We start from the raw sequence: 288,358 nt of genomic DNA, 5'->3' as shown, positions 1-288,358 counted from the left end.
ACCTACGCATGGCACGTTGCACAAGCACGACAGATTCGAGTTAGCGAAAATAACATTCCACCGCAAACACACAAAGTAGCTTCGACTAGTGCGTCATGATTACTGTATATGGGATGAAATTTGACATTAGCACTACCAACAGAAGGCACCACCCTCGCTATATCTATTTTATTTTTTTACGCGCTCTGTTCAAATCTGAAATCGTCAAAACAATGTGAAACGCCCTGTAGCTTAACCATCTTGATTTAAAGGGTGAAAAATGTAAACCACAAGAGCACTATCTATCCTAGCCATCTTGTACAAGCTAACCTAGGAAACAAACCACTAACTCAGAAATATATATATATATATATATATATATATACATAAAGGAAGATGTTTTCTCTGTATTGGTCTACCAAGTAGCAAAATGTAAATGAACAGCCTTCTGAGACCGAGCTGTAGGGAACGACAGTACTAAACACTGGGAACAGTATCTAATTATAAGCAAGTATCACGTGAGCTGAAGATTTGCGCTGGACTACAGGTGCATTTGCACTTCACGTAGTTTCTGTCTCACACAAGATGAAAACTATGGTAAAACTGATAACCGCGAAACTCTTGGAAACAACTTCAAACAGAATCTGCGTGAATAAGACGCACAAAATACATCACTATATACCAAACATAACAGGAGCGTCCTAAACAGCAAGTAGTATCTGCCGAGAGAGTCTTGTAAAGGTTGCCATAATAATCTCACATGTGGCACGTAACGTCACGTTGTTCGTCTTCGGTAACCTCTTCCACGTAAATTGACCTGTCCATCTATCGATTCTGTAAGCGCCATTATTCATCTGTCTGCATCCTATGTCCGCTGCTTTAACTTTTTATCTTCTACCGTCTGTGATCTTACATCTACATATAGATTCCAGAAGTCCTCTTTCACTGTGTCGCGAACGGACCTTTTAGTGCCAGTATGATTGACCTCATTTCCTGTTCTAAAGGCGTATTTTATGCGGGAAGACAGTTATCGGTGAGCTTTCATACGATCTCGAATTTGCCTGATTTTTCCGCTTTCTTCATTTCGCGAGATGCTCGTGTAATATTGCTCGACTCTTCTTGGAACATGCGGATTCGGAAATTTGACAGTAATCCTCTGTGACGCACAATGTCTCTCTTTTAGCATCCAGCCTTGGACGTTTATGAGAATCTCCACAAGTCTCTGGCGCATGATAAGGCCCTGATGGTAAGTGGCGCTTTTCTTTATCTTCGGTATTAATACCGACGAGCGACACTCAAGACTTAGTCGAATATACAGAGTGTAACAAAAACTTTGGGCGAAATTTTCATGAAAGGTTCCTCACAAATAGAGAAAGAATGTGTTTTATATTTTTATGCGTTCGTAAATGCTTTATTTCCATGTTTGAGCTCAGTATATATACAACTCCTCAACACATTAGTTTGGGGAACACACTGAATGAAATATTTTCCTAAAGGAAATGTTCAAAATGTCGTCCATTACCAAGGATACGTGCATCAACTTGTTATCATATTCACTTGATGATCGGCTGATGTGTCCCTGGAAAATTGCGTACTGTTTTACAGCATTCCACCACAATACGAGCAGAAGACTCTATACGTCTTGTACCGGGCTTCCGTTTATAAGAGCTTCCAAACGCTCGCACAAACAAAATTCAATTATGTGCAGGTGCGGCGAGCTTGGATGCCAAGGAAAAGGGCCACCTCTACCTATCCGTCCATCTCTGAATCATTTAGAAGCCTATGAACATTAACACTAAAATGAGGAGGAGCTCCACTGTGCAAGAAGCACAAGTTTTGTTGCACTCATGACACCACATGCTTTAGCAGATCAGGTAGAATATCTTCTAGGAAAGTGTGGTAGGTCTCTCCGTTGAGCCTGGGTAGAGGAAAATGAGAACATAACAAACGCTCACCAACAATGCCACGACAAACGTTGACATAAAATCTTTGTTGATGACGTGACTGGACAATTTCGAGTGGGTTCTTGCTAACGCAAACTGACGGTTGTGAAAATTTCGAATCTGATCACGTTGGAACGAAGCTTCATGCGTGAACAGCACAGCTGTACAGAGGTGGAGACGGACACGTTGTTGAATGAACCGTTCACAGAAGTGTACCCGTTCAGGAAAATCAGCTGCTGATAGTGTCTGCACACACTGTGCATGATACGAATACAGCAGGTTCTCATGTAGCACTCTACAGTCAGTCATGTGCTCAACATTACTCGTTCCAGCTAATTGTCTCTTGCTGCACCAAGGGTTGTCGCCAACTGCACGAAAATGTTCCTCCTCCAGTTGATGTAACGTCGTTGTTCTAGAACTCCTCGGTTGCAGGTAGTAGTGTTAACCGTCCCATGCTCCCTAAGACGAAAGTCAATTACTTCAAAACTCCTCCTGTCAGGGTGCCGCGTTTCTGGAAATCCGTTCTGATGCAAACGTTGGACGCCACGGCCATTACCCTACAGCAAATAGGCATCTGTCAAATCCGCATTTGAGTATGCTTCCACCACACAGTACCGGAAATGAAGTGTTTGATGAGCACTAAGCAGTTGACGCTACCTGCATGCACAGTCCGTGATGAACACTCAACAACTTAAGCTACGTGCTTGACGCTGGTAAAGCCATGTGGAATCGCGTGTCAACACAAGCAATGAAGTGACTCACACCTCAACATAATCTTCGTTCCATTGGAAGGACAAACACTGGCGGCGAACATAAGGAATCACAACTTAATGAACATTCTAACCCATCGTAACCTAGAGGGTATTCTGAACATTTCATGTTCGAAAACGTTTCATATAAAGCTGGTACATTATGTTTGTATGACTTTTCCATGATTAATGTAATAATTACGAGCAGTCGGAAATGAGCTCTAACATCACAATAAAGAGTTTCTGGACCGATGTCTATATAACAGATTTTATTCCTGCACGTCTGAGGAATGTTTACTGAAAATCTAGCCATATCTTTTCGTTACACCCTGCAGGTCTTGCAAGCCAACTCTTCCATTGGAGAACTACATTTACTGAAACCTCTTTTAATGCATCTGAGTCTAGCATTTTCTTTCCCCACAGCGAGTTTTATTAGGAATTCGAGTTTAGTTCGCTTCATTCCGCTACTCCCAGTTATTTTAATTTCTTAGTGATTTATTGTCAGAAGCGTAATCGGACACTAAAGCGACTTCCCGTCTGCTTATGCTCAAAAAGTTCGATTTCTTTGTGTTTCAGGATGTCTGCCAGTCTTGGCATCAAGCATCGATCTTCTGCTGGTCATCCTGAAATTCACTACAGCTGTCTGTCGTTGTAGGTGGCCTGTTCTGGTTCCACAGTAGTGGGCACTGCATACTGGATGGCGAATGTGCAACAGAACCGAAGGAACCATCAGACGTTCTTCGAGCTTGCGCAATAGAACTTCTGATGTTCTAGAACGATTTATCCGATAACGCCAACGGCTCAATCTCATTATTCGCTGACGATACTTTCGTCCCCAGGAGACAATCGTCACTGGACAATGGTGAGGAAATGCAGTGGAACTTGGACAAACTTGGCGTAAGGAATGTTAGCAAGTACGTAGCAAAGAGAAGAAACTTGGTAGTGTTGGAGTACACTATTAGTGGAGAATATCTACAATATCTAGGTGTAATACAAGGACGTGCTACGAAATAGAACAGTCACATATAGTCGGTAGTAAAGTGTAAAGATACTGCGATTGATAACCTTACCAGAGGACTACCTAGGAGCAGGTGCTATCTGGTATGCCTTAGCTTCTAAAACTTTCTGCAGTCCCCCGCATTTTCCGGTAGACAGGGCACTGGAGTGTTGCGACGAAAATGCGAGTAATCAGTTAGCGTGTGAGGAGATAGTGGGACAGACCCGGTAGTGTGAGCATCTGATGAAAGAGTTGCGAGCCAGACATACACGAAGTTAAAGTATAAAGTGTTTAGTAGCGCACTGAGGAAAATATTTAGTTTTGATAGGAATGTTCAGTAGGCTGTGGCCTTTTTGGGGTGCACTAACTCTAAAATTTGTCAGTAGTATCAAAAGTATGAGCGTGATACTGTTAGGCATGTTTTCCATTGTTTGAGTAGGAATAAAACAAGGTAACGTTCGACATCTTGTACTTCAAAAGAACCTGACCATATCTTATGGTTAATTTCCCCTTAAATAATTGCAGTTAATCCAAGCGCACTTAAGTTATAGTTTAGTTCCCTGTGCAGTCGTGGCTGAAGGAAGAAATTTTTGGAAATTTGTGGTAAGGGCTATTGGACCAAACTGCTGAGGTCATCGGTTCCAGGCTTGCACACTAATTAAATTAACTTAAACTAACTTACGCTAAGGACAACACACACTCCCATGCCCGAGGGAGGACTCGAACCTCCGACGGGGGGCGCAGCACGAACTGTGACAAGACGCCTCAGACCGCACGGCTACCCCGCGCGGCGCTGAAGGAAGACTCTCATCCTATAGCGCGATAACCATTCATTAGGATCACGAACAGATTTCATAAAATTACGCGTGGGAGAGATAAAAAATGGCGATCGTGACACGACGTAATTTTCGAATTTAAAAATCGGTGAAAGTAACTGTACTGGATTACGCAAGGCAACAATGGGATATGTAACACGCGCGTGAATAGCATGGGTTACTCACATGTGGAGGACAAGTGTTGTACGTGTGAGATGGTGAAGACTGTTATCAAGTAGAGAGGAAGACGGTTACAGTGGTACAAGACATCACATCACAACACGTCAATGGCAGCGACCTACGTTCTTAAGAAGAAATATGCGTCACGGTCACAAAAGGCTATACTGGCGTAGTTGGATTGCAAGTGGCGTTCCTGGTTGTAGGCATTGTAGAGTAGAAGTGTATTTTGTGGGTATGTTGAGGCTAATCTAATGTGCTACGTCAGAAACTGAGGATCAATGCAACGAGGCTAAAGTAGTAAACGTTGTGTAGGAACATGCAGAAATAGGTAACTACCAGAATGTTAAGTTATACAACCTGAGAGCACATATGAAAAAGGTAAATGTAGATTTTCAGGAATCACAGAAGTCAGCCACGGTGGCCGAGCGGTTCTAAGCCCTTCAGTCAGGAACCGCGCGACTGCTACGGTCGCAGGTTCGAATCTTGCCTCGGGCATGGATGTGTGGTGTCCTTCGGTTAGTTAGGTTTAAGTAGTTCTATGTTCTAGGGGAGTGATGACCTCAGATGTTAAGTCTCATAGTGCTCAGAGCCATTTGAACCATTTGAGTCGCAGGAATACCAGAAACTACTACAACAGAACTGTATTTCTTGAACGAGACAGGGGCGTGGAAGACAGCAGTACACCAATTTCGGAACCACAGCAAGAATAATTACAAAATAAAGGAAATTTGATACAACAAAAATTTAGTCAATTACTTGAGGAGAAGATGGTTTGGTTATATGGACGCTCCTGCAAAAACTAATTGGTAAAATAGATTGAAATGCAGTTGAAATGGGGAAACAGCTAGATGAAACCACTATGCACCCTGTTAAAAGGGTAAAGGAAAACGCGGCCTCTATAAATAAAAGCTCAGCAAGCAGAACTGATCAATAAGTGGAATGAGCACATCGAAAAATACGAGCAAACAAGTCACCTGCGCGAGCTAAGAATTACGCAGGGTGAAGCATTTGCGACGCGTTGCGCCGAAATTTGTAGCCATCTCTGGGCACTGTTAATCGATGTACGAGGCATGAAAAAAACCGCAGCACGCAAGGTAACCGAAATAGGTAAAAAGCTTGAGGTGGGGTCAGCAGCAAGAGGAAATACGATTGCTGAAACCGTAGCCACTAACAACAATAAGTTGTATATCTGTGAAGAGGAAATTCTACAGAATGGGACAGCGAAATATGGAAGTCACGATTGTAATAGAAGTAAGAACGGCCCGAACTACCAAAGTTACGAATCTAGGCGTGAATGACGAGCACACCAGTAGTGCAGCAACAGTAGACACAACTAATCTACATGGCGTCCAAGAAATATTGCTACAAACTTCAAGCGACTGTAAAGGGTATCTTGAGGAGCAATTCGATGGCGGGAACCCTTATCGATAAACCCCACCCAAGGACGCTACAGGGCGTCGAATTTAAAGGCCCCAGCGCCTGCCACTAGGCTCCCCCTCAACAGCAAACGTGACTTCGTACACTGAGAGACCATAGGCGGAACGTCTCGCAATGTTGTTTGTTATTCTGTGATCCAGATTGATTGTCACGATAGCCAGTGGAAAAGATGGAGCTAGCTGCTGCGTAGACACGACTTATTTCGTGTGTGAAACGACGATCTGTTGCCTCGGTGGATGTCTGTTTTTGACACAGGTTTCCCTCCACAGTTTATTTTTCTTCTGGAGCCCTCTGAAATCTCCAGTGTTTATACTGGAGAAATGCAGATGTCTCTGAAACTGTCATTCACAGAGGCAACAGAGCATCATATGCATGGGAGACAAGAATTTTCTAAACAGCGGCTTGCTCCATCTTATCCGACTGGCGATCGTGGCAAGAAGTAGCGATTATTAATTAACAGACAACATTGCGAGACTTTTCGCCTATGGTCTGTCAGCGTACAAAGTCACGTTTACTGCCGATGGGGTGGCCTAATAGCAGGGTCCGGCACCTATATATTCGACGCTCTGTAGCGTCATTGGACAGCGCTTCCAGTCGCGGGTCACCACGCCCGATTGGTTCCTCAAGACACCCTCTACAGTCCCTCGAAGTTTGTCGCAACATTTGTGGGACACCCTGTATTTTTGTGATTGAAACAGTGTAGGGGCGAAATCATAATGCAACCAGAAATATGCTCAGGCATTCAAAGCAGTAGAAGCAGCTATAATTTTAGATCTTATATATGTGAGTCTTTTTCAGTTTTCGAGATTGTATTGCAATCTTTGTGTTTGACAGGAACATAAATCAGTATTCGTGATTTTTTTTTTTGTCATGGCTGTTTTCAGTGTTTCATTACAATGAACTCCAGCCGGTACAAAAACTATAAGTTCATTACACGTTAGTACTGTATAATCTTCAATTTCCACCCCTCCCCATCCACCCCACCCCCCTCCCTGTACTAGCCATTTTCAAAGCTCAGAATGGCTATAATCGAACTTTTGCTACCTGAGAGGACCCCATAAGAAACAAGTGATCGTATGACACTGGAACTCCGTGGAAGCTGGAAAAGAAATAACGAATAAACCATTCTTAGAGACACATTTTAATTTACACATGAGAGGGTAACATTCGTTAAATCCGTACCATGTTTACGTTCTAGGTCAGAAATTCTGATGATGCGGCGCTTTACTCAGCATCAGTTATCACAACAATGACATCTGGGAAACATTCACCCGAGCTTATTAGATTTAAGTATTACGTAACTAATGCAATGGTTATATGTACGATGTGAATTTCTGTTAATTACGAATGTGTGTATTTGCTGTTTCTTACGTTTCGTGAAGGGCACACCAGCCAAATGGCAACCGAACGGATCTTCAGCCTTGCACAAAATGTTGACGTCCCCAGATGTAGCCATCGACGGAAGCGTGGAAGAGGTTCAAAAATGGTTCAAATGGCTCTGAGCACTATGGGACTTAACATCTTTGGTCATCAGTCCCCTACAACTTAGAACTACTTAAACCTAACTAACCTAAGGACATCACACACATCCATGCCCGAGGCAGGATTCGAACCTGCGACCGTAGCGGTCGCGCGGCTCCGGACTGAGCGCCTAGAACCGCGAGACCACCGCGGCCGGCCGTGGAAGAGGGATATGCCGGAAGGTTTCCTTAGATGCTATGATCTACGTTAGTAAGACAGTGTAAAACTGTATCAGAATATTATATGAAATGACGTGTTCAGTTCTCAGATAGCCACGTTTGCTCGCACATTTATATTAAATTACGTGGCAGAAATGTGTACCTTGTATACTGTAGCGAAACAGTTTGTGGCATCGGATAAGAAGTTAAAAGGATTGATGTGCTTAACATTTTGAAAGATATTGAAATAAGTTTTTTTGTCAAGTATGTGTTTAAAAAACGACCCTCAGAAGAGATTTTTACTAAATGAAAATTAAAGAAAGAAATTAGTTAACCTCTGACGTAGAGATATTAAGCAAGATTAAAATTAACTGGGAATATCGAAATATTTTGAAAGCGTATGCACCTGAAGGAGTATAAGATCAGTAAAGAGTGGTTAAGTTGTTTATTCATAAAGTGACCAAAGAAATAAAAAAACGGAAATAATAATTTAATATGTTTGTCTGTTAATAACAGACTCGTCAGAGATAACTGCACTCGCCGAGCTTGGTGGTAATATTAATCCTTGGTTGGCAGAATAACAGAAATTACGAAATCTTTGAATCAAGTTAAGTAATTACATTTTGAAGATTTCTTAAAGCAAAGATACCATTTAACAGTATTTATAATTCGACTGCTGGAGCAGTAAAGAGGATATAAATTGCAGACTGCCAATGGCAACAAAAGCGTTTCTGAAGAAAAGAAATTTGTTAACATCCATGAAGTAGTGAAGGCAATATAGGGTCATACTGGGAAAAAGACAAGGCTAATAGAAATCCAAAGATTTCAAAGAAGATATTGAATTTCATTGATGAAAGAAAAAATGTAAACGCACTGGTTCCAATATGGACTTAAGTATTTGGAGTACAGCCAGGTATGGGAATGAAACTTGGACTATAAACAGTTTAGACAAGAAGAGAATTTAAGCTTTTGAACTGCGGTGTTGCAGAAAAATGCTAAACATTATTTGGTAGATAGCGAAACTAATGAAGTAGTACTGAATCTAAATGGGGAAATTAGAAACCTGTGGCATGACATGACTAAACGTAGGGATCGGTTGGTAGGGCACATTCTGGGACTCCAAGGCATCAGTTACCACTTTCGTAGTGCAAATAAGTGTGTGTGTGTGTGTGTGTGGGGGGGGGGGGGGGTGGGAGGGGGGGAGGGAAGTAATATCGTAGCGGGGGACCGAGAGATGAACACAGGAAACATATTCAGAAGTATGTAGGTTGCTCTAGTTATTCAGAGATGAAGAGGCTTGCACACGATAGAGTAGCATGGAGAGCTGCATCAAACCAGTCTTATGACTGAAGACCACAACAACATCCCAAATGTGTGACCCGACAACTGTATTTAGTGCTGAAGGTAAGAGACACTATTCACAAAATTTAAATTTCTAGAGGTAAATGTTTTTCTGACAAAGAGCAGAAATGTCGAAAAGGCAGGCACAACTGTGTTAGAACTCATGTAACCCAGAAACGTGGCACAAAAATACTGTTTAACTATGTTCTGCGAACTGCATCAATTAAACCCTTTTAGCGTCCAACGTTATTATACAAACGTACATGAAACAACTTTTAGTTGCTGTTATACGCTGCTTAAAATGCACGCACGAAATATAAAAGAGTATTATCGCGGTTAGGCCATTACAGACCCGTTCATAACATCGCTCATAGCTATTTAGGCAAATGCGTAGAGAGAAATGTTTCACGGAACAACCGTAAAATTTCATTTAGTTTAATCTGTAATTTGTCGTGCACAGTGGAAAATGAAACTGAACTACTGCCGCCGATAAAAATTTGATTTTATTCCCGTGTAGCTATTTTACAAGCACTGTTTCAGTAAAGGACTAAAAGCAGCAAACTACTTTCCAGATTCTCTATTTAATGTGAATAGAATAGCCACACACTCAGACGTACTCTAAGTAAAAATGAACATCAAAAGCTAAGAACTATCAGTCAATAAATGCTGTTCATAAATTGTGTTGTAGTGTAACGGTGTATGACTGTTATATGAATATTTTGATTCGATGGGTCAGATTGGCCGGCCGCGGTGGCCGAGAGGTTGTGGGCCCTTCCTTACGGAACCGCGCGACTGCTACGGTCGCAGTTTCGAATCCTGCCTCGGGCATGGATGTGTGTGATGTCGTTAGGTTGATTAGGCTTAAGTAGTTCTAAGTTCTAGGGGACTGATGACCTTAGTTGTTAACTCCCTTAGTGTTCAGAGCCATTTGATAGGTCAGATTGATAATATACCGTGTTCCTTAAAGGAAGTCCTCTTTAAACTGTCGTCCAAGAATATTTTCTAGTAAGAAATTCAGGAAAACTATTTCCCAACTTGTGTGAATTCCCTTATTTTGAAAATACGCTTAACGCAACAAAATCAAGGGATACGTCTTAACATCATATCGTACGTCCTTTGACGCGGCCTAGTGGAACAACCAGACTTGGCATGGACTCAAGAAATCGTTGGAAGTCCGCTTCAGAAACATTGAGCCATCCTGCCTCTATACCCATCTATTGCTTCGAAAGTGGTAGTCGTGGTGGTGGTTAGTGTTTAACGTCCCGTCGACAACGAGGTCATAAGAGACGGAGCGCAAGCTCGGGTTAGGGAAGGATTGGGAAGGAAATCGGCCGGTGCCCTTTCAAAGGAACCATCCCGGCATTTGCCTGAAACGATTTAGGGAAATCATGGAAAACCTAAATCAGGATGGCTGGAGACGGGATTGAACCGTCGTCCTCCCGAATGCGAGTCCAGTGTGCTAACCACTGCGCCACCACACTAGGTCGAAAGTGGTGCCGGTACAGAATGTGTGCACAAACTGACATGTCGACTACGTCCCACAAAATTTCGATGGGATTCATCTCGAGGCGACCTGGATGGCCAAACCATTCTGTCGAATTGTTCAGAATGTTCTTCAAACCAATCGCGAATAACTGTGTCCCGGTGGCGTGGCGGATTGTCATCGATAAAAATTCCATCGTTCTTTGGGAACATGAAGTTCATGAGTGATTGAAAATGGTTTCCGCTAGCCGAATATGCAGAGGACTCAGTCCATTCCACGTAAACACAGCTCACACCATTATGGAGCCACCACCAGCCACCACAGTGCCTTGCTAACAACTTGTGTCCATGGCCTCTTGGGGTCTGCACCACATTCAAACCCTAAAATCGGCTCTTACCAACTGAAATCGGGACTCATCTGATGAGGCCACGGTTTCCCAGTCGTCTAGGGTCGAACCGACACGGTCACGAGCCCAGAACAGACACTGCAGGACATGTCGTGCTCTTAGCAAACACACACTCGTCGGCCGTCTGCCGCCACAGCCCCTTAACTCCAAATTTCGCCACACTGTCGAAACGGATTCGTTCGTCGAACGTTCCACATTCTTTTCCGAGGTTAATTCACGCAGTGTCGACCGTCCGTTATCAGTGACAACTCTACACAAACGCCGCTGCTCACGGTCGTTAAATGAAAGCCGTCAGGCACAGTGTTGTCCGTCATGAGAAGTAACGCCCGAAATTTGGTATTCTCGGCACACTCATCGCATCGTGGATCTCTGGATACTGAATTCCCTAATGGTTTCCAAAACGGAGTTTCCCATGCATCTAGCTCCAAATAACTTTCCGCGTCAGAGTCTGTTGATTCCCATCGCGCGGCCATATCAACGTCGAAAACTTTTTCACATGACTCGCCTGAGTCATGTGACAGCTCCACCATTGCGCTGCAATTTTATACCATGTGTACCCGGCAGTACCGCCATCTGTATATGCCCATATCGAAATCGCGTGGCTTTTGTCTTTTCAGCGTAAATTTGCGGTTAATAACTATAGATTTACACTACTGGCCATTAAAATTGCTACACCACGAAGATGACGTGCTACAGACGCGAAATTTAACAGACAGGAAGAAGATGCTGTGATATGCAAATGATTAGCTTTTCAGAACATTCACACAAGGTTCGCGCCGGTGGTGACACCTACAACGTGCTGACATGAGGAAAGTTTCCAACCGATTTCCCATACACAAAAAGCAGTTGACTGGCGTTGCTTGGTGAAACGTTGTTGTGATGCCTCATGTAATGAGGAGAGATACGTAGCATCACGTTTCCGACTTTGATAAAGGTCGGATTGTAGCCTATCGCGATTGCGGTTTATCGTATCGCGACATTGCTGCTCGCATTGGTCGAGATTCAATGACTGTCAGCAGAATATGGAATCGGTGGGTTCAGGAGGGTAATACGGAACGCCTCGTATCACTAGCAATCGAGATGACAGGTATCTTATCCGCATGGGTGCCACGTCTCGATCCCTGAGTCAACAGATGGGGACGTTTTCAAGACAACAACCATATGCACGAACAGTTCGACGACGATTGCAGCAGCATGGACTATCAGCTCAGAGACCATGGCTGCGGTTGCCCTTGACGCTTCATCACAGACAGGAGCGCTTGCGATGGTGTACTCGACGACGAACGTCGATGCACGAATGGCAAAACGTCATTTTTTCGGATGACTGCAGACTCTGTTTACAGCATCATGATGGTCGCATCCGTGTTTGGCGACATCGCCGTGAACGCACGTCGGAAGCGTGTCTTCGTCATCGCCATACTGGCGTATAACCCGGCGTGATGGTAGGGGTGCCATTGGTTACACGTCTCGGTCACCTCCTGTTCGCATTGACGGCACTTTGAACAGTGGACGTTACATTTCAGATGCGTTACGACCCGTGGCTCTACCCTTCATTCGATCCCTGCGAAACCCTACAATTCCGCAGGATAATGCACGACCGCATGTTGCAGGTCCTGTACGGGCCTTTCCGGAAACAGAAAATTTACCTGGCCAGAACATTCTCCAGATCCCTCACCAGTTGAAAACGTCTGGTCAATGCTGGCCGAGCAACTGGCTTGTCACAATACTCCAGTCACTACTCTTGATGAACTGTGGTATCGTGTTGAAGCTGCGTGGGTAGCTGTACCTGTACACGCCATCCAATCTCTGTTTGACTCAATGCCCAGGCGTATTATGGCCGTTATTACGGCCAGAGGTGGTTTTTCTGGGTACTGATTTCTCAGGATCTATGCACCCAAGTTGCGTGAAAATGTAATCACATGTCAGTTCTAGTATAATATATTTGTCCAATGAATACCCGTTTATCACCTGCATTTCTTCTTAGTGCAGCAATTTTAATGGCCAGTAGTGTATTTTCTCATAACTGAGAGAGTCTGTTCACTCTAAAATCAAAGGGCAGACCTGGAGGAAATGCAAATCTGCTACGTAACTCAGCATTAAGCACCCGTAGATATGTCTGATGCTGGTTATCGGAGTTGGTAGGGATGACTTATACTGTTATTATCATCATATCTAGTAGAGCAAGATTCGTCTTTGGGAAGTTGTACTGATAATACGTTGATGGACTAACAATTGACTAAAGCTGGCTGAATTCCAGACATGGACCCTCTGAGCATGGCGGGGACACCACTGATGAACTTTACATACAGTAACAGGCAGACATTTTCAAGTGTAACAGATCTGATACTACCGATGGTTGTTTCACTTACCGATCAGGCAGTGTTTTTCCTTATCTTCTTTCATCTTTTTCCTTCCTGGAGGCACCGTGTTGTAATTCGTGGCAAGTAATGCGTCATTGAGTCACTAGAGATTTCCTTTTAAATGACCGTATAGTACTATAGAGCCTACTATTAAACGTAAACTCACTGACTGATAATTCTTCAAGACATAAACAGAGAACATTTTCGTTTCTCGGAAGTCAACGTCGCGTGTAAACAGGTAAAATTACGTACGCATTCTTCTAACAAGTGTAAGGATTGACTGACAGAGAAATGTTATTCATCGTAGGAGCCCTTGGAAGGCTAGAACGACATGCAAAAGGAATCTGTGGAGCTCCAGAAGAGCTGATCACTGCCACCAGTCTCGCTGACTTACAAGACCGCCTAATCATCTCGCATGGTTTGTCCAGACTCCTACTGGTTCCTTAAAGGAGGCAACGTTGTGCTGTAATCATCCCTAGGTGAGGTCACTACTCTCTGCCTGTGTTTGGCGTATATATCCAGAGGTGATGGGTTGGGATAGTGGTGGCACAGGAATACCATCGTACAATATGTGTTAGATGAGTATGTGCGAAGCAAGATCGTAAGAGATGGAAAAGAGCCACCGTGGTGCAACAACAGAGTTAGAAAACTGCTGCGGAAGCAAAGGGAACTTCACAGCAAACATAAACATAACCAAACAAACAAAAATTGCGTGAAGCGAAATGTAGTGTGAGGAGGGCTATGCGAGAGGCGTTCAATGATTTCGGAAGTAAAGTTCTACGTACTGACTTGGCAGAAAATCCTAAGAAATTTTGGTCTTATGTCAAAGCGGTAGGTGGATCAAAACAAAATGTCCAGATACTCTGTGACCAAAATGGTACTGAAACAGAGGATGACAGACTAAAGGCAGAAATATTAAATGTCTTTTTCCAAAGCTGTTTTACAGAGGAAGACTGCACTGTAGTTCCTTCTCTAGATTATCGCACAGATGACAAAATGGTAGATATCGAAATAGACGACAGAGGGATACAGAAACAATTAAAATCGCTCAAAAGAGGAAAGGCCGCTGGAACTGATGGGATACCAGTTCGATTTTACACAGAGCACGCGAAGGAACTTGCCCCCCTTCTTGCAGCGGTGTACCGTAGGTCTCTAGAGGAGCGTAGCGTTCCAAAGGATTGGAAAAGGACACAGGTCATCCGCGTTTTCAAGAAGGGACGTCGAACAGATGTTCAGAACAATAGACCTATATCTCTAACGTCGATCAGTTGTGGAATTTTGGAACACGTATTATATTCGAGTATAATGACTTTTCTGGAGACTAAAAATCTACTCTGTAGGAATCAGCACGGGTTTCGAAAAAGACGATCGTGTGAAACCCAGCTCACGCTATTCGTCCACGAGACTCAGAGGACCATAGACACGGGTTCCCAGGCAGATTTCGTGTTTCTTGACTTCCACAAGGCGTTCGATACAGTTCCCCACAGTCGTTTAATGAGCAAAGTAAGAGCATATGGACTATCAGACCAATTGTGCGATTGGATTTAAGAGTTCCTGGATAACAGAATGCAGCATGTCATTCTCAATGGAGAGAAGTCTTCCGAAGTAAGAGTAATTTCAGGTGTGCCGCAGGGAAGTGTCGTAGGACCGTTGCTATTCACAATATACATAAATGACATTGTGGATGTCATCGGAAGTTCACTGAGGCTTTTTGCGGATGATGCTGTGGTATATTGAGAGGTTGTAACGATGGAAAATTGTACTGAAACGCATGAGGATATGCAACGAATTGACGCATGGTGAAGGGAATGGAAATTTAATCTCAATGTAGACAAGTGTAATGTGTTGCGAATACATAGAAAGAAAGATCCCTTATCATTTAGCTACAATATAGAAGGTCAGCAACTGGAAGCAGTTAATTCCATAAATTATCTGGGAGTAGGCATTAGGAGTGATTTAAAATGGAATGATCATATAAAGTTGATCGTCTGTAAAGCAGATGCCAGACTGAGATTCATTGGAAGAATCCTAAGGAAATGCAATCCGAAAATAAAAGAAGTAGGTTACAGTACGCTTGTTCGCCCACTGCTTGAATACTGCTCAGCAGTGTGGGATCCGTAACAGATAGGGTTGATAGAAGAGGTAGAGAAGATCCAACGGAGAGCAGCGCGCTTCGTTACAGGATCATTTAGTAATCGCAAAGGCGTTATGGAAATGATAGATAAACTCCAGTGGAAGACTCTGGAGGAGAGACGCTCAGTAGCTCGGTCCGGGCTTTTGTTGAACTTTTGAGAACATACCTTCACCGAGGAGTCAAGCAGTATATTGCTCCCTCCTACGTATATATCGCGAAGAGACCATGAGGATAAAATCAGAGAGAGTAGAGCCCACAGAGGCATACCGACAATCCCTTTTTCCACGAACTATACGAGACTGGAATAGAAGGGAGAACCGATAGAGGTACTCAAGGTACCCTCCGCCACACACCGTCAAGTGGCTTGCGGGGTATGGATGTACACGTAGATAACGTCATTCACCTGCAAGTGTACAGCAGGTATGTAGAGCACGTGAAGTCTTACTGGTGTTGATGACCAGATTGTACGTAAAACTACACAATTAAATCCCAGGTCAAGTCTCAGTGTTTAATGTAGTGAAAATAAATGGTAACGATGGTGATTACGATGGTCAGTCGCCAGGTACGGTGACATTTCAGAGGTGTAGGCCATGTGCCATGTTTCAGCGTCTGTCTCATTTTTTTTCCACACTCATCCGTAAAAACATAAACCTCTACGCTGAACAGACAATCTTCCTACCCATACATTCTAGGAAAATTGGTATTTCGTCGAATGTGCGAAGGAAGGAATTGCAGTATCACATGCCAGCAAGGAGTTCCCCTTTACAGCCTAGCAAGTCTGTAAATGATGCTGAGTTTAAGTGCGCACGTTTTCCTTAAAAATCAAATACTTAGTATATTCAATCGATTCATGGCATATAATCGTCAAGTATGATGTATATGACCTTCCACTTATATTTAAATGTTAGCATCTCAAATAAAGGTACACGAATGCAATGCCATCTATACGTTTTTTTCGAAACCAAGGAAGTCAATGGTTCTATTCGTTGGTCGTTTGTCTATGGGTAAAAAGAAATTACAACGGCTTCCACCAGTTGCTAATTGCATGCTGTAATTAAATTTTTGTCTACAGCTATTCCATCAGGATTCTGCATCTTATTTATGAGCCAGCAGTATTAACTGAGGTGAAGGATAGAGAACCGTGTCGATACTTATAAATGGCACTACAAACGCTCACCAAAGTCTGTGACGCCTGTGGCTTACAAATCACTATATGCCAAAACTTTAACCATTTTATATTATGATGAGAGGGCAGAATAAAATTTTAACTTATGAGTAGACGAGTCTGGTAAATCTTTTAAAGTTCCGGGTATTGTCTGGATTGCATCCTAAACGTTCCGTCTGGAGATGTTAACATGTTGCACTGTGGTTCGCTAATACTTTGAAGTCCACCAATCAGCCATCCAAAGATATCGGCTGTATTATTTTAATGCCTTCCGACGAATGTAGTTTTTCTATCGTCTATCGTAAGTTGTAGAACTGATTAAATGAATGATTTCCGTATTGTGTGTTTGTCTCTATGCACGCGCGTGTGTGTGCGTGTGTGTGTGTGTGTGTGTGTGTGTGTGTGCGTGTGTGTGTGTGTGTGTGTGCGCGTGTGTGTGTGTGTGTGTGTGTGTGTGTGTGTGTGTATGTGACAGCGCGCGCCTCCTTTTAGGGTATTTCTATATTTTCTTTGTTGTTCAAGCTTTATTGTTTTGCCTCTTTAATCTACACTCCTGGAAATTGAAATAAGAACACCGTGAATTCATTGTCCCAGGAAGGGGAAACTTTATTGACACATTTCTGGGGTCAGATACATCACATGATCACACTGACAGAACCACAGGCACATAGACACAGGCAACAGAGCATGCACAATGTCGGCACTAGTACAATGTATATCCACCTTTCGCAGCAATGCAGGCTGCTATTCTCCCATGGAGACGATCGTAGAGATGCTGGATGTAGTCCTGTGGAACGGCTTGCCATGCCATTTCCACCTGGCGCCTCAGTTGGACCAGCGTTCGTGCTGGACGTGCAGACCGCGTGAGACGACGCTTCATCCAGTCCCAAACATGCTCCATGGGGGACAGATCCGGAGATCTTGCTGGCCAGGGTAGTTGACTTACACCTTCTAGAGCACGTTGGGTGGCACGGGATACATGCGGACGTGTATTGTCCTGTTGGAACAGCAAGTTCCCCTGCTGGTCTAGGAATGGTAGAACGATGGGTTCGATGACGGTTTGGATGTACCGTGCACTATTCAGTGTCCCCTCGACGATCACCAGTGGTGTACGGCCAGTGTAGGAGATCGCTCCCCACACCATGATGCCGGGTGTTGGCCCTGTGTGCCTCGGTCGTATGCAGTCCTGATTGTGGCGCTCACCTGCACGGCGCCAAACACACATACGACCATCATTGGCACCAAGGCAGAAGCGACTCTCATCGCTGAAGACGACACGTCTCCATTCGTCCCTCCATTCACGCCTGTCGCGACACCACTGGAGGCGGGCTGCACGATGTTGGGGCGTGAGCGGAAGACGGCCTAACGGTGTGCGGGACCGTAGCCCAGCTTCATGGAGACGGTTGCGAATGGTCCTCGCCGATACCCCAGGAGCAACAGTGTCCCTAATTTGCTGGGAAGTGGCGGTGCGGTCCCCTACGGCACTGCGTAGGATCCTACGGTCTTGGCGTGCATCCGTGCGTCGCTGCGGTCCGGTCCCAGGTCGATGGGCACGTGCACCTTCCGCCGACCACTGGCGACAACATCGATGTACTGTGGAGACCTCACGCCCCACGTGTTGAGCAATTCGGCGGTACGTCCACCCGGCCTCCCGCATGCCCACTATACGCCCTCGCTCAAAGTCCGTCAACTGCACATACGGTTCACGTCCACGCTGTCGCGGCATGCTACCAGTGTTAAAGACTGCGATGGAGCTCCGTATGCCACGGCAAACTGGCTGACACTGACGGCGGCGGTGCACAAATGCTGCGCAGCTAGCGCCATTCGACGGCCAACACCGCGGTTGCTGGTGTGTCCGCTGTGCCGTGCGTGTGATCATTGCTTGTACAGCCCTCTCGCAGTGTCCGGAGCAAGTATGGTGGGTCTGACACACCGGTGTCAATGTGTTCTTTTTTCCATTTCCAGGAATGTCTATTTGCCTCACTACATTTTACTAAGGACGCAACAGATTTCCCTGTCATGTGCGGAAGTAAATGCATTATCATCGCCATTATCATCACTCTTGAAAGGAATTTTTCTTGAAAAATGTGATTTCACAAATGAACGTAATGAAGTACAAGAATTTCTCCCTTGTGGCAGCTTGCACTATTCGCTTAGGAAAGGGGAGAAAATGGTTTCTGGAGAGTACTCGCACAAGAAAGCTCCGGTACATTGCAGAAGCAATGCGATGAGAGCATTGTTTGTTTATCCATTCTCCAGTAATGGTTGAATGAGATTCTTTTTGCGATCCACAGCATTAATCACACAGACAGTGTACATCTATGATATTCCCTCCGGGATCTGTCCACTGAGCAAAAGTACGTTGGGAAGGGATGCCTGCTCGGAATTTATTCACAACATCGTTGCCTTACTTCTGCTTTTCTATAAGGAAACCCAACGACGAAGCTGGCGTATATTGTGATTATGAAAGTTTCCGTTACAGTAAAGTTACTACGTCCTCAGCTACCGATGTTTTTGGATTGGACCCAGTGGCTGCTTGCTTCTGAGTACGAGATTTCAGTTGGGCACAAGCCAGCTGCCATCAGGTGAGCCGCTAAAGACTCACTTGCACCTCACATGTCACAACATTTATTAGCATTTTAGGAGTCATGATAGTAATAATAAGCACCACACACGAAACAGTGACACAAGCAACACTGAAGATAGTAACAATTTGAGGTTTACGTACTGTATCTTAATCTACTCGTAAGAGTACTCAACATACCATGCAATCAAAAGAAGGTGATTATTCGACTTTCCTAGTCCTTCTGATGGAATAGTCCAATTACATCTGTATTCTGATTCCTTCGTAATGTATTCAAACAGGAGTGTAGTGAATATTAAACAACTGCCAAAAATATCCAAGCCTCCAGTAACATTGCATTCTATGGGAGTGAAGCATTTTGAGAACTGATGTGGATGCAGTGGAAGCGGGTTAGTGGTCTAAGAACTAGAGGATCTGGATCTACAACCTACTGACATTGTTTTCCACAATTTTTGAGAAGACGGTGTATTCTAGAATAGTATCTCACCTGAGTAACAATAATATTCTAAGCAAATCACAGCGTAGAATTCAGAAGTGTTGTTGTACTGATAATGCTATTCACATGTTCACTCACAAAATTTTACGAGCATTAAACAATAAAATTACATAGGCTTACCTTCAAGTGCGAACATTTTATTTTAGGCTTTACCGTGACTGTTATTGACATTAAATGAAACAACTAGTTTACTGTTACCAGTCAATGTTTATTTATCTCCACGACGCGTTTCAAAGGTTTAAACCTCCATCATTTGGTGGATTTACATTTGTTAGTATGACATTTGTGTGTGTGTTGCGTTACGATTTCTTTTTATATTTTCTGCGACCTATATAAGGCATCTGACTGTAAACCACAATATTTTCCTAGATAAATTGAAGTTTTATGGGACTGATGGTACAGCCAACTAATGCATGTCGTCATACATCTGACCAAAAGAATGCGGGAATTAGTAATTCAAACAATGTAGTCTGGGGACATTATTCTCACTGGGAAGAATTCACGTATGTGGCTCGCCTCGGCTCGGTCTTATGTCCAGTATTGTGCCTGATATATGTAAACGATCTTCTGTCTGATATAAAAGAAGCAGAATTATATATTTCTGCAGTTGGCACTAGTATTACAGCCAGTCCAAGCAAACATACAGAAACAGAAGAAACAGTTAACGATGTTCTTAAAAATATCATTGACCGTTTCTCTGGGATTGGTCTTACCCTCAATTTTAAAAAGATACAAGGTATTCAGTTCTATGTACCTAGGGGTCCCTACAGCAGTGCTAAATGTAACACATGACGAGGAAACGATAAACAAGGCGAAAACTTAAAAAGTCTTAGGTGTTCATAATGATGAGAATTTAAACTGAAAAAAAAACACTTCTTGGAGCTCCTAACAAATAGAATCATTGCAAGTCTTGGGGAGAGACAAATCAGTAAGTTGACACATTTTGCATATTTTATTTCAATAATATCATGTGGAATAATGTTCTGATGTAACTGGAGTAAAGTCTTCGTTGCTCAAAAAAAGTGCTGTGAGAGTGATATGTGGTGCTCATCTACGATCGTATTGTAGACTTCTTAAATAGTTGGGCATTCTGAGTACTGCTTTACAGTATATTTATTTTCTCATGATGTTTGTTGTAAGCAATCGATTCACTGTAGTTCCAAAGGATCAGTGACGCATATTATAGCAGTATCGGAAAGAAAAATGAGATTCATTGCTCAACTTTAACATTTTCTTTAGCACTAAAAGGGGTGTATAACGTTGCAACAAAAATATTTGGTGACTAGCTCGAGGATAAAAAAGGCCTGACAGAAAAGTAAAATTTGAAAACAAACTGAAAAATTTTCTCTTTGACAACTCCTGTTTAGCAAAAGAGTTCCTACTCCTGCAACGTACTTAAATAAATAAAAATAGCTTTGTAAATGTTTAGCATGCAGCCATATTCAAAAAGTAAGTTGTGATGTGTACGTAAAATAACGCGTTCCACATCATTACGAAAAATCGTGGAAATGATTGATGGAATGTATAGCTAAATAACTAATAACGTTTCTGAAGAATTAAAACTAGTATGAACAGAAACTTTTGATTTCAATTATTCCGTTTCTTTAAATTTAGTATAATTAGTTAACCGTTATTCTGATTGTGTATTCGTTTGCGACATATTTGAGATCTGATATGAGATTATGGTGCTTCTGCCGTTCGTGGAAAATGCTTTCAGTGTTACCAAACTCTGTTGGCTAAACCGCTACTTTTTGGGCGAATAAGGGTGAATACGGACAACTACTTTTGCTGGCGTATTTTTTGCTATTCTATCGCTGATGGTAATTAATGTTGAAGGCGATCGTACTGAATACGATATGTGCAGAGCTGTTATCGCATTGCGCCAAGGGAGGAGCATACCTCATGCTGCAGAATTATTTGACCTGCTTTGTTCATGTCCTTACCGTCGTCTACAAAGTGGTAATGATGATCACACGAAGAAGAAGAGAGGACAAACTATGTTTACCGTCGAACAAGGAAAGCTATGTAGAACGGATGCTTAGCCTGTCTGCTTGTGGCTCCTGATTGGATCCTGACGTGGGATCTAGGCTACCTGATTGAAATCAGGTACTGGCTTGGGATCTGAATTTCCCGGTGGCAGTGTCGAGCGAGCGGAGAGTGCAGCGTTCCCTGCACTGCCCGAGACCAAAGGGCGCGCGCCGTGGACAAAGAGACCTGGAGCAGAGTCGGACGAAACGGCGACCTCACAAAGCCGGCGTACGCGTGACTGCAGCACCGGTTTTGCCTGGTAGTCGGCGTCCACGTTTTCGCGAATGTGATGAAACTTGAGCACGGAAGTAGCAGTACTGCTCAGACCTATTTTGTAGAGATAAGAAATTTGGAAAACAAATTACTTAGGAGAGAATTTAAATGAAAGAACTCAATTACCAAATCTCTACGATGTGTACCCTATTTTCTTGCACGTACTATGCAAATCAAATCTTTGCATCGATAGTAAAACACGAATGAACAAACTGCATACGCTCAAAAGTATTTCGTTAACACTAAACAGACGAATTAGAAAATGAGGTCTTGACCCATGGTGTCCTTCGCTTAATACTTCGTTGCACAGCCATTTACATCTGATACTGCAGCATACCTGGATGCCATATAATCCACGAGTTTGGCCAATCGCGCCTGAGGAATCCTCTTCGATTGCTCACAGAATTCTTTGTAGGAAGCCTCCCTGTTGGTGCAGTTTTCTTGACGAACGCGCCTACCCAGCTCGCCCAGAATATGTTCTGTGGGGGTTTAAATCTGGACTTCGGCTTGACCACTCGAATACGTTTAAAGTGTGCTGCTTGAGAACTATCTTCACATGGCCATAAGTGTGCTTCTGATCGTTTTCATGCTGGAATTGCCAATTACGAGGGGTATTTCGTCTTCCGTGAGGTATCATATCGTGTGTTGATGTTTTACTATTGTTCACAGTCTCCATTAGCCCATGAATTTCGACGAGAGGACAGCCCCACAGTATGGTGCCTCCTCCTCCTCCTCCGTCCTTCATTGTGGGTACTTAGTACTTTCTGTCATTCCTCTAATTTTTCGGCTGTCGAACGTACTGTATCCCGTCTGAAGAGAAGATTAGTATTGCTTTTATCACTCCCTAGAAATTTTGACCGGTCTTAAGTAATCCACGACGCGTACTGCTTGGAAAACGGTAGCCTGGTCTTCCTATTTTCCTCAGTTACCGTATGTTTTCGAGAAGGTCGCCTGCCATTCAGATCTAGAGCAAATAAGTGACGTTCAACTGTCGAAACATGGACAACATGGAACCTTACCCCGTATTCTACCTGTAGGTCACACGTATTGACCGAGCTCATTTTTTTCGGATCAGTCATCGATTGCCTTCGACTGATCCTGTCTTGTTTTTCGATGGTTTATTTAAGCAGACCACTTCATGCGTTGTTCTATATCGTCTGATGTAATATCTTTGCACACATCGTCTTCAGTCCAAGTACCTTCATCATTACCCATCTGCGAGAGAATACCAAAAACTACTTGAGCAAAATATGTTCCCCGTATTCAGTCTTAATTTAGTCTTCCTATTCACACAATAAGTAGCGCCTTAGTCAACAGAAGTTGGAAAATCTGAAACCATTTTCTATGAGCAGGGAAAGTACCAAAATCTCGTTTCAGATCTCTGAATTAAAATCTGTGCAAACGAATACAGAATCACAGTAACTGTCAATAATTGTACTAAATTTAAAGAAACAAAATATTAGAAATTCACGACACTGGGCTGCAACTCTGTTAGGCAATTTTCTGATATACAAATAAAGACGATAATCAGGAGATGGCAGCACCTTCTTATATGCAGTTCAATTCTACTGGGGAACCGATAATCTAAAATTGTCCATATTCAGCCGCTGTCCCGATTACCATAACAGTATACGAAGAAAGTACAAAACAATTCATCGTACATGCGACCAAGCAGTATCAGCGAAATCAGACAGAGGAAGCGCTGCAGTATAATTAAAGTGTGAAGAGTATGAACTGGAAGACAAAATGTAGGACAGACCAAAGTGATTTGAATCAGCAAATCAGAAAGGTCAGTGAGAATATTATTGGAAAGACAGATCTTGCTCTATGTAAAATCTCGTAGGTGCAGCGGAAGTGGGTGAAAAATATCTACAGGTATGGAAAAAATTTTGAAGAGGTGAAAGGTTGTATGGCATCAAAAAGTTTTCCGACAGACCTCTTAAAGGGTTTCGGCAAATGTTTTCAAAGGAGTGAAGGAAACTAGCCACTATAAATGTTTGTTGACAGCGGTGTTCACGAGAATATATGGTCGCAAGAAGACTGATTTCCGGAAAATCACGTGGCACTACCGAGGGGGAAGACCATAGTGTTCGATGTATGGGTCTGGCACATCGTAGAAATCTGAGGAGGATTTGGCACCGCAGTGACACAACGAACTGTTCCAAATCAGTTACTTCAGGGAAACCCAGACATCCTGTAACGTGCATTGCATGCCCCCAAATCACCGGCCATTGCCTGTTACTCAAGGTGTTTTATGTTTTTAAATATTTTAGCGATGAAAAACCTTTCATAATGTGCTATTTTTATCCACTTGATATCTTGTACGTTAAGTCCGCTTAAAACGAACATGTTTTACAACAAAAGTTTTTAAGGTATTTAAATGTACAGGTCCATCTCCAGTTTTTATAATACCAATCCAAAACTTTTATATCAAATGTTACGTCTTAACTTATGAAACTTGGTCCGTGTATATACACTTTCTTACAGACCTGAATATGATAGCACAGTCTGTTGAAACCGGTTGTCTTATATATATATATATATATGATAGCACAGTCTGTTGAAACCGGTTGTCTTATATATATATATATATATATATATATATATATATATATATATATATATATATATATAAGGATCTTGGCTGATGAATGGTTTTTAACAATTAAACAGATCGCCCTTCAGTTCGCTCACACGGAGAAAATTCAATTTGCGACTTCAGTGGTGTCAAGCGATACCTCATTGGAGAGAAAGGTGGAGATGTGTTTTCTGATGAAATCTGGTTCTGCTTCGGTGCCAGTGATGACTGTATGTTGGTTAGAAGGCAGAAGCCAACTGAGCACCTGCAGCTAACCCGCTGCATCCTAGACATACTGGACTTACACCTGGAGTTATCGTCTGGGGTGCATTTCGAACGACGCAAGAGCACTCCCTTTGCTATCTCACGCGCCCTGACGCTAGAATAGCGCGTCAGTTTGTTGATTCGACGTGTCGTGCTGCCATTCATGAGCAGCAGTCCAGGGGATGTTTTCCAACAGGATACCATTCCCCCGCATACCGCTGTTGTACTCCAGCATGCTCTACAGAGTGTCGACATGTTGCCTTGGGCTACTCGATCACCCGATCTGTCTCCAGTCGATCTCATATGGGACAGTATCCGACGACAACGCGAGCTTCATCACTAAGCCGGCCTGAGTGCCAGAGCGGTTCTAGGCGCTACAGTCTGGAACCGCGCGACCGCTACGGTCACAGGTACGAATCCTGCCTCGGGCATGGATGTGTGTGATGTTCTTAGGTTAGTTAGGTTTAAGTAGTTCTAAGTTCGAGGGGACTGATGACCTCAGGAGTTAAGTCCCATAGTGCTCAGAGCCATCTAAACAATCTTCATCATAAAGTGCTCGGTACTGACCGAAAGGTGCAGCAAGTATGGAACTCCAACCCAAAAACTGACATCCGGCACCTGTACAACAGATAGCATGCATAACTGCATGCTTGCATTCAACATTCTGGTGGTTACAACGATTATTAATGTACCTGCATTTCATATATTCAGTGGCCTATGTCGCACTTACATTAACTTCTGTTCACTTAAATATGTTACCTAGACGCATTATTTGTTGGTGTTGTGATTTTTTTCCGTCAGTATGCATAATAAGCAAGCATGTTACCTCTTGTTAAGTTTCGCTGCCTCCTTTTAATGGGATAGCACGCAGCACTTTCACTGCCCTTTAACCATTTACACTTTTGTCTCAGGAAGTGTCACTCTTCTCTCATCTTATTGCTAGTTTTATTTTGCTATTGCGAAATGCGTTCTTCTTTTGTTTGTTTTCATAGTGGTGGAGGAATCTGCTTTCGTTATGCGTGTGTTTATATTTTCTGACTAGGAAGAGAGAGAGAGAGAGAGAGAGAGAGAGAGAGAGAGAGAGAGAGAGAGAGATGTATTTTATTAGTTTGAAAAGCATCAGGTTTCCGATGTTTGACTGGTCATTTGTTATGAGTTTCCTCTCTGTTATTGGTTTTTGAATTTAACCAGTACAGTGATACTTCTCGACAAAAGTGTAAATGTGGTAACTGCAGTGAGAGTGCTATGTTCAAATACTCCGCACATACACGTAAAATACTAAGAAGAAAGAAAGAAACTTAAAAAATTTGAATAAAAAATAAATAAATGAGCGTAACGAAAAGAATAAAAACTGTTTATAGTAATAAGTAAAGCATGCGAAATGTTAATGATCATAATAAACAAAATTGTAACAGAAAAAACCATATTGTTGCAGTGATCATTCCACTAAAAGTGCTTTAAATTAAGTCCAAACCCGTCTGTTCTTAATAAGACTTTTATTACAACTGCTAAAGACGGTAATTAATTTATACAAGTTGGATATGTGCAACTGCGGAAGAAAGAGGCTGAAAAAAAGAAGACAACATGTACATTTTATTCGTGTTTACATTGTGTATATAATTGCTTTAATTACTTGAGGCCAGTGGCAATGACAGAAGTACTGCCGACATTTATCATTACTTTGCTTCTGAGTTTCCTGTGTCACTTGGACGTTAGCTGGTTCTTATATTTTGATTAATTTGGACTCTCACGCTGGTGGCCATTTGGCGATTGCTCTTCAGTCTACCTTTATTTTTGTGTCTGATGACTAAACATCTTGTCTGTTGTGTGTATTTTAAATTTGGATTTAATCGTCTGTGCTTATCTAAATAGTATTTAACAGCTTAAATACTTTTGTTTTGCCTCAAGCAGCCTCTTCATGTTTGTGGGCTTTGACATTGTAAGGAATATATAATCTTGAAAGATAGTTTCGTGGGAGGCCTTGTTTCCTAAAGGTTTCTGAACAAGAGCTGCTTTCTATGTTTTGGTAACTAATTTGGAATGTATTTGGGCACCTGAGGTAGATAGTTAAATTCTTATGTTCTTTGATTTGGTGATTTAATCAGGTTGCTGTCACGTCCTATTTGTCTCATGTTACTTTTTGTGTAATTTAGCTTATCTTATCTTAGCTTATCTTGGTTGTGTTAAACATATTGTTCGCTTTGAAGGAGTCTAGTTAATTACTGTGTCTCTTTATTCTACTGCCTCTTAGGGAAGCTGATAGTTGCGACTATTTTTCATACTTTATTGCTTCTACTCTTGTTATTATGAGCCAAAAAAATTTAGAAGGTATAAACTGCTTTTCTGTTTAATGTTCGCCTGGAGCATTGATCGAAGTAACAATGAAGAAGAAAAAGACTCACTTGGAGATGACTAGCCGGTGCAAGGAAGAAATAACGTGCTTGGCCATTAACGACCACGACTTTCAAACCTGAAACATTATCAAGCACGGACGTAAAACATCAAACACTACCACGTACTGGTTAGCAGCAGAAGATATTATCAATTATGGATTTTTGTGTGAGGTTATCGTGACTCACAGTTCGTCCAGAATATGATGCCTCGGCCATGTTTCCAGAAGCTGGATACAAGAGCATTCTCCTGTCGCTTCCTTAGCACACCACATAACGCGACACTCCTACGCATTCAGCTGTGCCGGGGTACACGTACCATAAGTGGGCTGTAGCTACGCACACATCGGTGCTAATTTTGTGCAACGGCTCTACGGTGAAAAACGCACACAACGTTCGCCTTAGCTGACTTATATTGTCCCGTGTTAATGTATTTTTGCGGTTTATCCTTAATTTATAAGCAGCTGGAATGCTTACCCAGCACCTTGCTGTAGATGATCATGTGCAACAGTAATAAAAAGTACTTAGGTAACACAAATAAGCTGCACGCCGTAGACACTGAACATTTTAAACGAAAAAATATCTCTGCAATTTGAATATACAGGGTAAATCAGAACTCCGCCGACAAACTTTCAGAGGTTACTCAGGGACACATTCGGAGTACTTTGGTATCAAGGATCGTCGGTCCCTGGCATTTCATTACAGAGTTTCATGTGGTTTCTTTGTACAGTCAGTTTTGTTTCTGTATTACATTGAGACTAGCGCAATCGTCAACGGTATGTGCTGTGCGTCTTCTTTCCGTTCACCCACGTTGCCAGCTACTGACAACAGTAGTAGCCATTCAATACTTCACCTTCAAGTTTGCGGTAAGTACTGCCCGATTCTCTCTTGGGAGTGTTTTCCCGGCAGCGATAGTTGCGTGCACTAACAATTATACACAGCTGTGTGGAAATATTTGCTGATGAAGTATTGGCCGATATGCATCACAGTACAGTGCTTCGTGTGAGAGTCACTGTGTTACGCATTAACGTGTAGTGTACTTTTGGATATTGCATATTACAGGCTTCTTCACTGTTGAGAAGATATTCTCACAGAAGTAGGGACGATAGCGGAAACAAAACAAATAAATCATAATTACATTATCACTCCGTAAAGAGCCACTGTAGACCGTTGATCCCTTGTACAAAAATACTCAGGTTTCCCTGAACAACCTCTGAAAGTTGGTTGGTAAAATTCTGTTTCACTCTATATATTATCATTATTATTATTATTATGTGCTCCTGGACAGTGTTGGAACTCACAAAGCTTCTTGATTCTTTTCAGTTTTCTTGCACACTGCTCTCATTTTTTCTGGATGCGCTCTCTTACTTTTCTCTGTCTATTTTGGTTGTGCTTTCTTGAGAGCATCGTTCTCTGAGTTGACTTCCCATCTGTCAACTTTCTGCTTGAATACCTTTCTGTCCAAAATATCTGCATAATTTATCTCAGTTTCTGATAGATCCATTTTGATCTATTTTATCCAGGGTATTGTTTTCAGTTCTCCTATGTACACTACTGGCCATTAAAATTACTAGACCACGATGATAACGCGCTACAGACGCGAAATTTAACCAACGGGAAGAAGATGCTGTGTTATGCAAATGATTAGCTTTTAAGAGTATTCACACAAGGTTGGTGCCGATGGCGACACCTACAACGTGCTGACATGAGGATATTTCCAACAGATTTCTCATACACAAACAGCAATTGACCGGCGTTGCCTGGTGAAACGTTGTTGTGATGCCTTGTGTAAGGAGGAGAAATGCGTACCATCACGTTTCCGACTTTGATAAAGGTCGGATTGCAGCCTATCACGATTGCGGTTTATCGTATCGCGACATTGCTGCTCGCCTTGGTCGAGATCCAATGACTCTTAGCTGAATATGGAATCGGTGGGTTCAGGAGGGTAATACGGAACGCCGTGCTGGATCCCAACGGCCTCGTATCACTAGCAGTCGCGATGACAAGCATCTTATCCGCGTGGCTGTAACTGATCGTATAGCCACGTCTCGATCCCTGAGTCAAAGATGGGGACGTTTGCAAGACAACAACCATCTGCACGAACAGTTCAGCGACGTTTGCAGCAGCATGGACCATCAGCTAGGAGACCATGGCTGCGGTTACCCTTGACGCTGCATCACAGACAGGAGCGCCTGCGATGGTGTACTCAACGACGAACCTGGGCGCACGAATGGCAAAACGTCATTTTTTCGGATGAATCCAGGTTCTGTTTACAGCGTCATGATGGTCGCATCTGTGTTTGGCAACATCGCGATGAACGCAAATTGGAAGCGTGTACTCGTCATCACCATACTTGCGTATCACCCGGAGTGATGGTATGGGGTGCCTTTGCTTACACGTCTCGATCACCTCCTGTTCGCATTGACGGCACTTTGAACAGTGGACGCTACATTTCAGATGTGTTACGACCCGTGGCTCTACCCTTCATTCGATCCCTGCGAAACCCTACAATTCAGCAGGATAATGCACCACCGCATGTTGCAGGTCCTGTACGGGCCTTTCTGGATGCAGAAAATGTTCGACTGCTGCCCTGGCCAGCACATTCTCCAGATCTCTCACCAATTGAAAACGTCTGGTCAATGGTGGCCGATCAACTGGCTCCTCACAATACGCCAGTCACTACTCTTGATGAACTGTGGTATCATGTTGAAGCTGCATGGGCAGCTGTACCTGTACACGCCATCCAAGCTCTTTTTGACTCAATGCCCAGGCGTATCAAGGCCGTTATTACGGCCAGAGGTGGTTGTTCTAGGTACTGATTTCTCAGGATCTATGCACCCAAATTGCGTGAAAATGTAATCAAATGTCAGTTCTAGTATAATATATTTGTCCAATGAATACCTGTTTATCATCTGCATTTCTTCTTGGTGTATCAATTTTAATGGCCAGTAGTGTATTATGTCTGAAGAAGAATACGTGGACCGAGGATGCTGGAAGAGGCTGATTGGTGAGGCCAAGGACGACTGCGGTTTGTGTGGCCAACGTAGTAAGTAAGTAACGTATTTAAGAATTTTGTGCGTAAGTCTTGCTTTTGGAAGCCCAGAGACGTGCCCATAAAATTTTAATCGCCTTTTTCGAATGTCTGCTGCCAGATTGGACAATTTCTCAGTTGTTTGACGAGATTGTAGTCTATAGCCCTCTTCTGTCCCTTTAGCCCTAGTATCTTTCTGATGATTTTGCGCTCTTCCTTTAATAAGTTTTTTAGGTCACCTTCTATGTGGGCTGTCAGGGTTTCACTGGCATACAGGACTTCAGCTTTTAATACTGTGTTATAGTGCCAAATTGTAGTGTTTCTGGACAACCACTTTTTACTGTACACCTTGTAGGTTCATCCATAGTCTCTCTTTAGTTCTTGGAGGCGAATGTTTTGTACTCTTTTGCCTTGCCCCCTTGGTTCAAGGACTTCACCTAAGTATTTAAAATATGGGACTCTATTGATATGGCCGTATTTTGTAGTCAAGTTTCGGTGTCACTTTTTGGGGTGATGAACTCCGACTTTAGGAACGATATTTGGAGACCAGCTTCCGCTGCACATACTTTAAGGGTTTCAACCCGTTCCATTGCTGTTATCTCATCATCCACTAGTAAGTCTAAGTCATCAGCAAAAACTAAACATGAACTTGTTATGTCATACTTGATTCGCCCCATCAGTATAGTTTTCCAGCAGTTTTTATTCTTCAATTCCTTTTCCCATTCGCGGATGACCTTGACCAGCACAAGGCTGAATACGACAGGAGACAGACCATCACCTTCTCGGACGTCAGTTTTGATCAGGAAGGGCTCGGATATTTCACCCATGAATTTCCCCTTGGAGATAGTATCGGTCAGTGTTTCTTTGATGAGGTTAAGGGTTTTTGGATCTAACCCTTGTTCTTCAACGATATCAAAAAGTTACGGTCGGTCAACTTACTGGTATGCCTTTTTAAAGTTATTGGGCTGTTTCTGACTGGTCTGTATTTTAGCACGGCCTTTAGAATGAAAATTTGTTCTGTGCAGTATCTACTGGGGTGAAAGCCACCTTGGTATTCACCAGTTTTGTTTTCCAGTTGCTCTTGTGCCCTTTGAAGAAGACGAAGACAGTCTGACACAACTTTCAATACGACCTCAAGTAGAGATATGCCCCGATAATTATTTACATCAGATTTTTCTCCTTTTTTGTGTAAGGGATGAATAATCGCCCATTTCCATTCCTGGGGTAATTTTTCTGTCTCCAAAATGTCTGCAATGATTTGGGTTAACTGTCTGAGAGAATTTGGCCTAGAGTTTTCAGTAGCTCTGCAATAATCCCATCTTCACCCGCTGTTCTGTTGTTTTTTAATTTAATGATGTGTTTTTGAATTTCTTCTTGTGTTGGTGGGGATGGTAGGGTGCATGTAAGTAGATCTTTCTTTACGGAATCTCGAAGGTGGTACCGCACACTTAATGAGTGTTGAAAAATAATGTGCCAGTTCCTTACAGTTTTCCTGGTTTGTGAGTGCAAGTTTTTCGTCGGATTTCTTGAAACATAAATTTAGTGGGCTGTATCAGCGATTTTTTTCTAAGGCAGTTCTGTAAAAATGTCGTCCATTGTAGTTGCGGAAGTTTTCTTCGATTAAGTTCAGTTGGTTTTTCAGGTATTTTCTTTAGGTCTGCCTAATGATTTTTGCCACTGGTTTCCTAGTTTCATAAAAGTATTGAAGATTTTCCAGTGTTTTCTTTCTGTTGTAGTTCAGCCTCTTTTAGTTTTTCCAAAGCTTTATCACATTATGTATCCCACCATGGATATTTTGTGTTTTTCGTCAGGGGGACGAAATCTTTAGACTTTTGGATTATTTTACTGTGAAATTTTTCACAAGTGTCGGCGTGGACTTTTTCGAGTTCTTCTCCAAGCTTAGTTTCTTCGATTCTTCTGGTGTCAAATTTCTGCTGATGCACTTTCTTGTGGTGGACTCCCTTTGAGATAAATGTCATTTTCAGCTGTATTAGATAGTGGTCTGAATCTATGTTTGCACCCCTACAGACTTGTACGTCATGAACTTCCTTCTGTAAAGGATACGAGACGCCAATATGATCAATTTGATATTCACCGAGCTCCTTTTTTTGGGAATTCCAGGTCTTTTGTTCTTGGGGATTCTTCCTCAATAGTGTTGACATGATTTCAACGTTATTTTGTTGGCATAGTTCGATAAGCCTTTTTCCGTTTCGGTTTTTAAACTTATGGGCGAAACGGTTCAAATGGCTCTGAGCACTATGGGACTTAACTTCTGAGGTAATCAGTCCCCTAGAACATAGAACTACTTAAACCTAACTAACCTAAGGATGCCACACACATCCATGCCCGAGGCAGGATTCGAACCTGCGACTGTAGCGGTCGCGAGGTTCCAGACTGTAGCGCCTAGAACTGCTCGGCCACCCTGGCCGGCTATGGGCGGAATACTTTCCTACAGTTTTCCAGTATTGTTTTTCTTTGTCTATCTGAGCACTGAAATCATCCAATAAGATTTTGATGCCCTACTTTGGAATTTTAGCCATTACTTTCTCAAGATCGGTCCAGAATTTCTCCACAATCTGTGCATCTTTCTGTTAGCAATTTCCGTGGGAGCATGAACATTAATGAAGGTATATTTCTCGTTAGCACACTAAATGCACATTGTCATAAGGCGGCTGCTTTTGGGACACACATCTCTTGTGGAGTCTGTTATATTTCTATGTATGAGAAAAGCCATTCACAGAAGCGGAGCACCTTTAGCTATACGTTTTTCTGTTTTACATTTAAAGATGAGGTAATTTCCATAATCTACAGTGGTTTCATCTGTGAATCGTTTTTCTTGAAGGGCTAAAATCTGAATTTTTTGTCGATCTAACTCCTGCATTAGGCTGTGTAGTTTTTTCGGATGAATAAGAGCGTTGATACTGAATGTGCCTATATAAGTGACAGTTTGGATGGAAGTCTACCAGAGAACTCCGACTTTCTCTGTGTTCGAGACTGCACAGGTCCCCAAGAGTCCGAAGTCCCGGTTGCCGCTTGTTGGCGGGTGGATGAGTACAACATGGGGTAACATTGTTATTTACATTCACGGATCATGATGGCTTACAGTTATTTGTCCAATGTTGCCACTGGGTTATTAGAACCAGCGATTGTTAATTGCTGGAGCAATTCCTGCAGTTGCCCCTAACATGGCAAACAGACACTGTCCAGAAAGAAACCCATTATGGGTTCGGACGCGTCGGGGTTACCTATCGTTAGCCTTTATATTAACCCTAAAAGCAGGGCCGCCTCATCCGCCAACTCCACCGTATGGATAAAGACCGGTGAGGTCATCGTCGTTTCACAAAGTTGTTAAGGCTTTCGTGGCAACCTGTTGACAAACTGCCTATTGGCTTCTGTCTCGGGTTCTTTGGCCGACGTTTCACCAGCACGAAAGGCTGGCATTGTCAAAGCTTCACCCGCCATTCCGGTGCGGTTTTATCTTGATGACTGCGACGGTCGTTCGCTGTAGTACGGGAGGCCAGGTTCCGTTTACCTTGAGACTTTCTTCTTTCTTGTTGAAGCTGTTCCCGTGCTTTTGTATTTCTACACCTTCTCTGAAGAAGCGGGTGTGGTAGTGCTTCTCTATAGCCAGAACTTACGTGTCGGCGAATTTTGTTACGTGGTCGGTCTCATTCAGCCCGTGCTCTGCCACGGTCGATTTCTCCACCTGCCACAGCCTGCAATGTCCCTTATGTTCTTTCATCCTGGGGTTGATTGACCCTCCAGTCATTCCGATATAAACTTCTCTGCATGTGCAAGGTATGCGGTATATTCCCCACATTGAAAGTTGATCCCTTTCCTTCTCTGGTGATCTTAGACACTCTTTGATCTCGCTTGTCGGATTGAAAAACGTCTTTACGCCGTTTTTGCGGAATATACTGCCGGTTCTCTCTGCCACTCTGGGAATGTATGGCAGAAAGGTCGCACCCGGCCTTTTTTGTCTGACTTCTTACTTCACCAAATGTTTGGCTCTGTTACACTTCTAATATAATTTGTGGAGTACCCATTGCTCCTCACAAGATTTTGCAGGTGTTGCATTTAGCATCTGAGGTGCTGCGGCTCACATACTCGTCCCGATCGCGTTACGAGCGTATTAATCATGCCTCTATTCTGGCTCGGGTGGTCGTTTCATAGCTTGTGCAGGTATGGGTTCTTGTGTGTCGTTTTTCGGTACACGCTATGTCCAAGTTTTCGCCATCCCTTGTGACCAGCACATCTAGAAATGGTAGTTCTATGTTCTTCTCTACTTCCGTGGTAAATATTATGTTGGAGTGGAGGCTGTTCAGTTGTCTTAGGAAGTCACCGAGCTGTTCTTCAGCATGGCTCCATACAATGAAAGTGCCGTCGACGTATCTGTACCACAACTTAGGTTTACAAATCGCCAAGACCAGTGCCTGTGTTTCGAAATGTTCCATGAAGAAGTTGGCCACCACTTGACTAAGCGGACTACCCACGCGAGGCCTTCCAGCTGTTCATAGAAATTGCCACTTCATGTGACATAGCTCATTGTGAGAAGTGCATGAAAGCGCTTTGTGATGTCTTGCGGTAAAATGGAACCGATGTGCTCCAGAGCGTCACTGAGTGGCACTATGGTAAACAAAGAAACAATTTCAGAGCTGAAAAGGATGTCGTTTTGTGCATGTTTTAGTTTCTTCATCTTCTCAATGAAATGTGTTGAGTCCTTTATGTATGTGTCGGTCTTTTCCACGTCTGGGTGGAGCCGAGAGGCCAAGTGTTTTGTCAGTTTATTGGTCGGTGAGACAGGAGCGCTAACAATAGGTCTTAGTGGAACGTCGTTCTTACGGATCTTAGGTAGTCCATACTGCCGAAGTGAAAGGGCTTCTGTGTTGCGCAGGTTTCTCTGTATGTCCGCCGGCAGAGAAGAGGCCTTGATTAATCGATTCGTATTCCGTGTGATGCACTGCGTCGAATCTACGCTTAGTTTTCGGTACGCTGTGGGATCTGATTGCTCTCGGATCGTTTACTCATGATCTTCGGTCTTCTTTACGACTGTCGCACTCCCCTTATCGGCAGGCAGTACCAAAATACTCTTGTCGTCGTTAACATACTTAACAGCTTGTACCTCTTCTTTCTTCAGATTGCAAGCTGGTAGCTTTGCTCGGCGCAGTATCCTGGCTGTTTCAGTGCTTTATTCCTCTGCCCTTTCACATGGAAGTTATGGCTGTAGAGAAGTACTATCATACCCGTTTCTTCAGAGAAACTGTAGAGATACAAAAACACGGGAATAGCTTCAACAAGAAAGAAGAAACCGATAAGGTAAACGGATCTTGGCTGCCCGTACTGCAACAAACGACCGTAGCAGGTAGCAAGAGGAGAACGGCACAGGAAATGCCCGCGGAAAAGCCCTCGGACGTTGGCGCGTCAGGTATATATAGTCTGTGGCCGCGAGCTCGGCTCCAATTCACCACCGGCAATGGAAGATGAAGCTTTGACAGTGCCAGCCTTTCGGCCGGCGAAACGCCAGTAAAATCATCAGACGATCGTCGGCCGAAGAACCCGAGACAGAAGCCAATAGGCAGTTTGTCAACAAGTGGTCACGAAAGCCTTAACAGTTTTGTATTACGCCCCTATGTGGAGGAGATTTGCAGATAGTACCGACGCCCTCACCTACGACGGAAGAAGAATGCGCGATTGATGTCCTCTCTCGCTTTACTGTCTCGGTACCATGATGAAGGTGCTACACCGAAGTTCTTGAAATGTAAGCGCCTATTCACCATCGCCCAAGCACATCGGATCCACAACAGAATGGAACGAGCTTCTCTTCGTGAGCCAATTCATAACACGGAGAGACTTGGCAAGAACGGATCAGGAACTTCTGGACATATTCTATCAACTTCGTAGCAGAACACATCGAGACGACTGGGACACGATCGACATCACCGCCCACAGGAGCATGCACAACGAACTCGAGCGCTGCACTGAGTGACAGAAGAAAAAGTTTGAAAGATGCCGGAAGCAGACTGATAAGGCGATTGTCGACATGTCACCCACAGTGGTCAACCTCACTGGACGACAAGTGAGCGAAGAGGAAGTGTCTGTTCTTAAAAAAGGAGTGAATTTCGCTGTCATCCCGAGAACTATACCCATGGAGGACATCATACAATGTTACTGACGTGGCACTGACATCACAGCTAATATTGATGTGGCCATTCGGACCCTTTCTTGTGAAAGGGCAGAAAAAATACGCACTGAAACAGCCAGGATACTGCGTCAAGCAAAGCCACCAGCTTGCAATCTGAAGAAAGTAGAGGTGCAAGCTATTAAGAATCTTAACGCTAACAAGAGAATATTGGTACAGCTTGGCGATAACGGCAGTGCGACCGTCGTATTGAAGACCGAAGATTATGAGCAAATGATCCGGAAAGTATCAGATCCAACGACGCCCCATAAACTAAGTGCAGATCCGACGCAGCGTATCACTCGGAATACGAATAGGTTAATCAAGGCGTCCCGTCTGCCGGCAGACATACAGAGAAACATGCGCAACGCAGAAGCCCTACCAAATTGGCTGTATGGGTTTCCTATGATCCATAACAACAACGTTCCACTAAGACTGACTGTTAACGGTCCTGGCTCACGGACCTATAAACTGACAAAACACTTGTCATCTCAGCTCCAGCCGCACGTTCGGAAGACCGACACACACGTGAAGGACTCAACACATTTCATTGAGAAGATTAAGAAACTAAAAATTGCACTAAACGAAATACTTTTTAGATTTGATATTGTTTCTTTGCTTACGAAAGTGACAGTGACGCACTGAAGCAAATCGGTTCCATTTTCTCGCAATACATCACAAAGCTCTTTCAGGCATTTCTCACAACGAGCTATGTCACATGGAGTAGCAATTTCTACGAACAGCTGGAAGGCGTTGCATGGGTACTCCTCTTAGTCCAGTGGTGGCCAACTTCTTCATGGAACATTTCGACACACAGCCACTGGTCTTGGCGACTTGTAAACCTAAGGTGTGGTGCAGATACGTCGATGGCACTTTCACCGTGTGAAGCCACGGTGAAGGACAGCTCGGTGACTTCCTAAGACAACTGAACAGCCTCCATTCCAACACAATATTTACCAAGGAAGTAGAGAAGAACATAGAACTAACGTTTCTAGATTTGCTGGTAACAAGGGATGGCGAATAATTGGACATAGCGTGTACCGAAAACCGACACATGGATCCATACCTGCGCAGACTATCAAACGACCACCCGAGCCAGAAAAGTGGCATGATTAATACGCTAGTAATGCGAGAAGGACGAATATGTGAGCCGCAACATCCCAGACGCGAAATGTAACACCTGGAAAGTTTCCTGTGGAGCAATGAGTACTCCACAAATTATACTAGAAGTGTAACAGTGCGAAACACTCGGTGAAGTAAGAAATCAGAAAAAGAAATGTCGCGTACGACCTTTCTTCCATACATTCCCAGTGTGGCTGACAGAATCGGCCGTATATTGCGCAAACACGACATAAAGACGTTTTTCAATCCAACAAGCAAGATCAAAGAGTGTCTGAGATCGCCAAAGGAGAAAAGGGACCCACTTTCAATGTCGGGAATATACCGCGTACCAGGCTCATGCAGAGAAGTTTATGTCAGAATGGCTGAACGATCAATGAGCACCAGGATCAAAGATCATAACTGACATAGCAGGTTGGGGCAGGTGGAGAAATCGGCCGTGGCAGAGCACGGGCTGAGTGAGCCCAACCACAATAATAAAATTCGCCGACACGGAAGTTGTGGCTGTAGAGAAGCACTATCACACCCGCTTTTTCAGAGAAGTTGTAGAAATACAAAACACGGGAATAGTTTTAACAAGAAAGAAGAAAGCCTTAAGCTAAACGGATCCTGGCTTCCTGTATTGCAGCGAACGACCGTCGCAGGTAGCAAGATAAGACCCGCACCGGATATGCCCGCGGAGAAGCCCTCGGGCGTTGGCGCGTCAGGTACATATAGTCTGCGCCCGCGAGCTCGGCTCCAGTTCACCACCGGCAATGGCGGGTGAAGCATTGACAATGCCATTCTTTCTTGCTGGCGAAACATCAGTAAAATCATCAGACGAGCGTCGGTCGAAGAACCCGAGACAGAAGCGAATATTCAGTTTGTCTTCAGCGTTACTCTACAAAGGGACCCTCACAAGGTAGGAGTCGGCCCAAGCAAATACTGATTACATTTTGTTTCATGTAACGCCCAAGGGTGACAGAAAGCGTCGTTTGGCTTCCTGTTACGAACAAAATTATTTTTAATATGGTACTTTGACTTGCCCATTCTATAAAGCGATCACATATTAGTGCGAAATTCGTTTTATCGATATGTATTGTGCCATCCTCCCCACTCGTGATGCTCCTTTCTTGGATAGCTAAACAACAATTCGAGCAAATCACGTTCATGTTTTGCGTCTTTACAAAGATTCGTCGCAAGCATTTGGCGACATGCATGTAATGAATGTTCTTCAGTGTATACAATTTCCTTGCAAGTAAATGATACTGTACACAAGGCACGGCTCGGTTTTCAGTGCGGCTCTCCTAGTGTAGCACTTCTAGCGCAGCCGAGAATAGGCGGCGTGTCGCTTTTATTCTGTTCGTGCAAACTCCATTCGTGGTGACGTCCTAGTCAGCGTGCTATGGGATGACGTTGTCTCACAGCCCTCTCTACTGTATCGTTCTTGATCTTTTGGCCTGCGCTCGTAGTTACGCCGGAGTATGTAGCAACAGGAACATTAAAACAAGAAGAATAACCAGTACTCCAGCAGCCCTCGAACAGCTATGTTGCATAGACGTAGCAGGCAGTGCGAAATAGGACGGAGCGGTTCTGCCGCTGCTAAGTACTGCTTACTTCTCATGTTTTAACGTCCTTGTTAATACATAACGTTGAGAAAAATATCGCTCTGATTTGGGGTCACTATTCAGAATGAGCACGTAAAAATTTCAATTTAAAAACCATTTTGTCTGTAACGTGAAAAAAATCGACGCTTTTCTTTCACAGTGGGTATCGCATGAAACATGTGATGAAAAGTATTTGTTTGGAGCCACTTCAGCTTTTTTTTTTTTCTTTTTTTTTTTTTTGGTCATCAGTCTTCCGACTGGTTTGATGCGGCCCCCCCACGAATTCCTCTCCTGTGCTAACCTCTTCATGTCAGAGTAGCACTTGCAACCTATGTCCTCAATCATTTGCTTGACGTATTCCAATCTTTGTCTTCCTCTACAGTTTTTGCTCTCTACAGCTCCCTCTAGTACCATGGAAGTCATTCCTTCATGTCTTCACAGATGTCCTGTCATCCTGTTCCTTCTCCTTATCGGTGTTTTCGACATATCCCTTCCCTCTCCGATTCTGCGTAGAAAATCCTCATTCTTTACCTTATCAGTCCACCTAATTTTCAACACTCGTCAGTAGCACCACGTCTCAAATGCTTTGATTCTCTTCTGCTCCGGTTTTCTCACAGTCCATGTTTCACTGCCATATAATGCCGTACTCCAGACGTACATTCTCAGAAATTTCTTCCTCAAATTACGTCCGATATTTGATGCTAGAACACTTCGATTGGCCAGGAATGCCTTTTTTCCAGTTCTAGTCTGCTTTTGATGTCCTCCTTGCTCTGTCCCTCATTGGTTATTTTACTGCCTTGGTAGCAGTATTCCTTAACTTCATCTACTTCGTGACCATCAATCCTCATGTCAAGTGTCTCGCTGTTCTCATTTCTACAACTTCTCATTACCTTCGTCTTTCTTTGTTTATTCTCAGCCCATACTGTGTACTCATTAGACTGTTCATTCGGTTCAGCAGATCATGTAATTCTTCTTCACTTTCACTCAGGATAGCAATGTGCACAGCGAATCTTATCATTGATATCCTTTCACCTTGAGTTTTAATTCTACTCCTTAAACTTTCTTTTATTTCCATAATTGCTTCATCGATGTACCGATTAAACAATAGGGCGGAAAGACAACATCCCTGTATTACACCTTTTTTAAACCAAGCGCTTCTTTCTTGGTTGTCCACTCTTACAATTCCCTCTCGGTTCTTGTGCGTAATGTATATTCCCCGTGTCTGTCCATTTTTTCAGAATTTCCAACATCTTACTCTAGTTTACATTATCGAACGCTTTTTACCGGGTCGACAAATCCTATGAACGTGTCTTGATGTTTCTTTAGTGTTCCTTTCATTCATTATCAACCGCTACGTCAGAATTGGCTCTCTGGTTACTTTAAGTTTTCTAAAGCCAAACTGATCGTCATCTAGCACATCCTGATTTTTCTTTTCCATTCTTCTGTATATTATTCTTGTCAGAAATGTGGATTCATGAGCTGTTAAGCTCAATGTGCCATATTCTCGTACTTGTCAGCTCTTACCGTCGTCGGAATTGTGCGGATGACGCTTTTCCGAAAGTCAGATGGTATGTCGCGAGACTCATACACTCTACACACCAACTCGAATAGTCGTTTTGTTGCAACTTCCCCCCATGATTATAGAAATTCTGATGGAATGTTATCTATCCCTTCTGCCTTATTTGACCCTAAGTCCTCCAAAGCTCTTGTAAATTCTGATTCTAATACTGGATCCCCTATCTCTTCTAAATCCACTCTTGTTTCTTCTTCTATCACATCAGACAAATCTTCCCCCTCAGAGAGGCTTTCAGTGTATTCTTTCCACCTAAACGCTCTCTCCTCTGCATTTAAAAGTGGAATTCCCGTTGCACTCTTAATGTTACCACCCTCGCTTTTAATGTCACCGAAGACTATTTTGATTTTCCTGTATGCTTAGTCTGTATTTCCGACAATTATTTCTTTTCCAATGTGTTCACATTTTTCCTGCAGCCATTTCATCTTAGGTTCCCCGTATTTCCTATTTACTTCATTCCTCAGCGACATGTATTTCTTAATTTCTGACTTTCCCGGAACGTTTTTGTACTTTCTCATTTCATCAATCAACTGAAGTATTTCTTCTGTTACCCATGGTTTCTTCGCAGTTATCCTCTTTGAACCAATGTTTTCCTTCCCAGCTTATGTGGTTGCCCTTTTTAGAGATGTCCATTCCTCTTCAACTGTACTGCCTTCCAAGCTGTTTCTTATTGCTGTATCTGTAGCCTCAGAGAACTTCAAGCGCTTCTCGCCATTCCTCAGTTCTTCCGTATCCCACTTCAGCTACATGTTGCTAAAACGACATAGGGCTATAATTTCTATTTTTTTTTTTTGTTGAGTCATCAGTTTTCTGATTGGTTTGTTGTGGCCCGACACGTATTTCTCTCCTGTGACAACCTCTTCATCCCAGAGTAACACTTGAAACCTACGTCCTCAATTATTTATTGGGTGTATTCCAATCTCTGTCTTCCTCTACAGGTTTTGTCCTCTACAGCTCCGCCTAACACCATGGAAGTCTATGCCTGAAGTCTTAACAGATGTCCTATCATCCTGTCCCTTCTTCTTGACAATTTTTGTCACATATTCCTTTCCTCTACGATTCTGCACACACAGAACCTCCTCATTTCTTGCCTTACCAGTCCAATTAATTTTCAACATTCGTCTATGGCATCATATCTCAAATGCTTGTGATTGTAGTACTAGATCCTGTTTCGTTTCTAAATCTACTCCTGCGTCTTCTTTTATCACATTAGACATTATCTCCCCCACTCATAGAGGCCTTCAATGTATTCTTTCCACCAACCCGCTGTCTCCTCTGCATCTAATAGTAGGATTAATCTTGCACTCTTAATGTTACCATTTCTAGTTTCAATTTCATCGAAGATTGTTTTGAATTTTCTTTATGCTAAGTCAGTCCTTCCGATAACATCTCTATTTTCGATTTCTTCGCGTTTCTCATGAATCTACTTCGTTTTCGCTTGCCTGCACTTCCTACTTATTTGCTTCCTCAGAGATTTGTGTTTCTTTATTCCTGAATACCCCCCAACGTTTCCTACTTCTTTCTTTTATCCATCAACTGAAGCATTTCGTCTGTTACCCACTGTTTCTTTGCAGTTATCTTCATTGTACCTATGTTTCTGTTTCCAGATTCTGTGATCACCCTTTCTAGAGATGTCCATTCCTCTTCAGCTATAATGCCCTCTGAGCTATCCCTTATTTCAGTATTTATAGACTTAGACAACTTCAAGCGCACCTCTTTATCTTTAGCACTTCCGTAAGCCAGTTCTTTGCGTAATGATTCTTCCTAACTATTCTCTTAAACTTCACCCTACTTTTCATCACCACTACATTGTAATCTGAGTCTATATCTGCTGCTGGGTACGCCTTACAAGCCAGTGTCTGATTTCGGAATCTCTGTCTGACCATAATGTAAAGTAACTGAAAACTTCCTCTATCTCCCGGCGTTTTCCAACTGTACCGTCTCCTCTTATGATTCTTCAACAGAGTATTTGCTACTGCTAGCTGAAAATGATTACAGAGCTCAGTTAGCCATTCTTCTCTGACATTTCTAGTACCAACCCCATCTTAGAGGATGTTTTGATTGATAATAAAAGACGCTACCCCAAAACGACGGCTGCAAACTCAGTAGGTGTGATTAATAGGGTTGAGTAGCAGTTTGAGGAAAAGGATCCTCTTATGTTACTGTAATGTTCCGTCTTGAACCTTCTTTACTTTCATGTACAATGAAACGCGATTCACCTGACGTAGTCATAAGAATTTGTCAGTTAATAACACAGACAAACAAATAAGAGATAGTTTTACACAAGTCACTCATTATTATACATGTAAGAAATTGAACATACCACTTATAAATGTTATTGATCCACATTGTAAGAGAGTAATCGTTAAGTATCATAACACACGAAAGCAGACAAAGATCAAGACGTTGCACCATAATAATTAGCACTATTACCACCGCGCACTCTCATACTGATTCTATATTATTTACCGACATTTTATTATGAATACACTTTAAAAGTTGAACTCTTCTACAAGTGATTTAATTCAAATTTAGTATCATGTGGGTAAAGAATTTTTGTGTTCTTCGAGAAAAAAAGGTGTGTTATTCAGATATATGAGTAATAGTAGTTCTCCTGGGATCGTGAAAGGCATTGATTAAGGCAGTAATACGATCGAACAAACAAAAAACTGTTTTACACGTCATACAATACCAAACATGTAATAAATGCAGTGTTGCTGGGTTTCTGTAAAGCATTTTACTCAGAATTACACAAACGCTCATTAACGGAACTACAATTACGTCGGGTGTTTGAAGAAATTTGTGACTAAAGGTCTCCTGCTAGGGAGGATGCAGCATGTTATCTTGGATAGAGAGACATCGCCATAAGTATTTTCAGGCGTATTCCAGGGAGTGTGTTTTGACCTTGCCCCTCATGATGTAATTTAGTGACCGAACAGAAAATATTAATTGTAGCTCCCGACTTTTCACAGATGATACTTATCTACAGCGATGTACTATCCGACAAAAGCTGCACAATCAGTCAGATCTTTATATTAAAACTCTGCACGTCAGAACAATGAAAACAAATATCTAGCATTTTATGACCAAAAAGTCAATGAGTCACAATTAGAATAAGAAATAAGTGAGGTGAAGCAATTTATAGCGATGAGAAATGGAATGTTCACATAGATGTCACAGGTGAAGTAGATGCCGGAACTAGAATCGTTGACAGGATGCTAGGAATATGCAATCAATCTAAAAAGGTCATTGCTTAGAAATCATTTGTGCTACCTGTCCTAGGATACTGCTGTACTGTATGGGACCCATACCATTTAGGGGATACCTTCCGTCTACAAAGAAGGATAGCACGAATGGTCACAGCATCACAGGTTAGTGTGACCCTCGGAGGAGCATCACGGAGAAGCTGAGATACCTGAATTGATGAACGCTTAATAGAGGCAACTGTTATCACTTTAAGTCCACACAGAGAGTTTCAAGAACCACTATTAATAACGAACGAAACGAAAATATTCTAAGAGCCTGAGTGTGGAATGTCAGAAGTTTCCACGTGGTAGGGAAGCTAGAAAATCTGAAAAGGGTATATAAAGACTCAGTCTAATCACAATGGGGATCAGTAAAGTGAAATGGAAATAAGATAAGGATTTCTGGTCAGACGAAATGAGGCTAGTATCAACAGCAGCATAAAATGGTGCAAAGAGAGTAGGATTCGTTATGAATGACACGACAGGGCAGATAAACAGTTACTGTGAACAGTTCACAGATAGAGTTGTTGCCATCAGATTCGACAACAAACAAACGACGACAACAATACTTCTGGTATACACGCCGACGCTGCAAGCAGAAGAAGACGAGATAGAAGAGAATACGATGATACAGAACGGGTAATTCAGTATGTAAAAGGAGACGAAATCTAATAATAAGGGGTTACTGGAACGTGGTTGTAGAGGAAGGGGTAGAAGAAATGGTTACAGGAGCATATAGGTTCCGTAGTACGAATGAAACAGGGGAAAGGCTGATAGTGTTCTGCAATAAATTTCGCATGGTAATGGCGAGCACTCTGTAAAGAATCACAAGAGGAGGAGGTGTACTTGGAAAAGACCCAGAGGCAGGGCAAGATTCCATCTGGACTAATATTTGCCACGCAGATATTCAGAAGTCAGATATTGAATTTCAATGCGTACCCATGTGCAGTTACACACAGGTCACAATTCATTAATAATGGGGAGTAAACTGAAGTTTAAGAAAATAGTCCGAAAGATCGAGTGCGGGAGGGGGTGCGGTACTGAAGTATTTAGGAATGCGTTGTAAGTTCACTAAAGATGAGGATGCTCTGAGAAGAAATACCAGAGAAGCCAGTACAGACATCTCTAAAATGGGCAATCACATATTTTGAGCAGACAAACGTAGGTGTAATAAAGGTAACTGCGAAGAAACGTCGGTGACAGTAGACATACTTCAGTTAATCGACGAAAGAAGAAAATACAATAATGTTCACGGAAAGACAGGAATAGAGTAATATAAATCCTTAGGAATGAGATAAATAGCTTGCGCAGGGAAGGCAACGAGAAATGGCTGTAGGGAACATGTGAAGAAATCGTAAAAGAAATGACTAAAGGCAGGACTGTCCCGGCATACATAAAAGACGAAACAGCCGTTAGTGAAATGAAAAGGAAGAGTGATAACATTAAGAACGCAATGGCATTTACAGAGATAAACACAGAGGAGAAAGCAAATATATGGAAAGAGTACAGTGAAGCTCTGTATGATGGGAACAAACTACCTGATGACGTGGTAGAAGACGAAATTTGAGTCGATATGGAAGCCACGAGGGATGAAGGAACTTTCGAAGACCTGATATCAACTGAAGCTGGAGGAACAGATAAAATTCTATCGGAATCTCTAAAATCATAAAATCGAGGGAGGAAGTGGCAAACACACGTCTATTCATGTTTGTGTTTACAAATGATGAGTCTGGCGATGTACCATCAGTCTTTCGGAAAAATGTGGTCCACACAATTCTGAAGACACCAAGAGAAGGTAACTGCGAAAACTGCTGCACAATCACCTTAACAGCTCATACACACAAACTGCTGACCAAAAGTGATATTCAGGGGTTATTGTTGTTGTGGTCTTCAGTTCTGAGACTGGTTTGATGCAACTCTCCATGCTACTCTATCCTGTGCAAGCTTCTTCACCTCCCAGTATTTACTGCAACCTACATCCCTCTGAATCTGCTAGTGTATTCATCTGTTGGTCTCCCTCTACGATTTTTACCCTCCACGCTGCCCTCCAATGCTAAATTTGTGATCCCTTGATGCCTCAGAACATGTCCTACGAACCGGTCCCTTCTTCTGGTCAAGGTGTGCCAAAAACTCCTCCCCAATTCTGTCAGAGACAGCAAAGGACTTGGAAGAGCAATTGAATGGAATGGACCGTGTCTTGAAAGGAGGATATAAGATGAACATCAACAAAAGCAAAACGAGGATAATGGAATGTAGTCGAATTAAGTCGTGTGATGCTGAGGGAATTAGATTAGGAAATGAGACACTTAAAGTAGTAAAGGAGTTTTGCTATTTGCGAGCAAAATAACTGATGATGGTCGAAGTAGAGAGGATGTAAAATGTAGAGTGTCAATGGCACGGACAGCGTTTCTGAAGAAGAGAAATTTGTTAACATCGAGTATAGATTTAAGTGTCAGGATGTCGTTTCTGAAAGTATTTGTATGGAGTGTAGCCATGTATGGAAGTGAAACATGGACCATAAATGGTATGGACAAGAAGAGAAATGTGGTGCTACAGAAGAATGCTGAAGATATTCAGGAGTATGGAAAAGAAAATTTGGGAACTGTTAGATGACAATCAGTTTATATTTAGGAAAGGTAAAGACAACACATGGTCATTTCTGACGTTGTGTCTGATAATGAAAAAAAAAGCACTCCGTATCCAGGCCACAAGCGGCCCATCGGGACCATACGACCGCCGTGTCATCCTCAAATGAGGATGGAGGTAGGAGGGGCAGTCAGCACACCGATCTCACTGTCGTTACGATGGTTTTCTTTGACCGGAGCCGCTACTATTCGGTCTATTAGCTCCTCAATTGGCATCAAGAGGCTGAGTGCACCCCGAAATATGGCAACAGCGCATTGCGGCCCGTATGGTTACCCATCCAAGAGCCGGCCACGCCCGACACCGCTTAACTTCGGTGATCTGACGAGAACCGGTGTATCCACTGCGGCAAGGCCGTTGCCCTCTGATAATTAAAGCAAGACTAGAAAAATCCAGACTTGTTCATAGGATTTGTGAACCTAAAAAAAAAGAAAATGTCTGACAATGTAAAATAGTACATGTGTTCGAATTTTTGAGAAAAATAAGATTGAGCTATATGGAAATACGGGTAATATACAATTACCACAGGAGCCAAGAACGAAAAATAACACTGCAAGACCAAGAACGAAATGCCCGGATTAAAAAGCATGTAAGACAGGGATTTAGTCTTTCACCGGTACTATTCAGTCCACCCCTCGAAGAAGCAATGACGGGAATGAAAGACAGGTTCAAGAGTCGGATTAAAATTCTGGGTGAAAGGACATCGATGGTAAAGGTTCGCTGCTGATGTTGCAGTCCTGAGCTAAAGTGAAGAATGATTACAGGAGCTGTTGAATGCAGTGAACAGTGTTATGAGTAACGAATATGGATTCAAAGTAAACCGGAGGAAGACAAAAGGAGAAGTAGCATAAATGAGAATAGTGGGAAAGTTAACAGCAAAGTTGGTGATCATGAAGAAAACTAAGTTAAGGAATTAGCTGCTTCGGAAGGAAAATAACGCTAGATGGACGTAAAAAGAGGATTAGCACAGTCAGAAGGGGGGGGGGGGGGGGTGGCCAAAAGAAGTGTACTAGAATCAAACATAGGCCTTTATTTGAAGAATAAATTCCTGAGAATGTACGTTTGGAGCACAGTGGTTTTTTGGTAGCGTTTCTTGGACAGAAAACAGGAACGGAAGAGATTAGAATAATTTGAGATGTGGGGCTACAGAAGAAATTAGGTGGACTGATAAGGATTCACGAGTTCTTTTCAGAATCGTCGAAATAATGAACATGTGAATAACACTGACGAGAAGGAGGCGCAGGATGGTAGGATATTGGGGATAACTTTTATCGCACTAGAGGGAGCTGTAGACGGTAAAACTGTACGGAAAAAGAGGGCTTGGAATACATGCAACAAATACTTGAAGTATAGGGAACAAGACCTACTCTGAGAAGGAGGTAGGCACAGGAGAGGAATTCGTGGTGGCCTGCATCAAACCAGGTGGATGACTTGCGGTGGGGCGGTGTCGGTCGTCAGGGTTGTTGTTAATGCTATCGCTCAGTCCACCTTCCTCGATAGGATTTTTGCAGATGTCCCTTCACTCTATGGTAGCAGATGCGTGATGGGCAGTGTAAAGTAGCGTTGATGAGCCCACTATCTAATACCTACCACACAGAGGCCGCATAACTCTAGTTGAAAGTCAGTTCCTGAAAGTTCATGATTAAAAAATCGGGCATTCGGAATATTCAGTGTGCTTGCAGGAAAGCGTTAAAAATTAGATAAACTCTGTTTTTTATTTATACTGAAAGATATGAAATTGCTATCAAGTCCGTATTTAATTTGGTGAAACTTTATCATTGAAAGTTCACTGTGTATAGCAAATATTCACTCGAAAAAGCAGCCAGAATTTTAGCAAGTCGGACCCGACTAATTTTCGAGTTCTACCAGTCATAGACCCACAACAATTCGCGAGTTAAGCATTCGGACGTTTCAATGGTCTTCTTCGTACGAGGTGCTCGCCAAAATGTTCCGTACAGAGCACGAAACACGCCACGCAGAGTTGTTACTACGACCAGAAAGTTCACACGCTCATATCTCTCAAACTATTTAACTTAGGAACACCAAACTTTCATTAAAAAGTTCGTAACTCCAATCGCTTCAGTTACGATATGTTCGAACCAAAATTAGCACAATATTTCCTCATCTTACAGAGTATTTTTAAGGAGCCATCTAACGTAGTGTTAAGCGTAGGCCGGCTAGCAAGCGACTCTCTCGAGTTACCCTCCTCTCTGCCCACTCCTCTATTTGCGCGGGAGCAGCTTGATTCCGATTGGCTGTTGATCAAAATGACCAATCATAACGTTGCTTCCTGATTATTCTCAAGGCAAATCTTGCCTTATCCAATCACTAATTTGATAGTAATTAATGTCAGCATATGGTTCAAATGGCTCTGAGCACTATGGGACTCAACTGGTGAGGTCATTAGTCTCCTGGAACTTAGAACTAGTTGAACCTAACTAACCTAAGGACATCACAAACATCCATGCCCGAGGCAGGATTCGAACCTGCGACCGTAGCGGTCTTGCGGTTCCAGACTGCAGCGCCTTTAACCGCACGGCCACTTCGGCCGGCAATGTCAGCATAACTTCAATTTCTTGTATTATGTTTATTAAAAATAAGCAAAGTGTGAAACATTCTTCAAATTCATAAATACACTTATTCCGCCTCTAACTGCCATTCTGGCTGCTTTTATACAAAAGCATGCTTTCACAGACATTCGTCACCTGAATCGTGGTTGCAACTTAACTTTCCCACGGTTCATTTGTACACGGTTTTACGTAAAATTGAATGTTAAATTTTAACATGTGTCCTGTGTACACTCTATCAATCATTCTCACACACTCACACAACAAAATATAATCAAATAATAATTTTGACCGATTTTTGTATTACATAATGCAGAGTGACTAAAGTTTTAAAAAGAAAATTCGGATTGATTTTTATGCATTGACAACTTTGTAATGGCTTCAGATGATAATGAAAGTCAATCTGTTATTGTTCCTTTCTTGTTTATAAAAAACAAGCTTAGGTTTTTAGGACTTTTAGGTAATTCTCTCTATCTCCGGAACTATAATAAACAAAAGTATGAAAATTTGACAGCATCATTCCATTAATAACATAAGGCTGTGTACCAAATTTGAACAAAATCGGATAATAACTAATATGTATTATATAGATTTGTAGAGGGTATGCCACCTCACTAGACGGCAGCGTGCCGTACTGCAACCAATGTTATCTCGTAATAAGTTGCGGCGTTACAGAGTGATGGCACAAAAGAAAGAAAAAGAAAAAGTGAAGTTCGATTGTAGGTAATATACTTATACTACAGCACATGAGTATGCTGAGAAAACTGTGACTACGAGCGATTAGCGCGCTAAGTGATGAGTGACCAGTGTGGCTGGAAAGTTGCCGTGAAGTGGCTGGGCTATGTGAGAGACTGAGCGGTCGCGGAAAGTCGTTAGCGCAGGCCACCTGCTGACCGGCAGGTAGCGGTGGGTCAGCATCGGGAAATCCCCGACAGCGAGGGGACTCGGGCGGCGTGTCTGCTGAGCGAGTGAACACACCACCAGCGCCTCAGAACACCGAGCAAAAATTGTTATATTGGCCAAAAATACCTAAACTGCCTATCAGACGTAATTAAACCATAGACAACTTAAGATTAGCTGCGTTGAGACGAGTTCCTTGCAGTTCATCCGTGCTTGGAAACATATTATTCATAAACTTGTTAAGATCTGCAGTTATTTCTGTTTACAAAATTCTCGAAAACTGTTGCAGGTACGCACAATACACATGCAACACATCGCCTGAAAATTCTTGATACCAGTAATGAAGATAACAAGTCACTTTCATTATTAAACACATTAGTAAATAGTAATTACCAATTCATTCAATAACATACAAAAAAGTTTCAGTGCAGTTGTATCTAAAGGTGTGCTTTAATGACACGGTGAATTTCGACTCAAAAGGTGCCTACAAACTTTGTATTGGTGGAAAAGTGTGGCTGCATGTCACGTCACTTTCGTGCTTAACAGCAGTTCAAACGCAAGGTGTCAATACATGCATAAAAAAAAAAGGTCAGAGCTCAGTTCACGCGAGATGTGAGGTGAGTTAATGATGTCACATTGGCACCAAATATTACCACAGTTCTGTTCAACGTCGTCGAGGACATGAAACAAAATGGTAAGATCTCTTAACCACATTTCACCTCTTCTTTTGACATCTGTGCAGTGGAGGTCAGAACGGTGGCACCCAGCTATGAAATCACAGCATTTTCTTATGGGTGGTGGTAGAAAAGATTTCAGACACACTGCCGCTCAGAATTGAGACGGAATGTCTCACGGGGTAGTATAACGGGCGTCAAGCAAACCACCTCTCTCGTTGCGTCGTTGATTCGCGCAAATTTCGCGGTTGAAAACTACAGTTATCATTGCAATAAGTAACAGGATGGTCTTCTTGACAGCCTTTGATGCTTGTTGCCCCACCAGAAGATTCAACCTTTAGGTAAGAACATCGTGGGCCTGATCCCACCGCTTTCGAATACAGCGCGACCGTGTTTTTAACTTTCGTGTACAGGTGGGAACCAATAAGGGCCATTCGAAACCATTCGAAGAAATTTCGACGTTATCTAGAGTAGCAAACACTGTATATAATTTTGCAGCCCTTCTGTGCTGTGGCATGATAATGGAGGTGCGCAACGCATGCATGAATGCAACGGGAAAGGATGCCTCCAAGACCCCCCCCCCCCATTCAGCAATGCCCTCGATGGCACCTGTACTCATTTATTCTGAATTTTTAAAATATACCCTTACAGGGAAAAGCTGTTAAGTAGGTCTAGGCACCTACAGACAGGCAACCACTTGGCACCCCTCCACTGCTGGTTGCCTGCCTATAGGCATCCAACACTGCTTCATAAGTTTTCTCTGCACAGACACATTTTTAAAAGTCTCTGTAAATGCAGGCAGATGGCAGTGGGCTATTTCTGAACTGGAGTGTCTTCGAGACACGATTTGCCGTTTTATTTATACATGGATCTCTGTGATCACACTAAAGGACGGCGTGAAACAGGACTGAAAAAGAATAAGCATCCTTCGCTACTTCGGATCACGTTCATATTTCGTCAGTTGGGTTTTGGACAGCAACTACTGGTCCTGACCTGTACAGGAGAACAAACATTGTGGTCGCGCTGCACTCCAAAGGGATGCGATCACTTTCAAATGGGAAGCAGCCACGCAACGTCTTCAGAATATGATTGAATCTTCTGGGGGTGTCAGCAGTGTGACAAGCTGTCAAGAACTTCGACCTGAGAACTGTTGCTTTCGACCGCGAAATGTGTGCGCCACTAGGAAAGGCGTATTTTTCATTGACGCTTTCTATGCCACCCTCTGAGGGCTTTTCGTGTAGTCCATGAGTGGCAGTGTATCTAAAATCTTTTCCCTGACCACTCATATGGAAACAGCATCACTTGAACGCTGGCTGTCCAGTGGAGAGGCGTAAAAGTGAGAGGTGTAATATGGACAACAAGAGGTGTGACGATCTTCCCAACTATGTGACACGTCCACGATGGTGTTCAGCAGAGTTGTGGTGAAATTTGGTGTCAATGTGACTTCACTAACTCATCTTAAACATCACATGAAATTCTGAGCTGCTGCCCTTTTTCGTATAAGTCGACACCTTGCTGTTGGAAGCGACTTCAATCGCGAGATTGACATCACAAGGTTACACGCTTTTCTACCGTTGCAGAGGTAGGTTTTAGTGACCTTTGAGCCAAATTTTAATCTTATCCGTCGCAAGAGGAGTAACTTATGGGTTTTGGAAAGAAATGACACTCTAGTTGAGTTGTGGAGTGTAGTTAAGCTTGTGCCCAATGTGGCGAATAAATATCTGAATGTTAATTATTATTTTAAGACTTTCATTTAAATGAATTTTTTGTTATGAGACAACAATTTGATTCAGTAACTTAGGCTTTAAATAAGCATACTGAGCAGGGATAAAAGTAGCGAAACGCAGATGGTTGTTGAAATGTGGGATCTACCAAACATTTAATTCTCGACATGAGTTTCCCCCTGACGCAGGCCGATCCTTAAGAAATAGCTCTCTGTATGCAGCGGATTCCTAGAAAGCCAATTAATTGCATTTTGACCCTACAGTGGACATTAGGTTAGTATTTCGACACAAATCAATAAACAGCATGTAAAATACGCCACAAATGAAATTATAAATGCTAAGTTAAGTGACTAAAAACAGATATCAACTTTAAAATGAGAGAAATTTCGCTATAACAGATGGATTTATTTGTCTAAAAACACGTGAAAAACAGTGTTTTGTCTTAATTAAAATGAAATAAAATTATTTCAGCTCATGAACAATATTTATGGGCACTGAAGTGTTCAGTTAGCAATGCCTATATCAAAAGGGCTTCTTCACGAATAGCCGGCCGGTGTGGGCGTGCGGTTCTAGGCGCTTCGGTCTGGAACCGCTTGACCGCTACCGTCGCAGGTTCGAATCCTGCCTCGGGGATGGATGTGTGTGATGTCCTTAGGTTATTTAGGTTTAAATAGTTCTAAGTTCTAGGGGACTGATGACCATTGCTCAGAGCCATTTGAACCATCTTCTCGAATACTCTACAGCAGGGGTTGGCAAATAGTTTCCAGTGGGGTCCGGATTCGGTGTAAAATTTTTATGGAGGTCCAGAAAAAAACTAACAATTAAAAGGTACTGTTTTTTATTTTGTTTTCAAGTCGAGTTGGTTTCCGAAAAAAGCGTGAAACAAGTTGCTATCAGTTAATATTGTAATATATTCAATGTGAGAAATCACATCGACAGTCTTGAGCCAGTTTTATAAGGTTCGTTATACGAGGGGTACAGCAAATGCGAAGTATGTCTTCGAGGTGGGCGTCCGTTAACCTTGACCGATATGTGTTCTTCGAAAAATTCATTTTCGATAACGACGATTCGCATATATATGTCGAACTAAACACAGTGGCCAGATTGATGGCTACTTTCTTACAATTTTCATATTTTTCTGAAACATGTTTACCCCAAAATTCTTCAGTGGATACCGTTTTACACATTTGCAAAGAAACATCTTCTTGCAAGTAGGTTATCTGTACTTGAAGTGAAGAATTTGAAACGGTGAACATCTTAGCAGCCACATCAGTCCGTTCTGCCGATGGATCAACTTCATTGGGAAATTTTAGGAATTGAGACAGCTTTCCAATTTCTGAAAAGTCTTGAAATCTTGTAGCAAATTCGTTCCTTAGATTGGACAGAAATCTTACAAACACTGCATGCAATGTCTTCTTCAGAGTTCTCTTTTTTTTATACTCAATAATTGATGGGAAATGAATAAATTCGTGCCTTGCCATATCATTTTCAAAAATATCCAGCTTACGACGAAAAGCAGACAAACTTTGTATCAGATCGCATATTGATTTGCTAATCTACTCGATTAAATTTTTGTTTTTCAGACACGTTTGATTACTAAATTACTCAGTACGCGACTAAATTACTAGTCTATTGCGAACGAGGCGCCGGGATACTTAGTTGGACGACGGACTGTATTTAAGAGTATTTGGCGGTCCGATGTTCGACTTTCCGCGGTCCATATACGGACCGCGGTCCATATACGGACCGCGGTCCGCCTGTTGCCGATCTCTACTCTAGAGTATGCCTTCTCTTTGAGTATGATTGGTAACGCTCTGTGATTGATTTCACTCCGTGAAACAGTGATCGTGGATTGCAAAAGTTATCAGCTGCAGTACATGCAACAACTGTTCGGCTGCTGTCCCTAAATGGTAAATACGCTACGGTGAGCGTTACTTGCAAGACTTTCAAATGCTAGAGCTGCGAGTATAATTATCACAGTCCTTTGCCGTCGAGAGCGCTTGGTGCTCAGCGGTGTGATGAGTTCAAAATCTGCGCCAAGGGCCGCATGTACTCGATCACGGACACCGGACTCTGTCGCCGCCACGGACTATCAACTTTGGCTTATCTCCATCGCCCCCCCCCCCCCTCTACCTTTCGCCGCTGAGCGCCTTGCAGTCTCAAATTATTCCACGTGGACTCCGCCAAAAACGCATGCCAATGAGTAGGAGTCGCAGTTATATTTCTACGCCATTCACATAAAAAAAACATACCTGGTCCCTCTCCCTCCAGCAGGTGGGCAGAAGTAGCTCTCCCAATAGATTTACTTGCCACCGAAAAGTTAGAGATGCCTCATTGTGTCTTCTGATGTCACCCTCTGATTTCCAACCAAAATGCTCGCTTGTTGCACGCAGACCTAATCACCAGGCGTGAGAACCCAAAAGAAAACAGAAAAATGTGCTTTCTGCGTGGCACTCATCCCGCAAATGCCGAGAGAGTCTGAAAACAGTCATCTTTCGGCATAAAACGTTTCAGAAGGCCACCATCTGGCGTTGGGCGCGACCCCTGTGAGAACTTGCTACGGACACCGGCCAGCTGTCGGACTATGCAGCCAGCTGGCTTTCTCAGCAGCCACCCGGCCCCGTTCGGCCAAGATATTGATTCTCTCTCTTTGTGTAAGATCTAGTTTCTACTTTGAGTGAAAAGGGTTGCCAGATCTCGCCTGCTGTGTGGATACCAGTCTCTATGTAACTATTTACTGAGTCGTCGCCCACCGAAAACACCTCACTGTAATGTGCTTCCCTCTGCTTACAGCAGTAGTAAAACAGACCAAGGAAATAACAGTCAGAATGAAGAAAGGCTTCGTAACCCAGTGATTAACCAGAGCAACTAAATGCTGACCCTCTAAGTGCATTCTCACTCTTAGATCAAACATACTTAATCACAATAGTGATCATAATTATGAAACGTTGACAATCCACTTGGACCTGCCACCTTTCAAAGTCTTTCGTAATTATTTTGTCAAGTTGTCTTCGGTATTGTATCGTCTGGTGGGTTACAAGTCTACTTTCAGTAACTGGTTCGTTGCATCCACGTGAACTATATCGCTGTTTCTTTCTAAGCAACTGCGAAACAGGTGGTTTTGATGCACTTCGATTCAACTGAGTGACTAACTTTTAAGATCCTGCTGCTGGTTCGTCTTGAATTATTGCTCAACTTTATGCATTTATTCTACACTTGCTACTGTCTGTAAATGCTTTCCTTGTACTAAGTAAGTAGGCTTTTCTTTGTTAGTTTAAATTATTATTCAATTAATTTGTAACTTTGATATGAGGCCACCATTCACATATAACTCTGTGCTTACTTTGAAAAAACTTACAGTCAAAAGTCGAAACAACTTTTTATTTCCTGTTCTATATCGTTTTTATCGATATTAATAGAGGCCTTTAGGGTTAATTAGTAGTTTGGTTTGGGCTTAAAATGGGATGTATTCTATTAACCCCCTTTGATTCAGTAGTAAATATCCCACAGAAAGTCGTTTATCCAGTCGCTACCGAGTTGTGTCTAATAATGCCAAAGATTCAAATACTTGGCAAGCACTTAAGTGTGAATTGCAGAGAAGTCACGTAGATGTAGATGCTTGAAGATAGATGCCCCTTAGGCATGAATTATTTACGCAGTGATTCAAGTAAGGTCTTGACCTTTAAGCATTCTTCCCGCCCTCCGTACGCTAAAGGAACCAGAAGCATCCCTAAAAGCTGGTATTATGGAATGTATCCTGTGCCATGTGCTTCACAGTGGATTGTAGATTAGAGAAATCAAGCGGAACTGTAGTGCAATGGGGCGAACAGAAACAAAATTTGCAAATCTGCTCTGTCCTATCATGTTGACGGACGAATGGGAATAGCACTGAGCGATTTATTCGTCTGGGTTGGTGGCGAACCATTATGACAAGAAAATTAGCTGTTTCGAAGTTGACAATACTGTCAAGTAGTATTTTGTTCATTCTATGACAAACATCGTATGTGGCGCAGAATTTGCTTACTTTGAACTTTATTTGCTGGCTGCTGTGGCCAAGCGGTTTTAGGCGCTACAGTCCGGAACCACGCAGCTACTATGGTCGCTGGATCGACTCCTATCTCGGGCGTGGATGTGTGTGATGTTCTTAGGTTAGTTGGGTTTAAGTAGATCTAAGTCTAGGGAACTGATGACCTCAGATGTTAAGTCCCATAGTGCTTAGGGCCATTTAAACTTTATTTGTGAGTACTAATCTTCTAAATTATGGTGTTGTAATTAAAGTACATAGTAAGCACATTTGCAGTCTCTCTCACTAATTGGAAGTTCAGTTTTGAAATAATCTTTAATTTGTCTTGTGTTCAGACTAACTGAAAATGCACGGTTGTGTTTTGGGAATCTGGGTCGTCAATACACATTGTCAACAACAGTGTTTTTTCAGAAGAAGACCAAGAATTTGTCAAAAGGGAAGAGCCACGTGGAACTGTTCTTAACCCTGGAGATTGAGTTGTGATTAAAGAAAATGGGAAACATAAACAGTCACTTAGACTGTATGCATGTAAAATTTCTTATTTAGAAGGCAAAGGTTATGTTGACGTTTTTCTGAAGAAAAGACACCGTTCGAACACAATTATTTTAACAGATGAGATGTCATTGTACAATCAAGGAAATGTTGTTCTAAACATGTTGTGAGTTCTGGGGTATGGCTCGTAGAATCAAAGACAACATTTTTATACATAATGTGAGTAACTTTATGTCATAGCAAACAAACCAAGTACTTCAATTTAATTTTACAATAAAGTCATTGGAGGTATAATAAGTTTTAATTGTAAAACAGATTTTGTTGTTTCAAAGATATTAAACTATTGCATCTACTCAGTACCTCCATTTCCTGAGATGAAAATATTAATGTCAGAATTGGGAATAAAACAAGGATATTATTTCAGTGTAAATTCGATGTTAGGCTGTTTAACTAAGGTAAAATATGTGACACATTAAGTAATGAGCTACAAATAAATTGTAACTGTTGGACATAGAAAAAGTAATCGAAAAGTAAACTTTGGTGACATATTGCAAAGATGCGGCAAAAAAAATTATCTTGGCCATTCCATTTGACATCTCCACTAAACTGTTCGTAGCCCATGAACTTTAAATATCTAACCTCGTTTGCGGTGCACCACCACTTAAATGACAACAAGTATTGAACAATGTCGAGAAGAAAATGAATGACAGTAAGGTTACAGCAATCCAATCATATAAAGGAAATGCTGCTGTCTTAACGAACAAATGTTATTATGTTAACAAAGTTGAAGTTTTCCTGAATGCCACAAGCCGGCCGAAGTGGCCGTGCGGTTAAAGGCGCTGCAGTCTGGAACCGCAAGACCGCTACGGTCGCAGGTTCGAATCCTGCCTCGGGCATGGATGTTTGTGATGTCCTTAGGTTAGTTAGGTTTAACTAGTTCTAAGTTCTAGGGGACTAATGACCTCAGCAGTTGAGTCCCATAGTGGTCAGAGCCATTTGAACCATTTGAATGCCACAAACTTCTAGCGATATAGAAAGAACTTACAAAATCCTAATAGTGATAAAATTAAATTGTTATCAAACTTTTCGAAAGTATAATATTAGACCCCATACAAACTCCATAAACTTCATAAACATAAACTCCATAAGCATAATATCCCAATCCGTCCTGTGGTGTCTTAATTCTCAAATTTATGTTACAAGTTAACCAGAGAGTTAAATGACCTGATCAAGATCAAAAGCAATTTCAAACCAGGTCGTGGTATTTAATTCAGCTGACTTAATGAACAAGTTAAAAGACATGCAGGTCCCCCCTCCCCCCCTAATGCCAAGCTGTTTACTTTCGATGTTAGCAAATTACTCACTACTCCAGTGCAGGAGTGCCTAAACATTCTCACAGACTACTAGATAAATCAGGAGTTTATACAGTTGTCACATGTGACAGATGACAGATGATTGCAGAAACTTGTCTAACAGAAAGTGATTCCCATCTGAATGCCGGAATATACAAACAATTGGATGGTCTAGCTATTGGTTCCCCTCTCAGTCCAGTCCTAGCTGAAATCTTCATGAATGATGTCGAAACACAGTTTTTGGAAAATAATACACTCTCTTCCATGTTGGATACTGTCTTAGGTGTGTTGATGGTGTGTTATGCTTATGGACAGGAACTGTCAGACAACTTCAAAAATTCCTCAAGCAGCTGAATTCTAGACGCAACAGTATAAAATTCACAATGGAGTTTGGGGGTAAATGCATAAATTATTTATATCTAACCATAGACATCAGTGACTGTATTCAAGATTTACATGTAACCTGCTACTACAGATATGGTAATACCGGCCAGTTCTCAACACCCAGTGACTCAAACATGTTACCCTTCATTCAATTATATCTCATCTAGTATCCCTCCCCACGCATCAAGAAAACTTCCAAAAGTAATTAAATAGAATCAAACAAATATCATCTGACAATGACTATCTCCATACCTTAGTGCACCCCCATAATGCACAAAAAGCAGACCCACCAAGTGTACTCTCTTCTTCACCCTGCCCTTGACCCACCACCTCAAAAGCCCAATAAAAGGTTTACAATTACATACATACGAAAAGTCTCACTTTATATAGCAAGAAAACTTCAATCCAGGAATGTAAAAAGATCATGTTATGTGCACAACACTGTTGCAAACTTTTTGCCCAATGGTAAAGATAGCGCAGCAGCTCTGGAAAAGATTGGAATATGTTAAATTATTTGCAATTGTGGAAAATTCTATATAGGTGTAGTTTGGCAGGGCGATATGTACCTGCTTTGAGGAACACCACGGAAGTTGGTAACTTGGGAAAAGAGACTTTACTTTTGAAGACCACCTGCTTAATAAAGTCCATACTGACAAGGAGTATTGTTAAGTATTACATCGCATCCATAAAGGAAGGAAGATGAACTGTCTAGAAATAATGGCAGTTAATAAACATGTGTCCATCAACCAAAGCCCATTACTGAATGACCACACACAGTTCCTTAACTCCCTACTTCCCCCCCCCCCCCCCCCCAAGAACCATGGACCTTGCCATTGGTGGGGAGGCTTGTATCCCTCAGTGATACAGATGGCCATACCGCAGGTGCAACCACAATGGAGGTGTATCTGTTGAGAGGCCAGACAAACGTGTGTTTCCTGAAGAGGGGCAGCAGCCTTTTCAGTAGTTGCAGGGGCAACAGCCTGGATTATTTACTGACCTGACCTTGTAACACTAACCAAAAGGCCTTGCTGTGCTGGTACAGCGAACGGCTGAAAGCAAGGGGAAACTACAGCTGTAATTTTTCCCGAGAGCATGCAGCTTTACTGTATGGTTAAATGATGATAGCGTCCTCTTGAGTAAAATATTCCAGAGGTAAAATATTCCCTCATTCGGATATTCGGGCGGGGACTACTCAAGAGGACGTCATTATCAGGAGAAAGAAAACTGGCGTTCTATGGATCGCAGTGAGGAATGTCAGATCCCTTAATTCGGCAGGTAGGTTAGCAAATTTAAAAAGGGAAATGGATAGGTAAAAGTTAGATATAGTGGGAATTAGTGAAGTTCGGTGGCAGGAGGAACAAGACTTTTGGTCAGGTGAATACAGGGTTATAAATACAAAATCAAATAGGGGTAATGCAGGAGTAGGTTTAATAATGAATAAAAAGATAGGAGTGCGGTTAAGCTACTACAAACAGCATAGTGAACGCTTTATTGTGGCCAAGATAGACACGAAGCCCACGCCTACTACAGTAGTACAAGTTTATATGCCAACAAGCTCCGCAGATGATGAAGAAACTGATGAAATGTATGATGAGATACAAAAAAAAGTTATTCAGTTAGTGAAGGGAGACGAAAATTTAATAGTCATGGGTGACTGGAATTCGAGAGTAGGAAAAGTGAGGGAAGGAAACATAGTAGGTGAATATGGATTGGGGGTAAGAAATGAAAGAGGAAGCTGTCTGATAGAATTTTGGACAGAGCATAACTTAATCATAGCTAATACTTGGTTCAAGAATCATGAAAGAAGGTTGTACACGTGGAAGAATCCTGGAGATACTAGAAGGTATAACAGATAGATTATATAATTGTAACACAGAGATTTAAGAACCAGGTTTTAAATTGTAAGATATTTCCAGGGGCAGGTGTGGACTCTGATCACAATCTATTGGTTATGAACTGTAGGTTAAAACTGAAGGACCTGCAAAAAGGTGGGATTTTAAGGAGATGGGACCTGGATAATCTGAAAGAACCAGATGTTGTACAGAGTTTCAGGGAGAGCATAAGGGAACAATTGACAGGAATGGGGGAAAGAAATACAGTAGAAGAAGAATGGGTAGCCCTGAGGGATGAAGTAGTGAAGGCAGCAGAGGATGAAGTAGGTAAAAAGACGAGGGCTAGTAGAAATCCTTGGGTAACAGAAGAAATATTGAATTTAATTGATGAAAGGAGAAAATATAAAATTACAGTAAATGAAGCAGGCAAAAAGGAATACAACGGTCTCAAAACTGAGATCGACAGGAAATGCAAAATGGCTAAGCAGGGATGGCTAGAGGACAAATGTAAGGATGTATAGGCTTATCTCACTAGGGGTAAGATAGATACTGCCTACAGGAAAATTAAAGAGACCTTTGGAGAAAAGAGAACCACTTGTATGAATATCAAGAGCTCAGATGGAAACCCAGTTCTAAGCAAGGAAGGGAAAGCAGAAAGGTGGAAGGAGTATACAGGGTGTTACAAAAAGGCACGGCCAAACTTTCAGGAAACGTTCCTCACACACAAAGAAACAAAATATGTTATGTGGACATGTGTCCGAAAACGCTTACTTTCCATGCTAGAGATCATTTTATTACTTATCTTCAAATCACATTAAACATGGAGTGGAAACACACAGCAACAGAACGTACCACCGTGACTTCAAACACTTTGTTACAGGAAATGTTCAAAATGTCCTCCGTTAGCGAGGATACATGCATCCACCCCCCCATCGCATGGAATCCCTGATGCGCTGATGCAGCCCTGGAGAATGGCGTATTGTATCACAGCCGTCCACAATACGAACACGAAGAGTCTCTACATTTGGTACCGAGGTTGCGTAGACAAGAGCTTTCAAATGCCCCCATAAATGAAAGTTAAGAGGGTTGAGGTCAGGAGAGCGTGGAGGCCATGGAAATGGTCCGCCTCTACCAATCCATCTGTCACCGAATCCGTTCTTGAGAAGCGTACGAACACTTCGACTGAAATGTGCACGACCTGCATTGTGCATGAACCACATGTTGTGCCGTACTTATAAAGGCACATGTTCTAGCAGCACAGGTAGAGTATCCCGTATGAAATCATGATTACGTGCTCCATTGAGCGTAGGTGGACGAAACTAAAATGAGCTCTAACATGGAAATCAAGCTTTTCCGGACACATGTCCACATAACACCTTTTCTTTATTTGTGTGTGAGGAATGTTTCCTGAAAGTTTGGCCGTACTATTTTGTAACACCCTGTACAGAAGATCTATACAAGTGCGATATACTTGAGGACAGTATTATGGATATGGAAGAGGGTGTAGATGAAGATCAAATGGGAGATACGATACTGTGTGAAGAGTTTGACAGAGCACTGAAAGACCTGTGTCGAAACAAGGCCCCTGGAGTAGCCAGCATTCCATTAGAACTACTGACGGCCTTGGGAGAGCCAGTCCTGACAAAACTCTACCATCTGGTGAGCAAGATGTATGAGACACGCAAAATTCCCTCAGACTTCAAGAAAAATATAATAATCCCAATCCCAAAGAAAGCAGGTGTTGACAGATGTGAAAGTTACCGAACTATCAGTTTAATAAGCCACGGCAGCAAAATACTAACGTGAATTCTTTACAGGCGAATGGAAAAACTGGTAGAAGCCGACCTCGGGGAAGATCAGTTTGGATTCCGTAGAAATGTTGGAACGCGTGAGGCAATACTGACCTTAAGACTTATCCTAGAAGAAAGATTAAGGAAAGGCAAACCTACGTTTCTAGCATTTGTAGACTTATAGAAAGCTTTTGACATGTTGACTGGAATACTCTCTTTCAAATTCTGAAGGTGGCAGGGGTAAAATATAGGGAGCGAAAGGCTATTTACAATTTGTACAGAAACCAGATGGCAGTTATCAGAGTTGAGAGGCAAGAAAGGGAAGCAGTGGTTGGGAAGGGAGTGAGACAGGGTTGTAGCCTCTCCCCCATGTTATTCAATCTGTATATTGAGCAAGCAGTAAAGGAAAGAAAAGAAAAATTCGGAGTAGGTATTAAAATCCATGGAGAAGAAATAAAAACTTTGAGGTTCGCCGATGACGTAATTCTGCCAGAGACAGCAAAGGACTTGGAAGAGCAGTTGAACGGAATAGATAGTGACTGGAAAGGAGGATATAAGATGAACATCAACAAAAGCAAAACGAGGATAATGGAATATTGTCGAATTAAGTCGGGTGATGCTGAGGGAATTAGATTATCAAATGAGACACTTAAAGTAGTAAAGGAGTTTTGCTATTTGGGGGGCAAAATAACTGATGATGGTCGAAGTAGAGAGAATATCAAATGTAGACTGGCAATGGCAAGGAAAGCGTTTCTGAAGAAGAGAAATTTGTTTACATCGAGTTATGATTTAAGTGTCAGGAAGACGTTTCTGAAAGTATTTGTATGGAGTGTAGCCATGTATGGAAGTAAAACATGGACGGTAAATAATTTGGACAAGAAGAGAATAGAAGCTTTCGAAATGTGGTGCTACAGAAGAATGCTGAAGATTAGATGGGTAGATCACGTAACTAATGAGGAGGTATTGAATAGAATTGGGGAGAAGAGGAGTTTGACGCACAACTTGACAAGGAGAAGGGACCGGTTGGTAGGACATGTTTTGAGGCGTGAAGGGATCACAAATTAAGCATTGGAGGGCAGCGTGGAGGGTAAAAACCGTAGAGGGAGACCAAGAGATGAATACACTAAGCAGATTCAGAAGGGTGTAGGTTGCAGTAAGTACTGGGAGATGAAGAAACTTGCACAGGATTGAGTACCATGGAGAGCTGCTTCAAACCAGTCTCTGGACTGAAGACCACAACAACAACAACAACTCCCTACTTCTAACTGTAGATACTCCTCAGAATCCCATCCAGGTCATGTTGTAAATTACTCGCATGCACCATTTACCATTATTTCAGTTACCGTAATTTCTCTTGTTCTATCAAAAAATTGTATCTGTACAATCGCAGCTGCTTCATTGACCTACTGAATATCACTATTATCACTTATTGGTTTGTAATTTAGAACTTATTAATGAGGAGATTATTTTTCTCAGCGACATGTTTGGCAATTATCACCAAAATCTGTTGTTCAAATATTTTCTTCCATGTACAGCTGTTGTAATTTGACTATAGGTCATTAGTTAATGTGTCGTATATTTTATATTAGTTAAATTATCTTTCTTCGCATCTACGCTGAATTCATCCCTCTCGTTTTATTCCTAATTCTAGCATTAACATTTTCATTTCTGGATACTCTGTAGATGCACTAGGTTAAACCATTGAGGCCGAGCGGTCCAAGGCGCTGCAGTAATGGACCGCGCGGCTGGTCCTGGCGGAGGTTCGAGTCCTCCCTCGGGCTTGGGTGTGTGTGTTTGTCATTAGGATAATTTAGGTTAAGTAGTGTGTTAGCTTAGGGACTGATGAACTTAGCAGTTAAGTCCCATAAGATTTCACACACATTTGAACACGTTTGAAACCATTGGTCCAACAAAATATCACTGCTCCACATACCTATCTTTGTACGTTATGATGACGTAACAGCCGAAAACCGGTTCGTGTGACAGACAATAAATATCGTGGAATATTACACCAGTGTTGCGTGTGTTTCATTCATAACAGATAAGTCTTGTTTCTTACTCTCATAGACTCGACAGAGATTTTGGAATATCCGTATTTACCCGAAAAGACCAATAAATAGAAACAATACCTATATAATTTTGATTTTTATATGCTTCTTAATAATCAATTTTTTCATCTGCGGATGAAAACTGTCAGTATTCACCCCATTTTACGGTATTAAGTCTGTTTACGTGTGCTCCTAGTGCAAAATAATCGGGTTTACTGTCTCCTCAAAACATTTCTCACTTAACAGTGAAGAACGCGTCGAAATGAGTCTCGCTGTCGCTGCTCGAAAGCGCCGTTTAGGAGTCTCACGCCAGATGGGCACGTACCTCGCTGCGATTCACCCTGAGCTGCAAAGTGCGACTAGCGGCAGGCTTCAGCCGATTGTAGCGCTTGCAGTTTCAATCCACGTCCAATTAGCACCCGGATGGCGATATAATTAACTCGATTCTGGCCTCGTTAAACATCTCTTCCTGCCGCGGACGGGACGGCTGACGAATGGTCCTCCCCCCCTTTTCCCCCTTTCCCCCTTCCCCCCTTCCACCATCCCCTCTCCACCTAACAGACAGCCAGCAGAGCGGCTGACTGCTAGCTCAGCATCTCAACGCCGTCTCGGAATCGTTACACTACGTTACACTAATACGGCGCGCTCACACAGGAGGTATACCTCCCTCGTAATTATATACCTCGCTCCCTCTCTCTCTCTCTCTCTCTCTCTGTGTGTGTGTGTGTGTGTGAGAGAGAGAGAGAGAGAGAGAGAGAGAGAGAGTGAGTGAGTGAGTGAGTGGCGAAATATTCAAGACTGCTGGCTTCAGAGCCGATTCGTTGATTCGTGTTAGAGAACAGAAAATTCTCCTTGCGCTGATTGCTGCATACTGTTACCATTTGACCTTTTACATTTTTCAAATTGCCCATCACGATAAAAACAATACTTGCAAAATGGCTTACAGTTTCTACATATCATGTCTCCCTCTTTTCATTAATATACCGAATGCTGTACTACCTTCAGAAACATTACATTACTGATGTCCATCGACAAAAATAGATCGTTTTCTCTTTATGATTCAAGCAAGCACCGATGTCAAGTTGCATAAGTGCGTCTATGATAGTCCGGTGCTAAATTTCTGGTGCAAATGAGTTACTGTGCACAAGAAATATGAATCAACAATCCTATCACTGTGATCGTTTGCATCAATTATAATATGTCTTTCGTATTTTTTTCCACCCTCAGCAACATTTACAGCATTTTATACTTCATCCGCACTTTGAGCTCTTGAGACGCACAGCCCGCATCTCGTGGTCGTGCGGTAGCGTTCTCGCTTCCCACACCAGGGTTCCCGGGTTCGATTCCCGGCAGGGTCAGGGATTTTCTCTGCCTCGTGATGGCTGGGTGTTGTGTGCTGTCCTTAGGTTAGTTGGGTTTAAGTAGTTCTAAGTTCTAGCGGACTGATGACCATAGATGTTAAGTCCCATAGTGCTCAAAGCCATCTTGAGACGCACACGAGTTTCTTCATAAAGAAAGCAGCATTTTTACTTTTTGAAAAATAGTAAAAGAGAGAGATATGTTTCACTCAGTTGGGCCGTGGTGCAGAAGAGTTATTCTCAAAATCAACGTAATCTGATGGAAATTTAATGCTTCTAATAACCATCGATATTTCACTGTCAGACTTTCATGCTTCCTCTACAGTTTTCTTTGTAGAGTAGTGTATGAACGGTGACGAAATGTCACGGTTGGTTCTCTGCGTTTCCTCCTCGTCTGTAGAGCATTCCTTTTGAAATTTTGGGCTTCGCGCTCTGCTGTTTTCTTACCCTAGCCAGAGGGCGCTGTGGCGTTGCTGCAGCCGGGTGTCTGCCGTGTTTGCGGCGAGCGCCGGTCTGGAGGAACTCTAATTGCGGACGTCTGGGAGCGTACAGGAGGCCACGCTGTTTTGTTGATGTTTGGCGCAACTCGTGTCAGGTGTGATGCATCTTTAAGGCCGTGATAGCCGCCAATGTTACTGTCTTGGTCGCGGGTGGATCAAAGGGGATTAGGCCTGGTTGCCCATTGAAACTCCTATCCTACGGATGTCGTCGGACGTAAAGTAAGACGTTTTGACGGTTATTTTGCGTTATTTGCAAGCAACTGGGCATTCCGGGGTGTATAGTAATTCGGCGAAGGTTATTTGTTTCGTCGCTGTGTAAATCATTGAACAAGGAGCACTTTGTTTAATGTTCACCTTATGCTCGGGTTCTGCGTGTGCTGTTTGCGAGTGTAATCTTGACTCTCATCGTCAAATACTGGATCCAAGAAGTGACTTTCAATTAATTAGTTGGATTCTTTCTTTTCCTCGTCGCGACGCGTGTTAAATGGCAAAGTAGATTCTGAGACCTTAACTTGCTACCTCATTTGCATGGCTTCAATAACAGAGTCTAACCTGTTAACTAATTAAGGCTTGTGGTAAACAAAGGTATTTAAGTACGTTGTTTTAAAATATTATCTGAAATATGTCAATGATTTACGTTGCGCTGGTTGATTCTGAGGTATGAACGGATGTGTTGGCACGTCTGCCTTGTAGGGCAATCCTGCTAGTTTTGATTGCCTTCTGACCAGAGCCCTTGCTCGACGCCTGTCTTTACATACGCTGCTAACCTGTTTAGCCTATGTTTTGGCTATTTTAAATTGATCACTGCTCAATAGCCCAACACAGTTTATCGGCCGTCAGAAGCCGTGTGTGTGTTATTTATTCCTTTACTCTAGTCAATCTATAAACATGTTATTCTTAATTTGTTACTCTAGGTAGCCATTAAGTTGCCATTTTTGGGGTATTTAGATGGAGTGCGGCGCCTTTGAGTATAGATTTGTCAATATCTAATTTATTGTTCTTCCACCAATTTTTAATTGTGCTTATGCGCGTCCACGTATTTACATATTTGTAGGTGGAATCTAATTTTTTTTTTATTACTGTTGAGCTATACTTAATGTCATTGTAAAGAAAGGAACTTATTGGAAGTTAACTGTCGTCGTAAGGTGTTGTGGACTGTGCACTATCCTGTTATTTATTTTAATGTTCTAGTCAATGTGTAAACTTGCTGATTATTTTCCCTTTACATGGAGTGTGTCTGCCTTGATGTTATGAGCGACTGTTTCATAACCAGTTCTGTAACGCGCCTACGTCCATATTTAGATTTATGGGAGAACTTAAATTGTGTTCCCCTGTTGAACTTTAACTAAAGTGCAGAAAACTGAATAAGGTGTTTATTACTGTTTTAATGCTACTATCTGTCAACTGTAACACGCGGCATTTTCTTGGTCTGTTATCAAGTGTTAGAATAAATGCAAATTGCAGTGAAGCGTTGCGCTATTTCGGTTATTCCCGTGATTTCCTATCTCCGCATTGGTTAATCTAAACTCATAATATTTAATTGTTTAAATATTGGAGGGAGGTGCGTGTGTCCCAGTGTAAACTGGCCACTTCAGTACCTATATCCTTGATTGTATCCTACCAGCACCATGTAAACAGCTATTTTGATTAACACCTCACGCTGTTGAGTTTAGACCAATTTTTTAGCTTCGTCTCAGATGATCATACATCTCTACTGTGGTTCGTTAGCCTCATTCGTCTCCCTGTTCGGCACGTGTAAACCTAAATGCTCATCTGCTGCCCCCTCCTCAAACTCCTCGCCCGTGCTAACTCATTTCTGTTGCCAGACCCATACGAAGTATATTCTAGAATATTCTTTCACTTCTAACGGTTTATTTCCATTTCCATTTGCTCGTCAGTTCTTGATCCAAAAGAAGGAAGAAAGCTTCGATCACTCTGCAGAAACGTGTTGACAGTTGACTTGTGATGTATGAAAAAACGTAATTTGGTAATGCAAAGTAGTACTGTTAAATCGTCGTTACTAACAATCCATATGCAAAGGACAATTGATGAAACGTCAATAAAAATTGTAACACAATAAGAAAACATAAAAGAACAACAAATTACTTCCTTCATTGTTATTTGTGCGATCAGATTAAGAAAGGTACGAAACTTTCTGGCAAGGCAGACTACTTAAATACGTCAGTTCTAACAATGGACAGACAGGCGTGTACAGTCTTCAGTCTGATGACCACAACAACGTAACAACAACAGCATCCACTATGGTGAAAGTAGCTGTGTGACGTGTGGTACTCCCCTGAGTATTTAATATTTTCATTCTTGTCTGTATCTAAGATACCGATATCCGAACTGACATCTAGAGGAAATTACAGCATCGTTAAATAGTTGACGGTATCCAATGTGACGGATCTATTACAGGGACCAGTGTTTATAACGCCTCAAAAGTTTTCTTCTAAACTTCGTTACTAACAACATGTGAATGTGAAAAACAAATTGGGCACAAATGTGTTCAGGTAACAAGCGCCGAATCCAGAGTATATGACCATTTTGCACCGTGCGATGTTCTACAGTTGCCTTTGAGAATAAAATTGCTATTTTTGCCAAGCAAGGAGGTCCCTGTTCCTAAACCCACTACTTCAGTGCATATACTGTATACACCTCTTAGATGGCGTTTTTCTGAGGATAAGTTAAAGTCCTCAGCTTCTTTAGTATCCACAGATGTTTTACTACTGTGCGCCTCTGACAAGGGGAGGCCACGACGTTTGGAACGCGGATTTACTGTAAACTTCGTACACTCGTAGTACTCCATGAGGGCAACTAAATGTGTAAGCAGTAGCACGTACTTCTCAAGCGTTACTGAGAAAACCGCAAGATAATTTCGGTCGTCAAATATATATCTGTGCGTGGCCATTATAACCATGAAGCGGCTACAGCCGAGTGGTGCCGGCACGGTAGCTCAGCGTGTTCGGTCAGTGCCTTAGCTTACCTTCATAATAAAAAGAACTGAGCGAACGGATGAACGAACAAACTGAACGGATGTTATCGGACGTCCGCCCTGAACATATTCAGCGAAAAATAGAGAACAAAATGTTTTTTTTTCTTTTTTAAGTGGTTGTCGTTCAAGCCGCTGGATCGCTGGACCGAGTTCCGTTCATCAGTTTTTTTTATTTTCAACACATTCATTTTCTTTACTGTTTATATTACAATTGATATAATCGAAAGAATACGCGTAATTGGACGAACTTATATTAAATTTACAATGTTATTTGGCAGTCTACTAATTTTTACTATCACAAATAATATAATATTCATAAGTATTGACTAGTAAACGACCAAACGCATAAAGTGATACCGAAAATGTATGCTTGTACGTGTCATCAAAACTGTTCGTATTTAATCGAAAGAGAACGAGAAATTGCTTCTCGGAAGGCGCTATTAGAATACACTCGATACTGCATAACCAATTACCAGTTCCGTTTCAGCCGCGCTCGCGAGTGGCCGCTGTTAACTGTTGCGCTGCACTTCAGTGTTTACATCGCTGTACTTGCGCTTCTCCGAGTGCTGTCCGTCTGTTAATCTCCGTGTTCGTTCCTGTTCCTTGTGATCTGATCACCCTTTCTGGTCTTGCTGCTGCTACTTGGGATTTCGGTTGTTTAACCGAAATTGCTTCGCTGGATTAACCATGGCTACAAACCTCAGGAAGAATACTCTGGTATTTGCTTTTGACAAGGAATCCCGTCCTGTTCAGCCGACATCCCTGGAAATAGATGACTGGATTACGCAGGTAATTGGTCTAAATTCTGAAACCGTTCATACATGGCAACTGGATCAGTAAAAATACTGCGTTTTTGTCAAGTTAATCATTGCTTCGACTGTTGATAAGGTGTTACGAAAGTGGGGCTATGAAGTAGATTTTGTGCATAGAAATGGTTATATAAGTCAGTTTTCCATCTATAGAGCGGACATTCATTACAAAACCGTTCGTGTCTTGAATCTTCCCATTGAAATTGAAAATGATAACATTAAGGAAGCTCTTTCAAACTACGGAGACGTTAAATGAATTGCAAATGAAAGATGGTCGCCTCGCTTTAAACTGCAGTGTTTTAACGGGGCCCGCTGTGTAGAGATGGACGTTAAGACGAATATTCCGAATCACATAACTGTTTGTGGGTATAAGGCACAAATTGTTTATACAGTTCAGGAAGCTACATGTCATATATGTAACGAAACCGGCCACTTCAGACAGGAATGTCCGCGGCGAACTGTTGTTCTTAAAAGTAATTTGATACAGCGTCAGAAGTTTACCTTAAATGATCTGTTACCAAGGAATAGCCCGGAACAACTGGTTGAGAATGTTAACGCAGCGGGCCAACCTGATGTCTCCCTTCACGATAAGTCAATTTCTCCCGTTAACAACAAAAGGAAACCCTGTTGCCACTACTCGTGAAACTGAAACGCAACCGAAAAAACGACCTCTGGAGATATCTGGTAGTTGTTCAGAGGACGAGCTGGCTTGTCCCACTCCCTCACTTCGCAAGAAAAAACAGTTCGATGAGAAGGCAGAGGAACCTGAAGGCAAAATGCGAATGGAAACTAATGAACAGAAAGATAATACACATACGGTACCAGAAAATGAAGGGGGTGTAAGCAGCATTAATTTGCAAGAAACAACAGGTGCAGAAGCCGATTGCAAAGATCAGAATCTATCTGTTAATAAACAAATTCAGGAAGGGGTTGCCAAACTGCAGTCTCCATTTGTTTCCCTCGATCAGAAAGTGAGTGAAATTAATAAAGAACGGGGAAGTGGTGGCCAAACTGAAATCACGGTGAACACCTCAGGGCAGGCGCCGGCAACCGAAATTGCTAAAGCGTCTGCTGCTGCTCCAGATAAACCGCGAAGTAAAATACCGACGCAACCAAATGAGAATGTAGCTCGTAACCAAGGGAAGGGAAAATCCTGTACGGGCGACCCAAGCCCAAAGAATGTTCCGTCCGCAACGGTCGTACACGAATCACTGGAGGAAAAATCACAAAATTTACCAGGAAATCAGTCTGCTTGCGGTACCAGAAGTAGAAAAAAAACAGGACAGTAACTAATAAACTGATTGAAGTGTTATTCCATGTTCAGCCTTCCGAGAAAATTGTTACAGCTTAACTGAACCCTGAACCACAGTAAACTAAATTAGTTCATGAAAACAACTACATAGTGACAGCACAATGACGCAATCTTATTCTGTCACCACCATAAACATAAATAAAATCACGACCGGTTTGAAATTATCGGCCCTTATGGAATTTTTGTATGAATCCGCGACTGATATTGCCCTGTTACAAGAAGTTCTAATTTCGGATTTGGTAATTCCCGGTTTTGTCAGTTACATAAATGTGTCTCCCGAAACAAGTGTTGGAACAGCTATTTTGGTGAGGGAATGGATTACAGTAAGCGAGGTGGAACGACTGGAATCCGGAAGGGGAATAGGACTAAATATCTATGATGTGACTATCATCAACTTCTACGCCCCTTCAGGAAGTTCTCATCGAGCTGACAGGGCACGTTTCTTCAAAGATGATTTGATATACTTGTTAAGGAAATCGCCAAGACAGTTATTACTTGGAGGTGATTTTAATTGTATTTTAAATCAAAAAGATCAGTTACCTAATTTTAATTTCTCAAATGAACTAAAACAATTAGTTACTGGTTTAGAATTAAAGGATATATGGGAAATCAAATACCCCTCCACTGTTGAGTTCACTTATGTCACGGCAACATCACGTAGCAGGATTGATAGACTATATATTTCTAAAAATCTTGTAACTTCCGTGACAAAAGTAGAAACCATTCCTACGTACTTTTCAGACCATTCAAGTGTCTTAGCTTGCATAAATCTAACAAGACAGCCGGTTCGCCGATTCAAGAATCAGTGGAATTTGAACACTTCCTTGTTAGTAAATCATGATTTAGAACATCTGATTTAAGAAACATGGGCAATATGCCTGCGAGCCCGTAGTAAATACGCCACTGCTATTGACTGGTTGGTTAAAATGGCAAAGCCAAAGTTGAGGAAAGTTCTTATTCAATACAGTGCCCAGAGCGCAAGGGAAATGAAATGCACTATAGAGTATTACAATTCCGTTTTGAGAGATCTATATGATCAAATGTCAGCAGGTTCCTCACTTCGGATAGTAGACATCAAGAAAGTCAAAGCCAAGTTACTTAATATCAAAAGAAGTCAAATGGAAGGGTTGAAAATAAAATCGAAGGCAAATTTGGTGTCAGAAGATGAAACTACTTCCCTATATTATTTAGTGAAGCAAACGAAAAACGGGAGAAGGACTTTTATTCAAGAAATTCGAACAAAACACGGTATGATTCTCAGAACCCAGCAGGATATCATGAACGAGATTTATCGCTATTATTGCGAGCTATATTCTGTACATCAAACTAGTGATGCTTCCTTGGAAGAATTACTTGAGATCCTAGCCCCACAGCTGACAGAAGATGACAACGAAAATTTTCTCGAGGTTGTCAGTGAAGAAGACGTGTATGAGACTCTGTGCGCCTCACTACCAAAAAAATCCCCAGGACCAGATGGTCTGCCAGCAGAGTTTTACATCCGTTACTGGCCAATAGTAGGTGCGAAAATCACGGACATTGTAAATGAGGTTATTCAGGGTAAAATGATTCCGGCTGAGTTTAAGGAGAGTAAAATTGTTCTGGTGGCAAAAAATAATGGAAACAAAGATTTAAATAATTTTCGTCCAATTTCACTGCTGAATTCTGATTATAAATTAATAGCTAGAATAAGAAACAAGAGAATTTCATGCCTTACAGATAAAATAATTAGTCAACATCAGAACTGTGCGCAAGGCAGAACCATTTTTCAAAATCTAGCGGAATTCAGAGGTATCATTGCAATAACTTCTGTAACAAACATAAAGCGTGCTTTATTGTTTTTAAATTTTTATAAAGCGTTCGATGTAGTAAACCATGAATATCTCCTACAGACATTGAAGAAAATAGGTTTCTACGATAGGGTCATACAGTTGATTAAGAACATAGCAACTGGAATAAATGCTAAAATAGCGGTGAATTGTCAGCAATCCAGGCCGATGCAAATACAACGAGGTGTTCCTCAAGGAAGTCCTCTGTCCATGTCGCTCTTCGCGATTTCGCTGGAACCTTTCCACCGACATGTCCATGCTACATTAAAAGGCTTAACATTATCAGGAAATAAAACAGTTATAAGAGCCTATGCTGACGATATAGGGGTCATTATAAGGAATAATGACGAGGTAACCACGCTAGCAACAGTGATTGATTCGTACTGTAGAGCATCTGGGGCCAAAGCAAACGGAAAAAAAGTAAGATGTTAAATCTCAGAGGTTTTGATAATATCAACGTCGAGTGGGCAAAATTAGTCCGACAACATAAAATACTTGGGATCACCCTGACAGCATGCCCTATGAAAATGACGGCTTTAAATTGGAAAGTTGCAGCAGATAAAGTGCAGGGAGCCATTGTAGAGAATTTAACTCGAAATATGAACCAAGTTCAAAACACAGTATATCAACTCATGCATCCTTGCTAAGGCTTATTACACTGCCCAGCTGTTTCCAATACCGAAAATGATAGCGAGGAGAATGACGTCCAAAATCACAAACTTTTTGTGGAGAGGTGAAGTGTTCAGAGTACCTGCTAAAGTAGCCACTTTAGATCCTAAAAATGGTGGACTAGGATTAACTGATATAACGGACAAAGCCTCTGCTCTTTTTATCAAAAGGCAAGTTAATTTAATAAGAGACTCGCGAGAAAGCATAACCAGCCGACTTTTCGAGATCATTAAACCTCCAAGCCTGCTTCCCCCGATTGACGTGCAGAATATCAACAGTCGCTTACAGCACGTGAGGATTTTCTATGTTGAGTTTAGTTATGTCAGTGTCGAACTCAGGCAGTCCCGACACTTAACATCGAGAGCCATAGTGCGGGAACGAAAGGAAAGCGAAGGAAAAAACAAAATAGAACGACAGTTTCCAAACATTGAGTGGACTGAGATTTTGAAAAACATTAGTTCTAATGTGCTCACGTCTAATATAAAAACGTCATGGTACAAGTCAGTTAACAACATAGTTAGCACCAATGAAAGACTGCACGCAATCGGACTCTGTGAAACAAATTTGTCAACAATGCCATCTAGTTGACACAGTAATCCATAGATATACTTGCAGTGGTCACATGAAAAGTTGGAAGTGGATCCGGGAGCAAATATCTCTGATTACAAGAACATCCCCAGAGCATATATCGCTGTCATTGATACACAGGCCTGAAGCACGCTATTTCCCAGGAGCAAAAAATAACGCTGTGTACTGGTTGCTGGGAAATTTTGTTAACTACGTCCTTAGCAAATTAGGATCCGATAGCATCATAGACTTCAAGGTACACATGCTGTGTGAGTTCCACAAAATTAGAAGCTATTCGAATCACAAGAAAAAGTTCGGTAATATGCTAGAAATTGTATTTGAAAGAATGGGCATTGGTTAATACAAAAAAGAAGACTGTGTTGACAGTGACGTATTGTAGTTACCTTAAGGATACTATTTAAGATTTTACAGTATATTTATGATGTGTGCTTTTTCTACTTCAGAGAGCAGTTTTTTGAAATTTATAAGCTAATGTACAGAACTTATGTGACGTTGTTATTTGTGTGTCTAATAGTGCCAAACACAAAACATTAAAGGTGCATTATTGGGTTATACTAGAAATTAGGAAATAGACAGTTTTTATAGAAATGTCCTTATCGATTGGTTAAAATCATAAGATTCTATCTGATAAATGTAATATTCAATGGCTGGCATATTGCCCTGTTCATTTTTGCAGTGAAAGACTGTTTATATAGATCTGATCACTTCAGATACTTAGATTCAGTTAATGTCCAGAAAGTGTAGTTGGAAGGCTAGTCAATTTTATTATATATCTCCTTTCCGCCATTCTCAAGTATTTCAGAAATTGTCTAATATGATTATTAAACTGCTTTATATTTAAAATATCCCCCAACTTGCTGATATCCATCATAAAGAACTAATTATGCTTCTGTAACGATTGCGGCTCATAATTCAAAGTGCAGATTTTACTTCTTCAGGTTAAAGTTTGAATGTCTTTAAAAAAAATTTTCTTGATGTTTAATTTAATTCTTTCTGGTAATTTAGTCAGTAACACAATCTTCTGTTGTCTTTCCTCAACGTCAGCGTAATTGAAATGATCAAACCGTCTTGTTGAAATAACTTCATGTATGTATAACTTAGTATGTATGTGGAATGTGTAACATGGTTTTTTTAATAAAGGTTTTTATAAAAAAAAGCGTATTCGGTCAGTGCCTTAGCTTACCTTCATGATAAAAAGAACTGAGCGAACGGATGAACGAACAAACTGAACGGGTGTCATCGGACGTCCGCCCTGAACATATTCAGCGAAAAATAGAGAACAAAATGTTTTTTTTTCTTTTTTAAGTGGTTGTCGTTCAAGCCGCTGGATCGCTGGACCGAGTTCCGTTCATCAGTTTTTTTATTTTCAACACATTCATTTTCTTTACTGTTTATATTACAATTGATATAATCGAAAGAATACGCGTAATTGGACGAACTTATATTATATTTACAATGTTATTTGGCAGTCTACTAATTTTTACTATCACAAATAATATAATTTCATAAGTATTGACTAGTAAACGACCAAACGCATAAAGTGATACCGAAAATGTATGCTTGTACGTGTCTTCAAACCTGTTCGTATTTAATCGAAAGAGAACGAGAAGTTGCTTCTCGGAAGACGCTATTAGAAACACTCGATACTGAATGACCAATTATCAGCGCCGATTTTTAAGGAAATACTGCGTCATGCATGGTTAGCTTCCAAACTATCGTCTCAAAGAGAGGTTTGTTTTTCCACGGAAAACATCAATAGACCTTGCGTACGCGGAAACATAGCATTTATAGCATTTATTCAATGCAGCTGGTGCCGTTTGACTTTGTTTTCCATGTTTTTACGAAAAATACCATCCTGCAACTTGTAATGTCGAAAGCGACGATTAGTTGTACATCTTTCGAAAGCCGTCTGTACCGCACAAAACGTGGAGGTAACAAGTCGTTTCGAGCTCCTTCCAGGTATAAGGGATTTCTCAAATCACGGACAAGCATACATTCTCAGTATCACTTTATGCGTTTGATCGTTTACTAGTCGATAGTTGTGAATATTACATTATTTGTGATAATAAAAATTAGTAGACTGCCAAATAACATTGTAAATTTAGTAAAAGTTCATCCTATTACACGTATTTTCTCCATTATATCAATTGTAATATAAATAATAAAGAAAATGACTGTTTTGAAAATAAAAAAAAACTGACGAACCGAACTCGATCCAGCGATCCAGCGGTTTGAACGCCAAACACTATTTTCTTTTTTTTTTAAAAAAAAGTCATGTTCTATATTGTTCGTTGAATTTGCTTAGGGCGGGCGTCCGATGACACCATTTCAGTTTGTTCGATGACCCGTTCGCTCAGGTTTTTTTATTATAATGGGTAGCTAACGCTCTGACCGAACACGCTGAGCTACCATGCCGGCACCACTCGGCTGCAGCCGCTTCATGGTTCAAATACCCACGCACAGATATATATTCGACGACCAAAATTATCTTGCGATTTTCACAATAACACTTGAGAAGTACGCGCTACTGCTTACACACTTTATTATCATCATGAAGTACTGCGAGTGTACGAAGCTTGCAGTAAATCCGCGTTCCAAACGTCGTGGCCTCCCCTTGTAAGTAATGTAAGACATTTTATGGGTCGTTTATTTGTCACTTTCAGGTAAAATCCACTGTTCAGTTACATTATTGTGAATAGATGTCAAAGACCAACGGCCTCGCCGCAGTACTAACATCGTTTCCCGTCAGAAAACTGAAGTTAAGCGTTGTCAGGCTGGGCTAGCACTTGGATGGGTGACCTTCAGGTCTGCCGAGTGGTGTTGGCAAGCGGGGTGCACTCAGCCCTTGTGACGCAAACTGAGGAACTACTTGATTGAGAAGTAGCGGTACCGGTGTCGTTAACTGACATACGGCCGGGAGAGCGGTGTGATGACCACATGCCCCTCCATATCGGCATCCAGTGATGATGCCTTAGAGATGACGATGACACGGCGGCCAGTCAGTACCCTTGGTCCTTCATGGCCTTTATGGTGGAGTTTAGTTCTTAGAGTTTAGAATAGATGTCAAAGGTCTGTATAACCACTTTTTGCAGCGCAGTCCGCTGCGAGACGTGCAAGAAGAGTCAATGAGTTTCTGGCAAATACCGACAGGGATGTGGAGAACCATGCCAGCTGCACTGCCGTGCAAGCTGCGATAGGTTTCCCAGTTGAGGTTCCATGGTGCGGACCCTCGATGGAAGCGGTTTTAAATCCGGGTAGTTTGGTGGGCATGAAACCACGGTAACTTCATCTTGATGCTTTTCGAATCACGCGCGTACCCTGCGAGATGCGAGAAACGTTGCGTTGTCCTGCTGGTGGGTTCCTCTGTACCGTCGGAAACCTAACAGCGATGGCTGCATACTTGCTTTGAACCAATGTGCCTTGCAGGCAGCGTCACAAAAACGTTCTCCAGATCACAGCACACCCACCTCCTGCCTGGATCCTTCCAAAGATAGTTGCAGGGTGTTTGCTTGCAGACATTAAAAGTCATACACGCCAGCGGCGCATAAAACGTGATTCATTTGAAAAGACCACTTGTAATGGTACTGGTGTGCCAATTTCAGCCTTTGTAATCTATGGCTCATTATGCACCACAGTTATCTCGGTATCGGTTTTTGATAGAGCCATTTCGGTACGCATAGTGTAGTTCAACCACGGTGGCATGTGAACAGTTTACAAACCCAGTTGTTTCAGAAATGCTTCCACCTCTAGTCCGAAAGCCAGTGTTCATGCACCAATTGGACGTCGGATAAATCACTTCGTTTCCACATTACGACCGTGACTGCACGGTTTCCACGTCTCCCCACCCCATCCCCCCGACACGCTTTATATACCGTCTACTGGTAGTGACTGGTTATTGTACACTGATGCTGAAAACCGACGGTGGGCACATAAATTTGGCTGGACCGTATAATAACAACACACGAGTCACAACTATACAAACAAACAAACGCACACAAACTCGCTCGTATTCTCATATTAGATAAAATTGTATACGAAGTAACATTCATGTTATCACCATAAAATTATTACAGACGAAAACATGGATCCAATCTGAGGGATATATATACCCCATCAGACCCTACTGACGCTCTCTCTCACACTGAATAGCATTTAAGCTAACGTACCTTCTTACCAAATGCTCTGTGACTTCAGTGCTCTAGAGTCAATCATGTGGTGCAGCGTTAAGATTACGTGTCCTTTGTTTCAATGTATGTTTTACATAATGTTTAATTGTGCTGGAAGCTAACATGAGGAATGAGTGTGTCGTCATAAGCCGGCAGGGGTGGCCGAGTGGTTCTAGGCGCTATAGTCTGGAACCGCGCGACCGCTATGGTCGCAGGTTCGAATCCTGCCTCAGGCATGGATGTGTGTGCTGTCCTTAGGTTAGTTAGGTTTAAGTAGTTCTAAGTTCTAGGGGACTGATAACCTCAGAAGTTAAGTCCCATAGTGCTCAGTACCATTTGAACTTTTTTTTGTTGTCATAAAAATGGGAGTCCCTCAGAAAGCTCTGATTCTGTATGAACGGACATCAAGTTTATATCTTTATTGAACCAGATTGGTACGACATAAAGGTTGGAATTTATTTAAAAAAATTTAACATTAAAAAGCAAAATAAAAACGTGAATATACACTGCTTAGCAAGAAAAATTATTACAACGCACATAATATCCGGTATGTCCACCTTTGACATGGAAAACAGCGGTGACGCATCTTGCCATGGAAGGAAGTAGGCCTTGATAGGAAGCTGACACCACTTCTGCAGACACACACACACACACACACACACACACACACACACACACACACACACACAAGTCACCTAACCCCAAAGGTTTCTGTGGAGGGTGGCAATTGACTCTGACGCCGCGTTAAATCACACCCGAGATGAGTTCTATCAGGTTCAGATCTCGTGAGTTGGGGCCAGAACATCAATTGGAAGTCGTCAACATGTTCCGAAAACCACTCCATCACACTCCAAGCCTTGTGACATAGCGCACTACCTTGCTGAAAAATGACACTGTCATTGGGAAACATGATCGACCTGAAGGGGTGCACATGGTCTGGAACCACTGTACAATACTCCTTGGTAAACATGATGCCTTGCGCGAGCTCCACTGGACTCATGGATACCCACGTGAATCTCCCCTGAGTGTAATGGAGCATCCGCCAGCTTGTCTCCGTCATGCACTGCACGTGGCAAGGAGCTGTTTCCCTGGAAAACGACAGCTTCGGGCTCCCCCATTGGATAGATGAAGAAGATATCGGAATATCAGACTATGAAACGCTCTGTCACTGCGCCGACATCCAGAGCTGATAGTCACGTGACCGTTTTGGTCATAGTGCCCCATGTCGTTGTGTTAACATTGGCACATGAATGGGTAGTCAGCTGCAGACGGCCATAGTTAGATGTATTTGGTGTACTGTGTTTTCAGACACTCTGGCACTCTGCCCAGCATTAAAGTGTGATGTTAGTCCCACTAGTGTTCGCTGCCTGTCCTGTTTTACGAACCTGCACAGCCCACGACGTCCGCTATAACGAGGGCGGACGCCAAACCTCACTACCCCAGAACATGGTTTCACCTTTGTTTTTTCACTTGTTGAAGACATTCGCCGCGGCACACCTTGAACACCTGACAAGTTGTGCAGTTTCCGAAATGCTCGTGCCGAGCCTCCGGGACATCACAATCTGTCCTTGATCAAACTAAGTTAGATCACACTCCTTCCCCATTCTACACACTGATTCTACATGCATCGTGCATATGTCTGACAGTCATTCATCACCAAGTGCCGCTGATATCGTTTGGACGGGTTTATATATGTGTAGTAAGTCGGTGGTCATAATGTTCTGGATGATCAGTGTACACTGCCTAGCACCCAGTAGATATCATCGGATGCCAGTATAGCTTCGTACATGTACAAACCATCTGCAGGTATTTAAGCAGTTTAAGAACCGCAGTTCTTAGGGACATACAGAATGACCATCAGAGAGCGTTAATGTTGATAGGCCTGATACAACATATAAGGGTGCTAACAGCTTCAGAAGTTGAGTGATCACTGTGAAGGACATGGAGATGTCGAGTACTCGTCCGAGACAGCGTTATCAGCAGTTGTAAACGGGCTTTATTGTGGGTTTTCATTTGTCGGGGTTTGAATCGTTCAATATACAGATTTGTGGGACACTCGAACGTGATAGTTGTATAGTGTTGGACTACATAGGTACGTGAAGGCAGACATACTAATCTTCAACATTTTGATCGAACTGACCACCAAAGGTCATTATTGTGCACCAAGCACATCGCAGCCCCTTCAAATCTGCATAATGGATTCCTTGCAAGATTATATGACACCCTGCACCATTGGTCTTTGACCACAACAACCGGGTTAGGGAATTACGGCGCCATGTGTAAGCTGCCGTCAACGTGACCACACTAACAGTTTTTTTTGGAGTGATGCCTTGACCGGGAAGCACATAACAGTTCGGACATATGTCACAGTGCCAGTATCGAGGATGACAAGGAGCAGTTGTAACAGCTGTGAGTCAGCGTGCCTCAGAAGAAAACACAATGTCTCTGTGATACTGTTCTCAAACGAATCAGTACTTCCGCCCAGCTCAGAGGGTGTACAACGTCACGCTCATAAGTGAGCTGATGTTCGTAAGTTGTTTGTAAATCTGTTTCGATTTTGGAACAACTGAAATAACATCACAGATCCATTCGACCCGTCAAGTTTAATTAAGTTTCCCCGTCCCCTTCTGGACGCTTTACCTTTTCTATCAGGAAGACGATACACGTAAAAAGATAACATTCCATTTGGAGAATATGATTCTAGTATGAGATTTTTTCGTTGCGACTTACTTACATCTAATACACGTGATATCTTACGTTTTCGTGGGATGAGAGTTAAATGATGCTCTTTGGGGTATGAATGCAGCCATCCTGTTGTTTCCATATTTTGCACAATCTTCGATCCTCCATTGGTCGTCAAATTATTGTGCAAAAGACGGCAACTGCAACACGTTTGTCTGCCCGGAAGCACACTACTAATACACCCACGTCTGGTGATTGAAGAACGTATCGAAGCAATGAATAACAGAATGAATAGAGTGAATCAATTAAGAAAGAACTGGTATGTTGAAGTACTGAGGAACGATGAGTTGCGTTAAATGTCTGTAAAGCTGTTTTCATTGCGATACTGTATGCCACCCTAAGTAGCTCAGTGGAAGGGAATGGTCATCTATAAAAAGAACGTCACAGAAATTTGACAGGCTAAACAGCTACGAAGAAAACATCAAAGACATACGTATAGCGGAGATGACAGTGTTTATGGTTCAAATGGCTCTAAGCACTATGGGACTTCCCATCTGCGGTCATCAGCCCCCTAGACTTAGAACTGAGTAAACCTAACTAACCTGAGGACATCACACACATCCATGTCCGAGGCAGGATTCGAACCTGCGACAGTAGCAGCAGCGCGGTTCCGGACTAAAGCGCCTAGAACCACTCGGTCACAGCAGCCGGCTGACAGAGTTTATCGACTGCTAGTATAACAGCAGCAAACTGACCTTACGCTAATTGAGATGTCATATCTAGTTTAATGAACTACTCAGCTATGAATGTGCACTATAGTTTAAACGTGTGATACTTCGAATGGACAGATAGTAATGGACTACTTTAGGGTAAACTCACAATAGAGAAACTGACTATTAAAACTATGGTTATTTCAAAATTCCCTTTCGGTAATATTACGTAATTTAAAGCAAGAAATGTAACCATAGCCACATTTTTAAGGGATAACATACGTGTTCTATGAATGTGAGTCCACTACCCGTCCACCAGTCTGAAACGTAGACAACAATGAACTGTAATAGCATATTTGTATAGAAACTTTTACACCACATCAATTTGCAGATCTTCTAAAAAACCTATAGTATTAAGTTACCTAATATTCCATGCCCTGACCTGTAGAATTTCAGGTTTTTGACTACATCATCCTCAACGTGCAACATATCATTTTCTGGTTGCACCTCTATGCTCTTCCTGTGGCTATGATATATACCAGGGTCTACTTTTGTACCTGGGGATGGAGGCTTTTTCCAGAATGCAAATGATGTGATGATCTTTGCCTTATCTTCCTAAATCTGTTGCGATTGAAGACAACTAGACTGACTTAGGCACCTCGTGATTTTCTAGCGTTTTCCAGCACCCTCTACAGAGAAACATCTGAAAGAGACATGAGGACAGTAAAATAATGAGCTGTTATCGAGAGAGGTAAATTATTATTGGAGAAGTTAACACAACAAACAGAAGAAATCACTTAACCTGTATTTCTCCAAGTGTACAAAGACTCATCATATATGATGCAGCAAGAATTAGTCCAGTTCCTACAGTAGCAACTAGGATGAGGCTCACTGTACTAAGATTGAACTGTGATGTAGTCAAGAGGCTCCAAGAGGAATTGGGATGTGTGGCTACCACTGGCCACCCTATATCATGGCGGCAGAGGGCGCTTGTAGTCCAGAGCCGCTGGAGGCGTGGCTCAGTGGGTACGCACCACTGGATCCTCCTGATCCTGCATGCCTGCTATCAGCGTCAGACAGCAACACGCAATTCTGTTGCCAACTTTGCGATGCCAGTTGGGTAGCATCAATAAGACAGTAAATATCTGTATTGACTTAGAAAGTCTCTGACAGAGCTATTTACAAGGAAAGGGGTATGACTTTGAAGGGGAAGGAATATGGCTTGGGAAGTCAGTGGGGATTAGAAGGTTGGGGCATGATATCATGCATTTGCCCTGGCCCTGACTGTCGGCAACTCAGTTATCAAAGGTCCTATGGTGCAAGCAGTACTCTGCTTTTCTACTATGATTCTTTCAATTTCTTCATAACTGTGTCGTTCGTAGTTTTGATACGAACCAGGTCGTTATAGTCATTCCTACTACTCTGTGAGCTCCAAATTTAGCTTTAGCTTATAAAGTTTAATACAGTGTCACAATGGATATAAATTCTATTTTGTATGATGTGCAGCAGTTTGCTCTAAATGAATCAATATGTAAGTTAGTGCAGATGAGTAGGAAAAAAACCAGTCCTGGAATGTTCGAATGTAGTGTCGGTGGTGTGCTGCTTAACACAGTCACATCGATCTAGGTGTACAGTTTCAGAGCGACTGTATTCGGTAGTAGGGAAAGCGATTGGTCGACTTCAGTTTATTGTGAGTATTCTACCAAAGTTTAGCTCGTCTATGAAAGAGACTGCGCATAGAACACTAGTGACCCATTCTTCAGTACTGTTCAGGTGTTTGGGATCCCCGTCAAGTCAGATTAAATGAAGGCGTCGAAGCAATTAAGAGGCGTGCTGCCAGATTTGGCACCGGTAGGTTAGATCAGAAAGAGAGTCCTTCGTGATCTCAAATGGGAATACCTCAAGGGAGCCAGCCGCGGTGGCCAAGCGGTTCCAGGCGCTTCAGTCCGGAACCGCGCTACTGCTACGGTCGCAGGTTCGGATCCTGCCTCGGGCACGGATGTGTGTGATGTCCTTAGGTTAGTTAGGTTTAAGTAGTTCTAAGTTCTAGGGGACTGATGATCTCCGATGTTAAGTCCCATAGTGCTCAGAGCCATTTGAACCATTTTGAACCTCAACAGAAGTAGTTCTTCCGTGAGCCACTGTTTAGGAATTTTAGAGGACAGGTGCCAGGTGGTGCCAGTAAACTGACGGCGTTCCGAGTGCTGCATTACGGACTGAATACATCGGAGGACGCTGAATCGTCGTAGATACGTTCATTAACCGTTGCGCTAGTGGAGTGTGATGAAAAAATAATAGTTCCGCTTTATGCCATCAAGTGAAAATATGGCTGTACAAGCAGTCAGAAATTTAAATTTTTGACGACAGTACGCTGTTTGTCGCTTGGCGACATATGTTGATTTTTAAGTGACTGTTGGCGTAAAGGTTTAAGAAGGTTGAAATTTACCATGCTAAACGCAATGGCTTTGAGAAGCAACACCGTGAACTGCTGGTAAAGTAAGTTTATAAGGACGGCAGCAATAAGAGCACGGCAGCAATAACAGGTGGAAGAGGCCCCGTATCAATTAACGGGCTAAAGACCATGATCAAAAACTTTGAAGCACCAGGTGAATCAAGTGGTGCAGCAGGGTGAGGGAAGTGGCCCGTTCCCACGGCAGTTGTTGATCAGGGTGCTGTAGCTACAGCCGACAGAGCAGCACATGCCTCACATTCTGCAGCCAGTGCTCGAGCTGGGTCACAGGAAATGTATCTCCCCTAGTCAACGGTTCATATGATTTCACAACTATTTTTCACTGCAGGTTGACGCGAATGCACGGAACTGTCGCTTAAGTGGTCCTACTCCGGCACGTGTTGTGCAGGAACATCCACTGCTCACAGTTTGTGTGACTATGTGGAGCGGTTTTGTAAGCTCCTTCATTTTCCGTCCATTTTCCTTCGAGGAGACTACACCTCACAGGTCTCTTAGGTGTGTAGTGACATGTGGACGTTACAAGAATGATGCCAGGTTTGCAGGAAAGCAACGATGTGTACAACACTATTTTCGTTTAAGATGTGACGACACCACATGTCACATGCTACATGAAAAATTTTCTTTGAGGAAGTTCGATGGCGACTGCATCATCTCTATGCAATTTCAAGATTTGTGGCCTTCCAGACCTTCGACTTAAGTCCATGTAGCTTCTGGTTGGGGCGATATCTGAAAGACCCTGTCTGTGAGGTATATATCCGAAATTTTCCTGATCTGAAGGACAGGATATGCCGACATATCGTTGTAATTACAACGGATATGCTGCGAGCAAGTCGACCATGCCGTATTATGCGTGAAGTATGTTCCTTAGTCGACAAACCATAGTGAATACACGTTGTAACTCGTAACCATACCATAACAAACTTGCCAGAGCCACCTTTAGCATGTGTTTGATTTTCCTGCACCCACATCACATTCTGACTGCTTACAATGATATATTTTCACACCAGGTGACAAAAAGTGGGACTATAATTTTTACAGCATACTTCGTGAGAACACAGATTAATGAACATACCTGCGATGTTTCAGCGCTCTGCGATGTATTCAGTCCGCACTGCTGCTCTCGGAACACCGTCAGTTTAAACTTTTCAGGAGACACAAAAAACTTTCCAGGTCTTAACATAATGCTGAAATTCCGGTTTCTTCTCACTCTCTGTCCAGCCAACGACTTTTCTCCAGCGCTAACACAGATTCCCGTCATATCACCGAAGTTAAGCGCTGTCAGGCTTGGCTAGTGCTTGGATGGTGACCATCTGGTCTTGTGAGCACTGTTGGCAAGCAGGGTGCACTCAACTCTTGTGAGGCAAATTGAGGAGCTATTTGACTGAGAAGTAATGGCTGCAGTCACGAAAACTGCCAATGAATGGGAGAGTTGGGTGCTGACCACATGTTCCTGCATATCTGCACCCAGTGATACCTACAGTTTGGGGATGAGCTGGTGGACCGTCAGTACCTTTGGGTCTTCCAATACATGTTCAGATGGAGGAGTTATCATTTTTCATTAAAATTATGTAATGTGCTCCCTGGGTTCGAGATCACCCGTCCTTACCACTTGGCACACATAGATATATGACAGAACTAAACTGAAGTGAAGCAAGGCCCTGGAAGTAAAGGAGAGCCCAGATGAAGTCACAATTAGACTTCAGGAAACCAACTGTCATACAGTTCTAAGATATTTCACTAAGGAAGGGGTAGTCCTACTCTAGAACACATGAACTACTGTTAACTGTACTAAATCTTTTTATTACAGAATCACCATACACATTGGTTTAAAGTGTGTTGTTGGCAACTGAGCCGTGCTGCGGCTCGCGTTGGTGCTGTTGGTAGGTTTCTGTTCCCTGTTGGAGGCCAGACCGTATCACTTAGTTGATATGGTTACGGTTGTTTGTCTTCTTCTCGTGTTTTCTGGCGCCACTTGGTATCGCAGGCATTGCCTGTTAGCAGCAGCGGCAGTAATCAATATACAGTTTCTATGGCCCTATCTTTAGGGCGACGTCATGCTTCTTCCGGGTCGTGTCAGTGTGCAGCTCGGTTGGGGACTCAGGAGAAGCCAGGTCCGCACAGTGTGAGAACACGCCGGGACTGCTGATGGGGCACACGGACTGCCGGATCGAAATCCTGTGGTCACGAGGGTGCACGACCTCCTCGTAAACCGGATCCTGCAAGTTTTAAGTTGAGTGCATTTGTTTACTATCAAAAACAGTCTTGATCACAATTTATTTATTACGGTGACCGGTTTCGACCACTACTGTGGTCATCTTCAGACCAACAAGTCGTATACAAAGCTTTAATTAGGGGGCTACATTCATTAAAGAACATACATAAAGTTATAAAGCTGTAAAGCTATAAAACGATGAATTATCAATGATTAAGAACCTCCTTCCGGTGGTAAATCACTACTGGAGAAACCAGTGCAAGTCTAACTATATATAATTGAGGCTCCGCCCACTTCTGGCGGAAGTCTACTCTAGATTTTAACTATTTTTCATTTAATAGTAGCGCCGGATTAGCCGAGCGGTCTGTGGCGCTGCAGTAATCTACTGTGCGGCTGGTCCTGGCGGAGGTTCGAGTCCTCCCTCGGGCATGGGTGTGTGTGTTTGTCCTTAGGATAATTTAGGTTAAGTAGTGTGTAAGCTTAGGGACTGGTGACCTTAGAAGTTAAGTCCCATTAGAGTTCACACACATACGAACATATATTTAATAATAAAATGTATATTCAGGAAGATGGACTTGCAAAGGGGAATTCCCTGGCCAGCACTATAGCAGATACCTTCGTCATTTATCTTGAAATTTAATTTTTCAAAAATAATCCAGAAATAACAAATAAAATTATATACTACAAAAGATATGTTGATGACACATTGCTATTATATAACAGTTCTAAGGAAAGAAATTGATGCTTTCACTAACAACTTAAATAATTTGCACCTAAAACTTGTATTTACAGTAGTTCAGGAAAGTAACAACAGTAAAAATTTCCTGGAGCTCACAATTGCAAACAGGAATGGGAAACATAATATTTCTATTTATAGAAAACCCACATCAACCGACGTCACAATAAATGCTACATCATGCCATCCATTAAAATAAAAAATGGCATTTTTTAAATCAATGATACATAGGATACTGAAATATTCTCTTCAACCTGATTCAATCCAGACGGAAATTGATACCTTAAAACAGATAGCAGAGGCTAACAATTATAATTCCCATCAAGTTGATCTGTTATATCAAAAATTACAACAAATAAATGATGCTGTAATATATTCAAGGAAGATATTTACAAAAATGACATACATGGGACCTATTTCAGACAAAATAAGTAAATTATTTAAGAATACAAGTGTGACAATAGTATTCAAAACCAATAATGCACTATAGATGAAACTGAAACACACAAATTGGGAATCAAATATACAACAGAAGCCAGGCGTTTACAAAATATTATGTAATGACTGTGAGACAGAGTATATTGACCAAACTGGCCGTAACTTTATAACACGTTTTAAGGAACTACTGGTACTGCACGTACCAAATCAATATCTGGTCAACATCTTGATAGATACAATCATTCTAAGGGTTGCATTTCTAACAATTTGAAAATATTACATACTGTACTTTAGAAGAAATTGCAATCTAATCACTTCAAAAAAAATAAACCGTCATCTGTTTTCAATGAACAACTTGAATTCAAAGACAAACATTTCTTTGTTCTTTCCGATGATCTGCTTTAGAATGTTCACTCTTCTGTCCTTCGTTTGAATTCAAGTTGTTCATTTAAAACAGATGACGGTTTACTTTTTTGAAGATCTGCTTTAGAATGTTCACTCTTCTGTCCTTTCGTTTTTAAAATTATTAAGACTTTTAGGAAATATTTTATCTTTACTTTGTAATTTTCTTTCGCAAACATTATTTTATGACTATCTGTGGTTGGAATGTTTGCTAACATGCTTTAAGACTGCATATCGCTAATTCACATCCCTTTATTTTTGACACTACGGCTCGTAGTACTATAAGTTTAAATTCCTTCCATTTTCATTATTTTTATTTGTTTATAAGACTGGCATGCAACATAAGAAATAGCAATGCCTTTTCAAAATTGTCACATGTAAAAAGAAAAAAGAAAATGGAATTTACATATGAACTTCATAGACAATATTTCATAAATATGCACAACTACCGCGCCCTCTCGATTTTTTATTAGTTTTTATTAGTACTGATCTGTAAGAATTATCATGTAATCTATGTAAATGGAAGTCTCTTATTACACCAGTAAATCGTATCTGTGCAGCATGTACTATACATGTCAGTTAACGACTATTGCAGCTTTCTCATTGAAAATCGTTTCAAGAAAGACATATTGCTGCTCAATAGTACATCACCTGACGTGACAGTTTTTGCCATTCCACTTCGCAACAACTTCATTGGAAAAACGCCTGCTGCCACATCTTTGGTACGGCGTCCAACTTCACCATGGCAACCAATGGTTCCAAATGGTTCACCAACAGGCCTTGAGAGGGCAACCCACGTACTGTCAAAATTAATTTCATTTATCCTACGTGTTTAAATATTTTTAACGCTTCTTAATTGGCAATAGCTGTTAAACAAACTAAGTTTAGTATGTGTTTATTGTTCTTTCTTGACAATGTTCTTTTAACTAAGAAATTTAAATTGTTACTCGACCTATAATCCATTGGTTAGTAATGACATCATTCCGTCAGAAGTGGTTGGAGCCTCCATTATATACAGTAAGACGTGCACTGGTTTCTCCAGTAGAGATTTGCCACTTGAAGGAGGTTCTTACTCGTTGGTAATTCATCGTTTTATAGTTTTATAGCTTTATAACTTTATGTATTTTCTTTAATGAATGCAGCCCTCTAATTAAAGCTTTGTATACGACTTGTAGGTCTCAAGATAACCACAGTAGTGGTCGAAACCGGTCACCATAATAAATAAATTGTGATCAAGACTGTTTTTGATAGTAAACATTTGTAACACATTCCTCACTGTTCACTCTCACAAAGTATTCAAAAGTAATGAGTGCATTTGGATTCAAGTAGAGAAAACCTCCACCACCGTGAGATCTTGCGATTCTCCAGTGACTTGGGTTCGTGTTGCTACTCGTAGTGTTGCCGAGGCGATGAGCAGCGAGTGGAGTGCTTAGGGAAGACGGATCTGATTTGCTTTCCGGGACTTCTAATTACTATTTATTGCGTTCGGTTTGTTACTATTTGTTCAACCAGCGGTATTTTTCCTGCCTTGTGGCCGCTAACGCCCCAGTTACCTGCCCTGGGGTTTAGCGCATGCACGGCAGTGTACGTTTCCTCGCCTTGGCGCTGCTGTCCGGATAGGCGTGTAAATTTGACAGCTTTATTGATTGTAGGTTGGTTGGCTTTTCCTTTCCCGTTCGGAGCGTTCTAAGCACAATATTCTACAGGCAGAGTCCAGACCTCCGATTTCGGCTTTGGCGTACTTTTACATCTTTGCATTTGGTTTGTTGGACGTCAGGCAGCCTGAGCAAGATTATCATTAGTCATTCGTTAGACTGCCACGGTCTGAGTTACCATATTGTGAAGTGAATGCAACTCTTGGCTCCCTAGATCATCGCATGCGAAAGTGTTTTGTTGCCGGATCTACTCAGAGGTCGATTCCTGGTCCACCGTCTGTGACTGGTCCTTGTGTTTTATAATTTTATTTGCAATTTTGTTGCATGTTCCTAAATTTTTTATATAATGGCCATTCTTGGAGTCACAGCAGGTTTAAATGGTTGTTGTACCAAGTTTACCATCATTTTGTCTCACCCGTTTGGTGATCAGTTGCCTGTCTTTTTAAATTAACCTTGCTATTGCGTTGCTGATTTACAGTATTTTTGGTAACTTTTCTTATAATTGCCGTTCTTGGCGTTAAAGGCCTTCAGCTGTGACTGTGGTTACTTGCCTTAAAATTTTAACTGGGATCACATTGGCTTGTTTTTCAACCACTATTTGCTGAGTCTGTGTTTTATGCTCATTTGGTAAATTGCAACGCACTGAAAGCACTATTACTTACACAGTTGTTTATTCCTTCATTAATAACGTGTGATATCTTTATTTACTGCTGAGTCTGGAATTACCGTTTTAAAATAAATGTGTGTAACTGCAAAAGGGAACCAACAGTAACTGATGACGGCCCCGTCCACAATCTTAACCGAATCCTGCCTTCCTTGACTATCATGTTTCAGTGACGTTGGAAAATCCTCTAAAATTAGGAAGATTTTTAACAACGAATTGACAAACCAAATTACATTAATTGTGGTAAACATAAACACATAACAACCTTTCAAAAGCGTTCCTACATTACACAACAACCCGTAGCGTAACTTACAGTACAATGATCACAAAACGATTTACCGTCCAAAATGTTTCACTTACAACACTTCAGTCTGCCCCCTTGTCCATGCTATTTCATCTCGACAATACCGTATATTTACAGATACGTTTCTCGGCTTTTAAGCTCTATGAACACACACTCGATACGTGGCTAGCAAGGACACGAAGGAATGAGAAGAAAATATGTAACGCAACTCCAATACAACTGGAGTACACACAGAAGCTGTGACTCCCTTACATAGCTCCTGAGCAATCGCAATATTTACCGTGCTTTCTCAGCGGCTGCTGTGGTCAGCAGTGGCGTATGATGAAAGGGGGCTCCTCGACGCTATGCGGACCTGTAAAGGTCACTACTACTCTGGTCTTGACTGTATCAGCAGTCGAAAACCACCCTGTGCTTTTGTGAGACGAAAAATTGTTTTTCCCCAGCTAAATTACTGGAAATGTCCACTAGCCCTGGCTTAGCGACGTGTACACCTCTGCCCTCCTTAACTGTTCCACAGAATGTAACTAACTCGGGTCGAAATCCGTGATCTCTACTCAGGAGATATTACGAGATTTTTGAACTCTGTGAACGCAAGTGTCCAATAAAAAGCTCTTCTGTGCCGACAGAACAGGAAGTGTTTCGTCTACACACGGCCCTGGTCTGAAGAGACGTCTCCGTTCTACCCACGGCCCCAGTCTGTATATCTTTTTTGTTTCCCCCACTGTACCTTGTGTTCATCCCATACCACAACTCGTAGCGGCCAATGCTGATTGCGGTACAACGTGCGTCGTTTGTTGGCCCAATGAAGCTTCAGAAGCGTATTGGGTGTGGAATCTAGTCTATAGCCCAAACACGCTGTCCACGTGCAACCTCGTGTCCTCCACGTCTTCATTATGTGATATGCGAATATTTGTTAAAAATAGCGCTGCTTTCCACTGTTTTTTTTTTGAGCGTAACCATGAGCAAAAAGGAACATGACCATGTTTTATGTGCTTTTCAAAGACCCCCCATTGTGATTCTGAAAGCATTCCATTCCAAGAAGCTTTTCCAGGCATCTACCTGTGCTCTGCCCAGTCTTTTCTGATCCACTATTAACTTTATTTTGTTGACTCAACTTTTTTCGTTAATACAAAAATCCATGTATTGGTCCTCTAGGAGCGGCCATGCGGACCTCTGCTATGTTAAGATATGTGAGTTAGAGAATTTCGCTTAATGGATTATTGTTAGCTAACGAAGCCTGCCTCCCTCTTGCAAGTGGCCGACTTTTTATGGCCTCTCTCGAAATGAGTTCCATGTTCTACTTTCTCTTTCTTCTCCCTCTCTCCTCCCTTCATTACACTGGTCGCCACACGACGACCTTTGTGATAGTGACCATTTCCCGTTGATTATCACGCTCCCTTCCCGCTCCCCGATGGAGAGGTTACCTCGTTGGTCTTTCCACCGCGCCGATTGGCCTCTATATACTGCACAGGTCGAGTTTTCTCCCTCTTTGTCGGGTTGTATTGATGACGTCCTACGTGACGTGTCTGACGCGATTGTTCGCGCTGCTAACCTTGCTGTCCCGCGCTCATCTGGACAATTTCGTCGTCGGCAAGTCCCGTGGTGGAGTACGGCCATTGCCATTGCCATCCGTGATCGCCGTCGAGCTTTGCAACAGTTTAAGAGGCACCCATCTGTAGCCAGCCTTTCTACCTTTAAGCGCCTTCGCGCTAAAGCCCGTTATTTAATCAAACAGAGCAAGCGGATATGTTGGGAACGATTCGTTTCTTCCCTTGGTTCCACTGTCCCTCTGTCACGGGTATGGGCTACACTTCGCTCTCTCCAAGGTTGCCATCGGCAGTCCACCCTCCCAGGCCTTCACCTCCCAGATGGCATTTGTACGGACCCATTAGTTCTCGCAGAACATCTTGCGACCCATTTTGCAGTGGCATCAGCGTCGGCCTCCTATCCAGCTGCTTTCCTTCATCAAAAACAGCAGGCTGAAGCTGTCACCTTATGTTTCACCACTTGTGAGTCAGAATCTTACAACGAACCTTTCACTGAATGGGAATTTCTTTCTGCTCTATCTGCTTCTCATGATACAGCTCCTGGCCCAGATTCCATTCATAACCAGCTGCTTCAACATCTCAGTGCTCCACAACGGCACCATCTTCTTCGGGTGTTTAACCGTATCTGGCTCCAGGGTGACTTCCCTTCTCAGTGGAGGGATAGCATTGTGGTTCCTGTCCTTAAGCCTGGTCAGAACCCCCTATCTGTTGACAGCTATCGGCCAATTAGTTTGACCAATGTTGGTTGTAAGTTACTTGAACGGCTGGTAGCCCGTCGGCTCACTTGGGTCCTCGAATCTCGGGATCTATTGTCCCCTTACCAGTGTGGCTTTCGAGAGGGACGATCTCCAATCGATCATTTGCTTCGCTTGGAATCCGCAGTTCGGCAGGCTTTTTCCCAGCGCCGCCATTTGGTTGCAGTGTTTTTTGACCTTCGCAAGGCCTATGACACGGCCTGGCGCCATCACATCTTACTAAACCTTCATCAGTGGGGTCTTCGGGGCCCACTCCCGATTTTTATCCGCCAGTTCCTGATCCATCGGTCATTCAGAGTTCGAGTTGGTACTGCTTTTAGTTCTCCACGGACCCAGGAGACGGGCATCCCACAGGGTTCTGTCTTGAGTGTCCTTCTTTTCCTCATTGCTATCGATGGACTTTTGGCCTCTGTCGGTCCCTTGGTCGCCCCTGCCCTGTATGTGGATGATTTCTGCATTTGGGTTAGTTCCTCCTCGATGCCATCTGCAGAACGGCAGCTCCAGGTGGCTATACGGCGTGCCTCTGCATGGACCCTCTCCCACGGGTTTCAATTCTCTCCTTTAAAATCGCGGGTGGTCCACTTCTGTCGCCGTACTACGGTCTACCCTGATCCAGAGCTCTATCTCGCTGCACAAAGATTGCCTGTGGTTCCACAGTTTCGTTTCCTAGGTCTTCTTTTCGACAACAAGCTCACTTGGCTGCCCCATATCAGACTCCTGAAGGTAGGATGTTTCCGTAAACTCAATGTCCTTCGCTTCCTTGCCCACTCCTCCTGGGGTGCGGACCGTTCCCTCCTCCTCCGTCTTTATCGTGCTCTAGTTCTGTCACGTTTGGACTATGGTTGTCAAGTTTATGGTTCAGCTGCTCCTTCCACGCTGCACGTGCTGGATCCAGTCCACCATCGTGGTATCCATTTGGCCACCGGTGCCTTCCCTACTAGCCCTGTTGATAGTCTCCTGGTTGAAGCTGGGATCCCCCCCCCCCTTTCTGTTCGGCGGTCCCAGCTTCTGGTGTCTTATGCCCTTACTATCCGTTCTTCTCCCGCTCATCCTTCCTATTCTATCCTATTCCCAGACCATGGACGTCGCCCGCCTGACTCCCGCCCTCGGGCGGGTTTACCGGTTGGGCTGCGCCTTGCGTCTCTTACCCGTGATTTTCGGCTTCCTTCTTTGTCCTGTCTTCCTCGCTCCCTCCCCCCACCCCTCCTTGGTTAGTTCCTCGGCCTCGAATTCGGATGGATCTCCGCCGCGGTCCGAAAGATTCCATCCCCCCGGTGGTGTTCCGTTCCTTTTTCCGCCAAATTTTATGGGAGTTTCGGGATGCTGTTGTTTTTTACACTGATGGCTCTAAATCTGCTGATCGTGTTGGGTATGCCTTCACGTCCTTTGTTGGAACGGAAAATCATCTACTGCCACCCTCATGTGGGGTGTTTACTGCGGAATTGATGGCAATTTCCCGGGCCCTTACCTTTATTAAACAATCCCAACACAACCGCGTTTTGTTATGTACGGACTCGATGAGTGGCCTTCTTGCTATTGACCGGTGTTTTTCGCGCCATCCCTTGGTCTCTGCCATCCATGACCATCTCGCTGATCTTCACCGTGCTGCTTGTTCCATTGACTTCCTATGGGTCCCGGGCCATGTGGGTATCCCGGGTAATGAGCTCGCTGATCGTTTGGCTGGGGGAGCAGTTACTTACCCCCCGTTTTCTGTAACCCCTCCTGCAGCGGATTTACGGCTTCACATCAAATCCCACTTTGCACAGTCATGGGCCAATTCTTGGGAGGCTACTCCACTGTCTAATAAACTTCGTGCCATTAAGGTGAATACAGGCCCATGGCGTTCTTCCTTTAGCCTCTCCCGCAAGGACTCGACCACACTGTGTCGTCTCCGCATTGGCCATACCAGGCTGACCCATGGTTTCCTTTTGCGTGATGAGCCACCCCCGCTATGTGGTTGTGGAGCCTTCCAGTCAGTGGCCCACATTTTGGTTGAATGCCCCCTTCTTTTGGCTCTGCGTGCTAAGTACAGACTCCCCCACACTTTACCTTTGTTGTTGGCTGACGATTCCCGGATGGTCTCTCTGGTTCTAGGTTTCCTCCGGGAGAGTGGTTTTTATTCTCAGTTTTAAAGTTTTTAATCTCCCTCTGGTGTTGGGGCAGGGCGGTGAGTGTTTGGGTGTCTCCCACTGTAGGCAGTGTTCAGAGATTCCCGATTCACCTCCCTGACCGGAATCCTCTTTTCTTTCCCTTTTACTCTGTTTTTACCCCTTCTTTTTAAGGCTTGGTTAATTTTTCTATTCCCATACGTACTTTCTGCATTATAGCAGTTGTACCTTTTAAGTCACAGGTGGTCTTGCCTATGCTGTTTCAGCATAGTGTTGGGTTCGTTCTCTTGCCAACTTCCCTCATTTGTTTTTACTAATGACAACGTGACTGCCCTTTTACGTTTCCCCTTTATCCGTTTTATTTTTCTGACTATACTGAGATGTCCCGTTAGCAGAATGGAGTCTATTTGAAACAAGGGACTGATGACCTTGCTGTTTGGTCCCTTTAACCTCAAACAACCAACCAACCATCCATGTTCTACTTCTCTTGACGGCTTGGAACTCCCTGCGTCCTTTTCAGTTCAAAGTGATCGCGATACTACGTGACTATGAACATTCAAAGTAGGGAATGCTTGTTAGTATCGAGTCCATGTCGGCCATATATGAATGATTACTCCGTGTACTACGCAAATAAGTATCACTTATGTGTGGAATCCAATTCCTTGGCTTGATGAGTAGATATTTAAAATAGTATGTTAAGGGGAAAATTACGTCGCCACCTTACAATGAATGTAGAAGGAAGAATGTCAATGGACTGGAAACAATCGTAATAAGTTTTCTTGACTTTAAGTTAAATTTATTAAGAGAACGTGTGAGATTTCTCAATATTTTGTATTAAATGAACTTAAATCTCTACTTAATTCTTCGTTTATTGCTAATAAAGACAAAAAATTAATCAAATTATGGCTACTTTCCATTGTGTTTACAACTTTACTCCAATTACGGTTCATTCTTTGAAACACATTGGCCAATTGTCTGCGTCAGTGTGGAAGTTCTGTATGATTTCTTCTTTTAGTAGGAATGGTAGAAATCGCCTTAGGTCCTGCATTTTCTTGTCATTTATAGCCACATTTCGATATTTCTCTCTGTTTAAACCAGTTCTGACCACATAACATTTTGAGAGAGCACATGTCTTTTGTGCATGTGGGTGTTTCTCTTCGGTTTAGGTGATAGAATGGATGCATGACAACGCAGGAAATGCCATAACATATGCGTATATCGTGATCGGCCTATATAGGGTGTTTCCATAAGAGCGTACAAAAATAGATGGTCCTCCACTGAACAATTTGAGGTACGGAATCTGGGGTCGGAGGAGGAAGCTTAAGAAGATATTTATTTACACTAGTTAACTGCAAATACCATGACTGACACAATGAACGTATCATTTGTACTATATCTTACGAAATGTCCTGAAACTGATAGCCATCAGCACCCATGCAAGCATGACATTGGCGAACAAGTTTTTGCCGCACCATGACCAATATCCCAGGTGTGTTTCGAATCACATTACAGGCAGCTACAATTTTACAACTAATTCGAAATCTATATCCACTGGAGTCTCATACATAAGTGACTTTAGATATTCTGATAGGAAGTTACGAAGGAGATGCATGTTAAATGACCTCGCAGGCAATGGAATAGCCAGCGATCAGGAAATACAGGATTTAGATGGTGTCGAACAAGCACACTGAAGTGAGACTGTGCACCATCATGTTATATCCGCATCCTCTCACGAACAGCCAACGGTACGTTCTGCAACAACTCAGGCGGAACGCTTTGGCCGACCCTCACGTACAGGTGGCCATTCAGGCTGCCAGGTACAAGATACGGCTCGTCTTTCTTGTTTTCTTGCAGTAAATAAAGAATGTACACGTAAATAAGCAGCACAGTACGTGTTAATTTGGACAAATGTTATCTGTAAATCAGCGGGAAAACCGTAATGCTAGACAAAGTGGTAGACAAGTTCCATGTGTCCTCATGTTGGGATCACAGGCTTGAGGTTCCCTACCTCAGATTGTTCAGTGGAGCATCCTCTATGTGCTGTTAGTTTTTTGCACGCTCTTATGGAAACACCCGGCATTTTCAAAGTACAATTCACAACTAACTCAATTCTGTCAGCAATTGGACATGTGGAGTTTCTCAATATTCCCATTCAGTTATAACCACCTGGTACGTGCTTTACTATATGATTAAATGATGATGGCGTCCTCTTGGGTAAAATATTCCGGAGGTAAAATAGTCCCCCATTCGGTTCTCCGGGCGGGGACTACTCAAGAGGACGTCGTTATCAGGAGAAAGAAAACTGGCATTCTACGGATCGGAGCGTGGAATGTCAGATCCCTTAATCGGGCAGGTAGGTTAGAAAATTTAAAAAGGGAAATGGATAGGTTAAAGTTAGATATAGTGGGAATTAGTGAAGTTCGGTGGCAGGAGGAACAAGACTTTTGGTCAGGTGATTAGAGGGTTATAAATACAAAGTCAAATAGGGGTAAGGCAGGAGTAGGTTTAATAATGAATAAAAAAATAGGAGTGCGGGTTAGCTACTACAAACAGCATAGTGAACGCATTATTGTGGTCAAGATAGACACAAAGCCCATGCCTACTACAGTAGTACAAGTTTATATGCCTACTAGCTCTGCAGATGATGAAGAAATTGATGAAATGTATGACGAGATAAAAGAAATTATTCAGGTAGTGAAGGGAGACGAAAATTTAATAGTCATGGGTGACTGGAATTCGAGTGTAGGAAAAGGGAGAGAAGGAAACATAGTAGGTGAATATGGATGGGGGGAAGAAATGAAAGGGGAAGCCGCATTGTAGAATTTTGCACAGAGCATAACTTAATCATAGCTAACACTTGGTTCTAGAATCATGAAAGAAGGTTGTATACCTGGAAGAATCCTGGAGATACTAAAAGGTATCAGATAGATAACATAATGGTAAGACAGAGATTTAGGAACCAGGTTTTAAATTGTAAGACATTTCCAGGGGCAGATGTGGATTCTGACCACAATCTATTGGTTATAAACTGCAGATTGAAACTGAAGAAACTGCAAAAAGGCGGGAATTTAAGGAGATGGGACCTGTATAAACTGAAAGAACCAAGGGTTGTACAGAGTTTCAGGGAGAGCATAAGGGAACAATTGACAGGAATGGGGGAAAGAAATACAGTAGAAGAAGAATGGGTAGCTCTGAGGGATGAAGTAGTGAAGGCAGCAGAGGATCAAGTAGGTAAAAAGACGAGGGCTAGTAGAAATCCTTGGGTAAGAGAAGAAATATTGAATTTAATTGATGAAAGGAGAAAATATAAAAATGCAGTAAATGAAGCAGGCAAAAAGGAATACAAACGTCTCAAAAATGAGATCGACAGGAAGTGCAAAATGGCTAAGCAGGGATGGCTAGAGGACAAATGTAAGGATGTAGAGGCTTATCTCACTAGGGGTAAGATAGATACTGCCTACAGGAAAATTAAAGAGACCTTTGGAGAAAAGAGAACCACTTGTATGAATATCAAGAGCTCAGATGGAAACCCAGTTCTAAACAAAGAAGGGAAGGCAGAAAGGTGGAAGGAGTATATAGAGGGTTTATACAAGGGCGATGTACTTGAGGACAATATTATGGAAATGGAAGAGGATGTAGATGAAGATCAAATGGGAGATAAGATACTGCGTGAAGAGTTTGACAGAGCACTGAAAGACCTGAGTCGAAACAAGGCCCCGGGAGTAGACAACATTCCATTAGAACTACTGATGGCCTTGGGAGAACCAGTCATGACAAAACTCTACCATCTGGTGAGCAAGATGTATGAGACAGACGAAATACCCACAGACTTCAAGAAGAATATAATAATTCCAATCCCAAAGAAAGCAGGTGTTAACAGATGTGAAAATTACCGAACTATCAGTTTAATAAGTCACAGCTGCCAAATGCTAACGCGAATTCTTTACAGACGAATGGAAAAACTGGTAGAAGCGGACCTCGGAGAAGATCAGTTTGGATTCCGTAGAAATGTTGGATCATGCGAGGCAATACTAACCCTACGACTTATCTTAGAAGAAAGATTAAGAAAGGGCAAACCTACGTTTCTAGCATTTGTAGACTTAGAGAAAGCTTTTGACAACGTTAACTGGAATACTCTCTTTCAAATTCTGAAGGTGGCAGGGGTAAAATACAGGGAGCGAAAGGCTATTTACAATTTGTACAGAAACCAGATGGCAGGTATAAGAGTAGAGGGGCATGAAAGGGAAGCAGTGATTGGGAAAGGAGTGAGACAGGGTTGTAGCCTCTCCCCGATGTTATTCAATCTGTATATTGAGCAAGCAGTAAAGGAAACAAAAGAAAAATTCGGAGTAGGCATTAAAATCCATGGAGAAGAAATAAAAACTTTGAGGTTCGCCGATGACATTGTAATTCTGTCAGAGACAGCAAAGGACTTGGAAGAGCAGTTGAACGGAATGGACAGTGTCTTGAAAGGAGGATATTAGATGAACATCAACAAAAGCAAAACGAGGATAATGGAACGTAGTCAAATTAAATCGGGTGATGCTGAGGGGATTAGATTAGGAAATGAGACACTTAAAGTAGTAAAGGAGTTTTGCTATTTAGGGAGTAAAATAACTGATGATGTTCGAAGTAGAGAGGATGGCAATGGCAAGGATAGCGTTTCTGAAGAAGAGAAATTTGTTAACATCGAGTATAGATTTATGTGTCAGGAAGTCGTTTCTGAAAGTATTTGTATGGAGTGTAGCCATGTATGGAAGTGAAACATGGACGATAACCAGTTTGGACAAGAAGAGAATAGAATCTTTCGAAATGTGGTGCTACAGAAGAATGCTGAAGGTAAGGTGGGTAGATCACGTAACTAATGAGGAGGTATTGAATAGGATTGGGGAGAAGAGAAGTTTGTGGCACAACTTGACTAGAAGAAGGGATCGGTTGGTAGGACATGTTTTGAGGCATCAAGGGATCACAAATTTAGCATTGGAGGGCAGCGTGGAGGGTAAAAATCGTAGAGGGAGACCAAGAGATCAATACACTAAGCAGATTCAGAAGGATGTAGGTTGCAGTAAGTACTGGGAGATGAAGAAGCTTGCACAGGATAGAGTAGCATGGAGAGCTGCATCAAACCAGTCTCAAGACTGAAGACCACAACAACAACAACAACAACGTGCGGTAAACCGCTAAATGATACTGTTGCATAGGGACGACGAAAACACAATGATAGAAATCAGGGCTCATACATATAAGCACACAGACATCGTATTCATCTCACTACGTTCTCGAATGGAACAGGAAAGGTAATGACCACACACTGGTGTAACGTACCCCTCCGCCATGCACCGCATGGTGGCTTGCGGAGTGTGTGTGTAGATATTGAACTGATAGGTAAAAAACAGAATACCCGAAAAATCGATGGTGTTGACGTGGCTGTGCGGCAATGGTGTACGCTCGCTTATACGAGTAACAGAGACGGCTTTTCGGCCTCGTCACTCTGACCCGGCGGTGAGCCCCCGGTATTCCTTGCAACGCCTCCGGCCCGCTAAATCTTTTATTTCGACATCAAATATTGACTGGGATCTGCGTGGCGCAGGTGGGCGTCCGGCAGGGATTAGTCGGCAGCCGCTTCGGCCGGCGGCAGCAAGTGCGCGCACTTTGGCGCTCCGTTATCGGCCCGTTCCGTTCCGCCGGCCAGCCTCTGGTTTTATTTTCTGCTGGCGTTCCCCGGTGCGCCCAGTGCCGCGTGCCTCGCTCCACTGTGCACAGTACAGCCCGGCACAGCGCGGCGCATAAGCAGCTCGCCCGCTGGCTGGCTGGCTTCGCCGGGATTTCTGCGCTGCACGGCGCGGCGCGGCGGTCAAAAAACCTGGCCGTCCGGCTGCTCTTTCCGCGCTGTTAGGCCCCTCCCCCTCCCACTGCCTCCTCATTCAGTTTGGTCTTTTAATAATGCCGCGCTCGTGCGCTTGCACCACGCCGTCATTCTTTCACGTTCCTTTTTTTTTTTTTTTTTTTTTTCATGTACCACTGCACAGTGTCCGCTGTAATTGCTGCTAAATCTGTTTGTCGATACGGCGACCCGGCATCCGTGACTGCGGGTCATAACTGCTGCGGGTAACCACCAAATCGTGCTTCTCCAGCTGTTCTGCCCTGGAGCACAGGCACAGATCGTGCAGAGAGAAATACAGAATCGTTTATACAAAAGGTTCGAATTAAAATTATACGATCTCAGTCCCCTCTCCCTTTCCACCACACTTTTTGACCATCCCCATGTCCCCATTCACTCCTATCGTCCGACAACCAGCACTAACAAAATATCCCAGTCTGTCTTGGAAACAGGCAGTTTTCCTTCACCACCGACGGACTAAACCAAATACTGTAAGAGGAAGAGCTTCCACTTGTTTAGGGCTGCCTGAAAGTAGTCAGGAGAACACTGACAATTTTTTTGCCACTGTCGCTCGTCCCAAACTCAGCGTGCATGTTAACGCAACTGATATCGGCAGAAGCCATAGTGTAGGACGCGGCGTAACTGATGCAACTAAACTGAGGCCCATAATAATTACATTTATGCCATACCGGAAAAAGAGCGCAAGTGTTTACTAAAAAAAGGCTACTCGCCAAGACATGAAATACTGTCAGGCTAGGTCTAACAAGCGACACTGTTACCATTTCATAGTTTCACAAACTGCGACAGAGTCCCGATAAAAACAGTGAGCCAGGAACTGTAGAATGAGTTCCTTTTATTTCCGTCTACGATCACAAAACGTTTGGTCTTCAGACTACCGGTTTTGGCCAGCGATGATAGTTTTCAGATCTCTTTTCAAACGTGTCCTAAAGTAATGAAACCATAGTCACATCGTCTGAAAATACATACTCAATCTGCTTAGTGTCGACACACAAATCTTGAATTTCCAGTCTGAAATTATCAGTCCGCAGTGGAACGTAAGCTCATATGAATCTTTCTGGCAGATTGAAACTGTCTGCTGGGCTGCGAGTTGAAACCAGGAACTTTGCCTTTTGCGGGCGTACTCTACCGTCTAAGCTACCCAAACGCGACTCACCGACCCGTCATGACAGCTTAAGTTCCGCCAGTACCTCATCTCCTACCTCTGAAACTTCACAGAAGCTCTCCTGCAAAACTTCGAAGACAAGCTCTCCTGGAATAAAGTATACCGCAGAGACATGAGCTAGCCAAAGACTGGGCTAAGCAATGTCTCTGTAATATCCTCTCTTCCAGGACTGCTTGTCTTGCAAGTTTCGCAGGAGAGCTTCTGTGAAGTTTCCAAGGCAGGAGACGAGGTACTGGCGGAACTAAAGCTGTCAGGACGGGTAGTGAGTCGCGTTTGGGTGGTTCGGAATCCGGCTTTTGCATGTGTTCCACGGGAGGTGTTTATGCGCTAAGTGTAGCAAGTGCACAGAGCGAATCAAGGCAGTAATTGCTCAAATCGACAATGACATTTAGTTTTGGTAACGAACGTGCTCGAACATTGGATTACAAGATCGAACGTTCTTTACGGATTGAGGAAAATATGGAACCTGATGTTGTAGTGGGAAGACACCTACCACAGTCAGTAGCGTGGTCTATGTCTAGCTCATTGAAGGGTGTCTGGTGACGAAATACTGCTCCGACACCGACGAGGACTTGATTCCGAGTCTTTGAACTCCCGTCCGAGGTGCCTGAAGAATTGGTGATCTACGCATTGAGCCCTTACGGAACGGTTCTACATCAGTCTGGCTGAAAACCGCGAGAGTTTCGAAACATATCCTGTCTTCAATGGCGTCAGACAAATACGGATAGAACGACAAAAACATGTTCCGTCGCACCTGCACGTCGCTGATTTAGGGCAATTGGCGTCAAAGACGAACAGACACGAACATGCTCTGGACGTGGAAAAGAGGGACACGTACGTTCTGAGTGTACCCAGACATATTTCTTACAGCTGCAACTGCGTGTTCCCCCACGCACTCCTCAACCGACTTTCAATTTAAAGAATGTGGAACCAAGGGATATGTATACACAAGATATTCTCCATCGTGAAGATCGTACATATGAATTCTGTGAGGAGTAGAATGTTTAGTACTGAACTAAGCAAGTTGATACATGTAAAGACGGAGTCGCTTGCTTATAAGAACCGTATAAGGGTAAACGACCCCAAAGAAGCAATCGTGGTAACAAACGCGCGAATTACTGGTAACAAAAATTACACAACTATGTACTGAACAAATACGTAAACAAAGTATACCATGATCGATGTTATTATTGAATGTGTAGAAGGCCTCACTAGACAAAAGACGATACTGCCAACAAACAAAGACAACACAAGGAGAAGAAGTACGGTTGCAGTAATACCTTGAAATCAAACCACTGCAGAAAGGCGAATTACAGAAAACAAGACAGGACTGTTGGGACAGTTTTGTCAGGACCAACTTACAGAACAACATGTGGGGAGAGAGCCCTTAGAAATACGAACTGAGAGACTAATTACACCAACTGTAATGTCAAAGTTAAAACGACGGAACGGTACAAGGATGGAGGCTGGAGATGTTTGTCAGACTACCTGTTAAATAAGCTGCTACCAGACGATGACCCTACCCAAGACCAATACCACCACACAGACCTACGTGGAAAAATTGACATTAACTACACCGGTGTCCAAAATTAAAGAAAGAATCCCCTATTTACCCGTCCTGTGTCTAATTCACGATATAATCACACTAACTGTCTGCCAGATGTCCGTAAGATCGCATTCTGGACGGAAGACGGCATGCCGGTAAACGGACAACCATGCCAACGATGACGTTAGGGGACCTATGAAACGAGGTAGTGTTTGACGATTAGTCCCACATCCACAATCGCTGTGTACACAGTCACAGACGTTGCAGTATGACACAGAGAAGATGTCTAACAGACTCTCTGCGGTGGAGGGCCACGAAAAGGAAAAAAGCAGGACAGTCTCAATCTGATGTGGTCCGATGTCTTAGTGTGAATCGTTCTGTAGTTTGTCGGCTATGATGACAGTTTATAGAGATCTAAACTGTATGCTGAAGACCTGGTTAAGCTCGACCACTTGTGACTTCAGAACCGAGTACTGGTATTTGGCTGTAAAGCCATGACGGTGCCTCCTTAATACCGCACGGCGACTGTCTTGTGATCTCGCATCACCCACTGGATGCGTTGTGTCGAGACATTGGGAGACTGGCCACAAGACTCCACCAGTGGGGACCACATGAAGCTGGAGGAGCTGCACACACACACTCTCACGGTGAAAGAGCAAACAGTGTACAAAGAGCTTCGGCAGAGTGGCCTTAATTGTCGTAGACTTGCTGTATGTCTACCTCTAACGCGAAGGGAATGTATAGATTGGAGTCATCAACATGCCACATAGACGGTGGAACAGAGAGCCAATGCTACTTTCTCAGATGAGTCTGAATTTAGTCTTTAGGGATGTATTCACATCTGGAGGGAACGTGGAACATCATATCGGAACCCAAACATTGTGGAATGAGGCCGATATCGAGGAGGACCCCTAACGGTGTGGGCAAGGATTACGTTTACCACTTGAACTCATTGCATGGGTGAACTGGCAAGCTTTACCCGCTGTCAGATGCCGTGATGAGATCTCGGGATCCCATTTTCGGTTGTTGTGAGGTGCTGTAGGCCCAGACTTCGTATTGATGGACGATAATGCTCGATCTCATAGAGAGCGGGTGGCTGACGTTTTGTTGGAACGGAAGATATTGCGCGGATGGCGGGACCTGCGAGCCCTCTCGATTTGAATTCCATAGAGGAAGTCAGGGGTGCACTGGGGAGACGGCTTGCATTACGATAGCATCCATTAACCACTCTTCAAGAGTACGAGCAGCTCTGTAGGGAGAATGGGCGTTATTGTGTCAACATAAGATCGATGACATCATTCACGGCATGCTCTGACGTTGTCAGGCCTGTATTGTGTCAGAGGTTGTCACACCCCGTACTGAGCACATTAACCAATTGTCGAAATGTGTGTGCAAATCTGTTAAGTTGGAAAAAACGGACATGTTTATCTACCGTTATGCATGTTGCAGTTTACGTTCTGTATTCTTTATATTGTTTCTATTTTACTGTCATCTATTTATATCGTTTTGTTTCAAAATAAACGCAACCTTGCAAAATTTCCGTCTGCTGCTTCAATTTAGGACACCAGTGATCTTAAGTGGTTGAATCACTACTTCTTCCGCTCGTGAGGAGCTAGCGCTTGTAATAACGAAACTATTAAAACTGCTGCACCACTGATTGTCCCACATCTGTCAGACTTACTTAATGACTCTCTACTACAAGGCAGAATACCCGCCTGTTGGAAGACAGCCAATGCAGTGATTATAAAGAAATGACAGGACAAGGACTCAATAGACCCAAAACGTATAGACTGATCAGTCTACTGAATGTACGAGGTAAGGCAGTAAAAAGAGCTTTACGCGTAACTCAGAGCACGCGGAACAGATACGTGATGGCAGGTGATATATCTGGCTCTTTTGAAACCTTTGGTGGCGTGCACTATTCGCAAATTCAAATCCCAAAAGCTTTATATAACAGCTTCCTCGACTAGTGCATCGAGCGAAGAGGAGCAGTGGTTAGCACATGGGACTCACATTTGGATTCGGGGGGAGGGGGGGGGGGGCGGTTTCAAACCCGCGACTGGCCATGCTGATTTGGGTTTTCCGTGATTTCCCTAAATCGCTTCAGGTAAATTTCGGGATGGTTCCTGTGAAAGAGCACGGCCGACTTCCTTCCCCATCCGTCCCTAATCAGACGGGATCGATGACCTCGCTGTTTGATCCCCTCCCCCATATCAATCAACCTCGACTGCTACAAAGACAGAGCGGTAGAATGGCGAGCGGGCCGCTGAAGAGCTATTAAGAAAATCACCAAAGGGTGCCCACAGGGGTCCATAAGTGGAAACATATTCTGGAACATTGCTATTGAGCCGCTGATAGGTAACGTAGACAGAGACGACAGAGCAAAGGGCACAGTAGCGTACGCTGATAATTTGCTCATAGAGGTATTAGGAAACTCAGGAAAACACAACTAAAGACTACTCAGCACCTCGTAGACATCAATGAATCGAGTAACACCAATAAACTAACAATTACAGCTAATAAAACGGTGTACTTACTACTGAAAGATGAACTTATAAGAAACCCAAGCATCAAGCTACACTCCTGGAAATTGAAATAAGAACGTGAATTCATTGTCCCAGGAAGGGGAAACTTTATTGACACATTCCTGGGGTCAGATACATCACATGATCACAGTGACAGAACCACAGGCACATAGACACAGGCAACAGAGCATGCACAATGTCGGCACTAGTACAGTGTATATCCACCTTTCGCAGCAATGCAGGCTGCTATTCTCCCATGGAGACGATCGTAGAGATGCTGGATGTAGTCCTGTGGAACGGCTTGCCATGCCATTTCCACCTGGCGCCTCAGTTGGACCAGCGTTCGTGCTGGACGTGCAGACCGCGTGAGACGACGCTTCATCCAGTCCCAAACATGCTCAATGGGGGACAGATCCGGAGATCTTGCTGGCCAGGGTAGTTGACTTACACCTTCTAGAGCACGTTGGGTGGCACGGGATACATGCGGACGTGCATTGTCCTGTTGGAACAGCAAGTTCCCTTGCCGGTCTAGGAATGGTAGAACGATGGGTTCGATGACGGTTTGGATGTACCGTGCACTATTCAGTGTCCCCTCGACGATCACCAGTGGTGTACGGCCAGTGTAGGAGATCGCTCCCCACACCATGATGCCGGGTGTTGGCCCTGTGTGCCTCGGTCGTATGCAGTCCTGATTGTGGCGCTCACCTGCACGGCGCCAAACACGCATACGACCATCATTGGCACCAAGGCAGAAGCGACTCTCATCGCTGAAGACGACACGTCACCATTCGTCCCTCCATTCACGCTGTCGCGACACCACTGGAGGCGGGCTGCACGATGTTGGGGCGTGAGCGGAAGACGGCCTAACGGTGTGCGGGACCGTAGCCCAGCTTCATGGAGACGGCTGCGAATGGTCCTCGCCGATACCCCAGGAGCAACAGTGTCCCTAATTTGCTGGGAAGTGGCGGTGCGGTCCCCTACGGCACTGCGTAGGATCCTACGGTCTTGGCGTGCATCCGTGCGTCGCTGCGGTCCGGTCCCAGGTCGACGGGCACGTGCACCTTCCGCCGACCACTGGCGACAACATCGATGTACTGTGGAGACCTCACGCCCCCCGTGTTGAGCAATTCGGCGGTACGTCCACCCGGCCTCCCGCATGCCCACTATACGCCCTCGCTCAAAGTCCGTCAACTGCACATACGGTTCACGTCCACGCTGTCGCGGCATGCTACCAGTGTTAAAGACTGCGATGGAGCTCCGTATGCCACGGCAAACTGGCTGACACTGACAGCGGCGGTGCACAAATGCTGCGCAGCTAGCGCCATTCGACGGCCAACACCGCGGTTCCTGGTGTATCCGCTGTGCCGTGCGTGTGATCATTGCTTGTACAGCCCTCTCGCAGTGTCCGGAGCAAGTATGGTGGGTCTGACACACCGGTGTCAATGTGTTCTTTTTTCCATTTCCAGGAGTGTATATAATAAAACCTTGCGACGCAAAAGAATGAGAAGATATCTTGTTTCACACATTGATTACACAGTGAATTTCATTGAACATATCAGACTTACAACCTACAAATCAATGAAAATAATGCATAAACTGGAAGACTAAATACAACAAAATATCTACTGCCCATAAACACAGTATGTACATATCGTATCGCACCATAAGAATCTAGAGTATGCTTTGCAGCGAGCCCTTGGGCGCGTCGACTCAGGCTTGCAACGCATAAAATCATTGTGAAACGTGGCCAAAGAGGTGTTCCGCTTAGGACGTCAGGGGTCCCCGACTTAACATTCTGTATAGTAACAAGGTGGCGGGTCATTTGTACATAGCAGCAGCAAACTGACAAATAAAACCGACTGTACTCCCCATGACTTTTGCGAGATGAAGTAGGACTCGCGGCAGAAGCATACTGGAGCATACGGACGGTGGCAGATCATGGCGAACGATGCAAGGATGACGTCGCGCTGAACACCCGCAGCTGTCGCAGTGCGCCCTGTTTGCGGTACCGTTCGCGGCACTTATGGGCGTAGAGAATTCGACGGAGCAAGATTCCGAAGTCTCCCACGAACATCCACGAACTGTGGAGCAGTTACACGAGCGTCGAGGGTCGACGAAACTCATCTAACAGTATCCATCCACCGCTCTGGAGTCTGAAGATGACTCTTTCATAGAGTCGAAACCGGTCACTCACTGCAATAAAAAAATATTTTAACTAGATTGCGATCAAGAATGTTTTGAATTTAATTTTTGAATTCTGGGTAGTTTCCGTGTACATATCAGCCGACCACGGATGCAGAACAACTTCCTAGTGCGGATGCTGGGGGGCAACGGCGAACTGCGACCCGCTTTTGCCGTGACGGCGCCCCAGCGGGAGTGGAGGGGCACGATCGACTGCACCAGGATGCCGGTGAGGCTGTGGTGCTGCAAAGCACGGTAGGGATGGGACGCTGGTACACTGGACACAATACCCGCCCCACAACTAGAGGAGCTGCGCCCACACATTGTCTCGCTGTCAGTCCGAAAGGGAGCATGGAATAGCTTCAGACGACATGAGGCGATGGGAGCGGGTGATAGAAACAGCGTAGCTACTTTACGGCGGTATTAGCCACCTTAAGGTGCCCTATCTACGATGACAGCTATGGAATACGAGTATCAGATACAGTGAAACGCCAGAGAAACAGGTGCTGGCATGCCTATTCAAATACAAAGGCCGGCCGGAGTGGCCGAGCGGTTAAAGGCGCTACAGTCTGGAACCGCAAGACCGCTACAGTCGCAGGTTCGAATCCTGCCTCGGGCATGGATGTGAGTGATGTCCTTAGGTTAGTTAGGTTTAAGTAGTTCTAAGTTCTATGGGACTTATGACCACAGCAGTTGAGTGCCATAGTGCTCAGAGCCAGCCAAATACAAAGATATGTAAACAGGCAGAATACGGCGCTACGATCGGCAACGCCTATATAAGACACCAAGTATCTGCCGCATTTGTTAGGGCGGTTACTGCTGCTACAATGGCAGGTTGTCAAGATTTATGTGAGGGTGAACGTGGTGTTATAGACGGCACACGAGAGGTGGGACATGGCATCGGCGAGGTAGTGATTAAGTGCGGATTTCGCCGTACGACCACTTCACGGGAGTACCGTGAATATCAGGAACCCCGTAAAACATTAAATTTCCGACATCGCTGGGGCTGGAAAACGATCCAGCACGAACGGGGCCAGAGACGACCGAAGAAAATCGTTCAACGTGATAGAAGTGCAACCCTTCGACAAGTTGCTGCAGATTTCAATACTGGTTTTTCCACAAGTGTGAGCGTGCGAACCATTCAGCAGGATATCATCGATATGGGCTTTAGGAGTCGAAGACCCACTCGTGTGACCTTGATGACTGCACAACGTAAAGCTTTACGCCTCGCCTGGGTGCGCCAACACCGACATTGGACTGTTGATGACTGTATGCATGTTCCCTGGTCTGACAGGTCTCATTTCAAATTGTGTAAGTAGGTTGTTTAGGTTTTCTTATTGGTAACGCCACGTAGCGCTCTGTATGAAAATCACTGACTGTGCTGTGTGCAGTCTGTGGCTAGTTTGCATTGTTCTCTGCCATTGTAGTGTTGGGCAGCTTGATGTGAACAGCGCGTAGCATTGCGCAGTTGGAGGTGAGCCGCCAGCTGTGATGGATGTGGGGAGTGAGAAGGCGGAGTTTTGAGAGCGGATGATCTGGACAGAGACAGTAAACTAGTAATACTAGATGTCATGAACTGATACATATAATACGACTTTTGAACAATATTAAGGTAAATACATTGTTTTCTCTCTATCAAAATCTTTCATTTGCTAAATATGCCTATCAGTAGTTAGTGCCTTCAGTAGTTTGAATCTTTTATTTAGCTGGCAGTATTGGCGCTCGCTGTATTGCAGTAGTTTGAGTAATGAAGATTTTTGTGAGGTAAGTGATTGACGAAAGGTATAGGTTATTGTCAGTCAGGGCCATTCTTTTGTAGGGATGATTGAAAGTCAAAATATTGTGTGTCATTTTAGTGTTGATCGGAATAGGTAAAGAGTGAAATGCGAAATGTCAGAGTACGTTCAGTTCTGCACAGCAGTTTGAAAATCAAATAATGTAGGGCTTACCAGCACAGTAATCCATTAATTTTTCTAAGGTGACGTTACATATGGCGATCCTGCCAGGATGCCTCACAGAAATCTTCTGATTTTTTTCTTGTAGTTTGTGTAATTAGTGTAGCTATTGTTTATTGCTAGCGTGTAATTGTAGAGAGAATCTTCTTTGTAGTTGTAGTTTTCATTGTTGTACAGTAAAACAGTTGTGGAATGCATGTAGATTTCCACCAAGTATTTCGCAGCTGCACTTGCAATTAACTAGATATTATTTTCAGTACTATGTCAATGTGTTTTCTTATTTTACTCTTCCAACTGTGCTTTTTTGTGTTATCATGTGAAACATTGTGACAATTATGGCGTGTGGAAAACGAAATACTTGGCTCCAAAGTAAACTGAGAAATGACAGTGAAGACAAAAGCAGTGTGTTAGCGTCACCGAGTAATGAATTACCTAATGTTCAAAGAAGTAATTTGGTAATTGCGCATAGCGAAATGGAGAGGGCGACAAATAATGGTGTCGACAGTGAAACAGTTAGTGAACAGCGAAGCATTATCGATCGATCGGTCGGCAACAGTTCACCTCAGGAATCCGAAATGACAGGACACAATCTCGCAAATACTGTAGATTCAGGTTTTGGGTCCTCAGCATTTTCTCAAATAAGTGAAGACTTGTTTTCTACTCGTCAAAATCTTCATGTTTCTGGTGCAAATGTACTGCCGAAAAGCATAGAGGAACAGATTCCAAACACTAATACATTATTATTGCAATTAATGCAACAAATGAAACAACATCAGAGACAAACACAGCCACAGCTTCAAAAGTGAGACACCACGCTTGAACAAACACATGAAGGTTTAACTGCTGAGTTACATAACATCGAATCGAAATGTCAAAGTCTGTAATGACGTAAACACAAATTTGTGAGCATTTCCAACCTATTTTTTTGCGTCATGAAAAAGCATTACAGAATCACGAAGCAACCATGAAAGAACTGCAAACAATTGTTCATGAAAATCACGACTCCTTGCAAGCTAAAATTGACTCAGTTGCATCTACCGATTCGGTTACGCAACTTTCCATAACTCAGGAAAACTTAAAGGACACAGTAGAAACGATTTCAACACAAATGGACACTCTGAAACTTGGTTCAGAAAAACACACTGAGGAAATAAGTTCTCTATCGGAGAAATCAGCCGAACTTTCGGATCAGTTCACCAACTTATCCACAAAGGTAGATGATGATATGAATGACACAAGACCCGTAGCCTTCACTGACACAGAAGTGTATGAACACATTAGAAAATTCAAACAAAATCAAAATCAAATCAATACACAGTACAAGAGAGATCAGTTGACACAGGTAATACAAGAATTACATATTTCAGAGGAGACTCGCGCTCCAACACGGGAAGAGGGACTTAGAAATATGAAAAAGTCAAAAAATAATAGCACAGAGCATTTCGAAAATTATGAAAGAAGGTGGCAAGGCGCACTGAATTTGGCGATTGAACCGCCGAAACGGAGTAACAATGACCGATATTCGACTCGCCGACATGATGATTTTGACTGTAAGTTGTTCATTACTACACATAAATTCAAAACATGTAAGAATTCTGGCAACGACATTCATCCACAAGCATGGCTTCATCAATTCTCTCATTGTTTTGCTCCCAACTGGTCGTTGGAGCACAGGTTAGAATTTATGTGTGGCTACTTAGAGAATGAACCAGCTGTAAGAATGCGATCGGTCATTCACGATTGTCACAGTGAAGGAGAATTTTATCATGCCTTCCTCTCAGCATATTGGTCTCAAGCTACACAAGACCGAGTAAAACATAGCATCATAATGATGAAACATTTCGAACAATCGGAATTTTCTAGTTTTGTCAAATATTTTGAAAACATGTTACATAAGAATCAGTATCTTTCAAACCCATACAGCCCCTCAGTACTCATCCACATTTGCTTAATCAAATTGCCTGAACATTTACGACATATTATTTTGGCAGGACGTTGCAAAGGCGACATTGAAGCTTTTTCAGGGACTCTTACAAGAATTGGAAATTGACACTGACAATCGCGAAACGCCAAAACAGGAACACAATTATTACAGGTCACATCCGTCACAATTCCACGATGACAGAAATAATAAATGGACACGACAAGGCTATTCTTACAACGTAAATCATGACCAAAACAGACACCACCCGTATGACAACCATTGGCACAGTAATAACAGTTACAGAGAAAGATCGCATTTCTGTAGTAATGAATACAACAGAGACAATCAGAGAAACAGACAATATGGGAACCAAAATAATTATCAAGGGAAACAGAATAACTTCAGACACAACGGTCCACCACGCAGTTATGATTCCGGGAGAAATTCTCCACCACATGACCGACAAACAACAAACTATGTAAACTACCGACAAAACGACAGACCTCAATTCCATCAGAACTGGCAGGATTCAGACAGGGCAGGGCCCTCTCGACAAGGTGAATTTGTAGAAGTTAGATCTCCAAATCCCAATAACGACGCGCGCCAACAAAGAGACAATAGGCAATGACTCACACCGCTGGCAGCCACAAAACGTACTTATGTTGCTGACGACGTAGCTGCCGTGGCTAGTAACTACATAAAAATGGAAGACATTAGGGACATCTTACTCCAGGAACATGACGTAAAACATAACAACATTGCATATCTTGTAATTCACATTACAGTAAATGAAGTAAAATTAACGGCAGTACTTGACTGTGGCAGTCCCATTTCAGTAATTAGTGAAACAGCCTTCAGCAAATGCAACAAATCGAACTATTGCCTCACACTTCCCTTACGTAAGATTAAATTACATGGTGCAATCGTTGGAAAAAGTGTTGATGTACGCCAACAAACCAACTTAGAATTCTTTTGTCAAAGCCACAGCTTCTCTATGAACTTCCTTATCGTTCCATTATTGTCAACAGAAATTATATTGGGAGTAGACTTTTTGAATGAGTACAAAGCTGAAATAAGTTTAGAGAAAGAGGGTAAGTCAATAGCTTTGAAATTTTAAAATTGGCTCTCAAACCACGACGAGGAAATTAATCGGCTTTACCTCGTGTTAGACAACAGTCCGGAATTTTCGACGAAACTTGACACTAACAATCACTCTGCAAGTACTGACAGGGATGATATCGACGGCGTATTTTATACTAATGAGTTAATTCAGAATAAAATTCAAGCAATTGAGAATTGTAATGACACTGATAGGCAGGACCTTTTTGGGATTTTACAAGCACATTCCACACTTTTTACTGTCAAAACAGGAACAATCAAGGGATTTCAATACCAATTTCGTGTTCGTGAGCATACTAAATTTTGTGTTAGACCATACGTAATTCCGGCACATTATAGGGACCGTGTTAGAACAGAAATACAATCCATGCTTGACGAGGGCATTATTGAGCCTGCAGTAAGCTCATACAACAATCCATTACATGTTGTTGAGAAGAAAAATGGATCAATAAGGCGTGTCATAGATTCGAGACAAATCAACACTATCATCATTCCTGAAACAGACAGGCCGCAAACGTTGGAAGAACTTCTTCAAAATTTTAATGGTGTAAAAGTGATGTCTTCCATTGATCTCAGATCCAGCTTTTATCAGATCGAACTTCATCCGAATGTAGAAAATGCACAGCTTTCCTTTGTTTCGGCGTTTATCAGTTTCGGAAACTTCCTTTTGGTTTGAACATTTCTTCGGCAGCATTCATTCGGGGGCTAAATTCCACATTACCTGAGTTCTTAAAACGTCACATCACCTTATATGTGGACGATATTCTAATAGCAGAAGCTTCATGGGAACAACATAATCGCATCCTCAACAATTTGTTACGTATTTTTGCAGAATCTGGAATTACAGTTAACTTGGAAAAGCCTGAATTCGGTAGGTCAAAGGTGAGGTTTTTGGGACATATTATTTCTTCTGAAGGCATTCACGCAGATCCTGAAAAGTTAGAAGCAATCAGAGCCATTCCAGTTCCATTCACAAAAAAACAAGTCCGCAGTTTTCTAGGTCTCGTAAATTTTTACCGTCGTTTCCTGAATATGCAAATTCTAGTTACACCAAAACTTTGTTCTCTCACTGGAAAAAATACTATTTGGAACTGGGACGAACAGGCACAGTTGGAATTCAACTCTTTGAAACAAGCGCTACTTGACGCGCCGATACTAGCTCATCCAGATCTGTCACAAGAATTCTGCCTTAGCACGGATTCTTCTAAAGCTGGTCTTGGTGCCCATTTATTTCAAGAAGCCGTAGAAAATGGCACTACTGTTCAGAAAACCATTGCTTTTGATAGCCGATTGCTAACAAAATCTGAAAAAAATTATTCCGTTACTGAATAAGAAACTTTAGCTTTCGTTTGGGCATTTAACGAATTCCGTTACTTTCTTTCTGGTAAGCACGTAAAAGTGTACAGTGATCATCGTGCATTACAATTTCTTATGTCTTCAAAATTAAATCATAACAGGTTAAATCGTTGTGCATTGTTTCTGCAAGAATTCCAATTCACAATAGTCTACATTCCCGGCAAGGAGAACATTGTTGCGGACGCACTGTCACGCGCACCGGCTGGGCTTGAGAAAAGTAACACAGAAGGCAACCTTGAGAAAAATTTCAGTATTCTTTACATTCAGAAAGTCGCCTTTGAAAACTTCATTACCACATCGTTAAAGGACATTGCTCATGAACAAGATAAAGATCCGATTTGGAAAGACATCAAAAGCAAATGGCAAGAAAAGACACACACACAGATTCGGCATTATTATCTGGTTGGAAACAACATACTGTTCAAACGCTGCACTGTTGACGACAAGCTATGGGTACTTTGCATTCCTGACGATTTTGTTAATAAGCTCATTCGGTACATTCATTTCAGCTATGCACATTTTGGTCCACGAAAATGTTATCATATTCTTCTGACGACTTGTTATTTTAACAATATGGAAAAGAGAATTCGAAGAGTCTTGTCTATTTGTCAAAAAGCTAAACCATCTAGTATCTCACATCGTGCTCCGTTGTTTCCTATCATTCCTTCTAAATTAAAGGAATTTGCTACTTTTGATCTCTTGGGGCCCCTTGTCAGAGCATCTAATGGATTTTCGTACGTTCTAGTCGCTGTTGAGCTTACTTCAAAATTTGTTTCTTTCACACCGTTACGTAATGCCACTGGACGGTCTGTATCCAATGCCTTTGTTAAAAATTTCTTACGTGAAGTTGAACACGTTAGTAAAGTCATTTCAGATAACGGACCGCAATACGGAATCATAAAATCAAACCTGTTTTTATTTCATTGTAGTCACCACACTGTAACCCGTCTGAACGGATTATGAAAGAAATCAATAAGCTTTGCAGACTTTATTGTCACAGAAAGCATCAGCATTGGAACAGATACTTATACTTATTTTAAAACGTGCTAATGAACTGCCTCATGACTCCACTGCTTTACCACCAATTCTTGTATTGAAGAATGAAGAACCACCGAACAGAGTCAGAGAGCTTGTACCTTTTCCGAATACACGTACACTTAGACACAAAGACATAATTGATTTAGCTATTAAAAATATAAATTCGACTGCAGACAAAAGGAGAAAACTACACGGTAAAGCAAATGCAAAGAAACTGTATGTTGGTCAGAAAGTTCTCGTTAAAGCTCATTCATTGTCACATAAGAAGAAACATTTGAGTCACAAATTCCTTCTGGTTTACAATGGAACTTACAGAATCCGACGTATACCACATGATAATTGCGTTGAAGTTGAAACTTTGCGCACTAGGAAGAGTAAAGGATTGCACCACATTTCACATGTAAAAATGTTTATTGAGAGATAATCTGCTTTTTAACTTCGTCTTTGCCATAAAACTTTTCACTTCACGTTACTAGAACTCTGTCACACTTAGAAACTGTTAACATGCAACTATGTTTTAAAATTAACTATCCAGTCTAGAACCTAGGGAACATATTTAGACAGTAATTACGAATGCATTGTTATAGTGAACAGACGACGCAGTGTTATTGTGTGTGTACATTCTTGCTTGTTAGTTGTATGATTACGTAACGACTATAAGGCTCACATACTTAGAGCATATACCAGTACTGCTGACGAGATTTTAATGCAACATTTTGGTTTACTTGAGAATACATTCTGGATTGGTTGGTTGGTTGGTTTGGGGAAGGAGACCAGACAGCGTGGTCATCGGTCTCATGGGATTAGGGAAGGATGGGGAAGGAAGTCGGCCGTGTCCTTTCAGAGGAACCATCCCGGAATTTGCCTGGAGCGATTTAGGGAAATCACGGAAAACCTAAATCAGGATGGCCGGACGCGGGATTGAACCGTCGTCCTTCCGAATGCGAGTCCAGTGTGCTAACCACTGCGCCACCTCGCTCGGTACATTCTGGATTTAAAGTACTTTCTGTGAGATTAAAGATGACTCAGCATTTGGTTTCTTTGACAGCTACACGATTACATCACGACGCTACTAATGTGTGACACAATTTACAATGTTGCTTTTGCGGTGTATCTGTTTTATATCTGCACAGGTTTTCCGAATTCTTCTGGAAAGTAAAGCAATTTTAGTAGTAACTTTTGTGGTATAGCCACAATGAGACAGCCTTTTTCGTAGCACAACAATACGTTACAGTATAGTACTTTCGTGATACGGTACTGTACGTAATAACTACAATATCTATACGCATAGCATTTCCATTTTGTTTATTACGAGGTAAGTACATTGACTTACACAGAACTTTGCTTACAGACGACGATAATTACGACACTTTGCACATTTTTTACCCTTAAGTAATGACAGAGATTATGGTACAACAAGACACACAGTTTAGCGCTACAGTACACCTATATGAGTGACTAACTTTGTACATAAAACATTTATTTTTAAAGATTTTTGAATTACAAACATACAAAGGTTTTTCGTGATACATTTCATTCCATTGCTGTAATTTGTAACACTTGATGGTATAAATACATTATTCCTCTGGGGGGTACATGCTTACTTTGTGTACCATGTGTTTGGCAAGCACAAGGAGCCCTAGCTAATATGGCATTTGCTTATACAACTTTACACGTCGGTACCATATTTCTCTAACACATAAATTACACAGCTATCTGATCATTTAACTGAGAGAGACAAACATTTATTTTACTACATCAGTGACAGATGTTTACGTAATTACACCTTTGGATAACTTCACACTTACGAAATTGTATTTCGTCTGTACTTTGTGAACTGTTCATATTTTTTCGGAACCATTGTGATGCTATATGAGGAATTTGATTATACTACGTATCTGTTATGATGAAATATTGAAGAAGTGTCGACGAATATGTACATGTGTAATAAGGTATGGAATAATGAGTAGTGGTTATGGACTCTGGTTTGCGAAAAAGGATGTTGGAAACAAAGAATCGTACTTTAAGAGTTATGAAATGTATGTACATGCGTGAATGTATCACAATGCCGGCGAAAATTTTTGGACACTGTTATGTTTATAGGATTTTGTTTCTACACATTTGTAACGCAAATTTTTGACCTGTGAAATTCTTATATGAGACTGTCACTGTAGCACAAACTGCTGTCATAAATATTTCGGTAAGGCAGCTAAGTGACCCAAGTGGCACCCAGGTGTGCCAGTCGCCTGGAGAAAAAGCCATTAGGTAAAAAAAAAGCCATTATCCTCATTATTGACATTTCTTTGTAGAAAGCATCGCAAATAAGACACACTCAAACTTGAAAACATATGACTACACTGTGGAGCTCTTAATTTGTGATATTTACTGAAATGCCTAATGAAATGACGAGAATTATTTTATGTCTATACACCTGATTATGACTACTGTCTTTCAAGCTGAGAGATTTTTTTACTGCCTTATGAAATGCCATATGGCTAGTGAATGATGTTTCATGCCTTCCTTTGTACATATTTGCTCAATTTGTTTAATATCTAGTTTCTAGCTGCACTGCAGCATTTGTTAGAGTAAAATTTAATAGATGTACTAATATAGATATTTTATGCCTACAGATCCAGTAAATAATAATTTTATGATCTACTTCCAAAAAAAAAAAAAAAAAAAAAAAAAAAAGAGGGAGCACAAAAAGACATTTCCCTCCACAGGAATTGCATACATAATTTTTGTCAATGACTGGGTAACTAGATTCATAGAGTAAGTCAAGGTGATGCATCACTCTAGTGTTCAGATGTGACAGTTATTAGACATTTCCTATTTTTACTGTAATATTTTTTCTGCTTGAGCTATGTCATATTTAGGTATAAGTAATTGGATTTGCTGCTGCTGTTTGCCAGGCATTGTGCAACTGAATTTAACTTTGTATTACTCTGTTAAGCCAGTTTTACTACTGATTTATTTATCTTGTTGCTGCACATTGGTTCATATTAGTTCTAATGTTGCATTTGCTTTGCTAATGTACGTTTATTGCTGCTAGCTTTGCCAATTTGCGTTTTTTTTGTCATTGCTGTTTGTGTTAATTGTTTTGTGCTGCTGCATTGCCTCGTCCCTTAGTTTATGCATCTGAGCTCAGTAGATTTAAGTTAGCTTAAGATGGGGTGGGCTATATAAGAGAACGGATTGTGATGAATTGGAAAAAATGCATTGAGAAGCTATAAGAAAATGGTTTGGTCAAAAAAGTATTTTGAAAGAGGATATGAACAAAAAAGTACGGTTTAGGGACAACAGGTTTCGGTAGGATTTTCTTGTAAATAAATGAAGAGGTAAGATAATGGAAAATAAATAAAGAGATAAGAAATATGTGAACATATAAATACAGAAAGCATGCTTGGATTGGATATTTTTGGTGGAAACAAATGTTGAAATAAGACGAAAGATCTATGGAATGAAGTTTTGGCTTGGACTGCAGTTCCAAATGTCACACTGAAAACAAACCCTGGCCTTTCCTCTTGTGTTATTCTGCTATGTATTTGTGTACCCTTGTGTATTTGTGTTTTTCCTGTCTTTATGTGTCTAGCTGATGAGAGTTATGTTGTAGAATTTTTCTAATACTATGTTATTTACTTTGTAAAGATGTTTAGACATTATTTATCTGTTCTGTTTTGTTGCTCATGTCTGAAGTTGATGTATCAAAAATTATTCTGATCTTTTATGTTTGTACTTAACTCATAATTCCTGTAACACTGACGTATATGTTATTTCGATTCTTTTGTAAAGCCCATATTACTACAAATGTTATCTGTATTGTTATGTTCTTTAATGATGTATTTTGTACCTTTGTTACTGTATTCTCATGTTATAAAATTGTAATTGACACCAGTTAATCAAATTAAGCAACTTGTAAGCATTCATTTCACTGCAAATATTTCTGTATATGCACAATATGTGAAAAAAGGACTGTTAGTGTTTGGACGTGTGTTAATAATTCAGCAACGGACTGATTAACAGCATTACTGGTTCTAAGGACAATTCCAAAATCTTTGTGAGTGCACAAGTGGTGGTTTATGGACTTGCTATATTTTTTGCAAGACTCTTCGATGGTGATTGTGCACCTGCACAATCACAACAGATGGCTGCTGGCCGTCTCTACAAGGACTACAGTGGGTCTGCATCTCTGATGGCCCACCAATACCACCATTTCTACAAGGACTGCACTGGGTCTGCACCTCTGGTGGCCCACCAATACCGTAATCTCTACCGGGAGTACAGTTGGTCTTCTCTGTGATGACCTACCTACCAATATTCTTCAAAACTTCGACTGACTCTGCGGTGGGTTTGCTCTGTCTGCATGTCAAGAGTCAACACTGTCTTTCCGTTGGAAGGACAACACTACTTCTTCAAGACTGCATGGATATCCACTACTTCCGTGTGCATTATTGCTCAGACTTTGAGAAAAAACACTGCTATTTTACTGTGATGAACGATCAGGACTGTCTTTATGGACTGTGAGAAAATTTTAGGTTTTGACAAAAATTGTATCAAAAAGTGTGTGCATTTGATTTCTTTGTTATTGTAATTATGAAAAATTTTTAACAAATATGTATTGGCCAGTGCCCAAAACAATTTGTAAAATTTGTTGTGGGGAGCATGGGGGCTATGTAAGTAAGCTGTTTAGGTTTTCTTATCTGTAACGCCACGTAGCGCTCTGTATGAAAATCACTGACTGCGCTGTGTGCAGTCCGTGGCTAGTTTGCATTGTTGTCTGCCATTGTAGTGTTTGGCAGCTGGATGTGAACAGCGCGTAGCATTGCGCAGTTGGAGGTGAGCCGCCAGCAGTGATGGATGTGGGGAGTGAGATGGCGGAGATTTGAGAGCGGATGATCTGGACAGAGACAGTAAATTTGTAATACTAGATGTCATGAACTGATACATATTATGACTTTTGAACAATATTAAGGAAAATACATTGTTTTTTTCTCTATCAAAATCTTTCATTTGCTAATTATGCCTATCAGTAGTTAGTGCCTTCAGTAGTTTGAATCTTTTATTTCGCTGGCAGTATTGGCGCTCGCTGTATTGCAGTAGTTTGGGTAACGAAGATTTTTGTGAGGTAAGTGATTGACGAAAGGTATAGGTTGACAGTCAGGGCCATTCTTTTGTAGGGATTATTGAAAGTCAGATTGCGTTGCGCTAAAAATATTGTGTCAATTTAGTGTTGATGAGAATAGGTAAAGAGCGAAATGCGAAATGTCAGAGTACGTTCAGTTCTTCTCAGCTGTTTGAAAATCAAATAACGTAGGGACTTACCAGCACAGTAATCCATTAATTTTTCTAAGGCAACGTTACAATTGTATCGAGCGGATGGACGTGCGTGGGTATGGAGACAACCTCATGAAACTGTGGAACCTGCATTTCAGCAGGGGACTGTTCAAGCTCGTAGGGCCGTATGCAGTAGAAGTGATATGGGCCCCTGATACGTCTACATACGACTGTGACAGGTGACACGTACGTAAACATTCTGGCTGATGACCTGCATTCATTCATGTCAATTTTGTATTCCCATGGACTTGGGCTATTGCAGCAGGAGACTTCCAGAAACGCTACAGAGTGGCTTTAGGAACAGTCCTCTGATTTTCAACACTTCCGCTGGCCACCAAACTCCCGGACAGAAACATTATTGAGCATATCTGGGATGCCTTGCAACGTTCTGTTCAGAAGAGATGTCCACCCCTCCTACTCATGTATGGACAGCGTTGGAGGATTCATGGTATCAGTTCCCTTCAGCACTACTTCGGTCATTAGTCGAGTCCATGCGACATCATGTTGTAGCACTTCTGCATGCTGACGGGGGCCCTACGCGATATTATGCACGTCTACCAGTTTCTTTGGCTCTTCAGTGTAAGATCCTTTAACAGTAACAGCATTGGGACGCCTCTGAAGATCAATGTGCTCAGTGACATGTTAAGGTCTGTAGACGTATAATAACGCTGTCACAGAAGTTTCGTGCTGGCTGCCAGATATATTTTACGGTTATGGTATTTACTGTTCCCCGTATGACGAGAGGGTATTTGACACAACAGTACTACTGAAGGAAGGGATACAGGTAGACAACGTGGCACATTTGCCTTCGGCCTGCGGTACGGCCGTTACCATAGACGGCGTGTAGCTCATCGATATTTACGCGCCACCAAGCTCTGATAAGAGAAAGAAACATGCAGAATTTTATTCCGGTGACGATACGGTTCTTGAATAATCGGTGGAGATATTAATTATGTGATCTCCCGGAAGGACCAACATCCTAACCACGCTCCCAGGCAACAATTTCGGGAGCATGTCAACGGGACGGAAACAGTCGATAGATGGGACTCGAAGCCTCACAAACAACCAGTATACATGTGTTTCATAAGCCACTCTGCGAGCTGTTTGGATCGTACCATGTTCCAAGGGAGTTAATGGCGTGGCTTACAAGGCACTTGTTCGACCAATTCTTGAGTTCTGTTCATCTACCTGAGATCGCCACCCTGATGCTACTGATACGAGAGATAGATAAAATCGAACAGAGAGCGTCGCGTCGCGTTTCGTCACGGGATCGTTTAACTGGCGTGAGAGCGTTATGGAGATGTTCAACAAACCCCGCTGGCAGACGTTACAAGAGAGGTATTGTCCATTACGGAGAGATTTTTACTATTGAAATTTCGAGAGAGAACTTTCCGAGAGGAGTCGGACAATATAATACCCCCCCCCCCCCCCCCCACTTCCCCCCGGAATCCTCTCGTTTAAGGACCACTTGGAGAAAATTCGAGAAATTACAGCCAATACAGAGGATTACTGTCAATCGTTCTTCCACGCGCTATTCGCTAGTGCAACAGGGTTGGAGGGCTCAGTTAGTCGTACAAAAAGTGCTCTCCGCCACACACCATTTGGTAGGTTACTGAGTGTGATGTAGATGTAATGTCGGCGATCAACGTAGAAATTTGGTCGCCGTCATTTGCAGACCATGGGGCATATATTTGTAAGGTTACCCTCGCTAGAGAACAGGTTTGGAGACGGAGAAGTAATTGGAAGATGAACGTCTCCCACATGCGTGATGCGAATTGCCGCCGCACGGTGAAGGACATGAAGCGCAGCTGCCTCCCCCGAAGAAATACTTAAGGCTGGGTCCTACTGTGGTGGATGGTGTGCGCGAAGCGACCTTTAAGGAGCACGTTAATAGTTTATGTAAAGCAGGCTTCTCGATGCCAGCGCACGACCTCTTGGCTTTTACTTTACGGCCCTCCGGGAAATGTTTGTTCAACAGCCTTCACCGCAAAGTCAGACAGCTGCCCACAGAGTCAAGGCGATGCTGATACAGCTTGCGACGCTAAGGATGGAGGGTACAGTAGTACTCGCGAAGTCGTGGAACTCCGTGCCCTAAAATCTACCCTCGATGCATTATGTGGTACAGAAAAGACAGTGAAGACGCAGGACGTTAATTTATAAGATCGATATCGGCGAAGGCCGTTGTTTTACAGCACGACGGTACATAGAACCGGCGTTCACGGATCATTTTTGCAGGTTCTGTGGGTCTGTCGAGAAGGGCCAGAATGAGCTGGAGACCGTCCTGAACGGAATCTCCAGACGAGACACATGGGAACAGAGACGCAGATGGTTCAAATGGCTCTGAGCACTATGGGACAACTTCTGTGGTCATCAGTCCCCTAGAACTTGGAACTACTTAAACCTGACTAACCTAAGGACTTCACACACACCCATGCCCGAGGCAGGATTCGAACCTGCGACCGTAGCGGTCGCGCGGTTCCAGACTGTAGCGCCTAGAACCGCTTGGCCACTCTGCCCGGCTAGAGCCGCAGATGTCTTAACTGAAATTATGAGTGAGGAAGTCCCCCCGTCCAGACGGGTTCCCGCTGGTATTTTACCGTGCCTCTGTGACCATTACGACACCGATGTGTTTACGCACATTTAATGAACTACTGAAGCAGGAACCGATTCCCGTTGAATTCCCAGAAGGGCTCGTGATCGTCATACCCAAGTCGAGTAGCAGCAAACAAACTTGTGATTATCAAAAATGTTCAAATGTGTGTGAAATCTTATGGGACTTATCTGCTAAGGTCATCAGTCCCTAAGCTTACACACTACTTAACCTAAATTATCCTAAGGACAAACACACACGCCCATGCCCGAGGGAGGACTCGAACCTCCGCCGGGATCAGCCGCACAGTCCCATGTGATTATCGCCCCTTGACCCTCCTTAATAGTAACCATAAGATTTTTGTGCGCATGCTGGCCAGTCGTATGAAAACGTGGTAGGCGCATCGTATACATGCAGACCAGAAGTGTCTTCGTGACACAAGTAATATCAATACAGCTTTGGGATACTATACTGGCGTCGCAGAGCCTGCCTTAGACATGTGCAAACGGTGCAGTCGCACGGGGCCCCGCGCATCTAGGTGCCCCACGCAAAACATTAGAAGGTAATCGGAAAACTGTCTCCCGAAATTTTGTTATTACATATAAACTGAAAAAAATACAGTGTTTCTGAGACTACTCTTAATGTAATGTAATTCAGGTATATACCATTTGTGACACGACTATGGCCACTGGAGTACGTCTCAGAAAATTATGCCTGCATTGGAGTCGAGGGAACCAGGGGCTATGATGCTGATGCGTATAGTAATATCTACTGTCAATACGAGACTACTGATCTTGGGTAAATTAAGAGGTACGCCATGTTTCTCAGCGCTTCTCCGTGCCCTTTCTAGTCGCTATTGTGGCTAACAATCAAACATTACATCCTTCTGTCAGCAGCTGTTTCCCACAGAATGATATGTTTATTGTCATCATTTTAAACGTACGGTGCTTTTCCTGTTCACGCTGTTTCACGTGTTGTGCGCGCACTCTGTGGGGCCGGTTGGTGTGGCTGAGCAGTTCTAGGCGCTTCAGTCTGGAACCGCGCGGCCGCTTCGGGCTCAGTTTCGAATCCTGCCTCGGGCATGGATGTGTGTGATGTCCTTAAGGTAGTTAGGTTTAAGTAGTTTTAAGTTCTAGGGGACTGAAGGACCTAAGATGTTAAGTCCCCTAGTGCTCAGAGCCATTTGAACCATTTTTGAACTCTGTGTGAAGGTAGTGTTTTCTCCTGTCCTGTGAAGTTGAAAGTGACAACAGGAAAAGTCTCATAAAAGGGACAGATTTCGAAAATACGGTTCTAGTGCTGAAAAGATCAAGAAAAAGCTACAACACGAACAATTCTAGAACTCACAAAAAGGCGCTTTAGGAAAATTTATTCGACCAGTAACTCCGGACAGTGAGAGCGAAGTGTGCTTAAAGGTCGATGGCCTCTCATCATGCCATGCTTTAGATAGAAGTGAACATGTAGCATTTGAATGCGCTCCAGCTGTTCCACATTCAGGCAGGCCTACTAGTAGAAACTGTGAAGTAATCATAATTTCGTTCCCAGGCACTTGGGTTAATACAATAAAATCCTCCACGTTAAATGAAATTGTACAGAAAGGAGCTACTAAAATTATAAATTTTGAGTATACCTTAAATGAAAACAGAAGAAAATTTTCAACTCATTCTTATGTAAGAACTTTACCAAATGGAGAAAAAAAGGGATCGTAAATGACTTGTGTGTTAGAAATCTATCGACAATGTTTTTCGATTTTCTTGTAAACTTTTCGGAGCACCTGCAAACAAGCTGTCAAGTGATAGACTCTGTGACTACGTTCATATAGGAAATCGGCTTCAAGAGCATGAATAGTCGTTTTACCACATAAACTGTACAAAAAATTGATAGAATGTGAGACACGATTGAGCCAAAAACTGATATTCATCAATTGACTTTGAACTACTGGGAAAAGAGAAGGAACGTTGTCGTCAGGTTCTAAAAGAGACTATACTCGCCATCAGGTATCTAGTTCAAAATAATATGGCCTTAAGGAGAACGAGCTACAAGCTCTATCAAGAAAATAATGATTCTCTTTGTTTGATTGAAATGATAGATTTTGATCCTGTTTTGCAGGAAAATTCAAGGCGGGTAAAAACAAGAGATTCATGACCATTATATTGGAAAAAGCATTCAGAATGAAATCATAAATTTGCTTGCCAACAAATTGAAAAACAGCATTGTTAATTTTGTAAAGGAAAGTAAATATTTTTCTATCGTACGTAATTGCACTCCTGATACAAGCCACAATGAGCAAATAACACTGACTATTATGTTCGTAAATTTATCAGGAGACGCAGTGACTGTAGAAGAACACTTCCTCGACTTCTTGAGTCTCACTTCAACAAGAGGAGAAAGTTTGACTGAAACTCTCTGGTCGAAACTTAATCAACTAGGACTCAATATTCATGATTGCAGAGGCCAAAGTTACGACAATGGCGCAAATATGAAAGGTCACCGGAGTGGTGTTGAAGCCAGAATGCTGAAGTGCAATCCAAAAGTATTTTATATGCCATTTGCCAGCCACAGTCTTAATCTTGAGTTATGAGATGCGGGAAAATCTACAGCAAAAGTATTCGTATTTTTTCATGCAATTCAAAGACTATACATTGTTTTGAGTACATTTACTCAGACATGTTACTGAACGTGGTACCAACTTTAACAGTGAAGAGGCTTTCAGATACTCGCTGGGAAAGTAGTGTGGAGAGTGTCAAAGCTATAAGGTAACAGACAAGAGAAGTCAGATATGCCCTTCTTGAGGTGAGCAACAGCACCTTTGAATGGAAAATTAAGAACGAAGCACACTCGCTTGCTGTGAACGAATTATTGCTGTAGAAGTTGTCACATAGTCTGACCTTCTCTTTGCCATTGATAAAGCAAGCAAGGAACTTCAAGCAGAAAACATGGACATGAAACTATCAACTAAATGCTTCAAAATTCTAGTTGAGCATATAGAGAACTTCCTTGAAGGAAGTTTGGTTAGCGTGCAGGTAACAGTGAAACAGAGAGCTGACAGTTTACAGACTGAATCAAAATTTGGAGAAAAGAGAACTGGAAAAAACGCGAAGCGATTTAATTATGAAGGTGACGATATAGTTTGTAGAGTAAAAATACAAAATCGATTTTTTTCTACCCTGTCGTTGACACAGTGTCAAAACGTTTGAGAGAAAGCTTGGGCCATCTGCTTAAGTATTCCAAAGAATTCGGATTTTTGCTATACCCACGAAGTTTAAAATACATACAGGACGAGGAATTGAAAATGCTATCCAAAATCCTTGAGAAAGAGCTAAGTGTAAAAATAAATGGTGAATGATCGAAAAACATTGTTGCATCAGACCTTTTGACAGAAAGGTTTCCGTGCTAGAGACGTTTTATTCAATCATACTTTGTTACAGAGATACCCTGTCTAATACTCGCTATACCACGCAGCCACAGTTACAGCATACGTGTATGCGCCATAGCATGCAATGCCTCACACATCCACATCGGCCCGGCTGAATCCGAGCAGTGTCAAGGGCAGCATGAATACGCTGATCAGTGTCTCAAAATCTGGAATGGCTCCGCATACACGATAATTCTGAGATGGCCTCAAAACTAGAAATCGCACGGATTGAGATTCGGTGAACGAGTAGGCCATTCAACTGCACCACGTTGTCCGATCCATCGATCGGGGAAGACACGATTGGGGTATCAACGGCGAAGTGGGCTGGAGCACCATCATGTGGCAACCACAGAGCCCTTCCGATCATCAACGGCACTTCTTCCAGCAGGGGAGGCAAAGTCACCAGCAAGAGACGGCGATACTTCCGGCTGTTAGGCCACGTGAAAGGAAGACTGGTTCCTGAAAACGGTCGCCAGTTATCCCGGCCCACACATTACAGCTGCACCGATGCTCGTGATTCGCTGTCATCAGATGATTATTATGGAAGTTGAAGATACCACTCTGCGTGTAGGTGGCCTCATCTGTGAATACGATGGATGACACATTTCCCGCAATCGTGTTTGCCCGGTGAAGAAGCCAGTGACAAAACTTCTGTGATGTGAAAAGTTATCGTTAGTACACGCTGCGCACGCTGTAAGTGAATGGTCCATGGTCCACACGGTCGTGTGGCTTACCCTGTAGTGGCGGGACAACTGCCTGGTACTGACACGGTGGTCTCTTCCCACAGTGTTAATCATGTTTTCCTCCAAGTTTGGTATGGGTACGTTCTTCATGATTTCCTGCTTCCTGAAACGAGCCTGTCTCTTACGAACGATGAAACACTGTTTGCAAACATTGAATGCTGTGGTTGTTTTCTGCGGGGTAGGTCTCCTGATACGACCTTGCTGCCCACCGCCAATTACCATTTGCCTTTCCGTAAGTAAACACAATTTCGGCAAGCTCTCGATTCAAATACTGAACCATTGTGTACAACGTTGTGTCACATCGACTAAAAGGTGAGTCAGAAAGAGAAGGGAATCGGACACAACATTACCAATTACTGTGGCAGGAAAGGCCCTAGGATATTACGTACGAGGAACAGTACCACCCTCTAGGAGGAAACCGTGCATACTGTAACTGTGGCTGCGTGGCACAGCGCGTAACAAAGTATGATTGAATAAATAGTCTCTAGCATGGATTTCGGGACGTAGATTCATTAGACCTTTTTTGCTCCGTATTCTCTCATCGATCAGTCACTGTAGTTTGTACACGGTGGAAAAAATCGTCCCGTGTAGAGCACAGTCAATGATGGAGGCATTTAAGTGTATATCCTGAACAACACTTGTGACCCTTATTTAATTTTAAATTTCATTAAAAGGGAAGGATTCTCATAGATAAGTTAGTTTTTATTATTAACATTTTAGTAATTGACATACCTATTAAGATTCCATCTCCGATTAATTATTTTCATATCACAACAATAGGTCTGCTGTAGAAACATTCTTTTGAATCATTGGTAGTATGTCACAGACGGAATTTGAAATTATTTTGAATGTGTAATCTGTGTTGGACAAGGAGCACAAACATTGTGATGCGGGAGTGCCCCGCACGGAAGTGTTGCACATGGCCCTGCGACGTCGCTTACAGAGGCTCAAATGGCTCTGAACACTATGGGACTTAACATCTATGGTCATCAGTCCCCTAGAACTTAGAACTAATTAAACCTAACTAACCTAAGGTCAGCACACAACACCCAGCCATCACGAGGCAGAGAAAATCCCTGACCCCGCCGGGAATCGAACCCGGGAACCCGGGCGTGGGAAGTGAGAACGCTACCGCACGACCACGAGATGCGGGCGCTTATAGAGGGCACAGGTCTGTGTAGATATCTACTATGCCTTTCATCGGGTGGATCTTCACGGCAGTGATGAACAGCATAGGTATCCCGCCATTACTGACCACTGCAGTGATGCGGCTGTTGTGTGGTGCCTGATCAGCAATGGTGATCAACTAATGGAGAACAGACTATTTTAAGATCCTACGATTTGTCAGGCAGGGTTGCCCCTTGTCGATTCTGCTGTACGTGATTGCTTGAGAACAGCGCCTCGCAGGCCTTCACCATCGACATAGTAGGATCTCCCAAAGGTATTCATCACTCAAATGTAGAGCATACGCAGATGATATTGTGCTCGTCCAGAGTGAAGGTTGCCGGAGGTTGTCCCCCTTGTTTTTATTTTCGTACTGCATGATAGGATGGCAGCATAGTTCCTTCCATGACAGCTGTAAAGGTTATCAGGACTTGCTATCTTTTTGTGAATAATGTTTCTCCCTACTTCCTATACCCAGCAGGGTCGATGGCGGTGATGTAGGCACTGCGAAAAAAGTCGATTGACATTCCTCAAAAGGCAAAGGTCCTGAGTTCATATCTCGGTCCGGCACATAGTTTTCATCTGCCAGGAAACATCAAATATTGAATTTTTCGTGAAGAGTAACGCTCACAGCAGGATGACTCTGCTCACATTGTTACCGAGTTTATACCATATTTTTAATATGAGCGAGGCTGCTAAGCTGATTTTGTGGGTATTTTTTGAAGATGTCACTATGGTTTCTCCATATTAGGTAATCTTTTAAAGCAGGTCTGACTCTAGTCATCGTTCACCGAAACTGGCAGTGTAAGTACCAAAAGTTTTGTTATTGCAGACGAAAAGAAAAGTTTAATCCAGTAGTTTTGGTCACGAAGGTGGGAGATTCGCGGAATATGCATGGTGTCCCACTCAACTACGCTACCTCATATATTTCAGAAATGAAAAAAAAAATGTGAAAAAATGCTGTTGGTCGGGGATGCACCTATGTCAGGGGCTCATGCAGTAGGCAGGAATGCACAATCTCTACAAGTAAACAAATGCTGTTAAACACAAAGGTAACTTTTTTGAAATGCCATGTATATATTTTTTTATACCGAAACGAAATCTAGAGGTACAATCAGAGACGACTGATTTTCAGTGCTCTAGACCTTATATATTCTGATATCCTTAGACTTTAAATAGTGGTAAGGTGCCACAGTTTCTGCCGTAATGTTGTAACGTCGTAATGCGGATTGTCTGCGCTATCATGAAGCCTGCTGCTTTGAGCATTACGTCAGAAGCTGTGGCACCGTTGCCATCCTTTAAAGTCTACGTATATCAGGATGTATGTGGTGTAAACCACTGGAAACAAGTCTGCCGTCGTTAACTGTACCCCTAATTCTCATTTCTGTAAAAAAGAATTACATGAGCCATTCTGTTAATACGAGAACGAATTTTCACTCTGCAGTCTAGTGTGCGTCGATCTGAAGATTACGGCTTTGCTAAGGAGTAAACGTGAGTGCTGGATCGGGATGCGACCCTGGAACCTTTGGCTTTCACAGGTACAAGCGCTCTATCGACTGACCTATATCCAAGTACTGCTCACAACACTTATCCAAGTACTACTCAAGTTAACTATCCCCCATCCCACACCTCACAGCTTTACTTCCGCCAGTGCCTCATCTCTTAACCTCAGAGCTTCAGTTTTGTACATCATTGGTGTTAGTATTTTGCAACCCTTACCTTTGGAATATTTCGAAAAAATAATTGACGACGTTAGGTCTAGGTCCTCTTAGATAAAAAAAAGTTAGGACAGCAACGAAATAGTGGCTGGCTTCATCAGACAAACAGAAAAGAGTGTTCATACAAAAGTAAGTACGTGCGTCTATGTTTCCACATATTGCGACCGGTGATGGCACCTTCTAGCAGGTAAATTGGTCATGTTGACATTCTCATGTTCGTCACACAGTGGTTTAATGACCTCGACGGCACTCGCCAGTGACGCATTGCTGTAGTTGGCTACGGCTCCCAACTACAGCCCGCCGACTGTTCCGCAGGTGAGCTCGCGACCGATAGCCGGACCCTTCCGACCTCGAGTGATCAAGTGGCGGATATTGCCCCTCAGCGAGCTTCCTGTTGTAGTTTGCGGTGAGGTATTCAAGCTGAACGGAGCTCTGCCGCCTCGTCCATGTGGACACACATCCAAAATCACACGTGCGTACTCATCTTCTCTATTCAAAACACAACTGCGTCGAATGCACACTGAAAGTCCGCCTTTCATCATCATTACCGTCATCTTCGTTATCACCATCGACATCACCAGCTACTCGACAGTCAGTGTTTGCCAAAGAGCTACTAAAGGCTTCATGGTGAGTTGCGATCTTGGAACTGCACATTTCCAAATCGCTCTAGAGCATATCCTATTGTCATCTACAAAACATTATGACCACAACACCTTGCGAGTCTAAATGCCGCCTGATAGCATTATGGGCGTGTGATGCGGTGAGGGAAGAATGTAAGGGGAACACGGACGAGTGGTGAATCATTCCAGCGACTGTATCGGATGGAAACTGAGGAATCCAGTGACAGAAGCGACATTCAAAAAGGACAGATTGCTGTGGCCAGGGATATGGGAGCGAGCATCGCTGAGACAGCGAAGATTGTCGGCTGTTCGTGTGATACTATAGTGAAGCACGTGACGAGGTGATGGAACGTGGAGTTCTGAGGCATACCGACTATATAAAGCAGGGCAGGCGGCAATCTGTGGCCGACCTTATTACAAACTGTAACGCTGATACAAGTACAAGTGCTTCAAAGCGAACGGTTCAGCGTACATGGTTCAATGCGGGGCTCTGCTGTAGCCGACTCCTGAGTGTTCCCATGCTGAACTAACGATTTTGTTAATTGCAGCTGGAATGGGCACTGGATCATCGAGGTAGGGCTGTGGAACACTGGAAACGTGTCTCCCGGGAGGATTAATAGCGGTTCCTGTTATACCTGGTCAAAGGTCGGCTCCGGAAATTCCGCCATCCAAGCGAACGGCTTCTTTGAACGTGCACAGCGCCACGGACGTAGGCCTATGGGGACACTAATATGCTACTGCGCTTCTTTGAGACCTGTGGTAGTAATCAGAGGCAACATGGCAGTTGTGAACTACGTGAAAATCGTGGAGCACTACTCGCGTCTCTGCTTGCTTGATATCTTCCCCGAAGGCAGTGGCACCATCTAGCAAGAAAACCGCAGTGTCACAAGGACGTAATCGTGCTGCAATGGTTTTTAGGAGCACCGTATCGAGCTTGCGCCATTATTTCGGCTACGAAATTCGCCTGATCTGAGACCCAAGGAGCACACTTGAGACAGTATGAGGCGCCAGCTCCATGAGAAAAAATCACATGTGTTGACGGCTGGTGCCACATGTCTCTGGAAATCGGTGAAAGATTAGTCGCATCCACGCAACGCTGAGTCGCAATTGTATTGCTTTTAAAAAGTGATCATCACTATGATTAGCAACTCTTCGTATTGTTTTATCTCATAGGGGTATCGTTTTGTTGTTGTTGCCGTTGTGATATCTCATACGTGAATGGTTTTGTTATTGTTTTGATTTTGGTATCTCATAACTGGAAATGGAAATGAGCGTTTGGCGTCATTGGCCGGGAGGCCCCTCGCGGGGCAGGTCCGGCCGCCATATCGCAGGTCTTATTACATTCGGCGCCACATTGGGCGACCTGCACGCCGGATGGGGATGAAATGATGATGAACACAACACAACACCCAGTCCCTGAGCGGAGAAAATCTCCGACCCAGCCGGGAATCGAACCCGGGCCCAGAGGACGGCAATCCGTCACGCTGACCACTCAGCTACTGGGGCGGACATCTCATAACTGTAAGTTCTAGTTATTATTGTCCTTGCGACACTCATTTCGACTATGGGTCTCCTCACGCTTGGTTACCTGTGCAAGTCCTGTCGTCTCTGCTCCACTGAACCCTACGTACATTTCAAGCTGCACACTGTAGCCGAGCCTCCGTAACCTCCTCTAGTTCGTATCCCACCATACTCCCTCCGTCAGCAAAATGACAACTCCTCTATGCCTCAGGATGTGCCCTATCGACCGATACCGTCCTTTAGTCAACTTGTGCCACAGATTTCTTTGTTTTCCCATATCGATTTAGTATGTCCTCATTAATTATCTGACCTATACATACAGTCGTAAGTACTATCCTGCAGCCCGAAATTTCAAAAGCTTCTATTCTCTTCTTGTCTGAGCCTCTTATCGTCCACGTTTCACGTCAATATATGGCTACACTCCGGACATCTCCAGACCTTCTTTTAAGTCATCGACTCAGTCTTTTCTCATTTCGCGAAAGTCTGCAACGAACTCCTGTCCGTTCGCCTGGGTACGTATATACGTTTTCTGCCCCATCCATTTCATTTTCGTTACTGTTACAGTTACTTCTTCTTCAATCTGCTGCCTGAGTCTCTTCCAGTGTTACTGTCTGTCATAATCAGTCCCGTCATGTAACTCTCCATCGCTTTCTGAGCGAAACTCGAGTTGTGAGTTGTTTTTGTACGAAGCAACGAAAGAAATCATGCCAAATATAAAAGAACACAAAATCTCCGATATTGGCTATGTTTTACTGAAACTCGAAACTTAGTTCGGACTTCAATGTGAGATTCCTTTAATAGCTTCCACAATGAAAAGCTGTCTCGAAATGTGATAGAAAATTTTTAGAGATTCTCGTCAGATGTAAAGTACATCAGCGGCAAGACACAACTGCATGATACAAATCAAAATATCACCTATGAGAGCCCCGCTGAAGCGGAAATTCCTTTACCAAAGGAGATTAAGTAATTATTCTGGAATACGAATCGAGTAAAACTGTCAACATGAGTATCTTAGAAGTAGATAGCCTCCGTGTAGCGAAGCAGTTAACATCACTTAATAAAGTCGAGTCTTCTGTTCCAGAAACCAGTCAGGTTCTTTTCAAAGTATACTCATGCAGTAGACCCATTCTTAGCAATCATTCACAACCGTTCGCTCAACGAAAGATCCGCACCAAAACACTGGAACGCTGCACAGGTCACACCAATGCGGGAGTAGTCCGCTGAATTTCAGACCCATATCACAAAATAACATCGAATTGCAATAGGATTTTAGAGTACATACTGCGTTCGAACGTTATGAATTACGTCAAAGGTAACCGTATATTGACACACAGTTAGCTCGAATTCAGAAAATATCGTTGTTGTGAAACACAACTGTCTGTTTATTCTGATGAATAAATGAATACTGTCAACAGGGGATCTAAAAATGATACCATATTAGTGTGTTTCAACAAGGATTTTGACACCGTTCCTCATGGGGAACATCTTATCAAATTGCGTGAGTACAAAGTATCTCTCCAGTTGTGCGACTGGATCCGTAATCGACGAAAACTCGTCGAGTAAAACGGAAATAATAACCGGCGTTCCCCAAGGAAGGATTGTACTCTCTCTCCTGTTCCTAATATACATAAATGATTTATGAGATAAAGTGAGCAGTCTTCTTAGATTGTTTGCAGAGGATGCTCTAAATTATCATCTAGTAAAGTCATCAGAATATCCAAACGAACTGCAAAACGTCTTGGACACTATATTTGAATGGCGCGAAAAGTGGCAATTGTCTCTCAGTATGGAATATGTGAGGTCATACACATGAGCACAGAAAGAATTCCATTAAGTTTCGATTACAGCATGAACCACACAAATCTAAAGGCTGCCAATTTGCTAAAATAACTAGGTATTACAATTACGGATAACTTAAACAGGAACAACCACATAGATAATGTTGTAGGACAAGCCGACCAAAGACTGCGATTTATCGGCAGAACACGTTAAGTATTCCTACACTAAACGTCCTCTGCTAGAGTACTGCTGTGCAGTATGGGATTCTTACCAGACAAGAGTGACGGAGGACAACGAAAAAGTTCAAAGAAAGAAAGCTCGTTTTGTATGATCTTGAAATGGGGAAGAGAGTATCACGGATATGGTGAGTGAGTTGGGATGGCAATCATTAAAGCAAAGGTGCTATTCGTTACGGCGAGACCTTTTCACCCAATTTAGATCACCAATTTTCTCCTCTGAATGTGAAAATATTTTACGTCGCCAACTTAAATTAAATGATGATCCTAGCCAAAAAAGAGAAATCCGAACTTGTGCAGAAAGATTTAAGTGTTCCTTTTTCCCACGCGATTTGAGAAGTCCAATGGTAGAGAAATAGAGTAAAAGTGGCCGGAAGAAACCTCTGCCAAAAACTGAAGTGTGAATCGCAGAGTAGACATGTAGATATACTTAAAAAGTATATTTCTTTTTAATAATGTGTGTTTGGAATATTTTGACCTGTTGTCTTTATTTGTGACGTCCATGCGTATGACATGTTTTCTACTTCGGAGCAACACAGCTCCATTGTCAGACTCAAGGACGGAATACAACAAGCAAATCGAATGACGTAACACAGGAGCTCTATTGTGCAAGCCAGCTTACAAGTACATAAGTGAAGAAGACATTTTTTAGCTGCTCTCCGAGGTCGACTGATTAGCTGAGAACATTCACGGATCCAGGATTTGTTAATGGGGCGGAGGGTGGTGGTGGGGGGAGGGGAGAAGACTACTGTTTCACTGTTGGTGAGCGTCTATCCTTCACTCCTCCCCACCCACCCAAATATAGCTTGCCATTTCACAGTTTTAATTTACCACAGATATTTACAATTTTAATAGTAGTAATAAAACATAGAAAATGATTTAACGTAACAATAGTTTAGTTAAAATATACTTTATCACGTTTTAACGTTATTATTATCATTATTATTGTTATAATTATTTGTTTATTTTAGTTCCTAGTACACTACTTTGGCTTAACTTTTAAAAAAAATTGCCTACCAGAGAAATAGAGTAAAGGAAAAGCATTTGTTTGAAAATTTGCGATGTGACAATTAAATGAAAATTTTTAATTACACCTCATTCTGTTCTCTTTTTAGAAAAAAATCGACCTAAGTAAACGATCCTATACATCTGAGCGCACCACCACTTTTGAGTTTCGCGGGATCCAACCATTCAGCAATACACCCTAACCTCAACTCCAGTGAAACCTGATCGCATGGTGTTATTGGCCAGGAGAGGCAGTCAGGGGCTCTTCGGTCATCTGCTGAAACTGTTTCTATTTGACCTCGACTCATCAATGAAGATGAAAGGAAATGATGTGGAAAACACAGACATCCATTCCACAATTGGAGATAATCTCGGACCCGGCCGGGAATCAATGCCTGGCCCCTGCGGTCTAGAGGGAGCTTTGCTGGCAGCTAGACCACGAGCAGTCGACATCTGTAATAACCAAAATCATCTTTACTTACCAAAAACCCTATACTACAATATGCGTCATTTAAAACTTTTTCTCACAGTTCTTAGTCATACGGTTTTGTACCTATTGGATTGCCCAGATTTAGTTTGCTGTAATTTAAATTTTATGCTTTCTGTACAAGCCTAATAAAATTTTTGGTCACTAATCTATATTTTCTGATTCACATCTTCTTGCTAACGTAATCTGTGCTTTCTTTTCTTCTTCTTATGATATTATATCTACTGTCCCTTATAACATATCCATATAACACTCGTTCTTTTTTATTCTCATTACGTACTATTCATTCTGAGAACTGTTATTTAACATGCTTGTCTCTAAAAGTATCAGCTATTACCCTTATCCTACATAACATTTAACAACGTGTGTCCTCCTAGGTGAAAACCTACAGTTGCAATTTCAGTCAATTTAATATTAGCAATAAGGACTCCATGTAAAATCTGCATTGAAATGTGTTTCTCGTGTAGTGGCAACTACTTACATTACAATTCTGTCCGTTGTCAATCTCTTTCCCAATCAATTGTACCACGCTAACCCACTAACTATTATAAAGTGTTTCATGTATAACTCGTGCGATGACGACTCCATTTGATACTCTCTGACAATGTCATGAAAAATGTTTTCTTGTGTTCGTAACAGCTGTTATAAATGTTTTTGGTTCTTGCTAGTCTGGTGCCACCGGACACTGGTCTAATAACCTGAATACTGGTCCATAATAAACACACAATAGGGGAACAAATGCAGTTTGTTTGTATTTTGGCTCCATGCTCGTCGTGAAATATGGGGTGTCTAGGAATCTTTCGTACTCGGTTCGCTAAAAAACATTCAAACAAATCGTATTAATGAGTTTTATTACAAAAAGAAAAGAGACAATACTTAACTTTTACAAGTATACAGATGTGTCGCAAGCAAAGGGTGACTTACAAAATAATCAAGCTTCTTTAGTATTAAAAAATTCCAAGTCTGTGCTACGTAGTACAAGGGTAGTAACTAGCGTTCACGGTGCTACACAAGTGCCTAATTCTGAAGCTGCTATTCAACTGCACCGCACCAGTTGGTCGCGGCGATTATGTTCTCTCCACATAGGGGCCGCTGCTGTCTCGTTGTCATCCTGGAGAGGGGTCGGTCAAGGTGCTATTGGCTGATTTCTTGCACAGCCATCTATTCTCTAACAGGACTGGTGTGTCGGAGATTGACTTTACGCCGTAATAGCTTGCTTACCAAATTTAAGAATGAAATCATTCCTCGAAAAAGTGACAGAAGAATACATTAATATGATACTGATTAGACATACGATTCAATAAATAACAGTAATTGTGTGTTCTTATTTTTTGTGGTTGCATGTAAGCTCTAACGCAACATCTTATTTTTGGTGGAACGTAATTACCGACAAGTTTCATATTTCTTACTATGAGAATTCTCATTTCAGTAAACCGTATAGGAAGAATAGGCACAGAGAGATTTTATTCACCTGCCAGTTTGTGAATTAACGATTAGCATTCCACTGTATAAGAGTCGTAAATTGTAGTACAAATTGTTGCATTGTTTTACCAAGAAGATACACAGCCGACAGAACCGAAAGTCCAAGGAGTTTCTAACACTCTTGATAACAGTTCACGTTCCGTCGACTTATATAAACGCCTTTGACAGGACTAAAATATCCGCAGTTGGCAAACTTCCTGATAGTGGGAATTAAAGTTTCTTTAGTGGATAACAATCGTGCTGCCTTTTTTGATTAAATGCTTCCTATTGATTATAAATGATGACGCCCAGACTATTTATTTACTCAATTAATTAGTTAATTCTAGAATTGAACAACCAAGTACAACGGATAACGCAACGAGCTGGCAAGCAAACAAATGAGGTAGCATTTGCACCACTGCCTGACACAATAAATAACCACATCGGTTTATAATTTAGTTATTGACTGATTAATATTATTTCAGGGGATAAATCTCTTCAGGATTGTAATATTATATGAGGTCAGGTGATTGAAATTACCAGCCTGAAGACTGACGTTGATTTTCTTAAATTATACAACTTATTGTGGCACTTGTCCCAAATTCAGTGGAGAACAAAGCAGTTATATGGCACGCGCTGAGGGCCCTCAGTATGTAAACATAAGTGATCTATTGCGTTATTATGCAATGAACTGGGAAAAAATTGTGTTGCTTTCGGGATTTAATTGGCTCTCACACGTAAGTTCCATTTTGGTGCCAACCATACACTGGCTAAAGTCTAATGTTTCTAGAAATGATCCACACAACGTGGCCACTGGAAGGCTGAACAGCTTTGGCGGGAACAATCACTGCCTAACTTCAGCATGAAATTGAGAAAGTGGCGGTGAAACAGACAAAAACACACTTGATAATATACAAATAAATAATCAGTGTATCCTAGCAAATCCTTCACACGGTTACATGTTTAGCCTACTTGAAATTCTACGAAATCAGTCTGTAGCGACCACGCAGCCAGTTCCTCGTCAGTGATTGGAAGTCAATGCCAGAGATACGTACTCACCATATGGGATAGATCGTGGATTAACAGCAAAATTTCACGAGTAAGACACGCAAAAACTTGTTCTGAAATTGGACAAGAACTTCCTCTGTTGTGCCATCAACATGTGAATGATTGGAAGTCAGTGGCACAATTACTCATTATGTTGCATCCTTCTTGCATTAACAGCAACACTTCACACTCATCACACGCAGGTCCTATCCCTAACCTCTTAACTAACTTGGGAAGCATATAATTCTTTCTCCGTAAATTAATATTCACGCTGGATCATGGATACAATGATCAGCAGAGAAAGACAAATTAAATTAAATAATTCGACACACACGAATGCTTAGTTAATTCACACTGTTCACTCGGTTATAATACTAATTTGAAACCAATACACGAAGGTGCCTACTCTTTGTTTTCATAAATGATAGAGAACATGAGTTACATTGAAACGAAATAAGCGAGTGGAACAACCAGTCCAACCTCAATATAAAAAGTGGAAATTTAAGATCACGATAAATCCTTTCAGTTCTCTGTAGGCAAACTCAATACAGGTAGGCTCAAACTATGTATGTTGCCTGATGTTTCACAAATACTTATTTTATTTACTAGGTAACACGATGAAAGTTCACATTCGAAATTAGGAAAATCCGAAGGCGTTATCACAGACTTGCTACAAACTCTTACACTATCTGACCAAAAGTATCAAGGCACCTGTTAGTGGACATTAATATAGAGTGTGTCTAGCCTTCGGATTTATTACGGCTCTTTTAATCAAGTGTCTGAATTTCTGTCGAGAAATTGCGGCCCATTCTCCTTCAAGAGCCGAAATCTGAGAAACTTGGGGTATGGAACGAAGTCGACTTGCTAACTCGGCCCAGAGGTGTTCCATGGGCTTCAGCTCAGGGCTCTGGCATACCAAGACATTTCAAGAACGTTATTCTGTACAAATCATTGCTTCACAGATGCTGCTTTATGACAGAGTGCGTTGTCGGACTGAAGAAACAATAAACGTATCCGAATTGCTCGGCCACTACACGCAGTACACAACGCTGAAAATGGATTGATACGCTTCCAGATTTAGCGTTTTGTTAAACACAATAAGAGTAGAACATCTTCACCATAGTTACGACACAGAATAGTAAGGGGTTGAAAACTAGAAAATTTTATTAAAACTCATTCAGCTTGCTACAAGCAAAGCGTGGTCACACCAGAGGCAGAGACAGAACCAGGAAATAAGCGGTATGTCGAAAGTGGCTCACGCCTCAGCACATTACAATAGTGCACCGTGTGAGGGAGGATGAGCTCAGCAGAAAACAGCAAGGACAGAAACCAGCTGAAGCGTGGCAAGGCTATTCCTTATCTCGTAAGAGATGTCGAAGGAAACTGTACCTATGTCATAAAAACCAGTATCAGCGAAGGAGCGAAGTGGTTAGGATCCTGTTAAGCGCATGTAGCTCAATAGAAAGGACACAGGAGGTCATTATGAACTGAGCATCACATTAGCTCCCTTTAAATACTCGAGTTCTTCAGCTGTCAAGGAGCCCATCATTGGAATCTATGGCGTTCACTGCAATAGCACTCGATTCCGCGATTAGGATACTGTAGCGGATCTATGTCCTAGATACTTGAAAACACTCTACGAACCAGTCAAAGATGTACCTGAGATGACGGTCTTTGTCTCATGAACTTCATACTGTTCGCCGCCTACCATTCCTGGTGGAGAAGCTGACTTCCGACAACACCACATCACGGAGTGCTGGAAGCACCGAACGTCAGCGCGGAAATTGGCAGCAGGGCCCGGTGAGATCCACGTTCCTGTTCAACACTTAGGCACCTCTGGGTGCTTAAAGCCACCTGGCCGATAGGAAGGTGATCGACTGTCCACGCGACTCCCGACAACACCACATTGTGGTTGGATCATCGAGGGTCGAGTGTCAACATAGAAATCAGAGTGAAATCGAGCACACTCCAGCACTAGAGGCCATTCGCGCTGGACCATAGCCACAACGGTTGCACGCCGCGGCGGGAGGTCACACACTCATCGCCTGGGCCTGCAGACGAGAAGCTGACTCGGCAGCCGTCACCGAGAATCCAACACTCAGCTGAATGAGGCATCGGCTACAAGGCTGGTGTGGAACAATACGACTGTAAACATGGTTAATAAATAACTGAACTTCGACAATGTTTTACTAGCGTCAGAGACGCTTCACAGGCTCCCAACTGCTATCCTGACTTCATGCAGAGGTGTCACGTCTATACCATGAAATACACTCTCACACCATAACACCACATACTCTGTACTTCTCTGTTGCCAATACATATAGTTCTCCAGGCATTCGCCAAGCCAAAACCCTTCCATTGAACTGCCACAAGTCACAGCGTGATTCACCACTCCATATCACTGTCCAAAATCGTTCAAATGGCTCTAAGCACTATGGGACTTAACATCTGAGGTTATCAGTCCTCCTAGACTTAGAACTACTTAAACCTAACTAACCTAAGGACATCACACACATCGATGCCCGAGACAGGGTTTGAACCTGCGACCGTAGCAGCAGCGCGGTTCCGGACTGAAGCGCCTAGAACCACTCGTCCACAGTGGCCGGATTATCACTGTCCAATGGCGTCGCTGTTCACTTCACCTCAAGCGTCACTTAGCGCTGACTACAGAAATAGTGGATCATGGGATTCTGCTCATCCACTGCACCCTATGCTTTTTAACTCCCTACTCACAAGAATTGTGTTAACTGGACTGCTGGTAGTACTTCGTAACTCACAAGTGATTTCTCCGCTGATTTTCTGCGATTTTTAGACGTAAAGTTCGCAATGTTTAACGGTACCTTATGTCAGTAGATGAGGTCTTTCTCCACTATTGTACTTCACTGTTACATCACCAATAGTATTTAGAAGGTTTGAAATGTCCATGATGGATATGGAACTCAGATGTCACCCGATGTCCACTTCCGAGGTAACTGAGCTCTTCTTACCGACTCCTTCTTGCTGGTTCTCTGGTGACAACACAGGACTCACTGCCTCTTTTTATACTGGCGGGTCTGCCTCTCTTGACATGTATTGATGAAATCGGCATTATAATTTTTTTTTAAGTTTGTGGAAATTTCCTATGGGACCAAACTGCTGCCGTCTTCGGTCCCTAGACTTATGCATTACTTAAACTAACTTACATTAAGGCCAACACAAACAGCCATGCCCGAGGGAGGACTCGAGCCTCAGACGGGGAGGAGGCGCGCGAACCGTGACAAGGCGCCCAAGATCAAGCGGCTCCGCATTATATAAGGGTGACCAAATACTTATGATTGAACTGAATGATTACCACACTTTCCATGCATTCCTTTCACGTACTCATGATGTTACTGTAGAAAAGCGTGTGTGCGAGACAGCAGTTCGTCTTTCCTCACTCACAAGCGACAGCGTGGGAGAGACGGCTCAGCGGCGGGTGGCAGTTTGGCCCTCAGAGGATGGGCGCCAGAGACCGCAACACCGGATGGCTCTAAGACTGGAGCCGTGTCCGCCGACAACTTCCAACCGCAAAGCCAGCGCTCCTTCTGGCACCCCAGGCGGGTGGATCGAGTGCCGTCTAGTTCTGTTCCGCCAGGTTTCATGTCAGCTCGTCTGGGCTCCTGGAGGCCGGAGGAAGCGTCTGGACGAGCCCTAGTCAAATGCGGCACACTCAAAACAATCTCAATTAATGACGCCAGGAAGAGGTATTCTCTGATGTGCACGAACTAGCACTAAAGGTTTTAACTTTCTTCTCACAGATCTTAACCGCACCAGTAACGTACAACGTTTACGGATGGTGGAAAAAGCACGCTTGTGTGATGTTCGATTCTCAGACAGTCGGTTAGAATCTAGGTGACTACAGAATAAAATGGAACCGCCATTATTTCCGTCAGAAAGGCTCGCGAACTGTTGGCATGAATTTTTAAATGAACACACCGCCATATGACTGTCTTGTTGTTTATTTAATGACAACGCAGCTTTCAGCCTTTTATGCCATCTTCAAGTGGTTGAATTTATGTCATTAACATATATTGCAGGACATCAAGCTCAAAATTGGCCATAAATTAAAAAAAAAAGTAGTGGCTCTCCACGAAATGCCAGATGTAAAATCACCGTCTTGTAAAAAGATCATCTACTAATAGTGAGCCGCGCGGCGAAGTCGCGCGGTCTAGGGCGCCTTGCCACGGTTCATGTGGCTCCCACTGTCGGAGGTTCGAGTCCTGGGTCGGGCATGGCTGTGTGTGTGTGTGTGTGTGTGTAAGTTAGTTTAAGTAGGGTGTAAGCCAAGGGATCGATGTGCTCAGCAGTTATGTCTCTTAGGAACTTTCCACAAATTTCCAAAATTGCTGATAGTAGGAGCATGTTACATGTTTAACTAAATATGACGTCCTTCCACCAATATTAAATGGTCATTTTTTTACTAAATATGATGTGCTCCCACCATTATTACACGATCGTTTTACTAGATGATGATTTTACATCTAGCATTTCGTGAGGAGACAATATTTTTCTTCATTTATGACCAATTTTGAGCTTGATGTCCTGCAATATATGTTAATGGCATAAACTCAGACACTTAAAAATGGCATAAAAGGCCGAAATCCGGGTCGTAATTAAATAAACAACCAGACTGTCAAATTCATTTAAAAATTATTCATTTAAAAAATATTGTACGACTATTGTTGAGCAACACCAAAAACTGTTTGTCGTCATGAAGTTACGGAAGACTGGACTGGGAAAAATTCTAGTCTTCACAAACAGATATATTAGACCGGTCTTAACGTCAGATGTACAAGTAACTAAGGGAATTCCCTAATGACAGCGATACAAGGCCGCTACAGCTCACCATTGTAAGCTCGCCGGGCCAAATATCACTCGTCCCTAGAGCAATCATTATATGCATCCTTTAATACCAAGTAATTACGCTCCTGGACTTTACAACCATCTGGACTCATTTAGGAAGTGTGTCCAGAAGCTTTGACAGTTCCTTCGCATCCAGGTTAAGCCACTAGCTGAAGATTTGATCTCGCAGCTCCAACAAATTGCAGAGATGCTGATGTCGGCTTTCTACCCGCTGTTCCACCGTGTCCCACCGATTTTCTATGGTGTTGGAGTCAGGTGATTTTGCAGGCCAAGTGATTTTGATTCAGAGGCCGTGAAACGTGCCTCCACTCCCTGTTAGATTCTTTTTCCGACCAAAATTCTGACGTCTTCATTTCGTGGCCACTTGTGTTATACCACTGCTTGCACACACGTTGAACAGTCCACCACGAAACACCAACAAATCGAGAAACTTCAGTCACCATAAGCCCATGGGCAAGATGAAACGCTGTAGTCCCTTTTTGCCACGTCCTTACACTTTTAAGGACAATGTCCGCTTGAAACATAAATGTCTCTCCGATCGCCACCGCACTATGCTCACGTACAGGCAGCGCACATGCAGTTGAGCATCATATGTAAAGGTTAAAGATTCGTCTGTGCTTGGGAACTGTGATGACTCTCTTTTTTTGCAGTGAAATTACATATGTGCATGTCCTAGAGGCTGTTCGCAGACGATGCTGTTGCCACTATCTGATCAAAAGTACAGAAAAATCTACGTTAATGTGAGTTTTGCCCACCTTTCGCCTTTATGGAGGGGGACACATTTAATGAGGTGTCTGAATGCCTGTAGGGGAATGTCAACCCACTCCTCCTCAAGAGCCGAAACCAGAAGCGGCAGTGTTTTTTGATTTTGGAATGTGAAGCAAAGTTGACAGTGTAACTCATGTCAAAGGTGTTCGATTAGGTTGAGGTCAGGACTCTGGGCACCTCTGCCCATTTCAGAAACGTTATTCTCCACAAACCATTGCCTGACAGATGTCGCTTTATGACACTGTGAGTTGTCATGTTGGAACAATAATTGTCTCCGTGTTGTTCCTCTACGCAGTACACAACTGTGTAAGATGTGTTCATCGCTTTCCACGTTAACGTTTTGTTAAGCGGAACAGGGGTAGGACATCCTAACCGCGGAATATGCCCACATGTCCGTAGCAACATCTCTTCCTTACTGCACGTTTGACACTACACACGATTTGCAAGTAATATTATGGCATTCGGCAAACTCATACCATTCACCGCACTGTCACAGGTATAGCGCAATCCATCATTGCGATTCATTCAATTTCGATCATTCACTGTCCAGCTGCCTCACTCTTTACACCTCAAGCGTCGCTTTAGCATGGACTTTGGAAACTTCCTGGCAGATTAAAACTGTGTGCCGGACCGAGACTGGAACTCAGGACTTTGCCCTCCGCGGGCAGTTTCTCCACCATCTAAGCTACCCAAGCACGACTCACGCCCCGTCTTCACAGCTTTACTTCTGCCAGTATCTCGTCTCCTACCTTCCAAACTTTACAGAAGCTCTCCTGCGAACCTTGTAGAACTAGCACTGCTGAAAGAAAAGCTATTGCGGAGACATGGCTTAGCAACAGCCTTCGAGTCTCCGTCCGTCACACAGTTTTAATCAGCTACAAAGTTTCACATCAGCGCACACTCCACTGCAGAGTGCAAATCTTATTCTGGAAACATCCCCCAGGCTGTGGCTAAGCCAAGTCTTCGCAATAGCCTTACTTTGAGGAGTGCTAGTTCTGCAAGGTTCGCGGGAGAGCTTCTGTAAAGTTTGGAAGATAGGAGACAAGGTACCTGCAGATGTAAGGCTGTGAGGACGGGGCGTGAGTCGTGCTAGGGTAGCTCAGTTGGTAGAGCACTTGCCCGCGAAAGGCGGAGGTCCCGAGTTCGAGTCTCGGTCCGGCACACAGTTTTAATCTGCCAGAGAGTTTAATATTTTACTTGTACGGGCACGAACTGATAACCTGAAATTAGAATGAAGAAAAAAACATTGGCTATAGTTGGTAGGTTGACGTAGGTATTGTTAATGGGGCAATATACTTCAGCAACGTATCACACAGTAATATGCCACCATAACAACGATTAAAGGAAACACTCATACTCATTCGTCAAACTACACCACTAATCACGCAATAAATAACATTCATAGTAATAAAAATGATCCTGTATTGTTAATAAATCTGTTAATTCACTGCAATATTTGAAAAAGATGTCTGTAAAACAATTTTCTATTTTAGTGCCAAACTTCAACTAACAACCGACTTAACTTTATGATGATGGATTGTAAAACATTCAGTAAAGGAAGTAAATTCTGTATACCGTATTTAATTGTCTAGCTTCAAAACATGAACCATAAGAGCCAGTGAGAAACTGTTCACAAAACAATGTGCAACTTGGCTGGATTGTTCTCATGGACGTCGTGACACTGGTAGAGTGACAATTTTTCATTTTGTCAAAATGTTCAGATGTGTGTGAACGTCTAAGGGACCAAACTGCTGATGTCATCGGTCCCTAGAGTTACAAGCTACTTAACGTAACTTAATCTAACTTATGCTAAGAACAACACACACACACACACACCCATTCCCGACGGTGGACTCGAACCTCCTGCGGAATGGGCACCGTAATCTGTGACATGGCGCCACTAATCGCGCGGCCACTCAGCGTGGCTTCAGTTTGTCCTTCAGTCCTTCCATCGCATTGTTATGTTAAATAAATCACAATGGCAAACCTTTTCTTGTTACATTTCAACACATTGCCACCTAAGTACTATCCCACACGCTTTCATTCGAGAGTTACTTGTGTACACCGCTACTCGTTTCATTTAGCAATAATAAGCTCTTTGATCTAGCAACAGCAATTATCTTTGACATATTCACAAACCTGTCTATAAATATTTTCTTAATTCACATTACACATTTAAATTTTTGTTAAAGAATTTCGCTTTTTACGGAAGTACTGTTTCAAGTAGCAAGAAACAGAATTATACGTTTGTGGAGACCAAAATACAACAACCACTACACAACTAGTTCTCTGCGGCCCTAACATATGGCATTACTTGTTACATTTACTCAACTTTTATGCACAAATCTAACTACCTCGGTCTGGAATAATAAATAAAATTAACAAATTAACGAACGAAAATTATGGTGTGCCTTTATGCTTCCAAAATGTGCGTTTTAAACGTACATTCATGTCAGTAACTAACTGCCTAATAACAGGCCGAAGGACTGGACGCGTGTGATCGAAGGGCTTCGATATGGGTACAGAAACTGTTCATGCAGGGTCGCCCAGACCAGAGCATGAATAGCAGTCGTAGATGTTGAAATCCTACGTACGCTGACACCAGGACGTGCCTCCAGCGTTCACTACAGTCCCTGTTCCACCGCTATAGGAGTAAAAATGGTGCAATGTTTGCCACGATCCGTCGTTGTTGGAACTATGGTGCCAGAGTCTGCTGTTCGCTGTAAAACACAGCTGTATAATTGTGCAGATTGTCCCTTGCGTTCTGGATATTTCTCGGCATACAGTGCGTAGGTTCGACTGTTCATTCCATTTGCCAGATCATAAGCAGATGATGTCAGTTGTTTCCCGTGCGGAATAATGGCCTTCCGTTATGTTGGTAAGTGCAAAGATAAAACTAGACTGTAAATGCATTTCACAAACTTACCAAAACAGAAACTCATTCCATTAGAACTAATGTATGAGCTGCCCTTACTTTGTCCTGTGAATACAGTCTACAGTTGCAACACAAACTCGTTTACAGCATGCTATGTCCATGGACATGAATGTTTCCTGAGGTGTTTACAGCATTCCGTAGGTTCTTTATAACAGCAAAAAAAAAAAAAAAAAAAAAAAAAAAAAAAAGAAAAGGGTTCAAATGGCTCTGAGCACTATGGGACTCAACTGCTGAGGTCATAAGTCCCCTAGAACTTAGAACTACTTAAACCTAACTAACCTAAGGACAACACACACATCCATGCCCGAGGCAGGATTCGAACCTGCGACCGTAGCGGTCGCGCGGTTCCAGACTATAGCGCCAGAACCGCTCGGCCACCAGCGGCCGGCCTCATAACAGCAAAGAGACTGCAGTAGAAGAGATGTGTTTCACATAGCGAGGATGAACAAGTGTTCAGAGCTCTAAAGATATACAGTTTAGAGGCTATGTTTACTGGATATTTTTGTCTTGTTTTCACTGAATCTACCGCTTCTCAAAATATGGAATACTTTTTCTTAATACCGTGTATACAGCTTATGTGCTACACAAATTCTAATGGTAACACACTAAGGACGTCTGGTTAGATGAGAGAGGGGGCCAGGTGAAATAAATACAAAAATAAATAAATGTGATCCATGTTTCCACGCTAACAGCTGTTATTCAAGAAATGTTATTTATTAATAGCGTAACGAAAAAAATACATCATTTTGCGTAACACCAATGATCAAATTATTTACTTGCCTTGACAGATACTAAAGCAGCAGTTCCCTAAGAGGTAGTTCTTAGAGAGAGCAATATCTCGAGTTTTCTGGAATGGATCTCACCACTGTAACAACAGGAGATGGTGTTTCTGATCGATCCCGCCTTTCATGAAATCTATGAAAGTATAGTCTTATACAGGAAGTTCTGAACTATGTACGGGGTAGTTATCTTTCACACACGGCTTGCACGGCTGTTTCTGGCCTTATTTATTGGTCTCCAAAAGTTATGTGAAGCTAGTTATGACAAATGGTAATGTTTCCTGCCTTTGAAACCCTCAACAAAATGAGTCGAAGACCTGAAAGAGCTCGAAAATCTCTTATAAGTGATTTGTTATGAGGAATATGTTAGCTGAATCCTATGGTCTCAAAAAACTTTCTACCATTTAAAACATCACTTAAGTATCTAACAGACATTTTTAAAGAACAATATTAAATGTTTGGCAAGAGATTATTCATTACAAAATTACGGATAAACTTAGCTGATGCAGAGTTTATCAAGGAACACAAGATCTGATACATAACAAAGGTCATTTACCCCCCAACAAATGCATTGTCGTGGAAGGATCTCACGTACATTACCTTTAAGAAGAAATGTGATAGTTCGGTACAATAAGCCTGAGAATGACACGTACCTACTAGAAACATGAGGCGTTTGGATGTTCCTGTATTTTAAAATGATCATAAGTATTTGTAAGCCGTAGAATAATTAATAATAGTTAAACAAGCCGATTTTGGCGTCATTCTTATCCGCATCTTGTATCCCTAAGACGTGTAAATGTAAAACACTTTTAATCCATAAGAAAAGAGTCACTGAATCTTGTTTTTATGATAACTTCAACAGAGGGCTCATTGACCGTCGAAACACTTCTTTTGTTCCAATAAAATCGTAAACAGCGCATATGACAGAAGAATGTGAACAGTTACAGCACTCGCTACTGATAGTGAGTGATGACACTTTTAAAGGACTCGTCCAGCGAGAAGTATTTTACGAAGGTAAATGCCCTTTACCCGAATTCCTATACATATTTCTTTGCTCGGATGTGGCAATGTTCTTTATCCACTGTTCATGCGCCGCGACTATTTACATAGTGCAAAACAAATATATAAGTGTATTTAATCCTCTGTTCGTTTTAAAATCATGGAATTGTACGTGTGTCTACAGCATAGCTACCACAAAGGAATTCAGAGAAAAACAAATAACGTAAATGTGAATTCTCATTCCGATTTCTTTGAATTTCGGAATAACCTCTCTGATACAGAGTACTTCCACCACATTGATACAGCTCTCCACTTGGAAAATAGACTGTTATTCTCATCGTTTAAGACGAGGAAAAAAACAGTGCTATTGTGGATGCATTTCTGTATAGAGCCGAGTCAAATAACCCTTTGTAGAAAATTTGAAAAGTCCTAAAAATTAGGGTTGCTTAGTGAAGAATACTTGTGTTGTTGTTACTTAATGGATTTCACACTGTGAAGTGCACAGCAAAACTGAAATAGTGGCGATGTAAATTTAAGTTGGTAGAACTAGATTCTAAAGTCTTTTGCAGTCATTTATGAATAGCTGAGCTCATATGTCTCAAGACTACCTCTATAATTTAGTTTTCATAACACGAAAATGAAGCTTCACATGTTCTACAGCTTTGTAGTTCAGCATATAACAGTAACAGATGGACGGTTCCAGTCCATAATGAGTTGTTCTGAGGGTTATTGAAACGAATCTTCATCAAATAACAGTGTACGTTGAAAATTTCAAAATGTCTGGTAGTTCGCATTACACGTTAAATTACGTTTCCAATAACAAGGTGGTTAATTCAACTAACAGTTTGAAAGTGCGTGCTCTTCCATAACTACCTCTAGTAACGCAAAAACACAAAAAATTACATTTTGGCTCATGATTCCATTATCTTTTACGCTGGCATTAGCGTACCGCCACAATCTGCTCATGAACATCACTTTTCAGTAAGTATTTAATAAAGGCAAGGTGACGTATAAAACAACTCTTTTAAGGTATGTTTTAGACCTGATAGTTATTTGGAATATCAACCTGCCCTGTTCCACAGAAATGAGTGTCAACAGCCATAACCATTGCACCTGTATACTCAAAATTCACTGATTATAGCTGCTAACATTGTTATTACATAGGACTGTGTGTGCTGTTAACCTACGATGTGGCTGTGCAATTGTAGTAGAAACTAGGGAGTGTGAAGTGTACCTTTACATTCATTTAAATTATTTTTAGCATTCACAAGCCACAGTAGTTGCATAAAACTCGTCATTCTGCTTGAGAGCTGTGCCACAGAGAACCGTGAAAAAGAGTGAATTATAGTACTTTACTGATATCCTTAGGACAGGCGGTCGTGACAAAACTGTTCCACCTGGTGTGCAAGATTTTTTGTAATAATTTCAATTACAAAGAAAGCAGTTGCTGACAGGTGTGAATATTTCCGAACTATGAGTTTAACAAGTTATGGTTCCAAGATACTGACACAAATTATTTACTGCAGAATGGAAAAACTTCTGGAACCGGATCACGGGAAAGATCTGTTTGTATTCTGAAGAAATGTAGGAAAACTCGAGTCAAGACTGACTGTGCGACTTACCTTAGAACATGGATTAAATTAAGGCAAACCTACGTTTATAGCATATGTTGGCTTACATAAGGCTTTTGAAAATATTGAATACATTGTTGGAATTGTGAAGTTTGCTGGTGTAAAATATAGGGAGTGAAAGTTTAAATACAACTTGTACAGAAACCAGATGGTGGTTACAAGAGTCGAAGGACACGAAAGAGAAGCACAGAATTGTAACCTATGTTATTCAGTGTCTACAGTGAGCAAAAAGGAATGGAAAAGAAACCATGAAAATTTCCGTGAAAGAATTAAAGATCAGGAAGAATAAATAGAATCTTTGAGGTTAGTCGGTAGCATTGTAATTGTGTCAGAGACAGCAAAGGAGTTGGAAGAGTCGTCGAATACAATGAGCAGTGTTTTGAAAGGAGGATGCAAGATGAACATTAACAAATACAAAACAAGGGTAAATCAGAAGTTGCTGAGTGACTAGGAAATGAGACACTAAAATTAGTAGATGAGTTTTGCTATTTGTACCACAAAACATTTGACGATCGTTGCAGCAGGGAGCAAATACACTGAAGCGCCAAAGGAACACAGCATGTTGTTATCAATGGAGAAACGTCTACAGACGTTAAAGTAACCTCTGGCGTGCCACAGGGGAGTGTTATGGGACCATTGCTTTTCACAATATATATAAATGACTTAGTAGATAGTGTCGGAAGTTCCATGCGGCTTTTCGCGGATGATGCTGTAGTATACAGAGAAGTTGCTGCATTAGAAAATTGTAGCGAAATACAGGAAGATCTGCAGCGGATAGGCACTTGGTGCAGGGAGTGGCAACTGACCCTTAACATAGACAAATGTAATGTATTGCGAATACATAGAAAGAAGGATCCTTTATTGTATGATTATATGATAGCGGAACAAACACTGGTAGCAGTTACTTCTGTAAAATATCTGGGAGTATGCGTACGGAACGATTTGAAGTGGAATGATCATATAAAATTAATTGTTGGTAAGGCGGGTACCAGGTTGCGATTCATTGGGAGAGTGCTTAGAAAATGTAGTCCATCAACAAAGGAGGTGGCTTACAAAACACTCGTTCGACCTATACTTGAGTATTGCTCATCAGTGTGGGATCCGTACCAGGTCGGGTTGACGGAGGACATAGAAAAGATCCAAAGAAGAGCGGCGCGTTTCGTCACCGGGTTATTTGGTAACCGTGATAGCGTTACGGAGATGTTTAATAAACTCAAGTGGCAGACTCTGCAAGAGAGGCGCTCTGCATCGCGGTGTAGCTTGCTGTCCAGGTTTCGAGAGGGTGCGTTTCTGGATGAGGTATCGAATATATTGCTTCCCCCTACTTATACCTCCCGAGGAGATCACGAATGTAAAATTAGAGAGATTAGAGCGCGCACGGAGGCTTTCAGACAGTCGTTCTTCCCGCGAACCATACGCGACTGGAACAGGAAAGGGAGGTAATGACAGTGGCACGTAAAGTGCCCTCCGCCACACACCGTTGGGTGGCTTGCGGAGTATCAATGTAGATGTAGATGTAGATGTAGAACTGGTATGGGTATGGATATTCAAATACAGAGGTACGTAAACAGGCAGAGTACGGCGCTGCGGTCGGCAACCTCTATATAAGACAACAACTGTCTGTCACAGTTGTTAGATCGGTTACTGGTCCTGCAATGGCAGGTTATCTAGATTTAAGTGAGTTTGAACGTGGTGCTATAGTCGGCACATTAGCGATGGGAAACAGCATCTCCGAGGTAGCGATGAGGTGGAGATTTTCCCCGTATAACTGTGCGGTAGCGTTCTCGCTTCCCGCACCCGGGTTCCCGGGTTCGATTCCCGGCGGGGTCAGGGATTTTCTCTGCCTCGTGATGACTGGGTGTTGTGTGATGTCCTTAGGTTAGTTAGGTTTAAGTAGTTCTAAGTTCTAGGGGACTGATGACCATAGATGTTAAGTCCCACAGTGCTCAGAGCCAGCCATCCCCGTACAACCATTCCACTAGTGCACCGTGAATATCAGGAATCCGTTAATAGATCAAATCTCCGACACCGTTTCGCGCAAGAACGACGACTGAAGAGAATCTTTCAACGAGACAGAAGAGCAATCCTTCCACAAATTGCTGCAGGTTTCAATGGTGGGCCACCAGCTATTGTCAGCGTGTGAACCATTCAGCGAAACATCACTGATATGGGCTTTCGGAGCCGAAAGTCCACTCTTATGCCCCTGATGACTGCACGATACAGAGCTTTACGCCTCAACTGGGCCCGTCAACACCGACATTGGACTGTTGTTCCGGAAACAGATTGCCTGGCTGAACGAGTCCCGTTTCAAATTGTAGCGAGCGAATGGACGTGAACAGATATGGAGACAACCTCATGAATGCATGGGCCCTGCATGACAGCAGGGGACTGAACAAATTCTCTGTAATTGGAGGGGCGTGTGGAGCTGGAGTGATATGGGACCCCAGATTCGTCTAGAAAAGACTCTGACAGGCGGCATATACTTAAGCATCCTGTGTGATCACTTGTATCCATTCATGTCCATCATGCATTCCGACGGACTTCGGCAATTCAAGCAGGACAATGCGAAGCTCCACACTTCCAGAATTGCTACATAGTGGCTCCAGTAGCACTCTTCTGAGATTTAACCATTCCTCTGGGCATCAATTTCTCTAGACATGAACTGGCATGCCTTGCAGCGTGCTGTTCTCCAGCCCCTCGTACCCTTACAGATTTGTGGACAGCCCTTTACGATTCATGGCGTCAGTTTCCTCCAGCACTACTTCAGACACTCGTCGAGTCCATGCCCCGCCATGTTGCGGCACACCTGTGTGCTCGCGGGGGCCCTACGCATTATTAGGCAGGTGTGCCAGTTTCTTTGTCCCCTCAGTGTAAAATGTAGACTTGCAACTGACAAAAAATGTGTTTTTGAAGAACGTAAGTTTAAGCGCTAGAAATTCTGTTCTGAACGTATTCGCCTTGAATGTAGCCTCGTACGGAAGTGAAACGTGACGGATAAGCAGTTCAGATTAGAAGAGAATAGAAAATTTCGAAATGTGGCACAATAAATGAAGCTGAAAACTAGACGAGCAGATAGCGTAACTGATGAGGAAGTACTGAACAGAAATTGTGAGAAAAGAAATTTGTGGCACAACTTGACTAACTAAAAGGACCAGTTGATATAATGCAATCTGATACGTCAAGGACTAGTCAACTTAGTAGTGGAAGGAAGTTTTTCGAATAAAAATTGTAGAAGGACATCAAGAGACGAATACGGCAAGCAGATTCAAATGGATGTAGGTTGCAGCAGTTATTTGGGGATGAAAAGGCTCGGTGACGAAGTAGCGCGGAGAGCTGCATCAAACCAGTCCTCGGACTAAAGACCAACACAACAACTGAGATGTTTATTATGTTATACATTTTTGCTGGGTACTATGTTTTGCAACAGAACGTTCCCAGGACGTAACTGACAAATCTATATAAGCTGCGGTGTGACTACTGATGATATCCCGTCCCGTATGGGATGTGGTTTTTCTATGTTGACACAATCTAATTAATCCACTACGTGTAGCGGAAGCTGGTCTTTCACGAAAAGTGATACCGCCGTGAGCGACATATAAAGTGTTCTACCTTTAATGCAGCCGGTTCCATGCGCTGAAATATCGTGAGGACCCTTGAAAAAGGAGACTGCTGTTAGTGAGAGGCAAGTAGCTGCTACCATCACCCACGAGAAGACCTCGTTAGCATTTTTCGGATCGTTTGCTCCGTTATATCGAAAAGTCATTATCATGCACTTCACTTTGCGTTAAGAGCTCCGGTGTCTGAGATCCTATCAATTCTTGCGAGCAACAGCAGTTGTGGAAGCACTTAGGCACGAAAGCACACTGCAGTTCTTTTGTCGGAGAGGAACGGAGAGATCGTTCGATAGTAAGCAAACACCTAAACGTGTATTTCTTTTGCTACGTGATTGATGGTGCTTGCGATGCATTTTCCTTAAGCTCTACAGCACAAAAGTAGAACAGTCATGACAAGAGCTGAATTTTAGTCTCGACGTAAGCTCGCCAGCGAGAAGTATGTGGTTGCTGAAATGTACAAAGATGTAAGGAGTTCGCTTTGTGTAGAATACAAGTCATGTCGAAACTCGTCTAGATTAAATCATTGAAGAAAAGCGTCAGTGAACTATATTGCTCTCGATAGGTCTTGAAGAGAAACATATTTTGCTCGAGCATTTTCACAATGAAAGTAGTTTCTTCAGTTTTAGCTTTGTGTAGGCTTACGACTTTAGAGTGTAGTATTTTACAAATTTCAAGAGTTTATATCCTGTAAACGCTCCTAATAGTCCTTTGAAAACATATAATGCTACTTCGCATATTTTCATGCGCATATGTCATATGGTATTATTTTTTGGGGTAATTCTTCTGATTCAAAAAGGGTATTTTTGGCTCAAAAACGGGCTGTTCGAGCTATATGTGGTGTAATTTCTAGAACCTCTTGTCGACTCCTGTTCAATAGTCTGGGAATTCTGACATTGCCCTCACAGTATATATTTTGTTTAATGTCGTTTGTTGCTAGCAATATTAGCTTATTCCTAAGAGTTAGCAGCTTTCACTCAGTTAATACTAGGCAGAAATCAAATCTGCATGTGGAATGCACTTCCTTGACTCTTGTGCAGAATGGTGTGCACTATTCTGCTGCATCCATTTTCAATAAGCTACCACAAGAACTCAAACATCTTATCAGTAGCCCAAACTCACTCCTTCTATTCTGTCGAGGAGCTCCTGGAAGAGCTGAAAAATTGAGCAAATTCCAGTGTACATTGTTGATTTTCTTTATTTAAACTTACGAATTGTCGCCTGAATACGTTTCTTGTACTTCATTTTATCTGTTTCTACTATCGTGTTATAATTTCATGTATTGACTCGTTCCATGACAATGCAGACTTCTCCTTAATTTGGTCCCACGGAACAGTAAATAAATAAATAAAAAAAACTATGGTGTGCAAATAAAGTCATTTCATCATTCGTATGAAAAACGGAGATACCTACTTAATGACTACAGACTTAGCGGTGTTTTCCGTCTTCTAGTTAACCGTCATACTAAAGAGCAATGTCTTAAAACAGAAGACCAACAGCTGAGAAAGAAAAGTCAGAAAAGTCTTCAGCAATGAAAAAGAAGAAAACACTCGATCATGCACTATTATTCAATTGTTAACACATTATTACGTGTTCCAGAGCCTATGCGTTCCCACGTGAAGCAAAGTAAAAAAAAATCAAACAAATTATACAAATCTTCAGTATTTTCCGTCATAATCTGTTCCTGCAGGAATTCAGTTCACTTACTAGAAATTTCTACAGACGTCCACGATGTGTTTCGTAATGATTAGGAGCGATTCATTAGTCGTCCGAAGATGAACAGTGGGCTCTGAGACGCATTTTGAGGCATTACCAACATTATGTAATGTCCGTCATGAAATTATATGCTTACTTGGCAGTTATCTGGCTCACAGGGCCATCTGTGCCTGCTCTTAGTTGACCTCGACTAGCATACGACATATTAACGTGGTGCTCCTCTGCAAAAATTGATCATCAATATCATATGAAATTTTTTCCCATGTTTGGGCCGACCACAGACCGCGTGACAATATTAGTTGACATTATCTCTTTTTTTGCCTAATATTTTTTCGTCTTTTCACCACCATTCGTTCTTTTCCTTGGATCTCTTCATGCATCTAATTACTTCTGTCGCTGAACCCTTCTAAAATTAACTCTTTCCTTCTGTAAATACCTCTCTCTGCCACTTCTTTTGCTTTTACAAGGTTTTTAACTTCTCGGGTCTAAGTTGTTATTAGTTTCTTTTCGAAGATATACTTTAATATCTGTTTTGTGAAACTGTTACTATTCGTCCTGTTTCAATATACTAAAATGTCAGTTTTCTGTTCCGTTTCTCATACATAGATTTATTTCGTCATTGCCCTTAGTTTCGAGGCTTCTGTGCTTCTTGGACTTCGAATTTTCATCGTGATTCTTCTCTTGATCATTTTTAGGTTGTTTAATTTATAATTCAGCACGAGCATTCTACATCTACATCTACATGGATACTCTGCAAATGACATTTAAGTGCCTAGCAGGGGTTCATCAAACTCCTTCGTACCTCTCTATTATTCCAATCTCGTGTAACGCGAGGAAAGAACGAAAACCTATATCTTTCCGTACGAGCTCTGATTTCCCTTATTTTATCTTGGTGATCGTTTCTCCCTATGTAGGTCGGCGTCAACACAATGTTTTCCTATTCTGAGGAGAAAGTTGGTGATTGGAATTTCGTGTGAAGGTTACTCCGCAATGAAAAACGCATTTGCTTTAATGATGGGCATCCCAAATCGCATATAATTTAAGTGACACTCTCTCCCCAATTTCGTGACAATACAAAACGTGCTGCCCTTCTTTGAACATTTTCAATGTACTCTGTCAATCCTATCTGGTAAGCATCCCACACCGCACAACAGTATTCTAAAAGAGGACGGACAAGCGTAGTGTAGGCAGTCTCCGTAGTAGATCTGTCATGGTTTCTAAGTATCCTGCCAATAAAACGCAGTCTTTGGTTTGCCTTTCCCCACTACATTTTCTATGTGTTTCTTCCAATTTAAGCTGTTCATAATTGTAATTCCTAGGTATTTAGTTGAATTTACGACCGTTTGATTTGACTGATTTATCGTGTAACCGAAGTTTAACGGATTCCTTTTAGGACTCATGTGGATGACCTCACACTCCTCGTTATTTATGGTCAATTGCCAATAGTCACACCATACAGATATCTTTTCTAAATAGTTTTTAAATTTGTTTTGATGACTTTACTAGTCGCTAAATGATAGCGTCATCTACGAACAACCTAAGACGTCTGCTCAGATTGTCTCCCAAATCGGTAATATAGATAAGGGACAGAAAAAGTTCTATTATACTACCTTGAGGAACGCCAAAGATCACTTCTGTTTTACTCGATGACATTCCGTCAGTTACAACGAACTGTGAACACCCTGACAGGAAATAACTAGTCCAGTCACATAACTGAGACGATATTCCATAAGCACGCAATTTCACTACAAGCCGCTTGTGTGGTACAGTGTCAAAAGCATTCCGGAAATCCAGAAATACGGAATCAATTTGAAGTCCATCGTCAACAGGACTCATCACTTCGAGTAAAGAGCTAGTTGTGTTTCACAAGAACGATGTCTTCTGAATCCGTGTTGACTGTGTGTCAATAGTCCGTTTACTTCCAGGTAATTCGTAATGTCCGAACACAATATATGTTCCAGAATCCTGCTGCATATCGACGTTAATGACATGGGCGTGTAATTTAGTGGATAACTCCTACTACCTTTCTTGAATATTGGTGTGACCTGTGCAACTTTCCAGACATTGGGTACGGATCTTTCGAATAGACATTTAGGTTCCTCTAACGCCTTGTAATGCATTATTTTGAAATTCAATATGCTCTTTCCATTTGGTGAGTGCATTCATTTATGGCATATTTTCCTAAAACATTTTGTTGAGTTATCACTACCAGATATTTTAACTTTTTGACCTTTTCTATTTAAGAAACCTCTCTTCGTGCAGAGTTTGGTGCACTTTTTTATGTTTGTAAATTTTGTAGTTTCCTCTTTCAGAAGAGACTGGTTTGTATAAGGAATCTGATTTATTTATTTTGGAAGTCCGCTCGAACATGCTGCTTAAAAAAATGCGCCCGAGATAGTTTCGCCATTACCTTTAAGCATATTCTTGCACCAAAGCGGTGACAATACAGCATTTGTCCCGGGTCCTGCTCTTGGCCACAGCCACACATAACTTCATCTCCAGCCAGTAGAGCGCCCAACGTCTCCAGGTTGGTCTGTGGAAGTAGCTGCCTCAATTGCCTCTTGGGACATCTCTTCTGGAAAACATGTTCGTCCTCTCACAAAGAATAACCGTGGCAGCGACGTACGCTACTCTGCGTTGTGAATGTTGAACAGTGTTAGTGTGGGACTGTCGCTGCATAAAACAGTCACGGAATATTCTAATTGTGATAAAGTCACTACGGACCTGAAATTTTACATACTTAAGTTATTTATGATGTTTTTCTAACTGTTTTCCCGTACGTATGTTAAAGAGCATCATGATTACAAAACAAATCGTATATATTCGGGCAACATGTGTTTCTGTGAGTTGGAGTACAATTTTATTGGAGTCGCATTACATCGCCAAGCATACCATCAAAAGCTGCGTAAGTTCGGCGTTTTCAATATTCTCAAGATTAAAACAATATACAAAAAGCAAAAGTAAAGACACTGAGAAATAGTCTCCGCTGAGGCTTAAGGCACACTTTGACAACGCCTACTGATGTTCCCTGCTGGCCGTTTAACAAACGACCCGGCCTAGAGCGTAAGAGCAAGCGCCGACTAACCGGCCGACACATCGACAAACACGCTCATCGCCGTACGGGATTAAAAGCCTTAAACCGGTTAACAAAACTTAGATTACTGGGAGCTTCTTAGGAAAGAGTTTTGAGTGACGAACATCGAATCATGAAAGGATCGATTCCAGTCGATTATACTACACTGGCTGTTTGCCACTAACTGTCGTTTACAGCAAGAGACAATGCAACATTCTGTGCAATAGTTACTCCATGTACTTATATTGTAAGGAGTAGCACGTTACGTCATGAACATCCACAGCATGGTATTTCTAAGGGATAAGAGAGGGTGGAAGACGAGGTATAGACGTTTCGTCGTTGATGTGATCTTTGGGGACTGGGAACATGATTGCATTGGAGAAGGGTGCGGACGGCAGTCAACCGTGCCCTTTTCAAACGAAATACGCTTGTACCTGGTATAAATCTTTAGAGGAAGATATAGATAAACCAATCAGGACATAAATACTGCTGATCGGATAGGGATTATACCACCATATTCCCAAACGTGCGTCGGACGCCATAGTGATAGCATTCCTGTAAGGCCCGGTTGCGTACAACTTTTATGTAAATTCTTATTTCATATCCTAAGCCAGGGTTGTGACAGGAACGACATATGGACCAAAAACTTCATACAGACGTATACCCTGTTTCGAATACTTTCCGAGATAGAATACATTTAATGTATATTGTTACTCAATTTCTATGTTACTCATTTCATTGTCAATGTTTATAACGTACTACAATAGTATAGAGAAAATCAAAACGAACAATTTGATAGGGGTCACTGGGGTTCATAATGTCGGGAACCTATCTCAAATTTGCCCAGAAAGACTACCTAAACTGCATATCGCTCGAGATTTTCAATGTTATCTCACTATTTTAACGCAAACTACACTGAGGAGTCGGAAGAATGCATGGGGTACCTACTAATGTAGTGTCGGGCCTCGGTCTGCCCGGCGCAGTGCAGAAATTCGACATGGCATGGAGTCAACAAGTCGCCTGAAGACTCCTGCCGAGAAACTGAGCCATGCCGCCTCTATAGGTGCCATAACTGCGGAAGCGTTGCTTGTGCAGGATTATGTGAATGAACTGATCTCTCGATTATATCCCATAAATGTCCGACTGGGTTCATTTCTTGCAATCTGAGTGACCAAATCATTCGCTTGACTTGTCCAAACTGTTCTTCAAACCACTCGTGAAGAATTGTGGCCCAGTGACATTATTTTATCAGTTTAAAAATTCGACCAAAATAATTACCAGTCTAAAAATAAGACCAAAATTATCAGTGTCTGTCACAGAAGAACGATGATGTGCTAGCAGACTTCATTTCCCGATGCAAGCTAGAAATCAAGAGAAAATCACCGTTAGTACAAATCAACATATTCTTAACGAACTCTTTTTCGATCTAAAATCAAATCAAAATGTAGATAACTTCATTACAGGCCACTGATGATGCTTTACCTAAATGAAGGGAAACACGTCTAGCGAAAAAAAATCATGCATTTTTATAGTGCAACGACAAAGTAAAAATACCCTCAAGAATTGTAGAGCAACTACGGACACTATGGCCACACAAATGAAGAAGTTCTGCGTTTGTTTTCAAACTGAAATGTGCTGTCTATCAGACAATTTATATCACTGTGTAAGTGACCAAAACTTGTTTTTGCGGTTGTGTGTACATCATTTCGTTATAAAGACAAGCTTAATATATAATTACTGTACCTTTTGAATTCCTGTGGATCATGTACAACAGACTTCATGATGGAACAAATACAGAGTGGAGTGGGTGTGTACAAAATGGTATTTGGTGAGCACCACATGTTAGACTTACAGCACCTTTTCGAACAATCAAGACTTTCTTTCTTAAAAATGAGTTACCTGAGACCTTTATGCCACATAACTATAAATAGGCAAAATCTGTCTACTTTCTGATTTTTCTCTCCTTAAGATATACAATGATTCTAAGTGTCAAGGTGGCTGAAATAAGTTGTTTTTCAAGTTCCAAAATGTGTTTCTTTCCAATTTAACTTCACATCAATATGGGCATCTGAAAATTTTGAAGTTTTCAGCCTATTTATTATTTCTCATTATGTATTCCTCTCATCATCATCGGTGTAGCACCTCTAGACGTGGATCACTGACAGGTTGTATTTTCCTGAAGTTCAATGACATGGTCCTTAGAAAAGCTATGAGTAATAATTTTAATAACATCATTTACTATTTATTTTGTTGCTCTATGAATATTTGGATACAGTACTAGAGTTATCTGCAAATAACTAATTCTGTGTATCATGTACTAGGGAAAGTTCGTTTGGATGCATAAGATTTATCCTTGTGGAACTACATAAATGATCTATCCCACGTCAGAAGAATCTTCATTGCTTACATTGGTTCCATTATAAAGAACAATTTGCTGCATTCTTTTGGTTAGGTACATATTTACCTATTGGTTAACTACACCATCAATTCCATAAAACCTGTGTTTATCTATCAGAATATTGTTATTCACACATTCAAATCCCCATATTACCAGCAAATTCTGCTCCATCAACCGATTTGTTTCCTCACTAATTTCCTGTTCTGGTAAGCTGTCACGCCAATACCGATAAACCACACCAAGACCACACACATTCCATTTCCTCTCCGAGAGAAACCTCAGCTGCCTCTCTCTCTCAGATAATGAGGTTTTCCTCGATATTTATCCATCCTATCAACGCCGGCTCGTTACTCCTCGGCATTCATGGCTGCCCCAGCTCGTTACATTTTCCCCATCCCTTTCGTCTTTGTACCATGGACGACTCACACCTCATCGCCTTCAAGACGCCTGTTTCCTATCATCCACCCAAATATCTACCCTCGATTCCCAAAATTACAAATCGCTGGATTCTTTTGTGTCATACTCACATCCTTCAAGTCCTTGCGATTATCTGTGTGTGGCAGCATGATCTGTGAACAGTCGCACAAAGCTTCCGATGTTATCGACTGTTTTCTTGCACTCCATGTAATATCGTATAGGTGTCACATCAGGCCCAGTCGAATTTTTTTATTGAGAAGTTTTAGTTGATTTGTTATTCCTTGCCCACTTATCTCGATACCGGTTACTTTATTCTACGTGTGACGAATGAAAGAAGGGAATGCAATATAATACTCCTCAGCGAAACAATTTCGGATCGCGGAGATTAGTATTGCAACCTTCTGTCTGTCATATATATTTTCGGTCCATTACAATCACTAGGCGGCAGGATAGCTGGCTTTGATTCGCTAACTGTCTTATCGTAAGACAAAAGTTTCTTACGATAATTTGTAACATTTTTAGAGATAAATATGCTTTCGAATTCATCAAACGCGTCACTCATTGTTTTCCTTAATCCCATTTTTGCTTCGTTCAGTTTTTGTCTGTCTACATTTTGTGTTCATTTACATAAATCTGTGTGTCTGTGAAACACTAACTACTTTCGAGTCAAGTGTAGGGTTGGTGGGATGTATTGATAAAGGCTGGTAGCAAATCAGGAATTACATACAACTTGCGACGGTTACAGTATACAAGCTAAGCCTGCCCTCATGATAAATGAGAACAACATTTTTCTCGTCAGTAACAGAAGTAAATAATACCAAGCAACTGGTACTGGTAAAAAATATAATCGCACGAAATAGTGGTTAATACTAGATCTTATTGATATTGACTTCGCATACATTCTCTACGTAAAATATCGAACGAAGGCCTATGTACCTTGTACCATAACAAAAGATGTAAAGATCTAATTATTTTCCAACTTAACGAAGAAAATATTAGCTGGATTACCGTTTTGGAGAAATTAAGGGCCTTAGGAGGCTTCTACGACATATTTTAGAAGACAGATTGAAGAAAGGCAAACCCACACATACAGCATTTGTAGATGTAGAGCTTCGACTATTTTTATTGTAACGCATTCTCAGAAATTCTGACGGATGAAATATATACAGCGAAATGTTATCTACAACTTGCATGAAAGCAAATTGTGGTTATAACAGTCGCAAAGGAGGTGGTAATTGAGAAATGTGGGAGAATGGATTGTAGTATACCTGTGATGTCATTTAATCTGTACAAGAGGAAGCAGTGTCGGAAACAAATGACATATCTTCAAGTTGAGGGAGAAAAAATTTAAAACTTCGTGCTTTGTCGGTTACAATTTGAACTTATCACGACTGCAAAGGAATTAGACCATCAGTTGAACAATAATCAGTAGGTAATCTTTAGAAGATGAACATCAAATAAAGTAAAGCAAGGGTTACTGAGTGGATTCAAATTAACTTAGGGGAATTAGAGATGAATTTGATTAGGTAACGAGAGACTAAAAGAGGTAGATGTCGTTTGTTGTTCAGGTAACAAAGTAAATGGCGATGGTCGACGTAAAGGTATTATAAAATGCAGACTGAATGTAGCACGAAAAGTGTTTCCCAAAAGAGAAAATTGTTAACATCTAAAAGAAAAATAAATGTTAGAAATTCTTTCTGAAGATATTTGTCTGGTCCACGGATGATAAACAGTCCAGAGAAGAAGAAAATGATGCTTTTGGGAATGTGGAGAAGAATTCTGAAAATTCTATGTGTTGATCGTGTAAGTAATAAAGAAATACTAAAGGAATTTGGAGAGAAAATAGATTTATGGCACAACTTGATGAAATGCACTCTTATAAATTCTGAAGGTAGCAGGGATATGACACATTATGAGGAAACAAGAGGCTGTCATGCAGAGAAATGAGGGGCATAATAAATGGAAAAGAAGATGACAGCTTCAGTACAGAAAGCAAGTTGAAATGGATCTTCGTTTTAATAACTTTGTAGGTATGAAGAGATATTCTTAGTCTTTGAGAGCAGCTTTAAATTAATCTTAGGGCTGAAGAACCCAATAAGAACATAATTATACAATTAATATAAATTGATGAGCCAAAAAATTATGACTGAACTGAAAACAATCGGTGACGTTGCAAGCACCTCACTATGTAAGGAATGAAAGCTATGAGCTGAGAAAAGACGAACAGGGAATCATATATACACGACACGGGCCGCAAGCGGAGAAGTCCACCGATATAAGTGACATTGACAGAGAATAGACGGCTTTGGCCGGCGCCTGGGCATTATCATCTCGGAAACAGCCAAACCTGATGGGCTGTTCGTGTCGTGGGAATCTGTGAAAGTGGTTGGAGGACAGCGAAACGACGAGTAGGAAATAAGGTGTTGGACGACCGTGAATCATCAAAAAACGTGGAATCAAGATGCTTGTCTCCTCTGTAAAGCTGGCTAGGCAGTGATCTGTGGTACATGTGGTGACAGGGTGTAATGCTGGTGCAAGCACAAGTGTTTCAAAACACTCCGTTTAATGCACATTGTTGAAACAGGATCTCCACAACAGACATTTCCAACATGCTCCCATGTTCATCCAAGAGCCATCGACAGTTACCATTGCAGCGGGTACAGTATCATCATGGGTCGTGGATCAATGAAAATGTGTCTAATCAACGTAAGAATCAGGTTTATTGTTACACCAGGTCGACAGTTGTGTCGGGATACATCATCATCCATACACAGACGCAGCTCGGTAGGGGCAGCGTTACGCAATGGGAGATGTACAATAAGTGTGGAAGAAAAGAATAGTGCAAAGTTGCTCATGCATAACCCAAATTAAGGAATACATCAAACGAATCGAACTGAATTACACTCCTGGAAATTGAAATAAGAACACCGTGAATTCATTGTCCCAGGAAGGGGAAAATTTATTGACACATTCCTGGGGTCAGATACATCACATGATCACACTGACAGAACCACAGGCACATAGACACAGGCAACAGAGCATGCACAATGTCGGCACTAGTACAGTGTATATCCACCTTTCGCAGCAATGCAGGCTGCTATTCTCCCATGGAGACGATCGTAGAGATGCTGGATGTAGTCCTGTGGAACGGCTTGCCATGCCATTTCCACCTGGCGCCTCAGTTGGACCAGCGTTCGTGCTGGACGTGCAGACCGCGTGAGACGACGCTTCATCCAGTCGCAAACATGCTCATTGGGGGACAGATCCGGAGATCTTGCTGGCCAGGGTAGTTGACTTACACCTTCTAGAGCACGTTGGGTGGCACGGGATACATGAGGACGTGCATTGTCCTGTTGGAACAGCAAGATCCCTTGCCGGTCTAGGAATGGTAGAACGATGGGTTCGATGACGGTTTCGATGTACCGTGCACTATTCAGTGTCCCCTCGACGATCACCAGTGGTGTACGGCCAGTGTAGGAGATCGCTCCCCACACCATGATGCCGGGTGTTGGCCCTGTGTGCCTCGGTCGTATGCAGTCCTGATTGTGGCGCTCACCTGCACGGCGCCAAACACGCATACGACCATCATTGGCACCAAGGCAGAAGCGACTCTCATCGCTGAAGACGACACGTCTCCATTCGTCCCTCCATTCACGCCTGTCGCGACACCACTGGAGGCGGGCTGCACGATGTTGGGGCGTGAGCGGAAGACGGCCTAACGGTGTGCGGGACCGTAGCCCAGCTTCATGGAGACGGTTGCGAATGGCCCTCGCCGATACCCCAGGAGCAACAGTGTCTATAATTTGCTGGGAAGTGGCGGTGCGGTCCCCTACGGCACTGCGTAGGATCCTACGGTCTTGGCGTGCATCCGTGCGTCGCTGCGGTCCGGTCCCAGGTCGACGGGCACGTGCACCTTCCGCCGACCACTGGCGACAACATCGATGTACTGTGGAGACCTCACGCCCCACGTGTTGAGCAATTCGGCGGTACGTCCACCCGGCCTCCCGCATGCCCACTATACGCCCTCGCTCAAAGTCCGTCAACTGCACATACGGTTCACGTCCACGCTGTCGCGGCATGCTACCAGTGTTAAAGACTGCGATGGAGCTCCGTATGCCACGGCAAACTGGCTGACACTGACGGCGGCGGTGCACAAATGCTGCGCAGCTAGCGCCATTCGACGGCCAACTCCGCGGTTCCTGGTGTGCCCGCTGAGCCGTGCGTGTGATCATTGCTTGTACAGCCCTCTCGCAGTGTCCGGAGCAAGTATGGTGGGTCTCACACACCGGTGTCAATGTGTTCTTTTTTCCATTTCCAGGAGTGTATTTTGACAAAGTAAATAATAGATTCTCCAGCTGTAGATATCTGAATCTGAAGATATCACGACGCAGCAGGTAGTGTGCCATGAATTTCAAATTCGTAGGACGTCTTTGTTCCTGCCGTGGCGAGGCAGCAGCATAGCGACAGGGCTGCAATTGCGCAAGTGTTTGGTCTGAGGGCGCGTCCGGCGGTCGTTATGCAAGAGCTAGCGACGTTCTGGGCTGATCTGAGAGGGCGCCAGACGGAATTATGTCAGTGACCTGCTCCGCTGTCAGAGTGAACACGCCTCCCGAAATCGAGTACCATGATGTCGGGGCAGCAGCCGGGAAGCCTGGGGCGGTGATTCGGAGGTGCGACCGAGCAGGGATGGCGGCCGAGACTGCTGATGCAACCAACACTTGGAGGTAGGGACAGTGGAGCAGAAAATGTGGTCTGCAGCAGTGGTCTACAGCTGACGATTTACAGTGGGTTGTCAGGAGACTATTGGGTTGTTGGCCTGACTCGTATCAATCGAAGTAGCTGTCACACTTTGATCTATGGGGTTAATGAATGGCGGAGTCAATGGGTGGAGAGCCTAGAAGGCAAGTGCGCCCAAGAGCCAAGTTTGGTCAGCGCAAGGCGTGGCCACTGCACCGACACAAGCTACCACTGGGGACGTTGGATTCAGTTCCTGGATGAGAGAACGGTGATTGTAGGGGAGATGCAGGCAGGGTCCTCACATTTAGTGACCGACATCTGACAGCGGTAATTCGGTCGGTTGAGTGATACAGCGTAGCATGCAGTAAAAAGGTTCCATCCGAACCGGCATCCATAGGCGCAGTGGTATCGACGACTGCCGTGCCATCCTCATCCAATAGGCGTCACTGTATACGGATATAGAGGGACATTTGGTCAGCACATTGCTCTGCCACTCGTTGTCAGTTTTCGTAAACGGGGCGCTATTTCTCAGCCAAGTATCTTCTCACTTGGGGTCACGATCTTGCGGGAACTGGTGTTACCACTGCGGCAAGGGAGTTAGCGCATCGAAGAGAACAGGCTGTAATTTGAGTATAACGAATTATCGATAGCATTCCACACAGGCGGTATTTACGCGCAGTACAGTGTGTTGTGATTTTTTTTTGCGTTTGCACACTGGTCACTCAGATGGATTCACCAAGCAAAGGCCATTGTGGTCTCTTTAATTTTACACTGTGAACAAGACTGATTTTGTATGTGCCATTGTGCGGAAAATTATCTTGTTGCTATTATGCTATGAGTTTGATGTCACAATGTGCAGAAAATTGTAATTGCAAAATTTAGGTAGGTGGTATGCTAACGAGTCGATAGTAGCGTTCCTTTGGTGAATAGCTGGTGACAGGCGTGCTCATATATTAATTTGGGGTGTTAATGCAAATAATCCGTAATTTAGCCAGGGCGTTGCCTTGTGATTATTAGTTTATTAGAAACAGTAATTTTGGGAGCTATTTCTGTTTGCCATGTATTGTGAACAACTGTTGTTGTTGGCCCAGTTTTCCTCATGGGGTGAGGTCTAATCTAAATTTTGTTACACTGCGCTGAAAGAATTTTATGTTGGTATGGTTTCATTGCAAGCCCTTACTTCAAGAACTGTGATTGGAAGCATATTACGTTAACTTGTATTCCTTAGTGTCAGTTGCCAACATGGATATTTTACGTTTAACTAGCAAACCCAGTAGTGCTTTGGAATTACTAAATAGGTATGGCAACTGTAAATACGTCTTAATCTCATTCTTAATCCCACCCACTCTCCCTAACTATCTCTTCTTCCACTCTCTCTTTGTCCAGTTCCTCCTACTCCTATCTCTCTTCGCCTTCTGCTCTCTATATCCATTCCCTCCCTCTTTCTGACCTGTTATTCCCAACGAATCCTTGATCAGGAAGTCGATTTAAATGAATGGGTAAATTGTATATGGGATATGACAGGCATCCCTTGCTGCTGCATCTGTGATGGTGGAACTTGAATGACAAATGGTTTAAATGGCTCTGAGCACTATGGGACTTAACATCAGAGGCCATCAGTCCCCTAGAAATTAGAACTAATTAAACCTAATTAACAGAAGGACATCACACACATCCATGCCCGTGGCAGGATTCGAACCTGAGACCGTAGCGGTCGCGCGTTCCAGAGCGCCTAGAACCACTCGGCCACAGCAGCCGGCCTTCAATGACTTTTGGTTCATAATTTTCGTCTGACAACTAGTGGATTTACAAAGCTTCAGACGCTTCAGATCCCGTAGTAGTATCCTAATCATAAGCCGATAAGCCATAAATACAACTTTCCTGTTTTCTGTTGAAACCGACTTCGAGGGAGAGAAAAATAAAAAATAAAAACAGAACATAGATGTGTACACAATTTTGTGTTGAAATTATATGTAAGAAGAAAGAATGTGTGTGGAAGAATCAATTTGTCTAATGTTTAAATCCCCTACTAATGTAGTTAAAACTGACTGCAGGAAAAAAAATGAGACCCCACGATTTCACAGCACAGCATAGCACGACGCTTATTATTCCCTCACAGTCCATTTTAACAGAGAAAATATGTAAAGTTGTTTAAAAAAAATACAGCTTACATTCGTCTGAATATTTATTGGAATATCGCGTAAAAATTTAAAGTACGTCGGTGAAGAACTTATCAAATTGTTGGCAACAGCACTAAACAACGAATTGTCTCAATTCAGTAATACAGATAAATTGTTTGTAAAATAAATTCAGCCCACATCTGCACAGTTCCCAGAACGAACCCCAGTGCACCCAAATCCTACTGTACGGCAGTGAACTACCTGCCGGGGAGGAGGGTGAATCACTCCAGCGGCGGAGACCAGTTTGGTGATAGGCAGGCTGAGAGGTGGTTGTGGGTCGGCCACAGAGCAGCAAGTGGCAGCGCCGGCTGGCAGAGGCGCGTTGATTAATTCCGCAGAAGCAGCGGCGGCAGCGGATGCTGCCCGGCAGAGGTGCGCTACGCGACGGCTCACTCGCCGCGCCGCTGCATTCCCGCCGCATTCCCATCCGCAGCCTCGCTCAACGGAGCAGAGCGGCGCGGTGCCCCTGCGGCGGTCCGCAACCCGCGACGCACCGCGCCTGGGCCGACAAGTAGTCTGCCACTGCCGGCGGGACAGATACAGCCGAGCCACTGGCGATTGCTCTAACAGCGGGTGGCAATAAAGTACGATGCTCATAGCGAAACTAATGCCTCCCATTTATTTTCATTGAAACTAGAACAGACACAGAAGACACAGCTCCATGCTCTCATGTTCCCCTTAGTGATCACCATTTATTATTCACTTTTCGCTATAACGACGGCCTGTGTGCCACGCTCGTGGAAATCTGAACCAGATGAGGATGGCCACTGTGTTACAGCTTTGACGGCACCGTCTGAATTTGCAAACTATTGGTCACGTAGTGCACCTTTTATTAGACCGAAAACGATTGACGCTGCTGTGTCGAGACTGCATTACGAATGGCTATTTCGTCTGTATTGGAAGGCAGCATTATGCTGTCGTCGATACACTAAAGTAATCCATATATTCTACATGACTTCGTTCAAAAGTAACCGGGCACACATTAGGGGAAATTGATAAGGCGCCTTTAAGAATACGCGGTACGCGGCGATATGTATTGACAAAATTTTCTCGAACTTCCAGTCACTTCCAGGGGTTTAATATCGACTAGCCTTCGGCCAAATACTCTTTGGCCATTGTCTAGTTGTGACTGTTTTTCAGTTGTTGCTGCCGTCCTTGTATAGACGCACTGCCTTCTGTAACGCGACTGGTTCCATTGCCACACAGAGTAACGTTTTCCTAGCGCGCCTGCCGTTCCTGCTTCAGCCTTCCGATGGCCTCATCGCAGGCCGTGCTTAGATGCAGGCTGATGTCTTTTTTTAAGGGCGTTGTCACAAAATTTTATCTTGATCCCTTCTTTTGTGACGCTACCACTGAAACTATTGCCGCGTGGGATTAGCCGGGCTGTCTAAAGACGCTGCAGTCATGGACTGCGCGGCATGTCCCGGCGGACGTTCAAGTCCTCCCTCGGGCATGGGTGTGTGTGTTTGTCCCTAGGATAATTGAGGTTAAGTAGTGCGCAAGCTTAGGGACTGATAACCTTAGCAGTTAAGTCCCATAAGATTTAACACACATTTGAACATTTGAACAGAAACTATTAGTCCATGTAATAACAGATGTCTCGTCGAATGCAAACGATATCTGTGTGCTTTTTCGGGGTACTGAATGTTAAAACATCTCTCGTGTTCCACACAGCGCTGTTCAATAGTATTCACAGTCTATCCCACTTAAAACTGTCCACACCCGTACGCTATTTTATTTACGTTGGCGTTCTGAGGCCTACATCATCCTTCACAGGTTTCAAAAGCTGTCAAATTTTTCCTGGAGCTCAGAAGAGCGAATCGATTTCTTTAGCAGCCGGCTAATCTTTCATGCAAGGTAGCCACAGAACGACAAAAATGCGAGCTTCTTTGTTCATCTGGGTTCCTTTGTTCCTCAAGGTCCTTCTGCGTACGTGTTTTCGGAAATATTTCTTGCGAAATCTGATGGTTGTTGCAGCCGTTTTTCTTGAATACTTCCTGTAAGTGGCTCGGACCCTTTGTCAGTTGATCAGCATCTGAGGCAACTTTCGTTCGATGCACCAAGGTCCTCAGAACACAACGGGTGGTCATAGCTGCTAGCGTGCAGATATCGGCCCGTGTGGAAAAGTTAAATCTGTGGCTGAGACACCCTCTCGGTTTACGGCGGACGACAAAGTCAAAGAACGGCAAGGCACCAACTGTCTCTACCTTCATAGTGAACTTGATGATGTGAGAGATGCCGTTGATATGGTCCAGGAATTCTCCCATCTTTTCACGTCCATGCAACCAGACAACGACAATGTTGTCGACATATCAGTAAAAGCAATATATCCAGGAACCGTGTCCATGACGGTATCCTCTAAGTACTCCATAAACAGATTGGCTGTGGCTATTTAAGGACCATACAGCTCATTATGAATTGCCTCCTGCATTCTCCAGTTTAACTTACAAAGGAATGTTTTAATGTGACATTTTTTTACAGGAAGAATACACCGAAAGTAATACGCTGCTAAGGCGCACTGCAAGCATTTTTAAGTGTATTTTTGTCACTGTAAGAACCACTTCTAGCAGCAATTTCTACAGCTCTTACCACCTAGCACGCAAATCGACGAATAAGAAAAGCAACCGTGATAATACAACGTACCACCACATATCGCAAAGTCCAAAGTGAACACTTGCGAATATAAAACACTTAAACCACACCAAAAATGTTTCAAACTATGAACTTTTTGAATAACTTGCTGTTTGACCGAAAGGTAACTTGTTGCAGATTTGTTACGCAAGTGATTAACAGAGGAAAGGAAATCCTCGCAGCGTATTGTGTTACATCACAGACGACTTCTATCAGTCCCAATTCATGCAGCATAGTTCTCATTATAGTTTTCGAATTACGTATATTTTAGTAACAGTGAAAGTATTCCGTGTTTATTCACTGTAGTCGTCATCAAAAATGGGAAGCGTGTATTCGCTTACAGAAACAAACATTTTCCTTACTTCAGGTACACCTAATAAAAGAAAAATTAATGTATTGAGGCGCTTCACAGTCGTTAGTAGTTTTATGTAGACAGAACTGGAATGGAGTAAGAAATGGCCGTGGCCATTACATTGCTTATTATAATGCGTAACAGGTATAATTGATCAAATTCGTAAAATTTGGTGATGTAAACTGACGATGCAGAAATGACTACAGTTTAACAATACTGTTCCGCTGATAATAATGACAAACAGAAGAATAAGGGAAATCAGAGTTCGAACGGAAAGATATAGGTGTCTGTTCTTTCCGCGTGCTATACGAGATTGGAATGATAGAGAATTGTGAAGGTGGTTCGATGAACCCTCTGCCAGGTACTTAAATGTGATTTTCAGAGAATCCATGTAGATGTAGAAGTTATATTGTCTGACAGTTCTCCCAAAAATGGATACATTATTTTATCGAGTGGCTGAATGAAACTACTAGATGTAGGTCGAATTCGAATTCGATTATTATATTCACAACCTTTTCGTGGTCGTCCTAAAGAAAGAGATGCTGCTATGTCCAGGCCATGTGTCCCGTAAAATTTTCTGCATATCGTAAGAAGACGTTTCAAAAATAACATAGAAAATCATTTTCTCTAATTTTTCCAGATCTTGCTACATCGGTTAAAAGATTTTTGACACTCCTTTTTTCAGTTTTTGGTCCTAATTTGCCTTGATGTTCCTGAAGACAGATATAAAGGTATGGCATTGTTCTATACGAATTTTTCGCGGCATTCGTCGACTGCACAAGCGACTTTTTCTTGGCTCAAAACGTTGAAGTGCGATTTACATGCAGTTCTGGCACAAAACCTAATTGTCTTTATACACAACATTTGGTGGTTAACAAGAAGCTTTGTCTCCATATCAGCCGCGAACTTCTCTGTGATATACCTGTATATGGCATCTCCACTACATGTTTACTTGAGATAAAATTCGTACTTTTGGGATTTCCTATCCTCGTAATTTCCTGAATTTAGTCAGGTCGAATAACATTGAAATCAATAATGATCATGCCACTTATAATTCAGATCGCCCAGTCTCGTAGATCTCCATCGGTAGTGGAGCACTGCTTCTCACGAGTATTTCAAAATCTTTGGAATAGTCGTTGTTTCACAATTTTGCGAGTTTCATTTTGGTACATATTTCCTACTTTGTGTAAATACTTCTTATATATATATATATATATATATATATATATATATATATATATATATATATTCATGTTCAGATCTTCTGAATTGACACTGTCTTTGCACACTCCTCAAGTTTAAGCTCTTTCTTCCTCCTTTGTTTAAACGAGAGATTTACAGTCTTTTCCTTGGCACTAAAATTATTGCTGTGTATGTTTCCTGTGCTCTTGTAAGCTACTCAGTTTTTGTTATGGGCTTTCATTATCATAGAAATCATCATTTGAACTTCATGGAACTGTCCGAGCTATTTTCCGTTTGTTTCATTGTTTCCACAATTTGTGACGAAACATCGACGTCATTGGAATGCGATACCGCAAAGGCAACGCTAACTATTATGGATGTTAAATAAGCTGCAAATTCTAGAGAAGAGTAACTGTGAATAACTGTGTCAGGGAATCTATCAACAGAAACTGAAATTTACTTTACAAATTACCATCGCACTGTGTCACGTTATCTGTTTACTTATGTGCCATCAAGCAAGAATATGTGCCCACGACGTTATGCATGCACTGTCTGCTACAGCTACGGCAGGTGTGTACATTTCTCCAAACGTCTGGCGAGCTACGAACTGGGCAACATTTTTTTAATACTTGCAGTGTGTCTCAGCAGCTGAAAGTTCGACAGGAATTTTTCCTGTGTAAAAACCAAGTTTTGAGATGTCAGATTGGACCGTTCCCTTGCTAGCGGTAGGATCCTACTATTTTATTTTACCATGGACTGTCACCTTAATGTGATATGGAGGTCTGTAAATTCAGTGATCCAGAGAGCTACGCTGCTGGAATCGATGGACTTGGTACGATCACCCATGCTAGACTAGACAGTTGCTGACATTCCAGCTAAATCTACTCTGCCCCGGAGAAGTATATGGGCAGAAACCAAATGGATTTTTAGCTAAGTCTGGCATTACTTCCACTTTTCCAGCCTCATTTGACTAAATTTCGTTTTTTTCGACCCTACCAGTATTAGCTTTTGAGATCAAAAGGTGTCTTTCAATTCCATTTTTTAATTTACCAGGTCTTCTAGGATGCCTGAGATGGTAGCCCCCACTACCTAGCTAGCCTACCTAACAGGGGAAGAAAATCATTTACTCTTCAGTGCTAAGAAGTATTTGAATGATTACATAAATGTGAAAATGCCGTAAAGTAGTACTTGTGTCGCGGAAAGGTAAAATGCGAAGCTATGTCTTTATCAAAATGTTCATCTTAATCCAAGGTACAGTCGTGCTCAAAAGTATCTGAACGACCTGAATTGTATTTCGCCTGATTCGCATGCAACCCACATAACGCAGCTGTCTAGCAGGTCCCCTAATCGCTCCTTGGTACAGTCATTTGACTATTGAAAATGGTTGTAACAAGTCGCCACTAGAAAACACGGCTCTGTATCGCAATAACTCAAGATTTAAAGTAATACCACGATACTAGAAATATCAGGGAACACCTTATCACAGATAAGACTGTCCTTAAGGCCTGTAAGCTCACTTTTATTGCAATACATCACATACCTTAAATGTTACCACTCTTATTATTACGTCAGATAGGTAATGCACGTAGTGCGTTCGTCGTATTCAGGATTTCCTCTTCAAAGTAACAAACCGTAATTGTTATTTAACACAAAATGACATTAAAAATTTAAGTTATTCGCGAGCAGCTAGTTGAGAATATGTATGAACTTCAAATGTCATGATGAACCGTCTCGTTCTGCATATGGAATCAAACCCAGGTCATGCAGACTAAGATTTCGTGACTGACGGAAACTAACAGTCAACCCTGACTAGGCATACAGAGAGTGATATACCTCGATTTTAGGAAGTATCAGTTAGCAAATATCAACTTTAAATTACATAACGCAAACATTTTTAAAGGACGCGAATTCCTACCCAGCATCTATTGCCCCTGTTAACGAACTACGAGAGATGTTAAATATTGCTTCTTCACAAGTAACTTACTTGAAATGCCGTGAGGTAAAGCTTTCCGTTCGAGAGGGATTCGAACACAGAACCTAATCGCATTGTTATCGAAGCATAATCAACTGTGACATATCGGATTTTCTCGGCAGTAGCTAGATGTTTTAACTGAAATGACGAGACGAAACATTAATTTTTTCCTTCCCAGGCCTCCAACCCAGCACCTATCGCTGTTATATTCCAGAGAAAACGGACCTTAAATATGGGTTTGTTACACCAGCAGCGACATGTGAGCATGCTTGAACTAGAAATAATATGACGAAGAGTTCAGTGCTGACTGGGAATCGAACCCCACACATATCGTTGTTGACTACACACAAACGGACGCCAACTACCGAATTTTTCTCCACCAGCAGCTCGGAATAACATCCTTGAACTTACAGTGATCACGAAAATAGTTATGTGTCTCACTGGGAGTCAAAAACGCCAGATACCGTTAGTGTTGACAACGAAAGAAAATGCATTAAAAATCAAAATTGTTATCCACCAGCAGAGAGGTGTTCTCATGCTAGAGCTTGGTAATTCATAATGAAAACCTTAGTGCCCAGTCAAGATTCGAACCCATTCACGCGCAATATGTGGAGATGTTGAGGAATCTGCAGTTTTGAACAAACAACAAATTGTAGCCGAGCTGTATTGTCACGAAGAGATCAAATTCGTCGTTAAGGGCGGTCTGAGTTGCATCCCCAGTTCAGATCCAATTTTATCGACATACAGAAGCTCAAATAAAAGATGGAATAAGTGTCCTGTGACCCTACATAGCGTTTGTTTCGTCACTAGATGTAAATAACTAGTATAAGAAAGGTTACTGGTGACAGAGTTTCTACATGTCGCCACCTCTGACTTTATTGTGGTTTGCCGGCCGAAGTGGCCGTGCGGTGCTAGGCGCTGCAGTCTGGCACCACGAGACAGCTACGGTCGCAGGTTCGAATCCTGCCTCTGGCATGGATGTATGTGATGTCCTTAGGTTAGTTAGGTTTAACTAGTTCTAAGTTCTAGGGGACTAATGACTTCAGACGTTACGTCCCATAGTGCTCAGAGCCATTTGAACCATTTTTTAATGCAACTTTGAACACAATTCCCTATACTTCTCGACCCAAAATAGTAACATGTGGGAAAAGGGCTAACTTCTGAGACATTTAGTTCTTTTCAGGTTTAATAGACGGCCAAGCAGCAGACGCATCTCGAAGCTTTTCTATTATGTCTGGGGAGAGCCAATCGTACCAAAATATTCAGAAAAGTATTTTCTACATTAGCTATCGTCTGGTAGTGGCATTTTATTCTTCTTCAAACCTTGTTTGACAGCTTGTCTCTGAGACGCCAGCTATGGTCACATCCCAGCCCGCTGTAGGATCACATAGGTTTGTCTTCTTCCTGCTGGTACTGTAACTGAGATTTGGCAACAAGGCAAGGTGTGTTTGGCAACACTGTGATCGACGAGTTACTTCCTGGTGTGCTCGGAATTAAACCTCAAAGCTCACTTGATTTTTCTTGTCATTTCCATTGAATAATCTGAGTTATTATCGCTTGAGGTGCAACAGAAGATTGTAAATTTACGGTTTTCAGCCCAGAAAAGTTATTGCACGTGGAAATCGCATCTAATCTCGTCCTTTAAATAGCGGTTTACGAGTTCTAGCCACTACTGGACTCGTAAGAGGAGACCCAAGGGCATGCCACTTCCCTAGCTACGTGGAAACGTGCTGACCTGTGGAAATGTGTCTGTTATGATTCGCGCTTCCAGTCTCGCTGACTGTGACGTTATTATCCCATCTGTGAAAGAGCTACAAGCAATCAGATTAAACATCGATAAGCGAGTTGAAAAAAACACTTTCAGCTCATAGTGCAACGGTAAACAACTTACAATGCTGCACAACAAGTAACGCCTCTTAACTCTGCTGACAAACAAATTTTGGGTTTCTAGGAATACATAACTTTATTTATGAAATGCCACATTTGCATACCTGTTGAGTACGACACAGCATACTAATTAAACAAAGACCTAATCGAAATCTAAGTGAGTAGTATTTTACGAATTCGTGCCGATAGAGGCACGCTCGTGTTCAGATACTCAGATTTATTAAAACAGACATTCGTCGTAAGATTATCGTGGGTAGTTTTAATTCATCTCTTATAAAACAGTGCTCAATTTTCGTAATGTTTCATTTAGTGTTGTTAAAGCAATACTCAACATGAGAAAAAAATTAATCATCAACGATATAAGCGAATTCTCTGATGTTATCTATAACAGTCTGACAATGCACATGCAGTTTACTGATTACATGCATGTAGAAAACTTGTTCTGAGTTAAAGCTGTCAAACAAGGTTTGAAGAAGAATAAAATGCCACTACCAGACGATAGCTAATGTAGAAAATACTTTTCTGAATATTTTGGTACGATTGGCTCTCCCCAGACATAATAGAAAAGCTTCGAGATGCGTCTGCTGCTTGGCCGTCTATTAAACCTGAAAAGAACTAAATGTCTCAGAAGTTAGCCCTTTTCCCACATGTTACTATTTTGGGTCGAGAAGTATAGGGAATTGTGTTCAAAGTTGCATTAAAAAATGGTTCAAATGGCTCTGAGCACTATGGGACGTAACGTCTGAAGTCATTAGTCCCCTAGAACTTAGAACTAGTTAAACCTAACTAACCTAAGGACATCACATACATCCATGCCCGAGGCAGGATTCGAACCTGCGACCGTAGCTGTCTCGTGGTGCCAGACTGCAGCGCCTAGCACCGCACGGCCACTTCGGCCGGCAAACCACAATAAAGTCAGAGGTGGCGACATGTAGAAACTCTGTCACCAGTAACCTTTCTTATACTAGTTATTTACATCTAGTGACGAAACAAACGCTATGTAGGGTCACAGGACACTTATTCCATCTTTTATTTGAGCTTCTGTATGTCGATAAAATTGGATCTGAACTGGGGATGCAACTCAGACCGCCCTTAACGACGAATTTGATCTCTTCGTGACAATACAGCTCGGCTACAATTTGTTGTTTGTTCAAAACTGCAGATTCCTCAACATCTCCACATATTGCGCGTGAATGGGTTCGAATCTTGACTGGGCACTAAGGTTTTCAATATGAATTACCAAGCTCTAGCATGAGAACACCTCTCTGCTGGTGGATAACAATTTTGATTTTTAATGCATTTTCATTCGTTGTCAACACTAACGGTATCTGACGTTTTTGACTCCCAGTGAGACATATAACTATTTTCGTGATCACTGTAAGTTCAAGGATGTTATTCCGAGCTGCTGGTGGAGAAAAATTCGGTAGTTGGCGTCCGTTTGTGTGTAGTCAACAACGATATGTGTGGGGTTCGATTCCCAGTCAGCACTGAACTCTTCGTCATATTATTTCTAGTTCAAGCATGCTCACATGTCGCTGCTGGTGTAACAAACCCATATTTAAGGTCCGTTTTCTCTAGAATATAACAGCGATAGGTGCTGGGTTGGAGGCCTGGGAAGGAAAAAATTAATGTTTCGTCTCGTCATTTCAGTTAAAACATCTAGCTACTGCCGAGAAAATCTGATATGTCACAGTTGATTGTGCTTCGATAACAATGCGATTAGGTTCTGTGTTCGAATCCCTCTCGAACGGAAAGCTTTACCTCACGGCATTTCAAGTAAGTTACTTGTGAAGAAGCAATACTTAACATCTCTCGCAGTTCGTTAACAGGGGCAATAGATGCTGGGTAGGAATTCGCGTCCGTTAAAAATGTTTATTTTGTGTGATTTATTGCAATAAAAGTGAGCTTACAAGCCTTAAGGACAGTCTTATCTGTGATAAGGTGTTCCCTGATATTTCTAGTATCGTGGTATTACTTTAAATCTTGAGTTATAGCGATACAGAGCAGTGTTTTCTAGTGGTGCCTTGTTACAACCATTTTCAATAGTCAAATGACTGTACCAAGGAGCGATTAGGGGACCTGCTAGACAGCTGCGTTATGTGGGTTGCATGCGAATCTGGCGAAATGCCATTCAGGTCGTTCGGATACTTTTGAGCACGACTGTACATTCATTACAATAAGGAAACTAAGATAAATATGGTTTAAAATGTTAAATGTTTGAGTATATGCAAAAACTGTTACAATTCTTGTTACTTGCAGCCAAAAATTAGATAGCCTATCGGATGGCTACACTTTAGCTGCTAAGAGATTATTTACTCCTGAGGACAGCTGTGCATCTGAGACCCATACTTACACATAACATCAGGGATTGTCGAATTCGCTAACAGAGTCGCTGGGAACATCGTACTTCAACATGAAACTACAGGCAACATGAGATCGAACCGGTACCTGACTAGCTGTCAGAATAGTTCGATCTGGTAGCGAAGTAGGACGTATTGAGATACGTACGTGTGTCACTTCATCACAATGGACTGAAGATGTCAGACAAATGCTTCCTAGAATCTAGTAGTTTGACTGCAAAGTATCGCACCTTAAAGTTATGTTGTGTAACATTTTATGTCTATTAAAACACAGTGTATGAGCTAGAATTTGTCGTTAGCTAGTTTAAAGTAGGTTTCTATAAAACGAGTGCTTAGTCTAATAAATCCTACGTTTAAGTCAAAATTCATCACATTACTAACGGTCCAATGTCAACCAGCAGTCATTTGGAATGATATCTACTGACGTTGGACATAACGAGGTACAGACGTAGTTGATGGTAGAAAGCGAAAGAATATTTATTGATTACATTACATATAATCTATTTTCCACTCTTTACGCCACTGAGTGGGTATGTACAAAGTACTGTAGACGCCAACCTCAACAAGTTCTGGGGTGTAGCTATACAGGAGGAACCTTGCAGGTCACCCCAAATAATTACACTTTATTACACTGTAGCTGAGAAATATCATCAGTGTCAGTTCGTGTTGGTTACGTCAGTATCCTGTAACTATCAGGTCAACTTATTACCTTCGGTGCCAGAATTATCTGATGATGGAACATAACGACAAGCTCCGGCACAAAGATGAAGCACGATACAGCAGAGAGGACTGCCAGAAAATATCATCGAAAAGTTCGCTGACTAGGACGTCACCACGACAGGAGCAGCCTCTACACAAAGAGAAGAAAAGCGACGCGCCACCTAGCCTCGGCTGCAATAGAAGAGCCACACTAGGAGAGAGCACTAGAATAGCCGTAGTGATATCAACAATAGCAGTGACTTACGAACTTGTGTAATTAGTTTGCGTCGAAATTGTATATATCAAAGAACATTGATTACGAGTGTTCGAACTTTAATAGTGGCAACTATTTATTTACAGCTGGTACAAAATAGATACGTGGTTCAAAGTTTTACTGACTGTGAAAGTAGTCTCCAGCATTTTGGATAACCCGTTGCCAGCGATATGGAAGTCGTGGGATACTCTTAGAAGTACAAGTTGTATTGACAGTTCGAGCGGCGCGGTCAATTGCCCGACGAATTTGTAGCAGTTCTGGAGCGAATGCCGTGAAGTGTTTCCTTCAGTTTAGAAATCGAGTTGAACTCACGGAGGCTTAAGGCAGGAGTGCAGTAGGTGGTATAGCACTTAGCAGCCCCATCAATCAAACAAATCAGTAGCAACTTGCAGTGTACGCACTTGAGCATTGTCCTGCAAAATGATAGTCAGATCCTGCAGAAAGCGTCACTTCGGTCTCTAAGCTGGTCATAGGTTGCGTCACAAAAATGTACAGCATAGACAGAAGTGATGACACTTTCTGCAGGACCTGACCATCATTATGCAGGAAAATGCTGAAGCACGCAAGCGCAAGCTGTTACTGATTTGTTTGACTGATGGGGCTGCTAAGTGCTACACCACCTGCTGTACTCCCATGACTTAAGCCATCGTGAGTTCAGCTGGATTTCTAAACTGAAGAAAACTCTTCATAGCACTCGTTTCAGAACTACTACAAATTTGTCGGGCAACAGACCGCGCCCCGAACTATCAACACTACTAGCGACGTTAAGAGTATCCTACGACTTCTGCATCACTGGCAACGGGTTATACACAATGCTGGTGACTACTTTGAAAGTCAGTAAAACTTTGAAACACGTATCTGTTTTGTACGGGGTGTAAATAAATAGTTGCCACTATTAAAGTTCCAACCCTTGTATTTCCACGTCGCCATGGAATTTTCTGTTATGTTTTGCTGGCGCCTTAACTTTGTCTTTTTTTTTTTTTTTTTTTTTTTTTTTTTTGCAGGGGGTTTACTTGCTCTAGCAGTCTCTTTGCTAATCAGTGTTTTCAAGTGGACATTTCAGAAATTTTCTTTGCCTTTGCTCTTAGTTTTCTTGCTAGCCTTGTATGTTTCTTGCATTTGTCTCTTCCAACATGCCCACCCTGCCTATCCCATCCACCGCTCAGGCGCCACAGCCACCAGTGTTAGATAAAACACGGCTAATGCAGATGTTTCAGTTCGAGATGGAGCAAATCTCCACCCTGCTCAACATTTTGCAGCAGCTACTGGCCAACGCTGTGCGCCCGACGGAACGGCAATACCGCCCTTTCGCCAGCTTCGTGAACAACACGAGGATTGACTCGAGTGGTTGCAACAATTCGAAGCCCACATACTCACCCACAACGTACCAGGTACTATGAATCTATTGTCTACAGTATTAAGTGCAGTGTTCCGACTAATTCAGATGTTTCCTAACACCACTCCGACCGTACTTTCATTTGAACAGGCGGTAGATTCGCTATTATTACCAACAAGTGAATGTGGTAGCCGCTAGGTATCAGTTCTTCAATTGCAAAAACCAGTCATAACAAACAGAACAAACGGAAAAATGAGTGGGTAACAGATTTGCAGGGTATAACGAGGAGATGCAAATTAAAATGTGCTTGTGGTGCTTTATATTCAGATGTTATGTTGCGTGGCGCGATCGTGTACACTGTCCCTAATGTGAAACTCAGAGAACAGATTTTGAAACAGTCGGATCGATCTTATTAGCAGGCAGTGCAAAAATCGGATATCAGTACGATTCAGGTGCCCTGTCAGCCGATAAATCTGAGCAGCCAGCAGTCTATCAGGTTGAGTCCCTTGTTTGCGATCGACCCATTCAGCGGCCCGAGTAAACAACGCTTCACGCTGCGCATTCGGTTCGCTAAACGGATGGCTACAAGGCGAACAGAATTAAGTATTGCCCTCGGTGTTATTCATGGCACAAACGCCAAGACTGCCCCTGCCGACAAGCCCAGCGTTACGCTTGTGTCAGGAGAGGCCATATGCAATCCGTATGTTTGCAACGGAACAACCATAAGAAGTTGGCCCACTCACAAAATTCTAGTCACAAGGCCCATGTCATTAATGAAGTATATTCAAAGTCTTCAACAGGCGTCAGAAAACCTAGTAAGCGTGCAGTTTCTTTAGTGATACGCCAGTCCAACAGACTTTCTGTTGATATACTTCTTTGTGAGTAACGTGCGAAATTTCACTTGGACACGGGTGCCTCTGTAAGATTCCTAAATCGTCAAACATATGAAGTGTTAGTCTCCCCACGCCTGTCTAAAACTAGATAGCAACTGATGGCTTATAGTGGACAAGACATTCACGTTCTCGGAAAGTGTACTTTGCTTGCTATTATGTATCACTCGCATACGCGAACGGTGACTTTTACGGTGCTACAATCACGCAATTGTGAGAACATATTTCGTCTTGATACATTTGATTTGTTTGGCTTCAACATTCAGGACAATATGTTGTCAGTGTCTGAATTCCATACAAAAGACAGTGTAACTAGCTTGCTAATAGAATTCCTGGAACTCTTTTCTGAAGGTTTAGGCAAGACTAACAATTTTGTGTCACATATTAGTCTCAAAGACAATGCTCAGCCAAAATTTTGCCTTGCCAGAACTCTTCCCATTGCGGGGCAAAGTCGCTCTTGAACTTCAAGAATTGCAAGATATAGGAGCTATTGCGCCCATACAAGCTAGTCAGGGAGCAAGTCCACTGGATTTGCTCCACAAACCTTCAGGTCGCATTCGTCTCTATGTTGGCTTTAACTCTACAGACAACCCACAAACCGTGAATGAAGCCTATCCATGCCACGCCCAGATGATCTCAGGGACAGATTAGGCGCTGGTCGCTACTTTTCAAAAATTGATTTGATCGACGTTTTCCTTCAAATACCGCTCGATGAAGAATCTCAAAGTGTGTGAAGTAAATACTCATTTTGGTTTGTTTAAATGCTTGCGTTTGCCTCTTGGCAGTGCTTCCGCACCCGCCGTTTTCCAAAGGTATTTGGAACAGCTGACTGCGCAAGTACCAAACGCCTCTAACTATTTGGATGATTTTGTCGTAACAAGTCGTACATCTGAAGAGCGTATTGCAAATTTGCGTGCTTTGTTTCGTGTGTTATCTGATGCAGGACTAAAATGAAGACTGGGAAACTATATTTTTTTAAAACCTGAGTTGCAGTCAGGGTGTACATCCTCTTCAGTCGCATACGGGATTTGCCAAATCCTTGTAGTGTCACAGAACTGCAGTCAGTCTTAGGAAAAATGAACTATTATATTCGATTCATACCGAATGCTGCGCGAATAGCATCTCCTTAGCATCGCTTGTTTTGAAACAAAGTCCCCTTTATTTGGAGAGATGACTGAAAAGTAGCGTTTCAAAAACTTGAAGATGCATCAATTTGCTCCTGACAAACCAGTCGTATTGCGAGTTGAGGGTTCCTCTTACGGAATCAGTGCAGTGCTTTTGCACAGACTTGGTGATAAATACTGGCCTACAGCTTTCGCATCAAAAGTATTGTCCAAAGCTCAGTGCACCGATTCACAAACTGCCAAAGAGTCGCTGGCTATTGTGTATGGTGTCACCAAATTCCACCACTATCTGTATGGCAGAAATTCTACTTAGTAACGTATCATAAGCCTTTGCATTCCTTGTTTCATGCCACGGAACCGGTTCATGTACGAACTGGCCAAAAACTGCAAATATGGGCTTTGTTGTTGTCTGAGTACCAGTAGGAGATTGTGCATCGTCCGACGGCTCAACATGGTAATGTGGACGCACTTTCACGTCTTCCGATTGGCCCAGATACAGGCTCTGACGCTTCTGCTGCAGCTTGTTGTCACATCGATGCTCAGGATTCTGAATTGCTTCAGTCTTCTGCTGGACTATAGGAACATTGCACAGGGCACGGAAGCTGATACAGATTTGAACATTTTACCAACATACATTCGCACATCATGGCCTCGTTCTTTGCATAGCATAAAGAACTCTATAGTGCTCCGGGACTTTGCACGTCGGCATAGCCTCGCTGAATAGAATGGTGCGATTCTTGTTCTAAATGACAGTGGACATTCACGTGCATTGGTCCCTAAACCTTTGCAAAAAGTACTGTACAGTTACTTCACCAAAGACACTGGAGATTTGTTCGTATGAAACAGTTAGCACGTCGACACTGTACTCGGCAGGGTATGGATGCCTAAATAGAACAGATGAAGTCACTCTATCATGCATGTGCGGAAAATCAGTCCGCTCAGCTACAGAAATTCTCTGCTTGGCTTAAGTCGCAGGCACCATGGCAACGTGTGCACATAGACTCTGCCGGACCTTTTTGGAACACTCGTTGGTTGGTTGTGGTTGACTCACATAGCAAGTTTCCTTCTGCTGTGCCAATGAGCTCGACCACGTCACGTAGCACAGTTCAGGTCTGGTCCTCTACTTTTTGCTTTGAAGGTTTACCTGAACTAATAGCGTCAGACAAAGTTCACGTCAAATTAATTTGAAACGCAAGGGCATACAGCATCAGACTAGTGCACCGTTCCTTCCACAGTCAAACGGCGAAGCGGAACGTTTTGTCAGAACCTTCAAGCAGCAGACTGCCAGACTTCACTCCGCACACACCAGCGATCAAGCATTGCAACTGTTTCTCGCCTCCTATAGTTCGCACCCATGCGATGGACCATTGCCGTCGTAATTGCTTCGCGGCCGCCGTCATCGGGCACTGTTCCACCTGCTCCACCCTCCTCAGTGTCCGGTGCCGAAGGAAGGCCTCAAGTATCGCTTACTGCTGCATGACACTGCCTTTTAAAGGGCGTTTAGCGGTAGCAGACGGTGGGCGTGTGGCGAAATCGTCCGTCGACTTGGGGCTTGCATGTACCTTATTTTAGGTCCAGATGGCTATGTCGAGTGCACGTTGATCTCTCAGTGTCTCTTCCCCCCAGATTCACGGATCCCGAGGACAGCGCGGCCACAGCAGCCGCCAGAGGATGTTATCATGACACCGTGGGTCGATCCCATGGAGACGGAGCCTTCGTCTCCTCCGCCTCCTCTCGTCCAACGGATGGAGCTGGACCCACCCACACCGCAGCAGTCGCCGCCTTCTTCATCTGGTTCCTGGCATCAGAGGGTGGACGCGTAACCTTCTGGTCGTTTTCCGTGGGACGTTTCTGCCAGAGAGAAGGCCAGATGGCGGGATACGACCGGAAGCTGGACGCTCGGTGCAGCTACTGCTTCCTCTCCAGCACTGAGCCCAGACTCCTGCCTCCCCCGCCGTTGTCGCGCTCCCTACACAACGACGGTCCGTCACTTTGGGGGGGGGGGGGGAGTAGGAACGTTACGGCTTAACGACAAGTTCCGGCACGGATATCAGGAACGATACAGCCGAGAGGGCTGTGAGACGGCGTCAGCCAATAGCACGCTGACTAGGACGTCACCACGATAGGAGCGGCTTCTAAACGAAGAGAATAAAAGCGACGCGCCGTGTAGCCTTGACCGCACCACAAGAGACGCACTAGAAGAGCAGCACTAGAAGAGAGGACTAGAAGAGCCGCAGTGATATTAACGATAGCAGTGACTTATGAACTTGTGTTATTAGCTTGCATGGAAATTGTATATATCAAAGGCCACTGATTATCATGATGTCGCCAGTTGCTTGCGACCCATCATGTAGAAACGAAAGTTGAGTATTGACAGTTCACTTACTGTAGTAAACTCCATTAATATGATTTGCTTGTGTGTTGTATAGCTATCCGAGAAAACAGCTTCCTAGGCACCCTATAAGAAACGAGTGGGCAGAATCCCGCAGAGCACTCCAAAACACGGCATTTTTGGATCAATAAAGTTATTTTGTCTTCAGCTAACGGCTTATTATCTTCCGACCTACTGAGGTTTCTACATGTATAAGCCACATAATCTCGAAGAAAGAAATTACAGAGAAGAGCGACAACTATCGCACGATCAGTATAACAGCTGACCAGAAAATCATGCAGAAGAGTGGAAAAAAATAGAGTAACAGATGACGATCTTTCTGGTTCCAGTTCTAGAAAGGTGAAGGCTTCAGGGAGGCAGTTCTGACGTTGTGTTTGGTAATAGAAGGGAGACATCAGAATATCAATTGACACTCATACGATTAGTAGGTTTAGAAAAATCGTTCGCGAATGTAAAATGGTGTAACTTTTTCGAAATCGTTAGGAATGTAGGTATAAACTGTAGGGAAAGATGAGTAATAGACAATCTATGCAAGATCCAAGAGCAAACAATATGAATGGAAACTCAAGAACGAAGAGCTTTGATTATGAAGTGCCTAAAACAGAGTTGAATTCTCTACCCCCTACAGTGAAATCTATACAACCGAGAAGCCTTTACGGATATAAATGGAAAGTTCCCGAGTAGGATTCACTGATGACATTTCTATACTCAGGGAAAGTAAAGAAGAGTTATGGGACTTGCTGACTGGAGTTAACGGTTTAATGAGTACACACTGTGGATTGAGAGTAAAGCAAAGAAAGAAGAAAGTGATGAGGTGTAACAGAACTGAGATTAGCGATGAACATCAAAACAGAGGCCCACGATGTAGACGAAGGAATTTTGCAAACTTAGGATTGAAAGTACCCTTTAAAGACGGAGCAAATTCCTAACCAAAGTACGTCTTATAGTGCCACGCATCGGTCTTAATTTGCGAAAATAATTCGCGAATATTGTATGGTAGTGAATCATAGATTGCATGGAAACAGGAAAAGAACAGAACTGATTGATTTAAGATTCTGTTACACAGAAGACTATTGAAAAGTAGATGGACCGACAGGAAATAAAAAGGCTCTCCTCGGAATCGGCGAAGAGGAAGGGAGAGGATCGTAGGACATGAGTTAAGACATCAAATAATAACTTCAAGGGTACTAGAGGGAACTATGGAGGACAAAAACTATAAAAGAATTCAGGAATTAGAACATATCCTACAAATAAGTGAGGATATTGGTTTCAAGTGGTACCCTGAAATTAAGAGGTTGGCAGTGCGGAAGAATAAGTAGTGGCTATATCAAACTGGTGAGAATCTCATGATGTGCACGCAACTAATTACGAGCGCATTACATCGCAGGCAGTACTCGTATTACAAACTCGTAACACTGCATGATGACGAGTTCCAGTCGAAACTAGTTGCGTGGAGAAAAACAATAGATTTTCAATAGTGTAGAGTAAAAAAATATGTTTTCAGAAATCTCTGTACGATTGGAATATTTTTATTTTTTATCATTCTTCTGACTGGTTTGATGCGGTCCTCCACGAATTCCTCTCCTGTGCTCTTCATCTCAGAGTAGCACTTGCAGCCTACGTCCTCCATTATTTGATGGATGTATCCCAATCTCTGTCTTCCTCTACAGTTTTTGCCATCTACAGCTCCGTTTAGTACCATGGAGGTCATTCCCTCATGTCTTAACAGACGTCCTATCATCCTGTCCCTTCTCCTTATCAGCGTTTTCCACATATTTCTTTCCTCACCGATTCTGCACAGAACCTTCTCATTCCTTACCTTATCAGTCCACCTAACTTTCAACATTCGTCTGTAGGACCACATCTCAAATGCTTCGATTCTCTTCTGTTCAGGTTTTCCCACCGCTTACGTTTCACTACCATACCGTGCTGTACTCAAGACGTACGTTCTCAGAAATTTATTCCTCAAATTAAGACCGATATTTGATATTAGTAGATTTCTCTTGGCCAGGAATGCCCTTTTTGCCATTGCTAGTCTGCTCTTTAAGTCCATCTTACTCTGTCCGTCATTGGTTATTTTACTCTCTAGGTGGCAGAATTCCTTCATCTACTTCGTGACCATCAATCCTGGTGGTAAGTTTCTACCTGTTCTCATTTCTACTACTTCGCATTACCTTCGTCTTTCTTAGATTTACGCTCAAGCCATACTGTGTACTAATTAGACTGTTCATTACGTTCAGCAACTTATGTACTTCTTTTTCACTTTCACTCAGGATAGAACGTCATCAGCGAATCGTATCGTTGATATCTTTTCACCCTGGATTTTAATTCCACTTCTGAACCTTTCTTTTATCTCCATGATTGCTTCCTCGAAGTACAGATTGAACAGTAGGGGCGGAAAGCTACATCCTTGTCTTACACCCTTTTTAATACGAGCACTTCGTTCTCGGTCGTCTTGTTGGCTCTTGTACATATTATATGTGACCCATCTCTCCCTATAGCCTAGCCGTCCGTTTTTAGAATTTCGAACATCTTGCACCATTTTACATTGTCGAACGCTTTTTGCAAGTCGACAAAACCTATGAACGTGTCTTGATTTTTCTTTAGTTTTGCTTCCATTATCAACTGCAACGTCAGAATTGTCTCTCTCGTGCCTTTACCTCCTCAATTTTCTTTTCGATTCTTCAGTACATTATTCTCGTAAGGAACTTGGATGCATGAGCACTTAATACTACAGTGATATAACATCTAGATAGTTTCACAAGATCTCAAAGAGACTATTCCTACCACTCAACCTCCCAGAGATACGAGCATACCGACTACATGATGCCCCTCATAGCAAAACGGTGGCATCAATGAATCAAGTAAAATACTTGCAAACAGTTTAGTGACTAAATTTCGTTGAATTCGCCTTTGTCCCTAAAGTAACAGCATTTCAGTCAAAGTTTTATATTCCTTTATTATATATTTTAATTATAGGATTTTAGTTAAATATCATTGTTATAGCTCTAAAACTTCTGGCGGTAGAATGTTTCTCGTCTTGTAATTTGGCCAGGTAATACGGTTCCTTTTTCAAACATTACTAGCCCTACAGCTATACACTTTCTACACTTATTTTACATCACCATAATAATAATGATAATAATAATACAACCCTGGAAAAATATTCATACTCACATATTAACCTCTCGAGCAAACGTTTTACCCTCCGTAATTTCGGTGGCAAAATTTGGCAGCCGGCCGATGTGACCGAGCGCTTCTAGGCGCTTCAGTCCGCAACCGCGCCGCTGCTACGGTAGCAGGTTCGAATCCTGCCTCCGGCATGGATGTGTGTGATGTCTTTAGGTTAGTGAGGTTTAAGTAGTTCTAAGTTTAGGGTACTGGTGACCTCATATAGTCTAGAGCCATCTGAACCATTTCAAAATTTGGCACCTTCGTTCCGCGATAATTCCCGATTCTCATCACTTAGGTTTATTCTGACTCCACAGATGTTCTTACTGTGTCTTGTTCGCTATGTATTCGTAGTAAGACTAAGTCTAAGTGTTATCAAGTGGGAGTTGCCACGGAACGAGACGGCCCAATTTTGCCATCGAATTTACAGGGGAAAAAATTATTTGAAAGGTGACCAAACAAGCTGAACTTGTATTATTAAGGTAGAATACAGCATACTAACATTACCGTTTGAAGAAGGTGGCATCGGATTAATAGATACTGACGCAAAATGCAAAGCATTGCTAGTAAACTGTGCCCTTAGAAGATCGAAATTCAGCCCTCCCAGACTGACAAGTATACGTCTGCAACCAGCTCACCAGAAACCAATCACCACCCATCAGTACTGCCAAATACATTCAACGGTCAGAACGTCCATAGTCGAGAACAACTACATAACACAGGAAAACAAAATGTGGAATGCAAAGAACTGGTACCATCGTATTAAGAAACGTTCAGATACTAACGCATTGCAAACTAAATACTCTCATGACAATTGGCCTGGCCTGGGGTCTGGAAGAACATTCACAGCAAACAGGTTACGTCAGATGTTAGGACAGAATAGTACAAAGTTTTGAATTAATTGATTCTCGTGTCCCGAATCTGTATCCATCTTGAGGATTCATCGAATTGTAATAGGTGTAATGAAGAGGATACACTGACACACAGTTTTACATGTAACGACGTACGCGAAATCTGGGAATGGACTCAACAAAAGGTTGCATCGCTACAACGGACCGCAATATATCAAGATCCATCCAATGATACCCACATACACACTCCGCAATCCACTGTACGGTGCATGGTGGAGGGCACCCTGTACCACAACTAGTAATTTCCCCTCCTGTTATACTCGCAAACAGATCGAGGGAAAAACGACTATCTGTATGCCTTCGTACGAATAATAAGTACTCGTATGCTATCTTCGTGTTCCTTACGCGCGGTGTATGCTGGCGGAAGTAGAACCGTTCGGCAGTCAGCTTCAAATGCCAGCTCTCTAAATTTTCTCAATAGCGTTTCTCGAAAAGAACGTCGCCTTCCCTCCGGGGATTACCATTTGAATTCACGAAGCCTCTCCGTAACACTTACGTGTTGCTAGAACCTACCTGTAACAAATTTAGCAGCCTGCCTCCGAATGCTTCGATTTCTTCCTTCAATCCGACCAGGTGGGGATACCAAACACTCTAGCAATACTCAAGAATAGGTCGCACCAGCGTCTATATACGGTCTCCTTTACAGATGAACCACTCCTTTCTAAAATTATCCCATTAACCGAAGTCCACCAATCACCTTACCTACAACAGTTCTCTCTCACGTGCTCGTTCCATCATATACACTCCTGGAAATTGAAATAAGAACACCGTGAATTCGTTGTCCCAGGAAGGGGCAACTTTATTGACACATTCCTGGGGTCAGATACATCACATGATCACACTGACAGAACCACAGGCACATAGACACAGGCAACAGAGCATGCACAATGTCGGCACTAGTACAGTGTATATCCACCTTTCGCAGCAATGCAGGCTGCTATTCTCCCATGGAGACGATCGTAGAGATGCTGGATGTAGTCCTGTGGAACGGCTTGCCATGCCATTTCCACCTGGCGCCTCAGTTGGACCAGCGTTCGTGCTGGACGTGCAGACCGCGTGAGGCGACACTTCATCCAGTCCCAAACATGCTCAATGGGGGACAGATCCGGAGATCTTGCTGGCCAGGGTAGTTGACTTACACCTTCTAGAGCACGTTGGGTGGCACGGGATACATGCGGACGTGCATTGTCCTGTTGGAACAGCAAGCTCCCTTGCCGGTCTAGGAATGGTAGAACGATGGGTTCGATGACGGTTTGGATGTACCGTGCACTATTCAGTGTCCCCTCGACGATCACCAGTGGTGTACGGCCAGTGTAGGAGATCGCTCCCCACACCATGATGCCGGGTGTTGGCCCTGTGTGCCTCGGTCGTATGCAGTCCTGATTGTGGCGCTCACCTGCACGGCACCAAACACGCATACGGCCATCATTGGCACCAAGGCAGAAGCGACTCTCACCGCTGAAGACGACACGTCTCCATTCGTCCCTCCATTCACGCCTGTCGCGACACCACTGGAGGCGGGCTGCATGATGTTGGGGCGTGAGCGGAAGACGGCCTAACGGTGTGCGGGACCGTAGCCCAGCTTCATGGAGACGGTTGCGAATGGTCCTCGCCGATACCCCAGGAGCAACAGTGTCCCTAATTTGCTGGGAAGTGGCGGCGCGGTCCCCTACGGCACTGCGTAGGATCCTACGGTCTTGGCGTGCATCCGTGCGTCGCTGCGGTCCGGTCCCAGGTCGACGGGCACGTGCACCTTCCACCGACCACTGGCGACAACATCGATGTACTGTGGAGACCTCACGCCCCACGTGTTGAGCAATTCGGTGGTACGTCCACCCGGCCTCCCGCATGCCCACTATACGCCCTCGCTCAAAGTCCGTCAACTGCACATACGGTTCACGTCCACGCTGTCGCGGCATGCTACCAGTGTTAAAGACTGCGATGGAGCTCCGTATGCCACGGCAAACTGGCTGACACTGACGGCGGCGGTGCACAAATGCTGCGCAGCTAGCGCCATTCGACGGCCAAAGCCGCGGTTCCTGGTGTGTCCGCTGTGCCGTGCGTGTGATCATTGCTTGTACAGCCCTCTCGCAGTGTCCGGAGCAAGTATGGTGGGTCTCACACACCGGTGTCAATGTGTTCTTTTTTCCATTTCCAGGAGTGTATCACTTTGCAACGTTACGCCCTGACATTTAAACGAATTGACTGTCAAGCACGACAATAGTAATATTGTATGTGAACATTACAGGTTTGTTCTTCCTACATGTGCATTAACTTAAATTTTTCCACGTTTAGGAGTAGCTGTCATTCATTGCACCGCCTAGTAATTTTGTCTAAGTGGTCTTGTATCTTCCTACAGGAACTGAACTTCGACACCCTATCGTACACCACTCCATCGTCAGCAAACAACCGCAGATTGCTGCCCACCCTGTCAGCCAAGTCATTTGCTTATGAAGTAAACAACATCGGTCCTATCACACTTCCCTGGCTCACTCCTGACGATACCCTTGTCTCTGATGAACACTCGCCGTCGAGGACAACACACTGGGATCTATTATTTAAGGAGTCTTCGTGCCACTCACATATCTGTGAACTTATTACATATGCTCGTACCTTCGTTAATAGCCTGAGATGGGCACCGTGTCATATGCTTTCTGGAAATCTATGCAATAGGTTGTGACAGTGGATCAAAAGCGATACCCAGAGCAGAAAAAAAGAATAGTAATAAGGCTATCGGGTCAATTCGTACACTACGTGATGAACATCAGAAACATCGAGTTTAATGGAATTTAATTTTAAATGACAGCATTACAACATGAAATCTTGAAGTGAAATTATCAAAATGATTTTGCAGACTGCGCAAGAGCATGGTATTGCTGCATCTTAGATATTAAGACCAGTACATAGTTTGGTGAATACTCTTTATTACTGTGTAATTAATATTAATAGTTTTGCTCATTGTGTTACTTGTATCTTAAATGCATCTTAAGATGTCGAAGTTGGATACAGTAGTCCAAAGAATATACGCTACAACGAAGGAGAAGAAATTTCTTCTATTCATTTCTCTAATTTTCCTAACAAAGGAAGAAGGACCTCTGTTTCTATAGATGACAAGCGATTGGATTTGAGCAAAATATGATTTCTTTGCATTTATATACAAGTATATATTCTATTTTTAGAAGAAAGACAGGCATGAAGTATTTAAAAAGAACGGAAAATTACTTAACGTTTTAAGGATGAAAGAACACACAACCAGCAAATCGGACTTCAGTGCATTATAACATTTCTTTTCCATTTCCATGAACTGGAAATTTTCCTTCTCATTTAATTTACAATTAAAAAGAAATTTAATTTAGATGAATAACAAAAAATAAGGATGTAGCCAAATAAAACGGAATATTTACGTTACTTCATTTCTTCGGTTTTCCAGGAGAATTGTTATGTTTTAACGAACAACATAGAATGTGCAAAAGCAGACCGAAAAGGCAACTCAAGGAGAGCAAATGGAATGGCTATAATGGGAGAGGGGGGAGGTGGGAAGGAGGCGCAGCAAAATAAAAAGAAGATGCAGATTTTTAAACAGAGGTTCATATTCCAGTAGCATTTCCATGAAGAACACAACACATAAGGATAGAAAAAAATCAGTAACACTCGAGACTGGTAATCACTTATTCGAGTCCAGCTTGTGTCAATACTTTATCGTTTGTTTTCCACTCAGTTTGAGTAGTTACATCAATTAAATATAAAATTCATTAGAGAAATGGTTACTGACATGTATCTAATTCTCATCTTCATGAAAAATTCGGTTAATCTTATCTCTAATTACATATTATTTTCATTTGTAACATAAATTATTAATAATCAATCTTGATTTTTAATAAAGATTGTTTAAATATAGAAAATTGCAAATTATGTTTTACTGTCCTTGAGTGTCATACACTTCACCAAAACACCCATAAAGCACGTAACTTTATTCGAAATTTTAACAGAGACGCACCCGTCGGACAAACAAGTTTATTTTATGGTATTACCGGTACCCAGAAAAATTCGATTTCCTTGAGAGTTTTTGAGAGTACCATCGAACGGCTTTGGAAGAAGGATATTTGAGTTCTGAATTTCACGTATTGTAAACATAAAAAAGTACAATAAATTCAATTACCGTGTGGTCTACCTGTAACATGTGTAAAAACGTTTTGAAAATGATTGACTGTAATGCTCTTCCTTTAGGGACAGATACGGATTCAGCGAAATTTGGACCAGCCCCACAGATTTCTGCAAACCCTGTAAATGTATCACCCTCTGTTGTAGGCAGCACTGCAGAGAACGATCGCTTCGGCGAGGCGGCCAGAATGCGCGTCGCGCCCGCAGGCGGCAGACGTAACTTTGAAATATCTTGCGGCCGCAGCTGCCGCGGGCCGCGGAAGCGGTCGGCATGGCCGGCCCGCAATCCGGGCCGTTTATCTGCCGGCGATATCGGCGCCTAATAGAACATAACAATGCGACTATCTGGCGGCGCAGTAATGAATGGTCGGCAGAGGCGGCGCCGACGCCGGCGTCGCGACGCCCCTATCGGCGCCGCCATTGTTGCCGGCAGCGTCGCTGATTGATGGCCGCGCCTGCCGCCGCGCCGACTCTGCAACCCGCCTCGCACAATAGCGGCATGTCGCGTCTCCGCTGCGCTCACAGCGTTTGTACTGTCGCTGAAAAACACCCTTTAGCCGAGCCGCTGTCAGCTCTGAAACAGCCGGGCTGTGTTTCCTCACAACGTGGTCGGGTGTCCAGATGGTCTGACAACTCCATTTAGGCGATTTAAACGACTGACGGAGAGGCCCACATCCACATCAAAGTCTAGAATGCGTAAGCCACATTATTCTATGTGGCAGAGGATATGTAACGGCGCTTCTGATTTTATTACATCTGTCTTTCACCTTCTTACTAACGGAGAAACATGGCGTACCCCAGGTATTTACTTATACCTGTACGGTCATGCCTGTCCTTGTTCTTAAAGTTTATGACGTCATTAATCATGAACTATGCGCCGTACAATGACATAGTTTAGTATGTACATTCAGCGGAATATGTGTATACTGTCTGCAACTGTGTTACGAACAGAGTGAGAAGCAACGAAATAATAAATTTGAACATCATGCACAAGGTAGCAGTTTTCCACAAATTTCACTCTTTATGAATTCATCTCTCTTCAACTAAGTGACTGATATGATATCGTCGGTACGTTCAGAGCTATATCTGGATATAGTCTGCAAATTCCATTGCGAATGGAGCTAGTTGAAAAGAAGTAATATGTTAATGTCATTCATGACGCGGCAGGTTTCACGCATCTCATTGTTTACAACGACATATCTCCTGCACTTTGAGTAGTACCATGATATAATTTTGCAGTTACATTCAGTGGTACATTTACAGTGCATTTGTGAAATGTGTTGCAAACACAGTCAGCAGTGAAAAACTGATAAATCATAACGCTGTGTGCGCCGCCATATTGGCGAGTGACCTTGAACGAGTTTCGCTCGGTAGCCGCTAGAGCTCGGAGGATCGCGCTATTGTTTTAACTAAGCGCGATCCGCTGGAAAAATGTCCGGATGTGGGCGCCATGTTGGATTATCAGCGCGCTACTTCCTGCCGCGCCCAGTCTTGTGGAGCTTATCAGCAACAACTTCCGCATTACAGGCAGCTTCACGCTCATTCGACTCGAGGCAGCCGCACTGAGCACACAGCCATGCCGTACAGGAGGAGAAGATATACAAGAAGATCAAGATTGCCTGTTTACAAGACTGTGGATACATTTAGTCTTACTCCTAATAATGTAGCACAAGAAGAGCTACTAAATGGACCTATTACTTTTGTAGGAGCTAAGATTCATTTTTCTTGTACAACTACAGAGGTTGTAACTGGTAATAGTTGGTTAACTATTGCTATTTTAAGGGGTAGCGATAAGCCTCAATTAGGTTTGGAGTCCTCTTACGATAGGGACATGATTTCTTATCGTACCTGTTCTATTGGAGTTCAGGGAGACGTTTTTGCTGTATGAATAGTGGAAAAGTAGTAAGCGATAAACATTTTTCCTGTGATCATTTTGTAGGGATTGTCAGCAAGGAAAAATATCTTTAAGGTCTGAAATTTTTTGTTGCATTTTCACCCCCACCTCTTACCTCCACAGCGATTGTCGCCCTACAGTAACGTACAAGTGTACCAGATTTGCTTGAAATCGATCCAGTGGTTTAGGAGGAGGTGCAGAACGTACACACAGACACACATACACACATACGCACACACACAAACACCCCCCCCCCCCCACACACACACACACATACATACAAACAAACAAACACACTTCCACTTTTGAAATATTCCCGGATTATTATTATTTTTCTTCTTCGTCGTTTCCCCCTAGGAGCTACGCGTTTTCGAAGTCCACAGCCCCTTTCGTTCCACTCATCTGGACCTAGAATTTATTCTTCCACTGATTTCTATGTGTATTTTACCCATCTCAGCTCTGGCCTTCCTCTCCTTCTTCCAAGCGGCTCCCAGTTTACAATTTTCCGTGGTTGCCTTTGTTTGGGCGTTCTCTGTAGGTGCATGTACCATTCTCCAAAAGTATTGCCTAAGGAACATGTTGTCTACATTCGCCTCGTTGCCTCCACATTTTGTATCCTATGTTGCCTCGCTAACAGTAGATTTCTCACACATGTCATTCCACCCACCCTAATTTTCTCCCGAAGTTTCCTTGTTTGGGCCACATCTAAGTTCCATATAGAAATACGTTCTGCACCACATTGTGAAATATTCTTATCTTAGTGTCTTTCAGAATAGTGTTATTCCACATTATTCCATGCAAAGCTGTAGTGCCCATTGCTATTCTGGAACTAATATCCTTGTCACATGTACTGGAGTTATCTATTATTGTTCCCAAATACATTGTGTATCAAAAAGTATCGTCCGATGTTTAAAACATCATAACTATTATGTTGTTGGAGATATGGGCGTGAACAACGTACTATTGGAAAGAGCAAACTCTCGAGTTTTACATGTTTCCCGCCAGGTAGCAGCAGTATGCGCCCATTTCAGTTCTAGTAAAAGCTGTGTTGGGACAACAGAAAGCGTTTTGTGTTCTACGTTTTGCGCAGTGCGCGTCAGTAATAACTGTTTAGAGCGACTTTCGTACTAGGTATGGTGTGAATCCTTCTACAGCACAGAGTATTAGACGACGGCACGATCAATTTCGAGGAACAGATTGTATGTGTGAACGGCAATCCGGCTGGTCCAAGCTGAGGTTCGAGTCCTCCCTCGGGCATGGGTGTGTGTGTTTGTCCTCAGGATAATTTAGGTTAAGTAGTGTTTAAGTTTAGGGAAGGATGACCTTAGCAGTTAAGTCCCATAAGATTTCACACACATTAATTAACAAAAAAAGGCCGATCGCCGGGCCGTCCCCGAGTGTCTGACACAGACGTCGAATGCATCATCCATAGTTACACAAGGTGTCCGCAGAAATCCGTTCGCCGTGCAGTTCGACAGCTCAACATGTCCCCGATGTCTGTTTGCGTGTGTTGCGTCGACGTTAACACATGGAACTGTACAAAATTTAGTTACTGCAAGTTCTCCGTGAAGCTGATAAACAACAATCTGTGATATTCTGTAATTTCGTTCTTGGCAAGATGGAGGATAACAGTTTTCTTCCATGCTTAGTGCTTAGTGACGAGGCAACACTACATTTAAGTGGAAAGGTGAACCGTCATGATATGAGAATATGGATTACGGAAGAACCACATGAAGTTGTACAGTATGAGTGGGACTCTAAAATTTAATGTATTTTCAGGAGTTTTAGGGGAAAAGGTGTATGGTCCAGTTTTACAGGAAACTCTTATCAGTATATGCTTGAAAACATTCTTTTTCCGCTGTTGGAGACTGATTTCAATGACTACATGTACCAACAGGATTGGGCGACGTCACACTGGCATCTGGAAGTGTAGGGAATTACTGAACGACTGATCAGGCGCACTGTACCAAATGATTCATTAGTGGCCCCAAGGTCACCGGACCTGACTATGTGATTCTTTCTTACGGGGGCTCATATAAGACTCTGTTCATGTGCCTCCAACAGCAATGAATGAACTGAGATATCGCATTACAGCAACTGTGGAAGTTATACCTCAAGACATGCCTGCTGCAGTTTGGGAACAATCTGAATACCGCATTGACATACGCCGTGCATCTCAAGGGGGATATATTGAACACCTATGAAAAGGAATGAAAAAAGAATTTTTGAGTTTCCTGTTCATAAAATTGCATATGTTTATTAGTTTCAGAAAAATAGACGTGCCAAATCGGATGACTCTTTTTGATACATCCTGTATTTTAGCTTTTACAGGATTTTATTGCTCCTTCTCCCATGTCAGTTTTCCTAAAATCCTGTCCCATACACATTCACTCAGTCTTTTCCACATTCATTCCCAAACCTAACTGTCATACTCCTTCAGTTTTCTCAGCATTTATTCCACATAATTGTCATCTCGAGAGAATACTTCCTGCTCATTCGCAAAAAAATAAGAAAATAGAGGTAATAGTATTAATACCTACCTCTATTTTCATTCGTGACAAAGTAGGATTGGCCCACACCATCCTACTTTATCTACACTCCTAATTAATAAGTTAAAGTAGACCTAAAACTCCTTTCCTAATATTCTTATTCAAATATTAACGGCAATATTACGACACCGAGCACACATTACACAAAATGTCAGTTTCCTATAAATGAAAATTCTTTTCAAAACCATATTATTGAGATAATACATTTTACTGTTCTTATTGTGTTGAAATAATTAGGTTCACCAGAAATGCAATAGTGGAAAAGCTTTTGTAATTATAAAATTTTGTGCAGCGAGCTATCCATAAAAACGTTGTGAGCTAATACGTTAAATCTGAAGGAAAGACTCCATTCACTAAAGAGAGTAATTTCCCCTGATTCCAGTAAGACAATTACAGAATGAAATTTTCACTCTACAGCGGAGTGTGCGCTGATATGAAACTTCCTGGCAGATTAAAACTGTGTACCGGACCGAGACTCGAACTCGGGACCTTTGCCTTTCGCGGGAAAGGGCTCTACCAAAAGAGCTACCCAAGCAAGACTCACGCCCCGTCCTAACAGCTTTACTTCTGCCAGTACCTCGTCTCCTACCTTCCAAACTTTCCAGAAGCTAACCTGCGAACCTAGCAGAACTAGCACTCCTCAAAGAAAGGATATTGCGGAAACATGGCTTAGCCACAGCCTGGGGGATGTTTCTAGAGTGAAAATTTCACTCTACAGCGGAGTGTGCACTGATATGAAACTTCCTGGCAGATTGGTAGAGTACTTGCCCGCGAAAGGCAAAGGTCCCGAGTTCGAGTTTCGGTCCGGCACACAGTTTTAATCTGCCAGGGTGTTTCAATATAATTACATACGCCCAAACTTAATTAGTTTATCAGATATTGTCAATTAAAATTTTGAACTAGCCCAAACTTTCGGAACAGATTATGTCTAAAGTATTGCAACACCCCAAGATTTAGTCACATACTTTTGTTAATCTGAAATTTCTGCATGCAATAACCCCCTTATTTGTGAAAAGCTTTACTAATTAGGAATTGAGTGGTTTTCAATAACTAAATTTCATCATTATATCCAATATATGTTAAACCAAACTTGACTGTAGATTCAACTGGCAGTTAGGAGTGAACATTTTAACCCACGGGATTGTCAAACCATAACTTAATAACTAAAACTGCTTAACATTCTAGGGCGAATCTTCATAAGGCCGGTGCTTGCACCATTTCAGTCATTCTGTGTTCAGTCTTAGCTTTGACTTCATGTAGGTCAGTATGTGTTGAGTCTCAGATTTGCTTTCACAAGTCTTAACATTGCATTGATTGCGTCATTCGATTACGTTTGTCATTCCTTCGGCACTACGATTCTGTTACAGAAAAATATGCGATGTGTCTCGTACTTGTGTTTATTTACATCAGCCTCGGGAACCGTTATATTCCAATACAATGTAGCATAAGCAATATCACGTGAACTCGTCTGCAAGTTGAGGGCAGTATCTGTCGGAATGCGAGTAAATCTCTTCGATTATATGTACAATTATTGCCACTGTACGTTGTGGGAAGATTATTAATAAAACGTGTACCTGTAATATACGTTGTAGCTGCCTAGTTGGCTGTTAATGAACTGCTACTGCCACTATTAGTGAGGGTTTGTAACAGTCACTTGTGCAAAGACTAGCTGAAAAAGTGATATTTAATATTATTTGGCGAGATCCACGCATATCTGTTTCCTTTGCCTGTTACAGACATTTAAACTGTGTGAGACCTGAGCATAAGCTATAGGAAATCAGTGACTTGGATAAAAATAGGGGGAATTTTTCGAGTAAAACTACAAAGCAACTGTTTGACCTTTCATTTAGTTGGACATAGAACCCTGTCACATTAGTTTCCAAATGGTTCACAGCTGTCGAGTGCAGGTACTTCTACAGGTAGATGCCGAAACGTGATACATTCTAGAGCATTTCCTCTACTACACATTCAATACCTGTCCCATATAAATACACTCCTGGAAATTGAAATAAGAACACCGTGAATTCATTGTCCCAGGAAGGGGAAACTTTATTGACACATTCCTGGGGTCAGATACATCACATGATCACACTGACAGAACCACAGGCACATAGACACAGGCAACAGAGCATGCACAATGTCGGCACTAGTACAGTGTATATCCACCTTTCGCAGCAATGCAGGCTGCTATTCTCCCATGGAGACGATCGTAGAGATGCTGGATGTAGTCCTGTGGAACGGCTTGCCATGCCATTTCCACCTGGCGCCTCAGTTGGACCAGCGTTCGTGCTGGACGTGCAGACAGCGTGAGACGGCGCTTCATCCAGTCCCAAACATGCTCAATGGGGGACATATCCGGAGAGCTTGCTGGCCAGGGTAGTTGACTTACACCTTCTAGAGCACGTTGGGTGGCACGGGATACATGCGGACGTGCATTGTTCTGTTGGAACAGCAAGTTCCCTTGCCGGTCTAGGAATGGTAGAACGATGGGTTCGATGACGGTTTGGATGTACCGTGCACTATTCAGTGTCCCCTCGACGATCAACAGTGGTGTACGGCCAGTGTAGGAGATCGCTCCCCACACCATGATGCCGGGTGTTGGCCCTGTGTGCCTCGGTCGTATGCAGTCCTGATTGTGGCGCTCACCTGCACGGCGCCAAACACGCATACGACCATCATTGGCACCAAGGCAGAAGCGACTCTCATCGCTGAAGACGACACGTCTCCATTCGTCCCTCCATTCACGCCTGTCGCGACACCACTGGAGGCGGGCTGCACGATGTTGGGGCGTGAGCGGAAGACGGCCTAACAGTGCGCGGGACCGTAGCCCAGCTTCATGGAGACGGTTGCGAATGGTCCTCGCCGATACCCCAGGAGCAACAGTGTCCCTACGGCACTGCGTAGGATCCTACGGCCTTGGCGTGCATCCGTGCGTCGCTGCGGTCCGGTCCCAGGTCGACGGGCACGTGCACCTTCCGCCGACCACTGGCGACAACATCGATGTACTGTGGAGACCTCACGCCCCACGTGTTGAGCAATTCGGCGGTACGTCCACCCGGCCTCCCGCATACCCACTATACGCCCTCGCTCAAAGTCCGTCAACTGCACATACGGTTCACGTCCACGCTGTCGCGGCATGCTACCAGTGTTAAAGACTGCGATGGAGCTCCGTATGCCACGGCAAACTGGCTGACACTGACGGCGGCGGTGCACAAATGCTGCGCAACTAGCGCCATTCGACGGCCAACACCGCTGGTTCCTGGTGTGTCCGCTGTGCCGTGCGTGTGATCATTGCTTGTACAGCCCTCTCGCAGTGTCCGGAGCAAGTATGGTGGGTCTGACACACCGGTGTCAAATTGTTCTTTTTTCCATTTCCAGGAGTGTATTAAACAAAATAGGCAACATTCCACAACCTTGTTGTACACCTTTGTTCTATACTTCGGCTATCCTTTCTTCCCACTTAAATCATTAATTTTGTTTTCTTGTATAACTTTCTTGGTTCAAATGGCTCTGAGCACTATGGGACTCAACTGCTGAGGTCATTAGTCCTCTAGAACTTAGAACTAGTTGAACCTAACTAACCTAAGGACATCACATACACCCATGCCCGAGGCAGGATTCGAACCTGCGATAGTAGCGGTCTCGCGGTTCCAGACTGCAGCGCCTTTAACCGCACGGTAACTTCGGCCGGCTGTGTATAACTTTCTATCGAGGTTAATCCATTTTCGTCACATTAACTCTTACCATCTGTTCCTATAATCTTACTGTAGAGGAACTGCCATACTCTCCATCGGTCCACATAGCCCTTCCGGGAGAGATAGGTGCGAGGGTCCAAAATCGAATCTTCATGGTGGATTAAGACAAGAATCGGTATGCCGACCGGACACGAAGTGGCTTTTAAGCTGTTTCCCATATAGCACCAGGTGAATATCGGGCTGGTATCCAAGTTACGACTCAGTTCCACAAACATTTAGGAAACTTCCGCTCACTTTCACTTGAAAAACACTGCAACGCAGACAGTTGGGGTGGATGTATTCCCTTCCACGTGGTAACAGGGTGGCGACAGGGACGATCCCTTAATTTAACCATCTCTAAATCGTTCATAACCTTGTTGGCCCTGCGACGATGCTGGAAAAAGGCACAAGGAAAAGAAGAAGAGGGAGCAGCAATTGTCGTAAGCTTTCTCCACGTCCACAAACCTCATGTACACACCTTTTATTTCTGCATTTTTACGATAACTGTCTGATATGGAGAACGTTATCATGATATTATTGTCCTTTCCTAAAATCTTTATTTTATTAAACTTTTAAGCGATCTTTTCTTCCTAAAGGTGTAGGTCGCATCAGGCCTTTCTAGAAGCGTGAAGTGCTACGGAAATATGATCTGTGGATATGAATATGCCAGCAGTGCGACTCAGTGTATTGAAGAACATCCTTAATAAAAACTATTACCGACAGTAGAAGTATTCCAACATCTTTAATATCGAAATTTGAACTGTTAGGTACATCTACGACTACATCAATATGATTACTCTGTAACATCTGCAGTATCAAATTTTGAATAGTTAGGTTCATCTACAATTACATTTACATGATTACTCTGTAATTCATAATCAAAGCCTGGCAGAGGGTCATTCGAACCACCGGTAAGCTACTAGTCTACCGTTCCACTCCCGAACTGCGCGCAAGAAAAACGAGCTCTGATTTCTCTAAAGTTATTATAATGATAATTTCCCCGTATGTAGGTGGCCGTAAACTAAATATTTTTCGCTATCTGAGGAGAAATTTGGTAACTGAAATTTCATGATAAGGTCGAACAGCAGCGAAAAACGCCTGTGTTTTAAATACTCCCAACCCAATTCGTGTACCACGTCCGTGTCACTCTCTCCCTTATTTCGTGTTAATACAAAAAGAGCTGCCTTTCTTTGAACTTTTTAGACGTCCACCGTCTTCCTATCTGATGCAGATCACACACCGCACAGCAGTAGTCCAGAAGAGGGTGGACAAACTTTGTGTAAGCAGTCTCTTTCGTAGAACTATTGCATTTTATAAGTGTTGTGCCAATAAAACGAAGTCTTGCTTTCCTCACAACATTGTTTATGTGATCGTTTCAATTTGAGTTATTCGTAACTGTAATCCCTAAGTATTTTCAGCGTTTAGATTTGTGTGATTTATCGTGTATGTGAAATTTAGCGGATAGTTTTCGTAATTTAGAAGCCACTTTTCCCACCATGCAGATATCTTGTCTAAATAATTTTGCAATTCTTTTGTTCATCATATGACTTTACATGTCGGTAGCCGGCCGTTGTGGCCGAGAGGTTCTAGGCGCTCCCATCTGGAACCGAGCGACCGCTACAGTTTCTGGTTCGAATCCAGCCTCGGGCATGGATGTGTGTGATGTCTTTAGGTTAGTTAGGTTTAAGTAGTTCTAAGTTCTAGGGGACTGATGACCTCAGATGTTAAGTCCCATAGTGCTCAGAGCCATTTGAACCATTTTTTTACATGTCGGTAAATGACAGCATCATCTGCAAACTGTCTAAGAGGACTGTTCAGTTTGTCTCATAAATCTTTTCTTGTAGGTTAGGAACAACAGAGGACCTGTAAAACTTCCTTCGGGGAACGTCAGATATTACTTCTGTTTTACTCGATTACTTTCCGTCAATTACTACGAACTGTGACATTTCTGACAAGAAACTACGAATCCAGTCACACATCTGAGTGCATATCCCATAGGCATTCAATTTAATCAGAAGTCGCTTGTAAGTAACGGTGTCAAAAGGCTTATGGAAATCTAAAACGATGGAATCAGTTTGACGTCCTCTGTCAATAGCACTCATTACTTCGTGAGAATAAAGAGCTAGTTGTGTACCACAAGTGCGTTATTTTTTGAATGCGTGGTGGTTATTTGTCAATAAATCATTTTCTTCGATATGATTCATAATGTTCGAGCACGGTATATGTTCCAAAATCCTAGTGCAAATCGACGTTAGTGATACGGGTCTGTAGCTCCTGTTCCCTGTCTTGGATATTGGAGTGACTTGTGCAACTTTCCAGTCTTTGGATACGGACTCTCTACGAGTGAGAAGTTGTATATGATTGCTAAGTACGGAGCTACTTCATCAGCATGCTCTGAAAGAAAGCTGACTGGTATACAACCTGGACTGCTAGCCTGACTTTTCTTTATTATTAGTTTTAAGATGCTTCGCTACAATGATGATCTCTAATTCTAAGTCACACATGTTACCAGTTGTTCTTGATTCGAATTCTACTTACTTTGTCTTATTTTGTGAAGGAATTTCGGAAAATCGTATGTAGTAACTCTGCTTTAGTGGCAGTTCATCAACAAGATCACCATTGATAGCGCGCAGCGAAGTTACTGCTGCCGCTGGTGTACTTTACATAAGACGAGACTCTCTTTGCGTTTCCTGCCTGACTTCGAGAGAGGATCTCGTTATAGAACTTATTAAAAGCATCTCGCGATGAAGTTCGAGCTTCTGTAAAACTTCACCGGTATTGGGGATTTGCGTTCAATTAAATTTGGCATACTGTTTTCGTTGTTTCTGTAATAGTGTTCTGACCTGTTTCCTTGGGTTTGGATGTTACGGCCCTCAGTCTAGCTGCAACAACCTTGCGGTCACTAATCCCTGTGTCAGTCACGATGCTTCCTATCCGGTCAGGATTATTTGTTGTTAAGACGTCAATTATGTTTTCGCAACCATTTACTCTTTGAGTGGGTTCCTCCACTAATTGTTCAAAATAATTTCCTGGCAAGTACGATTTCGGACGCCGTTGTATGCCTACCACCGACTTAGACAAGTATTTTTGCAAACATATCGAGGGTAGATTGAAATTACCACCAACTAGAATTGTATGAGTGGGGTTCCTATTTCAAATGACACTCAAGTTTTCTATGAACTGTTGAGCTACTGTATCATATGGTTCCAGGGGGGGGGGGGGGGAGATCGTTAAAAGGAACTAGCTATTAATTTATTTCTCCTGTCAAGCATAACTTCCATTCGTACTAACTCACAGGAACTATCTACTTCAATTTCACTAGAAGGTACACTACTTCTGAGAGAAATAAGCAATCCGATTCCAATGGATTTTAATCTGACTTTTCTGAAGCTGGTTAGGTCCTTTGGGAAAATTCCGGCTGAACTTATTACCGGCTTTAGCCAGCTTTCCGTGCCTGTGAAAATTTGAGATTCAACGCTTTTTATTAGGGCTTCGAACTCTGGTTCTTTCCCAACAAAGCTACAATACCGGTTGTTTCTAGGTCTACCTTCCAGTGTTTGTCCTACACCCTTTTATACTGACACCCTTCCTGTTGTTTCTCGAGACGCTGTAACCTAAAAAGTCGCCCACCACCCAGTCCTCTCCACACAGTTCCCGCTATCTGCGTAGTCACTTCTTGTGTGCAAGACTCGTGACCTATTTAGCGGATCCCGGAGTCTCAACACTCTATGGTGCAAGTTGAGGAATCTGCAGTCTACACAATCGCAGAATCGTCTCGGTCTCTGAAAGACCCTCAATTCCGCTCTCTACGAAAGGACCACAGGCGGCTCTGCCGACGATGCTACAGATGGCGAGGTCTGTCTTCATCTCGCAAGCGAGATGCTAATCTCTTTACTACTTCATCTAGCTGCCCAACACTAAAGAGAATCTCTCTCGATTCAAAGTGACACACACCGTTAGCACCAACATGAAACACCATCAGCAGTTTGCTGCACCCTATGCTCTTCATGGCATCCGGAAGCAAATGCACATTTCGATTGACGCCTCCCAGTATGTACAGAGAGTGCACACTGGATTCCTTCCCCTCCTTCTCAGCGATATTCGTAAAAGTCACCACTATGGGCCTAACATTGGAGATCCAAAGTAATAATAATCCTACCCTCTGCAGGCGGAGAGGATTCCTTGCAACAGGTTGAGCAACTTCATCTGGCTCATGGACTTTCTATGGGGGACCAGAGATAGCTCTCGAAATCTGCTCATCACCCGAACTGGAGAGGCTCCCTGATCTAAGAAAGTCTTTCACTGCCAGTCACACTTTGGAAGACCATCCACTCGACCACAGGTGAGGGATGAAACTCAGTGCCGACAGTACCCGGGGTGGCCACAGTAGTGGACCGATCGAGAGACACGCGTGTCTTGCTGGACGTCCCTCGGATCGCCCCCTCTGACCCCAGCAGTGATGGCCATTGGCAATAGCCTCAAGATGTGACCAAAGCCAACGCTGCCTGAAACTGTGAGCGAAGGGTCACTAACTAGGTAATCGGTGTCTAAGGTTTGATCAAACTGCTGCACGGCCTACCATAATTATGGAAGCGTCTAGTAGATAATGCTGTGGCCATAGACTAACCACCTTTCACTTCAACTCACTGGGTTATTTACAGATAGTTTTATGTTGAGTGCCAGTATTCACAAATGGAGTAAGAACCAGTACAGTCTTACCTTCAGTACTCACCTCAGTAGAAACATTAAATTAATCTTTCGTCTCTTGGCAAGGGACATATGAAAAATCATTTCATCTTCTATGAAAAGTCATTGGGAAAAGCTGTTGTGAAATTTTGCCACTTTACTTCAGTGAAAATCACGATTATTAGAGCAACCACAGGTTCAACAATTTTGCAGTCAGAAATACTAAGTATTTGCGTAATAACTACGAGCAAATGTTAATATTTAACTGTTCCAAGCCGTTAGTATTTAATTGAGCTTGAAACTAATATCACTGTGAACATTCTTCACATTCAACCCAATATCTTGATTGTACTGCAAGTTGCGTCTTTAACAGTTACCTTAATGGAAAAACAGTAAATCAAAATGGACAAGAAATTTGTCTAACCATGCGTTACGCAGTGTGCAGTCTCTTTGTGTAAATGTTACAACAACAATGGCCGTAATACTCAAAACCTTACAGCACATATAAAATACTTTCCACGAAACACGTTACTAAAGTAAACGATGGAAGGTTAAGCGAAGCAACCAGTCCTTAATAATTTAATCCTACATTAACGTACTGTTGCTATATTGTTCGAAGCAGTTCGTCACAATATCAACTTTCACTGGTCTGTCCCCGTTACAGTTATAAAGATATTTAAGTGCTCTTGCCGTTCTAATGGCGCACATATATATGAGCAGTAATTGGTCAACACACTGCAGTATCTTCCAGTATCTTTGTATCTCTTACAATTTAAGTCTAGCTCTGTCGTCCCATTAGCTACATTTTTTTCCTTTTTTTTTAAAAAAAAGAGAAGAAGAATGTCTTGACTTGTTGCTGCATCTGAAAACACTTGGACACTTCACCCAACACTGTTCGGCGTCAGCCGCTGCACACAAGCATTTGTGATAAGAGGTTGGCTAGTATTCTCTTCACTAACGTCTGGTTAAGATATACTAAAAAATCTTCCCTAAGCAACATGGAAGTAAAGATCATTTATTTACATTTCCATGTTCGTGATTTTGAGAGGTTTAACAAACCGTTCTATAAAGAAGTAATCATAGATTTCACAATTAAGAGATGTTACATACAGGTATACAACACAAGTAAGTAAACATAGATTTGACGATTTAGAGATGTTATATACAGGTATACAACACAAGTTATGTAGTCAGTTTACATAATGTCTTTGTGCAGGTTATAACCTACATGAAACTATAATTACAAAAATATGAAGGGAAAGACAAATATAATTTTCTTACATTACGAGTTCTTTGAGTGCATCTGTCAGTACCCCTCAGCACTCCATCTCGCCCCCCCCCCCCTCCCTCCCTATCCAGTTGAAGTCGCGAGTGGGACGAACAACTGTTGCTGAGCCTCCAAACGTGCTGGAATCTCTGTCCTCTTGCCTTTATGACGATCTTTTCGAAAAATGCTACAATCAAGTAGCATTTTGGTTGACCACATTAAACCACGTCATAATGTCCAACTACTTCCTCTAAACTGCCTGCTGCAGAAGTTCTGGTTACACCTCTGTGACACTTTCGTGCTTACAGAACGAACTTGTGACGAAATGCTCTGCTCTTCTTTGTATCTTTTCTATTTCCCTTGTCCATCATATGTGATACGGATCCCATATTGATGAGCAATATTCAAGTATTCTCCGAACGAGGATTTTTCCAATGAATCTCTCTGGGGTCTGCCTTTCCTGCGATTATCTTTATGTGGTCATTCCAGTTTCAATTGCTGTACACGCATACTTTCAGATGTTTAATAGATGAGACTGTCTCCGGTGACTGTTCATGATCCGTGGAATCACACAGGAACGGGTCTTCACGCCTTTTTATGTGCAATAATTTAATTTATGTGTCTGGACGATCAACTGCCGATTCTCTACCGCTCTTCCTGCTATTCGCCACAATTTTGTAGCATTGGTACTTCTCTGCATACAACAGCCGAATGGAGCTTCTGACTTTATCTATTAGGTCATCTATATATATATCGTGAACGGCAATGCTCCTATAGTGCCTTCATAGAATACACCTGGAGTTACATTGACGCTGAGGGATGCTCTCCTTTTAAGTATGATTTGCTGTATTCTGTTCGCAAGGAATTCATCACTCTAAACACAAAGATGGTCTGATATTACCTATGCACATATTTTGTTCATTAGGGAGGACTGTATCGAATGGAGAAACTCGGCATCGAGATGGGCACCGATATCTACTGCCTTGTTTCTCTCGTCAAGAAACATCTATACGCCGCAGTCAGCTTTACAGTGTATGTTGGTGTTTATCTCCAGTACCAAAATTTTTCTCCAACTTAACTGTTCCATTCCCGAATTGTGCGGGGGAAGAATGACTGCCGGGAAGCATCCTCACCGGCTCGTTTCTCTCATTTTCTCGTCTCAGTCATCAGGTGGGGCATACGTGGGGCGAAGCACACTCCTTGGCAATTGGTTAGGAACGGAGACACTGTTGGACAGGAATGATAACAGGCAATGATGGACGCTATGAAACACAGTATACGAGCATAAGTAATTGATGTGGAGTAGTATATTTATAACTAAGAAATGGTGGAGGTTTTACAACATGGCAAAGTAGAATAGCAGACATAAATGACGTTCACGTTTGACACAGGTCAGACTGCCAACATAAAGATCGATATAGGATTCTCAGTAAGGAACATCCCCTCCTCGGGCATGATGCACGTTTCGCCCTGTTATTCACGCTGGCTCCCCAACTGTTTAGGAGTCGTTGGGGGATATTGTTCCATTCCTTCCTCAAGGTAGTTTTCTGTTCTTGCACGGTTCGGGGAGGGTGCGTTCGTTGATAACACGTCTCTCAAGAGCATCCCAGACATGCTTTACAGTTTGGGGTTCGGGGAGTACACAGGCTGTTCAATACGTTCAATATCTTCACTTTCTTGTGTGTCTGACATCTCAGAAGTCCTGTGTGGGCGGGCATTGTCGCCCATAAAAAGGAAGTCCGGAACCAAGGCACACCTAAACGCACGCTATGCTGTAACGGTATCCCGCTCAAAATTATGCAGCAGTGTTCGGCCATTGTGCATAACGCCTGCACACACCATAACATCTAGGCCATACCGATGTTGTTCATGAGCCTTCTGTGCTGTGTAACGTCTTCCCCTCTCTCTCTTTCCACTAAGTGGTGGCCGTAATTACTCGCATTTGCCACAGTGAAGCGGAAGTAGACCACAGCCAACATGCTCCCTACACCAATAAACTATTTATCCACAGTGAGGTTGTTGAAGTGGCTTTCAAAGCATAGAAACTAGGTTAGTTTAACCACCGTGAAATGGTTCCGCCAGAGAGACGTGTAGTGGTAACGGTTGCATGGTCTGCAGCGATCTGCTTAAGAGTAAGTTGTCTCTTCCTGTTCGCCACTAGGGCTACGTATCTATCCTGTTGCGATAAGGTGGTTCGTCTACGACCACCGGAATGCTTTCGCACGGCATTTCCACCTTCAGCTCAGCGGCCTGTTTTAATGGCGGGACAATACTTTTTGACTCAGCCATTACTGTGGCCACTGCAGTAGCACACTGACTGACTTCAAGCCGTGCAACTGATCGTCTACGATCGTAAGCTCTCAAATGCTATCTTGCAGGCACGTCGCCGTCCCACACGGAATGTCGTACTAGTCTGTCCCACAAGGCAAGAAGGTCCTGTTGGGTAGAAACTTCTTAAATCGTTATATATTTCTCACGCACATTTAGAAATAACTGTCTGCGTTTGTACAAAAAAAGCAGGTTTGGTATTTCCGTGAATGACAGGAAATGCTGTGGCCTTCTTGATAGCTAAAGGAAGGTAACATAGGTGCTGTACTAAGCTCCAGGTTGTTGAGGGCAATCTGAAAGCAGACGCTACGTGGAGGTTCTAGAACCCGAGGCACTGTACCTCCTCTACACAGCTATGTACGCGATATTTCAGCAGTACAGTGGACCACAAGTGACGAGGGATGTGCGAGCGTTGTTCGCAGAAAGTCCGGTACCATTCATTGCCTGGGCAGCACGCTCGCCTGATACCGCCCGTCGAACATGTCCTCCGGCAACTACTGTCGATGCTTTGTGCACGTGCTTGCAAACCGTGTGACAGTATGTTCGTCAGCAGGATTTCTAGGCCGACTCCACGCCAACACGTCTAGAGGATCTGATCGCAGTAGAGGGTGTCGTCAATACTTATGAGTAATTCCCACGATCAAAGTGCATGTGCAATTTTGTATTTCTAGGCGATTGTAGATTGTCATGTCACAAGATACACAAGAAATATCATTTCGTTAACCCCTTCCTGATGTGGCAATTTACACAAACAGTAGCGTAACTTAGGCTTAATTCTCCATCAGGCTATTCATGGGGAATTTTGCTGTTCTCTTGGCCCGATGGAGATTTCAACGATGTCTCACAGTCTAGGCGATGAGAGCTTCAACAGATGTGCCAAAACAGTATCTCCAGTCTTTTCTCTGTCTCGTCCTCGTATATTACTTATCAGACTGCAAAAAAAGGATGGGTCCTCTATCCTGGCGGACGGGGTCCATTGCAGATGTCCTAATGGTCCCTTCATAAAAGGCATGGTTGCTTTTCTGTCTCCTTCCAGTTCAAGCTGTCGCATATGTACCTTACATAGCCCTTGATATAAAGATAATGTAGGAATGATAGGTTCTTTATTAGGGTAAGTATGTCACTAAATGGAAAATGGATAGGTTGAAATTAGATATGGTGCGAATTCGTGAAATGCAATGTAAGGAAGAGCAAGACTTCCAGTCTCATCAGTATCAAATCAAATGGATGTAATACAGAGGCAGGTCTAACAATATATAAGAAAAGAACGATGTGGATAAGCTACTATGAAGAGCACAATGAACACATTATTGTAGACGTACATAGAGCGAACATCCACCACAGTGGTTAAGCGTATATGGCAACAAACTCCACGGATGATGAAGATGTTGAAAGACGGTATTGCGAGACAAAAGAAACTATTTAAATAGTAAAGACAGACGGAAATTTAATTGCGAACGGGACCGGAATTCGATAGCAGGGAAAGCACGAGAAGGACAAATAGCAGGCAAATATGGGCAACGGAATGGTAGGGGGATCCGCCTGGTAGAATTTTGGACCGATCACAATGTAACTGGTGCTATAACTTGATTTAAAAATCTTGGAAGAACGATTTACATTTCGAAGAATCCTACAGACACCAAAAAGTTTCAGAGAAACTACACAATAGTAACACAGAGATTTCGAAATCAGATTTTAACATATAAAATACTTCCAGAATAAGATCTGAATTACATCATTTATTGGTTACCGATCCAGATTAAAATTAAGGAAATTGCCAAAGATAGGAAATTAAGGCGATGAGATCTGGATAAGTTGAAAGAACCAGAAGCTGTTGAGATTTTCAGAGAGAGCAAGCGTAAGGAAGATAACAGGTGACGACTGGGTAGCCTTGAGAGGTGAGCCAGTGAAAGCACAACAGAAATCTTTGGATGATGCGTGAGCGACTAAGACTAATCATCGAAAGGAGTAAATTAAAAAAAAATCTGAGAAGGTATTAGATGAAAGGAAAAACAGACGCTTAAAAAGTGAAATTAACAGGAAACGTAAAACAGCAAAGTGGAATAGGCACAGGATAAATCCAAGACTATAGAAGCACATGCATGATTATGGGAAACATGGACGTGGTGTATAGAAAAATTAAAGAGATATTTGGAGAAAAGGGAAATAGGTGTATGAATATGAAGAGCCCAAATGAAAATCCGATATTAGGCAGAAAAAAGTAAGGCTGAAAGGAGGAAGGAATACTTAGAGAGTCCTTATAAGGTGAAAGCTTGAAGAGACTGTTATAGAAAGAAAAGAGGAAATGAATGAATATGATGTGGGAGACATGGTTCTGCCAGAAGAATTTGACAGAGCTCTGAAAGATCTAAGCGAAACGTCCGCTTGAGTAGGCGGCATTCCCTCAATATTACTAAGATTGTTGGGACGGCCATCCATGAAGAATCTGTTTTACTTTGTGAGCATACTATATAAGATGAGCAAAATACCCTCAATCATCAAGAAGAATGTAACGATTTCTACTCTTAAGAAAGCAGCTAACAGGTGTGAATATTACCGAACGATGAGTTTAACGAGTCTCTCTTACAATATGCTGACACGAATTATGTACAGATAAATGGAAAAAACGATGCAAGCCGACGTCGGAGGCGCTCAGTTTTGGTTCTGGAGAAAATAAGGAACATGTCCAGTAGTGCTGACCCTACGCCTTATCTTCTAACACAGCCTGAAGAAAGGAAATCCCACCTTTATATCATTTGTAGATTTAAGGACAGATTTTGAAATTTAGACTGAGTGTACTTTAAGAAATCCTGAAACGGAGTGAGTAAAATACAGTGGACGAAAGGCTATGACAACTTAACATAGAAGCCAAACTGAGGTTGTAAGTGTCGAGGGGCATGAAACAGAGGCAGCAATCGAGAACGGGGTGAGACGGGGCTGCATTCTTCCACACCTGTCATTCAGTAAACAGTAAAGGAAAGCAAGGAGAAAATATCTGGAAGTAAGTCAGTAGATATTACTTAGTTATCATAGCTAGTAACTGCAAATCTAATAGCAACAGTCTACAGATCCCCTCTAAGAAACTTCCATTTATTTATGAGAAATCTAGATCCATTATTGTGCTGCCTGACAAGAACAAATTGTTAGTAATTTGTGGAGATTTCGATGATGAGTTCTTGCAAGACACTGACAGGAAAAATGAACTGCAATCATTATTTTGGTATTTCAGTCTAATTTTAGAGGCTAATTTTCCAACTCGCATGCAGCAAGACAGAGGAGGCTAATTGAAAACAATTTTATAGGCTGCGATGAGGTTCTACATCTACTTATACATGGGTTCTCTGCAAATCACATTCAAGTGCCTGGCAGGGGTTCACCAACCACCTTCACAATTCTCTATTATTCCAATATCGTACAGCGTGCGGGAAGAACGAACTCCTGTATCTTTCCGCACGAGCTCTGATTTCCCTTATTTTATCATGGTGATCGTTTCTCCCTATGAAGGTTGGCGTCAAAAAAATATTTTCGCATTCGCAAGAGAAAGCCGGTGTTTGGAATTTCGTGAGAAGAGTCCTCCACAACGAAAAACGCCTTTGTTTTAACGATGTCCATCCCAAGTCCTGTATCATTGCAGTGACACTCTCTCCCCTATTTCGCGATAATACAAAACGTGCTGCCCTCCCTTGAACTTTTCCGATGTACTCCGTCAATCCTATTGCGTAAGAATCTCACATCGCACAGGAGTATTCTAAAAGATGACGAACAAGCGTAGTGTAGGCAATCTCCTTAGAAGATCTGTTAGATTTTCTAGGTGTCCTACCAATAAAACGCAGTCCTTGGTTAGGCTTCCCCACAACGTGTTCGTTCCAATTTAAGTTGTTCGTAATTGTAATTCCTAGGTATTTAGTTGAATTTACGACATATGGATTTGACTCAGTCATCGTGTAGCTGAAGTTTAACGGATTTCTTTTACACTCATGTGGATGACCTTACACTATTAGTTACTTAGGGACAATTGCCACTTTTCGCACCATTCAGATATCTTTTCTAAATCGTTTTGCAGTTTGTTTTGATCTTCTGATGACTTTAGTAGTCGATAAACGACAGCGTCATGTGCAAACAACCGAAGACGGCTGCTCAGATTGTCTCCAAAATCGTTTATATAGATAAGGAACAGCAATGAGACTATAACACTACCTTGGGGAACGCCAGAAATCACTTCTGTTTTACTCGACTTTCTGTCAGTTGCTACAAACTGTAACCTCTCTGATGAAAATCATGGATCCAGTCACATAACTGAGACGATATTTCATAGGCACGCAATTTCACTACAAGCCGCTTGTGTGGTACAGAGTCAAAAGCTTCCCGGAAATCCAGAAATACGGAATCAATTTGAAATCCCTTGTCGATATGACTCAACACCTCGCACGAGCAAAGAGCTAGGTGTGTTTCAAAAGAACGATGTTTTCTAAATCCATGTTGATTGTGTGTCAGTATACCGTTCTCTTCGATGTAATTCATAATGTTCTAGCACAATATACGTTCCAAAATCCTGCAGCATATTGAAGTTAATGATATGGACCTCCAATGGAAACAATGTGTACCCAACTTTTACTGAATTATGTGATCATAATACACAGTTAATGGAAATAAACAATGTAGCAGATATAAGCAAATGTAAAATTCAATACACTGCACAGTAAATTTGTGACAGAATTTTAAAGTAGCTTACCTAAAACGCTATCCAGAAAGATCATGAAAAAATTAATGAACCATGGATAAACGAAGGGCTTGAAATGGAAAGTAACACGATGAGGGGAATTTATACAAAGGCCAGAAGAAGCTATAACAATATGTCGTTACTTGTGTTCTACAAAAAATACTGTACTACTTTAAGGAAAGTCTTTAAAATATTCAGAAATATGCACATCCTGTTAGAAATAAACAATACACATACGTCAATAAAAGTTTTCCATCACACCGATTCCCAGAACTCCCGAAGATAGAGGTTGACTCTGGATATTGTATCACCGACACAGTCACTTTGACTGTTCAGAGATGTCACTAAATCCGCCCAAAGATGTAAAAAACCGCGCATGAGCAGTGCGTATTAGACGGAGTGGGTCTGACAGCCGATCAGTTCCAGTCATTCCACCAGGAAGGAGGAACACGACTCGTGTTGTCTGTAGTTCAACCATGCCTAGAAGGTCAATAACGTGATTCGATCGTGTCTGCTTTGTTACTTTCTGCTAGGAAGGTTCTCAACAAGGGAAATGTCCAGGTGTGTCGGAGTGAACCAAAGCGATGTTGTTCGGACATGTAAGAGATACAAGAGACAGGAACTGTTGATGACATGCCTCGCTCAGGCCGCCCAAGAGCTACTACTGCAGTTGATGACCGCTGCCTAAGGATTATGGCTCTGAGGAACCCTGACAGCAACGCCACCATGCTCAATAATGTTTTTCGTGCAGCCACAGGACGTCGTGTTACGACTCAAACTGTGCGCAATAGGCTGCATGATGCACAATTTCACTCCCGACGACCACGGCGAGGCCCATCTTTGCAACCACGATACCATGCAGCGCGGTACAGATGGACCCAACAACACGTCGAATGGACCGCTCAGGATTGGGATCACTTTCTCTTCACCGATGTGTGTCGCATATTCCTTCAACCAAACAATCGTCGGAGACTTGTTTGGAGGCAACCCGGCCGGGATGAACGCCTTAGACACACTGTCCAGAGAGTGCACCAAGGTGGATGTTCCCTGCTATTTTGGGGTGGCGTTATTGGGGATGACAAACGCCGCTGCTGATCACGGAAGGCGCCGTAACGGCTGTTCGAATCGTGAATGCCATTCTCGGACCGATAGTGCAACCATACCGGCAGCATATTGGCGAGACCTTCGTCTTCATGGACGACAATTCGTGTCCCCATAGTGCACATCTTGTGAATGACTTCCTTCAGGATAACGACATCGCTCGGCTAGAGTGGCCAGCACATTCTCCAGACATGAACCTTATCTAACATGCCTGGGATAGATTGGAAAGAGCAGTTTATCGACGACGTGACCTACCAAGAACACTGAGACATCTTCGCTGAATCGCCGATGAGGAGTGGGACAATCTCGACCAACAGTGCCTTGGTGAACTTGTGGATAGTATGCCATGACGAATACAGGTATGCATCAATGAAAGAGGACGTGCTACTGGGTATTAGAGGTACCACGGCGTACAGAAATCTGCACCGCAACTTCTGAAGGTCTCGCTGTATGTTACTACAACATGCAATGTGTGGTTTTCATGAGCAATAATAAGGGCGGAAATGATGTTTAGGTTGATCTCCATTTCAATTTTCGGTACAGGTTCCGCGACTCTCGAAACCGAGGTGATGAAAACTTTGAGTCCACTCCCATTCCTTATATACGTGAATGACCTCATGCTTAACTTTCTACAAGCAGAATCGGTACTTTTTGCAGATGATATAAGTGTTGTAGTGAATCCCACAGAGAGCAACCATCACAAGATGTTTTTCAAAAATTTATTAAGTGTTTCTCTGAAAATGGACTCTCTCTAAAATTTCAGAAAACAGACTACTGTCGATTCTTTACAACAGATAGAATCATGAGACAAAGTAATTGATGACTTTTTTCCAATAGTGGGGATTGATTTACATCAGTGGGGAAGCTGAAATCCCTATTGGGTATGCTGCTTACTAAGCAGATTCTCCGACCGCTACAATGGTTATCACAGCTACAGGGGCTGTCCTAGCACACGTCTTTTCAAATTTTCAGTTTATCCACATACTAATAGTGAAGTGCCCGTTGCCCACTATCCTCAATATCCACGGCATTCTGCTGATTTCTGTAAGAGTTCAAGTTTGGTGTGCATCTGCACTGAATTGATCACTGGTCAGCCTCGCCTTAGTTACTGTGGTATATGTCCTTTCAGGCACATCCATAAGAACAGACACCATTTGTGTTTGCTTTTTAGGGTGTGTTCGAAACAACAGCCACAATTTGATCCCGCGGCCGTTATGAATCAAGACACAGAGGAATTAATGACCTTTAGCTGGTAGTGGGTACTGGGTAAGGCTGGCCAATAATCCCTTCAGTGCAGATGCAAATCACGCTCGAACTCTTACAGGAATCGACGAAACCAGAGAGGGACGACGGTTATCGGTAGGAAGCCTACATTAGTAGTGTGACGATAAGTTAAGTATTTATGTCCGACGGGAGGTGTGCTAGGGTGGTCGGTGCATTTGCGCTGACCACTGCGTCTGGATAGCTTAGTGGTCAGAGCATCTGCCTACTAAGTAGAAAACCCAAGTTCAAATCCTAGTCCAGCAAACATATATTCAACTTCTCCCATTGGTATATATCAATGCCTAATATCAGCTAAATGACGTTAACTCCTCTGTGTATTGATTCATTATGGCTTGAGAGTCAAAGTGGTGTCTATCCTTTCACAAATGTCAGAAAGAGCAGACACCACATATATCAAATAGAATCACACTAATAATTGATGTGGCACTTGAATAGAGGTCAGTAAACATGTTAGATTATACTAAATGTTAAAGTGTAAATATACACTACTGGAAATTGAAATAAGAACACCGTGAATTCATTGTCCCAGGAAGGGGAAACTTTATTGACACATTCCTGGGGTCAGATACATCACATGATCACACTGACAGAACCACAGGCACATAGACACAGGCAACAGAGCATGCACAATGTCGGCACTAGTACAGTGTATATCCACCTTTCGCAGCAATGCAGGCTGCTATTCTCCCATGGAGACGATCGTAGAGATGCTGGATGTAGTCCTGTGGAACGGCTTGCCATGCCATTTCCACCTGGCGCCTCAGTTGGACCAGCGTTCGTGCTGGACGTGCAGACCGCGTGAGACGACGCTTCATCCAGTCCCAAACATGCTCAATGGGGGACAGATCCGGAGATCTTGCTGGCCAGGGTATTTGACTTACACCTTCTAGAGCACGTTGGGTGGCACGGGATACATGCGGACGTGCATTGTTCTGTTGGAACAGCAAGTTCCCTTGCCGGTCTAGGAATGGTAGAACGATGGGTTCGATGACGGTTTGGATGTACCGTGCACTATTCAGTGTCCCCTCGACGATCACCAGTGGTGTACGGCCAGTGTAGGAGATCGCTCCCCACACCATGATGCCGGGAGTTGGCCCTGTGTGCCTCGGTCGCATGCAGTCCTGATTGTGGCGCTCACCTGCGCGGCGCCAAACACGCATACGACCATCATTGGCACCAAGGCAGAAGCGACTCTCATCGCTGAAGACGACACGTCTCCATTCGTCCCTCCATTCACGCCTGTCGCGACACCACTGAGGCGGGCTGCACGATGTTGGGGCGTGAGCGGAAGACGGCCTAACGGTGTGCGGGACCGTAGCCCAGCTTCATGGAGACGGTTGCGAATGGTCCTCGCCGATACCCCAGGAGCAACAGTGTCCCTAATTTGCTGGGAAGTGGCGGTGCGGTCCCCTACGGCACTGCGTAGGATCCTACGGTCTTGGCGTGCATCCGTGCGTCGCTGCGGTCCGGTCCCAGGTCGACGGGCACGTGCACCTTCCGCCGACCACTGGCGACAACATCGATGTACTGTGGAGACCTCACGCCCCACGTGTTGAGCAATTCGGCGGTACGTCCACCCGGCCTCCCGCATGCCCACTATACGCCCTCGCTCAAAGTCCGTCAACTGCACATACGGTTCACGTCCACGCTGTCGCGGCATGCTACCAGTGTTAAAGACTGCGATGGAGCTCCGTATGCCACGGCAAACTGGCTGACACTGACGGCGGCGGTGCACAAATGCTGCGCAGCTAGCGCCATTCGACGGCCAACACCGCGGTTCCTGGTGTGTCCGCTGTGCCGTGCGTGTGATCATTGCTTGTACAGCCCTCTCGCAGTGTCCGGAGCAAGTATGGTGGGTCTGACACACCGGTGTGAATGTGTTCTTTTTTCCATTTCCAGGAGTGTAGATGAAAATTTGAACTGAAATTCTCAAACAATAAAGTTCACCTGCTTTTACTTTTGGTATAACAATTAATCTAGAAAACAAACGACTCTACCTCTTGACATATTTTGCATTTTTTCACTCAGGTATGTCCTATGGAACAATATTATGGTGTACCTCAAGAGTTAGTACTGACCCAGCAAAAGCCATCAATAAAAATGGGCCTACTAAATGGTGTTCACCCAGTGATGTCATGTAGGTATCTCTTCAAGGAGTTAGGCATTTTAACTGCATCATCACAATATATATATTCAGTAACAGAAATCGTCATGAATAATTCATCACTGTTTGAGGAAAACAATGATGTACAGTCGTGGACAAAACGAGCGAGACCCCTCGCCTGTTCGTTATGCTGACCCGCACAGCTTTAAAGTTTGCTACACAGCATAACAAGCAAGGCGACGAAGTACTACCAACCTACTATGCACAGGTGTGAAATTGAAAAACTATCCGAACTTTGTCAGACTATTTTCGATCATGTGAAAGACTACATTAATGCTGATGAGTGTGTTAAACACAACACGTAAATTCAAGATATAAATGAAAGAAGAAACGCTAATTAGTATGAAATGTACGAATAAAAATGAATTTCAGCTTATCGAGGTAACATTGCTGTTTCAATAAGACAAAGTACCCCAAATCGTTACGAATTAGCAAAATATTACGCGCATTCGGCCGCGAAGCGGTCTGTGTCAACGTTCAGACCAGTCATACGGGATTACCGTTGCTGACCTACCATGAAAGTGTGCAAATTTAGCAATGCGTGAAGATTCATAACGAAATTCAGTTGAATATCATTCTGTGCCACACTTAAGTCAATTCAGCTATGCACAGAAGCGGAAAAAGTAGGCAGTAACAAGTATGAAATTCTATAAGAGTTTCATATTGACATCCACAGGGCGCCGGTACACAATAAAGGTAGCAATAGAACGTATTGGCGGGCGCGCGAATTTCTTAAAATTGCTTTTCTGATAGTCTATCTGCCTCCATCGAGATTAGAACCGAAAACAAACCAGACCTCCCTTACAGTAGCAAACACCTTTCACTACGCTAGCAGACAACCCAGGCTAACAGCCCTCTATTATTAACACGGACATGAATAAGCCGGCAATTTCGCAAAGAAAATGGCAAAATTATCTGCGGTTTCTGTTGCATAGAGCTTTCTGGACTCAAAAACAATAATTTTCTTCCTTTATGTCACCGCTTATGTTACAATCATTCGGGATGTTTATTGAAATAACAAAATACTGTTATTAGTGAATAAATTTAGTAGTATAATTCTACACCACCCCTGGAAATAAACGGCTACATAGCTGCCAAACGCATTCTACGATGTTTTGTATTCTCCATTAGACTCTCCACAGCCAGAAAACGTTCATTAGCCGAAGTGTTTCTTAAGCTAGCTAGCAAAGGGAATGTTCGCACGTCTAAATCGCGGTGGCATTAATACTGGGATCTGAATTACCACGCGCATAGGCAAATGGATATTATTTATATTCCTGTAAATGTATCGACTGCAACTAGAACATTTCGACTAAGGAGTAGGGGTAGTTATGTATGCGGCCATCATCTTCAGTAACTGTTGTAGCTATTTTCGCTGTTACGATTTCGTCACCTAAATCGGGAAAAATGGAACCCTACTAGTTTCACTTCCTTGACCGTCTATCTATCTACCCAACCCTTAGAACCCGTTTACCTCGAGTACGGGTAAACATAATAAGCGGAAATGTATCGCACTTCCTGCGGTATACGGACCCTTGGTGGTGTAAAAAAGTGAGGTTCTGTGTCGACGCAATCTATAGAGACGGCCGTTCATGTAAAGAAAACTTACGCGAAAGGTCAAAAAATGGCTCTTAGAACTATGCCACCAAACTGCGTAGGTCATCAGTCCCCTTGACATAGAACTACTTAAACCTACCTAAACTAAGTACATCGCACACATCCATGCCCGAGCTAGGATTCCAACCTGCGACTGAAGCAGCCGCGCGGTTCGTGACTGAAGCGCCTAGAACCGCACTGCCACCGCACCCAGCGAAACCCTTTCCACCTCATGTATAATGATAATATACACTGTCTAGCGAGAATAAACTGTATTTGCCACCAACTCAGATCGTTTTATCACGGAACGTTTACGAAACTACATTCAAATTTTGTTTGAAGTCGTCCGCAATATCCACTTATTTAACGCGCCTAGGTGTTTGTCTATGGCTGAAAATAATGAAACAATAAATAAATAAACAGCAAACAACTTCGATGTCCAAATCAAATGTAACTTATATATCACAATTACAACATAATTTCGTTGTTATACCTACATGACTACATCTACAGGATATGTTTGTAATCGAGACTTGCATGCCTGGCAGAGGTTTCATCGAACCACCTTCGGTCTATGTCTTTACCGTTGCAATCTTTAACAGCATGTGGGAAGAAGGACCAGTTAAATCTTTTATTAAGAGCCCTGAATTACATTAATACTATGGTCATTTCTTCCTGTGTAAGTTCCCGAGGAAATAATGTTTTGGCGTTCAGAACAGATGTTGGTGATTGAAATTTCGTGAAAAGATCTCGCGGCAACGAAAAACGGTTTTATTTTCATGAATGTCACCGCAACTCGCTTATCAAATCTGGGACTCTATCTCCCCTATTTCGTGACATTACAAATCGTGCTACCATTCCCTGGACGTTTTTAGCGTGCAGCGCCAGTCACGCCTGTCAAAGATCCCACACCACGCAGGAATACTATAGTAGTGGACGGACAAACGTAGTGTAGGCAGTGTTTTCAGTAGACCTGTTGCGTTCTCTTACAAGGGAACCTCCCCTCGCAACCCCCCCCCCCCCCTCAGATTTAGTTATAAGTTGGTACAGTGGATAGGTCTTGAAAAACTGAACACAGGTCAATCGAGAAAACAGGAAGAAGTTGTGTGGAACTATGAAATAAATAAGTAAAATGTACAAGATGAGTAGTACATGTGCAAGATAAGCAACATCAAGGATAATGAAAGCTCAGGTGCGCTGTGGTCCCGTGGTTAGCGTGAGCAGCTGCGGAATGAGAGGTCCTTGGTTCAAGTCTTCCTTCGAGTGAAAAGTTTACTTTCTTTATTTTCGCAAAGTTATGATTTTCCGTTCGCTCATTGACGTCTCTGTTCACTGTAATAAGTTTAGTGCCTGTGTTTTGCGACCGCACCGCAAAACCGTGCGATTAGTAGACGAAAGGACGTTCCTCTCCAATGGGAACCGAAAACATTTGACCGCAAGGTCATAGGTCAACCGATTCCTCCACTGGAAAACACTTCGGGTATATTCTATACGACACTGGTGACAGCATGTGCGTCACATGACAGGAATATGTTGTCGACCCACCTAAATTGTACACTTGGCGAATGGGTAAAAAGATTCTTCTACCTTGCCCGATTTAAGTTTTCTTGTAGATCTGATAATCACTCCCAAAGAAGTGATGAAAACATAAGAGATTGTCACATAAACCGAAAATAAAAAATTAAAGTTGTCACTCGAGGGAAGACTTGAACCACGGACCTCTCGCCCCGTAACAGCTCGCGCTAACCACGGGACCACGGTGTTCCTTAGCTCACCTTACCCTAGACGTTGCGTATCTTGCGCATGGACTACTCAGTTTGTATATTTTGCTTATTTTTTTCATAGTTCCACACAACTTCTTCCTGTTTTCTAGATTGATCTGTGTTCAGTTTTTCAAAGCCTATCCACTGTGCCAACTTATAACTAAATCTGAGAGGGGTACGATGGGGAGGTTCCCTTGTTAGTACGCGGCCAATAAAACGCAGTCTTTCGTTTGCCTTCCCCACAAAAGTATGTTTGCGATCGTTCCAGTTTTAGTTTTACTGGGTACTGAGATGAACTGACAGTAGTTTGACGCCTGTTTTGTCATGTAAACGAAAGTTAATTATTGTTACTGGACGCAGCTTTCGTGTTTAATATATTCCTCATTCAACAGAGTACACTCCTCGTACACCACAGGTAACTGTTTCAAAGTGTTAAATTGTTACCGATGTTACCAAGTTGCAGTGGTCATCAAAACTTGCCGTTTTGACACAAAGGAAAATATTACAGTAAAATATGGCCACTAAGAAGCGGACTATCCAAATAAACAAACTTTTCCGGTTCAATTAGTTGCAGTAGGTCTACTACACAGTAACGTAAATTAGGAGCAAAGTCGATTAGAAGACAGTTATCAGGAAAATCAGCCCTCATAATGCAAAGTGCCACTACAAGAACGAAATTTTCCAAACATTTCAATGAGCAGTCGAGAAAAGTGGACTCCATCTGTCTACTGAATCGCAACGTACGCCACTTACGAAGGGACCCGCCAAGTGTCTTACCCCGATCTTGCTGAAACTTCTCTCAGTGAAAGAGGGGATAAAATAAGCGAACACGTGTCTTGGTTTATCTGCACACACTCGACCGCTTCTAAGAAATCTACAGTCAAAGTTTTCAATGCGCTGTTGCTATAGCGTAGATACCTTTTAGGATGTAGGGGTTCAATTGAAGCGATGGCTCAGCGACTACCGTCTCGACTTCAGAACATTGCACTGCGAGTTCGAAACCCGGTTGTTCCTTTTTCTTTACCCTTACTCTCTGAATCATCTACGAACGTTTATTCTAATTTATGTTGAATCCATGTTGTCGTTATTTGTCAATCAATTTACTGTGTAATGAAAGCAGTTAAAAAAATAAATGAATGAGAAAATGATGTGAAATATTTGTGAATGTCCTTGCAACCTTACAGGTCTCAGGTTGTAAGGAGGTTCAAAAATATTTCACATTATTTTCTCATTCTTTATTATTTTAATTCATTAACTACACAGAAAGTTAAATGACGAACAACGTCAACAATATTTCAACGTAAATTGGAAAAAACATTCATAGATAATTCTGTTAGTGAGGGAGGAAAAAACAATAATAAAAAACCAATATGGTCTCGAACTCGGGAATCAAAGTTAAGAAGGAAAGATGGTAGCCACTGAACCACCGCTTCAATTGCATCCTCGAGCGAAGAAGGTATCTACACTATAGCAACAGCGCGTTGATAACTTCGACCATCGTTTTCTCGGAAACGGTCAAGTGTCTGCAGAGAGCCCGAAACACATGTTCGTTTATTTTGTCCTCTCCTTCAGTGAGCAAAGTTTCCGGACAATCAGCGTATGGCACCAGGGGACTTCCCCCCGTTAGTCGAGTCGCTTCTTACGCCCGGCGAGATGTATGCCTCAGAGTAAACTGCGCCACTTGGAAACACAGCGAGCGAGGATAAACACGTTTTCCTTCTTGTAAGGCAACCTTCTACAGCTAAAATTCACGAAGTGTTCTTCAGGTTGCCTCAGATATTTCAGAAATGTTTCTTGCGTTAGGCCAGCCGTATAAGCAAAACGTAAACATTTCATTTAATGTAATATTTATCAGAATAAGAGATGACAAGAGCGGACGAGCCCCTTCTGAGAATTGATTTCCGTGTTACACATACTTGGCCATTGCGTTGTGGCTGCAGTCGTGGAGGAGGCAGTCTGTTTCCTACTAGCGCTGTTTCCACAGCAGATATAAACCGCGACGAATCATTCAGTAAACGCTAAATGGCCCATCTGGCTGGGGCAGACAAGGGCGCTATAATAGCACTCCAGCAGAGGGATTTTCAAATGGCTATATAGCAAGAACTATGGGTCTTCACAAGTCGACGGTAGCCAGGTGGATTAGACGAAAGGAAGAGGGTGGTAAGCTGAATGGGAGGCCTCATGGCCGTCTCCGCAAAATAACAACAGCTCAGGATCGGCAGATACGCCGTTTCAGTGAGAACCACCCATTTGTCAACGCACGACAAATTCAGCAGACTTTGGGTCTCAGTGTTAGCAGTAAGAACGTCACTCGTCGTCTAAGGGAAGGTGGACTAAGAGCAGGAGCCCTGCTGTGAAAGGGACATTGACTGTTTCCCATAGAGAAGCCAGCCTTGTTTTTTGCTGCTCTCCAGTTTTGGAGGCGTGTGATTTTCACGGACGAAAAAGTTTTCTCTACGGCATCAACCGGAAAAGTACTTGTTTACTGGCCAAAAGGTACAAGGTATAATCCAAAGTATATTTACAGTTGCCGAAGGAGTGGCAGGGAGTCGTAACATGGATATCGACCGAAGGGAAGTGGCCTGTGGGAAGTGGAAGGAAGACTCGATGCGCGCAGTTACGTTTCAAGTCTGGAGAACGTGATGTAGCCTTCTGAGACAGCAAGATTTGGCGATGATCAGATCATGATCCAACAAGATCGCTCGCCCATTCATATGCCACGTGTAGTTAAGAGGTGGTTCGCCGACCATAGTAATATTACTGTAATGGAATGGCCACCTAAAGGAGCAGACATGAAGCCCATTGAGAATATTTGGGCAGAAATGGTCAGAGTAGTATGGGGAAAGGGACAATCACCGTCGACTCGCCGACAGCCTTCTGATGTGATTCATGACGCTTGGAATGAGTTACTTGAATCTCCTAGTTATGTCGCTAGAGTTGTGGGCTCAATGCCCAACAGACTTCGAGCCGTTGTGGAAGCCGAAGGAGGCTATACGTGATACTAAGCAGCATCAGCAGAGGTGTTTTTTTTTTTAGCCCTTAACCAATCAGCTGCATCAGATGATTGAAGTTTGTTTTTTTTTTTTTTTTTTTTTTTTTTTTTTTTTTTACAGACGTATATTTTATATAATTTTAAGGAAACGCAGTAAGTGGAATCTGGACAAGCAAATTAATTAACAACAAGATATGTAAAATTTAATTTGGTAAGAGAAGAGATACTCGCGTTATATATTCATGCAGTCTCTAAACAATACATGACACATGTGTATATGCGAGAAGGGTAAAAAGCAATTCAGCACAAATGAAAAATATTGAGGAGAAGCTCGCTGATGAAGGAGTAATTGGAGAGCGAAGGTTGGGCAAGAAGGGAGGTAAGGAGGCCCGAAAAAGAAGAGAAAAATCAAATACCCAGTAGACTTAGAGTCGTTGTCACAGCAGAGGGCGGTTGGTATATGCGATACGGAGCAACAGTAGAAGAATAGTTTTATTTACTGATTTTTGAGGTTTTATTTTGTGACGGATAAACAATGCTGCTTCATGAGACCCACTGTTTGTCCACATGTGGCTTAACATCAGAGGTGTAAAAAATATTGAGAGGTGCCGAAGTTCTCTGGAACAGTAACGTGTTTTAGAAAAGAAGATAATTTTTAGTTCATTTCGTTTTAAACATTCACAGTATGCTTTGAGATTCTAATCAATGATTTAATTTTATTATTATGTATCTTTTCTTCAGTGAAAGTGAAAGGTAGTAAGTTTCAAGATACAAAGAATAACTGGAAGTTTTTGATTTGTGGAATAGCGTATTTAACATTAAATATTTTCAACAAATCTGTAGTTATAGGATATATTAAGAAGCAAGTCAAAAACGGCATTGTGGAAAGATCAGGTTGGTATCTAAAGGGCGACGGTCAAATCGCAAATACAAAACTATGGGTAACAACTGTTGTTGATGGTGAGGAACCTTAATCGATATGCCACTATTCTGTAATTGTATTTACGAAGTTTACTGTCGATCCTAGGACTGAAACCGATAGTCTGTTTTACGTAAAGAATATAACCATTAAAATTTACGCAGCAGCGCAGATATTAATACACGGTATACAGATCAGGAACCTAATCCCACTGCCTTTAATTTTATTCTCACGGATGACATTGAGACAGGAAATAACAAGAGCAATAACAAAACTCTCAGAATCAATATGGAGAATTCAAGTGTAAAATGGATTCAAAAGTTTGTTATAATAGCAAATAATTGCTTTCACGGACTCCTTCATGCTTACGTTTTCTAAGTCAGACAATATTTGAAACTAGGACTAGCAAGGTAAGACATTTTTCCACAGTTGTCAAATTGGAAGTCGAAGAGCAAGTTATGTGAAGTACGATGACAACAAACATTTTTCAAGTAGACTGATCACTGTAGGCATCCAACGCTTTTGTTGTGTGTTACATGCGCAGCATGTAAACTGGCAACGCCACCAGCACACAATACCACTAAGCTGTGAAACAACAGTAGCAATACAGAGCATCCTCGTTGTCCATGTAATGGATAAGACGACTAATTCGCAACATAAATATAAATGTATGCAGCAATTTCTGTTGGAACGTGCTTCCTGGACCATATAACATACATTTCCTACGTGTACAGTGCGAATCATGTGGCAAATGTAATTTAAAGGAAATAAAAATATAGAGTGGATTTACTAACATAACTATGAACCATACAGTAACCTAAATCGACGGTCACATAGTTGTGAAACGTATTCTGCGATGTTGCCATTGTCCATTAGACTAGCAGGAAGAAAACTTTCGCTCAGCTGATGTGCTGAGATAGCTGGCACTGGCGAAGCTCGCGCTTCGAAGACGCCGCAACATCGTCTGCCAGCACTTAGTGGGAAAAGAAATACCTAAAGTATAAGCCAATGTGCTGTATTCGTATATCTGTGACAATGACTTGGCGCTAAAGTGTGATTATGGATAGTGCGTAGGCTCAGATTTCGAATCTAACATCATAAATAAAGACAAGGGGAAATGAATTAGGCGTCCTTCCTCTTCCGCAATAACAAATACATTTTCGTTACTCTATCTTAAATGAGCTGCGCAGAAAATCATTCACCAGAAGTGAACTACTTTTAGCAACACCAGATGATATTAACAGCTGGCCGGCGCGGTATAGCCGTGCGTTCAACGGCGTCGTATAGCAGACCGCGCGGCTGCTTGCGCCGTCGGTTCGAATTCTTCCCTGGGCATGAATGTGTGTTAGGTTAGGTAGGTTTATGTAGATCTAGGTCTGGGGGACTGATGACCTACGCAGATTGGTCGTATAGTTCTCAGAGCCATTTTTTGACCTATCGCCTAAAGTTTCTTCACATAAACTGCCGTCTCTTTAGATTGCATTGTCACAGAAGCTCACATTTTTACAACACACAGGGACTATGTACCGCAGGGAGTGCGATACATTTCCTCTTATTATGTCTACACGTACTCGAGGTAAACAGGTTTAAAGGGTTGGGTAGACAGATAGACGGTCAAGAAAGTGAGACTAATAGGGTTTCATTTTTCCCGATTTAGGTGACGAAATCGTTACAACGAAATTAGCTACGACAGTTACTGAAGATGACGGCCGCATAAATAACTCCCCCTACTATTTATTCAAAATGTTCTAGTTGCAGTCGATACTTCAGCAAATTAATCGTATCTACACTTTCGATCCAAATCACGTTTACAGGAATGCAAATAATATCCTTTTGCCTATACACGTGGTAATTCAGATCCCAGTATTAATGCCACCGCGTTTTAGACGTGCGAACATTCCCTTTGCTAGCTAGCTTAAGAAACACTTCGGCTAATGAACGTTTTCTGGCTGCGAGGAATTTAATGGAGAATTCAAACCATCGTAGGATACGTTTGGCAGCTATGTAGCGGTTTATTTCCTGGGTGGTGTAGAATTATGCTACTAAATGTACTCGCAAAAGCAGTATTTTGTTATTTCAATAAACATCCCGAATGATTGTAACATAAGCGGTGACATAAAGGAAGAAAATTCATGTATTTGAGTCCAGAAAGCTCTGGGCAACAGAAACCGCAGATCATTTTGCCATTGTCATTGCGAAATTGCCGGCTTATTAACGTCTGGGGTAATAATAGAGGGCTGTTAGCCTGGGTTGTCTGCTAGCGTAGTGAAAGTTGTTTGCTGCTGTAAAGGAGGTCTGGTTTGTTATCGGTTCTAATCTCGATGGAGGCAGATAGTCTATCAGTACAGCAATTTTAAGAAATTCTCACGCCCCCAATACGTTTTATTGCTACCTTTATTGTGTACCGGCGCCCTGTGGATGTCAATATGAAACACTTGTAGAATTTCATACTTGTTACTGCCTACTTTTTCCCCTTCTGTACGTAACTGAATTGACTTAAGTGTTGCATTGAATGATTTTCAACTGAATTTCGTTATGCATCTTCACGCATTGCTAAATTTGCACACTTTCATGGTAGGTCAGCAACGGTAATCCCGTAAGACTAGTCTGAACGTTAACATAGACCGTTTCGCGGCTGAATGCGCATAATATATTGCTAATTAGTAACGGTCTGGGGTACTTTGTCTTATTAAAACAGCTATGTTACCTCGATAAGCTGAAATTTATTTTTATTAGTACAGTTCATACTAATTAGCGTTTCTTCTTTCATTTATATCTTAAATTTACGTGTTGTGTTTAACACACTAATCAGCATTAATGTAGTCTTTCACATGATTGAAAACAGTCTGACAAAGTTCGGATAGTTTTTCAATTTCATGCCTGTGCATAGTATGTTGGTAGTACTTCGTCGCCTTGTTTGTTACGCCGTGTAGCAGACTTTAAAGCTGTGCGGATCAGCATAATGAAAACGCGAGGACTCTCCCTCGTTTTGTCCCCGATGGTATATACCTGCAACACTCGAGGAAAAATGAGCTTTAGTACCCGTTAGTAAGGCTGACAAATCTCAGAAAGGATTTCAGAATCCAGTAACGAAACTTTTCATCAAAATGGCTCTGAGCACTATGGGACTTAACAACTCAGGTCATCAGTCCCCTAGAACTTAGAACTACTTAAACCTAACTAACCTAAGGGCATCACAGACATCCATGCCCGACGCATGATTCGAACCTGCGACTGTAGCGGTCGCGCGGTTCCAGACTGAAGCGCCTAGAACCGCTCGGCCACCAGGTGCCTGCAAACTTTTCATCAATGGAGAGATAAGGAACAAAGCAAATTTCGAAATAGATCTAAAATCATTTCAACTTGTACTCTTCCATGGTCGAATTTTTATGTAAAATCTGGTATCTTATGGAAGAAAATATTTTCATGTGTAGTAGTATGACACGAATATTTATATTCTAAGCTCATTTGTTGCACATCATTTCGATAAAAGAACCATTCAAATCTTTTTGGAACATGTAACTAGGTAACTATCTAATGGGAGTTAAAGTTCCGGTTTGCCCATGAGACTGTAATTGTTCAGAGGCGAAAAAGCCTATGCAAGAGAAGGTGAACGGACTGGATAGTATCTTGAATGAGATTATAAGAAGAGTATCAACAAAATTGAGGCGACGAAGATGGCTGTAGACTAATTATAATAGGCGGTGCTAAGGTTCCCCATGAACCATGGACCTTGCCGTTGGTGGGGAGGCTTGCGTGCATCAGCGGTACAGATGGCCGTACCGTAGGTGCAACCACAACGGAGGGGTATCTGTTGAGAGGCCAGACAAACGTGTGGTTCCTGAAGAGGGGCAGCAGCCTTTTCAGTAGTTGCAGGGGCAACAGTCTGGACGATTGACTGACCTGGCCTTCCAACATTAACCAAAACGGCCTTGCTGTGCTGGTACTGCGAACGGCTGAAAGCAAGGGGGAACTACCGCCGTAATTTTTACCGAGGGCATGCAGCTTTACTTTATGGTTAAATGATGATGGCGTCCTCTTGGGTAAAATATTCCGAAGGTAAAATATTCACCCATTCGGATCTCCGGGCAGGGACTACTCAAGATGATGTTGTTATCAGGAGAAAGAAACCTGGCGTTCTACGGATCGGAGCGCGGAATGTCAGATCCCTTAATCGGGCAGGTAGGTTAGAAAATTTAAAAAGGGAAATGGATCGGTTAAAGTTAGATATAGTGGGAATTAGGGAAGTTCGGTGGCAGGAGGAACAAGACTTTTGGTCAGGTGAATACAGGTTTATAAACACAAAATCAAATAGGGGTAATGCAGGAGACGGTTTAATAATGAATAAAAAAATAGGATGCGTGTAAGCTACTACAAACAGCATAGTGAATGCATTATTGTGGCCAAGATAGACACAAAGCCCACGCCTACTACAGTAGTACAAGTTTATATGCCAACTAGCTCTGCAGATGACGAAGAAATTGAAGAAATGTATGATGAGATAAAATAAATTATTCAGGTAGTGAAGGGAGACGAAAATGTAATAGTCGTTGGTGACTGAAGTTCGAGAGTAGGAAAAGGGAGAGAAGGAAACATAGTAGGTGAATATGGATTGGGGTAAAGAAATGAAAGAGGACGCCGCTGGTAGAGTTTTGCACAGAGCACAGAGCACGGAGCTTGGTTCAAGAATCATGGAAGAAGGTTGTATACATGGATGAATCCTGAAGATACTAGAAGGTAGCAGATAGATTATATAATGGTAAGACAGAGATTTAGGAACCAGGTTTTAAACTGAAATACAATTCCAGGGGCAGATGTGGACTCTGACAAAAATCTATTGGTTATGAACTGTAGATTAAAACTGAAGAAAATACAAAAAGTTAGGAATTTAAGGAGATGGGACCGGGATAAACTGAAAGAACCAGACGTTGTACAGAGTTTCAGGGAGAGCATAAGGGAACAATTGACAGGAATGGGAGAAAGAAGCACGCCCGGGTTCCCGGGTTCGATTCCCGGCGGGGTCAGGGATTTTCTCTGCCTCGTGATGGCTGGGTGTTGTGTGCTGTCCTTAGGTTACTTAGGTTTAAGTAGTTCTAAGTTCTAGGGGACTGATGACCTAAGATGTTAAGTCCCATAGTGCTCAGAGCCATTTTTTTGGGAGAAAGAAGTACAGTAGAAGAAGAATGGGTGGTTCTGAGGGATGACCTAGTGAAGGCAGCAGAGGATCATGTAGGTAAAAAGTCGAGGGCTAGTAGAACTCCTTGAGTAACAGAAGAAATATTGAACTTAATTGACGAAAGCAGAAAATATAAAAATGCAGTAAATGAAGCAGGCAAAAAGGAATACAGACGTCTCAAAAATGAGATCAGATTCAGATGGATGTAGGTTGCAGTAAGTACTGGGAGATGAAGAAGCTTGCACAGGATAGGGTAGCATTGAGAGCTGCATGAAACCAGTCTCAGAACTGAAGACCACAACAACAACAACAACAAGGAAATTAGTTTTGGCAGTGACTTGCCTTATGTAGGCATCAACGGAAGGGTATCTGTTGAGAGGCCAGAGAAACGTGTGGTTCCTGAAGAGGGGCAGCAGCCTTTTCAGTAGTTGCAGGGGCAACAGTCTGGATGATTGACTGATCTAGCCTTGTAACACTATCCAAAACGGCCATGCTGTGCTGGTACTGCAAACGGCTGAAAGCAAGGGGAAACTACAGCCGTAAATTCTTCCCGAGGGCATGCAGCTTTACTTTGTGGTTAAATGATGATGGCGTCCTCTTGGGTAAAATATTCCGGAGTTAAAATAGTCACCCATTCGGATCTCCGGGCGGGGACTGCTCCGGAGGATGTTGTTGTCAGGAGAAAGAAAACTGGGGCTGTACGGATCGGAGCGTGGAATGTCAGATCCCTTAATCGAGCAGGTAGGTTAGAAAATTTAAAAAGGGAAATGGATAGGTTAAAGTTAGATATAGTAGCAATTAGTGAAGTTCGGTGGCAGGAGGAACAAGACTTTTGGTCAGGCGAATACAGGGTTATAAATACAAAATCAAATAGGGGTAATGCAGGAGACGGTTTAATAATGAATAACAAAATAGGAGTGCAAGTAAGCTACTACAAACATCATAGTGAACGCATTATTGTGGCCAAGATAGACACGAAGCCCACGTCTACTACAGTAGTACAAATTTATAAGCCAACAAGCTCTGAAGATGACGAAGAAATTAGGGAAATGCATGATGAAATTAAAGAAATTATTCAGATAGTGAAGGGAGACGAAAATTAAATAGTCATGGGTGACTGGAATTCGGTAGTAGGAAAAGGGAGAGAAGGGAATGTAGTAGGTGAATATGGATTGCGGGTAAGAAATGAAAGAGGAAGCCAACTGGTAGAATATTGCACAGAGCATAAATTGATCATAGCTAACACTTGGTTCAAGAATCATGAAAGAAGGTTGTATACATGGAAGAACCCTAGAGGTACTAAAAGGTATCCGATAGATTATACAGGGTGTTACAAAAAGGTACGGCCAAACTTTCAGAAAATATTTCTCACACACAAAGAAAGAAAATATGTTATGTGGACATGTGTCTGGAAACACTTACTTTCCATTTTAAAGCTCATTTTATTACTTCTCTCCAAATCACATTAATAATGGAATGGAAACACACAGCAACAGAACGTACCAGCGTGACTTCAAACACTTTGTTACAGGAAATGTTCAAAATGTCCTCCGTTAGCGAGGATACATGCATCCACCCTCCGTCGCATGGAGGCCTTGATGCGCTGATGCAACCCTGGAGAATGGCGTATTGTATCACAGCCATCCACAATACGAGCACGAAGAGTCTCTATATTTGGTACCGGGGTTGTGTAGACAAGAGCTTTCAAATGCCCCCATAAATGTAAGTCAAGAGGGTTGAGGTCAGGAGAGCGTGGAGGACATGAAACTGGTGCGCCTGTACTAATCTATCGGTCACCGAATCTGTTGTTGAGAAGCGTACGAACACTTCGACTGAAATGTGCAGGAGCTCCATCGAGCATGAACCACATGTTGTGTCGTACTTGTAAAGGCACATGTTCTAGCAGCACAGGTAGAGTATCCCGTAAGAAATCCTGATAATGTGCTCCATTGAGCGTAGGTGGAAGAACATGGGGCCCAATCAAGACATCAACAACAATGCCTGCCCAAACGTTCACAGAAAATCTGTGTTGGTGACGTGATTGCACAATTGCGTGCAGATTCTCGTCAGCCCACACATGTTGATTGTGAAAATTTACAATTTGATCACGTTGGAATGAAGCCTCATCCGTAAAGAGAACATTTGCACTGAAATGAGGATTGAGACATTGTTGGACGAACCATTCGCAGAAGTGTACCCGTGGAGGCCAATCAGCTGCTGATAGCGCCTCCACACGCTGTACATGGTACGGAAACAACTGTTTCTCCCGTAACTCTCTCCATACAGTGACGTGGTCAACGTTACCTTGTACAGCAGTAACTTCTCTGACGCTGACATTAGGGTTATCGTCAACTGCACGAAGAATTGTCTCGCCCATTGCAGGTGTCCTCGTCGTTCTAGGTCCTCCCCAGTCGCGAGTCATAGGCTGGAATGTTCCGTGCTCCATAAGACGCCGATCAATTGCTTCGAACGTCTTCCTGTCGGGACACCTTCGTTCTGGAAATCTGTCTCGATACAAATGTACCGCCCCACGGCTATTGCCCCGTGCTAATCCATACATCAAATGGGCATCTGCCAACTCCGCATTTGTAAACATTACACTGACTGCAAAACGACGTTCGTGATGAACACTAACCTGTTGATGCTACGTACTGATGTTCTTGATGCTAGTACTGTAGAGCAATGAGTCGCATGTCAACACAAGCACCGAAGTCAACATTACCTTCCTTCAATTGGGCCAACTGGTGGTGAATCGAGGAAGTACACTACATACTGACGAAACTAAAATGAGCTCTAACATGGAAATTAAGCGTTTCCGGACACATGTGCACATAACATCTTTTCTTTATTTGTGTGTGAGGAATGTTTCCTGAAAGTTTGTCCGTACCATTTTGTAACACAGTGTATCATGGTAAGACAGAGATTTAGGAACCAGGTTTTAAATTGTAAGACATTTTCAGGGACAGATGTGTACTCTGGCCACATTCTATTAGTTATGAGCTGTAGATTAAAACTGAAGAAACTGCAAAAAGATAAGAATTTAAGGAGATGGGACCTTGATAAACTGACTAAACAAGAGGTTATAGAGAGTTTCAGGGAGAGCATAAATGAACAAATAGCCGGAATGGGGAAAGAAATACAGTAGAAGAAGAATGGGTAGCTCTGAGGGATGAAGTAGTGAAGGCAGCAGACGATCAAGTAGGTAAAAAGACGAGGGCTGGTAGAAAGCCTTGGGTAACACAAGAAATATTGAATTTAATTGATGAAAGTGGAAAATATAGAAATGCAGTAAATGAAGCAGGCAAAAAGGAATACAAAAGTCTCAAAAATGAGATCAACTGGAAGTGCAAGACTGCTAAGCAGGGATGGCTAGAGGACAAATGTAAGGATGTAGAGGCTTATCCCACTAGGGGTAAGATAGATACTGCCTACAGTAAAATTAAACAGACCTTTGGAGAAAAGAGAACCACTTGTATGAATATCAAGAGCTCAGATGGGCACCCAGTTCTAAGCAGAGAAGGGAAAGCAGAAAGGTGGAAGGAGTAAATAGAGGGTCTATACAAGGGAGATGTACTTGACGACAATATTATGGAAATGGAAGGGGATGTAGATGAAGATGAAATGGGAGATACAATACTGCGTGAAGATTTTGACAGAGCACTGAAAGACCTGAGTGGAAACAAGGCCGCGGGAGTAGACAACATGCCATTAGAACTACAGATGGCCTTGGAAAATCCAGTCATGACAGAAATCTACCATCTGGTGAGGAATTTGTATGAGACGGGCGAAATACCCTCAGGCTTCAAGAAGAACATAATAATTCCAATCCCAAAAAAAGCAAGTGTTGACATATGTGAAAATTACCGAACTATCAGTTTAATAAGTCACAGCTGCAAAATACTAACGCGAATTCTTTACAGACGAGTGGAAGAACTGGTAGAAGTCGACCACGGGGAAGATCAGTTTGGATTCCGTAGAAATGTTGGCACACGTGAGGGAATACTGACCTTACGCCTTATCTTGGAAGAAAGATTAAGGAAAGCCAAACCTACGTTTCTACCATTTGTAGACTTAGAGAAAGCTTTTGACAATGTTGATTGGAATACTCTCTTTCAAATTCTGAAGGTGACAGTGGTAAAATTCAGGTAGTGAAAGGCTATTTACGATTTGTAACGAAATCAGACGGCAGTTATAAGATTTGAGGGACACGAAAGTGAAGCAGTGGTTGGGAAGGGAGTAAGACAGGGTTGTAGCCTCTCCCCGATGTTATTCCATCTGTATTTTGAACAAGCAGTAAAGGAAACAAAAGAAAAATTCGGAGTAGAAAAGAAAAATTCGGAGTAGGTATTAAAATCCATGGAGAAGGAATAGAAACTTTGAGGTTCGCCGATGCCATTGTAATTCTGTCAGAGACAGCAAAGGACTTGAAAGAGCAGTTGAACGAAATGTACAGTGCCTCGAAAGGAGGATATAAGATGAACATCAACAAAAGCAAAACGAGGATAATGTAATGTAGTCGATTTAAGTCTGGTGATGCTGAGGGAATTTGATTAGGAAATGTAGTAAAGGTCATTTGCTATTTGGGGAGCAAAATAAGTGGTGATGGTGGAGGGAGAGAGGATATAAAATGTCGATTGGCAATGGCAAGGAAAGCGTTTCTGAAGAAGAGGAATTTGTTAACATCGAGTATAGATTTAAGTGTCAGGAAGTCGTTTCTGAAAGTATTTATATGGAGCGTAGCCATGTATGGAAGTGAAACATGGACGATAAATAGTTTCGAGAAGAATAGAATAGAAGCTTTCGAAATGTGGTGCTACAGAAAAATGCTGAAGATTAGATGGGTAGATCACGTAACTAATGAAGAGGTATTGAATAGAATAGGGGAGAAGAGGAGTTTGTGGCACAACTTGACAAGAAGAAGAGACCGGTTGGTAGGGCATGTTCTGAGGCATCAAGGGATCACAAATTTAGCATTGGAAGGCAGTGTGGAGTGTAAAAATCGTAGAGGGAGACCAAGAGATGAATACACTAAGCAGATTCAGAAGGATGTAGGTTGCAGTAAGTACCAGGAGATGAAGAAGCTTGCACACGATAGAGTAGCATGAAACCAGTCTCAGGACTGAAGACCACAACAACAGCAACAACAACAGGCAGCAAAATAACAAACGATTGCTTACATAGAGAAGACATAAAATTCAGAATGCTCCTAGCAACAACGCCGATTCTGAAAAAGAGAAATTTATTCACGTCAAATACAAACGAAAGTGTTATGAATTCTTTTCTAAAAGGCTTTTTCTGGAGTATAGCCTGATGTGGAAGTTATAAGTGAAAGACAAACGGTTCAGACCGAAAGAGAATAGAAGTTTTTGAAATGTAATTTTCCAGGAGCATGAACATACATTCGTTTAACGTTAAAGTCGGATAATCGCATTTGCTTGGAACCAAATGCAATGCAAAAGTGAGAGTAGTGAAAACGTTGGAGATTACGAAAAGTGCTCTGCTAATCGGTGAAGTGTTGGCATCGTAATGATACGAAGGGCAGAACACCCGAGCCCAGTGGCCTGTCATGAAGGTCAAAACGGCGCGAAATGACCCTATAATGCCCGCAATATTTACAACAACTTCACTTTGAATTAAAGTTCAGCATCGTTTTTACTTACACCAGCGTCACTAATTAACTTTATGAATGCGAACCATGTATGTAAATTCATTAGCACGTGATAAGTATAATGAAATTTTTATCTTATCACTGGGTGTAGCGTACTTTTTGTTTTTCATTCTTCCGTTTCTCATGCTGAGCTGGTAAAATTATGCTTGTTGTTGGACTCCTAAATTATATTTTATATATGGAAGTCAGAAAGCAAGCACTATTCATGAAAACAATTAATTAAACTGCAATATTTTAATCCTGCTTCGCTCTAAAACGGATACTCTGATTGTCATTTGGAATAATATAAACTGGAACGACGTTGAGGCTGTATGAGATTCATATCAATGTCAGTTTCAGTGACCTGGTTTCACACATTTTGCTCATAAGTGAAATTAAACTTCTCGAACGTGTGTATTAGCCTTTTATGCGTTCCAGGCTTTAATACGACAAGAGACTTCAGTACGATAACATCTTATAACGTTAGTGGATAAAATATTTTAAATTAATACGTCGTACTTTTGTAATTTTTGTTTTGAATTTATACATTTGCGTTTCTGGTTTCCCGTAAGTTACGATAAAGCACTTTTTGGATGACTTTTCAAATTATGAGGAGATTTTTTCACACGGTTTCCTATTTTAAAATGGCTATTTTCAGTCCTTTTGTTAATTAATATCAGATAAGAGCAATTCGACGGCTGATACTTGTATAAAAAGCGAAGTTAAGGCAGCAGCTTGTAACGTTATTAGCGCACTATAATATAAAGTGTAAATACCGTGCAGACTTGTTCAAAACGGCGATTTTTCCAGTAGGCCAAAATTCTTCCAGAAGCTATTTATTAATTTAGCAAGAGTTAACACATCAGAAGTAAGCAGACATTCGCATTTCTTAGCACGAAAAAAATGAAATTGTGTCTTTCAGTTGTTGAAATATTGTTTACGAAAATCAAATTATTAACCCTCACAGATGCCCAAAAACGTACCGACTAGTATTCATAGCGGGGAAACATTAGATATTTGTGACTTTATACTCTTGCTGAAACCATTTGACAGTTTCAAACCATCTCTCTTTGACTTCTACTAAAATTTCGTAGAAGGATCTACTGACCGAGTGAAGGTATAATGCAAGGACATAAAGAAGTATAACAGTATCTGACTTAAATATTTTTCCATAATAACTCAACAGATGCATCTTAGTATCTGGAGCAAATACATTCTGATAACATATATTTAGGAGGATATGGCTTAAAAATACAGTCTCGGCAATTAACTTGCCGGTTCCGTCTTATTTCACTAATACTTAGGATGTCATTCCTTCAAGACAATGATCAAAAACTATCCTTTCACAAAAAAAATTACAATTTCCTCACGACTGTTCAGTTATGTTATTGCAAGGCACTAATTAGGATTGCCATTGCCCCACTGATTGCTCTGAGATATGTATGTCATTTGGGATTACGGAAATATGAAAGACACTTAAAATTAGGAATAGAGTTAGTTTTCATCTTACTTCTATAGGCAATATGATTTTATTTGCGCAAAAATTTGTTACCCCACAGGAGCTAATTTATATCTTGTCCTCTATTTAGCGCACCTTGGTCAGTTGTGCTGTGACATACTTATTATACTATCAATGTCAAGGAGGTAACTTTAGTTAGATTATTTTTATAGCATATATTGCACTTTGTCTGGCTTCTTGCTGACTATCCACATTAATGCAGTTAAGTTTAGCATTTCTAGTCAAAAAAAAAAAAAAAAAAGATAACATTTCCTAGCCTCAGGAATTATTTCCATGAGAAGAAATCGTTGGACCGTGGCTAAACTAAGGGCCATTGCCAATTACAAAATTCCTGAATAACTTACTATGAAGTTTGCGTACAAACATAAAATCATTTTCCCATGACTAACAGTGATTTAAGAAGGACATCGTTAATACTGTTCTACTAATAATTAGCTCGGTTAGTAACTTTCAAATAACGAATTTGTGGGTAGATGTTTGCTGGGATACTTAAGAGCGCTTAGAATATGCTATTAGCAAGCGTAGATCGTTTTCTTTTTCTTTTTTTTTAATATGGTGTCGCATCTTGTTGATGGCAGTGTCATGTGCGTGTTGGTAGTAGCTAGGGGATTTAGATCCAGCCACATAACTTCTGTGACCCTGACTAGTCGCCATTACCTACACACATGATCAGAACGCTTCAGTAACCTTCCAGCAGACATTGGTCTCACGCATTCTGCAGAAGTAAAGTCGAGTACATCGTGTAAGGTGTCAGGCAAATCCAACACCTTCCATGAAAACCCTGACATGATTAGCAAATCCAGTAGTATGTCACATAGCTCCGAATAAATCATGACACTAAATTAACCAAAGTAATACGAGTCACGAATGAGCAAATGGAATGCCACAGACTAACACAAGAATGCCTAAATGCATGTCATACCTTCCCACCGTGAGACAGACGCAGTCCCGAGGGGAGAAACGAGAACAGAAGCCGAGAGCAGAACCGTGTTAAGTTAGAAGGCCCTACGATAAGGGACGGACACCCACGTCGCCAGCTAACCGTTAGGACCACCACCCAGCCCATGTTAAAAGCTAGGGCCTTAGCGTGAGACTTTTTCGCGTCTCTGTTACGTCTGGACCCCCCCCCCCCCCCCAGCCCATGTTAAAAGCTAGAGCCTCCAGAAGAACAGTATAGATCTTACGATAACACGATAACATGTTTTAGCGTGAGACTTTTTCGCGTCTCTGTTACGTCAGGATCACCCCCCAGCCCATGTTAAATGATAGAGCCCTCCAGAAGAACAGTATAGATCTTACAATAACATTAAAAGGACCACATCAGCTGCAAGTTTTAGCGCGAGACTTTCTCACGTTTCTGTTACGTTGCAAACTTTAAAAACATTGCCCCACCAAGAAAAGTATAACGTTTCTCATTGGATAGACAGAATTTTTGTAGGAGGAGCTTCAGGTTAACATTGAGACCCTGGTTGGTCAGATGAAAACACAGCCAGATAGTTTCTTTAAACCAACTTCGGTAAATTGTAGTAAGGAGAAGTTAGGGGAGAGTTGCTTCCGAGACGGCAAGGTGAGCGGAGCTGTGCTGCCCGCCGCCCCCTGACGAACACCGACAAGGTAATAAACGCACGCGATGCCGCATAACAGCGCATAAAGCTTCACTCAGAACTGCAGAAGTCTCATCTGTTACACCCCGTTTTTTTGTGTAATACTAGTGTCGATCGTCAATTAAAGCTCATGGTATTCACATTTGCCACTTGAAGTAAAAATCTGAAACAGGATGAATTTTCTGTTATATAGTTGTTGAGAAGCCACATCAGCCACTGTAATTTACGAGTAGTTAGATAAGTAATTAAAGATAATTGAGGGTCACTGTAGACAATTTTTGATAGTTTCCTCTTTTGTGAAACTTAATTTAAACCTAGATTATAGATGTGATATGGCATAGGTCATCCTTCGATCCATTGTAGAACTTGGAAACCCATTCAGGGAATATTCGTTCACATTTTTGTTGAACGCAGTTGGTTTTTACCATCCTGTATTAAAACATTTCCTTTTATCAATAGTGCAATTTATAAACAATGTTTGCGAGTAGAATAAAATTTCCAATGGTAAACTTAACAGCTTTTTCGACGTTATTTTACCAGCTAACTAAAAATAGGAAAGCCTTGAACCCCTTCCACTAAATTTAGTTGGTATTAAGATTCTTTTACAGGGAGTGCAGTGGAGGTGACGCTGAAATCATTAAGTATTTGGTTATATCATCGCTAGTGTCACTGAACTCTTCTGAATTCTACATGTCACGTGTGGTCTGTCGTCTCTTTACCAGCAACAGGTCCCAGGTTCAAACTAGTCAATTCCCTAAAAAACACGCTCGGAGCGTCGTTGCGCGAAAGTGGTAGGGAGACACGATATAGAACAAACAGACACCACGCCGAATGTTAGAATCAAAATTCCTTTTCTCTTCCTGGGCTGGATTTTGTCCTGATGGTGTCATTGCTTTTGATTTGACATCTCATATTCTTCGCACAACAAACGAAATATCTGTTAAAAACTTGTACTGACATTTATAAATATCCTCCTTGTCTGTGGTACAAAGTAAATGTTTACAAAAACCAGTGCTCCTGAACACTTTCCCAAATATTGCTTAGTTCTTCAATATCGCTCTCAAAACCTGAAGAAATTCCTGTCTGTTCAGTAGTCTAGTAATGTTTCTGGTTCCTCAACGGAGCCCAGGGCCGTCCAATGTGCGTTATTGCTTACAAGGAATGTAGAACATTCCCGGCCACCCTCTTGCAGCTACAGTGCCAATGGCGTAGAGAGAGGCACCTGGGACGTCGTGTACACACAGATATACATACATACAAATGTACATCACACATACATCATATACACATACACAGTTTTAATTTAGATTGGGACAACAGTCATTATAGATCCAATCAAAACAGTTCCAACGAAGGCTTGTGTGGACTTTTCCCTCCGTTCTAAGGCAAATTCCTGAACTGTTAAGCCCCTCGCATTTACTGCCAACAGGAGCCCCCTCGCCATTCAATCTGCTCGCCTCATAATTGTCTTATAAGAATAGCCACTCTATGATGTGTCATGTATCAAGCAGACGCTGTACTTCTTGGAATAGAGATCAGCAGTACACAAGACTAACTTATTTGCTTTCTCTGCTCTTTCTGTGATCCTTGGCTTAATCATGTTAGTGTAATATAAGGATCCTAGTGTTCTAATCATACCTGAAGATGACAATATGCACCGTTATTTTTTGTCTGACGAGAATTTATTGACTGATAACAAAGAAAGAAATTTTGTGTGATATAAATACCTGTTTTGGTGCGAAAAATAATAAATGTTGGCTGCTTTTTTTCATTCTTTTCTTCTGATTGCTGAGAAGCTAATGCGAATAACTGTTGAACTGTACAGCAGACATCGTTGATAAGTCACTCAGTGAATGTCATCATTTGGTGAACAAATGACTTTAATGTAACGCACTTGCGGTTTACCGATCATCAAACATTCTGAAAAAAGAGGATAGATTGACATGAAACGAACTATTTCAACAGCAGCGACACTCTGTATAAAGAAGAACAATGGTTGCAACAAACTTAACTTATACCAAATACACCATGTTGTTCAGGTGTACCGAAAGTACATGTTGAGTACATAACTTTCGCATGTGTACTGGTAGTGCTAGTAATGTGACATCACCATGAAGCAAGAACTACCGATAGGACTCACTAGTTTGCCCAAAGGACGTCCTTAGCGTCAAATAGCAAAGCAAAGTACAGTATGATATTTACAATGATGTAAGTATAAACAGCAATTTAAATTATATACATGTTCAGCTGGAGACAATTGATGTTCATGTGTCAGGCATTACATGTATAATAAAAAATCAACTTTTTTTTTCTTTTTGAGTGCATACAGAAGTCTAATGTATGAGACACGTTATAAAACGAACTGTGTATGTTCAAAAATGACGGTCTTATGCGAGTTATCCAGGCATGTAAGGATATATGCAAAACCTAATCAGTAATCCTAGGAAATGTAGGAGAACATAAAAGTGAAGTAATTAATCTCCTAGAAAAAAGCAGGGCCTTAGGATTATAATCTTTTAGAAACCAATTTTTTAACGAAAGTAAATCGCACTATATATTTTCAATTATAATAAGGAACTAAAACGCAGTATTGGCGATTACATCGTCTTTGGTGACTTCAAATTTCTACAACATAGAAGCTGAGAGACATCACCACTGAAAACAATAAAATACGTCTGTTCACATAGGAATCAGTGCGTCATGAACAATGGTAGACGTACATGGTGACAATATGATTAAAAATATATGTTGTAATACATAACAAATTGCGTATCCTGAATAACATACAAATAGTGAAAAAACAATTGGCAACTGCTATTAACAGTCATTCCAGTGATGCTGGTGAAGAGTGTAATGTTAAAATACTACAGGTGACATTACATTGCATTTAGTGTCTGAAAACGTATACTGGGGTCAAAGAAGACGTGGGATACCTCATAGTATGGTGTCAGACCTCCTTTTGCAGGCAAAAGCCATGCGGCCTTTCGCGGATGATGCTGTAGTATACAGAGAAGTTGCAGCATTAGAAAACCGTAGCGAAATGCAGGAAGATCTGCAGCGGATAGGCACTTGGTGCAGGGAGTGGCAACTGACCCTTAACATAGACAAATGTAATGTATTGCAAATACATAGAAAGAAGGATCCTTTATTGTATGATTATATGATAGCGGAACAAACACTGGTAGCAGTTACTTCTGTAAAATATCTGGGAGTATGCGTGCGGAACGATTTGAAGTGGAATGATCATATAAAATTAATTGTTGGTAAGGCGGGTACCAGGTTGAGATTCATTGGGAGAGTCCTTAGAAAATGTAGTCCATCAGCAAAGGAGGTGGCTTACAAAACACTCGTTCGACCTATACTTGAGTATTGCTCATCAGTGTGGGATCCGTACCAGATTGGGTTGACGGAGGAGATAGAGAAGATCAAAAGAAGAGCGGTGCGTTTCGTCACAGGGTTATTTGGTAACCGTGATAGCGTTACGGAGATGTTTAATAAACTTAAGTGGCAGACTCTGCAAGAGAGGCGCTCTGCATCGCGGTGTAGCTTGCTCGCCAGGTTTCGAGAGGGTGCGTTTCTGGATGAGGTATCGAATATATTGCTTCCCCTACTTGTACCTCCCGAGGAGATCACGAATGTAAAATTAGAGAGATTAGAGCGCGCACGGAGGCTTTCAGGCAGTCGTTCTTCCCGCGAACCATACGCGACTGGAACAGGAAAGGGAGGTAATGACAGTGGCACGTAAAGTGCCCTCCGCCACACACCGTTGGGTGGCTTGCGGAGTATAAATGTAGATGTAGATGTAGAAAGTGCCGCAACTCGACGTGGCATGCACTCAACAAGTCGTTGGAAGTCTCCTGAAGAAATATCGAGCCATACTGGTTCTATAGCCATCCATAACTGCGAAAATGTTTCCTGTGCAGGATGTTGTACAAGTAGTGAGTTCTCGATTGCGTCTCATATATGTACCATGGGCGATCTGGAAGGCAGAACTAGTTGCTCGAATTGTCGAGTATGTTCTTCAAACCAGTCGCGAACAATTGTGGCTGAGTGACATGACATCGTTGTTTGGGAACATGAAGTGCACGAATGGCTGTAAATGGCCTCCATGTAGCCCAATGTTACTATTTCCAGTCAATGATCGTTTCTAATGCGACCCAGTGCATTCCAGCCCACAACATAATGGAGCCACAACTGTGCCTGTTGAGAACTTGTGTCCAGAGCGTCGTGGGCGTCTGCATCACACTCGAAACCTACCATCAGTTCTTACCAACCGAAATCGGAACTTATCTGACAAGGCCACAGTTTTCCAGTCGTCAAGGGTCAAACTGATCTAATCACGACCTCAGGAGAGGCGCTGCAGGCGATGTCGTGCTCTTAGCAAGGCACTCTCGTCAGTCGTCTGCTGCCACATCCCATTAACACCAAATTTCACCGCACTGTATAAACGGATACGTTCGTCGTGTGTCCCACAGTGATTTCCGCTCGTCTGTTAGCACTGACAATTTTACGCAAGCGATGCTGCTATCGGTGGTTCAGTGAAGGCCATCGCCTACTGGATTGTCCGTGGTGAGAGGTGTTGCCTGAAATTTGTTAATCTCGGCACACTCTTGACAATCTGGATCTCTGAATATTAAAGTCCTTAAGGATTTCGGAAATGGAATGTCCCTTGCATCGAGCTCCTACTACCGTTCCACGTCCAAAGTCTGTTAATTCCCATCGCGCGACCACAGTCACGTCGGAAACATTTGTCACCTGAATGCGAATGACAGTTCCACCAACGTATTCCCCTCCTGCTCTGTGTGTAAGCGATACTGCCGCCATCTGTATATCGCTATGACACGGCTGTATGTTGCTCAGGACTAGGACACTTTTAGGTTCGAATCCTGCCTCGGGCATGGATGTGTGTGATGTCCTTAGGTTAGTTAGGTTTAATTAGTTCTAAGTTCTAGGCGACTGATGACCTCAGAAGTTAAGTCGCATAATGCTCAGAGCCATTAGAACCATTTGAACTAGGACACTTTATAGTATAATAGCTTATAAATGGAACTACCTTACCAGATACGCAGCAAAGCGTAAAATCCACTGAGAGCAAATGTATCTAATACAATAAAAACTGTAAGGATAAAGATAGGGGCTGTTAAGCATGTAATTGACGTATCCGGTTCATCACTGAAAATATTAAAGAATCTTTAGCAACTGAAATGCTATTTTTCAATCAATACTGTAGACCAGTTACGTGACTGTTGCACGTGGATTTCTAACTGCACCAGAACTCTCAGTTTTCGTCCTTTGGCTTCGACGTGGCGAATATTCAAACTTTTGATAGGAGGCATAGAACGTCTCCTCTGCCGTAAATGGCAGCCGAGAGCAGTGTTATATTTTTATGTATGCTCCCTAGATCTGGTAGCACAGTCCCTGCCCTTCTATCCCTCGTAAATGCGATCACAGGACCTATACACGTTACTGCTGTTAAAATTTTTTATTTCATGACAGTGTATCCTTTTCCCAAAGTATCTGACGATGGGTAAACCGGATACGCGTTATACTAATGTCATTTGTTCACTCACTGCTTTTGTGAAGTACTGTTTAACTTAGACTTTGTGGTCGCATGCTTCATACACTACTTTCTGTCGAAATTTCAGCGAGTAGTTCTGTTACACTTGGGAGCAATGTTTATATCTCATTTAGCTCGGTAAGTGCGAAACAGAGAAGACTTTCAAATGGAAAGTGCGAGGTCCGCATTGTTCGCTGCCGCGTGTTGCTGCGACCCCATTCTCGCGAGGGATACGCATCCCATAAACTCACATCCAGATGTGACAGCGCAGATAATGGAGACGCCACAATGCCGCAAGCCAGGTAACTGACGTGACCAGCGAGGAGAAAAGTACTCACCGGGACGAGAGAATACGTGTGGCACAGCTGCTGCTTCTGCTCGGTGAGATTTGTAAAGGAAGCTGGAACGTCGATCGCATACTAAATACAAATTACCGCCGCTGTAACGTGACAGGTACTACGAGCACAATCTCGTTGCGAGTCACGCAGTAAGAATAGAAGCGCAGATTCAATATTCTACAGTCAAGCATGGGCACGCCAGCCGGGAACAAGAGAGCAGAGAGCGCTGTGAAGCAGACGTCAGCCAATAGCACGCTGACCGACCCCTCTCCAGTACAACAACGTGACAGCAGCGGCCTTTATGCGAAGAGAACATAAGCGCCGCGCCCTACTAGTCGCGTCCCAGTTCTACAGCAGCGTCAACACCAGCAACTAGGACACAAGAATCAACAATTGTTACTTGCTTCTACATTCTATGTAGCTCGAACTTGGAATTGTTATACTGAAGAGACTTCTTATTTTGTCTGTCGCCCTTTGCTTGCGACACATACTTTTAACACATAGTTAAGTATCGTATTTTTTCCTTTTGCAATAAAACTCATTAATACGATTTCTTTGAATATTTTCTAGCAACCCGAGAAAGCAGGTTTGCTAGATAGCCCACATTTTACGACTAAGTAGGATTCAACAAATATTGTTCAGGGAATTTCACCACGTTTACTTTGACTTCCTCAGCACTTCTGCGAGAAAAGAGAAAGGAAAAAATTCAGAGTTTGACCCACCGCCGAAGTCAAGGTCATGAAGTTCAGAGAAGAACTCATGTTATTATTATTGTGGTCTTCAGTACAGAGACTGGTTGGATACAGCTCTCCATGCTACCTAATCGTGTGCAAACTTTTTCATCTCCGAGTAACTACTGACACCTACGTCCTTCTGAATCCGTTTAGTGTATTCATCTCTTGGTCTCCCTGTGCCGTTTTTACCCTCCACGCTTCCCTCCAGTACTACACTACTGGCCATTAAAACTGCTACACCAAGAAGAAATGCAGATGATAAACGGGTATTCATTGGACAAATATATTATACTAGAACTCACACGTGATTACATTTTCACGCAATTTGGGTGCATAGATTCTGAGAAATCAGTACCGAGAACAACCACCTCCGGCCTTGGTACGCCTGGGCATTGAGTCAAACAGAGGTTGGATGGCATCCACAGGTACAGCTGCACATGCAGCTTCAACACGATACCACAGTTCATCAAGAATAGTGACTGGCGTATTGTGACGAGCCAGTTGCTCGGCCACCATTGACCAGACGTTTTCAAATGGTGAAAGATCTGGAGAATGTGCTAGCCAGGGCAGCAGTCGAACATTTTCTCTATCCAGAAAGGCCCGTACAGGACCTGAAACATGGGGTCGTGCAATATCCTGCTGAAATGTAGGGTTTCACAGGGATCGAATGAAGGGTAGAGCCACGGGTTGTAAAAAAAAAAAATGGCTCTGATTGCTATGGGACTTAACAGCTATGGTCATCAGTCCCCTAGAACTTAGAACTACTTTAACCTAACTAACCTAAGGACAGCACACAACACCCAGTCATCAGGAGGCAGAGAAAATCCCTGACCCCGCCGGGAATCGAAGGGTCGTATCACATCTGAAATGTAACGTCCACTATTCAAAGTGCCGTCAATGCGAACAAGAGGTGACCGAGACGTGTAACCAATAGCACCCCATTCCATCACGCTGGCTTATACGCCAGTATGGCGATGACGATTACACCCTTCCAATGTGCGTTCACCGCGATGTCGCCAAACCCGGATGCGACCATCATGGTGCTGTAAACAGAACCTGGATTCATCCGAAAAAATGACGCTTTGCCATTCGTGCATCCAGGTTCGTCGTTGAGTACACCATCGCTGGCGCTCCTGTCTCTGATGCAGCGTCAAGGGTAACCGCAGCCATAGTCTCCGAGCTGATAGTCCATGCTGCTGCAAACGTCGTCGAACTGCTCGTGCAGATGGTTGTTGTCTTGCAAACGTCCCGATGTGTTGACTCTGGGATCGAGACGTGGCTGCACGATCCGGATAGGATGCCTGTCATCTCGACTGCTAGTGATACGAAGCCGTTGGGATCCAGCACGACGTTCCGTATTACCCTCCTGAACCCACCGATTCCATATTCTGCTAACAGTCATTGGATCTCGACCAACGCGAGCAGCAATGTCGCGATACGATCAACCGCAATCGCGATAGGCTACAAGTCGGAAACGTGATGGTACGCAATTCTCCTCCTTACACGAAGCATCACAACAACGTTTCACCAGGCAACGCTTGTCAACTGCTGTCTGTGTATGAGAAATCGGTTGGAAACTTTCTTCATGTCAGCACGTTGTAGGTGTCGCCAGAGCTGCCAACCTTGTGTGAATGCTCTGAAAAGCTAATCATTTGCATATCTTCTTCCTGTCGGTTAAAATTCCCGTCTGTAGCACGTTATCTTCGTGGTGTAGCAATTTTAATGGCCAGTAGTGTACATTGGTGATACCTTGATGCCTCAGAACGTGTGCTACCAGCCCATCCCTCCTTCTAGTCAAGTTGGGCCAAAAATTCCTCTTCTCCCCAATTCTATTCAGTACCTCCTCATTGGTCACGTGATCTACCCACCTAATCTTCAGCATTCTTCTCTAGCATCACATTTCGAATGCTTTTATTGTCTTCTTGTCTTAACTATTTATCGTCAATGTTTCACTTCCATATACGGCTACACTCCATACAAATTCTTTCAGAAAGGACTTCTTGCAACTAAAATCAAAACCCGATGTGAACAAATTTCTCTTCTTCCGAAACGCTTTCCTTGCAATAGCCAGTCTACATTTTCTACCTTCCCTACTTCGACCATCATCAGTCACTTTGCTCTCCAAATAGCAAAACTCATCTACTACTTTGAGAGTCCTATTTCCCAGTCTAATTCCCTCAGCACCACCTCATTTAATTCGACTACATTCCATTATCATCGTTTTACTCTTGTTAATGTTCATCTTGTATCCTGCTTTCAAGACACAGTCCATTCCGTTCAACTGCTGTTCCAAGTCCTTTGCTGCACTCATTGGGCAGGAATAGTGAAGAAAGTTAGCATTGTCCATCCCTGAGGGCAGAAAGGAGCAAAATTAAAATTGAAAAATTTTACTGCTTATTTATTAGTTTCATAACCGAAATTCGCCTAGAAACATGTTTTACAACATTTTCTTTCGGTATCTGCACCTATGACGCAACCTTCTCCCATGCTGTCATCCTCACCCTCCCTACGTTAGACTTTTTTATGTTAAACTTTTAGCCGCACAACCAAAACGAATTGCTGATATATCTAGAATGCTGTGACAGACATTATACCTGCCTGTGTCGTTGCAGAAATTAAAAGATGGGAAACTACTGGGAGGTGGTGTATGTATGTATTGAACTGGGAACATAGAAACGATGGAGAGGCTTCGTTCCCTCCGTAGCCCTCAGTGGTACACAACCCACAAACAGGCTACAGCAGTCCACTCACATCACCGCCGCCCCACGCCGAACCCATGGGTATTGTGCGGTTCGGCCCCCAGTGGACACCCCCCCCCTTCCCCCCCGCGGGAACTTCTCATTCAGGACGAGAGTAACCCCCAATGTTTTCGGCGGAATAAGGGGAACCAGGCCGCATTCGTCGAGGCAGATGGAAAACCGCCTTAAAAACCATCCACAAGCTGGCCAGCACTCCGGACCTCGACATTAATCCGCCTGGCGGATTCGTGCCGGGGACCGGCACGCCTTTCCAGCTGGAAAGCAGTGCGTTATACCGCACGGCTAGCCGGGTGGGCATGGGAGGTGCTAAATATGGAGGTAAAAAGATATGGGAATTGTCACTACGTCACAAATTAGAAGTTGACGTCCACCATCGTACTTAGCCCTAAACGTTTGGTTCACCGCATTTATACCTATATAGTTCACTGCGGTGGTGCTTTCACCCTGACATGCCCATGCCCAGTTTAGGCCATTGCGGATATCTATGACTTCTGTGGTCGTATCCCAAATACCATCGGGTGCTTTGATTTTGTGGCGACGTAGTTGTTTAGTCAAAAATGCCATCTTGCGTGGATTACGGGTGCAGTAATCGGCCCGATCGTAATCTAAAGTTTAAAGGAATCACATTTCATTAGTAATTGGAGCCGTTCAATCAATATTTTCGTCTGTATACATGATTAATGGTTGCGATGTTCATCTTGGTCTTTCCTGTGTTTTTTGTTGCCTTCCAAACCGCAAACTCTCCAAAGTCCCAGCCACACTGTGTCAACGGTCTCCTCCCCGCACAACACACGGCTACATGATTGCGTTGGTTGTTGATGCAGCATCGCGTTCTTCCCGTCTATAATCATGCATTGTTCACATTATTCACCCCCCACCCCCACCCCCCGCCTCACTCTTCAAAAAAGATTATGGCTAAACATCTTTCAGGTGTGTGAGAGTTTTTGTACATGATTGTATAAATGAGTGTGTGTTTATGTGTGTGTTTGTGTGTGTTTTGCTTTCTTTCTGAAGAAGGCTTTGGCCGAAAGCTTATGCCATCATTCTTTTCGTCGTGCCTGCGTGCTGCTCGGCGTGTGCGTAGCAATCTATCCGCTTCAGTTTCAGTTATTTCCTTATGACGTTTGTTGTAAGTAAATCTGCACTTCAGCGGGAGCAATGATGTGCATGATAACAATACCAGAAGAACAAAAAGACGTTCATGACGCCACACTAAGGATGTCTGTAGCACAAACATGTGTTCACACTTCCGCAGCCAAAAGTTTTTTGATCACTTACCCAGTGATATAAAATGCCTGACAGACAACAAAGCAAGATTTGAAACTAAACTGAAAATGTTTCCCTTTGACAACTCATCCAATTCCGCAGATGACTATGCGTTATTGTAATGTGCCAATGGTGATGGGTGGGAATTACTGATTAACATTTGTCTGTAATTAAGAAGCAAAGAAACTAATAAATGAGTAGCAAGGAGACATATTTACATAAACATTGGCGCTAATATAAAATGGCTTGTTCCACAGTGTTATGTTTTAACTTGCAAATGATACAAGGAACATATCACTGACTAACTAAGTTAGCGCTGGTGTATCTCAAAGCATGATATAGACAACTGGAAGACCATGATATGGTCAGATGAGTCCTAATTTCTGTTGGGAAGAGCTAACAGTAGGCTTCACCTCAATGTACGTTATGCTGTTTAGGTTATAATTACTAAAAGAAAATGACGTACATGTTGAAGCAAAATATTAATTTTACTGGGTATAAGCGTTTGAGACCATCCCTTAATTGCATTTATAGTACTGCATCATAGGCAAGAGGTCAAAGTTAAAAGATGTGTATAGCACACTGAAACTAATGCACTGACAATCAGAACCCTATTATGCAAGGATATATACTTCTATGCACTTCTATTTCGTTGACATTTCAATAATCGTTCACTCTGATGACATGCACTAGGAACGGTAACATGCCTTCCATCTTCCCTTATTGTACACGTTTATGGGCTAGCAATGAACGCGTAGGTAAGCTTTTTTTTGCAAAAGTGAACAATAAAAATGTTGTTCATATGAGTTGCAAGCTGAAAATTTGACGAAGAAGAAGCAGTACCGGTACCAGTAAGCAAATAAGCATTGGTTTCAGAGTTTCAGCTTCATTTGAAATCGATACAAATACAGTAAAAGTGAAATTAAATAATTAGGAAAGCATATCTTTCACATCACTTACTTCTATTTTTGGTTACTCTAAATATGTCAAGCTAGATTAACGAGGCCAAATGTGTCTTAGAATCATTCAAGAACAAGAAAATGTTCAAAATTGCTTTCCTGTCACAATGTTATTCACGTAAGCATTCTAATTTTTAGTATTTAAAACAACTAATTCGTGCACACGACAGAAATAACAAACAAGAAGGAACCGTAAACAGTAGTCTGCTAATGATGAAGTCTTCTCGAGTTATCAGCCCAGTCAATGCGCCGTTCTGCGGCAAAGCTTCGAGAAGTTTCCTACTTGTCATCTTCAGGTGAAGACTTCGCCTGAAGATGACAAGTAGGAAACTTGTGGAAACGTTGCCGCAGGACGGCGCTATTACTCAGCTGATAACCTGAGAAGATTTCATCATCGAGATTCGCCGAGAAAGTCTAAACGTGTACATAGGAAAACACAAAGTAAGAAAGATAGCTACAATCACCTTATGTGGATGGCTTGTCCAAACACAGTCTATGCGTCCTCAAATGCTGTGAAGACACCTGCTTGTGTGGCCTGTCTAGTATTTAATACTGGAAACGTATGTAGAATTTCTGCAGAGATAAGTCTTCCATTCAGGTGCAGTCACACTGAAGGTACTCACAAGCATCGCTGAAGCAGGATTTGTCAAAGCCCAGGCAGCAGAAGAAAATCTGCAAATGTTACCTAGGCAAAGGAGGCAGAGGAAGGCAAGGAAAAGAGTGAAAGGTGTGGAAAAGGACAGCATGAGTGAATAGACGCGTGGAAATATTCTCAAAAAATTAAATATAAACTTTAAATGAGGTGCCTTAGACTGATTTTTGACATATAACGTACCTCTTCTCAGAAATTATTAAAGCTAACTTCCTGAAATTTGGGAAAATTCTTAAAAATCATTTATCAAATAATCGTATGCAGCGTTTTTAATTTATATTGCGTCTGCGCAACATAAGAACTGGAAAATTAATTTGAAAGTAAGTAGGTGCTCAAAGAAAAATCTCTTGCACACGGTTTACCAGCCCATGGTGCAGATATACGCTGTAAGGCTTCAGGTTTTATGCTTTATTAATGTATGAGATTACTTTTATTTTATAATGGTTTGAATTTGTAATTGCCAGTGTACACTGGAAATTAAAAATTGTAACGCTTATAAAATGAACGTCCATGAACATCTTCAGACGAAAACTGCACAGAGTATCATCACTACGTTCTACATAATAATGTCAGTTTTAACATTTTGACTGTATTATTGTAGGAGATATCAATGTTTAAACGTCAGTTCCCATGTTGGACTACATTTGCCGTTAAGGACCCATCGAGAAATTTTGTTTCAGGGACTTTCAGTATGTGCTGCTCCACACCTTACAAGTACTTAGCAAAAATCGTAATGCACCACAATCTGCTAATGTGAGAAGCTTTTATTGCTGCCATCCTTTTAGAATGTCAGAAATCATAAGTTAGAGGGGGTTCCTAAATTGTGTTTGTTAAAGTTGCTTTTCCTGATGATGATTTGTGATAACCGAAAGTGCTAACAATAATAAAGTGTATGCTTGCAGTTAATGGCGATCAAAGGTGAGGTTATCAGGTGAAAATATATAAAACGTCATAAAATGCGGAAGAGTAAGTCTGACGCAATTATACTCACTCATTCCCAACCTCAATGACAGTTACTACACAAGCACACTGCCTCACACGTTGTAAGAAACGTAATATTTGATAGGTTTTCTAAAACTGGCAGCTATAACACGTGGAATACAAGAGGAAAACTGAAATAATGACACAGAGAAATTCACAAAAAAAAAAAGAAAAAAAAAAGACTTCAGTGAGCCAGCAACGTTCACATGTTAAAAAAATATCACAAAAATATTACGGAACAAGTAGGACATTTCATAAAACTTAAGAGATGTAACGTTCGTTTGATCGTCAGCTAAAAAAGAAGGCAAACCTTTTGCCAAATTAGCTTCTGCCCTCTTGTGTGAATACAAAATACAGCCTACAAAAATGTGGCGTATTGTGATCCGTACGCCAGAAGCACCACCCACTGAATGGTCCCCTTCCCGTAGCAAGAAGCCATGTGCCGTAGGGCAGTATCCTATGCGAAGGCCAGTGACAAAGACCTCACCTCATCTGTATGGCTCGAAGGAGGCACGCCAAGGTCGCTGTGTGAACCTTACTAGACTCAGCTTGATGTCTGTCACCTTTCTCCCCACCTTTGTATCTACACAGAGAGGCAATAGCATGCAAGGGGTGTCTCACTGAAATAACTCAGGATCGCGACACGCCTCCTTGGCTGCAACATCTCCCGTTCCCTTCTCCTTAATACCCTCGTGCCCGGGTACCCAGCAGAAAGACACCGCCTTCCCCAGGCTTTGTAGGTGGAGGAGGCCTTTCTGCATTTTGTAGACTAATTAACCTGCCTGACAAAACTGTTATAGACAGTGAAGGGTACTCAAAGACTCGGAGCAGATGAGGAATTCGCATTCGTGACGTACCTCATCTGCGCCAGCGCCCTTAAGATAGGATATAATTCGGCAACGAACACAGTGAATTCGTAGACCAACATTTATGAGGGGTATTTCAAAGTATTTGCATCAAACGTGTAGGAGTGATAGATCACGTAATAGGGAACAATTTTTGTTGAAGGCAGAATGTTTACTAACGATTCCCCCTAATGCAAGGTGTCCACTTGCATTGGTTACGGTCCTGAGAGACGGCTAGGTGCAGGCATTCTGCGGCGTGCCTGTGTATTGGTGTTGCCTATACTCCAGTCACCTGTTTAGAGTGAAGGGGCTGGGTGGGGAATATTAAAGGTCCTGATTCGCTTCTAATACATCTTTCTCCTTTTAGAGACACTCAATCTTATGGTTTTACTTTTAAAAATTGCGCTATCAGTTTACTGTGGTAGATATTACACAGAACTGCTGGTTAGTAGATCCTTGTAGCTCGGTGAAATCTCTCCGTCACAGAGCTGGCGCATACTAAAGGACGTCCAGCGACACTGGGAAGCTTCAGCGAACATTTTGTCCCTAGTTTTAGTTATTTTCTTTATCTTGTGTTTCGTTTTCTGTTAAGCGTTTCATTTTGTTCTCGTCTGTGTATGGGAGTTTAACGTAGCTGATGTCTGTGTATCAGTAGCCTTAATAGAAGCTGTGGTGATTTACGATGGATCAGGCTATTTCACTTTAGGATACGCGAACGTTATATAATTTTCTTCGAGTACCGTAGTTACGGCTTTCTTGTCTCCTTTTACATCTGTTTTGGCTTTTAGTTTTATCCATCTTACCCGTTTTATGTTTGCATTTCTGTTAACTTTTTCGGTTGTGTCCCTTAGGTTCATTTTTATTCCTGTTCTTAGTGAATTCGTAGGTAACCGTATCTTCAGGGCGCGACTGGGAAAAACAACAAACAGCAAAGGAGTCTCCCTGTCTAGACCAAAGTCGTTGTGTCCATTTAAGATGTTGTAACACATATTAAAAGCATGGGAAGCGGTGCAAAGGCGTTGGATGGTACCAATAATAAAAGTATGTCATAAAAGATGACAGCATATATTTTCAATAAATTTAGGAAATTCCTCGAAAATTAGCATTACTGGACTGGAATTTAAATGTCAGTCCTCATAAATATCTGTTCAGTTGAAGCGTTTCCTACCGGTTTAGTGTCTCATAAGTTTCCTTCATGTTCTTCGGTATTGTTTCTGTAACTATTTGATGTTCGAAACAGTCATAAATATATGTACACGACAGGTGAATTTGCTGTCATATCGTCCTCCTCTTCCTCCTATTCTTTTTCGCTTCTGCCTGCTCAGGACCACAGGGCTCTTGTCCACTCTTCGGCAAAGATTTTCTTCTTTTGTCCTTCCAGTATTCCATTTTCCGTCTGTGCGCCCGCTTTCTCTTCTCAGTCCACTTGGTCCCTGTGACCATCTTACTGGCGAGAGTCCCTGGGAAAACTCTCCGTCGGTTGGCTTGCCGGAAAGATAGTAGGTTTTGTGTTTGCTTCAGTGGAATCTCTAGGTGATCCAGATCCGACTTTACCAATGCGATACACTTGTTCTGGGAGGCGTTCCGTCTCCCTGTCACTACGTCGATACCGTTCGTGTGACTTTACAGATTCATGTGGGTCCGTGATTCGTAGAAACCAAGTCACCTTTTACCTGGACACGTGACAAAGTCGCGCTGGTATTTGTAAAGCTCCTCGTTGTGCTGAACTCTACAGATGCATTCTTCTGGTAACAGTAACCTCCTCAGTATCCTCTTCTCCTTCATTTTCAGTTTCCTGCGAAGTACGTGGTACCTTCCCTGAAAGGAATGCGGGCGGAGGATTTTGCTATCGAGTTGCAGTGTCATACTTGACGATTCCTTGAGGGGACTATGGACGAATAGATACTTATGCAGGACTGGTACGCCCTTTCAAACTTGGTACACATGGTGTCTACGGACATGTTCTCCCTCTGATGCAGACATCTGTTCGGTACCTGACTGCAGATACTTTCCTTATGGTGGGGTCTTTCAGTGAAATTATACAGCATACTGCACTGATGTTAGACATGAATTCTGCCTTTTGAATGTTGATCTTCAAGGCGGTCTTGAGTAGTAAACAGTAAACCCTTTGTTAGTTGCAGGTAACCTCCACGGTGTCGTTCGGTCGTTCGCTAATAAGGTGAGATGATTGACAAAAGTTAGGTATGGTTAATTGAGATTATGTTTCTTGTGCCTAATCTTGATTCCAGATCCTGGTATTCGCGTTACTGTCGACGGTCTGATAATGTTCTCAAGAACACATATTTATAATTCTTAAGCAATTTATATAATCAGCTTGCTTGTAGAATGTTTCTATACTTGTTTGTATGCAAACACAGTGTATATCACGAGTTCACCACACAGTAGAGAATTATGCAGCTAAATTTTAAAAAAAGTAAACATTAATCTGAAAACAATAACAAATGTGCATCTGAGTGGAAAAACTGTCACCAAAGCATAATTATAATGACACTTCATCTTTATTGGTCTCCAGCAATATAAACATGTACATGGATGTGTAAACACCTGAGGACGAGCACAATGTGACTGGTAGCGGAAATTTTCCTTTTTTTGGTCATCAGTCTACTGACTGGTTTGATGCGGCCCGCCACGAATTCCTTTCCTGTGCTAACCTCTTCATCTCAGAGTAGCACTTGCAATCTACGTCCTCAATTATTTCCTTGACGTATTCCAATCTCTGTCTTCCTCTACAGTTTTTGCCCTCTACATCTCCCTCTAGTACCATGGAAGTCATTCCCTCATGTCTTAGCACATGTCCTATCATCCTGTCCCTTCTCCTTATCAGTGTTTTCCACATATTCCTTTCCTCTCCGATTCTGCGTGGAGCCTCCTCATTCCTTACCTTATCAGTCCACCTAATTTTCAACATTCGTCTATAGCACCACATCTCAAATGCTTCTATTCTCTTCTGTTCCGGTTTTCCCACAGTCCATGTCTCATTACCATACAATGCTGTACTCCATACGTACATCCTCAGAAATTGCTTGCTCAAATTAAGGCCGGTATTTGATATTAGTAGACTTCTCTTGGCCAGAAATGCCTTTTTTGCCATAGCGAGTCTGCTTTTGATGTCCTCCTTGCTCAGTCCGTCATTGGTTATTTTACTGCCTAGGTAGCAGAATTCCTTAACTTCATTGACTTCGTGACCATCAATACTGATGTTAAGTTTCTCGCTGTTCTCATTTCTACTACTTCTCATTACCAAATTTTCCTACACCCTATAAATAGGTGTGTGTGTGGTTTGAGGTTTTCGGGCGCCAAACAGCGTGGTCATCAGCGCCCAAACGCATAGAAACAGGAACACATGCGGTGAAGGGACGAAGACGGACAACGAACAAGGAGAATGACTAAAAGACACAGACCTGATGCAGTTCCATTTCCTCACATTCAGAGGGAAAACAAGAGGAGAAAAAACGCACTAAAAAGGAAAGGAAACACAAGGAAAAGAGAACAGAAATCGAAGTGAAACAAGTAGGTAATCGTGACTGGCGAACCTCTTACCTAAAACCTGGGTGAGCCAGTCACCCAGCACCACATTAAAATCCTCTCCCTAAAATCCTAGGCAACAAATTGGACAGGACACAAAACCGTAAGACCTTAACCACAGTCGTTGCGTCGTCTTGCAAAATAGAGTGCAAATCCGGTGGCAAAGAAACCACCGCCCTCTGGTCACAGAATAAAAGACAGTCAAGTAAAATGTGGCCGACAGTAATCTGGACGCCACAAGCACTGCAGATTGGGGGGTTCTCCCGCCGCAGTAAAGAACCATGCGTTAAGGCACTGTGCCCGATGCGGAGGCGAGTGAGGAGAACCTAATCCCGCCTGCATGACTGGTAGGACGTACGCCATGGCCGCGTGGTGGCCTTGACCAGACGCAGCTTATTTTCACCGACTGCCAGCCACTCCTCTTCCCATTGACGCATAACACGAAAACGCAAAATGAAGAGTCACAGAGTTCAACAGCATCCACTATGGATAAAATTCAGATAAAGTATAAGTTTTTTCGTATCAGGCACACAGCCACAGGTTTGTTAAAGGACAATTCCATTATCCACCTTGGCTCTTACATTAGGTTGGTGCATAAGTTCGTAGTGTCTTTCGATAAGTTTAATAAACACAACAATACGCATAAAAGAGACTCTAGTCATCAATAATATTATTCTGCTTCACTTCTTACAACAGTCTCTCTACACGGAAACTTTACGATTCCGCGACTGTAGAAATAGCCTGGTTTTAAGGCGAAGAAGTCGTTAAGCCATTTCGGAGCGCATTTTCATCCGGAAAGGAAGTTCCTTGAAGGTTTTGTTTGTGGAATGACTTCCCTGTGTAGAGTTTTTGTCAGTATAGTAGAATATGGTGGGCGTTACCGTCGAGTAGCATCACTTCACACGGTCTTCTTGGTCGTTGTTCGTGAATTGCGTCTGCAAGAAGTCTCAGTTGTTGACAGTGAGTATCAACAGTGATAATTACACCTCATGGAAGCTCATCACACCGTCACTGTTCAACCAGACGTATAACATCTTCTGTGTCTGCTCGCAGATCTTTGTACGGGGAGTTGCTGCTGTGTTTGGGCTCATCCAGTCCTTGCTTTTTTCCTTCTACCATGGAGACAGCATTTCTCGTCACCAGTAACGATACAGGGTATTAATTGTAGGTGTTGTTCACGAGCCAGTTGATGACGAGCAAGCAGCAATGCAGATATGGCCACCCGCTGTTTTTTGTAAATTTGTCTGAGCGCATCCGGTTCCCATACAACAGATTTGTAAACCTTCCACATTGCATTCAGATGTCACACAGTGATAGAGTGAACACAGTACATTTGCCATTTCTCGAGTACACTGACTTTGATGAACGTCGATTAATGTGTTTAAAAGATCTTCACCAAACCCCGAATGCGGAGAGTCGATAATGTCAAAACGAGAAAAACAATTTTCTTGGCTTGCTGTGTCCATTGTCATTATCACTATACACAGTGAAAATGTTTCTGGCTGCCTCCACTGGTGTCAACCCTCTACTGAACTCAAACAGAAAAATATTTCAGAAATGTTCCGATTTCCCCACTTGGCACTGCATTTTCTAGCGTCCACATTTCCACTCACTAAAATGACAAATTGACAATATGTAAACTCAAATAGCAACAGTGAACGATAAATAAAAAAATTGACAACCGATAAATAACTCCTTAGCAACCAGAATACCAACACGCAACACAAAAACTTTAGCCGCGTGGTTAGAGGCGCCATGTGTACGAATCGCTGGGCCCGTTGCGCCGGAGGTTCGAGTCCTCCCTCGTGCATGACAGTGTGTGTTGTCCTTAGCGTAAATTAGTTTAAGTTAGTTTAAGTAGTGTGTAAGTCTAGGGATCGATGACCGCAGCAGATTGGTCCCTTAGAAATTCACACACATTTGAACATTTGAATAAAAACGCTACGAATTTATGCACCAAGGTAATGTACTCACTGTTACTAACGTCACTATCAGTTGACTTCTGCCATTAGTCTTTTTCAAATGAATACTCCTATTTCCTCAATGTCATGCCATCATCCTGTGTGGTGTACGAAAATGTGCATCTGCCACTTTAAAACGTAACAGTTGTCATAGTAGACAAGAACATGATTAACGTTCCATACACGTCAACGATATTAAATAATATTATTGTCAAAGTGCCGTCCATATACAATCGTAAAACACAAAAACTCATCCATACATACGCCTCTTCAGCCCGCCCGGCTATCCGTGCGGTCTGAAGGCATGCCGGTTCTTGGAACAAATCCGCCCGGCGGATTAGTGTCGAGGTCCAGTGTGTCGGCCAGCCTGTGTTTTCCATCTGCCATGGAAAATGCGGGCTGGTTCCCCTTATTCCGCGTCGGTTACACTATGTCGGCGACTACTGCGCGAACACTGTCTCCACGTACGTGTACACCATATTACACTACCATGCAAACATCGGACTTACACTCGTGTAGAATGAGACGTTCCGGGGGGGGGGGGGGGGGGGGGCGGTCCATTGGGGGCCGAGCCGCACAATAACCATAGGTTCGGTGTGGGGCGGCGGTGCCGCGCGGGATTAGCGAGCGGTCTAAGGCGCTGCAGTCATGGACTGCGTGGCTGGTCCCGGCGGAGGTTAGAGTCCTCCCTCGGGCATGGGTGTGTGTGTCCTTAGGATAATTTAGTTAAGTAGTGTGTAAGCTTAGGGACTGATGACCTTAGCAGTTAAGTCCCATAAGATTTCACACACATTTGTATGTGGGGCGGCGGTGGGGTGAGTGGACTGTTGTAGCCTGTTGTGGGGTTGTGTATCACTGAGGGCTACGGCCTCTCCGTCATTTCTTGGTCCCCAGTTCAATACATACGTACATACTGCTCTTCAGCAGTAATGTTATTTTAAAGTCGTTGGCGTGTATGAAACGTTGTTCTCACTCCTATCTACCATGACTGCAGTTACCTTTAAAAATGACAGACCAACATTTATGTGGGGTGTTTCAAAGTATTTGTGTCAAACGTGTAGGAGTGATAGATCACGTAATGGGAAACAATTTTTGTTGAAGGCAGAATGTTTGCTGACGCTTAACCGTAATGCTACGTGTCCTTCTTTATTGGTTATGCTCCTGAGAGGCGACTAGGTGCAGTCTTGCGTGTTGCCTATACTCCAGTCAGTTGTTTCAAGTGAAGAGGACTGGGCGGGGAAAATTAAAGGTCCTGATTCGCTTCTAAAATGTCTTTCTCCTTTTAGAGACACACATTCTTATGGTTTTACTGTTAAAAATTTCTCTATGAATTTACTCTGGTAGATATGATACAGTACAGCTGGGTAGTAGATCCTTCTAGCACGGTGAAATATCGCCGTCGCTGGGCTGGCGAATACTGAAGGACGTCCAGCGACGCTGGGAAGCGCCAGTGAACATTTTGTCCCTACTTTTAGTTGTTTCCTTCCTCTTGTGTTCGTTTTCTGTTAAGTGTTTCATTTTGTCCTCGTCTGGGTCTGGGCGTTTAACGTAGCTGTTGTCTGTGTATCAGTTGCCTTAATACGGGTTGTGGTGATTTACGATGAATCAGGTTATTTCACTTTAGGACATGTGAACGTTATATAATTTTCTTCGAGTATTGTAGTTATGGCTTTCTTGTCTCCTTTTGCACCTATTTTGGCTTTTAGTTCTATCCATCTTACCCATAACTGGTTTTATTTTTGCATTTCTGTTAATTTTATCGGTTGTGCTCCTTGCGTTCATTTTTATTCCTGTTTTAGTGTTTTTCGTGTTGCCATTAGGTTTTGTGTGTAGGTTTTACTTACCATAAACACTGGAGCGCCATATTTTAAGATAGGGAGGACAACGGCATTGTAGTCGGCGCACGAGCGATGGGGCACTGCATCTCCGAGGTAGCGATGAAATGGGGATTTTACTATACGACCGTTGTCACTGGTGTACCGTGAATATGAGGAATGCGATAAAACATCAAACCGACATTGCTGCGGCCGGAAACAGATACTGCAAGAACGAGACCACCGACGACTGAGTAGAATCGTTCAGCGTGACAGAAGAGCAACCCTTCCGCAAATTTCTGCAGATTTCAGTGCCGGCCCATCAATAAACGTCAGCGTGCGGACCATTCAGCAAAAAATTATCGGTATGGATTTTCGGATCCGAAGACCCAATCGTGTGCCCTTCATGACTGCACGAAACAAAGCTTCATGCCTCGCCTGCGTCCGCCAATACCGGCAATGGACTGTTGATGACTTTGAACATGTTCTCTGGTCCGACGAGTCTCGATTCAAATTACATCGAGTGGATGGACGTGTACGGGTGTGGAGACAACTTTATGAATCCGTGGACCCTGCATTCCTGTGGGGGATTATTTAAGGTGGTGGAGGCTCTGTAATGGTATGGGGCGTGTGCAATTGGAGTGATATGGGACCCCTGAGACATCTAGATACGGCTCTTACAGGTGACACGTACGTAAAAATCCTGTCTGATCACCTGCATTAATTCATGTCCATTGTGCATTCCGACGGACTAAGGTATTTCCAGCAGGACAATGCAACACCCCACACGTCCAGAATTGCTACAGAGTGGCTCCAGCAACACTCTTCGGAATTTAATGACTTCCGCTGGGCATCCACTCGTACTCTTACGGATTTATGGACAGCCCTGCAAGATTCTTGGTGTCAGTTCCCTCCAGCACTATTTCAGACATTATTCGACTCCATGCCACGTCATGTTGCCCGACTTCTTCGTGATTGCAATCGAATTCAATATACTGATAATAACACTCCCACAGAGTGGAATACAATATAAAATATTTTTGTCTGCATGCCAATCTTCAGCAGTAGCTGTTAAAATCAGTTATTATTTGTTTTCGCTCTTGAGCTTACTACAGTTTAATGATAATTACAACAGACGTGTTTCGCTTTTATTCATAAAGCATCTTTCGCAGTTATTCAGCAAACTGAATACATACCATTGTACATTTTTGGTTGTTTTAGGTTGGAACCAGCGTTCTGTGTATACAGTTAGTGTGTCAATTACTTACCGTGTTTCTTTACATATTCTCCAAACCACTACTTCTTCCCCCTTTGCTATCAGCAGGTGACGTCGAAAGACTTCGATTCCCAGTTGGCATGGTCTTCATTCTGCTGTATTTCTTGCACTGCATTATTTACGCTTCATTTTTGTAAACTGAACTGAAGTTATATGTGCCGGCCGGAGTGGCCGAGCGGTTCTAGGCGCTACAGTCTGGAACCGCGCGACCGCTACTGTCACAGGTTCGAAAACTACCTCTGGAATGGAAACTGCGACCGTAGCGGTCACGCGGTTCCAAACTGAAGCGCCCAGAACCGCACGGCCATTCCGGCCGGCTTAATTTCACTAAGCTGAAGATGGAAAACTAATAATAACTCAACACACAATAGCGTCGTATAAGTTTGAACGTAGTACAGGCTGAGTTTATTATACATAAACAGTTAATGCAAGGTGACGAATGTGACATACGTAGGAAAACAAATAACTGAGACAGAAATTGTTTGAATCAGATCAGTGATTAGTATGTTGAAATTAGTTGAAAACAAGTTAAATTTAAGAAAATAAAAAATGACAGAACTGAAACTGAGAACACTCTGGCTGCGCAGCCATTTTAACTGAGGGGAGGTGTGCTATTTTCGCCATCTTTAATTGCGATGGGGGTGGGGGGGGGGGGGGGAGGGTAGTGGGGATCTTGTATCATAGGGCTTGGGGAATGGGTGGTGATGTAAGTTGGTCAACCTCAAGATGCGTAGACCGGACGAAAAAGTGTCCCAACCATCTTATTTCCCCTTTACTCAGAGGTGTCTCTCTTGTGGTAAATTTTCCACATGTTCTAAGCTGACTCTGCAGGTCTGATGTTTCCTCTCTCACTGCAGCAGTAGACGATAAGATTTCCACGTACCTTTAAGCTGGAGCTATCGTATCCAAGAGCGTTCGTGAAGAGAGAGGAAGGCGCGGAGGCGGAAACCACTGTGCAGAGAGGGGCGAACAGCCCGCTGCAGTGCAGGCAGGTACAGCTACCGGCTGCCTTCATTGCAGTAATTAACCAAGTTGGCAGCCCCGCGGCCTGCTGCTCGCTTCCTGCTCTCACCTTACCGTTTCTGGAGCTGCCGTTTACCCTCCTAGCCGCCTCACTGCCAGCTGTGCGTCCTTCAGTTCACAAGTTCCACCTGTTCGACAAATTATTAAATAACATCTATTACGCCATAGCTAACGCGTGGTGTACTGTTAAGAATTCCAACACCTCAGCAGAATGAAAAAAAAAAGAAATTAGAAGCCGGCCTCTGGGAAGAACAGCTCGCTTTCAGGAAGAATGTAGGAGCAAGGAAGACAGCACGAAATTACGGCTTTTTTTTTTTGAATATACGTTTAGATCATTTGTAAATTTAGAGAAAGCTGTTGACAAAGGTGACTAGAAGACATTCGTTCAACTTTTGGATGAAAGAACAATAAAACACAGTGAGCGAAAGACTTTCTACAATTTCTATTGATACATTAAGAGTGGAAGAACGTGAAAGAGAAGCGGTAGGAGAGAAAGGGATAAGATACGGTTTTAGCCTATTCCAAAGTTATTGAAACCACACACTGGGGTTTCTGTGAAGGAATAACAGAAGAAATTGCGAAGAGGATTAAAGTTCAGGAAGAAGAAATTAAAACATTGAGGTCACCGATTTCATCGCAATTTTAACAGGCACTGCGAAGGAATAGCAGATGAAGGTAAAGCATAAGGTGTTAAAAAGAGTTAACAACATGAACGGTAACAATAGTGAATCAAAGGTAATGGAATATATTGGATGAAATCAGCAGATGCTGAATGAATAAGGAAATGAGACAATGTTGTAGGTGTCTGTTGCTACCTGGGCAGCAAACTAACAGATGAAGGGTGGAGGAGAGAGGACATAAAATGAAAACTGATGATACAAAGCATTTAATGAAACAAAGCAACTTTGTAAAGGTCAAATACAAATGTAAGTGTTTGAAAGATTTTACTGGAGGAATCCGTCTCGAGTTTGGCATGTATGGAATGCACTCGTGGATGACAAACAATACAGCAAAGTAGGGAAGGTTTTGAAATGAGATGCTACAGAAGAATACAGACAATTGCTTGTATGGATCGATTAAATGCTGAGGAGCCTCTTTTTTTAGTCATCAGCACTCTGGCTGGTTTGATGTGGTCCACCACATATTCCTCAACTATGCCATGTTCTTCATCTCGAAGTAACACTTGCAAACTAAGTCCTTAATTATTTGCTGGATGCATTCCAGTCTCTCTTCCTCTACGGTTTTTGCCCTTACAGCTGCCTCTAGCGACCAGGGAAGTTATTCCCTGATATCTTAACAGATGTCCTGCCATCCTGTCCCCTTCTTTTTGCAGGTTTTCCATACATTCCTATCCGCGTCGATTCTGCGGAGAACCTCTTCATTCCTTAGGTTACCGTTCCTCCTTACTTTCACCGTTTTTTTGTAAAACCACATGTCAAATGCTTATATTCTCTCCTGTTCCGGTTTTCCCACACCGCATATCTCAATTCCAAACTATGCTGTACTCCAAAAGTACATTCTCAGAAATTTATTGTTCATATTAAAACCTATGTCAGATAGAAATATACTTCTCTTGCCCCAGAATGCCCTTTTTGCCAATGCTAATCAGCTTTTTACTTCCTCTTTGCTCAATGATTATTTTGCTGCCTACGTATCAGAATTCCTTAACTTCATCTACTTTGCATCACCAATTCTGGTGTGAAGTTTCTCATTGTTCACATTTCTGCTGCACCTCAACACTTCCTTCTTTCTTTGATTTATTCTCGATACATACTCTGTTCTCGTTACACTGTTCATTCAGTTCAGCACATCCTCAAATCCTTTTTCACTTTCACTGAGGACAGCACTGCCATCTACGAATCTTATCATTGGTATCCTTTCAATTTGAATTTAATCACTCTTGAACATTTCTTTTATATCCGTCATTGCTATTTCAACTTATAGATTGAACAGTAGGTGCGTAAGACTACATCCCTGTTTTACAACATTTATCACCGGAGCACTTCGCTCTTGGTCTTCCGGTCTTATTGTTCCCTCGTCGATCTTGAACAAATTGAATATTGCCCACCTTTCCTAACACCTTACCCCTATTTTTCTTAGAATTTCAAACATCTTGCACCAATTTACATTGGCGAACGCTTCTTCGAAGCGGACAAATACTATGAAAGTGTACAGATTTCCCTTTAGTCTTGCTTCCATTATCAACCGTAACGCCAAAACTGCCACTCCGGGGCCTTTACCTTTCGTAAAGCCAAACTGATCGTCATCTAACACAGTCTCAATTTTCTTTTCCGCTCTTCGGTATGTTATTCTTGCCAGTAAGTTGGATGGATGAGCGGTCAAGCTGAATGTGCGCTGAATCTCGTACTTGTCAACTGGTGCAGTCTTCTGAATTGTGTGGATGACTTTTTCGAATGTCAGATGGTATGTCTCCAGTCTCAAACATTCTACACACTGACGTGAATAGTCGTTTCGTCGCTACTTCTTCCAATGATATTAGAAGTAAAGCACTAAGGAAATACTAAATAAAAATGCAGAAATTAGATATGACGCAGACTTATTAAAATAATGAATACATTTCTAGGTAACACACTGGGACATCAGGGAGTGGTAATTATGGCACTTGAGGGTAGTGTGGAGATTTACAATTTGTACACAGAGACCAAAGCATGACCTCATTAAGCAGGTTCAAATAGCTATCTGTTGCAGTAGTCATGCACAGGAGAGGTCAACGTGTAGGGCCCCATAAGAAACAGCCTGAGAACAATTACGTTCTTGTGAGAATCTACAAATATATTGCTTCTTCCCAGGCCATTCCGGTGAAAAGACGAAGAAAGTAAAGTCACAGAGATTCGACATAGCACCAAAAGTCTTTCTTGCTGTAAGCCATTTGCGACTGAAAGGGAGGAAACTTGTAGCATTCGCCTTCGTCCACACATTACTACTTCTGAACATACTGTATTCATAATTTGTCCCTTAAGAGACGTTGTAGGCTACATGGCGGACTATGTTAAATGGACTGCGGGAGTAGATCCTAACTGTTTGCATTCTGTTTTCGCTGAGCGCTGGAAGATATGTCTGCTTTTCCCAGAACTTCTAAGGCTGGCTCGTTGTTACATTGGATTTTAACATCCGTTGGTTATAAGTTCTAAAACCATGTAAATTGAAACGTGACAACAACTATGACGAATGAGATTGCTTCTATTGCTCCGAAATGATGTGTCACACGTCTTCCAAAAAATTAAAACGAGATAGTAGTGCCTGTGTTATTAAGAAGTGTGATGCGATGTTCCTTCGGAAATGCATCCCGTATGACCAGGTTGTCTTTCTACCCAATAATTTTATAAATAATTAATGCTTGCATGCATGTCCGAAGAAACATAGAATCTTATGCCTTAATAACACAGGTACTGCTATTTCGTATTTATTCGCCAGTATCAGACCCTCGACTCTCAATAAATATGTTTTTCTTGGACGGGAATATATGTGATGTGCTATTGCAGTTTGTGGCGTTTGTAAATTTGGATTTTGCCGTAATTCCTGCACGGATGCCCGAAGCTGTTAAGGTGACTACTCCATAAAGCGACGATTCCAGGTTCAAATCCCTCCACGGTAAAAACTTTCATTGTCGATATTTCAATATGCAGCCGATGGTGGTTCACATTCGAAATTGCCAAGAAATTTCCTGTAATTTTTAAAAAGGGTTGCCACTTTATTATTCACATTATCTTCGGTGTCAAATAAGGAAATTACACATTTGTTTGCAGTTGTAGTAAAGATTTGGCATCATAAAAGTAGGGAAAGTTCGTTAGTAATATTTATTTAAAGACCACGGTTTCTAACCACAGGTCTGAGGACTGCTCCTACAGTGGCTAATATCACAGAAAGTACTGAAAGTCACTCTGCAAAACATCAAAAGTGGTCCGAGGGATTTTTCAAAGATTCTGCACTTTCTTGAATGGAAAATTGTAGCATACTCACACTAAGACAGAGTACATATTTACGTCAAAGACGAGCGAGGCTGCATGATGAATCATTCTGCAAAATTCTTCAGATGCCTGGAGAAAATTCCCGGTTCGTTGATGACCGGTCATCTCTATTTTCTTGTAAAGTTAATGTTATTCTGTTGCTCATTTTTGGAATGGCACTTTTGTTTTGGTAAAATGAAATAGCAAACCCGAAGATTAGTCTGAATAAAACATCCCGTACCACCGGCTTATATTCGCATTAAAATTTTTTATTAGTAATTAATATTTAAAAGATATCCGTATTACCGCTGACGAATATATTCCCTCATCAACTTCAGGTTTCGCACATTCCAGTTGCACGTATACTGCGCACTGACAGGGACGGTATGTACCTGATGGATCTCACTACTGCTTGAACAGTGAACGTAAATCTGCTTAAATAAAATCAGCACCTACGACACAGTTATCAAACTAGATTTTTCTTGTAAAGCTGGAAGACTCATTTTAAACAGAGACAATGAAGGAATCCAAAAGAGATAACCAAAAGTAGACCAACATTTTACAGAAGAGGGAACATACAGACTAAGAGATAATTAAAAACAATTGCGAATGATACCAAAGGTTATAAAAAACGCGGTATCAATTTCTATGAGGATATTAAAAGAATGTAGTCAAACAGAGTAGAAAGGTTGTGGAACTCTACAAAACTCGTAGTTAAGCTAAAACTGACACGATAAAATCGATAGGTGCTGTAAAGGAAGACCAAAAGGAAGTAGTAGTTACACAGTTTGATGTAGCAGACAGGAAAAACCTTAATACGGAAGCTTCACCACTATACAGTCGGGCTGGCAAAGAACACAAGAAGTTTGGGACACCAGAGTCAGACGGGCAGAACATTACCCATTCTAGGAGAGTCAAAATAAATATAGGCAAGAAGGGAAGCTGAAATAAAACACTGGAAATGTACCTAGTAGTACTTCGAAAGGCTCAGTTGGACCCACATGTGAATAATAACTACAATAATAATGATAATAAAATGAGGACCTGCAAAGTAGTGTAAACGCCACAGAAAGGAATTGTTACACAAAGTACTATGTACTAAAATCTTAAGATTTCTTGTGAAATGGATATTACGCAGTGTGAGACATCGCCTTTAGAAATGTGAGACGATAATGTCGAAGGTAAGGTAGGGTGCTATACTACGGACCACTTTCCTCACTTTCGTCTCTATCCAGCCCAGTAGCAGAAGTGTAATATATTTTCCGATACTATTTTTAAATGGTTGTACTCTCTTTTTATGCGCTGCAGTCGATTTATGAATTGCAAAAATTAGTCCGGTACATTAAGATTTATCCAAATGCGAAAGCATGTTCCAAGGTACAAATGGTCACGCACCAAATTTTTCACTTAAATTGAAAAGCGTTGCAAACGAGAAAATCTTGTCAATACTGTCCGTCATGTTGTCACACTGCTTCACACCAGTAATCATTAAGTGAAATCTAATTAAGAAGTGTTACCAAAAACAAATTACAAGTTAAATATTTTATTACATTTTGATAATGAAGCTGTTGGGAAAGTAACACCGATTACCATTTTCAGGATATAAAAGTTTGTTGAGATGTTAACTCAGTTAATTTAAATTCCATATGTTCCATGGTAGAACACCTTCTTCCGTTTAAAGGTACAAAGTGGAGCACCATCGACCAAATACGTCTTAATCGTCCACACGTTAAGTAACTAGTTTTAAAAATACGTAGAATTTCGTCATAAAATTCTGCAGCAGTAGAATTAACAGAAAATTCCACACACCTTTAATATATTACAGAATACGGTATGAAACTTCCTGGCAGATTAAAACTCCTTAATGAAAGGCAGGAAAACTTTTCATTTCACAGGCACTTAAGCATCGCTAGTTTCTTTGCTGTGGTCTTTAGCGCTCTTTATACCTCAGCGGAAGAAAAACCATTCTTGAGCAATGCGTTGGTGAGATGTTTTAATTGTATGTCAAGCATCTGTTGTTTGCAGATGTTCCTTGCTGTATCGGCCAACGTTTCTATGACACGCCGCTTTTGTTGTGGGTGATAGTTTGAATGTTGGTGTAGGTAACGGTCTGTGTACGTAGGTTTTCGGTAAACAATGTGGCCCAAGGTAACATCTTCTCTCTTGAAAACTATCACATCAAGAAAATTTAATCTTTCACCTGCCTCCTCCTCCATGTGTAACTGAATCTTCAGACTGATCCCGTTGAGCTGTTTGTGTAAACGACGTACTTCTTCTCTGCCCTGCCTCCTCAAAACAAACGTATCATTCACGTGCGGGAAGGAAATATTCGGTTTCCCGTTCGCAGTTTCCAGTAAGTGAAACTAGGGCTCGTCCGGAGGCATATAGACGGTATTTCATCCCCCCCCCCCTTCTAAATCTACGTGGATATTCTGCTATTCACTGTTAAGTACCTGGCAGAGGGTTCATCGAAACACCTTCACAATAATGCTCTATTATTCCACCGTCGGACATCGTGCGGAAAAACGAACAGCTATATCTTTCCGTGTGAGCTCTAATTTCCCCTATTTTACTATGATGATCGTTTCTCCCTATATAGGTCGGCGTTAACAAAATATTTTCGCATTCGGAAAAAAAATTGAAATGAGCATTTTGCGTCATTGGCCGGGAGGCCCCTTGAGGGGCAGGTCCGGCCGCCCTGATGCAGGTCTTATTACATTCGACACCACATTGGGCGACCTGCGCGCTGGATGGGAATGAAATGACGACGAAGACAACACAACACTCAGTCCCTGAGCCGAGAAAATCTCAGACCCAGCCGGCAATCGAACCTGGGCCCGCAGGACGGCGATCCATCACGCTGACCACTCAGCTATCGCGGCGGACGCATTCCGAAACGAAAGTTGGTGATTGAAATTTATGAGAAGAAACCGGTGCAACGAGAAACGCCTTTGTTTCAGTGGTGCCCATCCTAAATCCAGTATCACGTCCGAGCCCTCTCTCCCCTGTTTCGGGATAATACAAAACGTGCTGCTCTTCTTTGAACATTCTCGACGTACTCCCATCTGGTAAGGATCCCAGACTGCGCAGCTGTACTCCAACAGACGACGGACAACTGTAGTGTAGGGAGTCTCTCTAGTAGATCTGTTACATTTTCCAAGTGTTCTGGCAATATAACACAGTTTTTGGTTTGCCTTCCTCACAACATTTTCTATGTTTCTTTCCAATTTGAATTGTTCTTAATTGTAATTGCTATGTATTTAGTTGAATTTACGGCCTTTAGATAAGACTGTTTTACCGTGTAATCGAAGTTTGACGGATTCCTTTTAGCACTCACGTGGATGACCTCACACTTTTCATTATTTAAGGTCAACCACCAATTCTTTCACCATACAGGCATCTTTTCTGAATCGTTTTGCAAGACGATAAACGACATCATCAACTGCAAACGACATAAGGTGGCTGCTCATATCGTCTCCTAAGTCATTTGTATAGATAAGGAACAGTGGAGAGCCTATAACACTACCTTGAGGAACGCCAGAAATCACTTCTGTTTTACTCGATGACTTTCCGTTAATTACCACGACGTGTGACGTTTCTGACAGGAAATAACGATTCCAGTCACACAACTGAGATGACATTCCACAAGCACGCAATTCGACTACAAGTCGCTTGTGTAGCACAGTGTCAAAAGCCTTCTCGAAATCTACAAGTATGGAATCAATTAGATATCCCTGTCGATTGTACTGAACACTTCGTGTGAGCCAACAGTGTTTCACAAGAACTCCCTTTGTGAATGAAAAAGGAAAGGAAATCGCTAGTAGACTGATACAAAGTAACCTTGCGATGTATGACGTTGAAGTAGATGTACACAGACTGCTGACTATAAATCGACCTGTGTTCAAAGGTACGCTCTCCTACCCTCTGTTACCTTTTGCCCTTCACAATAGTTCTGTACCTCTCGATACAGCGTCAGTGCCTGTTAAGTGGTGTTGTCGTCAGATGACCATCACACATGAAGGACGCTTTTGAAACTCCCACCTGCCATCCAGCCCCCTCTGCCAGTTGACTGTTGGACTCATCGGGGTGCCCTCTGCAGCCACGGTGGGCCACCCGCAGCGCTCCCTGAGGAGCGACGCAGTGCGGCGTCGACGTCCGTGTCTCATTAGCCCTGGTAGCCCACCCGGTCCTCCCTCCCTCCCTCTCGTTACGATTCCGGCGAGCTGCGACCCGGAATCGGGTTTCGCCGCGCCCGCTATTAACAACGGCGCGATCCCGCATACATTCTGCAGACAATTAGCCCTTTTAATCCAATTACGCTCACCAACTGAGTGTAATGGCCAAACGAACCCAAAAATAACGTACGGACGTGAGCAAATTTCGTAGCGTAAAATTTCGTTTACCGGGCAGTGCGTCAGTGTTGGGGAGTTAGCAGCGAAGGGGAGGGCAGAAGTTGTTACTCGCTATTTTTGATATTGGTATACGCTGTGCTGGACGATCGGTGATGCCGCCGTGGATGCTGGGAACCCTTCCATAGTGTGGCGAGTGCAAGGGCTGCCGCCTCAGACCACCAAAAGTACAGTTCTTGTACGTTTTTTTTACTAACTTTTGGCTCAATTATCCCGTTTCAGCTGAATTTCCGACGGCTTTGCTCAGCTGCCCATCGTAAGGCGTTTGTCGTATCACAGCACCCAAGCATTTTTCTCCTTTTCTATTACTCTTCCTCCCTCCCTCTCTGCTTTAAATTTTTCACTAATTTGTCACCTGGCATCACCTAATCATCTCATCTATTCGACAGGACAAGGAGGGAATCAGAATTATCTGTTGCACGAAATCAGTGTTATTTCATTTGCACTATTTTATTATAAATAAAGTTTATCAATGGTAAAGTATTTTTTTATCCGTTGAACATTTTGGATTAAACATAAAACTTTATTATAAACATTACATTTAGTTTCCTCAACTCGAGCAAGACATAGACACTATGTGACCAAAGGCATACGGACACCTGGCTGAAAATGACTTACAAGTTCGTGGCACACTCCATCGGTAATGCTGGAATTTAATATGGTGTTGTCCCACCCTTAGCCTGGATGAAAGCTTCCACTCTCGCAGGCATACATTCAATCAGGTGCTGGAAGGTTTCTTGGGAAATGGCAGCCCATTCTTCATGGAGTGCTGCACTGAGGAGAGGTATCGATGTCGGTCGGTGAGGCGTCGCACGAAGTCGGCATTCCAAAACATCACAAAGGTGTTCTGTAGGATTCAGGTCAGCACTCTGTGCAGGCCATTACCGTCGTGTAACCACTCCACCACAGGCCGTGCTTTATGAAGAGGTGCTCGATCGTGTTGAAAGACGCAATCGCCATCCCCGAATTGCTCTTCAACAGTGGGAGGCCAAAATTTGCTTAAAACATCAGTGTAGGCCTGTGCTGTGATAGTGACACGCAAAAAAACAAGTGGTGCAAGACCCCCTCCATGAGAAACACGACCACTTCATAACACCAACGCCTCCGAATTTTACTATTGGCGCTACACACGCTGCAGATGACGTTCACCGGGCATTAGCCATACCCACACCGTGCCATCGAATGGCCACATTGTGTACCGTGATTCGTCACTCAACACAACGTTCAATCGTGATATGTGGCTTATGAGCAGCCGTTTGACCATGAAATCCCGGCCGAGCGGTTCTAGGCGCTACAGTCTGGAACCGCGCGACCGCAACGGTCGCTGGTTCGAATCCTGCCTCGGGCATGGTTGTGTGTGATATCCTTAGGTTAGTTAGGTTTAAGTAGTTCTAAGTTCTAGGGGACTGATGACCACAACAGTTAAGTCCCATAGTGCTCAGAGCCATTTGAACCATGTGAACCACGTTTCCTCGCTTCCCGTCTAACTGTCATAGTACATGCAGTGGATCATGATGCAGTTTGGAATTCCTGTGTGATGATCTGGATAGAAGTCTGCCTATTACACATTAAGATCCTCTTCAACTGTCGGCGGTTCTGTCAGTCAACAGACGGGATCGGCCTGCTCGCTTTTGTGCTATACGTGTCCCTTCAGGTTGCCATTTATCACACCGGAAACAGTGGACCTATCGATGTGTAGGAGAGTGAAAAGTAGCCTACAGACGTACGACACAAGTGACACCAAATAACCCGGCCACGTTCGAAGTCCGTGATTTCCGCGGAGCGCCCCATTGTGCTCTCTCACGATGTCTAATGATTACTGAGGTCGCAGATTTGGAGTACCTGGCAGAAGGTGGCAGCCCAATACACCTAATGTGAAAAACGTATGTTTTGGGAGGGGGGGGGGGGCTGGCCTAATATCTTTCATCACGTAGTGTACATTTTCTCAGCGCTTCATATAGCCTTGCTCCTGTTGAGAAAACTAGTCATCATTATCAGTGTTTGGCCCAAAGGCCGTTTTTCGCAATGTAACACTCCATGCACCCCTGTGTTCTGACATCTTCTTCAGGTCCCCACAATATCCACTTCCCTTCATCTCATCTGGCATCATATGTCTCCTCCTTCCTCTCAATTTCCTTCCCGGAACTACACCTTCAGAAGCATCTGTTAGCAAGTCTCATCGAATGTCCCATTCAGCTCTTCTTCCTTTCTCTTGTAACCTCCAGCTGTCATCTCCGCCTCTCACCAACGCTTCCCAACACTCTTTCGTTACTCTTGCCATACTCCTTATCTTCTCTATTCTCCTCTACATCAACATCTCAAATGCTTCTAGTCTTTTCTCATCCTCTCTCCTCAGTGTCCATGTTTATGACTCCAGATGAAACACTTGCTACGCCTTTTCCTCAGACTTTTATGTAGTTTGCCACTGACGCTAAAAGAGATGATGAAGTCTTATATCAACATTCGTGAATCTATAAAAGTTTTTTACTTTATAATTGGTACGCTCCATGTATATGAGAAAGCATTTAAATGACGTAATTTTGAATTTACGTAATAGATACTATTCATCTTTTTCTTTCCGTAAAATATATCTTCTTTCTCCCAACAACTGATGTCTTCTTTCTTTCTCAGCCTCCAATTCCTTTCATACTCAGTTAGTCTATTAGTTATAGCCCTGTCTGAGCGACGAATATATAATCTTAAACACAGGTAGCAGGAAATTCTATAAATTCCATTCCGTTCTAAATGCGGAGTCTTATCTTTACTGTTGAACTGAAGGTTCGAGTCAATATTCATAGCGTAAAAAACTGAAGTACATTTCTGGATTTTATTTTCCTAACAAGAACCTGTGAGGGCATGGGGGCCCATTTCATATCAGTGTGGTTTTGTGCTGTCTGCGGTGGATTAAGGAGGGCGGTTATCCTCTGTCTCTTCTACTTGCTGATACCGTACACAGTCAATCAGTGAAGGTCTGTAACAATTACTGCATGTTATTTCTTTAATTATTCTCAATTCATTTTCAAAATCTGGTTTGGTTTGGGCTAATAATAGGCGAAGCACGATGGAGTGGAAGGATGCATGTTTATGTGTTATGAGACGCTGGGAACTGGTTGGTATTACTGTGTCTGTTGAGGTTACTTCCCAGTTCTTGTTGTTGTGGTCTTCAGTCCAGAGACTGGTTTGATGCAGCTCTCCATGCTACTCTACCCTGAGCAAGCTTTTTCATCCCCGAGTAACAGCTGCAACCTACATCCTTCTGAACCTGCTTAGTGAATGCATCTCTTGGTCTCCCTATACGATTTTTACCCTCCACGCTACCCTCGAATACAAAATTGGTGATCCCTTGATGCCTCAGAACATGTCCTACCAATCGATTCCTTCTTCTATGCAAGTTGTGCCACAAATTCCTCTTCTCTCCAATTTTATTCAGTGCCTCCTCATTAGTTACCCATCCTCATTAGTTACCCATTTAATCCTCAACATTTTTCTGTAGCACCACATTTCAAAAGATTCATCATCATCATCATCATCATCATCATCATCATCATCATTTAAGACTGATGATGACTTTCCGCGTTCAGTCTGGAGCATAGCCCCCTTATAAAATTCCTCCATGATCCTCTATTCATTGTTAACATTGGTGCCGCTTCTGATGTCAAACCTATTGCTTCAAAATCATTCTTGACCGAATCCAGGTACCTTCTCCTTGGTCTGCCCCGACTCCTCCTACACTCTATTGCTGAACCCATGAGTCTCTTGGGTAACCTTGCTTCTCCCATGCGTGTAACATGACCCCACCATCTAAGCCTGTTCGCCCTGACTGATACATCTATAGAGTTCATTCCCAGTTTTTCTTTGATTTCCTCATTGTGGACACCCTCCTGCCATTGTTCACATCTACTAGTACCTGCAATCATCCTAGCTACTTTCAAATCCGTAACCTCAACCTTGTTGATAAGGTAACCTGAATCCACCCAGCTTTCGCACCTATACAACAAAGTTGGTCGAAAGATTGAACAGTGCACAGATAACTTAGTCTTGGTACTGACTTCCTTCTTGCAGAAGAGAGTAGATCGTAACTGAGCGCACACTGCGTTAGCTTTGCTACACCTCGCTTCCAGTTCTTTCACCATGTTACCATCCTGTGATAATATGCATCCTAAGTACTTGAAATCGTCCACCTGTTCTAACTTTGTTCCTCCTATTTGGCACTCAATCCGTTTATATTTCATTCCCACTGACATTACTTTCGTTTTGGAGATGCTAATCTTCATACTATAGCCCTTGCATTTCTGATCTAGTACTGAAATATTACTTTGCAAACTTTCAATAGAATCTGCCATCACAACTAAGTCATTCGCATATGCAAGACTGCTTATTTTGTGTTCACATATCTTAATCTCACCCAGCCAGTCTATTGTTTTCAACATATGATCCATAAATAATATGAACAACAGTGGAGACGGGTTGCAGCCTTCTCTTACTCCTGAAACTGCTCTGAACCATGAACTCAATTTACCGTCAACTCTAACTGCTGCCTGACTATCCATGTAAAGACCTTTAATTGCTTGCAAAAGTTTGCCTCCTATTCCATAATCTCGTAGAACAGACAATACCTACCTCCTAGGAACCCGGTCATATGTCTTTTCTAGATCTATAAAGCATAGATACAATTCCCTGTTCCACTCATAACACTTCTCCATTATTTGCCGTAAGCTAAAGATCTGGTCCTGACAACCTCTAAGAAGCCTAAACCCACACTGATTTTCATCCAACTGGTCCTCAACTAATACTCGCACTTTCCTTTCAACAATACCTAAGAAGATTTTGCCCCCAAAACGCTGATTAAAGAGGTACCTATGTAGTTGTTACAATCTTTTCTGTTTCCATGTTTAAAGATTGGTGTGATTACTGCTTTTGTCCAGTCTGATGGAACCTGTCCCGACTCCCAGGCCATTTCAATTATCCTGTGTAGCCATTTAAGACCTGACATTCCACTGTATTTGATGAGTTCCGACTTAATTTCATCCACCCCAGCTGCTTTATTGCACGGCAATCTATTGAGAATTTTCTCCACTACCTCAAATGTGATCCTACTTCCATCATCATTCCTATCCCATTCTACCTCGAAATCTGAAACATTACTGATCGTATTTTCACCTACATTGAGCAACTCTTCAAAATATTCCTTCCATCTACCCAAAGCATCCACAGTATTCACCAGCAGTTTTCCTGACCTGTCCAAAATACTTGTCATTTCCTTCTTACCTCCCTTTCGAAGACTGCTAATTACACTCCAGAATGGTTTTCCAGCAGCTTGACCCACAGTCTCCAACCTGTTTCCAAAGTCTTCCCAAGATTTCTTCTTGGATGCTGCAATTATCTGTTTGGCTTTGTTTCTTTCTTCGAGCATAACTTTCTCTGTCTACCTGAGTTTTAGTATGTAGCCATTTTTGATACGCCTCCTTTTCCATTTTAGAGGCTGCCTTGTCTGTGTCATTCCACCAAGCTGTTTGCTTCATCCAACTTTTACACACTACTGTTCCAAGACATTCTTTGGCCACTTCTAGTACTGTGTCCCTGTACCTTGTCCATTCCTTTTCCAGTGACTGTAATTGACTACATTCAACTAACTGGTACCTTTCTGAGATCGCTGTTGTGTACTTGTGCCTGATTTCATTATCCTGAAGTTTCTCCACTCTTATCCTCCTACATATGGACCTGACCTCCTGCACTTTTGGCCTCACAATCCCAATTTCACTACAGATTAAATAATGATCAGTGTCATCAAAGAATCCCCTGAATACACGTGTGTCTCTCACAGCCTTCCTGAATTCCTGATTTGTTATTATATAGTCAATGACAGATCTGGTTCCCCCGCCTTCCCAAGTATACCGGTGAATGTTCTTATGTTTAAAAAAGGAGGTTGTGATTACTAAGCCCATACTGGCACAGAAATCCAAGAGTTGTTTCCCGTTCCTGTTGGCCTCCATATCCTTTCCAAATTTACCCATAACCTTTTCATACCCTTCTGTTCGATTTCCAATCCTGGCATTAAAATCACCCATGAGCAGAACACTGTCTTTGTCCTTTACTCTAACAACTACATCACTGAGTGCCTCATAAAAACTATCCATCTTATCTTGATCTGTCCCTTAACAATGCGAATATACTTGCACAATCCTAATTTTCTAGCTAGACACTGTCAAATCTATCCACATCAGTCGTTCGTTTACATAGCTTATTGCAACTACGTTGGGTTCCATTTCTTTCCTGATGTAAAGCCCTACACCCCATTGTGCTATTCCTGCTTTGACTCCTGACAGGTAGACCTTGTATCTGAAACCTTCCAGTGTCTCCAGGCCTCTCCCAAGTATGTAACGTTCTTTCATGATTCTTAAATCAAGTATTAGCTATGATTAAGTAATGCTCTGTGCAAAATTCTGCCAGACGGCTTCCTGTTTCATTCCGTGTCCCCATTCCATATTCACATACCACTTTTCCTTTTCATTTTCGTACTATCGAAATCCAGTCACCCATGACTATTGAATTTTCGTCTCCCTTTACTATCTGAATAATTTCTTTTATCTCATCATACGTTTCAAAAAATGGTTCATATAGCTCTCAGCAATATGGAACTTAACAATTGAGGTCATCGATCCCCTAGACTTAGAACTACTTAAACCTAACTAACCAAAGGGGACATTACACACATCCATGTCCGAGTGTCCGAGGCAGGAGTCGAACCTGCGAACGTAGCAGCCGCGTGGTTCCAGACTGAAGCGCCTAGAACCACTCGACCACAGGGGCCGGCTCATTATGCATTTCTTCAGTCTCTTCGTCGTCTGCGGAGTTAGTTGGCACATAAACTTTTACAACTGTGGTAGGCGTGGTCGTCGAGTCTATTTGGGCTGCAATAATGCGTTCACTATGCTGTTTGTCGTAGCCTACCCGCGCTCCTGTTTTTCTAAATTCATTATTTAACCTACTCCTACATTATCCCTCTTTGATTTTGTATTTATAACCACGTATTCACCTGACCAGAAGTCTTGTTCCTCCTGCCACTCAACTTCACTAATTCCCACTATATCTAACGTATCCATTTCCCTTTTTAAATTTTTTAGCCTACCTGCCCGATTAAGGGACCTGACATTCCACGCTCCGTTCCATAGAACGCCAGTTCTTTTTCGCCTGATAACGACGTCCTCCTGAGTAGTCCCCGAAATATTTTACCCAAAAGGACGTCATCATCGTTTAAACATACAGTAAAGCTGCATGCCCTATGGAAAAATTACGGCTGTAGTTTCCCCTCACTTTCAGCCGTTCACAGTACCAGCACAACAAGGCCGTTTTGGTTAATGCTACAAGGCCAGATTAGTCACTCATCCAGACTGTTGCCCCTGCAATTACTGAAAAGTCTGATGTAACTCTTCAGGAGCCACGCGTTTGTCTCGCCTTTCAACGGATACCGTTCCGTTGTAGTTGCACCTACAGTACGGCTGTCTGTATCGGCGAGGCACGCAAGCTTCCCCACCAACGGCAAGGTGTTGCTGTTGGTTACTGATGTTAACGCTGAGGCCTAGGAAGTTGATAGGCCCTCCTCCCAACTCTACTGTAAGCTTGATTTTACTGTGATGTGAAGTCAAACGTTGAAAGAATTCATTTAATTGGCTGGTGGAACCTGGGCCAAAACACAGTCCATCATCCACATACCTATTCCAACACTGTATTTTAGAACATGGAGGCTCTTTATCTAAAAATGTTTGCTCAAATTTATCCATAAACGTTTCAGCCAATAAGGGACACGTTGCATACCCGTTGCAAACCCAATTGATTGACTTTAAAGAGACCGTGTGAATCGGAAATACGAGGGCAGTTCAATAAGTAATGCAACACATTTTTTTTCTCGGCCAATTTTGGTTGAAAAAACCGGAAATTTCTTGTGGAATATTTTCAAACATTCCCGCTTCGTCTCTTATAGTTTCATTGACTTCCGACAGGTGGTAGCGCTGTACGGAGCTGTTAAAATGGCGTCTGTAACGGATATGCGTTTCAAACAACGGGCAGTGATCGAGTTTCTTTTGGCGGAAAACCAGGGCATCTCAGATATTCATAGGCGCTTGCAGAATGTCTACGGTGATCTGGCAGTGGACAAAAGCACGGTGAGTAGTTGGGCAAAGCGTGTGTCATCATCGCCGCAAGGTCAAGCAAGACTGTCTGATCTCCCGCTTGCGGGCCGGCCGTGCACAGCTGCCACTCCTGCAATGGCGGAGCGTGCGAACACACTCGTTCGAGATGATCGACGGATCACCATCAAACAACTCAGTGCTCAACTTGACATCTCTGTTGGTAGTGCTGTCACAATTGTTCACCAGTTGGGATATTCAAAGGTTTGTTCCCGCTGGGTCCCTCGTTGTCTAACCGAGCACCATAAAGAGCAAAGGAGAACCATCTGTGCGGAATTGCTTGCTCGTCATGTGGCTGAGGGTGACAATTTCTTGTCAAAGATTGTTACAGGCGATGAAACATGGGTTCATCACTTCGAACCTGAAACAAAACGGCAATCAGTGGAGTGGCGCTACACCCACTCCCCTACCAAGAAAAAGTTTAAAGCCATACCCTCAGCCGGTAAAGTCATGGTTACAGTCTTCAGGGACGCTGAAGGGGTTATTCTGTTCGATGTCCTTCCCCATGATCAAACGATTAACTCTGAAGTGTATTGTGCTACTCTTCAGAAATTGAAGAAACGACTTCAGCGTGTTCATAGGCACAAAAATCTGAACGAACTTCTCCTTCTTCATGACAACGCAAGACCTCACACAAGTCTTCGCACGCAAGAGGAGCTCACAAAACTTCAGTGGACTGTTCTTCCTCATGCACCCTACAGCCCCGATCTCGCACCGTCGGATTTCCATATGTTTGGCCCAATGAAGGACGCAATCCGTGGGAGGCACTACGCGGATGATGAAGAAGTTATCGATGCAGTACGACGTTGGCTTCAACATCGACCAGTGGAATGGTACCGTGCAGGCATACAGGCCCTCATTTCAAGTTGGCGTAAGGCCGTAGCATTGAATGGAGATTACATTGAAAAATAGTGTTGTGTAGCTAAAAGATTGGGGAATAACCTGGTGTATTTCAATGCTGAATAAAACAACCCCTGTTTCAGAAAAAAAATGTGTTGCATTACTTATTGAACTGCCCTCGTAATTCTGCTTTGAGTATGTTTCGGTTTGGATCCTGGTATTTCACAATTAGAAGTTTCAGCCTCTCTCTTACTCCTGACAAGACATCCTTAAGAAACTAACACAGTAATGTTGGTAGTACATGAGTTGAACCTAATAGTTACAGCAATAATCGTAAGTGTTTAAGTCTTCTTATTAATAACGTTTTAAGTAATTTTCTCAGTACACATCGTTTCCCTAGAGTGACACACAATCTGACCAAAAGTATGTGGACACTTATTAACGGACACTGATATGAGTCTTTGTCCACCCTTCACCTTTATGCCCGTTTGAATTCTGCTGGGAGTACAGTCAGTGAGGTGTGTAAATGACTGTGGATGAATGCCAGCCCATTTTTCCTCAAGAGAAGACACACTCCAACGCCACCTCATCCCCATTTCACTGTCGCAAAACCTAAGGATTGCCACGTGGTGTAGCGTGATTCACCACAAAGAATCGTTGTGCTTGCTATACCGCTGGTAGCTCAGAAATCACCAATGATTCCGTCCACTGACTCAACGCGATTTTTTAAAACCACCTTCTGCAATGCCCGACGGTCCCACTCTGTCAGTACATGATATCTTATGCCTTGTTTTAGCTGTGGCTACATCCTTCAAATTCCCACTACACAGTCACATCGCCTACAGTAGAGGTGGGCAGTTTTAGGAGGGCTGAAATGTCTCTGATGGATATATTACTCAGAATAGAAAAGCGAGGATCTGTTAGATGACGATCAGTTTGGGTTTAGGAAAAGTAAAGGCAGGAGGGAGGCAGTTCTGATGTTGCAGGTGGTAACTGAAACAAGGCTAAAGAAAAAGCAGGACACGTTGATAGGATTTGTCGAACTGGAAATGTGTTAGATAATGTAAAACGGCGAAAGTTGGGGCAAGCTATATAGAAGTACGGATTATACACACTGAAGAACCAAGGGAACTGATACAGGGATACGTATTCAAATACAGAGATTTGTAAACGGGCAGAATACGCCTACACGAGACAACAAGTGTATGGCGCAGTGGAAACACGTTGCCTGGTCGGATGAGTCTACTTTCAAATTGTATCGAGCGGATGGACGTGTACGAGTACGGAGACTATATCATGACCGAATGGAACCTGCATGTGAAGAGGGGCCTGTTTAAGACGTTGGAGGCCCTGTAATGGTGTGGGGCCTGTGCAGTTGGAGTGATATGGGACCTCTGATACGTCTAGATACGACTCTGACAGGTGACGTATACGTAAGTATCCTGCATCCATTCATGTCCATTGTGCGTGCCGACGGACTTGGGCAATTCCAGCAGGACAATGCGATGCACCACACGTCTACAACTGCTACAGAGTGCTCCAGGAGCACCCTTCTGGGTTTAAACATCCGCTGCCCACCAAACTCCCCAGACATGAACATTATTGAGCATATCTGGGATGTCTTGCAGCGTGCTATTTAGAACCGATCTCCACCCATTCGTATTCTTACGGATTTATGGACAGCCCTGCGGGATTCATTGTGTCAATTCTGTCCAGAACTACTTCAGACTTTAGTTGACTCCCTTACTCGTCGTGTTGTGGTATTTCTGCGAACTCGCGGGGGCCCTATACAATATTTAGCAGGTGTGCCAGTTTCTTTGGCTCTTCAGTGTGTAGTATGCACAAGACCCAATTTTTTTCTTTTTTTTTTTGGTCATCAGTCTATTGACTGGTTTGATGCGGCCCGCCGCAAATTCCGTTCCTGTGCTAACCTCTTCATCTCAGAGTAGCACTTGCAACCTACGTCTTCAATTATTTGCTTGACGTATTCCAATCCCTGTCTTCCTCTACAGTTTTTGCCCTCTACAGCTCCCTCTAGTACCATGGAAGTCATTCCCTCAGTTCTTAGCAAATGTCCTATCATCCTGTCCCTTCTCCTTATCAGTGTTTTCCACATATTCCATTCCTCTCCGATTCTGCGTAAAACCTTACCTTATCAGTCCACCTAATTTTCAACATTCGTCTATAGCACCACATCTCAAATGCTTCGATTCTATTCTGTTCCGGTTTTCCCACATTCCATGTTTCACTACCATACAATGCTGTACTCCAGACGTACATCCTCAGAAATTTCTTCCTCAAATTAAGGCCGGTATTTGATATTAGTAGACTTCTCTTGGCCAGAAATGCCTTTTTTGCCATAGCGAGTCTGCTTTTGATGCCCTCCTTGCTCCGTCCGTCATTGATTATTTTACTGCCTAGGTAGGAGAATTCCTTAACTTCATTGACTTCGTGACCATCAATCCTGATGTTCAGTTTCTCGCTGTTCTCATTTCTACTACTTCTCATTACCTTCGTCTTTCTCCGATTTACTCTAAAACCATACTGTGTACGCATTAGACTGTTCATTCCGTTCAGCAGATCATTTAATTCTTCTTCACATTCACTCAGGAAAAGCAATGTCATCAGCGAATCGTATCATTGATATCCTTTCACCTTGCATTTTAATTCCACTCCTGACCCTTTCTTTTATTTCCATCATTGCTTCCTCGATGTACAGATTGAAGAGTAGGGGCGAAAGGCTACCGCCTTGTATTACACCCTTCTTAATACGAGCACTTCGTTCATGATCGTCCACTCTTATTATTCCCTCTTGGTTGTTGTACATATTGTATATGACCCGTCTCTCCCGATAGCTTACCCATATATTTTTCAGAATCTTGAACAGCTTGCACCATTTTATATTGTCGAACGCTTTTTCCAGGTCGACAAATCCTATGAAAGTGTCTTGATTTTTCTTTAGCCTTGCTTCCATTATTAGCCGTAACGTCAGAATTGCCTCTCTCGTCCCTTTACTATTCCTGAAGCCAAACTGATCGTCACCTAGCGCATTCTCAATTTTCTTTTCCATTCTTCTGTTTATTATTCTTGTAAGCAGCTTCGATGCATGAGCTGTTAAGCTGATTGTGCGATAATTAACGCACTTGTCAGCTCTTGCCGTCTTCGGAATTGTGTGGATGATGTTTTTCCGAAAGTCAGATGGTATATCGCCAGACTCATATATTCTACACACCAACGTGAATAGTCGTTTTGTTACCACTTCCCCCAATGATTTTAGAAATTCTGATGGAATGTTATCTACCTCTTCTGCCTTATTTGACCGTAAGTCCTCCAAATCTCTTTTAAATTCCGATTCTAATACTGGATCCCCTATCTCTTCTAAATCGACTCCTGTTTCTTCTTCTATCACATCAGACAAATCTTCACCCTCATAGAGGCTTTCAATGCATTCTTACCACCTATCTGCTCTCTCCTCTGCAATTAACAGTGGAATTCCCGTTGTACTCTAATTGTTACCACCGTTGCTTTTAATGTCACCAAAGGTTGTTTTGACTTTCCTGTATGCTGAATCTGTCCTTACGACAATCATATCTTTTTCGATGTCTTCAAATATTTCCTGCAGCCATTTCGTCTTAGCTTCCCTGCATTTCCTATGTATTTCATTCCTCAGCGACTTGTATTTCTGTATTCCTGATTTTCCCGGAACATGTTTCTACTTCCTCCTTTCATCAATCAACTGAAGTATTTCTTCTGTTACCCATGGTTTCTTCGCAGCTACCTTCTTTGTACCTATGTTTTCCTTCCCAACTCCTGTGATGGCCCTTTTTAGAGATGTCCATTCCTCTTCAACTGTACTGTCTACTGCGCTATTCCTTATTGCGGTATCTATAGCGTTAGAGAACTTCAAACGTATCTCGCCATTCCTTAGTTCTTCGGTATCCCACTTCTTTGCGTATTGATTCCTTCTGACTAATGTCTTGAACTTCAGCCTACTCTTCATCACTACTATATCGTGATCTGAGTATATATCTGCTCCTGGGTACGCCTTACAATCCAGTATCTGAGTTCGGAATCTCTGTCTGACCATGATGCAATCTAACTGAAATCTTCCCGTATCTCCCGGCCTTTTCCAAGTATACCTCCTCCTCTTGTGATTCTTGAACAGGGTATTCGCTATCACTAGCTGAAACATGTTACGGAACTCAATTAGTCTTTCTCCTCTTTCATTCCTTGTCCCAAGACCATATTCTCCTGTAACCTTTTCTCCTACTCCTTCCCCTACAACTGCATTCCAGTCGCCCATGACTATTAGATTTTCGTCCCCCTTTACATACCTCATTACCTTTTCAATATCCTCATACACTTTCTCTATCTGTTCATCTTCAGCTTGCGACGTCGGCATGTATACCTGAACTATCGCTGTCGGTGTTGGTCTGCTGTCGATTCTGATTAGACCAACCCGGTCACTGAACTGTTCACAGTAACACACCCGCTGCCCTACCTTCCTATTCATAACGAATCCTACACCTGTTATACCATTTTCTGCTGCTGTTGATATTACCCGATACTCATCTGACTAGAAATCCTTGTCTTCCACTTCACTTCACTGACCCCTACTATATCTAGATTGAGCCTTTGCATTTCCCTTTTCAGATTTTCTAGTCTCCCTACCACGTTCAAGCTTCTGACATTCCACGCCCCGAGTCGTAGAACGTTATCCTTTCGTAGGTTATTCAGGTTTTTTCTCATGGTAACCTCCCCCTTGGCAGTCCCCTCCCGGAGATCCGAATGGGGGACTACTCCGGAATCTTTTGCCAATGGAGAGTTCATCATGACACTTCTTCAATTACAGACCACATGTCCTGTGGATACACGTTACGTGTCTTTAATGCAGTGGTTTCCATTGCCTTCTGCATCCTCACGTCGTTGATCATTGCTGATTATTCCGCCTTTAGGGGCAATTTCCCACCCCTAGGACAAGAGAGTGCCCTGAACCTCTATCCGCTCCTCCGCCCTCTTTGACAAGGCCGTTGGCAGAATGAGGCTGACTTCTTATGCCGGAAGTCTTCGGCCGCCAATGCTGAATATTTATCAAAATTTAGGCAGTGGCGGGGATCGAACCCGGGACCGAAGACGTTTTGATTATGAATCAAAGACACTACCCCTAGACCACGGGTACAAGAACCAATAGAGAACAATAAAAGTGGAAGAGCAAGAACTAAGTGCTCGGATTAAAACGGGTGTAATAAAGGGATGTAAACTTTCGCCCCTACTGCTCAGTCTATGTATCGAAGGAACAATGAAAGAAATAATAATAAAAAAAAAATTTGGACTGGAATGAAAATTGGAGAGAAAAGAAGTCAGTGATTTGATTCGCCGATGACATTGCTATACCCAGTGAATGTGAAAGAGAATTACAGGATTTGTTGAATGGAATGAACAGTCTAATGGGTACAGAGTATGTACTGAGAGGTAATCGAAGAAAGTCGGAAGTCGTGAGAAGTACCTGAAGTGAAAGCGACGAGAAACTTAAAATAAGAACTGGGGCTCACGAAGTAGACAAAGTCAAGGAATTCTGCTATCTAGGCAGCAAAATAATCCATAGTGGACGGAGCCAGGAGGGCATCAAAAGCAGACCAGCTATGGTGAAAAGGACA

This window comes from Schistocerca serialis, chromosome 8, assembly GCF_023864345.2.
Source record: "Schistocerca serialis cubense isolate TAMUIC-IGC-003099 chromosome 8, iqSchSeri2.2, whole genome shotgun sequence".
Taxonomy (NCBI): Eukaryota; Metazoa; Arthropoda; class Insecta; order Orthoptera; family Acrididae; genus Schistocerca; species Schistocerca serialis.
Note: the sequence above shows the minus strand (reverse complement) of the source record.